The sequence below is a fragment of the Eleginops maclovinus genome, chromosome 21, assembly GCF_036324505.1.
Source record: "Eleginops maclovinus isolate JMC-PN-2008 ecotype Puerto Natales chromosome 21, JC_Emac_rtc_rv5, whole genome shotgun sequence".
Lineage (NCBI taxonomy): Eukaryota > Metazoa > Chordata > Actinopteri > Perciformes > Eleginopidae > Eleginops > Eleginops maclovinus.
The window spans coordinates 10548585-10836942 of record NC_086369.1 but is presented as its reverse complement, the minus strand read 5'-3'; the positions used below and the strand labels follow the sequence as shown (position 1 = coordinate 10836942).

The 288358-nt window shown below is 42.1% G+C and overlaps 6 protein-coding genes and 1 long non-coding RNA gene across 11 annotated transcripts; 3 read left to right on the top strand and 4 right to left on the bottom strand.

Moving 5' to 3' along the window:
• Positions 1 to 1401: 1401 nt before the first annotated feature.
• mkxa (mohawk homeobox a) lies at positions 1402 to 25585 on the bottom strand. Its single transcript, XM_063912237.1, has 7 exons — positions 25487 to 25585; positions 24043 to 24314; positions 21509 to 21668; positions 18745 to 18898; positions 15555 to 15968; positions 4172 to 4205; positions 1402 to 4051 (listed from the first exon to the last, which is right to left on the bottom strand). The coding sequence occupies exons 2-7, from the start codon at positions 24216 to 24218 to the stop codon at positions 3844 to 3846; spliced, it is 1146 nt and encodes a 381-aa protein (XP_063768307.1). The 5' UTR covers positions 24219 to 24314; positions 25487 to 25585; the 3' UTR covers positions 1402 to 3843.
• A 10526-nt stretch (positions 25586 to 36111) lies between these two features.
• odad2 (outer dynein arm docking complex subunit 2) lies at positions 36112 to 75424 on the bottom strand. Its single transcript, XM_063912892.1, has 20 exons — positions 75201 to 75424; positions 74688 to 74845; positions 73218 to 73419; positions 72901 to 73007; positions 72333 to 72469; positions 70873 to 70989; positions 66536 to 66741; positions 65895 to 66044; positions 64134 to 64287; positions 57677 to 57823; positions 57149 to 57358; positions 55318 to 55551; positions 54097 to 54207; positions 53864 to 54018; positions 49482 to 49662; positions 49324 to 49385; positions 46973 to 47087; positions 43996 to 44184; positions 43563 to 43784; positions 36112 to 36387 (listed from the first exon to the last, which is right to left on the bottom strand). The coding sequence occupies exons 1-20, from the start codon at positions 75422 to 75424 to the stop codon at positions 36271 to 36273; spliced, it is 3198 nt and encodes a 1065-aa protein (XP_063768962.1). The 3' UTR covers positions 36112 to 36270.
• A 15830-nt stretch (positions 75425 to 91254) lies between these two features.
• mpp7a (MAGUK p55 scaffold protein 7a) lies at positions 91255 to 219324 on the bottom strand. Of its 4 annotated transcripts, none has more exons than XM_063912857.1 (20): positions 219062 to 219324; positions 186031 to 186199; positions 173720 to 173838; positions 163861 to 163938; positions 157777 to 157857; positions 145850 to 145981; positions 132010 to 132091; positions 131491 to 131576; positions 130776 to 130850; positions 128388 to 128584; positions 127740 to 127804; positions 121056 to 121076; positions 120933 to 120947; positions 120120 to 120152; positions 112316 to 112486; positions 105324 to 105404; positions 101820 to 101913; positions 99441 to 99549; positions 98075 to 98218; positions 91255 to 93579 (listed from the first exon to the last, which is right to left on the bottom strand). In XM_063912857.1, the coding sequence occupies exons 2-20, from the start codon at positions 186065 to 186067 to the stop codon at positions 93400 to 93402; spliced, it is 1800 nt and encodes a 599-aa protein (XP_063768927.1). In that variant the 5' UTR covers positions 186068 to 186199; positions 219062 to 219324; the 3' UTR covers positions 91255 to 93399. The 4 variants fall into 4 exon arrangements, with proteins under 4 accessions (XP_063768927.1, XP_063768929.1, XP_063768930.1 ...); XM_063912859.1 differs by lacking the exon at positions 219062 to 219324 and adding an exon at positions 192525 to 192595; XM_063912860.1 differs by lacking the exon at positions 120933 to 120947.
• LOC134883766 (uncharacterized) lies at positions 147992 to 150684 on the top strand. Its single transcript, XR_010168329.1, has 2 exons — positions 147992 to 149106; positions 149786 to 150684. It is a non-coding gene; the product is annotated as an uncharacterized LOC134883766 (long non-coding RNA).
• Positions 148122 to 152826, bottom strand: LOC134883765 (uncharacterized). Its single transcript, XM_063912167.1, has 5 exons — positions 151744 to 152826; positions 150478 to 151059; positions 150112 to 150255; positions 149710 to 149962; positions 148122 to 149234 (listed from the first exon to the last, which is right to left on the bottom strand). Exons 1-5 carry the CDS (start codon positions 152434 to 152436, stop codon positions 148570 to 148572), a joined length of 2337 nt encoding a protein of 778 aa, XP_063768237.1. The 5' UTR covers positions 152437 to 152826; the 3' UTR covers positions 148122 to 148569.
• A 2495-nt stretch (positions 219325 to 221819) lies between the features above and the next one.
• waca (WW domain containing adaptor with coiled-coil a) lies at positions 221820 to 240855 on the top strand. Of its 2 annotated transcripts, none has more exons than XM_063873874.1 (13): positions 221820 to 222049; positions 222245 to 222275; positions 223090 to 223282; positions 228538 to 228629; positions 229173 to 229288; positions 229411 to 229526; positions 234644 to 234886; positions 237228 to 237350; positions 237552 to 237700; positions 237840 to 237964; positions 238843 to 239035; positions 239112 to 239239; positions 239325 to 240855. In XM_063873874.1, the coding sequence occupies exons 1-13, from the start codon at positions 222009 to 222011 to the stop codon at positions 239392 to 239394; spliced, it is 1620 nt and encodes a 539-aa protein (XP_063729944.1). In that variant the 5' UTR covers positions 221820 to 222008; the 3' UTR covers positions 239395 to 240855. The 2 variants fall into 2 exon arrangements, with proteins under 2 accessions (XP_063729944.1, XP_063729943.1); XM_063873873.1 differs by having other exon boundaries at positions 237549 to 237700.
• Positions 240856 to 245708: 4853 nt separating this feature from the next.
• bambia (BMP and activin membrane-bound inhibitor (Xenopus laevis) homolog a) lies at positions 245709 to 250263 on the top strand. The gene is made up of 3 exons (XM_063873988.1): positions 245709 to 246267; positions 247911 to 248192; positions 249198 to 250263. Exons 1-3 carry the CDS (start codon positions 246192 to 246194, stop codon positions 249614 to 249616), a joined length of 777 nt encoding a protein of 258 aa, XP_063730058.1. The 5' UTR covers positions 245709 to 246191; the 3' UTR covers positions 249617 to 250263.
• Positions 250264 to 288358: the final 38095 nt, after the last annotated feature.

Below are 288358 nucleotides of genomic sequence, written 5' to 3'. Positions count from 1 at the left end.
GCTCGGTTGTCTATTGATGCTATCAGATTGGATCCACAATACCACAAGAGTTCAAATTATATGTAGGCAACATAACTCTCTAGGTATACACATCACGACAGAGGATATGGAAAAACCTAACTTTAAGAAATCTTTATTTTAAGACATCCAACTCTCGCTGCTGCTGCCCTGTTGAACTCCTCTTGAAACACAGATTTGGATCTGATCCTGGGTCAAACAAATAAAGTGATACGCCCAACATCCTTCTAAAGGTAGCACAAATACACAGGAGATAGCAAACACGGGGGCCCAAACCGCTAATGTGTGGTGTGTGGTTAACGCAGAACACTGGTGTATACGTTCAACTCTTCCAATGGCTTGTCATGATTAGTTTGTTTGGATCTTAAAAACCACCCCGCCTTGTGGGTCATAAACCAACATGTCCTGTATTGTGATCAGTGTCAAACGCCGGCCAATGGTTAGGATTTAGACGTTCAGACAAAGGAACCCCTAAAAGTGTCCCAATAGGCCAGAATATGTTTGCAATTTGCTATTATACAGTGCTATTTAGGGAAGATTACTTAAGTCAAAAGTCTTATAATGGTATTTAAAGCTGCAATAATTCATTTTTTTAGATGTAAATGTAGTTTAGAAGTTGTGTTACCAGTCAGAAAACCCTCCCCAGCATCATCCAAGGAACAGGCAGGTGTTGCATTTGGCTGGAAGTTAATGATGAAGTATGCAGAAAACAATCATATTTCTTATACTGTTCAGAATGAAAGTACTAATTTTGCATGTTTAGCAAAAACCAGATTAATAAGCATTTTAAATCCAAGCAGTGGGGAGTATTCTGTAACTCAGTTAACATGTAGTTACGTTTTTGCAACAATATGGACAAACTACACAGCTGTAGCTAAGGTAGAGATTAAAAGATGCACTCACAGATCATGGCGGGTTAAAGCCTACGAAAGGAGGATTGATGCAGATTGTGCAGTGTGATCCACTTAGGTACGCTAACTCCATCTGTCTCCATGGAAAAATGACTTCCTGTGTTTACAGGAAGTGATCATAGTAACAAAGGAAGTGCCACCCCTTTCAAGGTACAAGTCCCAAATAATTGTAACTGTGTGTTATCTAATTACTTTACGTTTGACCAAAGTCATTTCATATAGTTATCTCCCTACTTTGCAGTTCCTCTGTTTTGGTATCTTATGCCAAGTTTTGAAGAAAGGTATAAAAAGGGATTTTTTTGGGCTCAAAGCAGACGGACAGCAACTGGTAAACATAGTGAAGCATTCAGCATTTTAGGAGCCAGATTAAGGGTCTTTGAGCACCTGAAAAAGCGCTTGATGAATAAAATGTATTAGCACTACTATTATTAGATGAAAAAGATTGGTAAAAAGAACACTAACAAACACAGCATTTCATTCAGAGGTTTATTCATTCATTATTTGCTTTGACCAAGCAACAACTGTTTTTATAAAAGAAATGTTACATGAGGGCAACTCGGACAATACAAGGAGATATGCATTTGGTCATTGGATTGATAATCCAGTCTCTTTCAAAACAAACAAAAAAAGAAAATCTCAATTTATATAACTTAACAATAAAAAAACAAACTATGGTCACCACTTTCTTTTTTACAAAGTCCGCAATAATAATAATTTATAGGCTTTAATACATACCATTGCTTTCTATTATTCAGCTTGGTTGTGAAAGCAGGGCTTGTGCTGGAGAAAGGTGTGTACAGTACCAAAATGATGGCCGTAGAAATCCCTTTGTTAGAACTTGTGAGGTTGTTGGGGAGTGAGCGCAGGTAGGAACAACAAAGGCTGCTCAGTTGTCTCCGAAGCCTCCTTCCCTCGCTCTCTCTCTTCCCAGGGAGTGGGTATCGTGTGAGGTGTGAGGGTCGCGACTGGTCCAGAGGTTCAGAGGTGCGATTAAAAACACAAGGAGCGGGCCCGGCACTACCCCACAGCTACCCTGCCTGGATCAGGTGTATAAAAAACACATGTGGGAGTCCTCAACCCCTACTGCATAAGCAAACAGTGCCTGGGGATTGGCTAGTGCGATAGATTTCATTATACCTCCATAGGCACGCTAACAGGAATAATATAGGGTAGTCCTTCTTTTCTTTAACTTCTCTTCACCTTTGTGTAGAAATACCATTCACTCTCAATGGAGGCTGTGTGTTTTCTGGTTACAAAACAAAAACTGTAAGTGCAGATTTTTCTTTCTATTTTTACCAGTTTGCACATTCAAGACATAAAGAAGGTCAACAAGTCACTTTGTGCACTCCCTCTCAAAGTCCTTGACCATATGCACAGTATGGGTTGTCCAAAAAAAATAGCACAATTTATGGAGGAGTGTACATTTTGACACACATAAACAGTACCTTAAAGATATACATACAATTAAAAAGTCAGCATACAGAGCCAACTTCAGTTTCTCCCATAAGTCCAACTCGATTTCCCCCAGTTTGAAAACTTGGCATCGTTCGCCGCAAACGTTTTTAACATATGCATGTTTCCTTAATAGAAAAGACTGTCTTTCCATTGGATGACAAAAGAAGCTCTTACTGTGGTAGGGTTAAGTGAAACCAGGTAAAGAAGTTTTGACCAGAAACAAAACGACCACACATATACACACTGACGGACACAAATACTTCCAACTGTTGCTTGGCTGACAAACAGATAATACTGAAATGCATTTCAAAGACAGACAAAACAAGGAAGCTAGAGGGGAGGAAATAAAACCTTTAAGTCTGTCCTCTGACTTTTTGTAAACAGCAATTTGAATGTAATGCTAAACAGCTGAGGGCTGAGGATGATTTTTTTTCTCGTTAACTCAAGACTATCTGCACAAAAGGCAACACTGTCCACATAAAACACTGATAATGCTAAGTAAAAACATCCCTTTCAGGTCAAGTCATTCTTCTGTCGGAACAGATACTCCGGTAGGTCTATGTAAATCTGTGAGACTGTGTGGGTGAACGTGACATTATTTGGGTCCAGCTGATTGCTTGTGCATGTTTCAGCAACTAAAAGAAAGGAATCTTTTGCTGGATAATGAAATCTAAGGCCGACATATGGACAAGAAGGAGAAAATTTTGCTGCTGGCTAAGACAAAACAGTGTTCGGTTTACAGTCAAAATGAAGACTCCAGTCAAAATAGGCACAATGCCTTTAGCGAAATACTGCTGGGTACTTTTTTGAGAGAGAGAGTGTGTGTGTGTGTGTGTGTGTGTGTGTGTGTGTGTGTGTGTGTGTGTGTGTGTGTGTGTGTGTGTGTGTGTGTGTGTGTGTGTGTGTATGCCTTAGATGGTGAGCTCATTCAGTCCTTAAGGCACAGGCTGTAATGGGTAGGTTTCATTCAGAAAACCAATCCTGAATCATGACCTAACATACTAGAATATTCCAAAGAGGCACCTCATTATCTGTACTTTGCATTGACCACAGTCGGCTAGTTATTTGTCTAAATAACAAAAGGCACTTTTGGCGAAATACACATTTTTTTTGTAGAATAAAAAAGTAGGACATAAAAAAAATCATACTCATCAAAAATAAGTTAACATTACAAAAGTGTCTTGTCTTAAGAAATACTGCAGTGAAACTCATCAACATTTGTCTTCCAACCCAGCAAAGAAAATGGTGGTCAAGGCACCTTTTGTACTTTTTCAGACACCAATAACAGAAAAAAAAAGAATGAGTTCTCTTTTTGTTCCAGACTTCCTCGCCTCAAACACCCCCTCTGTAAACGACAGTTCTCTTTTCACTTCTTTGGGAGTTTCATTGGACTCCGGCAAGTCTGGTGAACAGGAATGTTTGCTGGTTTGCATAGAGAGATGTGGGGATGATGTCAGCACTAATATTTCTGCATCAGCGGCACTTTAACAGTCTTGATCTCTGCTATATGGGAGGACTTCTGGATGATGCAGCTGGTGGTCCCGGAGTGGCTGTCCTTACCCTGCGCCAAGTTGGTCAAGGCCATGGCGGCGTTGATCTCTCTCCAGTATGTCTCGTCCTTGCCCTTCACTCTTTCCTTTTGCGCAGCTCCTACGCCAACGCTGCCACTGATGATCAGAGGAAGACACACAGGAAAGAACACAACACAGAGTTAGAGGTCAGCTTCAGCTTGTAACAATTCAAAAATAAAGGACTTGATCTTGGCTCTGGGTAACAAAGAAACTCACTTGTCACATTTACTTGATCCATGGTCTGTGGTTTCTGAAAGTACAAAAACAAAAAAAAAGAGGTTATTTTTGCAGAGTTCTCCAGGGTCATTGAAATGTAGCTGAACATCCAGGCTCAGGAGGTGTGTGTGTGTGTGCGTGGTCCTGTGTGAGGTCTGTACTGTAAGCGTACAGCCTGTCCTGTGCAAACATGTGTTGCTCTGTTTTCTCTCTTCACTCAGATGCTTGACAAAAAGGACTATTTGCAAGGAGCCGTCAAGAAACAAGGTGACTAATAGGATTGAGTTGAAAGATGTTTCTTATGACTCATAAACTCCATTCCCTAATACTTTGTTGGAAAACAAATGGGCCCCGGCCAACGTAATTGAGTTGTCTGAGGAAATCAGATTGAAAATGACTGAGCGTAAAAGATTTGAGTGGGAATGAAAGGGCAGCAAGTGAGTCAGTGAGAGAAAGATGGATGTCCGCTCTCCTTTTTCACTTTTTCAAATTAGAGCAATCTCTATCTCATATGTAAATCATTATGGGGGAATAGCAGTCATTAAACAATGAAACCAAACTTCACTTCAGGCCAACCACGTGTTTACTTCAGTGTGATGTTCACTCAGAGAGAAAGACCATGTGCACATTGGCGTGTGTGCGGGTTGATTTGTGTGTTTGCGCTGAACCTGTCTTCAGTCTTGTGTCTAGCCCTACAGACGTTTTTGCCCAGCAGTCAATATGATGACACAGTCTTGGCGCTTCTTGAGGCATTAAAATAGAGCAGAGCATCTGGATTTCTTAGTCGTGCAGCCTCCAGGCGCTCTCTTTAAGTAAGCTAAACAAACAGTTCAGCTTTTTAGGGGTTCAATCGTGACCAGGCTTATCAATTCTAGAACGTTTGAAGAATCTACCTCAGGATTTCCATTTGGTCAAAAGGTACCAAAGAGTTCATCTTTACCAGGTGCTTCCGGCAACAATGACTTCCTGCTTCCTTGTATTTACTTTTTATTCATATGCCACTTTAGGGACAGCCAGTGTCTTGCGACCTTGACTCACATTTCCCAATAAAGCAAATGACTAACCCCGAGCTGGCGTTTTTTTACGATCCATTCCTGAAGCCACCATAACTGCAAGACAACATTCAACGGGCGTTCCTGAGCTTTCCCCTCTGCTAATCTACACCCTTCATTTTCACAGGAATTTCATTCCCATGATTGTTAAAACTGGGGAAAAGGTTGCGCAACGACACTGTGTTAAGGGTTTAGCGCCCTTGCAGACAGCCACAGATACAGAGTGCCAAGACTCCGAACTTTTGGAGACATCGCAAACAAGATTTAACCGTGCTGCTTCATCACCTCTAACCTCGCCAAAACGCACTCAAAAGATCTGGATCCAGCGTTCTTGTTTTCGCAAACTGCCATAAGCGCCTAATTATTCCAAATACTTTGCTCTGTTCCTCCCTTGTTTGTCAAAAAACGTTTTCCATGTATCGCAACATTTGCTGACAGAAGTGCGTTTGCAGAGCCCCGGGCTAATATGAGCCTGATTATGACATTTCCTGTTCGCTCTGTAATCGTTGTATTCCACAGAGATTGATAGACTTCACTCTCAGCAATTTTTCTCCTGTTGATGATTCTTAGACCGAAGAAGATATGAATGTGTGTGTTGGAGGGAGATAAGGACATGATAACCTAGAGGTACAAACCGCAGAATGAGATTTCAGTGTGTCAAAGGGCTCCGAGAAAATCCACACATTCTTGTCTGACCACAACTCCCCGCTGACCTATCTCTCCCGCTGTCTTTATCTTGCTTTATCAGCAGCTCCTTTTTTCCTTTATGGATATTCCTTAGGTCCCTCATTTTTTGTCCGCCTCTTTTTTCAGTGCTTGCTGCAACAAGTTCTAATATCCGTGATCCAGGTAGTTGGAGACTGACCATTCTCATGCAGCCCAGCCAAAACAAATGGAATATTTCCCGTCTATGTTTGAGTAAGGGGTGACTCAGTGCTATGTCAACAATAAGCAATTCTTCCACGTTTTCAAAGCTGTTTTTCAAACCCCTTGATGTAATACATCCCTTCTTTATCTCCCACGTTTTCTTATTCTCTATTTCCTAGCCATTTTCTAATCTTCTAAATTAAGCAGCTGTTTCTTGGCCTCCTTTTTGAATATCAGCTAGATTGGTGAATGCTGTGAAGGCATCATCTCTGCACTCTATCTCATTGGACGGTTGCCTGCACTTGGAGGCGGAATGGTCCTATGTAAAAATATGCATCGCTATAATCACAGCTCTGTAATTACAGGCAATTACACTGTTTTCTTGTGTTGTTTATGTTGCCCCGAAATATATTAGCTCGGTGTTTACTGCGGCAGAGCTCGGTGTATAGATCGGTTGGTTGCAGAATCAAGAAGGTCAGACGCAGCAACTTAAAAGACAAACAAAATGAGGCAGCCACTTTACAGATGACCCTCACAGAACATTCAAATAAGTGTTATCTAAGACCACCCTTGGACTAAGCTCCAGTCCCTGCCCTCGGGAACCTCGGACCCCGGGATCTGACAGTGCACCACTGCGAACAGAAACTCCACTTCCAAACTCTGTGCCTCAAACATCAGAAGTGCCAAAGACTCAATACATCTTCAATAAATCACATAAGGCTTTTTACTATGTATCCTGCTTTTCTCTGTGTTATTTCTTTTACTTTTTTGCTTTACAGGTCTGCTCCTGAAAACGTTGTTGCCTTTGGGCTCCACTGGCGGTGGGGTTTCCGCGGACCGCCAAGGGGGAAAGCTAAGAAGTTTGATGGTTTCTGGCGTCACCCTGGAAGTCCAAAAATACTAACTCACTTAACATCGCCGCAAGGTAATGAAGGGAGAGCAATAAGAGGTCAAAAAAAGAAAAACCGGTGTAGTTTGGTGAAAATGAGAGAAAACAAGCGGGGACGGACAAATTAGAAAGGGAATGAGGTTACACCTGTTAAGACGACTGCGGAGGAGAGTGGTTGGCTATCATCATTACCATCTGGAGCTGTTGTTAGCAACATACAACAATAAACAAGGCAGGCCCTGTTGCACAAACCAAGGGCTGGGCTGAATTAGACAGACAAATAAACACACACACACACACACACACACACACACACACACACACACACACACACACACACACATACACATACACACACAAACACATTTTATAGGACATTTACGTTTCAGGCTTTTAGTTGACGGTCTTCTCCAAAGTGACTTAAAATAAGCGTCAAGTGTTAGGTCACCAAAAATCACACCTTGCCCAAAATAGGACTTCAATGGTTTTACGATTTTCCCATGACCACAAAACAACTTAATAACGTTTTGAAGGAACAGCTTGAAAGAAAATTGATACAGCACCACTGTCATATCCGAGACTTGCATCGATAATCTCATCTAAGTCACAGAAGGAGAGCAAATAAGAGAATTGATGCTAATAAATTTGTTTGTCGCTGGGAAGAATGTGAAATGCATTTACTCTGACCGGAATGAGAAGATTATTCCACCACTGGAAACACACACACAGATCTAAACTCAATTGTTGAAGTAAGGAAATGAGCTAAGCCGATTTCCCCTAAAGCACCTGATGAGAACCAGAGTGGCGGAGCAGACTCGACAAATCTGCTCGCCGGTGACCTGTGCAACCGCAGAGCAGGTCAGCACGAGAGAACAGATCATCACGTGGTTACGCTGCTCCTTTCCTTTCCGGGAACAGTCAGCACTTACTGTCATCACAGGTGAGTCAGAGTTCTATTTCACCTCCAGCAAAGTGTGTGTCACGAAGCTTATGTGATGTACTGTGAAATCACATTCAAATAACTGAATGTGCAGATATTTGACCCCTTCCCAACAAATGATGAGCGCTGCAGGCGATGTCTATTGATCCTATCTGTGATTTGACACCAACCCAAGCCACCGAGCACATGGTGCGACACCAAGCGATCACTGACTGCCTCCCCAAATCGGACTTTTATATATTTCTGTGCTTTTTATAATGTCAAGAAGAGTCTGTAAATGAAGTTAGGGATGCCTTGGCAGTCCACTGCAGTGTGCTCGGCCAACAGTTCTTTAATATTACCCCTCCCAGCCATTTCTCTTTCTCCCTCTCTCTTCGCGTCTCAACAGGCGGTGAAGGAGTCTGAGTCTGAGGCGCTAAAGAACCAAACTGTCATTTCCACTCAGTTAGCCAAAGACATCATACACGGCGTGAATTTAATGCCTTCTCCTTTTGCCCTGACAACACTTTCATCACTCACTGAATCCTTAGCTTAGATTAATTAGCTCCTACAGTATTATAAAGAACATACACACAGTGACAGAGCCAGACAGATACTGAGCCACTGCCTAAGAAGTGACTCTCTCATTTACTGCCTTTCTTTTTCTATGTTGCTTTTTTTTTTTCCATGTCTGCCCAGCAGATGACACACCAGTGTGTGTTTATGTGTATGTGTGTGTGGCTGTGGTGGTGCAGATAACCAAGATCCGAAAAAGAGGATTACGCTTTGTGTCTTCTCACTAGATGGAGAAATAATAACAGTGTTTGAGACATTTAAGCACTGCCAGGTTGTCATTGTGTTTACGATTGCCAGTAAACAGAGTGTAATCAGGGCCCCTGTAAATCAGCCAAAATGAGAAGAGCGTCTCGACCGAGAAGTAAATACGTTGTCATGGCAAACGTGTGTGCGCGGACTGCCATGGTGTCATGGACGAACTGAAGAAGGCTCATCATGAGGAATCAAGAATTGGGATTTGGCGTGACAGCAACAGATGATCAGGAAAGATTTAAAAAGGAGACAGTGATAGCATTTGAGGATCAGAGAGCTCATACTTCAAATGCTGATTTAATGACACGTGATGATGAACAGATGACCACAGATACTAAACAAGAGATACTAAACTGACTCGTCCCGATTGAGCTATCCTATAAGTTTCCCAAACAACATCCTCAGGGAAGGTTTGTTGTTGAACAAACACATTAGGAAAAAAAAGCAAAAACCACAAGTAAACATTATTTTGAATTTAAAGTGTTTTCATGTGCCCAAAAATATCCTTTTTTTTCCAGGATCTGGAGGCCAAATGATATGTTTGCGCTGCACTCCCTGCATCATTATGTTGCAATTCCTCTCAGTGGTAGATTGAATTGCCCTCTCACACTCTAGGGGGATTTCTGTGTATGTGTGTGTGTGTGTGTGTGTGTGTGTGTGTGTGTGTGTGTGTGTGTGTGTGTGTGTGTGTGTGTGTGTGTGTGTGTGTGTGTCGTGCACTCACTATGTCACACCTCTCTGCGCTCAGCTCTGTCCCGTGGGAACACAATGGCAGCCTATTGTTCTAGACACAGCTCAGCTTTTAAAATGGAAACAATTTGTGTTTTATACGGGCCGGGGCAGTGCAGCTCGGTTTCCCTGACTAGGCAGGCAGCTGTGTTTTCTGATGACCTGAATGTGTGTGTGTGTGTGTGTAACCCTTAACGCCTTGGCGTGCTGATGATTTAAAAACTATCAGGTTGAGAGGACTCATTATTCTGCTATGTTCTATGTTAGGGAGTTGCGTATAAACAGCGTCTGTCCCGATGTTTGTCTGTTAACACTTCTCCACAGCATGATCACTGCCCTCAGCCTGCTGCTGTCTTCTGTTGGCCTCGCACCCAGCCTCGGTTTAGTGGTCGGAAGCCAAATCTTCCAGTGACAGAGGTTCATCAGGGTTTCTTTTTTCTTTCCTATGTGTTTTTATCCACCTTTCCATTCGTATGGAGCTGCACCACAGCTTAATGCCAGGATTATACCTCCCCTCTGCCAACTCCCAGTTGTTCCCACTGTTGCACCAGCCACACCCTGCAGGACACTTCCCTGCACTCCATATACATCACTGAGGACTCCACCACTGCTCTAAGACATTTATTTATATATAATTATTCCGTATTGAATAGAAAATTGATTTAAAATTCATGTTTTCGACACAAATTAGACTTGAAACACACCTACGCATGCATAGTTACACAACAAAAATGTGTGTTCATTCACACTCTTAAGGGTTTAACTTATAAAATCCTAAACCCATGCTAATCTGCAATATACCGTGTTCATTCTGAATAAGCCAGTTCAGCCATATTACACAATATCATTTTTACATACCCTCAGTGAAATGTAACCACTAAGACAGGTTAGATATCTACCTCTCACTTCTTCTCCTTCCCACCAATTCGTCTGAAGTGAACAGAATTTCCTTTTTCCAAAAGTTACATTTTAAAAAGTAACTTGTCCATCTAGAAACAATGTCCCTTTACCCTGTTCTGAAGGCTGCCACAATATTTGTCATTTTCTTCGTTCTCTATTGTACTTTTTGAATAGCTATTCACCACAGCATTGACTACATTGTCATGTTACACACTTTTAAATGTGTCCAAAGAAAAGAAATAGGCAAGCATGTCCATGTTAAATTCACCACAATGACTTGTATACGAAAAACACTTTGTGACATACAGTAGGTTTTAAGAAGTTTGTTAGGGTCCCTTACTCATATTGTTTTCTGCCAGAGAAAAGCAGGTGGCAGTGAAGTCCCTTGACCATACAGCAAAACAGGGAATCTGAAAGAAATTCAAATATTCCGAGACTGCTGTTGCAAGAAGTACCAGCGTCCAACAAAAATGATCTTTATGGCCTGACAGCGAATGAATATGAGCTTTTCCTTCACCTCAATTTAATTGTCTTAACTTGCACATAAAACTAAGTCCTATGAGCTGTACTCACTGACACGTCTTTATAGGCGAATTACAACACACATACTTGCTCGCTCTCAGTTCTTCCAACCACTGTCTCTGTGACTAAGCCAATGCCACCATGCTGTCTTTCTTCTCCCACCAGGCCGCCGCTGGACTGGATAAACTTTACTATGCAGATCTGGATGGAACACATGGCTCCCTCCTTCCATCTCTTCTCATCCCTTCCTTACTGATTCCTAAAGCCCAACCTGAAACCAGTAAAGGTTTTGGCAAATTCTATTCTCTTGGAACAACAACCCAGACCCTACCCTTTCTGTCTTGACTTTCTCCTTTCCTATGAAACTGTGGAAAGAGCTAATCGTAGCCAGTCTATCCGCACCTCTGGATTCCTAAAATGAGGCGTACTCATTCATCACCGTAGGGGAGTGTCATCGAACAAATCCGTGTCAAGCATTGTCTTTCTGTTGCTCTGTGGCAGTAAATCACAATGCTGCTCATTAGCTAGCTAACATGACATCAGAGTCTTAAATCAGCTGCTGTACAAATCATGAAGGGTTTCTTTTTGGGAGAGGAAACAAAAAAGGCATTGATTATAAAGTAAATCTAGTGAAGTATTTCTAGTTAGTAAGAAAATATGAGAAAGGCCATGAAAGAAATGTCTTCTATCCCAAAAACAACCAAAAGTGACAAAAAAACATTCTAACATTTTAACTCAAGACAAGAAATCTATCATTTAATTTTTCCACATTAAGATTCCTTCTCTTCCATTCACCTGGGCAACTCCAGAGCTATTTCAGTGCCAACGAACTCTCCAGGATTCAATAACTGTCTGGCACACTCACTGTGACCCCTTTCTAAAAAGGCCCGTAGGATCTCAGCGGCTGCCGTCAAACACTACTGTTTTCATTGAACCAATTTCTAAGAAAAATATGAGTTGAACGGCACTTGACAAAGAAATAAGTCTCCTAAATGTTGTAAAATAAATAAGACTTTGTACAGTATGACCAAGAGTCTCTGACTTCATGTGAAATGCAATACGCATATTAACAGATGAAAAATGTATAAAGCCATTTTGGCATTTTGAAGACTTTTTTTTAAGCCATTGCAGATGGTCGTGTCCATTTTGAAATGATTGGAGTAACTTCTGTAGGTTAATATTAACTTTTTAATCAAATGCCATCATCAGGTCCAAACATGTTAGCACGCCAATGATAGCATTTAGCTCACTGAGTCACTAACATGGATGTAGACTCAGAAACATGTTTATTATCTTAATAAAATAGATGTGCTTTCCAAAAAATACATTTATTGGAAACTTGTTGGTGGCCACTGACTTGATTTCAGCTATTCATACTTTTCCACATCAATAGAAGATTTGGCAAGCCATCTACGTTCACCATCAGGCTACTGTACTCAGCTGTAACCAGAGCCCACAAAAGAGAGAACCTGAGAGAATGTACCAGTGTCAACCTCATGTAAAAGTTCTGACCGAAATCGCTCCATTTCTGTCCGCAGAAACATTCAAGTTATATCCCGAATAATGATCTATATGATATCGGACGGGGCGAAATCTGGTACAGAGGGAGAAGAAAAACATTGAGCCAGATTCCTGCCATTTAATATCCCATTAAAGGGTAATTTGGCATGAAACCCCTGGCATGTGTGATGGAATTCTACTGCTCCTTGTGTTCAATGAAATTCCCCACAGGCTTTGAACTGAAGGTGTGTGTGTGTGCATTCGGTTGTTTGTACTGGATGTGTGCATGTGCTTGTATGCGGCCTGTGAATGGTACATGACTGTGTGTGTGTTTTTTCAAGTGTGTGAGTCCTTTCTAGCCAGAATAAGTGTAGTTTTCCACTGGCGTAAATCTACACTCTCCATCTCCTGCCACGTCTGACTGCCCTCTGTAGTCACAGATAACACTGTGGGCTCAGGCTGCGGCCACAACAGCCAACTGGTCCATTACTGGACCTTTAGCCAATGGGATGATGGTCGCCAGGCACGCCACTTTTGCTTTGACCAATCCCGATCATTTTACAGGCAGGGATTCGTCCAAAGAATGTGCCAAAAGACACTGTTATGCTCTTTCCTTCTAGTTCAAATTCTTTTCCTTCCTTTACTGCAGATATTTTGTCATTGTCAAAAAGAGTTCACAGAGCTTAAATCAGTCTTTTTTCCTACTGATATATCTAGAGGTTTATGCTAATTCCGCAACTCACGGAAACATTTTCCCTTATTATGAAAACACAATAAAAGTATTTTCAAAAAGGAATGCGTTCACTTCAGAAATATCTGGAATGTGCAGCCACAGGCGTAAAAAACAGGGGAAATGATGCAAACCCGAGCTTAAAATGATTTTCTCCCTGCGTCTCTCTCCTTTCATTTGCTCTGTCTGCGTCGGCGAGATCAGATGTGGAATTAAAATTTCATTTCTCTTTGTTTCGTTTGTTCAACTGGGCGATGGGATCCGAGGGCCCCAGCAGGTGTTCCGTCCCATGAGTCAACACCGCCTCGGAGAACTTTCCATGTGTGGACTCAAAAGCTTCTCTTGCATGTAACAGAGTAACACTTCTGTAAAAGTGCCAGAGCCCGAGAAATCCAAGAGGGAGACGTCAGTGCCAAGAAATGATATTAACCATAGAGATAAAATAGTTACTCTCTATTAGAAACAGCAGGCCAGCCAGGTGAATTAATCCTTTTTTTGGGGCTTTCTCTTATTAAAATCTGGTAAAGAGGGAGTTATAAGTCTCACTTGGTCTATCCATGTCTTTCTTCCCTTCTCCATGTGTGAGCCCCAGCAGGTGCCTGGATGTGAAAAAGCCCAATGTTAGTTCAGGTCACAGGGTTTCAATTCTTCGATCGGGAGGGATTGTAACCGTCACAACCGCTGATGCATCTCAAACACACACAGACACACAGACACACAGACACACAGACACACAGACACACAGACACACACACACACACACACACACACACACACACACACACACTCCTTCATGCTCGGATAATATGAAACACATTTGTCCATAAGACGAGCTTTGAATGAAACACAATAAAATCTCTTCCACGCACAAAGACCCCGTCTCGTCACTCCATCACCTTAAAATCCCCCGCCCCCCCCTCCCCCCTGTCGTCACTGCCAAGGCTCTACAGAAAGTGAAAACATCACTAGTGGTTGTGAACAAAGACGCAGTGTTCTCATCTGAAGAACAGATCTGACCTTGATTTTTCACAGCTTAGACACATTTGTAACAACCGTAGTTTAACTGATTTGCAAGTTCATGACACCGCGTTTACAGCTGGGAAAAGATCAGCATGAAAAACACCGCTGTGAAACATTTCAAGCTAGTTTAACGAAAAACTACACGGTCCTGCGATGCCCAAGATAAAGACAACCCTCGGTGACTGTCTCAACAAGCAGCGTAGTTTTTCTTCAAACTATGAGAGCTTTAAGATTAAAACAATGCATGCTGGGAAGGCTGCTAATATGCTCTTCTTCTAAGCTAACGTTTGGATTTCGCTCATCATTTCATTTAACTCATTTTCATCTGACATGTTTTTTTTAATTTAGGCTACATCAATGTCAACCTAATAACAGTTAAAAATGAAATTATTATAAAGGATTAGTTGGTTCTACTTAATGATTGTATGTATTTCTGTGATTACATCTCATTTATCTACATTTACTGCTGTGCCATTTATTTCTGTGAGTCATTTGGAAAAGTTCACAATGTTTAGTCACGATTGAAATGTCCCTAAATAAAAACATGTGCTCGTAATAAAGTCCATAAATGATTATTTCCCTCCAGTAGAAAACAGAAGAATTTGTGCAAAACCATTTCTAGGCAAAAGGGTACAAAGCAGTTCGACAAAATATTTTTTAAAAAACAACCCCTCTTCATCTGGTTTTATCTCACTCTGGAATGTGTTTTTCATTCTTCACAATGAATGACAGAGAACGACGAGGAAGCCGAATTCAGGGACATGAGCAGCAATACTGTAAAAGGACCTGAATCAACAGATCCAACATTGTTGCGCAACCTTTTCCTGTTATTACTTTTCCTTAAAAGTGATACTGCCTTGGTCTAAAAAAAGATATTTCACGGATCGCACAGACTGCCGGCACACAAACACACAGCCCCATTTGCCTTGCCCCTGCTCTCTCAGCGGGACCTCATGGCAGGATCAAAGGCATGCCAAACAGTAGTCTGAAAGTGAGCATGCTCCACATGGCCTTGTTGTGTCTGGCCTGCTAAAGCCTGGTCAGAAGAGCTGGCTGGGGGGAATTCCTTCTTTGATCAGCTGCAGAGAAAGACAATGTTCTTGTGTGTGAGTGTGAAGTGACACTACATGGGCTCCTCCACTGATATGTGGATGTGCGATAGCTTGTTTTGGAGACAGTGAAATCTAATAGAACAGTTATTACAAAAGCTCGGGGCCCTCTGTACCGCATCTCCATTTCAGAAGTAATAAGATTCACACCATATTGAGGCGGTGGAGAAAACAGTGGAGTTGGAAATATTGGACCAGCTGCAGGAATTAAAACAAAAGTGCAGATGGAGGGGACGAAAAAAGAACAAAAGTGAGGGATGTCATGTGTGCGAGGGAGACTCTTGAAAGGGAAAGAATGCTAAAAATGTGGCTCCTTACCAGCCCGATAAACAAAGTTCGCCTCGGCTTCGGAGGAGGACGGCGAGAGCAGGTCGTCGTCGTACTCGTTGGAGCTGAAGGAGCCGGAGTGGTTCCTCTTGCGGGCGTCCATGACGGCGTTGGCAACCATGACGTGGCGCAGAGAGTCGTTCAGGTAGCGGTGCAGCAGGCTGCTCTTGTACTTGGGTGGAGACACGTAGTCCTCGGTCAATGAGGCGGCAGAGCGCAGGCCCGCTCCCATGCCCATGCCCATGCCCATACCCATACTCATACCCATGCCCATACCCATGGCCATGCCCATACTCATATTCATACCCATGCCCACCATGGAGGAGCCCTCCTTCTTGATCACACCCGGGTACATTGGCTTGAGCTCCTCGGGGCCGCTCTGTGTCCTCTGAGGGTTGTCACCATCTACGCCACCATGGGGAAAATCAGAAGAAAATCATTCAAATGCATTGCAGGAGTACATTTTGAAGCAAAAGGCATCTTTTCTGCTGTTTTTACTCTATCAGATCATATTGCTTTGAATATTTCTTCCTATTTTTAGCCTTTTTTGCTCACGTGTTTTCATAAAATGTTATCTCACGTACAGATTTGTATTTATTCCTTTTGTTTATTGATGATTTCTCTATGGATATATATTATATTTTTATATTCTACAATTCATTATTGCAATGATTCCATTTGTTAATGTGGGAGACAGTTTATAGTTATGTAATGCATTAAGGACCAGTAAGCGCCATTGTATTTATACCACAGCCCCTAATAGCTATTTTTAAAATTCCCATTCTTGCACACTGCAAATACATTAAGTGGCAAATGACTATAACATCCAATAATCATGCCAAATCATCATATGAGCATACAGCAATCCGACAGATTTCTCCAGCAAATACTTCTCCAGGTCAAATCTAACTCAGTGTGCATTGAATGTACATCCGCACTGACTCACGGTCTGGTTATTCTGAGCTAATCTTGAATCTGAATAGCAGGGCAGGGAGATTTTAACCTGGCGCTCCTGCCCCGCTTTTGGCATCGTCTCAAGAGCAGAGAGCCCAGCGAGACTCTGGACGCATTACCAGAGCATAGCGGATGGTAGCCTATTTCCTCTCCATCAAGACCACATTGCCCCTCTATTCCCCTGCAGAAATAAATAATTTCCAGGGAGCTCTGCGGCAGAAAAAGATTGAATTAAAGCAAAGGTCTCTACCTGATGAAAGAAAGAGTGGAAGGATATCTGAAAAACCAGATATCCTCTGGCAGGGGGGAAATCAGGGAGAAGTTCACTCGAGATACTGTCGCTGCCAAGACTGTAATTTTGTAATTTGGGCAGGTTGGACTTTTTGATTCAGCCTGGGCCAAATTAAAATTATAGCTCCCACTTATCAGAAACACATGGACGTAACATACTTGCTCTTTTTCCCTTGTGTACTTTGAGGTAGAATTCAGGGAGTGCTTCAGCCTCTCTTCTGAAACCACAAACGCTATAATAAATCTAATCATTATAATCCCATAAGAGTGTCCTTTTACCTCTAGGTCATCCACCTTTTTAAAATAAAACTTCCTCTTAAACACCTACATGACATGCAGGAAACAGCATTTTTCTCTCTACAAAACAAGCTGGACCATTTAGGGACAGTAAGAAGAATGTACGCCGAGTCAGAGGGGTCAGGTCTGGCCCCATAAATAGCCTCTGGAACAAAAGCATAGGCTTAAAAAACATAATGGAGGGCTTTTTAGCGCATGGGTTAGAAGTGGAAGCAGGCTGCGGATAGCTTCATAACCATAATGTGACAGTGAGAAGAGTCCGGGAGATATACAGAGCCTCTGGTGGTACAGTGGCCTGTGGCGGACACAATGCAAACACCGTGCACACATTCCTGTTTCAGCCACACGCTTCAGCCTCTCCTCCTCAAAAATGTAATTAGAGATCACTGACACCACAGTGCTCTTCCTTTCTGTTCAATCTCTCCCTGAGTGAGTTATGTATGTTTCATATTTTTTTGCATGTTTTCAGTGCTGTCAGCGAGTAGCAAAAGGCAGTTGCTGTAAATACACGGCTGACAGAGCTACTCATTTTCTGGGACTCAGAGGTTGGCTCAGCGGGGTGTTTTAATGACAGCGTGCCGCAGCCCGCCAGGCCTCGGCGTCTCTCGGCTGGGTCACACACTCACCATTTATATACACCCAGAACATGGCCCTGCATAGCATTTCCTGCTTTAGGGTTAAGGGACATTGCCTGGCCTCTGGCTTCATTCAATGTCATAATGCTACATTTGAGTTTCAGGGGCAGAAGTAGTATGATGTAAGGAGATTATCCTGTCTGTACAAAGATCATTAGGTTCAAACAAGGGTATGTGACCAAGTTATAACTGAGTTGAATAATGATCAGTTATGCAAACATTTGCACCATGATTACTAAAGGTCAAACCCTGCCAATATTAAAGGGGACATATCATGCTCATATTCAGGTTCCTTTTTGTATTTCGGGTTTATACCAGAACACTTTTACGTGCTTTTTTTGTTCATAAAACAAATTATTTCTCCCATACTGTCAGTCTGAATGCACATATTGTCCCTCTTTCTGAAACGCTCCGTTTTAGTGGCTATTTATTTAAAACCCCACCCCGAGATTGTTATGAGAAGGCATGTGACATGGGAAGGAGTGCTAACTGAAAAAGGCTGAAAACTGACTGGGTAATGTTAGTTCACAGTTTGTAGGCAGTCCAGACACACAAATGTAGCAATGACAAAGTGATTGCTACATGTTGTCATTAAAAGTATGTCCCTTTTAAGTGATTAAAATACAAATCTAGATTTTTGGATAGATTAAATAAAAGAAAACCGAAGAATAACACTTATTTACCAGATTTGGAATACAACCAACCATAGCTAAAGAGGTCAAAGGTCACACACTAATCTATAAACATACCACTGTTTATGTGCCTGAAAATAAAGGCTCATGAAATAATGATAATAATGACGGGGCCCATTTTTAGCCGCCTGTTTTAACTTGGAATAGAACTTGGAAGAGAGAAGGACTTGGCTTATTTGAAGCTAATGTACTGCAGGATTCTGGCTGTTCTGGGTTTGTATCCTCATGGTTGATTGCATTTATTGTAAAAAGAAAGCTTGCGATAAATGCTAAATTAAATGTAATGTGATTTTGGATGCAGCCGATCCGTACCGTCTGAGCAGCTGTCCTCGCTGCTGACGCTCAGCCTCTCGGCGTTGCCCTGGACATATTTGTTGTAGAGCTTGATCCTCAGCGCCCAGCTCAGGTCTGGCTGCCTCACCGTGTTCTTCAGTCGCCTCCTGGCATTCGCAAACCAGTTGGATACCTGAGAGAAAAAAAGAGCAATAGGAAAGAGGGAAGAGACAGCAAATAGAAACATGTATTACTGAAGGATTCCAAACAACTCTGCTTCCCTTAGCTGAATGACGACGTCTGCTCTCTGCCTGCTTCAGTCTCACTGAGATAAACCAAGAGGCAGGAGACAGAAGCAGAGTCAGGTTGCACAGCAGCCCTAAGAAACATCCCAGACACTTCACAGAGACACCCCAGCATGCATCTTCACTACATCAACGCCATGTAGAAACATTAAACACCCTCCAAACGATGAAGGGCCAGAGAACGCAACGTTTCATTAACCAATGTTCCGACCCAGATGAACGTCCCCCGTGCTTATTCTGGACTCCCAGCCTCCCTCCAATAATACATTTTTTTCCAACACTGTCTTCAAGATGCAATAAAAAAGACACTCGAGCCTACGCTCTTCCTTTCACTGGGAAGGGAGACCATTAGATGTTATACTAGAATAACTTTTCATGCTCAATAGACTTCAAGCGGCTTATGAAGGGGCTGGGACAGGGGCCTTATGCTAGAGTACTTATTTTTCTGATCCCCTCTTCCAGTATCGTGTTTCTCGTTAACTAAGACCATCCCACATCCTTTTGTCTCGAGCCCGGCGCTGTGGCACTCCAGGGGGAAGGCGGCATCTAGTACATGTGGCTCCGCCGGAGGGGAGGCGAGGTGAGACGAGGCGAGGCGTGGGACGGCTCGCTAATGAGGACTGGAGGAAAGATGGCTGTCAATGGAGTAGGAGAAAAGACATGGGATGGCACGCCTGCTCAGATGACACCCAAATAGATTAAAAAAAGGGGGAGCCAAACCAGCTCTCTCACCCGTGCCCTGTCTGAACTGTATGCACCGTCGATCAGACAGCATGCAGGCACGGCGAGGGATTTGAACAATGATGGAGAGATGGCACTGTCATATTAGCACAAACTTTAAAGAAATAATTTACAATGTTTACATGGAAAAAAGGGGCTGTTTTTGCTAAAACATGACAGATTTAGTTGCTTCAAACACCTGGTGCCAGGTTGGTGCTTCCAGGGGAAAATGCACAGGAAGTGATGCGTTCTACATTGCTGGCAGCGGTGGATTGATTGGACTAAACAGTGGAAGAAATGGGCAGTTTTAACATTCCATGAATAAATAGGCAGGGAGAAGAGGCCACTGGGGGCTGCAACTTACAAAAAAATGTTAAATAAAAAGATTAGTTGATTATTTTTCAGATAATCCATATATCGTTTACTTAAAAATATGAACACCCAGCAAATGTCCTAAAACTCAAGATCATGTCTTTATCTTTATAGTTTATTGTCACCATTAGTTGAAAACCTAAATATATATGTTATTTATAATTGCATATTTGAATATTCTTAGCATTTTCATATTGGAGAAACAGCATTTAAGACATTTTATTTGATAACTTATGTGATAAATTGATTATAACACATTTTAGAAAACACTTTTCTGTCAATCAACTATTTAATAATTTGACTTAGCAAACTCACCGCATCAGTAACATATAGGGCATAATAAATAAAGGGTATAGTAATGTTAAATGTAAGAAATACCTAACAAACATACGCACAGAAAAAGATCCCCCGCGTTGGAAAATGTGTTGAAAATCATTCACCTGCCTGTCATCGGGATCATCCCCCAACCTTTGACATGGCTGCTGGTATTTGGGTGTCAGCTTTAAACGTATGCGTGTGTTCGCTGCACAGCATCCCGGTGTCCAATACAAAGCATTCCTCTGCACTCTGCTCGCCCTCACCAAAACAAACAGCTCCATCAGGCTCCCCAAAATGAGAACCAGATTAAGCATCGTGGCCGGCGGCCCAAAAAGCCGCCGCAGACTTTGTGAGGCCGTATCAGTGACCTTGTCAGCCAGATGATACTGTACACACACAGCTGCAAGCGCCAGACACACAACACACTCAATATACACCACCGGCTTTCCCTCTCAGTGGTCAGTTACTTAAGTCTGGGTGTCCACTGTACTCTTGCATTATCAGTAGAGGGTGCAAAAGCATATGAGACGTATATATTTATTAATACAGAATTACTAGACCTGGGGTTCCTAGACTGCAAGATCACTGGGCTCAGGATAAGTATGAGATTAACCAAAGAAGAAGAATTAGGAAAGACTATTCTTTTACACAATTGTTTTTTTTCCCTACTATTTTATTATATAAAATCCTCACCTGTTCATTCCCCAAAAATGTACGATACAAGAAATCGAAATCACATTTTAGGTGTCATAAGTCAAAAAGATTGGAACCCTCTGACTTATATAACTTCAATTATTGTTTACACTCATTTTGTCAAATTTGAGTGAAATAAAAAATAATTTCTACTAGGAAGAAAGTAGAAATAAGGTAATTGCATGAGAGTGGAAAAATAAACAGCTCAAAGACGTTCTACTCACAGCCTCCTTATTACAATTCCAAGTCAAAATCCAAATTTCAGACCCAATTAGGCCAAAACTCAACCACACAAATCAAAGTTCACTTTTTCCCCCTCAGTGATCACACTCATGGCTGCATACTATGTTTTCTTTATTTACTTTAGTATGATAAGAACCAAAAAGGGGACTCACTTGGACAAGGGTCATTTGCGAACCGAGGGCCAGCAGGATTTTCTCCGTCTTGGTGGGGTAGGGGTTGTCTCGGTGCTTGTAGAGCCACTGCTTGAGCGGCCGCGCCATATCCTGCAGGGCCTGACGCTTGTGTCGGACTTTACCGCCGCTGGGACGACCCCTTTGGAGGAGAAGGAAGAAGAGCCAAAAAGTTAGCCAAAAACCACACTTAATAATGCATATAGAAATAGAACCTATATAAACCATGCATATCTGAATTTTGGAGAAAAAAATTGGTTTAAAATCTAAACCTGGACTGGTCTTTTTTGTCCAGCACAATTATTATAATTTTTTTATAATAATGCTTTGATTTAATTTATAATCTACCAACACATAATGCAGGATTTTGTCTTGCTTTACAATTATAAGATGGAGGATTTGACAATCTGCATTTATCAGAAACATCATGTGTTCATCATATCAGATAAAATGTTGGAGGAAAAACCTAGATTTAATTTGATCAATTCAAAAATGTGAGTAATATCTGGTTTTAAGTCAAATTAGGGAAACAGGATAATGTTTTTTTAATTGAAGTAATATTGTGCAGCTGAAAGTGGAGTCCTGCGTGGACCAGCATGTTAGTCATGACACATATGCGGACAACACTCTTTACAGTGTGCAATTTTCTCACCCAAAGCACTGCAATTAAAGTAAGAAAGGTTGGATTAAAGAGAGAAAGACATAGCAAAAGACAGAGAGGGAGGCTGAAGCAGACAGAGGCAGAGAGAGAGAGGTACACGCAGACACAGATCACAGTTTATTTTTCTTTGCGTGTCCCACAAACCGCCAGCACATTGTTATAAAACAAACAATAACGTTGTGCTCAGACGCATACGTTTTTTGCCAGATTAACATTTCACACCCAGGAGAAGTGGACCAAGAACAATGTAGCCGGGTCACATACACAGCCAAGCCACCACACAAGGGACTGACAAAAAAACCTGAAATTATACTTTTGGTTTTCTTTTACAAAAAAAGGGCTATGACACATGTCCTAAGGATGCTATAAAAACATCACAGCAGGAATATATATTTTGGAAAAATAACTCACTTTGAGTCCAAGAAGTTCTCCTATCCAAACCTTTTTTTGTTGTACTTTTAGACATATATATTCTAAAGTTCAAAATCAGTCACTCAGTGGTGAGTAAAGGCAATGAAGAATATTGTTGTGAAAATAAAGAACAGATATCAGGAAATCAGTGTGGATGTCTAATTTAGCAGGACAGATTTGATCATTTCGGAAAAGGAATATTAACTGTTTGTTCCTCTTAAGCAGCCTGATGGTCCTGGTGTGTGAAGGACTCAGGCTCACCTTCCTCCAGGTTTTATGAACCTGTAGATGTCAGTATGGTGCTGCGCTCTGCTTCTCCCTTTATCTCACCAAAAAGCTCCACTGACTGCAGATGTAACATATTTTAGTCTAACCTCAAGTCTGCCTCATGTTCTACAAATATTTTCCTTGTAATCTAGATCAGTAAGAACATCCGTAAGGACATTTCACTCCGTGTTCTGAACTAAACAGTGAAACACACACACACACACACACACACACACACACACACACACACACACACACACACACACACACACACACACAACACACACCTCTGTTTAAGAATTTAGTGTTCTTCGTTAACACTGATGCTTCCCTAGAGGTGACGTCTCACAATCACGTCAGCTCATAACAATCTTTCTTATTGTTGAAAGTTAGTCCATGAAGAGGCTTTCTTTCTGACCTAATAAACATGCAAATAATAGCTAACAAATAACAGAGACAAGATATTTTCTTACACCTGCTCCAAGTCACACAGAGAGAGAATAAAATATATGATTTAAAGAAAAAACACTTGGCTCCTGTGTGATTGACTAGACCACACAGAGAGTTAAAGGGCATTTTTATTTATTGGAAACAGATGTAGACTGTAAGACCCACTACTGAACACGGCTGACCTACTTATTAATTTCCAGATTAGCTGTGAACATCAACACCCAAACGAGGACCAGATTGGAACAACGATAAATATGAATTGCCTGATCCATCAGATGCTGTTGCACTAAAACCACAATTAAAAAACATCCGGACTAAACTCGAGTTTACATTTTGGGATGCAGATAAGTTAGTAATTGCAGGAATAGATCAGAAAAAATCAACTTCCTATTTTGAAGGCGATCATTTGTATGCGTAAATGCGCAATTCACGCAGGAGTTATTGTATTAATACGACATTGAACAATAGGGACTCAATGAGTATCATCGACATACAAAGATCATCAATGTAATTCTTAAGACTTTTTACCTAAACACGTTTTTGAGCTATATATTTTTTCCCCGTCTTATTTTGGCATAAACATCACAGAACTTTGATAACGAAAATCCTATTTTTACGCCACCTCATGTGCTCACCTATGCTGAGGAGCCCCCGAGGTATTGTCCATCATTAAGCCTGGACATGTTACCAAAATATCACATTAAGCGCAGCAGAAGGCTCCACATACCCGTTCCGCCTGTGTCTGATGGCCTGGTTGTCTCTGATGCCATGGTTGCTGGAGAGGAGGTCTTGATGTTGCCCGTCGATCACTTCTAGATAATTTCTGCTGCTCATTTCCACCTCCTTCGCCTTCTCCTCAAACAGGACCTGGCTACTCAGCTTGTTAAAAACAATGGTGTTCATCTTTGGCCAGATATGTCCACGATCTCTCCAAAAATATATATAAAAAAAGTCAAACAAAAATCACCTCGGGTTTGTCACAGTGTCCCCGTGTCTCTCCTGTGGAACAAGAGTGGATATTTTACAAATAAAGCCTAAAACTAACAACCGTGATGCAGTCGTAAACTAAAATGAAACTTTTGGTGGCTGGAAAACGTAAAAGAAGAATATTTCTCCGGGAAAACAAGCATTTCTCTGATACATTCTGACCCTTCTCTGGTGTGTGATAAAGTTGACCTCCACTAGGCTATGTGTCTGCTCACACAAACACAGTGAATGAAGCAGCCTGCAGAATGTCTTAAGCTGAGGCGGGCCGTGCGTAACTGCGCTGTTGTGATGCGTCATTATAAGGTCGCTCTTTGTAAACATTTGGGTCTGCAAGTGCAATGCATAAAAAGCGTATTGTAAAACCTAAACAATCCAAAGAATTTGCACTTAGTTTGGTGTGCACTAAATGGTTCAAATACATTTGAAAAGGGGGCAAATATAAAAGGGAATATAATGGTTATCAGTGCAGACAGCAGCTGTATTATAACGTATTTGGCTAATGAGTGCCACAATAACCTATTATAACGCCCTTTTAATCTCCAACCCATGTTAAACCCTGGAGTCACACAATTCCACTCATTCTATTTCATTCAATTTTACATATTTTCAACAAACATCTTGTGAGAACATATAATTTACTTCAGTAAATCTACAGTAGCCTCCCGACTGGGTGGTTAGGCTTGTAAAATCTTGATTTGGGTTTTAAAAAATGTGTTTTAGAATTCCAAGGATGTTGAATATTGCTGCCATGTCTCCTCTGCTCTGCGGTCGCGTGTCACTACAAATCCTGCATGATTTATTTAGGTCGGTGCTCTCATTTTTAAATGCAAAACAAACAAGTCTGCAGACTGCAGGACTGTGACATTTTTGTTTTCCTCTTCACTTTGAATTCGTCTTTACAGGTTGAATATTGAATGTGTCACCGGGAAAGATGCGGTGCCATCAGCAGCATCCAATATAGTGATTAAAAAAACAAACATAATACTGGCAGTGAATCTTGAATTCATTTTGAATTTAGGTTGTATATCTAGGCTTCACTTCAAACTACATGTCATAATAAAACAGCACCTCCATTCAAAGTTTGGTAAACTGGCTTTAAGTGCGCTTATCCCTCACTACATCCCTGGTTCCAAATCTCGGAATCTATTCCTAAAATAGTGTGTCAGTGTATCTCGGTGACTTACCTGTCCCGGGCCCCTCCTGCGTCTCTCTGCTGTGTAGAACAATAATCCTGTTTCCAGTCGCCCATTCCCTGCTCACATGTTCCCGTCCTGAGATCCTGAGCTCAAACCACACGGACCGCGGTCTCCTGCTCGGCTTTATCCAGCGACCTGCTCCGCACCGCCCGGGACTCTGAATATCTCACCCTGCTCATGTTTCCTAGTACATAGCCCGAGCCTGCGAACATACTGTGGATGCTTTACGCCGATTCTGGGGCCGGGGCCAGCGCAGGGGGAGAGAGGGAGGGAGGCGTCACACTGCAAAAAGTAGCTGTCTAAAATCACTGAATCCGTGGTGGAGTCTGAAAGTGTTACTTTTCCTGAAGCGAATGTTTCCACCTGACATGGGAAAACATTTTCTCACTAATGCTGATGCATTTTTCAGGAAAATAAGTACATTTCCCTCATAATATATTTTGTTGATCTTTATTTTGTCTCATGTTTTGGAAACACGTAATAACTAATGACTTTATCAATGGTTAATAATAACCTCGGAATTATAGATCAAATGTAAGAAATGCTAGCACCGAGCTAGCTTAGATAAGCATAACAAAATCCACCAACCAGCACTTCTGCAGCTTATTAAAAAGTATATTTTTTAAGGCAATCTGTATACAAATAATCAAAAACAAAACTTCCATTTGGGTAAAAATGATCATTTCAAAGGGTTGTTACCAAGCAACCAGTAGAGAACAGGAGAAGTTACCATAAAAGGAAAATATCCAAATCAGTAAATGTGCAATTGATCAAATATCAAAAACCTATTGACATGCAGTAAATGTAGCTTTTGGAGCGACTTGGTGTCTTTGATTTGAATGCTTTCCTCACTTTCTTATTAAGCCTTGGGGTAGAAAAGTTTAACATCACTGGAACGCATAGTTTGGAATTTGGGACTTTGCATACAGAGGAAAGTCTCCAGCTTCTGTAACGGAGCCACTTTGTGTGAGCGACATTTTTTACAGCCCCTACACTGTGCATGGAGCTAAACCCATTACCAACTGTCTGCTGCAGGCATATTTTGCAGTGCAGTAAACCTGTTTTGGATGCTTGTAAAGACGGTATCACATTTTGTTACTGAAGATCACACCATGGTCCTAAATGATCCCAGTGCCCAAAACAATGGGTGCAGGATCAAAGAAATATCCAGCAGAGTTAAAACAAGATATATCAGCACACCAATAGCTCTAATTGGAAGGATTTAAATAGTCAAGTTCTTAAATGAGTTTTTAGAACACCTTATGAGTCACTTTTTTTGTATTCGACACCTGAAAAAGCCCTCAGTGTCTCAAAGCTTCCTTAGGCGATATCAATGCTTTTGCTGCAATGAAAATTATTCCACCAGATTTCAAGTAAAAACAATCCCAGATGCTTTTAGTAGCATTTGGCAAAAAAGAGAGATTCTTACTGTATATAGCCATGCCACTGCCGATTACTCCTGATGCACCCTCTCATTGACTTCCATTATAAAAGCTGTCACATTATGGGCCCATGAGTCATGGTTTCTGAGGCCCTCAGCTGTGTGTTCCCTTGGGGTTTATCCAAAGTAGTGATTCGAAGGACGTGACTAAGCAGCAAGAGCCATATGAAGGGGTTAGGGATCCATGTAATTATTGTTTATTTGTGCTTATTTTCATTTAATGGGGGAAGTTTACTTTTACTAACAGCTTGTGCAAACATGCAATGAATGACCCAGTCATGTAATCACTTTAATTAAGGTTGGGGAAAGTTTATTTTCTCAGGTTATACACAATATGTACGTTTTTCTTGTCGCCTGAAGGGAACTTCTGTTACCTCCTGTGACCTTGTCACTGTTTTCTCAACCTGTTGATCAGAATGACTATCTCTAGGGATGGGAAAATATGGACTTGTCACAAGCATCTCTTTTATCTTAATTCACCATCTATGTAGCCTCTGCTTTGGCTCACTATATCTCTGTCTCAGACTCCTGTCTTTTGTCCAGTGTGGGTGTACAAAACGATTCAACAGGTAGGAGCACAACATTAATCATGATGTCCTGCTGCGGAGGGGCTGGTGGCAGGAACTCTGCAGGCGTCTCTTGAACACAGCCCTGTTTCATCTCAAGCTAGAGTTCCTGAATTACACTGGCATCTGCTTTCTTTGTCATCTAATCTTTGTCACTCTACTAGCCACTTGGATTTGTCTAATAATGTTTTTGAAAGACTGGCACCAAATCCAATAGACCAATATTTGTAGTCTGAAGTTCAAGACAGCTGAAACATTGTGCAGATATTGGCAATTTGTGCTCATATGATACAGGAGCTCAGAAAAGCATTTCTGTAATGGTTCAAAATAGTCTTTCAAATGACAACTGACTCTTTCTATTACCTGTTACATGGTGCAAGGAACTCTGGGATACGTCACCCATTTTAAAGTTAAATCCATGAATAATTCAGTTCATGTTGCACAATGTTTTAAACATTAAGTCAGTTGCCCTGTCGTAAGGAGCAGCTACAATTCAGCCAGTGAAAACAGTTACAAAATGTTGTTTGTGGCCCTGAAGGACCTTTATTAAGTCATCGTGATGATGTGATATTGATGCCATTGAGGTTTCCTGTCTTGGAATTGAATTTATACCAGAAAGCCAGTCAGTCAGCAAGCTTGTACACTTGGTTGCTAACAGGAAACCGTTTATACACAGATGTCCTATCGATTCCTATCTCATTGCATTAAAAACATAATTTTTTGCGCTCTCTCTAGCTCGCTGTTCCATCAACGGTCAGGACTGTCAACACTGGTTGCTATTGATCAACATTGCTTATTTTTGTTGTACTGGGAATATAGAAGTTCCCAAAGTAGAAACAATGTGTTTGGAGGAACGACAGCGGCAGGCTCGAAGCATGGGCCAATGCTTACAATGCAGGTGTGTTGGATGAGCACAGGAAATCCAGGTATGCACTCTGGAGGATCCTGAAGGTCTACATCAGCGAGGTCCTGTCCTGAACTCGCCTCACAAACTGCATCATGAAGAATGCAAGACTGTCGATCTTCTTTATCACCAGGGTAAGTAGGTAACAACATGGACTCTGGGATAACGTCTGTAACACTGAGAGTATCCTGACTGGCTGCATCATGGTCTTGGTTGGACCATAAGGCTGTAGAGAGAGGGGGAGAAACATCCCAGAACATCAACAGGATGGACCTACCATCCACGGAGGACCTCTACATGCAGTAATGTTGGAGGAAAGCCAAAAGGATTATCAAAGACCCCAATTACCCCGGCCACAAAACTAGTCTGCCTGCTGCCGTCTGGCAGATGTTACCGCAGCAACCGGTCCTTCACCACCAAATTCAGGGCTAGCTTTGACCCACAGGCCATAGGACTTCTGAACTCTGAGCTCACCACTGTTGTTGCTGTACCTATAAACCTTCACATAGCCCTTGTATACTTTTACTCAGTGTTTTACACCTCCGTATATTTATTTAATAACTTTTCATTATGCAAATACATACATTCTGTTTGCATGACTCTTATGTATTTCAGAAACGTTCCCCACAAATATTCTACACAAATTTGTTTAACTTTATTAAAATCTATTGACCTACGTTTACATTTGCTTCTACTTGTGGGCTTTTTCCTAGTTTATTAAGCAAGTTGGCAGGTACCTAAAGTTTAAGATTTCATTGCCAACAACTGCTTCTCTTTCTCTGTTATTGTTTAACACATGAAAACAATAAAGAACTTTACATTTTAACATTTTAAATGCTGGTTCGACTGGGCCATCACTTAAGACAGGATAGTTTAGCTACTTTTTTGAATAAGTCCTTTTCTGTTTCCCAATCTTTGTATTGGTATTATAAGTGGAGTAGCCAATTAATAAAAAGCCATTTTCCACTATATCCATATACAGATATCTTCCCTCTGTAATATGTCAACATAAGGAGCTTTGTTTACATACAGAGCAAGAATGGAAACCTCAGTTTAACGTCACTCTCCTTAAACGCTTAATTTAAATGCTGTACACAAGTGTATTTTTGTGGACTGGCTCTACAGTACGGCTCCGTTCTTACATCCAACCAGTGTACATGTTTTATTCATATGCCAATGAGTCTTGTATTGTTTTATATCACATCGACTGAAGTTCCTTTGTATGTGGGCTTGGTCTGGCCTGCCAGAGTGTGGTTGGAGTGAAAGTTTTATTTCCTTGCACTCGTAACATTTGTTTTCTCCCTAAACTTCCAATTTAACTCTGATGCCTTCAGAAATCCCACCGTGTACTGAGCAAATCAAAAGTTCCTGTTTTTTAATAAACACAGTATTGTAAACAGGCATTAGAAGAGCCACATAGTACTGCCACAAATGGAAAGCACTGGATGCAAAATTGAAAAGCAGACGTTCATTATACATCCTGCATCCAGCAGAGAACACCCTGTTATTGCCTTGAGGTACTCCATCATTCACTGTGTATTAAAGGATCTGGCTATGAAAGGTGGCTATTACTTGAAATCAGCCTTAGCTCAATGTCAACACCTTACGCCATTACAATCCAAATTATTTTTTAAAACCCCAGTCTCTGCACCCACAATCTGCCCCTCATTTAAGATGATGTTTTCACTCCAGACTTGGACTTAATTTCACCGTGTAAACCAAGTTATAATTACATGCTTTAGCACACGGACTACTTGTAAAGCCACAGACATATTTGTTCCACAGTTTGCCAACTTTGGTGGAAAATGTGACCGAAGAGAAAATGTGCAGGTTGTCTAAAATGACCCAATTACTGTTTTCAGAGGGGTTTTAAGCATTTTGGACACTAATAAGCCATTTGTGCTGTCTGTCTGTCCATGTCTACTAAAAGTAATCAAGAGTTAAAACCAAATGTCATTAGAAGTCACTCAAATTGCTCCCTGAAATTACAGTGCAAAATAATTACAACTTGGAACACCCAACGCTCTTTCAACCATCCCTTCCTCTGTTGTCTCTCTAAAAATGGCTATCCAAGAATACACAAATGGCTACTAGGGAGGCACATACTACTTCATAGGGAGGAGATGCCAATTCAGTATGCAGTGTGCATTAAGGTGATGGACACATCTGTCAGAAAACATGCTTTCATCGTGGACCGGACTCTCTGATTTTCTTGATCCAAGTAGAATTAAATCGGACAAAGCTTACATTTTTGGGCGTCCAAACCTTGCCAGAACTACTCACTCATGTAGGAATAACAAAGAGCCATATTTGACTTACTGGTTTATAATGCCAGTGAGAAAAAATTCAGTGAAATGTTTCGGTTATTCGAGCTTCATCGGCTTTATAATTCCGGTCGTGCTATCTTTGGTTGTGTCCAGGTATTTTGTCTTGCGAGCAGACAGTTGCAAAGCTCTGAAGTATTTGGGAATGCTCGGGCAATCTGACAGACAGCAGTGAGCTAGACTGGAACAGGGTGTTATTTATGCATCGCGCTGAGGGAAAGGACATTTATTAATGTCAGAGTGAGAGCAGGACTTAAAAATACATTTGGAGTTGACGAGTCTGATGGTAGAGAATGCCACAAAGGAAACAACACCAAACCGAAGCAGAAAAATGCATTTTGTGCAGTTGCCTAATTGACCACTTTTACAAACCTAACTCTTAATTCTATGAAGAAACTCAAGCCGGCAGCGCCTAGCAGTAGTGCACTGTGTGCTCATGTCTCGAAGTGCACAATCAGTTACAGATTCAAATAGGATGTTCTATAATGCCTTGCTGATGATTTGTTGATATGGTGCTATTCCCATCAGTTGCACGTCTTCCCCTCAGGTCCAGATTTGTGATAGCTTGATGAAAAGATTGTGATGAAAACTTTTGGATAATATAATTGTTGGTTGTTTGCCATACTGAGCTCTCAGGTTGGTTCAGGATCCAGCTAGGGAAACCTGGCCCGGCTTATGGTTCACAGCTGTGCAGCTAGGAGCGTGTGCCAACTCATCACTGTCTGCTGTGTGAGGAACTTGGCATTTTTTATCTTTACTAGACATTATCCTTTGTCTGCAGATGAATGTGACTGCCTGTTGGCTATCAGTATCCTCTCCTTTCAAGTTTGATGTAACAGCGAGAAGAAAAAGGTCCAGAAAGGCTGCAGGTCATGCAAAAAATGCTGTGAACACAAAGCCGAAAAGTACTCGGAACGTCATCACATGTCAGAGAAAAATGAAAGTTGAAGAGTGAAAAAGACAGCATACAAAACAATAAATGTTGTTTCTCAAAAAAAAAGATGCAGTAACCTTTTGAAGCCAATCAGCGTGATTTTATAAAAGCTTGAGTCAGACCTTCCAAGTTTCCTCAAATCAGCAATGGTGTCTACGATTTCACAATTTCCTCAATTTCAAGGTCAGGTACAGAAAAAAGAAAGCTATGATCTGTTAATGTGGTTGACAGCCATATCCTAAACTGCATCCCCCCTCCTTCCACTTTACACTGACTACGACAGAGACATGAAGTCAGGGGAGCAAAGAGTGTTTCATTAGAAATGCTTAGATGTTGGATGCCGTAGCAGTTCAGGATGAGCTGAGATGACTAACCTGACAGAGATCCTGCACATAGTCTCGTCCAATCTGCTCTTCCTCACGTATTCATGTACATTTCATGCAATACATTTAATAAAGTTGCATGTGCTGCAATTCAAGGCTCACATTTCTTAAGGCATTGTCTAACCATAGAGTGGCACAGTGTCTTGGCATCTGGTGAGCTAACCACTATCATGCTATCTGGCTAGTAGCAGTCAGTCACAAAACTATAGCTCTCCAAGCTTTTTGTTCCCAGGTTTATAAGCAGTTTATAAAAAAAGAGAAACTATTTATCTGAACTCCCTATTAACAGCCAGCAAGCGTTGACTTGGATGCAAATTGGACAAGAGCTCTTAAAATGCATTCAAAAATACAAATGTGTAGCATGGACTACGTCAACAAATCATGCGTTCTTTGAGTAGAGGCCTCTGACAGAACATACAACTGGTTCACGATTGGACATTTGAGGCACCGTTTTATTATATTTTGCCAATATATATAATATTAAGTGGATAAAACTTAATGAAAATCAATTCTGTGCTCCATAAATGTATTTGCGTGTGTATGATTACACATAAAAGCACAATAATAAACTACAGAAGGGATTTGTAGCCATGTGAAATCATTATTTGTATAATAGTTACGATTTTGTTGCAAAATGTCATCTTTGAAAAATGATTACATTAAAAAATTACAATCCTCATGCTTGTAATGTCCAAATCCTCATCTGTCTTGACCCAAGTTTAATACATTTGAGAGCTTTTTAGACATTATACTTGCAGCCAGACACTTTGGTGTTTGCCCACAACTGTCCCTGTTTATTTGTTGTCATACCAGGCTGTTATTTTCACTTTACGGAAGGGAATGTTACGATTACGGAGAGGAGACCTGTGAGGAAGACACAGAGGCATTTGAAGCTCACTCCAACAGACCCAGTGGTGTGAGCATACTGTAATGATATAAAAGCTAATTTACAGATTGATAACAGAAGCCGTGTTCACACCCTCGTCCTCGGCTAGCAGAAAGCACTGCTCTCTGTTTGGATGACGCTCTGACGCCCGTTTTGTATGTGCATGTTTTTAATGGCAACATCGCAAGCAAATCACGCAGCTGCTGCCACTGCTGCGCAACAGTCTGTGATTTTATATTAAAAAAGGTCCTTAGACACTGAAGGGTAGGGAAAGCCACTTCTAATATCTGGAAAGGAATTTTACTGTTCATTAGTTTCTTTTTATGAAAATTTGCTGCAGTATGCCGGAGAAGATGTGGGATCTTTAAACAACTTCAAAAGAGCTGTTCCTTTTTTAAACAATTGAGCTATAGTATCACAACAGCCAGTACGTTCTCTTAAGGACTGCCTGACTGTAAAAATAAGCGATATATATTTATTACTCTGTCCACCCAACATGTGGACAGACAGTTTTCACCACTACAGAACGCATTTCCACACACAAGTCTTGTGTAATGCAAAATGAAAGTCCTTGACTGTGGTTGCATCCATCACCCTGACCTATGGGAAACCCCTTCTGGAGTCAGGACAGGGTGAAGCACAGGTCAACGGGGAGAGCAGTTGAGGTACAGGGGTGTGGCAGATGCCCACCTCAAAACAAGAGCAACAACATCAGGGATATCCCTGCACTATTTCAATCCTTTCAGTGAAGCGATGAGAAGTATCAGATCTTAAACGGTGACCAGAAAGCCCAGAGCCGGACCTAATTGGTGGCTCTGCCGAGGCGTGGAGGCATAACCTCTCATTTCTCGTGAATAATGTCCCTGTGTCGGACGTGCCAGCCAAAAAAAGTGGCAGTTTCTGTTCTCAGAGGGTTTGTGGCTCGGCTAATACACTCAACTGTGGCTTTATGACCGATGGGCCTGAGGGCCAAGCTCCTGAAACCAACTTCCTCTCGGCGTCTCCCCAGTGCTCTACAAGGTTTAATATCAGGTTCAGAAAGGATATTAAAGAACTGTTTCTTTAGAAAACGTGTTGTAAATTTAGCAAACCAACCTTACCAAGTTCTAAGGTACGATGGGATGCCAATTTGCAGTTATTCAGAAAAGTTTCTTGCTTGGAAAATCAGGTTACTACAGGAAGCCAACCAACCATTACCCTACTACGAATAAAGGGATTCTGGTTCTGATTCCGATTCTGTATATGACTACAACACAATTATACGTCCAAATTCTTCAACATGCAGGATGAGTGAGAAGATTAGTTCAACATTTTGGTAAAAAAACGTATTCGCTTTTCGTCCAACAGAGAGAGGAGAAACTCAAGATCATATTTGTGTCATGTCTGTACTGTATGACACTAGAACTGGGATGTTTTAGCCTAGCTTAGCATAGACAAGAGGCCGGGGGAAACAGCTAGCCTGGCTATGTAATGCACCCCATTCTCCGAAACCCATTGTATTTATTTTGTCCGTATACAAAAATACATTTAAAAACAGCCAATTTTTGTCAAGAATTGATGTACAAATATGTGATAAATATTGTATTTTATATTATATATTTTTAAATTCATCTCACTTTTGGAAGTAGCATAGATAAGCTGTTCCAAAAAAAGTTGATCTATTCTTTTAAGTTCTTCAAGAATCTAAAAACAGGTTTAATTTCATGAGAAATTAGATAGCTAAATATAGGAGCATGAAAAAACCATCTGCTTGAAGGAAACTTTATGCAGCGCTCAAAGGAGAAAACAACGTCTCGGTCTTTGTTTGTTTGAATTGACTAAATCCTTTCCCTTTAAACGGTATCACATTTGACACTAGGTATGTCGCAGAGGTTATAAAGCTAGCTGCATGGAATTAAAGAGCCATTAATCATTGTGAGTTTATTTGCTCGGAATGATTTGGAGACAGTGGCTTCCTTCAGCTCCTAGTTTAGTTTTTTTCTCAGGGAAGTTGCTTCTTCAGACTTCTCCATACGCGCTCTTCCAGTGACCCCTGCTAACAGCTGGTTGTGTTTAGACTTCAAAGAGTGATGAAGATTTTCAACCACATATTTTCAATGTTTTGCTAATTATCTATCTTAGCACGTGGCTGATATTAATGATGAAAGTGCTGAGCATCTGAGCTAACCGGGACCAGGACAATGGGATCAGAGAGACAAAGAGGCTGACAGACACGTGAGAGGGCAGCGGCGGCAGAGGCCAAAAGTATTTTACTGAAACCTGCTGTGCAGAACGCTGTCAAGCCTGACATGGCCTGTTTATAATAAACAAGAATAGAAGACAAAAGAATCAGACGAAACCGGATCAGCTGCAGTGACGTACGCACACACATCATTACTGTGGCATTGTCTAAATATGTGCGGGGTAGAATAGCCTTTAAAAAAAGATTTAGCAACAAAAAATAATTACTGTTTGGAAAAAGCACAGCAATTTCCTGCATTTTCCAAAGAAATTCCTTCATTTCATTGTTTTGTAGTTGATGCATGCAAGTGCTTGGGTAGCAAGATGATCACAACTGGCCGAACATCTCCAACATTTTAGTTTTTACGGACAAAATAATAAGCCTGTTTAAAATAAATACCCCAAAAGAATGTAAAATTAGATTAAATACATTGCGAGTAATGTGGAAAATCCTGATTCATTTCACTACATAATATGTTTGGTTGAGACAGGACAGAGTTTCATATTCCTAATTGTATTAGATATGTTTTTTATCATAACAGTGCTTGAATTTATGTGTTCGTATTGTGTTCATGTGGTTTTTGTACAGAACATTTGTGCAGTATTCCGAGTTGGTGAGTAATTCCGTGTCTTAATGTATCATAGCAAGGACAGAAGTCTCCAGACTGCATAAGATGCAGATGTGGATCTTGTTTAGATATTGCGGTCTTGTGTGGATTACGTACGGAATGTAACTGCAGAAGACGTGAGGGTTTCACGCTGTACGGGGGTATTTGGCACGAGATCAAACATGAGGAAGAAGCGTTTACTTTTATTATCACAGTCACAGAGCGAGGAGAGGGCTTCCTAAAATGTTTGTATGAACTGGTGATGAAGTAGTTGATGTAAACAGAGCTCAGGATAAAATGTGCCCGCTAGAACGGAAGCAGGAGCACAAATAAATATACACTCGTCAGTCAAGACAAAACATTTTATTTGAAAGCTTTGTCAGATACAAGTCAGATCACTCATGGTAGTTATTACACTTTAAGGTAAAATAAGGTACAACCAGGAGATAAGGTCGTTTCTGGTACAGTCCCCATTAGATTTCCAGAGTTGCCGTGATAATTGACTGTCAATTAAACAACACAGCCTTCCTGTTAGCCATGGCCAGCAGTCGGATGTTGCGAACGCAGCCAGCAGCAGCCTCCTGGAGCATCTCATCATCAGAGCCCATGATGTGGATGAGTGGCTGGGGGGGGGGGGGGGGGGGGGGGGGTGGTACAAAGGTTAGATTTTTACAGTTGTCAGCAGGAACAGAAATCCCGGTTGGATGTTACCAGCCTAGGCGATATCAGTGGGTAAAGATAGATGTTATAGGTTAGAAGGGGCATTGTAAGCACAGTAGTAGGTTTTATCCACAAGAAAATATCGAATACAATAAGACAACACAGACCTCGAGCAACACTTTTTTTAAAGTAGTGCTGGTCGGTATACCCGTTTCATACCAAATACCGTGAACTTTATACCGTATGATGTTCGTTTTTCATATACCGCAATACCGTTGAAAAAGTGGCTAAGGGCGCTCGAGCTGTGCGGCAGTAAAAGGAGTCCCTTATTCAATCATAAAATAAGTATTTAAAAAGGTGCACTTTGCAGTTTCAGGGAAGGGGATTTGTTTACATTTTCAAATAGTGCTTTTGTTGTTAGTTGTCACGTACGCAAAGCTTGCATGATAAAATGGTTTACGTTTTGCAGTTGTTTCATGCCTTTTGATTCCTTCACCACCTAAGATTGATGAGGGCCACCACTGATCAGTCGTCGTATAAATAGCAAGAAACTCCATAAAGGGTGGAGGTTGGAGTTTGAGTAATTCCCACCCATGAGTCTTCTGATTGCGTTCCATATGAGGCCTACAAAGTGTTAAACTTCACTTTAGTTATTTCAACCAAAACCAAAATCCTTTCGTAAATCAACTATTTTTGTTTCCTAAATAAGTTGTTTTGTTTTTTTTGTGGTCAAAACATAACATTTCATTCAGTTTTACAACTGTGGTGTTCTTTTTAATTTTAACTTTCACTCGGCAACAGTAGGTGCAGTGTGGCCCATGTGATGCATTAAAATAGTAGCGATAAACACTGATAACGCCTATTTAAAAAAGGCCTGATATTATTGGATATGGGTGCACCAGTAACCCAAAAGAATCAGTGTCCTAATTCACCGTAATCCTAAATAAAGTAGCTTTTCTGGCCATCTTTGTTAGCAGACATCCCTGCACAGTACCACTAACATGGCCTTTAAAGATGTACAATGGCTGTGCAGCGACCGTCTTAAGCTGCACATGGTGGGTGTGTGTGTTTGTGTGTGTGTGTGTGTGTGTTCAGTGTGTGTGTGTCCAACTTTACCCTTCCAAACCATGCCTCAGCAAAGGGGCTACAGCTGCGAGCACACATGCTTCTGTAAGTTTGTTCAGATGAAAGTCGTGCAGGGCAGGCTCGACATTAAAAACCTGAGCATGAACCACACCACTTGACAGCCTTTTCCGCCGCTCCAAAGGTCAGATTATATCCGACTATTAGTGGCTGGTGTAATGGATCTCGTTAGATCTTATTGCAGAACAAGGTTTGCGCTCTAAAGAAACCTCTATTTTTGGAGGTTCATTTATTGGGTTCATAAAACTGAACATTTAAAGATTTTTAAAAAGGATTATGCAGAAACAAGCAAAAAATAAATGGAATAGCACCATGTGTTTTTGGAGGTTTATTCTTGTTTTATCTGCAGCAAATGTTATGTGTGTGGGCGGCTGTGGGGTAGAGTCAAAATAAAAGTAAATGTAAGAGTAAATACTAAATGGATGAATCTAAATTCGTTCAGTGTGTGCTTCTGGGCTAAATCACAATGGTGCGCCACTGAGGTTTTCTAAGCCACACTTGCAATTATTTTGTATGGTCTTGTTTACATCCATAATGAACCAACGGCAACATTACATCCCTCAACTAAGCACTTAAGGACTCCCCGCTCCTCGACATAATGAAGCTTTGATAAATACAGTTACTGCTGGGATGTCGGAGGCACTTTTAAGCGCTGTTTATCAATGCCTTGCGGAAAGAAAAAAGGATTTAGAAAGAGATTTCTTTCACAAAGCAGCAGGCTTACAAGTGGTGTTTAAACACCGTCGGGATTGTTTCCCTGGGTTCAGCACAGCAATGCCACATCCCTGTTGATCCTGAGCAACAATATGTACACTGTCACCGCCAAAAGAACTCATCCAAGAACTAAGCCCCTTTAAAACCCTCATCCAGCCACTGATATAGATTTATTTAAAGGCAGCAGAATGATCCTAAAAGCGTCTGGCTAATCTCCATTTGATCAATTTCTTAGTCAAAACTCTCCAATCCTGGCTCATCTGTATCCGGTTGATCAGTGCTACAAACGTGAGAATCTATTTCCTCTCAGTTATTATTGTGTTCATAATGCATGTCAGAGCAGAGCCGAGGCTGACCCCCGACCCCTTCTCCGTATTACACACAAACCTTAAAACGCCTCTCCGCACATTTGTGTGGTTAGCAAAACGCCAAAGAAGAAGCAGAGTGAAGACATTCCCAGGATTTTCAGAACAAAGATAAACAGTGTAAGGAAAACAGATGAAAGATGAGGTGAGCCAGCTTGTGTGCGTGAGCATGAAAGGGCTGTAAAGTATAAGTCCAGTAGAAAATCTGAAAAAAAGAGAAGCTTCCTCCTGATTATAATCACATTATTTTGTAGGAAAAGGAACGCAGCAGTACAAGATGTAAGCTCCTCTCAAAACATTTGCTTTTGGGGTTTTATATGATTTTTAAATAGCATCCAAAACACCTCTCAAAGCTTACATCCTCAGACTCCAGAAACATGCAGCTCACTAAACAAGTCTCTTTTGTGGAAAGAGAGGATGCCTGAGAAGTGCCAGAGGCAGCGTTTTTGCCAACCTCATAGCATGTTATTCAGACGTCGCCAAATAAGGTCTCCCGAAGCGCGCAGCTAGGCTAGGATAAGCGTGTCTCTCTTTGCGGCCCTTTTTCCTAGCTCGCTCTTTCCCCCCCAGCTGGGATCTCAAGGAATATAATACGCCACTTGTTGGATATTGCCTGACATGAACACTTGCCCGTGTTTGAAAAACTAAGTCGTGAGTTTTTGAGGTTTTTGCACTTCAGAGAGCTCCAGTGAGTCCTGACCTCCAAGAAGGGAGCCGCGGAACACGCTCCCCCTCCGGCTGAAGGGAGGGGGGGCGCAGTCTGGGAGGGCTTGTTGCATGTGTACACGCACACCTTATCGCACAAGGAGGTGTCGCGGTGTTAAGTGCGCTCTGTTGCACCATGGCTGCCTGCTTTTTTAAATTCCCATGTGCCAGGTCTGACAGCCATTATGGCTCCATCACCTCCCCCTCCCCTCACTGTATCCCAGCATTCCCATGTTCTAGACTCCACTGAGGAGGCAAACAGCACAAACAGACAGCAGTGTTTAGCTGGGCTCAGGGGAAGTTGGTGAGGGAAGTCAAAGTAAACAACATTCCCTGCAGCCTCCAGCGAGCCAGAGACTGTTAAGTTGCTTTTTCTGTGTCTCTAAAGAGGAAGAGGAAAAGGAGGGTGGGCTGCTCTCAAATCAATGACTTTAAGGGGAAAGTTTCAGGCTGAGACTAACCCATTGTATCACGTGGCAGGTGAGACTTTAAAATGTAATTATTCATTAAGAATTATACATTTTATTGTCAGAGCAAGTCTGAAATGTTCGTTGCATCACAGCTGTTCCACATGTGGGCAGTTAAAAAGACTTTGAAGGATATTGAACAATCTTCCAATTGCAATAAAGATTTTTCTCCAACAATATGCCCCTTTCAAAATGGGAGGGGCAGTGTGTTGTTTGGTGAGTACGAGTGGGGATGCAACACTATGACAACGTTTTATTCATCAACTGCTTGTTGTTTTATCTCTTTCTATGTTTCTTTCATGTTTTTATTTATTATTCTTTAGATTTTTTCTACGTATTTGGGGGGGTTGAACATTTTTGACATTTTGAAATGCTTAATTTTAAGTATTTAAACCCCCACTCAGTGAAATACACTTTTGTCTGGAATTTTTTAGGTAACATTACAATTATTAAAGACAATATGTTCAAGATCCTTTAACATCTGGGCAGAGGTGGGCGAAGTACTCAGATCTTGTACTCGAGTAAAAGTAGAAGTACCAGAGTGTAGGAATACTCTATTACAGTAAAAGTCCAGCATTCAAAATGTTCCTCCAGTGAAAGTAGAAAGTACTCTCATCTAAATGTACTTAAAGTAGCGACAGTAAAAGTAGTCATTGTCTGATTGGTCCATTTCAGAATAATGTCTCTGATGTGTTTTATAATTATTGATCATTAAGTGTTCTCAGAGCTGGTAAAGGTGCAGCTAGTTTGAATGGCTTTACTGCAGGGTAGCTGCTGGTTTTACTCCAGGTGGAACTAAAGTCTGATTTAAGGGTTGATTACATTTCAAAACATTAATCCTAATCTGAAAAGTAACTAAACAAACAATAAACGTAGTTGACTAAAAGTACACGATTTACCTCTGAATTATAGTGGAGAAGAAGTGTAGCATCAAATGAAATACTCAAGTACAACTATTTTTTTGTTCTTCCAAAGACATTGCGATATAAATAAAAACATTATCAATAATAGAAAGTTTGTGCCTGTCAAACATGAAGAACATGGCTCTGCCTTTCTGGACCAGGCGTGAGGGAGAGAGGACTAAGTGAAAGGCTCTAAAACTTTACCCTCCGTTGATCTCAAAAACATGGTAGTCATAACAGAGCCGCCTGTATCATCTGCTCACCTCAACCTGAAGTCATGTTACACGCAAAGCGGAGGGTAAGGAAACCGTGGAAGTAAACCTGTGATGCTCTGCTTGCTTTTTTATTCCTTCCCTTACATTTGGTGTAATTTTCGGCCCCCCCACAGCCTCACTGTGCACTTTCACTTGTGGAATCACACCGCGTGGGAGAGAGAAAATAAATAAAACAAACACTAACCGCGCCGGGGCAGAAGTGTGCTCATGGCAACAAAAGTGCAAACGTTTTTCTCACTTACATTAGCCTCAAATACAAACCAGGACCTGGCAAACGCTGTGCACTGGAATACCTTCAGTTGAAAATTACCAATAATTACCATCCACATTTTGTAATTTTCATCAATTTACTTCACAAAAGCTTTTTCTCGTGAAAGAGCCTCTTTAATACAAATAGCTGGCTGAAGCTGTCTACAAGGATTTATGGTTTCAGCAAACAATCCCCAGTCCTTTTTGGAAGTGCTGTAAAGCGCGGGGGGACGGCATGTTGATTTTGTACATGAATAAAACTGTGAGATACCAAGAGTGCATGTCAAATCAAACGGGGAGGGTAATTCATCTCTCAGCTAAAAAAAAAAATCTACTCCCTGGTATGTATTTCCTGTGAGAGCGAGCACCTGAATCCCTTCTCTCTAAAAAAAAATGCGATCTGAGAGGATGTTGACAGAAGTGGGGGCAACAAAAGGACCTGTGTAAGTAGGTGGTGTCCAAAACAAATGAAAGTGAGGTTTAAAACCCATAGAATTAATTAATTCTAGACCCAATTCGAAGGTTCTGGAAGGAGACTACCACTGATGTGTTTTCCAGTGTGAAATACTTTCTTTTCAATGCATGATTTCCTCTGTGGATCTTAAGGGAGCGGGCCATACACCATTAAGTGTGCTACACAGGAAAGTAACTTTCTAAACCAACGTTGGAGTAAGCGAGAACTTCGCCCGTTCGAAACCGTATACTACACGTGGGTGAACATGTTTGGAGAACTTCTCAGTGGCAAAGAAAAAGCTCTTTGAAATATGGTTGCAATAATAAGAGAGGCAGTCCAGCTTTTCACACAGGACCGTAAATTAGACACAGGGCGCTTTATCAATCCTCGATAAACCTATTCAGAACCACTGGAGATATTGTTTTAACACATTCTGTCTACGAGTCGCCTGTATATCACAAAGCAGAGCATTACAGTACGGAGAAGATTGACATGCTCTCACACTGTAATGTTTCCTCCGGGTTCAGGCAGGTATCAGCCTCCCAGACGGAGGCCGGACTGAACAATGAGGCTGCCTGTGTTGTGTTTCCATGTCTGAGATTAAGAACAAATGCAATGCTGCTGCACTTTGGTAATTAAGCTCTTTAAAAGTCCAAAAATACATTATGAAGTGGTGTTGCAACTCCTAACTGGTACATTAATAAGGGCTAACTCAGAGACAGATTAAAAAGGGTGGTAATACTTGCATTCACACACACACACACTCACGCCAATACAAACACGAGAATTTCGAAAATAGACACACACTGGCAGCAAGGCATGTCCAGTTTTTGTCGTGGCTCGAACTACAAAAAGCATTCGGCTTAACGACTTTTGCAAATTGGACATAACTGTTTTGGAACACCCAATGTTGAGTCCAGCTTCCAATTATGGCTGGTGTTGAACCACATTCACTATAACAGCAGATGAAGCTAAAGCACACAATTTAATGAACATGGGAAAAAAAATCCTGGCTGCAATGGTATAACCACTTCATAATTTATATCGCAGTTGTGATGGAGGGGGAGGCCACAAAAAGATTTCTCATGTGAAAGTCTTTTATGTGAAACATGATTGAATTAGAGAATAAGATAGCAATGTTTTCCCAAAATGCTGGAATATGGGAACATCATCGTCTGTGACAAGACAGCGAAATCTTAACATAAAATCTCCACATCGCTGTCAGAGACAAACATAAACAGTCTCTGGAGCGGGGCATGGAAACAGCCTGACAGGCCCGTACGTTAGACAAAACAATGCTTGTTTCTTTTTTTGGAAGAAGCCCGGCACAACTGGAGTGATGAAGAAAGCTGGCGGATGTAGCCTTTTAGAGTCGAAAAACATTGTTCCCTTGTAGCCTTGAACAGCTCCGACCCCACTCTTTGGCGTGAACCATATCGCTGCTGCATTCTACCCTGATGTCCAGGAACAGCCCTTAGCAACAGTTACCCCCAGCTACAGCCCTTTGACTTGTGCTGTAATGGCATCTAGGGTCTACCGGAGAAATGGCACTGCGCACACACTGAGCTGTTTGCTTTTCTGAATTCCCATGACGGCTAGAAAGTGGAGTCATGTTTCCGCCGCCGAATAAAACTCCACTTTGTCTCTGCTCCGACGGTCAAAGGCTCTGAAAATAGTCGCAGCCTTTCAAAGTTTATTACTCAGTGTTTTTCACACATCGCTAAAACAAGGGTGACGGTACAAAGCACATTTTCCTCGATGTAATTACACCAGATATAGTCTTGAAATCACCAAATAAAGTAGAAATAAGTGCTTTGTAAATTAGCTACAGAAGTAATGAGTCGTGAATGCATCTACCACTGACCTTGACCACCCCTTTCTCGTGCATGGTGATGCAATTGTTGGGGTCCTTGGATAGCTGGTACAGGGCCATAGCCGTGCTCTGGTGGACTTCCTTGTCTTTTGACTTGAGGTAACGCACAAGGGGGGCCACGGCGCCAGCATCACCAAAAGACACCCTGTTGCTGCCCCACATGCAGCAGTGGCCAATGGCCTCAGCAAGGTGGCGACGGAGCCTGTCATCAGTCTGAGAACAAGAGAACAGGATGCTATTGGCCCCCGGAGATCGGTCTTTACAATATACAGAATAACAAGCTCTACTACAGCTCTGCAAGAGGCTCCTGGCAGAATCCAGCTATGTTTTTCTCATTAGCGGGGTATTTGTTTATTGACAGTAAGTGCAGTGTTGTTGAATAGTAAAACCTTGTTGTTTGTCTCCAGCAGTGGGGTGCACTTACCGTGTTAGTCTGCTTGGCGAGTAGCGGGACGACCCCGTGATCCGTAAGGACTGCCAGGTTCTCCTTGTCTTTGGCTATTTTGGCGATGGCAGCGCAGATGCTTGCCAGCACCTCATTGTTTGTTGACTTCAGCAAATTAACAATCAGTTCCAATCCACCGACGAGGGAGCGCACCATTTCCCCTGCATCCTATAGTCAGAGAGTCTGTTATTAACCCGGGCTCTGTCAAAACGAGCAACAGGGATGATGGAGAGGGAGCTAGGGTAATGAATGGGGAAAGAGGAGAGGCAGCCAGGGGTATTTGAAAGAAGGCAGAAAAAACAAAGCACACAAAATAAGTACAAAAAGTATTTACATAAGGGAACACTCAAAGTCCCATCAGTGCTAACTAGCCAGTAGAGCTATCTTTATATACGTAAAAACAACAACAACCGCCTTCTCAGTACAACTGTGTTGTGAAAAAGCAATACGTTTGACAAATCTTTGTCAACCTCTACTTGTCATATCGAACATGACACATAGAATTTAGAGCTTAGAGGTGACATTTGAAGCGCTCGCCTCAGACAGACACACACAAGGCCTCATGGTTTGAGTTCATGGCACCAGATGGTACCACAGCACTCTCAGCCACTTTTGAGGCAATGCCTACTGAACCAGCAGGCTGGTCGGGGCGTGCTGAGGGAACCACAGCGGAAGAGCTGGAGGAGGCACTGGCTGCAGTATGGCTTGGCACATCAGGCCGCTGTTTAAAATCAGAAGTCACCATATCGCCAGCCATGGGAGAATACATCAAGGTGGCCGAGTCTGTGAGGTTCAGCTTTGAAAATAGAACCAAAATGTTCCCAGAGGCATGCAATTACGGATGCAAATCATAAACCAGGCTTAATTTGAGTCCATTTCAACATCAATCAGCATATCCAGCGCTGATGTATGGCACAGCCTTTGTTACATGCACTGTTTTTCATATTATAAATTAAGAGATTTCTTCCAATTCAGCACAGACTAGAAGCAGTGCATGACTTACAGTTTAGGTGCAGAGGTGCTTTTGGAGATCTGGGTGCACAGACAGAGAGCTCCCAGCCAGGGTGTATGGGCCCTGTGATGGCGTGCCAGAGGATGAGCCATGTGTGCAGTGCAGGGTAGAGAGAGGGGTGCAGGGGCCAGGAGCTGACCCCCCGACTCACAGGAAGTCTTTCCTCAGGAATACTGATGACGGCTGGCCGGGAGTCCCTGTGACAGAGGAAGCTCTCTCAAGCCACCAGCTGCGATAGACTAGCCAGAATCTCTTTCATGGCCTGGAAGGGCCCCCAGATCTGAAAACCGCAACATTATGAGGCTGCACACGGAAAAGCCTTTCTGACTATCCTCTCACTCTCTCCTCTTACCCAAGGATGAAATTAAATAGAAAACACATTATCTGCTGTGCGTGATCTCAAGCTAAGCCAAGCTCAGTCGCATGCCCTGACCTTCTCTCTGAAGCAATCAGGCTTCTATAACATGGCTATAATGTAAACGGAAAAAATAAATCAAGCACCTAAATGTACCTCTGCGTCCTGGCAAATTAATGATACACCCTATTAAATGCGATTGGGATGGCTCTACCTCCTTGATTGGAGAATAAAGATGATTGAATGATCCACTACTCTTTACAGTACTTGTATGGTGTGTGAGTTTAGGATGTGGACCTGTGGGCATCAGGAACAGCATCTGTGTGTGGAGGCAGTACAGTATGGAGCATCCAGCAGATGCATTTATACCACGGCTCTCTCATAAATCCACTATGGAACTGCTAACACAAACCACATGGGGTTTTTATCTAAATAGCGGCTGCACCGAAGCAGCTGTATCAGGTTCCTCTACTCCATGGGCCGAAAGCACTATCTAGCCTTTGTCATTGCCCCCCGTCCCAGAAAAATCACCCAAAAAGCATGTTCATGAATTTACCCTCAAAATTGGCAAACTGACATCCAGACAAACATTGTCAAACTTTGTTAGCGCTCAATAGTAGACACGCGGTCCCTCCATATGGTTGCCATGCATCACTTTTGCTGCACAGAGAAATTCCAGCCAGTAAAAACCCATACCCCCCCCCACATAGACACCTGCCTGGGCCCAATATAACTGTTTAAATTAACCCAGATTGTCCCACTGACATGCTGTTTACCTTAATCACCGCGATAATCTAATAGAACAACATTACGTTTGTAGTTGGAAGTGCTCAGGGGATCAAAGACCTGCTAATGTGTAACAGAAATTAGAGTTGACGGACTAAAGGACCTTCATTTTCATATTGCTCATGTTTAAAAACACTCCTCCACTGATTTAATCCTGCTAAACATGCTGATTCAAGATGGTCCATTTAAAAAAAAGTATCGAAATCGATGCATTGGAGTTTTTTCCTTGTCAAAACATGGCATCTAAATTACCCACAATGCAAGTGTGTCAATGAGTAGATTTTTAATTTGAGTCTACATATGTAGTTAGTATTATTGTCCATGTTGTGGGTTTCATTGAAAGCCGTTTTTTGGATAGAAAAGTGGTTTCTGGTACCCGATGCTGTGTGTCGATTGTGACTCTCTGTAACTGGTAGCATGTTGAGGCAAGATTTTCAGTGGGGAAATCAGAAGCCATGCCACAGGATATTACTGAGCCTTTCTCCCTGCCTGCTTCCCAATTCACAAATCCTAGTGTGCCAAGGAGGCTTCTCTGCTTCATATTAGCCCGAAGTTCATGTAAGCCCCCTCTGACACAGCTCTGCCCCCGCTAACCTCCCAGCAGCAGCAGGTTGGAGGGAGAGCTTAGGAGAGCGGCGTGGTGATATAAGCGGGCTTCAGTGTTGCGAGTGGGATAATTCTGAAACGACACGAACCCTGCAGACCTCTTTGATTTAGAGGCTATAATCCATCTGCCTTAAGTGTGCTTCACTCGCAGAGACAGGACAGGGGCGGAAAATAAAATGTACTCCGCTGCACTGTACCTTGGCATTGTTAATGCATGGACAAAGGGCCCATGCGGCGCTGGATTGCACTTCTGCACTGGGGTTCTTCAAGAGGGACCACACCAGGCGGACTCCATCAAGCTGGTCAATGATGCTGTTGGAAGAAAGAGACAGGAAGTGGTGTGAGAAAGAAGGAAGAAAGACCCAAAAAATGTTCTGCTTGAATGACTGTGTGATCATCTGATCATGTTTGTTTCTCAGAGTTTGGCTGTTTTAGCCTGGCCTGCAGCAGGCTCAACTCCAGCCAAGTAAGATCAAAACATCGATCAATTTCAGAGTTGGCTTTTCATCACGACTTGCCTTCAGTCCTCCTCCGTTCCTCTCCAGGACTGAAACCCACCCACTGTCTGCTCACTCAAATCCCTCTCCGTGAAAAAGCTCAATGGGCCAGAGGTTAACGCACATACATCTGCACATATAGTGCCTCATACATAGATTTATAAATAGAAGTAGAGACAAACTTACACTTTATGTTGGTGGCTTGTTTTTCAACCAAAGCCAAAAAGAGGACCTCTTTCCAAATCAAACAGAGCCACAGACAGGTCGCTCTATATTTCATGAGGTCTGAGTGAAGTTTACTTAGGCATGAACTGTATTTCATGTCGTATACATGACTGTAGTCAAAACTGCAGTCAGGGTCTGGGAACCCAAAGAATTACAACACAGTGCACCCGTTGTCTGGTATAAATAACATGTAACGTGTTCCCCATGTGTGCTTCCACCAACAAGGCGGACATTGAATGCTGTCATAATTACTTAAACACTCCCTAATCACTGTATCTCCGTGACTGGCAACGAGCGAACACTCATCAGGGACGTCCCCTGCGCCATCTGTCTTCCGTTTGCACATAAATCAGTCTGCAGGGATCATAACAGCAGATTCCAGTCTGCAGGGCCTCCTAAGTCCGGCCCGAAAACAAAAGTGAAGCGTCACATCATCGTCCAAAGCAGCTCTGTCCTCCCATGAAGCAGGTATGAAACAGATTAGCGATGAAGTCGCAGCTGACAGTGATGGATTTAGAGGAGTAGACCACAAACCCAGGAGGCATAAAACAACGTGTGTTCACTCTTGTAGCTACACAACATTCATCGCAGGAAGTGCTGTGTCATTAACCACAGACTGCCTACTGCTTGAGAATGAAAACAGGAGTATTTCACGGGAGACATGAAAGTGGTCGCGGTTTGTTTTGGGCTTTCGGTAGTTATGGATGAGCTGTTTCAGAAACATGATGATAGAATGATTGGGCTGATCAACAGAAGGTATTAGAGGAAAAAATGTCACGTTAACAGGCAACAATATTGTAGCTTACTGTGTGGTGTCGTGCATCATCATATTCGTTAGCTAGCCAAATAGCGTCTAATCACTGGGACTCTGGAAACCAGTGTTTGGTTGGAGCAGGAAGCAATCAAAAATGAGTTATGTTAATTGCTCAGCAAACTACTGTACACATACACGTCTCAAAATAAGCCTTCGCCACAAAACATACAGTACATGCAAGCAGGCGTTGAAATAAGAACGTTCTGTTTACGGCCGCGTGTGAAGGCTGAAAAATGACAAGGTCTGGCTTAAATATACATAACGTGAGAAAACACGGAGAACATGATGAACCAGCGTAAAACACTTCTCGCCTTGTGTGAAGTTTACCACAGTTGGTGGCTTTATTTTGACACGCTTTACTGTTTATTGTGTTTTTTCCTCCAAACAAATGTAATTGGCTCATATGGTAGCATTAACAGCTAGCTAACAATGTGAACTCCGGCAGTAGGTCGTATTTGGGTCCAGTTCTAATTAAGAATTGTCTTGTAGTGCATAACAGCCTCGTAAAAAGCAATGAGACACAGATGGAAGGTCCACAATGTTCTGAAGTACTGAGGGCGAGGTTAAATGGACAGAACAAAGTCTGCTCTGGACTGTGGTTCACTGCATTTTCCCAGCCATGTACTCTTGGACAGGCGAGGGCGTTAGGTATGTTCGTGTGACCAGCTCATAGACCACAAAGCTATAGTAAAACACCACAACCATATTTAACTCAGCAGGTATAATAAACAAAGCTTCTCAAATATGTCATTAAGCCGGGGATAAAAGAGAAAAAGTACCTGCATGTACAAATTAAAAGAACATAGATTTCTTTAAGCATGAGCCCCTGACAGGTTAATTATACCGTGTTTGGATCAAGTAATTGGTGTCATTCCCTTGTCAAAACATTTGACATAAATACCAAGAATAGGGGTTTGGAGGTAATTCAGCAATGACAGTGAGCAAGCCACTAATGATATTTTAAGAGACACCTCACATGGGGCTGTTTGCCTTGTGTAAAGACGACACTTACGCCATGTTATCCATATCCGTAGCACAGGCACCCACTGCGTTGGTTACGTTCACAAGCAGCGCCTGGTAAAAAGAGACAAATAAAAAGTACATCAATCAATATAATATAGGAGTAAAGATATAATGGCCTTTTAGGCAATACGAGATAATTCAACATGCCTGATTTGTTCCAGTGAGCAGGTTTACAAGCGACTTGATGCCTCCACACTTGCGGATGATGGCCTTGTTAGCAGGTATCCGGGCGAATTCTCCCACAGCTCCCACTACATTTACCAGAACTTCTTCAGGCTGATCTGTCAGCAGGCCAACCAGGGTCTCCAGGGCTTTGTACTCCTGAAACCTGTCAAGAGTGGCGGAAAGAGGGGCAGACATTGTATTAAACAATCACTTCACATTGATTTGTTGAGTGAATTACAACAACTCGTAGATGTGAACGAATAGGAAAGAAGACGAAGGGTCTCCAGCCAGTTTAGTGTCTTAGGCTGTGCTCTGAACTAAATGTTAACATTAGCATGACACAACTACATTTTCTTCTACTTTGGATACTGCTAACATGCTGATGTTAACTAAGAGACAATGTACAGGTCATAATTGCAAACCAATCCAAGACAGGGTGAGCAGGATCCTGTCGCAAAGGACCACGTTGACCATTTAGCGTAATCTGTTAGCATGCTAGCATTGGCTAATTAACAATAAACACATCCACTTTTTATACACATGTAATAGCTCAGCTTGACTTGGTTTGACTCAGCGTGGCAGGGATTCGAAGGGCTGGCTGAAGGTGTGTTTGTTGTCTTCATCTAACATCTCACTAGTGCTGTGTATGCTTGTACTTTTCCTCCCTACTCCCTACTTTAAAGTGATAAGTAGTGGCTGCAGTGCCCTGAGCCACATGGACATAGATCTCTTACTGTAACCCAGCAGTACAGGCAGTTTTCCCACGACTGCTCACAGTTGTTCCTTGTCCGTACCAAAGCTTTGCTGCGGCTTGGAAACTCTCCCTCCCTATTTAGCTGTGATTCTTCCTTGTTTGCCAATGCTATAGAGTGGTAAACTACAGTAAACATTTAAAAGGGATATAACGCGGTCGCAGAGAGACCTCAACAAACCTCTGATGTACAGTTAAGCCCTACGACTGTTTTTATTCACAGTTACGGTTGCTGGCATCGTGGCCCTTAAGCTATTGTAGATGGCCAAGGTCATTTGGGTTTGGTCAGGGGCCGACGACACACGGCCTATTCTTGCAAGTGAAAACACTGCTAATGAACACAAGAGCTGCCAAAGTTAACTTCAGTGAAATTCACCATAAAGAAAAACAACGGTTTGCCAATGGCATCAACGGAGTGTCATCCACAGTCGACTGCATTACAATTATCTCGTAATCACAGACATAACTTTTGATGAATGAACAGCAAGTCATGACTATTTTCGTAAAGCCAATCCCGGTCGGAGCAATTACGTTATGGCAAGAGTAACATCACACAAAACAACCTGAAGCGGCTTCTTCTGCAAACACTGGGGACGTTTATTAAAGCCTGTCAGAAGAACAGGAACCGCCTATGTTTAGATGATTTTAAAGATTGATTGTCTGTCTTTTCCTTTTTCTAAGTGCTGAAAACTTAAATACCGCCTTTTATACAAACTCATGTTTTAAGGTAAAGTGAAAGTAAGACATTTTAAGGACCCAGAGAATTACTATGAGGAGAAAAGTACTTGAAATTGAGCAGAAAGATTGAGCTATCACATTTAGAAAGAAAAAGCAGTGAATCACTTGGGTGAGCACAGAACGTTTGCGAGGTAAGGAGATGTATCATTTGGAGGGGGGCAATTATGGTGTGCTCATCATAGCGTTGGAACAGAGGTAAGATGGCGGAGTAGTCAGTGATTGGAAGCCAACCCCACAATCTTGACCCCTCAACATCACTGTGCTGGCAAATACAGTCTGAGACTTGGCAGTGGATACTTTCCATTACAGGGTATTCACTCACTCTTTTGTTAAGGGCTTTTTTACAGCATGTTTGTGTGTCCATAACACTTCAGTATACAGGCTCAAGGGACTCGATATCAATGTGTCCATATATCAAAACAACAACTTTCCAAGAAGTGCTTTTACAAAGGTGTTTCCATAGTAAATAGGGGCTTGGACAAGGTTCAGCCGTCTCTGTAATATTGGAAGTCCAATGAAAAACACACAGTCTTTAAATAAACACTTAAGTTATGAATGTAATTACATTTCTGGGGCATCAATCATCTCTCATTTTGATGCATCATTAATCAGGGAAATGGCTTACACGAGCTACTTGTCTTAAGTGGAGGTCCCGGACCTTTATGCTGTCCAGACTGCGCAGATCTCCAGTCACATGAAAGAAATGTTGTTTGCAATGGGCCAAAGGTCTGTTTTATTTGACCGTGTACTCAATGAAAGAAAAGAGAGAGAAAAAAACCCTCCCTGCCTGTCATTTTTGCTGTATTCCAAAATGATTTTCGTTTCTGTACACCTCTCAGCCCATGATTGATTCTGAAATGAGCGCATGCCCCTGAAACCCCGTTACATTAGCAGCCTTCCCTTTCTGACAGTAATGACTCGGTCACTCTACTCCAAGATTTGGCCTGACCTAAACTTTTTTCTTTTAAGTGATTCAAATAAGCCTTGGAGAGTATGAAAAAACAGATCCACTTACACATTTCAAGTGAGCATTCGAAACATTAGCCGTGCATCACGCTGCTTTCACACCCAAGAGCCCACATCGTCCAAAATAAAACATAATGGGGAAGAAACCACAAAATGATGGCACTCTGTTGTGTGTAGAGAGAGGGCACCCAAAGTGGTGTTTGACTTTGTAAATGAAGTGTCACTAAATGTGGGTTACGTGTGATTAATGGTCTTATCATAATTATTTCTATTATTGTTATTATCAGTAGTAATGTAAGTATTTAACATAGCAACAGTGTGACAGGTAATTACATATGGCAGAGAGCCTGTCCTGGCAGTGAGTTTATGAAAGCTGCCACATTACTCATGCTCTATGTAGTTACCTTTTTTCCTTATCATCAAACAAGCTGCAGGAAATAGGGTTTCAAGCGGTGTCAATTCTTTTTTTTTTTGAAAGATAAAAAAAGTTCATTTTCTTTTTTTGAATACAATAAATTCCCCCAATGTTTTTTTTTTTCATGGCGTGAGTTGAACAGACACTGATCTGTCCATGTTGCTTTGGAGGAATGTTATTGTCATGCCTCCGCTCCTGTAAAGGAATCCTCACTTAACTCGATGTGGCAGCAGACACTCAGTTCCAGTTGGGAGGATTTAACTCTAAATGTAGGATATCATTCTGTCAGTTATGATCTATGAAGTGAAGAAAGATCTTTGTGAGTGCTACTGCTCATTTTTCTTGTTATTTTTAGAGGTCCACTGCAATTTGAAGTACTTCTGGGCCTGAAGAAAAGCTTTTTGTTCAGATCATCTCACCTTGCCTTAAAATTCAAGAATGCAATTTTTCGTAAAATCATCGGTTTCTTGCCTACATGTGTTTTGAATTAATGAAAACATTACAAAAAGGTATTACATATATGCATTAGGGTTATATATTATGTAGCCAGCCTAACACTGAATAAGAAAATAAATACATTAAATTATTCTTTCAAGGGGAGCATTAGTGGGAATGTACAGTATAGGGCCGCCAAGACACGGCCTCCAGGAATTATTTACTTTAGAGGGAAAATGAGGGATTTAAAAATCATCTGACACTAAAATACAAGTCAAAAACCATTCCACAATGTCACTGTTAAAGGAACCAGGCTGAATGACACTTAAATAAACCCCAGCCTTACATGACAAATGATTAAAGGCTCCGTCAGCCTGCTTCTTCTGACATTAGAAAAATCCCCGTCTCGATTCCTTTAATATTCACAGGCCTCGAAAAGCACATCAGCGAAGTCTATAAAATCAACACATCGGCTTGAGCCTTCGTTAACGATGGGAAAGACTGAATTCTAGCAGCAAACACTCACATAAAAGATCAGAGCTAAATAGAATCCGTAGAAAAACTTTACATTTTACGCAAGTAATCACTTCGAACCAGATGCAATTGTGAAGGAAATGGAGATATGATAACAGCGTGTGAGTGGAAAAAGTGATACAGCTAGTCGTGAATGAATAACAGCAATAAAAGCAACATATGTGCTGATGGCATGGCGACGAGTAATGCACGCAAGTTTGTCGATACCCTATTGGTGCTCTGTTTTCACATACTGTAACCACATCATCTCAGGAAACATATGTTCCAGAAGTTATGGTCACTCATGCGTGAAATGTCCAATTGCTATTAATCCCCTTTAAAATGAGGCTCATTAGATTGTTGCTCCTATGATTGATTGATCAGAATCATACTAATCTGTTACAACTAATTACAAACACATCCCCAAAATATATAGCCACAATGTGTGTCTGTATCTCTGGTATGTTAAATGCGTGTGTTAATGGCCGTGTGAGCCAGTGTGTGTTAATGAGAGGTAATAAGGTAAGACCCAGAGTCCCTGCGTACTTAGCCACATTCTCTATGCTGATGGAACACTTCCAGATGGCTCCGGTGGCGGCGGCCAGCAGCTGCTTGTTGCCCGCCTTGCTGAGCAGAGAAACCAGCGGCTGCAGACCTTTGTACTCGCGCACCAGGTCACGAGTCGGTTTGTCCGCTGCACACTGCAGGGTAAAAGAGAGGGTCAAGGATAAACGTTTTTTACAAGGTGCCATTTTCTCAATTTGTGGAAAAAAAGTTACCTTGAAGATTGCACTGGCACAATGCATCTGTAGCTCATCATTGTCACTGCTTAGGTTTTTAACCAGATCCTTGATCATGCCCTCAGTCTGAATGGCAATCCTGTAGCTCTCCTGTAGTGAAATAATAAACAGAACACATGAACAACATGGGCTAATCCAGGTATTAGACATATTCACTGCATCTGTTTCTTTATGGTTACGGGTGTCTTTCAGAATTCACTTTAAGGTGCTTTCAATGATTTAAAACGCTTCATATAAACCTGGCTCCTCCATACATCAGTGACTGCCTTTCATTTTATAACCCCACAAGGACACTCAGATCCTCCAATGCATTTCTGTTTTAGAAGTACCCAAAGTATTACACAAGAAATCTGGGGAGGCTGCTTTCTGTTTTTAAATCGTAGAACAGCAAACTCCATTGGTAAAGTGAATTGAAGACCTTGATTTTAATTTGGGGTCATTTGAGTTGTATCACTGTTTTATGGTTCTGTGATATGACTCTTTCTGTTTGTGTATAACGTGTTTTTAATTATGTTCCTCCATCTTTATTTTGTATCGGTTAGGCAATTTGGGCTGCATCTTGCATGAAAGGTGCTTATAAATAACATTTTATTACTATTATTATTATCATGTTTAAAATAATGTTTCCTGGTTTCACAAGTATCATTCTTTGTCTTTTTTTTTTACCCAAAAATAGTTGATTTTTTTCTATATTTATATATTAAACATTTGTTTTTTACATCCGCACACACCCTGCTGAAGTTGCACTGTGTTAGTGTAAAGGATAAAGCATATTGTTATCATTTTTAGTATTTTCAACAAATGCCAGGCTTGTCAATCTCTACAGTACATTGTAACAGTGTTTTTAGTTTGCCCCTTCTAAAGAAAGAAATCCTTTTGAGAAGTTCACCCTGCGTACTCAAACGGTAATAAAAAGTGTATTTGGAGTTCATTTTAGCCAAATAACAATAAAGAATTTGGTGCTCTGGTGAGTGTTTCCATTGTAATTAAGGAGCGTTTCACCAAGTGTGGCTCATTGATTTAGGTTTATGAAGCTCTGTGGTAAATAGGAAGAAAGAGTGCTTGGTGGTAGGAACATTCATTGTTACTTTGTTTAACAGTATTTGAAATGTCTTATAGAATGAGACTTTTATTACACAGACCATGAATTGACAATTTATGACACATTTTGCAATAAAGAGCATATTGTCCCCCCCTCACCTCTGAGGCGCACTCCTGCAGCGTGCCCACCACAGGAATGAGCATGTTCTCATGTGGAGACTTGAGCAGGCGTCCCAGCAGAGGGATGCCCCCGGCCCTCCGGATGGCCTCCTTGTTCTTGGTGCTCTTGCTGCAGCTCCACAGTGCCAGAGCGCCGCAGCGAGCCACCTCCACATCCTTCGCCTGGTTTGCACTCAGGCTGGCTAAATCAGGAACACAGCCCAGCAGCTTCACCTGAGCAGAGAGAAGAGGGAGGATAAACACAATCATAAAATGGTGTGCGAACAAACATCCAGACCGCACGTCTCAAAGCAAAAAACCCGCCATACACACACACACACATTTACACAAACTCGATGAACTTGTCATAAATTCAAGGACTCTGAGAAGTTTTGTAGCATGGTTGGAGTGATAATGGATGGTTCCAGATGAGAATAGCAAGTTGTTGGCTGTGATCAAGGGGGTAATTAAAATTCTATTACTACTGGGTCTGCAAAGATGAAAAAGCCAGACATGTTAGGAGTGGAAAACTGTCAGGATTGATGTTGATGTTAGGCCTGAAAAGCCCAGTGTGACGGTTTATGGCCATCATTCAGTGTTCTAATCCATAGTTCCTGGCCAGTGAGACAGAGCAGGCAAAGCTATTACACACAGTGCAGTTCAAAGGTGGTCTCATAGCATAGCGTGAAATTAATCTGCCTTCGTGAGTGACTTGCACATGAGAACATCCGATTTGGGGCTGGGGAAAATATACAAGGCATGGAGGCTTTAATCACAGGTCCCTCTGTCAACAAACATGAATGCAGGTCAGAGGATGTAGGGGACATTCTATCTGTACCACGGCTCCCGCTCTGCTGCTTTTTAAAGACTGGGTGGGTGCGTACAGTGTGAAAAGGGCATATATTGAGGATTAATCTGCCTTGATTTAGAACACAGTGTAGGCGGGACTGATTCTCTAGGTTTGATCTGATTGTAAGTAAGAACCATTTCCGAACCGCATGAAAATTCAAAATCTCAGAAGTGCTTTTATTATTATGTTATCTGCCCATATGCAGGTAAACCAGTGGGAAGGAGTTTTCTTTATTATTTACTTTTTAGGAATGACAGCAGATTTAAATAAAGACCCAAGTTTTTGAGTAAGAATATAATACTGGTTTTATTAGATCAAAGAAGTATCAGAATGCCCTCAGAGTGTAAAGCCCTAAAGAAAAACATATTCAAAAATGTCAAGGAGCCAGTCCAAACACCCTGAGGGACACTCTCTGATTAATTCAAGGATTAGTGACATCCAGCTAAAACTGAATTGGGAGGAAGTGACATCCAGTCAGAGCAGGAGAGTAAAACTTACAGTATATCTGATAGCTAGCTGATAAAACTAGCCCATAATTCATAAGAACAGACCTGACAGTAAAGTTCGATGAGACGGGGGCTTGAAAGTAAAGGTAGGAAAAGACGAGATCAACAACGGATCAGAATGACGACCAGAGGCAACAATTGGGGCACCGCCACTTTGTTGAGCAAAGTCTGGATTTGTTTGTTACGCCTGAAACAAATTATAAATGTGGATTATATTATGTAGATCGCATCCAATCATGCACCATCCAATTCTTTCAAAGGGTCCATAGTGTCTGTGGTACAAAAACAGGTTGCATTAAGTTTCATAATAGCTGAAACAGACAGAGTGTTTTATTGGAAACAAAATGTTATTATCACCAATACCAGGCTCTGATATTCAGACTTCTTGCAAGCTAATTTTTTACATTGCCATTACAAAGATTGGTTATACTATTTACGCCAACTTGAATGAGTATTGCTTCTTGTTCATGCTCACCAGTTTTTTGATACCGCCGTACTGCCTGACGGTTCGCCTTGCTCGGCGGAACCTGGCCACGTTAGCGATGGTCTCGGCTGCTAAGGCTTTGAGGTCCTTCACCGGGGAGTCCAGAATCCTCACAATGCTCTGCAGGCCTCCCATGTCGACAATGGCTCGACGGATTTGCACGTTGTGACTTATCTTCCTCAGGATTTTAAGGGAGCCAATCTAAAAACACAACAAAACCAAACCTCAAAGATGTGTTGTGGAAAATAAATGTAAGGCCTCCTAAAATGTGTGCTAAAAGAACATACAGCTAGTAGCAGCTCAACTGAAAATAGACATGACAAAAGACGTAATAAAATCAGGTCAAAAAGCACACACAAGTCATTAGACAAACTGGAGAATAATTGCTACCCCGTGTCTTTATAGGCATGCTCTCTACCCAGCTCTCGGTTTCTGTTACTAAAACACAAGCTGGCACACATGGCCGGCTCTGTTTTTGCCCACAGGCCATCCAGGTCCAGCTCTGGCACAGCTACTTACTTTGCATTTGACTTCATCTGTATCCAGCAAGTTAATGAGGACTTCAAGGCCACCTACATCCCGGATGGCCAGTTGGCATGTCTCCTGCATCAAATTAAAGTCCATCATGGCGCACAGAGTGAGCACAGTAGCTGTCTGGTCGCCTCCCTGAAATAATAATGCCAAACACGAGTCAATGAACAAAAAAAGCAGATATAATGAAAGAGAGGAGGAGAGAATTAAACATTAAGCAGACATTTGGAAAAGGGAGGAGGACACTAATCTCCCTACTTTCCCCCACGCTCACTCTCCCTCTGTTGTTTCCTCTGATAATACCACTCCTGCTGGGGTTGTTTTGTTTATAACACAGCCTGGTAAGTGTTAAGCTTTGTGGCGATAAACACTGGTGGAAAGAAATGATCTGCTAACGGAGCGCTAAGCTACGACAACAGCGCCAAGCTCAGAAAACATTAGACACTGCCCCCAGGATGAAAAATTACACTATTAGCGCTAAAACTTATGAGCTACCATACCAAGAGTAGAAAATGTTTTGACAGTTGCTATACACACACATATCATTTTAGACCAGCACCACAGCGATTAGTAACTTAGTAGCTACAACACTACTGAGTCAACAAGTGCCTCGAGGTGGGAAAATCTGCTCTTTGATTTAAATTCGAGCCCCTAAACACACATGGGGGCCAAAAACTGATTCAGTTTTATAGGAACTTAGCTACAATATGTTCACAAAAATGAATACAGATTTGGTGTTGTCAAATCCTGAACTGTGGCCGAACCTGAGTTTCTTATTTTACTGTTTTCTACTAAATTTAGTGAGCAAATAAAAATTCACAATGCATAAATCCACATAATGTCCTAGATGGATGGGTTTTGATCAGGACTTGACCCACCAATCTTAGTGTTGGTTCTATAAGATGGTTAAAAGTCAGCCAGCAATGACGTTTTTTTCTTGCCATATTTAGTCTGCATCATAAGCAGTTGCGTAACCATCTTTGTTGACACGCAATGGTTTTGATCATGAAACAGGGGAGAAAATCAGTAGTCAGATAAAACAGAAGCTTGTGGCACGCAAGTGCAACAGTTAGCTGCTGTAACACTAGACCTGCAACATGGCTTTGATATGTGATACTGAGATCTAGTCCAAAATCTGCTGGCGAACGAACAATCAAATATTATTCCTTTTTTCGCTGTGGTTTGAATGTGCTACAGATAGAGTTCTCATCTCCTGGATTCAAGGCCGCCTCTACCGCTCCAAGGCCTTTATTAGTTGCACACTTTCCAAACAATTTAGGAAGTCAGGACCATCGTAAATCGATGATTTCAACTGAACATAAGAATGTAACATGTCCTGCTACCCCTGTGAGTAGAAAATAGCCCATCACTATATAGAATGCAGGGGCAGTAATGTGTTTCGTACAGCTTTTTGAGGGGCAGGCTCATCACTATACGCATATACCAGAGACTCAAGTGGTGTTTGATCATATCTCCCTCACAAAGCGGTGCTCTGACACAGCAGGATAACGGCCACATGTGTTCTCCATATCATGATGCGAGCCTAAATGTAAACCATTTGCCCATTAACTGCAGTGGATCTACGGCTTCCTTTGTCTCCTGCATTCTCTCTCTTCAAAGGATTCTGCAGGCGAGGTTTCGTACCTTGTAAAAACAACAAGAGGGCTATGTTTAGGCGTGATAGCAGGGAGAACAGAAAACAGATCATGTGCTTTCATTTTTGGTTAGCTTCGGTCTTGAAGTATTGTCGACATTCTTTAAAAACACTGACAACATCTGACAACATTTTATGATGAAAGATCTTTGACTTGGTGAGCATGACGAGCAGATGCTCAAAGTGGAACAAATTCAACCACTATTCCACCTATGAATAAGAAATTCAAGTATTTAAGTAGGTAAATATCTGTGATTTGTGTGGATACTGTGTGCCATGACCTACAGGCATTGCCATAACCAATACAAGTACCGAGTGAAATATCTCCATACGGTATAAGGAAATACAATCTGAGATGTATTTTAATTAGTCCTTGAAAACTTCCAACTTTTGAGATCACTAACAGCAGTCTCGGTTGGTTTTCATCCAATAAAAAACAAGAAAGAGTCCAGAACCTTGCTAGCAGCGATGTTAGCCTGTACTTAGGCATGGCGTTGCATTAAGCTAAATGCTATCATCAACCTTTTTCAATTGCACATAGGTACAATGCTAATATCATCTTGTTTAGCAAGTCATTCTTACAAGGTTCTCCATTTTAAATGTTGGCTGCACTGAACAAAAATACAGCTAAGGCTAATGGGACTGTCATTTGTTTAGCAGGTATCGTTCATAAAACATAGTCAAGGACAAGTGGACATTGGCCTGGTGATGGACTTAGATTAAAAGTATAAGGATTACCAAAGTCAGCAGGATTCATCCTCCCGGGAACAGGAATGTCCAAATTTGATAGCAATCCATTCAATAGTTACTACATTTGTGATATTTCAGTCTGAACCAAAATACCAGCCTCCTGGTGACCCTTCAGGAAATGTTAGAGGATCACTAAAGTGAATTTATCCTGTGGAAACCATGAATCACTGTACAACATGTTGTGTCTACCATGCAGTAGTTTTTTTCAGACACAGTGAAAATGTTGACCAGTAGTGGCGCTGGAGGAAGACTCAGAAAATCACCAAAGCCATTTGAATGTATCTTCTAGGAACCTTGAATATCTGCATCAAATTTAACAGCAATCCATCCCATACTTGTCGAGACGTTAAGCGCAGATGTCCACTCCATTGTGGTGAAATAAGAAACGTCAAGGGGAGCACCACAGTCTGCTCTGGGGACTATGAAGTTCTGAACAACATTATATGGCAATCTATCGAATAGTAATAGAGATAAGTATGTCGGGACCAAAGTCAGACAAATGGAGCTTGCCGTCCATAGGGACTTGCAGCACGTGTGGATTAAAAAAAACATATAAATCATGATGTAAAACACTTAAATAAGCAACAAAAAGTGCTTAATATCAGCTGAATGGACATTTAAATGATGATAGATGGCAGATATAACCTAAGTAGTGATACTATACAACTACAGTACAATCAGCTCAACCATTACACATTCCATAGTACTGTGGAATTTGAAGCATGGTATTTAGGATATCTTTAATACTCATTAATCGTAAGGCAACTCCTCCAGTAATGTTTAAGGAGATAGTTGTATAAATGATCGATTGCCTTGTGTCATTGAATTTCGTAACAAGATATTGAGATAAAAAGCAGTATGAGGGATTAAATTCCATGCATGAAGTGAATTCAATATCAACCACTTAAAGATGCTTTATGCATTGCGTCCCTTCCTTCACCGCAGGTGGCTACTAAAAAAGCGAATGCCTCCCCACTGCTGAATGGAGGTCTTATTCTTGTCTCGGGCAGCAGACTGGACTCAGCAGACACAGACTGGCCCGCCTGAGCCTATAAATCACAGCACTGAGCATGTGGGAACAGGAAGGGGGTTAATAGGGCTGTCAGTGATACCCTATTGACCTCAGACCTTTTCCTTAAATGCCGATTTGTTGTGTATATTTTGAGTGTGTGTTTGGCTTCCTGTCAGCAGGGGTAAAAGTGCATATTGAGTATAAGTTCTCTGATGCGTATGTCTGCGATGCTGGACCGGTGACAGGTGGACTCGGGCCACTGCCAGCGCTTCATTGAGCTCAGTGTAAGAGAGAAAGTCTTGGCAGAAGGGGAGCCATAGAGGATGCATGAGGTTTCAAACTTCACTGCAGTATAGAGGCAAGGCTACTAATGGCTAGACCAAACTCAAATCCCCTGCTGTATTACAGGGAAAGGTACTGTAAGGATAGAATTAATGACCACTGCTTGTTTCTTGCTTCATATTGGACATGGGATCTACTATAACATAAAACATAATCATATAATAGGCCTCTGCGCGCTGAGCAAACGTCTAGTCTTAGAATTGCAAAGTCGCCTTGCTCATGAGAGAGAAATGATTACTATTCTTGTGAGTAAACTTCAGGATTAGACATGTGCTAAATGCATCACAGGCAGTACAAATTAAATGTTTTAATTGTGTTATTAAACAAGAATCAAAAAATGCTTAAGTGCTCAGAACATAATTAGCTGCATTTTCCTTTCTGCTGAGAAAATGAGCTGATACTGGCTCTTGTACACTGGAGACAGGATTAGTTTTTAGTGTGGCAATTAGTAATATGGTTCTCATGAGAGAAGAGCAGCGCGGCAGTACCGGGACTGGCCAGCAGAGGGGGAGCAACTTTGATGAGGGCTGAACACAATACCATGTGTTTCAGGCACCAGGATCAGTTCTTTAATCTGCACTACTTTTACATTTATAGTGAGAGAAACACAGAATTTCAAAGCAATAGAGAAAGTCTGCACTAATAGTGACACTGTGTGAGAAAAGTCTGATGAATTATTTCATTGTGACTTCTCAAAAAAGCCACATGCTCAGTTAAAATTGTGATTATTGTAAAAATGTAATTATACAAATGTTTACAACACTCAATGTTGGAATGTTTACCAGGTAACAAGTAACATATTGTAGAAAGGACACAATATTTACATCTGTCAGAACATGAAATGTGATTTATTTCTAAGCCACAGGGGAACTTAACTGATAGCAGCTGCAGAATTTTGTATTTATTGAAACTGAAACAAAATACTGAAATGACATGATGTGCCTTAATGCTTAAATATCAATAATCAGTCCTAACTCACAAAAACATCTTGTTCTTTTAAGCAAATTTGTTATTTAGCTTGGTTTACTGAAGGCCACGGATGTTCTTCGATTAACTACAGTACAGAAAACAGGCTTTCAAATATACACGTTTTAATATAAAGTGTGTTTTTTAAACGGGCGTTTGTAGACTTGAATAAGAAGGTGAAGAGGTATGTTACAGTGCCGTATAAAGACAAATTTAATCCCCCAGAGACACAAATGTGCATGCAGGTTTTGGTGAGAGAACCATTTTACAAGCACAGATCTCCAGTCATACATGTATAAAAACAAACACATCGGATCCCTGGGTAAATATTCCTACATAAATATCATTAAAACACAAAACAGAACATGCATGTGTCGCTTTATGAAAGTGTTAAACTTCCTAGAGTACAAACGGCTGTCTATAGTGCGAGGGAGAGTGGGGAAAAAAAGAACTCCTCCTAAAATAAAACAGATATTTAACTTGGCTCATGGCAAGTTTCAGCGTCTGATGGTAATGATATTATAAAATGACTACTGGACAAACCCCATAAATAACTGTGCTGTGCGGCTTCCAGACAGATAGAAAGCTGGGACATGTTGGTTATTGCAGTGCTGCATGTTGTTGAAGCATGAACAGACACACAAACCTAAAGCTGACGCCACAACGCTGAAAAGTACAAACTATACAAACCAGTGAGGTTTTTATATATTTGAGTTCCCCTCTTTCATATCTTCTTTTTTTTCTCCCTTTCTGGAATGGAGTGGGAATTTCCTTCCATTATATCCTATTTTGCTAATCTAAAAATATCAAGCAGTGTTTTCTATAAAAGATTTACTCGGTCGTACTGTGAACGATCTTACTCAAGCCGCAGAACACAAATCTGTTGCTCATATCAAGAAATTCTATACTGAATAAAAATATGTGATGTAGACTGTTATTACACATTGAAATAACATTAGCGGATTTATTTTGAAAGAGCCTTTAAGGTATTTCTAAATAGAAGCAAAAAAACGGATTCCTGTCAAATGAAAGTAAACAGTCCGTTTTCATATAATCTGTCTGAATGATAATGTCCAGATAAATAGATAATAGGAGAGAGCTAGGGTAAAATTTGAAGTCAACTGGCTCAGTGGCGTTTCTATCCTTTCCTTTCCGTGTTTTGACACATTAATATTCACCATATGCCCTGTCAGACCTATCACAGGCGCGCTTCATTTTTATGCTTCTGCGGTGTGGGCAAACAGTGCGTACAGCTGCTGCAGTCAGACAGCTCTTTCCCCCCGTGCATCGACTCACATGTGCAACCAAACAGGCCTGTGTCAGAAACCACAAATCTACGAGATGAGCCAACCACTTCAAGAAGCATCTTCCTACAGAAGTGCTGCTTAACATATATATTTGATCTGACATCCTATATTTTTTTGATACGACTAAGGCAAAACAGACAGGTGGGATTGGAAAATCACCTTTTCATGAATCTAAGTTTTCCTGCACTTCCACGATTTAATGTCATTTTCCTTGCGGTTTTCGAAAATTTGAATACCGACTCAGGACAGCATTAAAATTCTTGAACAGATGACAGGAAAGGAGCATGGACTTTATTATTTCCTGTTAGTTAAGGCCAGCCTTAGCCTGCAGGAGTACAGCTCTCTGTACAAATCGCTATTTTAGGGGTTGAAATCCCTCAGAGTGAGGAAACGGTAGTGTGCCAGGTAACATACCTTGAGGTACTTCACCAGTTTCTGGATCTGCCAATATTCAGAAGGCAGGTCCGTGTTGCTCTCCTGACGGCGCTCTGGCTGCTCCTCCTCCTCTTCACTCTCAGATGAACTCTCACTGAAAGCGTCCAATGGCATTGATCCTGCTGGGGTCTTACTGAACAAAGAAAAAAAAACAGTTCACTTTCAGATAACGTACAAAAGTGCGGGATAGTGAAACCAGACAATACAATAGCCAGACAAAGGGATGGAATATCTCTTTTCCGGTGATATAAATGGATAAAACAGCATGTTCATCCCACACAAGGAGACACATTAAGGAATTCGAAATACAAGTGTCAAGTTTGAACTTCCTCAGAATCTAAGCAGCAGGAGAATAAGCATTGGATTAATGTCACGGGAGGACTGGAGTCGTCATCATCATATACAGAGCGAAGACTCCTGCAAGGCTATTGATGCAAACAGAAATGCAGATGGCTTTTCAAAGTTGCTCAGCTCACTTGGATAACTCTATCATGAAAATGGGGCACAGTGGAGCAATGAAATTTGGTACATATTCAAATGGAGGGACGGTTCCCATGTACGTACAAATGGCATTTCCAGGGGAGCCGATATGAGGGAGTGTTTTCCAGGAAGCAACACGATAAACAGCGAACCTTCAAGAAGCTGCCCCGCCTACGCACGCCCCGGGTTTGAGCACATTCATGAATGATTGAAGGCACCCTGGGGAGTTTGTAGTATGTACACTAACTGATGAGCAATAATGCTATCAGTGAACAGTGGCGAGTGACAATTTATGATGCTAGCAGTGTGTATGCATTGGCAGTGAGCTAAGGAGGTGCAGCTGCCAAGAAACAGAGGAAGAAAAGGCCTTTACATTTTATACCTCAGATTCAGTTTCAGATTACTTTATTCTACATTTAATTTGCCAAAAATGGAAATTTGTCTGTGCACCGGCATAAAGACAACACTTACCATACACTGTAGAACATACAGTTTACACACAATACACACAAACTATGCATTTCAAAGTCTAAACTGACTGAAAAACTGGCAGTTATAATAACAGTGCTTAGTGGATTATTCTTGTAACACCGACTTAAAGGGGCCCTGTTATGCTCATTTTAAGGTTCATATTTGTATTATGTTGAATGTACATGCACAAAAACATATATTACACACTACAGGAAAGAGAAAACACCAAAAGCATAATAGGGCCTCTTTAAGGAAAAGCAGCAATACTTAATTGTAAAAAAATATATCCTTATGTACCTTATGAGTAATGACCCCTTTGAGAATCATATGTATTCAATAATGTATTATGATTGTTGATGCATTTATGTGTCAATCACAGCTGGGAAAGTGGAGCTTATTGTCTCTATCTGGACATTGTAATATATAATTATTTGTATGTGTTTATTTATTAGTTGGTTTATATTTTGTATAAGCCAATAGTCTGAATCTGTAAAGTAAGTTAAGCTGTCAGATATATGTAGTGGAGTAAAAAGTATAATATTGGCTTCCAAAATGTAGTGAGTAGAAGCAAATAGTGTCATTAATGGATAAGTAACTCAAAAGTGTGCTCAGGTACAATACTTGAGTAAATGTACATTATTACATTCCCCTACTGAATGTGTCTACTTCCAAATGTCACCACAAAAAGGATTTAGCTTTCAGTTTCCCAAACCTTCTTTGGGTTACTCCCCCTACAGAGAAATAAGTATTTCCTATGGAGAGTGTCAATACCTGTTGTAGGACACTTACATTTTCGGTGATGACAGGCGGCCAGGTAAAGAGGACGCAGATAATTCTGCTTTCATCTTTCCTTTGGCTCCTGCTCCCAGCTTTCTCTTCTGTATTTCATCAGACTTCTCCTCTCCAGAGCTCTTACTGTGTTTCTTTCCCCCCGCTTCACTGTAATGATGTGAAATAAGAGTCATTATGCCTGCTTCTATTTTGAAAATGGTTATTTTTCTAACATAATCATTATTTAACAATTCGAGACAAGGGTTCAGCGGGCATTCTTTTTTTTATGCTTTTATCTTGAGCCAGTTTCTCCTCAAGTGGGTATAGTTATCACAAGGTACAGCTGCAACAGCTCAGCCCTCACTAGATCTATTTATCAATCAAAGACCATATGTGACAGATCTTTTGGGGGATTTTCTTTTCCCAACATTTCTGCCTGTAATTGGGCAGAAAGGGTTTCCATGCTGTGAACGTATCCATTAACTCAGATCTTTGTGTAATCAGGAATATTTTCAGTTGCCCTCAAATTATAAAAGCATAGAACAGAAAAACGTGACGAGGTTTGGAATGGCTGTCATGTAAAGCTCCCCAACAAGAAGAATCCTGGCTACTCACAGTGTGTGTTTTAGGATACATCTTCACAAGGAATTATTACGTACCCGCATGGAGACGCGAGGCCGAGATTCCTCCATCTCGGACATGGTTCATATTTCTTCTCGCCGCCTGCCTTGTTCAGCCTTGCCTTCTCATGCACATTCTTTTCCTGTTGCTCGTAAGACCTCTGGGGTTGGCCTTGTTCCTCCGCGTCAACCGGTTCCACATGCTGGACGTTTTGTGCTGATGGAGGTTCTTGCACTGCAAAGTCCTGTTTGTGAGTGGAAAAAAAGACAGGATGAGAGACAGGAGAGCGAAGGAAAAGACAGCTTTCAATTTGTTCGAAAATTAGACGTCCCTGAATGATGTACTCTGAACCATATTTTCCACCCTCCATCTGACGCGATTCATAATTTGAGACACATTACATAACAATGTCTGACAAAGTGTTCCGAGAAAAGTCATGTTAAACTACAGAACAGTATCAGTGACACGTGAAAAACATAGAAATTACCATAAACCTGCTCTCCACAGTATAACAATTCAGTCTTTATTGAGGCATTGGGGTAGAATAACACGTTCCCCGTGCTTTACACAGAAGAGGTCCCCCCTCTGCTAATTGGCTGAACAATATCAAAACGTTTATTGTTTCTGTACATTCCTCCACCTAAAACCTCGCAGCTTGGCACAGACCGAGTAACGCCTTTGTGTCACTGTTATTCAGTTATGATTTTTTTTTTCTTTGAAGGCCTTTATAACAAACTTTACTACCTATACACGAATGCCAATGAGACACATATGAATGGTTTGCAGGCAGGAGAATTTTTTAATCACAGACACCTGCTCTGCAGAAACAGCTCAGACTGTCATTGGTTGTTTGGGGCTCGACATTTTTTTAAAAGGCAGGGAAAAAGAATTAAGATGTATTCCGAGGGATTGTGTTCGAGCTGGAGTCAATCGCTTTTCCAAAAGACTTTGTTTTTCATAAAACACAAAGTGACCCGCTATTGGAAACATACAAGTCACTTCAGCCAACCACAGAGCCACAGTCTGGCTTTATTAGGCTAACCAAGCTTCCTTAATTCTATAATATGTGAAATGGAGAAAGACCATGCGCTTACACAGAGGGAAACACTCCACATTTCTTGACATGTCACAGTGAAAAAAAAGTCCTGCTACAGGTGCCTTTATTCATCTGAGAACACTAGAAGTCTGGAGACTAAAGCTGTGCTAAGCAGCACTGACGCCTGCAAACATTTTTATACTAAGTGACATTCAATCATTAGCACTGTTCCTTCATTTCACTACTGAAGCGTCCAACTATTTACATGTGTTTGGCGGAGAATTGTGTCTAATCACTTGATCCATACGGATGGAAATTCAGCAGGGCAGCAAATCTGAAGCCATCGGCCATAGAACATCTGTCACGTTCTCTACTGACTCATTGTGACAGTCTAAATTAATTTCAGGATGTTAAAAATGAATAACAAGCCTTACAACCCAGGGAGGTTTTGCTCCTCAGCGAGCGTCGTGTGCATGCAAACACACCGCATGTCCAATTTCCAATCACTGTGATGTCAAAATGAATCCACAACACGGAGCCGAGAGGGCGGGCCTGCTTCCTCCCCGTGTTCTCCTCTGGCTGCCTCTGCTCTTTTGATTGAGGCTGTCTGATCTAATAGACGTGCTTCCTCACTTTGGAAAGATGTGTTTGGAGATTAGGTGTTGTTATCTTTGGCGTTCGCCTTCCAAGTGTGTTGCAATCAGGGAAGCGAGCCGGAGATATGCGAGATCGTGTTTCTGACAGACTGCTGTAGCTCTATCAAATTTAAACTGGAAGATATCATGACTGCAATTACTTAATTTCTGACACTGGATGCATATTGCGCCATTTGATTCCTGTCGTCAGCAATCAATCGAATGAATTTCAAAGCAGTTTCTAAAGTTGACCCCGTCACATGATTGGCTCAGGTTGAGGTATAGGAAAAAAAATATTGGGAGACAAAAGTAACCGGACGATGCGAGGCTGATATCAAAGGAGGTAAAGAATCCAGAAGAGAGAAACCCTGACAATGATTTGTGCCTCCACAAACTGGTTCACAGCAAATTTTACTGCAGCTGTCCATCACTTTTAGATGGTTCAGACTCAAAGCATCACTCTTCACACAGGACTCGTAAAACATAAAAGCCTGAATGTCTTTTTTTAACACGCCTCGGCCTGGCACTACAGATCGGTTTATTAAACTCTTTACTAACCCCGTTCCAGCTCACAATATGTACGGTCCAATGACTTCACATATGATGAAAACCCTTTTTATTGTGTGAGCTACGGAATATAATCTAAGAATAACCTTATTTTAACTAGTCTGTGTGGCATTATTTAAGTTTCTGTGTCTATAGTTTCAAGTTATTTTGGGACTTGTCTGGTTTTACTTCCTGTCTTTTAGTTTTGCCCTGATTGTGTTTACCTGTTGCCCCCCCCCCAGCTGTGTCTTGTCTTTGTGATAAGTCTTCTTCAGTTCCTGGTCCCTTGTCTGCATGTTAAGGATTTTCCTCATCTGCCCTCCTGTTTCTACACCTCCCGGTTGTTTCTAGTTTTTTTGTTTGCTCCTTTTCTTTAGCTTAACCTTGCCTGCTCCTGCAGTTTTTTAGCAACAGCTTTTATTGGAATAAAGCTCACTTTTTGTTATATTGTTATATCTGCCTCCCCCTATTGGGTCCTGCCTTCCTCACCCTCCTCCCTTATTTAATTCCGATTTTCTAGTCACTCAATTGTGAGCAGTTAAAAATAGCAGTTTCAGACATTTTTTCATCTTTTCCCTTTGACTCTCCAATGTTTGTTCTAATCAACAGAATAAGGGGCATCACATTGTGGAAATCGCTCGCAAAAAGTAGCCATAGTTTGGAGTTACACAACTGCTTTCCATATGGTGAATACTTTTCCCTCTCAAATAACAAATAAAATGCTGCACAGTAAATATAATCTTATCTATAGTAAAAGGTAATTGGAAGTGGTTACAGACACTGCATAATGGTGTACAGCCACGAAGCATTATTTAAAGCTTACTGTTGATGTTAGCATGTTATTATAGCGTGTTAACATTTTAACATTCAGTTATTAACACTATGGAATAAACTCCTCTGGACAGTGTGGAGGTGGTGGGAGACAGGAGAATGGCAACTAAGCTGTCATCACTGCTGGACAACTTGTCCGCATTTATGAAATTATTACGAATGTCACTTGTAAGTTGAAATAACTTTTTTATCGTTTCATTTGAAATATTATGTGCATGCCTCTTTTAATAGTGTTTTATTTTCTTGTCTCTATCTTCACTTGCTGTAACAAATTCAAATCTCCCTCTGTAGGATAAATAAAGGTATTCTGATTCAATGTGGAGGTGATGCTACCAGAGTCATTAGGCTCTATCTTGTTGGGACAATTAATGCAATCCAACCAAAAGTTGTGTGTAATTTTCAGTCTTGATCAATGTGGTAGACCAACTACCATGTAGTGATCTATAAGCAGTCTGCTAGCATGGCTGACTGTAAACATTGCACATTATTGTTGTTTGAAGACAACCTACAGCAATGAACAGCAGCGTCTATACAAATAAATGTGAACATGGTAATCCCACCTGGCCTTTTTTCGTAAAACTATGTCTGTTAGTTATTGTCACATAGGCAAATATTCAGAATAATTCAGACCTTAGTTTTGAGAAAAAATAATCATCATTGTCAATTCTGGTGCAAGCTAAATTGGCACATACAATTACATTTCTGTCTCCTACTCGCACTTTACTTACTGGGATGACATAAGAGCAAACAATACACTTATTTATTAAAGATACAAGATCAATGAAACGTCTGCAGTGAGCAGTAGGTGGTCTGTAAAGCATTGATGATGCAATATTTTCCAACAAACATCAGTGTGAAAAAAAAGATAATATTTTTAAATGATTAACAGATTTTTGGACGCAGCTGGGACCTATTATTGAGGCGATTTGTTATGTCGTCAAATTACCAAAAGCAGGAAATAGCACTACTGAATAAATCAGGCATATTTGTATGTCTGGAAATGTGTGTGTGAGGGGCTGGGTGGTGAGTGAGATGGGGCTGTTTGGATGTTTTTTAGAAATGCTTCAACACAGTGACAACCAGACACTAGCTCACTAGCGTTGAGCAGCTCAGACACTGATTACACAATCCTGACTGTGTTTATGCATGCGAGTCACACAGCATCAGGGATCAAATCGGAGGTTAGAAAAAAAGGACCTTGTTATGGGACAAAGAGCCATTTCATCACCCACACATCCACACTTTGAGAGATAAAATCCAGGGTTCAAAAGAGGAGGTCTTATAGGGCTGATGAATAATAATTGCATCTACTTATATCCCACTGTACCTGCGTGTTGATGTTCCCGGCAAAATGTGGAGATCTGCTCTTCAGAAGGGTGCGCAGGTCTTTGAACACATCACTTGTTCGCACGTAGCCACTTTCCTCCCCCTCCTGTTTTACGCCCTGTGAAAACAAAGTGTAAAATCAGCTTCATTAATTCTAAAAACCACAATTATAATGTGACCCACATGTCAGGCTGAATAGCCCGAGGTTAGAAAGCTCAGAGTATCTCCAGGCAGCCTCAAAGAGGAAGTGTAAAACCATGTAAAACCACTAAATTAGCTTTCAGACACTAGTCCTCTTTGAGGTTTCATTTGCATCAATGTCAAATTTGGTGTTTTAAGATTGTAGTTTTTCACCTTGGGTCGAAGCAGTTCCAGGTGAAGAAACAAATCGCAGGAAACCGAGGGCTTGTCAGCAATGTCAGTGGGAGAGTGAAAGGTGCTGCAGCATGCAAAATCTTCTCTTAGGATTAATGGCAAACACATTCAGAGAGATTCCTGGACTTCAGAAAGTATTTCGAGCTCTATATGTAATCGTACACTGAGGGGGGGGGCACTGAAAAGCCAGGCTTTGACCATCTCAATGTTAGGTCTACAAGAGAAAGATTGTAGTTATCATTAGATGTTTTACAGCGTCAGATTTTGTTGTTGGAACAATGTAAACAAACTTTTTCTTCAAACTTTATTGGAGATCTGCTATTAATGAGTGCACATGCCCTGAAGCTGTTGGATGCAGTACACCAGCATGTGCTTTTATTAGTGGGCGTGGTTATTTTGTAGACCACTGATCTTTGTTTAAATACCCCTTCCAGCTGGAACAATGTACAGAGGGACTTACAAATGTCAGAAGTGATTATTCTTGGTAACTCAAGTCAGATTTAATGGATCTGGAAAATAAAACTCTTGGTCCAAGCCTTTAGTAGTGGAGGTATTGTTTTTCATTTTATTTATCTAGTTCTGTAAACTCATAACTATTTATGTATCTAAAAGGCATCTTGTCTGTACTCCTTTGCAAGATGTAGGTTAACTTATTTTGACCTGAAAACATGGGCAGTTTGACTATGGTATGTTTAAGTCAATTAAATACTTAATGACAGCTTCTACAAATCCATTTATATCTGTAATGTATTGTTGGATATTTTGACTTTATACCAACTGATTGTTCTGAGATGTTGTTTTAAGATTGCTATTGTAACAGTTGCTGAGGAGGAGGCTGAACAAAATAACTCAATTGGCTTATTTGATTCAACATTACGACTAAAGGAACTTGGAATACATCTTTACTAAATCACTGGAACACTTGCTGAGGTGAATTTACTGCCACTCTACTGACTGTTCAAAGATGAATTGGCCTATCAAAAAGTATTTTCCAGTAGGCTCCTTTAATATTTCCTCACACAGAAAAAGGAAACAATAGTGCATTGACCTTTAGCAGCACACAGTGCTTTATCTTCCTAGTCTTACCCCATTAACAAAAACTCCCGCAGTGCTGCAGGTGACGCAGAGGGTCTCGGTGTCACATGGCTCGATCACTAGGTAACACATCTCGCCATCAACCTGTCTCCACGGCGGGGCACGGCAGCCATTTGAAAAGGTATAATCTGAAGAGAAAAGGGGAAGAGTGTTGCAGAATATTTTATATCTACAGTTTACAGGAAAACTGCAGGGGCCCCAGACATGAGCCCTGGGTAACTCTATAGTTTAACTTGCAATATAAATCATCCACTAATAAGAGACACTTAGTGACGCTACTATATTTTAAGGCTGTTAGTAGTATTTCTTTATACAGTGTCAATCCAACATGAGAAATGAGTACTGCTTTAACCGCTTGGTGTGCCCCTGCTTTATAAGGCCATGATAAGTGCACTGCATTGACTAACGACTTGGTCAACTGGAATCTGACAGATATAATAGCTTCCATGTCTGTTGTGGCGGCAAACGCAGACTTTTTTTATGTGTTGGAATATCCAGCTTTAGTGTTAATAGCAATTGCTCTCCTTGCAACTCAGTGAAATGTGGAGATAATTCAAACCTGATGTGTATCGAATGGACTTCAACACCCTCTTTTCCCCTTCAATGCTTGACTGTTTCAGTGAATCCACTTCATTCTTCACTGCGGTGGGGTCAAGCCTGACTTTCCTGTAATGAACATGTAGAAAAACAAAACAAACATCTAAGTCATCTCATTCATTCATGGTTCCCTTTTCTAAACCCGCTGCCTATTCCAATCAAAAACAACAGCACGTCGCAGTAGGATGGGTTAGGTCGGAGTGAAAGAGGATAGGCGTAGAGGATGGAGAGATAATCAGATTGATTTCTGAGAGAGCTTGAGGTAGAAGACGCACGTACCCGGCTATCTCTTCAAGACACTTGCTGAGGAGCTTGTTATCCAGATTTTGGAGCAACAGGAACAGCTTGACCTTGACCTCGGAGTCCTTTCCCTGATCTTTCACTTTGTCCACCAGACTTAGCACGTCAGTATCGGTGTCTTCTCTCTGCAGAATGCTGGCAACACTGGAACCAAGAATCTTAACCAGGGGGTATCTATTTTCTGGAGAAAATAAAAAGATATTGATTGCAGTGGCATGGAGTAGGAGTCATTTGGATGCAACAATAAGGCAGTCCTCCTGTACTTTTCTATCAAGGCCCCAGTACAGCGGTGCAAACAGTCTTCTGATATTGGGCTGGAGAAATCAGATTCATCTTCTAAATGCATATTTTTATTAAAAAAAAACATAATGGTCATTGTAGCGGCCAAAATCATAGAAAGTAAAACTGAAATTTAACTGAAAGTTTAAAAGTAAACTGCAGCTGAGGCACCAGATCGCGGATCTTACGCAGGGAATGATCCAAGTCCAGACAAGACGGTCAGTTCTGTGCATTTTATTCCTATAACAAAAGTCAAATGAACAGGTTTCTTATTCCTTTTGCCGAAGTCTTTCCTATGGCTTTCCTTGTTTAGTCCTGTTTTTAATCACCCTGGTTAAAAAACATGCGTACTGGGGCTCTACTCCCACCACCACCTGACTCCAATATACAATTTCACCAGGTGTCCTAATCACCCATGCCTTCAAAATAAAAGCATCAAAACTATCTTAACTCACTTCAATAAGAATACATTCACTATAGCCTACACAAAAAGAGCAAGAAAAAATGTTTGACTATTAAATAATGTAAAGCAATATAAAGCTCCAACAGTCATGTTTTATTGTGCTTTTATTGAGTCCATTCTGTCTTTCTCTAACTCCCTCAGTCAGTTTATCAAGTGATCTAGCAGACTGATTGGTGAGTCACAGAGAAACCTGGAGACCCTGTACTTCAGACAGTTACAGCAGTTATCCAGCTTTATGTTTAATGATGACTCCCACCCTCTACACACTGAATTTGAACATCTTCCTTCTGGCCGGAGGTTAGTATTCCAAAGGTCTAAAATAAAGCGGTATAAAATAACCTGAACCTGAAAGACACTTTCATATGAATCTCTATATACACTTTTTACGTTTTGTAAAATCTTTATCTGTTCTTAATGTATCTTTATTTACTGCTGTGGTTAGTTGTATCTGTTTTTACTCCTGTATCAACTTTTGTATTGATACCTCCTTGGGCTTTATCGTATGTAGTGCACTTTTCAGCTTTCTAGCACTTCTCAAATTGGCAGCCGCTCTAAGGTCAATACATGTCTGTAAATAATTACCAAGCATTATTAGATGTTTATAGGGAAAAACAAATGAAGTCTAAGGGGTATGAAGGTATGCTTGTGACTGGACTTCTTAAGATGCAAATAAGATTCAAATATCATCCTGTGGTCATTATGCTTACCTTCTAGACATGCTTGAACCTCTTCCACCTTCTTATCTTCTGCCAGATGAACTAGTTTGGAGAGCTGGCTGAAGCTGCGTACCTTAACAGTAGGAGGGGAGAGCTGCAACAATGGAAGCCCTTCACTGTCTCTCTCACTGGACAGCACATCTGAGTCACTGCAGAGAAGAGAAACCAAAAACATTACTTCAGTTTTATCCCTATTATGACTTTTCTTGTATTAGATTATAAAAGCCAACACACTTAACCCAGATCAGAGTCTGTATTATAGTTTCTCTACTTCTCCACTTCCAAGATACAAAGCTAACCACACACTGGACCAGAACTTCTGAAGAAATAAAAAGGAATGTACTCAGTCTAACTGAAGCTGAAAAACAAATTAATTATAGCCTACTGCTTTGAGTAAAACCAAGGTAAAATACATTTGGACACCATGGTGACAGCATATCCTGCACAGACACGTAATACTGAAAACACCGGCCAACCAGCTGCCTGCCTCATGATTAGACCAACCTGATGTCATAGTCTGTTTTGAAATCAGATGCCACTAAAGTGGTACTCCACTGGAGAGGTTCTTGAAACACATGCAAGGCCTCATGTGGGTGTTGGGAGCCAAACTGCTCCACAAAGCTCAGGATTTCCTTCAACAAGGACTCATTCATTGGCGTGGACTCAAGTTTGCCAGTACCAGAGCTGGCTGGGGTCCACTGGGCGGCCCTCGTCAGTGATAGCCCCATTGCACCGGCTGGGATATTCTGAAACTGAAAAATAAAAACAACACTATTTCGAACAGTGTGTCACTTTACTCAAACTCATAATTAGTCATCTGTTGGCTTAGGGGCTCATGAGGAAACATTTAGAAAAATTCATGCTAGATATCTGAGACTACTCTGATATTAGATTGTGTAATGATTTGATATTTGTTTTCATTGCCTTATATAATAATGAATTGAATAAGGATTTTTGGACTGTTCACTGTTCCTATTAGCTTAGGCTTAAGAGAATTGTTTGTGGGTATTTCAAACTATTTTCTAACAGTTCATAGCCATAATGATTCATTTAAAAAAAAAATCTGATTAATTGATTCTGAAAATAATTGTTCATAGGTATTTCCCCCTTCATTCAAACAGTGAATATACATTGAAAAGCTAACTGACCTTTCAGCTTTCTCTAAAGGTTTATGGTGCTTAATAATGTCTAACTTTAGGGTTTGCAGAATATTCTTTACCTTTATGAAATATATTTAAGCAGTATGGGGAATGCTTGCTCACGTACTTACATGTTAGTTGTGAAGTTCTTCCTTTTTACCACAATGTCGAGGTTTAAATATCAACGTTCACAATGCCAAACTAGCTTAAACGTTGGTTTAGTCCCGTTAGCAAAGCTAATACACAGCCTTTAGCTTACTCTCGACTAACTTCAACCACTTTGAGCTTTTCCTCGTCAATAAAAACACACATTACTCGTTTTACCACAGCATGCTCTACCTTTACTCACGTAAACTCACCGTGTACTTCAAGTTTCTTGTCTATTTCTAAACTTCTACCGACAGTTTGGTTTCAACCGTGTCCATGGCAACCACACGCTCCCTCTCCCAGTCATGTCCGACTCAGTTGGTTGCTATGATACGACCAAATACAACGGAACGCGAGTTGGGTCACAAATGACCACACTCAAACTTGTAATGTGCAACGCTACACAGAAACATTACCATTAATATGTTGTTATATTTGATGCTTGGATTAAACATATAAGATTAAGAAACAAATATATAACGAATACAAATAAAACTGAAATAAAATGATTTATATTTATTTGCTCTTAGAGAGAATGTAATGTACCTGTGTGCACTGTAACTTTAGAAATGCAAGTGTTGTGACTTGCATGGTCAGAGACTGCAAAAATGTCAAGGAAAGTGCTGTCATAATAATAATATCCCTGTATGCTTTCCCTTTTGAGTGTCCACATGACCGCATATTTGAGAGCTTATTTCCCCTCTCACTACTGGTTTGGCAGTGTCCTGCAGACAAACATTGGCAAGTGAAAACAGTCTATTTGGGTGGATACTCTCTGTTTAGACTCGGCAAACAGATTCAGTCAGTTAAACGCAGATACGCTGATCCAAACGAGTATGTTAAACCCTATTTTGGACATGGGTGCAAGGTTAAACTAAATATTTTTAAGTGGAAAAGCCACTGATAAAGACATTATTGGGTCTGAAAGGATACATCGAAAGTAGGTGAATAGTAATAGTATGTTGAGGACGTGGATGAGGTGAACATGAACATGGTGACTTATAAAGAAAATGATTTGCAAATGCGGCATAGCTCTAGAAAATCCTACTTTATGTGTCAGGGTTGGGGAAACTGAACCCAAGTGCAGTAAATCAAGGGGAAGCAGGTAAGGGTCAAAAACAAAAGGGAGTTTTATTCAAAAGCTGTTGATGAAATCACAAATCAAGGGGAACACAGGACATGAAAAACTTAGCTTCAGACATGAAGGGCGACAGGAACAGGCAGGTAACATGGACAAGATCAGGGAAGAAATGACGACGACCGAACAACAGACAAAAGGGAAACAGGGACTAAATACACATGGGTAATCACAAGACGAGAGACAGCTGGAAGGGGGAGGAGAAACACAGGGGCAACAGGTGAACACAATGACACAATCAGGCCCAGGAGGGAAACGCAGACAGGAAGTGAAGCTTTACGAGTGACACAAGAGGGGAAAACATTTCAAAATAAAACACAACACAAGGACATGACAGACACGAAACAAGGATCATGACATTATGCTCTTTTTACTGTTCAAACTCACTTAAAAGTGATAGAGACAGAAACATAAGAAGGCCCCACACTATGGTAGGAAAAATGCTCCTTATAAATGCAGACATCTTTTCATTTAATGTGATTAAACCCCTTTACTCTAAAGGGACAAACTTGTGCTGCCCTGTCTGGCACACTGTCTGCCAGCAGCAGCACAGACCTTTCCCTTTTAGCCTGGCTCGATGCAGGTCCACACAGCAGGTGGAACCACTTTCTTATGAAACAGTTTTGGTTAAGTTGGAGTGAGCCTGCATGTAAATCAATCACCAAGGATCCCCCAGGGGTAAGATAAGTAGTAGCTTATCAGTAGTATCAAGAGAGATCTGTATGGATGTTGTTCTTTAAATATTAGATTTAGGTTTGCCTCACCCTCAAGGTATTTTATTTGGAACAAACTGCCTGCATTAAGGGCTGGGGTGGGGGGGGCTATGGAGCTCAGACAGTGCTGACGTTGGGTGTGTGCTTCTGAGCTTTCCTGCCAGTAAAAAAACAATGCAAAGACGGATGGAAGAGTTGAAAAAAGGGAAGGAAAGCAGGATAAACAGAGTCTTAATACATCTAACCCTGGGCCTCATTAGTGAGCCTAATTGCTGTTCGTTAAAGGATTAAATGAAACGCTCTCGCCAGCCTGGGTCCTTTGCAAAGTAAAACAAATATGCTCTGAGCCCAGAAGCACCTGCTCCCTCTTAGATATTCTTCCACTAAAACTCAATACAGCATAATAAACACGAGTGCTTTTTCTCCAATGCCTCAGTTCAGTCGCTGATTGAACTGCATGGAAACGCGCTGACGACACACACAGAAAGGTACAGCGGCCCGACCTCCATACACATGGACATCATGATTGCATCCGCTCGCAGGGTGTACAACTTCCACACTACCCAATTAACACTCACATTTAACATACACAAAAGCTGTGCGTGAGTAACAAGAGTGATGATGAGGAGGTGCGCTGACTACTGTTCCTGTTCCTGGTTTAAAGCGAGCTTGTGAGCGTATCTCCTCTAGTTTTCCCCCATGCATTCACATCCTCCAAGGATGTTTATTCAGGCTTCGTGTCAAACCCAGTTCAATGTGGCTCATGGCTGTGCGGTTAAAGCAGTAAAGGACATTTTGTGACACTGGTCATTGTAATGAGCACCTGTGAGATGTGTCGCACTAATCCACCAGCTTCTAAAATAGAAACTGTTTAAGGGACTCTAACAAGAGGCCGTGACCACATCGTCCCGTTGTAAAAAGCTCCACAATCCCGCCTGTCATTTCCCATAATCCCCTGTGATTTTAAGCATGGAAAGGAAGGGACAAGTGCTTTTAAATGAAATTCAGCATGGGTGAGTCGTGATGGACAAGAAGCTCGAGGGGCTGTCGTGTACATTTCTTCCAGGGAAAAGTTTATGACTCACTTTTGTTACTTTTGTATAGTTTGCTCTGGGTAACCGCTAAAAAAAGATCTTTTGATGAGATCATTCACCAGTTATATGTAATTGCCTGGTTTATTGACTGTTTAAACAAGCCCTATCATGGGAGACAATGTGAAACATATACGTTCAACAGTGATAACGGAACCAAAGAAAACTAATCATAATTATTTCTCATACACACACAGCCAGAATAATATCTCCACATTAACCCATTATTGAGGAATCATTTAAATAAAGGCAATTTGAGTAGGTTATAACAAACCAAAAAAAGGATAATGATTGCAATGGGTCAAACTGTCCTAAAAGTCTGGACATGAAATTTAATCAAAATCTTTTCTAAATGAGTCCCAGCAAACAAAACCTGATACTGTTGGGAATATGATTTTAAAACAATATCACTGCTTGAGCTTCTTGGACATAAACCTGCAATTGTGGTTTTTAAATACTGTGTACAGTATGTATTTCAAGTGGCGATCCCTTAGTGCCAGTGCTTTCTTTGGAGTGGATGGACTCTTGTCAAAAATAGAAATAAGTCAAGATTTATGTCCATAAGGCTTCTGGGCAAAACCAATGACAACATCTACATGACTTAAAACACATTTTGTTTATGTTGGTTGCAATTCTGAAAGCCGGCACTTGGCTTCTCTTTGGAAATCATTGAGGCACTTTACAAGCACTTTTAAGGATATCCAGAGAAGCTGCATGAGCATATGTGACTGCAAAACATATGTTAGAGAAAGTCATCATAAACTTGAATATTCCCAGCACCCCTGACTGGCATGTACAGTGTTTTTCCTTAAAACGGCAGGCTGTCATTTAACGTAAAAATAAAAAATGTAAATGTGGGAAAAGCAGATTTAATAGAGGGATAATTGTGTGTGTGGCTTCAATATAGAACAGATCTTGAGCAGGGATTTCTATAGAAAAATATAGCAAGTGGGCAATACTGTGGCTCTGATCTTGTATATAAGATATTCATATTTTTGGAGTAGGCCTAATTACGTTTTTGACCAACAGAAATATATAGTTTTCTGGCATCAGTTTAAAATGTTACGCCCCTGTTACCTGGTTTGGACAAAACTCTGTTGTATGCTTTTATTGTTTTACAAGCTTTGAACAACCTGAGAAAATATATTTCTTTAGCAGCCTAGCCTGTTGTATCTTTACACACTGATGATAAGCGCGTCAATCCTCTGTTTGTACACTAGATACACGCTTTAGATGTGACGCAATATGAACAGAAATGGGGAGAGTTTTCATTTATTTTTTATGTATTCATTTATTTAACAGGGACAGGGCACATTAATCAACATTTCTCTCAATGTGCCAGTTAGATAGCCAAGAGGCTTCAAGACAAATATTACGTACCCTTGATTCAACCCTTCCTGAGTAAATATCAACATTAATTATGTTACTCTTCTCCCAAGTAAGTTTGTGTCTTCATGGACTTGACATTGTTTACGTTATTGCTACAGTGTGAAAATTGGGAGATGGAGTCGATCGTAGCTTTATGCCTGTTTTTTCTTATTCGGAAAGAGATCAATTCATTGATTGCTGCATTCATCCTGAGATTTAGAAAGGGACAGAGAGGGGTCCTAGAGAAATGTCTCAGCAAGTCTACTGGCGGACTGAACTGGACCGTCACATAGCTATGACATCTCCAACAGATGTTTAAGGCCACAGCATTAGAAGGCCTTTCAGCTGATAAAGCAGTTCAAATTCAATGGGAACATTTGAATTAAATAACTAAAATCAATGTATATGCTCAGGTCCTTGAGTTCAGGGTAAATTCACACATTGGTTGGTGAGTAAGCCTGCTTTAGTTCTGCTGCTGACGTTGGGGGGATAGAAGCTGACCATGTTCAGCATTCCCAGTTCCAGGGTGGTCAGGGTCTTTAGGTAAATGTCACCTCTCTACTGTCTGCTATCCAAATAAATACAAAAAGGCCCGAAAATGACTTTAAAAAAAGCATATGTAAAAGCTGTCTGGTTCATGCGAGGATATGTTGGCCCCACCTTGACCTGTTTACTAGATAAAAGCCTCTAAATACCCTTCAGCTGGCAAAATCTGTTCTGCTAGACCAGTCACTTTGCCAGGGCTCCTTCTTCTCTTTGCCTGGAGATAGCAGCTGGTTTTACTCTTTCAAGACATTCAGCACGCTTAAAACAACAAAAGAGATCTTCCTTCTCCCCTGCCTTCACCTCCTTTATCCTCGGTCTCCCTCGCTTCATCTCTGGTGTAATTATTTTTTGAAAGTGCGGTCTATGAGGACGTCTGAGTTTGGCACTGCCTCTTTTGCTAATGTTCGGAAAGCTCTAATTCAATTTGACTTTTGTTTAAAAACTTCTCCAGGAAGACATCAGGGGCCCTTTGTTCCTTCATTCCCCTGTCTCAGGATGAAGGGAGAGCTAAGGTAGCAGCAGAAAATAGGACAGGGGAGAGTGGGCAATGTAATAAAGAGCAAGGAAGGACAGGGGAGGAGGGATTTCTAGGCCTGTCTTTGGAAAGGGGGTGAATAAGAACACGTGGACTGAGATGGAGATGGACGTTGAGTGGAAGATTGGAATGGAAAAGCTGTGAGACGGGCAGAGAGAGTGAGAACAGACAAAGAGGGCGACTTGTTAAGTGTAGTGAGAGAAGAGGCTGGTTCCCTATCCTCCCATCATTAGGGAGGGGGTGCTGATTGAAACTCTTAACTTGGTGCGCTTCCAGCGTTGGCGCTGCCAATCCAATCAGAAAAAGCGAGAGAGAGTAATATTGCTCTTCGGAAATAATGAGACATTCTTGTGAAAGGCACGAAAAGAAAAAGAGACAGACAAATGCAATTAGGTGATGACTTTCCCCCGAAACATCACTGCTGTTCATCACTTTAACAAAAGCCAGCACACCTCTGTCATGGCTTTATTTAGTCTTGGTTATCCTCTTGTTATTCTTAAGCAATCTAATTGAAGTAAGTTCAAACTTTAACTCTCATGTATTCCTTTAGTTTAAACAAGTATTTGTATTGAAGTGGTACAATAGCAGTGATGGTATTTGAACTGCAATTGCATAATTTTTGTTCTCTAAAGTATGATTTATGATCCATCAGCAAACCATTTGTTACTTATTATTTGTGACAGGTTTTATTTTTATTGAATCTGAGCGGGTCGGTTAAAGTGTAAAGTGTTTCATGAACTTATATGGGTAAAAGAAAAAATATTTAACATATAGGCTACTTAAAAGTAATTTTGCAAGATTTTAGGGATTATTCATATTTAAATTGAATAGTTCAGGGTTGAATGAGACATAATGTGAAGTTAGGCGACAATTTATTTTATTTATTTATTTAGTTGGTAGGGACAGTGCTCATTGATTAACAGACACATTGCTGTAAATAAGCTAGAGTTAGCTGCTATGCTAATTTCCATCTGTTGTCCCTAGCCAGATCTTAAAAGGCACCCTAAGATATAAAAATACATAAACTGATAACAAATAAAACAATAATTAAAAACACATAAACACACCCTCAAACAGACACAGACAATGCACGCCTCTCACTACACCCTCCACATACAAATTACAGCATACATTAGGTTACAGTATGAATAAGAATGAGCTATAGCTTATCATAAAAACAGGTTGGTAAAAAATAAAAAAAATGGTAAGCCTGGCACATTTAATAAAAATGTGTCTACTAACACCTCTAAAACTATAACTCACCATAAATACTGTATATAATAATATAATATGTGGTAAGGCAATGAGTGTTCCCAGTTGTCCTCCTGTCCGTTTAGTAATAGAATCGGTCAAAAGTGTACATGTATATGTGTATGACAAATATAGAGGGTTCCATTCTAATCCTTCATTTCCATGTTGTATCTTGTTTCTTTGGAACATCAATAGGGCACATTAGCTTGGACTTGATGAATTCAGACAGACACAAGCTAGCTGTTTCCCCCCTGCTATGCTAAGCTAAGCTAATAGCCTACTGTAGCTGTGTATTTACAACCTACTGTATATGAGATTGGTATCAATCACCAGTACAACCAGTACTTTTTTTTTTAGCATAATTGTGTCTTTGTTTCTTACTTCAAAAATAGTATGCCAACAGAGGGACATTTTCATTCGAAAGGTTTGCACTTGGTTAAATGGAGCATGTTTTAGGAATGATGGGGAGAAAAGAACTAAAAGAACCAAACATTTCAATGTTAAACATACTCTTTTTGGCATCCACTTCTTGTTCGGCACAGAGCTGATGTAGAGTTTATTGGTTTTGGGGGGAGGAAAACATCATTTTGACATTTGACATTTGTGTCCAATATGAATGTTTAGGTTTGAAAGCCACTGCGAAGTTGAGTTGAGTTTCCCCTTGTTGAATTCCACAACATGGCTGACCGTCACTTGGCCTTTTCCTCATGTGCCTCAGCCAACCTCATACTGTGATTAACAGGCCGCCACAGCGGGAGTTTATCCTGTGCCTAGCATCAGCTGGCTTCCAGGGTGGCCTGCAGTGTCACTGTACATGACTGACGGCTATCAATAGTCTTTGGTTAACCCATGAGTCGTTTGTGGAAATATGACATCATATATGATATCATGTTTGTTTTATTTCTTCGTCACTGTCCGTGATACTGCACAGGAAGAGTGTTTTACAAGGAAACAGGTTTTTTTTTACCGGCAAACTGCAAAAAAATGCACTCAACTTTAAAAAAGCATAGGTGCTCTAGTAATTAATCAGCGTCGAATATAACCTGTGGCCAGTCTGCTGCTTGAGTCATCTCTCTCATTTGATATTTCACTAAGAAGTTGCAGATTTCAAGATGAAAGTATATTGTTCATTCACTTATTTGTATTTTAAAACCTAGCCTCTAGTATCAGTCAAAGTCAACTTTATTGTCAATCTTTCACATTGTGGGTACAGACAGAGGGACAACATAATGTTTCCCACCATCCCGAGGATTAAAAAATAGTTAACAGTCAATATTTACAAAGTAACAGTACCGTCAATACGGATGTGGATGAATATATCACATGTAATATATCACAGTTTAGCATTTACATTTGTGCAAAAGACTTTCCAAAGCAGAGTAGAAAGTGTCTGGTAATGGACTTGTGTGTGGGGTGTTAAAGTCCAGGACCAATGGGGGCAGGGGGGAGGGGAGGGAGCAGAGCCCCTTCACAGCCTGGTGAAAAAGCAGTTTTTTAGTCAGGTGGAGCTTGACCTCTGGCTGCGGAACCTTCCCCCTGAGGGCATGAAGGTGAAGAGGCAGTTGGAGGGGTGGGAGAGGTCACCAGTAGATACCGTCTACTATCAGTGAATAAAGTCCCATTCAAGAACTACTGAGACGTTTCACCATCATTTCTGGACCATTTAGGGTCCTGTGTGGAATGTAAAGAAGCCACAGAAAAAGGTTGAGCATGATATTATCGCTGTTATTGCCTTTTGTTCCTAAACAGTAGCCTTTATGGTGCTCAGAAGAAAAAAGACAGCTGCACTCAGGGAGTATCCAACTAGCCACTTTGAGGCTTTAAAATTTGGGAAATACAATACGTTTCTGTACAAGTTTTCAACAAGCCACGAAAAGGCAGTCAAAGTCAGGGCTGTTCCAATGTTAACAATGTAATCACACTGCTCTGAAGACCAATCAGTCTGTCTGTGGCCTTCGTGTGAGCTCCGCTGCTGCTCCACTGCACAGGCGGGGGGGGTCAGGGCAGTGTCGGCCTCTCTGGAGGGCTGCAGAGTGGTCAGAGTGCCAGGGAGCCAGACTATGGACTGTGGGCATTTCTTCCTATCAGATGGCTTTGGTTAAAATAGCGCTCCATTCTCTCAACCTTTGGTTGGCTTTACACCAGCCCCTGTGGAGCATCTTTCATTAGGACCTATTGTCGGCAGCCAAAACCTCAAGAGCTCGCCGAGCCGCTGTAGCACCACTCCCCACCATCAACACCTGCTAACATGTGACACAGGCTCCGGTGGACTGCTGGAAAGAACTCCCTTCTGCTCTCCCGCCTTTGGATTTTGACTAACAAGGCCCTAAGCATCTCTTTATTTTCCTGACACCTTTCTTGTCAGATGTCCCCTTCGGCTGCCATTTCTTTTTCCGACTTCATGCTGCACTTTCTCATAAACGCCTCAGAGGTCGGAAAGTCATCACACTTGAGTGCAAAAATAATGTTATTCGTTTGGAACGGGGATCAGTTTTGTGGGTTGATTGTCTTACGGCTCCATCACATGGTGTCTTTCACGAGAGTCACAATAACTCTGACAGTTGAAAATGTTGTGTTGAACAGATCTGTCCTCCGTGCACTAGCTCTGGCCTGTAGACGCGGCCTGGAAGCCCAGTCTTCTGTCTGCCTAACACATAATATATTGGCAAAGCCATACAACCGGCTCTCACAGGACCTATGGCTCCTTATTGGAAATTACGTCACCTCATAAAGGGACATGACCCGTTACAAAATCACGCTGCTTCTTGTTATTCTTGCAAAGAAGAAAGTCTCTCTCCCTATGATTTTGTCGCTTTAATCCACTCAGTCTTGATTTTGTTTGTTTTTTATCCTTCCCTTGGATCACGTGAGTTCTCATGAAACCTCCCAGGTGGACAGGAAGGCCATCAAGGCTGGGCGAGTGCTTGATTAGTAACAGCACACAGTGAGCGTCTACGCAGCCACTCAGTGCTCTTCTTCATACCTAGCCATCCGAAAAAAAGGATGACAACTTGTCAAAACATGGCAGTGGAGTGTGTAGGGGCCTTAACATTGAGTTGAGTCTCTGGGAACACATTTAGCAATCCATCTGCGATCGTCATGATCAGGGTTGAGCCCTGTCAGCCCCGCACGGTGTTGATACATACATGCCAAGAGCTGCTCACATGTCAGCATGTTTCAGAGAACATGGTAATAACAACGTGGTGTCTACATGTCTGTCACACGGTCGTTGCGCGCAGCGTGAACCCACATAAGCGCAAAGGTATACATTCCAGAAACCGCTAGGGTTTCACGTCTCGTTACGTGTCCCTCAATTTTGTTAATGCAGAAATTCATAATGTGATGATATTTAACCTTGTGGAACTACAGCATGTGCAATCAAAACGATGTCTTCACATATCTATGGGGAATCCGACATTTTTTTCCTATTAGCTCACATGTTCAAGGCCACACACACATGCATTTCATGATGTATTTGGCAATCAAGGCTATTTTGCAAAAGCCATAAAGGTTGCACACCTGCAGCAAGGACCATATACTAGATATAGAGTAAATCAAAAACTACATTTATGTTTTATCACTTAATGGGCAGCCATTTGTTAAAGAAGTAGAGCTGTAATGTAGCCATAGATTACTGCTGAAGGGGGAATGCTTCAATATGCAACAATAACTTGCTCCTCTACGTGTTCCTGAAATCATCTACTGCAGGTGCAAGGGCTTAGCTTTCATTTGTCCAGATTTTGAGATATCTCAAAATAAAAATAATAATAATAACTCATTATATTTTCATAGCGCTTTTCTGGGACACAAAGTCGTACAAACAAGCAAGGACAAACAAAGACGATGAACGGGGAAGGGTTGATGGGGGAGTCTATGAGACAGAGAAGAACAGATTAGTTGTGAGGCAGGACTGGAATACTGTGAGGGACAGAGATCTTGGGGGAATGAATTCCAGAGCAGAGTGGATCAGATTTTAACAGTGGAAACAATAGTACAACATGTAAAAAAAAGCAACTGCATATTAACCTTTGGTATCATGCCATTGGCCAATCCTGCTAATGCGTTTGTCAAAATTCAAGAAAGTTTGACTTGGCGGTCAATAATAGCTTGGATTTACTTAGACCCGGCAAGTAAATCACTGATCGCAGCGATTCTAGGGAAATAACTTGATTTAGCTATACAATTAAGTCTTTTCAAATGTTGTTGTGACCAAGGCTAAATTAAGTTTACCAAAATAGATATTTATGTGTATTAATTCACAAAATTCCATTTATCTCTGACACAGAAATGTCACACTTCTAATGAAATTATAAAGTGGTGAGTCCAGCACGAATAGGGTTGTATGAACCTCAATAATCAACTTTTAATCCCAAAATTGTCCTACTGACCTCTCTCGATCTCTCTGCAGTCCATTTCTGTTTCAGTCGGCTGTCCGCTCATCTGAGGCCCTGCACACCAAAGCAATGAGCTTCTCGGGTATCTTGGAGGTCCTTGGCTCGGTCCCTGTGGTGTAGCTGCTGCCACATGGAGGTAACTTTAGCAGATTCAATATTAATGACCATTGACCAGGGCCTCCTTGTAATCCACTTACCGTCATTACACTGGGTCAGCATGGCTACTGCTGCTGGTCTCTCATACCCCAGCTGGACGAACTGCTACATTCCATTTGAGTGGTGTATGCTTGGACGATGGAGAAACACTGTTTTGCTACTTACATTTGCATGTATTGGGTTTTACAAAGTTGCACGGAGTTGCTGGAAACATGTGCGAATAATACAGAATAATTCATTGCAATGAAAACAGACGCATTTGAAAAGCAGGTGATATTTTTTGCCTTAAACACTCACCTCATCTAGGGGCTGTGTTGAGACTAATTTGAAGCACATCAAGAAAGATCTTGACCTCCAGAGTGTTCCAACTTTAAAGATGACAGTCCCGTGTCCGTGTAATTAAAACTGCTTCGGTAGAGGCCAAAAAGACTCGGGAGGGAAAGTTTAAGAAAATACAGGTGGACAGCTCTAAACTCCTCCAACAAAGTCAATGCCTTTGTGCAACCTCGGCCTCGGTACCCTGCTTTAGCTCCACATGTGTCAGAGTGATTTTTCTGTGCAGCGGAGGCTTCAGATGAACTTTTACCCCTTGGACTTATTTTCAAAAGCGCACACACAGAGACGAGTTCACCTGTGCAGCCCAAGCAGAGTATACATACGCCACTCTGTATTAATGACCAACTCGGCTACGGCTATTAAACTGTGCATGTTGTTATGATTTCCTGAATTCTGATAAGGTTGAAAAGGCATTCTCATGCCAAGGAGGAATGAAGGGCATCCCCTGTTCACTCCTCGCTCCCCACCCTCCAGGTTTCTTGAGTCCTGTAATTGAGAAATACAGCTCAAGGTAACGTGTCCTGAAGACCTTTTGCCTACAGACATGAGGTAATGGTGGGGCTAATTAGGCTGAGGAGACAGGGTGGGCGGAAGCTCCTGGCCTGAAGCCCCATTAGTCTACAGAACAGTCTCCCAATGGTCAAGGACATTTAACCGGGATGAGGAAAACAGAGCGGCGTTGCTGGCTGGCTCCTAAGGTAAAGCCATGGTGATGGACTGAGTCACCACATGAAAGGCTGGGAAAAAGCCGAATTGCAGAGAAAAAGAAGCAGGAGAAAGAAAGGCCCATTCAGGACAAGAACTTATATAAAGATGAGAATCCTCAGCAGGAGCCTGGTTCCCCCTCCCTTTTTCTGATGCTCAAGATAGTTTGTCTTGTTCCTCAGGCAGGACTTATCACATTGAGCCCTGTTCAGGATATTCCTCCTGACACTGTAATTTTAACGCAGTAGATCAAAATGATTGCAGTGTATATCGTAACGCGAGACTTAGACGTTTCATTTTTAATGGTTTCCGAAATGCGTTAGTAGGAACCCCTATGACATGTCGCTGGGCCCAGGACAGGACGGCTTTTGGACTTTTCCACATCTTATTCCCACTTGTCTGTCCAGCTTGGTACCTTATCTTCTAAACTATGGAATCCCTTAATGGAAGGATTTATGGGCATGAAAATATATACAGCTAAAAAGGGAAAGAAATAGAGCGATTCATGAACCCTAACTGCAATATTAAACTCTGGAATCTGAGATTAAAGCTGGACTTCTGTTACAATAAATCCTTAGATTTAACTGTTAAACTATTATAGTCGTCTGAACTACAGACTAAGAGCAGCTCTGTGAGCGCCAGTGTTCATGTCTAAGCTGGGGAAGCCATTGCTTGGCCTTCACTCACATGGCAGCTCACTCTTCAAGAGATGACGGAGAAAGATGAATAGAGGGCGAGGGATTTGTTATCTTAAATCAGTCATGGGCTGCAGGCAGACGTTTATACAACTTTTGTAAAGATTTACGAGAGCGTCTCCTTTTTTTGCTACTACTGACTAAAGGGCAATGCCATTTACTGGTCCGTTTTATACATCATATACGCAGACCAAACTGTACGCACATAATAGTTTTCATTATTACATCATAACTCAGCTAAAGTACCTTGGCATATGTGACTGATTCCTCTCGTTATCATTGTCAAGGGATACCTAATCTGCGAACACGTGTTTCTGTCGTCCTAATTTAAAGAGAATAAAGCACAGCATCCAGGCTCCGATCATTTGCGAGCTACTTAAGGCGCAGGCTGATGACATGTCAACGAACCAAGTGAGCAAAGCAGAATGTCCGTCAGTACCTTCAAGGGCGCTGAATCAGGCGCTCATCGTTTGTTACAGAAACAAGTTCTTGGGAGTCCAAGGCGCGTCACTCCCTTCTAAGGCAACCGGAGGGCTATCAAAACATAGCTGGACACCCTTGACACCTTAAGTCAAATAAATGCATGGAAAAACCTACAGCGGATGAGATAGTAGGTGAATAAAGACAAACTTGAATTGGATGGTTTGAAGCGAAGAGTGAATAAAAGTGAAAACTAAAATATAGTGTGGAAGGAGCTACATTGGCTCCTCCAAGTCTGACAGAGAACATTTTACTCATGAGATTTTTTGGTTAAAAAAGCCCAAACACGGGTCATCTTTTGGTATTACGACGTGAGAGAAAATGAAGTCCATTTACACTCACTTAGAACCTCGAGAATGTCAACGCCAGAATGTCTCTTTCCAAGCATTCCCAGAAATACTCAGGACAATGTAGGGTGGCGTTTGTCTTGTGTCGAACACGCATCGTTGAGCTTGAAGGGGAAAAGCTTTCTCACTCACCTACTCATTCACTTAACTTGCCTTAAATCAGAAGGCATGATGGGAGAGTCTATGTTCCTGTGCGTACAGCCGGCAGTCTCCCTCGGTCACTCTGTTATCCCAATTAAGAAGAAAGACGGACTGACGCAAGACATAAAGAGAGAGCAGGACATGGAGTAACCAGTTCTTACATTAGCCCTGACCGAAGGCAGTTACCTTCTCCTGACCTTCCCTGCCCCCGCCTCCTCCTCCACCTCCAAATCACTGTGTCTTTATCCACCTCGGCTGTAAACCCCCCCCCCCCCCCCCCCCCCACACACACACACCATACACTCTCCCCCTGCTCCACTCAGTCATCAAAGTGAACACTGTGGAAAAGAGGAAATGTGAAGGTTAGGCGACCTGATTTGGAGTAGTGGGGGATTTATTTTGGAAATTCATCAAGCGGAGGCCCATTGAATCCTCGAGTGGGTCACTGGATAGAAGCTGGACTCCTCCAGAGCCCCCCTGTTACCACCCCCACCCACTCCCACCCTTTCACAGAGCCTCTGTTTTCAAAGGTACAGTGACATCTGAGTTAGTAATTTGGCACACAGCTGGAGCAGGACACTGGGGTTTAATTGGGCTGCATTGCTTTAGTGGTTTCAGCAGTAACTGGATTCAGGCCCTTTCCTCAAAGCTTTATCCAAATCTTCAACGTCTCTTTTAGGTGCTTAGACTCCATCTGGATGTTACAACCAAAAGTCTGTTTTTTTGTGTGCATTTTCAATTTGCGCAACCAAGTAGAAAGGCCGGAAATTCAAAATATGGCTTGGCTGAGGAAGAAATGTTGGTGTATGGAAAAAGCAAAATACAGAGAAACAGACTCATCGAATTCATTATGATGTACATGAAGCATGCAACTTAAAGGTCTAGTGAGGTTTCTGCTCGGCGAAAGAAACAAAAAACAGCAGCAAACAAATACATCAGATCTGTTAGTAGCAACATGAGGCTAATGTCTCTTAATTGAATACACAAAACAAACACTAATGTTATATTTCATCCATATTAGTGCAGGGAAGCGTCCATACTCTTCTGCTTATTTCCAAGAAACGTCTATTAAATCTAACTTCACGCCAAATAACTATTTACAACTCATTAATCAAAGGCAATTGCACTTTAAGGAAAAGTACTCACATGTTTTATAAAAATGCTAAAAGACTGTTCTCTGTTCACTCCAGAGAGAACTTCTGTACGGCAGCTGAAAGATGTGGCTGGAATATTCTTCCCAAAAATGAACAAAGAGAGATGTGAATGGCACCCAATGGCACAAATCCCAGGAACACTGGAATATTTTTCCACCTCACGCTTCCCTCCTTTCAATATTTGCCCAGTTGAACACAGGAATTCATTTTACACCTTAGGAATACACTTTTAGTTAGATTTTCTTTAATATAAAATGTAGCCGTTATCAAGAATAATGCAACTTCATACAACAGCATTTCATTTACAGACACAAATTACAAATATTTTCTGGAGACTGTACATATCTGGTTCTGATCTAAAAAGAAGATGCCAGAGGGCTTAGATATGATGGGTGAACAAGTAAAATAATATATAAAAAGGGAACTTAATGCGATACTAAAAATCAATTAAAGGGGCAAATGAGGGGTGTTAAAATATCATTACTGAACATGAACACTCCTATTACCCTTTTTAAAAATGGACACACATTTATTTTATAAATATTAGAGTAGGAGGTGAAAGAAGAATAGAACACCAAATCAATTTGGGCAATGCAACCTGAGCTGGACATGCAGCTAGTGAAAAAAAGATAGTACACATAAGCTTTAAAAAACACAACTACAGGAATAGTTTCATGTTGTGAGAAACACAGATTCTATACTTCTCTCATGTCTGTATGTTAAGTATGGAGCCAGAGCCAGAAGATAATTAGCTTAGCTTAGCATCGACAAAGCATTGTGAAACTTATACTCTCAAGTAAAAAGAATGTGTAAGAGCATCTTTAAAACTTCTAAATGAACAAAAATGTTCTTCAAACAGAAACAAGGTCATTTAACCGCAGCCTGAAAGGTGCTACATATTTCGGAACTCAGGAAAGAGCCAGGCTAACAGTTTTTCTCCATTTCCAGTTTAACGCTAAGCTAGGCTAGGCTAAGCTAATTGTCTCTTGACTCTAGGTTCATATTTAATATATAGACATGAAGTGGTATCAATCTCCTGTCTCTTTATCTGCAAGAAAGTAAATTAGTGAGCAAATTAATCTTTCAGAGTGTAAAATGTTGCTACCAGGGCTGTTAAATTGTTAATGATAAAAGTAGAGCCAGGATTAATGTGTAGCTGCTTTGAAAATTAAGTAAAAAAGAGAACCTATGAGTAAAAAATGAATAAGTTAGGCTGGAAATAGGAGACTAGAATTAGCAATAAACGTCTAATGCTCATAAAGTCCGGAGCAGCTAGGCTTACTTAGCATTTAATTAAAACCCTGGAAGTGTGCTGTGGACTTTCTATTAGCAGCCTTGCTGAAGCCCTTTTTATGTGAGTAAAAATAAAGACTCCACCCTAATAAAACACAATTGTGACCATTTTCTTCTAGCAGACAGCCAAAAATGTCCAGTTCTGGGACATAATATGGCAAAGCTGTTATGCTGGGCACCTTCATACGAAGGGTGGATTTGCAAAACGCTTCTAAATGGAATAACACCTAAATAAAATGGCTCTCTGTGTGCTTTGTAGGGAGAAAGTACAGACCAGGGTAATGAAATCAAACTGTTTACTGAAAGATGATATGCATCTGGTGTAGTAAGCTGTCAGAGATGTTGCTATTTTTAAGATCAGGTTACTTTAAAAGATATGTTTATAAAATGTATGCAAAAAAAAACACCCGGAGGATATTAGAAAATATATTAAAATCTCTTAAATAAAATTACACTTTACTGCCCTTTCTCGAGAGTGTACCTGAAAATATTTGTGTTTGGAGTAACAGTCAAGGAAGCATTATAGAAGCACAGAAATATAAGACAGAAGGTGTTTTCCTTTTTCTCCGTCTTTTCCCCTCAGCAGTTGTGTTCTTTTACAGACATAATGCATGACATTTGTCAACCAAGAAGAAATAAGTGTATCCCTTTGGTTTCTAATGGTCTATTATAAACACACAAAAAATGGAGACCTGGTTGGCGCTGTTTCTGATGTGCTGGCAGTCCAAGCTCGTTCCACATGGTTTGGACCAAGAGCTCCAACTCTTGTGGCACAGACTGAGACCCAGATCCTTGTCCAGAACCCGTATTCTGGACGTACGCCCTTACCCTCAGCTCTGTCAGATCTGGTCGACCTGGAGATCGGCATCCAGACCACAGCTGAGGTCTAAACCAAACCTGTACTCAGGCTAAAAGATTATTTTTAGCTCTGTGAAGTTCAGGTATGGTGACAAAGCCGTCTGGCCTTATTTTATTCCCGTTATTCCCCCAACACCAGCCACAGCAGACATAGAAAGATATAAAAAAACCTGCATATTATTGTCAAAGCCCTTCCCTTTTCTTTAAGTGTGGATCTCAGGAGTGAGTCCAGCTAACCGGAACCCAGTGAGTCTCCGTCTCCACTTTCTTTAACGCCAACCGCAGCTCGCTGAAAGCCGCCGAGAGGTCATCGTTGACTATGACCTTCTCAAACAGGTGGCCATGTTGAGTCTCCAGCGTCTGCGCAGTGTTCACCATCTCCTGGAAGTCGTCATCCTGCATGTGAATACAGAGAGAAGAAGATTTTGAGGAGGTGATTAAAAGCAGAGAAGTTAAAGGCAAAACAGTTCACTTGAGGGAGCCTATCTGCTGCGAAGAGAAAGCTCTGGCCACAGTAAACAAGAGAGGAGAGACAAATCCACATACTGTAAACACAAATTACATGGCCTTGAACACGCAAATAAACACAAAGTGGCCCATACAGAACCCGTTATAACCTCTCAGAGACATGGTACCCACATATGAAACCTGGCACCGACCACGTACTAAAACCTCCCTGTGCATGACCTGACCTCAAGGAATTTTCATCATTTCCTTAAACAGTTATCCAGTTCACAAAGAAAAGAAAATATACTCACAATAAGCATAACCACCGTTTTCAAAAGGCAAACGTTTTAAAACATACATTATTGCTGGTCTGGATTTTATAAGCGAAATGGGGAAATGACAGCAACTATATGAATGGTTGTTCCTTTGATCTAGCAGTATCTGAATATTGGACTAGAAAGGCTGCAGGGGTAGTGACTGAGGGATGCACACACTGGGTTAGAGTTAGCTTAGCCGCATCTAAAATAGGAGTAGCATGAGCTGATTGCACTGACAGCTTTGACCAGGAGTCTTCCAGTCAGGAGCAGAGTTTTTCAGGTCAATATGCAAATCAGCTGTGCAGTGTAAAGAATAAAACCATACTCCAACTGTGAGGAATAGCCAAATAACATATTTTTATCAGGGTGGGAGTAAATACTGCCTATCTGGGGCTCCTGTATTCATGCAGGTATCTCTCCACGATGGTCCCTCTGAGGCTTTCTGGTGTCAGCTGTGTGGGCGCCCCCGATTTAGCCTCATGTTTTTACTGGGAAAACTCAACTTTAGATTTCTGGACAGATATGGTTTTATAGTGAACCCCTGGTGCCAAACACACACATATAAATACACACAGGTGCACATTCATGCACATGAGCTCAAAAACACACACACACACACACAAACTGTATATAGGCCCACACACCCACAAACAGGCTGAGTGTGCATGCAATGTGTACGCACATAAACACCGTCTAGTTAAAGTGTAAACGTCCTTTTTTTGAGACGCTTCTTCTAGCCAGGAGTTACTTTAGAATGTTTCTGGTGGTTTTCCGCTTCATTATGGATTAGCTGCGCGGCTAAATATAAACACTCACTTGCGCTGAATTTCAAAACGGCCGGTCTGTTTTCTTAGGGGACGACGTCCCGTAGCCTTTTGTCTTTTTTGGAGGAACATGTGATAGTTTTATCAGGCCGTGGTTTAAGGAGTGGCTCATAAGGTTTGTAGATCTGTGGAAAAAAATTGTTCCACAGCAAGACTATTTTCTCTCTCATCTGGACCGAAGTCCCCTCAGGACTTCTACTGCTGGACTTACAAATGACCATTGTGTCCATCGCCAGGTAGACAACCCCTGTGACCTGTCCTTGCAGCTACATGAACTTGGGAGACTGCTTTGTGTTAATGTTTCCATGTCCATGAGGGACGTCTGTGTCTAGTTAGGCCATTCCAGGTAAAAAGAACATTAATCACAGCAGGATGCCGCTTTAGGGACCGCGAGCTGGGCAGGGACATGGAAAGAGAATCAAGGAGGAGAATAATAAGATCGATGTAGTAGAAATAAAGGGGCGGAAGAATATAATGAAGGTAAGAGAGGCGAATGGAAAGCTGGGCAAGAAGCAGCAAGTAGATATTCTTTGGCGTGCGCTCATCCGTGCTGGATCGCTCTCCTCAGAGGGTAGTTTGAGCTGATGCCACTTCTCGAGGGCCAAGCTGGAGAAGAAAAAGCTCATTTATCCCCACTGCCATTAGATTGCTTAATTTCCACATGAGATGATGTAGCGTCTTGTGTGTTAAAGTACTTATCGAGCACAGATAAATAACATGTTTTCACTCCACAATACGAGGCTATTAGCGCTCATTTTACCACTAATGTTTGTCCACGCTGAGTAAACGGCAGGTTTTTAATCAATACCAGGATTTTATGGGTTTCTTTGTATCTAATATATTCAAGATTTTACAGCATTCGTTTTACTGTAAATTCTGTCTGGAGTGGAAAATGTGCCTTATGAGAAGTGTCAGCCTCTCGTGTAATCTTTTAAAGGAGCCACACACACTTCGACCCCAGCGGGAAACTTGCTTCCTTGATCCCAATAAAACCCACCTGGGTGCTTTTAAAAAAAACAATACAAGTTTTAATCAAGCAGATCCTCAGAAAGAGTATTCAGATGTGTGATTCTCTGCACTAAGCCTGAATTTAACATTTAATCAGACAGTGTTTGGTTGTTTCTACATTGTGCTTACAAACTTTGAATCGTTTCCAGCTCAAACTAATGGGGTTAAAGTCAGACTGCTCAGCTGAAACAATGATCTGAGTGTTCCTCAGTTTTTATCATTAAAGCAGACCTGTCTCTCTGACAGAATATACAGCTGGCAGAGGATACAATATGTCTGAGACGACTCACCTAACAACAGCTCCTCTTTCAGAGCCTTTAATAGCAAATCTGAGGTGGCTTACGTCCTGTCAGTGTACATGAACATTTACACAGAACCTGTTTTTTTCCCCCTTGAAATATGCGTGCTTGTCACACAGTTCTACAGACGTGTATTTGTATTACTTGAGAGAGCAGAAGGCAGCAAACGGACAGTAAGTACAGCCACAGTACGGGTTGTTAGGAATCATCATGCTTCTTACAGCTTCAGCTCATTGTTCTCTGGAGCAGACAGAGGCAACATGATATTTCACTGTTGGACTCACGCCAGCTGACTCGGTTCTTAAAGGTTTGAGAGTGAACTAAAATATCCAAAAGAAAGCAACACATTTAGGGGGAGGGTGTCTCTGGGAAAGCCCAAGAAATAAGACTGAGAATACATAATGATTATATAAATAAATACAATTGATTGGTGAAAGTTTCCCAGTTTGGGATGAATAAAGTATTTCTGATTCTGATTCTGTGTCCACGTCTTCTTATCAGAATTCATCTTTTTGAATTCATCCCTACTTGTCTTGAATAGTTTGTGAAACATTTTTTCAAACAACATGACGTCACCACTTAAGAGGGAATGTTGTTACGGATTTTCTTTGGGTGGGATTTAAGTTTTGGTCTTCAAGATCTTTATAATTCCAACCGCAATGAATACTTACAATATAATAATTAATACACGCATTTTCTTTCTCAGGATATGATGTATTTATTTCACTCTAAGGTTTTGTGTATAAAATCCTTGAAGTGGGCCGTCGTATAGATCAGTGGGTAGAGCAGGCGGCCATATACAGGGGTTTGAACCCCATGCGGTGGACCCAGGTTCGAATCCGGGTGCCTTTGCCGCACGTCTTCCCTCTGTATCTCCTTTTCTGAACTGCACTATATTAAAAGGCACTGGTTGCCCAAAAAAATCTTTATTAGGGCAGCCGTGGCTCAGTGGGATAGTGCGCAGATATCCGCTGATTGACCCCCACTACAGCATCTCGCTGTGTCCTTGGGCACCTCACCACATATTGCTCCAGTGGGTATACTCCACAGTATTGAATGTATTACATGTCCAATAAGTAACATGTACAGTTATGGAGAAGTGCTAAATAAATACAATGTAGTATTAATATTACAGATGTTTTCAATGAAGAAATATATAAATCATTGATTATACTCCAGCTGTGTGCCATATTGGATCTACACCTGCGGAACAGCTCACAACACATCACCCTCTCCACTGTTCCCCTCCTTCCTCTCGGTGCAAGTCTGCCTCCGCTCTGACAGTCTCTCAGCTCCTCACGGTGTCCCGTCGGGCCGTTCGCAGTGTGCTGCTGACCCGGAGTCTTGGCCTTAGCGCTGCCTGTGGCGAGCGAGACACGCGCTCACCGCAGGCGACGGGGCTGGGAAAACCATCATCTACCCTTAAACCCCCCACACCCCCACCCCCCCACGCGGCGACTTCACAGCAGCATCACACAATGGTAAATTGATTTCATCTGCGTCGGAGCAGGTTAAGGTGTGCGAAGGATGACCTCATCACACACACATACACATGGAACACACAGGGTCCAGATAGTGTTTCTTCCTGCTGTTACACCATCAAATTATTTCGACTGTTTGTTCCCTAGCTACACCCTCCATCGGACGGACCTTTTTGTAGGAATGTCAGATTTAGACAATACAATTTATATGACTCTTACACTTTATCTGTTGTACATTTGCTCTCTGGCTGAATGTTAAATATCACCCTTTATCCTTATTTAATGTGCACTTCTTTTATAGTGATCCAATTTCTTCATGGGGGTCGTTAAACTTCCATTTAACACTCATCTAAATAGCATTAACAAATATCCTCCAGTTTGGGAGCACAAGCACAGGGCAACACACTGAAAAGTACATTTAAATCAAGGCAAAGCTGACCCATCTGTTACGCTAGACACTTTAAAGGACTCCAAACAACATGTTACGTTGTAAAATTCAGTGTTTCTTCTCTTACCGTGAATGGCTTGGCAGTTCCCTTGTCGTCCTTGCCTGATATCATTTTAGCGCTTTGCCTGGTCTCCCTCAATCTCTCGATCCTGGGAGGCTTCACAAAAATCACAAAGGGTTTGAACTCGGCCGTCCGCAGGTGCTTTATGGTCTGAAGAGAGAAAACAGGGAAAGAATATTGAATATAAAAGCAAGATGAGGAGAGTAAGTGAATAATGCTTTATTAACCTTATAATCATGAGCTGAATAAATAGGGGACAGACCATTAGTTTATTTTAATGCAGTGGGTTCAAAAATAGAGGTTAGGGTATAATGTGTTGATAGTAGGAAAAAACCGTTTGGCCTTTCTGGTCACATCTCATGACACTGGGTAGTTGTGTTTTATATAATTAAAAGCCAAAAGGAATGGCAACCACTTGTTCGGGGTAAGGGTGGGTGAGACGAACAGCAGGCCTCTGGTTTTGTAGCACATGTGGTGTATCTTTTAGAAGATAGCAGAGGATACATTCCTGTCCACATCTGCACTGCCTCCTCTGGGGACAGTTGCACGACACAACGCCGCCAATCTGGTTCTCAAGAGGTAGAGGAGAGGTCAGAGCTGGTTAGTGGTGGCGTCAGGCTTCAGGCCCTCCCCTGGTTCTGGCACCGCGATCAGGGCTTCCCACAGTGCTAATACGCAGTGGGTCCAAACCCACAACTGATAGGAAGATGGATTAAAAAGCCAAAAGGAGGGGCAGCAGAGGAACCACTGGGAAACATTTATTTCAGCTCTCATCGGCCGCTCAACAAGTCAGCATGGGGGCAATAACACGCTTTGACACTGCCACCGATCTGACCCCTGGAGAACGGGCTTGCACAACACCACAGATGTATGCCAAAAACAAAAAAAATAGAAATACGTAAATGTACACACGCCCACATGAGATCTGCAGACTCTCTCTCCCACACACTTCAGCCCCGAGCTCTGGGGCTGACTCTCATCGCCGCTCAGGCCAAGGTGGTTTGAGAAGCTGCCAGGCTAATCTATATAATGGTGTATTTACGCCTGCCATTATCCACTGAGCGAAAACAAACAGAGAGGAGCCGGTGGGGCAGATGCAGTGCGATACGGGGGCCCGGCCCTGGACTAATGGGAATCGGGCCATTTGTGTGGGGTCTGATCGCCACCACCCAAGACACATAAGCCCAAGAGGAAATCTTCAAATAGAGGAAATTAGCGGTAATTGCTCCCTCAGAATGCCCCCTTTATAACCCACTTTGGTAACCTAGAAAGGAGCCAAGGCCTAAGGAACATCCAGGGATGGGAGGGATCTGCTTTGATAGGAAAAGAAATACAAATGATGGGATGATGAGAAAGGGTTCGTGTCACTCACATGGGGCTGGACATCCAATAGGCACACTTTGTTCTTGGACAGGATGGATCGTATCGAGTCTAGACTTGTCCCGTAGTAGTTCCCTTTGAACTCGCCGTGCTCGATGAACCTGAGAGGGGAAAGACATTGAAAGGGGAGAGGAGATGAGATTGTCAAGTAAGTAAAACACACTTAAGTCCCTCGGGAGTAACATTAGAGTCTCGTGCTAATCTGGTAGACTGTGTCAGCATTTGAAGAATAATGATTTATAAAACCCCCTACAAATCCACAGAGACAGCAGGATTACTCTCTCAACCACGGACAGAAGATACTGAACTTAAAAAGCAGACGTTTTGTACGGAGTGTGTTCTTTTGTAATCTCCTACGCAACACGTTCAATCAGTAACACCTGTTTGTTCTAGAAAAACCACAAAGCCCCTGAATGCCAAACTCTACCCTCTTTTAATCCACCAGGGTTTTAGTAACTGCGAGCAAACAAACACACCAGATAATCTTCCCCCCTCTTTCTCACAAATCAGCTGTCATGGGGAAAAAAGCCACCGGTGTATTTTTAGCTGAAAACATGGAGGAAAAAAGCCTGCGAGGAGAGTAACTACGTGGAAAGAATTTGAAGCTAATAGGAGTGTGTGGTATGCCTGCAGTCTGCTCATGACTAGCGTCGGACAGAATGACTGATGTAAAAAGAACGTTTTATGGTAATTGCCCATGTAAGAAAGTTTTACTCAGCTTTTTTTTTAAAGAGAGGAGGATTAGGTCTCTGACAAACCTATGTTCGGTTATGGGGAAAATAATTTAAGAGCTTACAGTAGCCTGCGTTTAAAAACTCACACCTTACAGAATTCTGCGCTGTTAGTCGTCAAGCATATAAGGAATATAGATTATAGTAAAGCATGCCAATATAGGGTTGGCTATAGTATGTATTGTTGCCATTTTGACAACGAACAGGGCTTCCCTTGGGAAAGTTGTTCAGGCTAAACAGACGTTGTTGTGGCTTCAATTCCGAGACCTTTTATTTCTGCATTGTTCCCGCTGCATGCGATGAGGCATAACGCAAACAAGTTCATCTCACTCCTCGTCTGCTAGGCTGCCTTGTAATTTCAACGTGGAGTGTCCCACGCATCCATCCCACATCACAGCTCTGTCACTCACCCCTCCGACTCCCTAAAAAACATTGCATGCCTCGACCTGCACCGCAACATGGCCTAAATATACACCCCCCCCCCCCCCCCCTTTCCCCTCTTCCCTGTGCATGCTCTGACACTCTATATGCCCTCACCACCACAGGCGTCCCTCCATGTCATATGCATTGAGTTTGCGTGCATAAATGTTTTGTATCTTCACCCTACAGAGTATCTTCTCCTCCCTTTCCAGTTTGTGTGAGACCGGCAGAGAAGGCATCCATCATTCTCATGACTATTACAACTCACATTTCTATTTGTTGGCCACCAATGCCAAGGCGGGCCCTGTGGTGTGGCTGCGTTCACAGAGAGCGCCTGAGGAAAGGAGGAAGCAGAGACAGGAGGGCTTGGGGCCACTGTCTGGAGATCTGTTACCGACACAGGGCCTGGCCCAGTCAACACCAGCTCACACTCAGTTACAGAGACGCGGACGACAGCAGGGAGGCAGCAGCAGCAACGAGTACAGGACCAGTCCGGCTGCTGCACTTCCTCTAGTGGTACAGAGCACAGATAGGGAGGGATTCTGCTGTTTCCACTGGGGGGACAGGTCTCATATCGCACATAATCTTAACTTAACTTAAATGATAGTTTTAAAGTGATTGGAATACATGTTCCATGTACATGTAAATAAATGTTGTCCTTTCCAATGTGATTAGGGATCAGATATTGAAAGATCAAGATCAATGATTGGTCTAAGCCATTTCTAAAGACAACAGGCCAAACATGGCAAGTCCTAGCACTGAAAGGCCTTGCCTAGATGTATTTATCATGTGTCTTATTGCCCTATGTCTCTTCCTGAACAGTGAGATTTTCAGACTATCCCTTCCTAGTTTTTCAAAGGTCCAGATATATAGTAAAATTAACAAAAGTGAAAAAGCCTTCTGTAGCAGTCTGGGCTCAATGGATCTGCCTGTGAAGAACAGGGCCTGTAAAGTCTTTCCTAATTTGAGTGGAAAGTAGTAATGCTACAGGAAATAATCACAGTAGCAAAGTAAATGAATAGTTATTACCTAATACAACATAAGAAGTACTTAAGTAGTTATATTTAAGTAGTATTTGTAAGGTTGTACCTTTTTAAAATGGTGAGTGTTGAAAAAAGGAATATCTGAAGGGTATGTACATTAGAATCTGGGGGCTAAACATTTTGTTTTGCTGGGTGCTCATGTTTTTCTTTACTTCTGCCATGCAGAGTTGTGCCTACTTGTTATTCTGTATATCCGTCTCAAAGAGATGTTTGGAGATGAAGTGGTACTCCACGCCGTCGCTCTCCTGGTTCTTCTTGGCCCGACTGGTGTCTGAGAGAGGGGAGAAAAAAAAAGAAAAAGTGATTACCTCAAACCCAGACTGTGTGACTCACTGTTGGGGCTGGAAGCATCTGAACTCAGCCCCTTATTAACATCGCTGGAAGTCTGAAACACAGCACGCTGAGCCATGCCAACCCTTGTATATATTATTGTGTAATAGCACCATAAAATACACAACCTGTAGCGCTGCAGCACTAAACGCAGACACTTAAGTGACATTCTGCCGAGGTTTACTGTGTCTTATTAAATGTGTCTCTTGTAATGTGGCTGCAGAAACAGAAGCAGTTGCGTTAGCCGCCACCGTTAGCCGCTGGAAGGTAATTGAGTTTGGGAGCTCTCATTAACATCAAGTCGCTACATTTACTCGGCCATAAACTGTAAAGCCTCGCTGTAAAATGAGCAGTGGAGGCGGCACGTGGACAAGGATTTGTAAAGGTCGCAGGGTCGACTCACACTCTGGCTCCTTTCAGTGCTTCAAAGGTCAGAGGGGTGGTGTGTATGCCCGTCAGACACTCCAACAAGCTCCAAAACAAACTATGACATTTTTATCACCTGCAACCAAAACTGCTCGACTCTCCTCTGACCAAGATGTTCTTGCTTGTCAGCGTGTGTTTAAGTAAGCCATCTAAGTGGACCAGAGACTTTCCTTTACAGGGTCCAGACTGATCTACAGGGTTTATGGAAAACCACTGGTGTGATTTACACAGTGTGTCACTTGTTCGAGAAGGAAAGACACTCATAAATCCGACTGGGGTTTGGGAGGACACCGAAGAAGAGCCTTAGACAACAGTAGGAAAAACATGAAAATTAATACGAAATATTCCTGTCTGCAGATACTTATATCTCCCGTTCAGAAATGTGTCAGATGCAGCCAAACGGCACCTTGGGTAGTTTGACTAACACCCTCCACCATGCGTTGTTTTGGCATCTGTTTTGAGGCACAGCAAAAAATGACAGTGCGACAAAAGAATGCGCATCCGTTCATTTCCAAATCATGGAAAATATCAGTAAACTTGGATGGGAATCAAAATGTTTAACCCCCATCTCTAATGGCTTATTGAAATGCTCCTTGTGTTTCGGAGACGGCTGGTTTACATTTTGCAGCGACAAGCAGAGACAAAAATTCAACCAGAGCCACAAGCCGGTGGTCTCCAAAGCTCCGGTTTTCAAATTACCCCAAAAAAAAGGGGTAACGCTTTCAGGCTTAATCCGAAACAACAGCAAGTGTTAAACACATCCATGTGTCTATTGGCAGCAATCAAACACTAAAGAGGAGGGAGAGGAGATACTTTCCGAATGTCTTTCCTCTCAAGCCAGGACTTGTGCCATACGTCTTCTATAGTCAGCATCAGGCGGTCTGGGCTCTATTAAACACAGCATCACAGGTCACATTTGAGAACAATTAACATGCCCAGTGGAAATACGGCCCCATCGATGGGATTTTAATACTGGGGACATTTCAAATGTCAGACTTCGGGATTAATTCTGCCACATGGCATGTAACAAACAGGAAAATTAATATTAGTAGGCCGGTATTTCCTCAAAGTCATGTCGCAGTTTCCCTACAAGCCCTAGGTGGTAAGTACGCTATTCCTAGTGCCATTTCCCTGCTTAAATTTAAAACTAAAAGAGTTATTCGTCCCAGCGTGTTGGCTTGAGGACGTCAAATAAATATAAAAGCTTGGTTAGGAAAGTTATTTCGTTGGATTGCTCTCTCGCTGGGTCCTTAAAAGGAGAAACACGGAGGAGGGAGCGGAGGAAACAGACCGCAAACGACAGAAAGAAAGTGATAAATAAGCTGAAAAAGAAAGTAGAGCGAGAAGCTGGGTGCCAATTTATGAAGCAGTGGAATGTCTTGTCTTCAGGAGGTAGAAAAACTCAGTTTCCTCCATCACTCGGAGCCTGTCAGGCAGACTGTGAAAAGCTGACAATTACAGGGGAGGAGGAACTACCGCCTGGGCCTCGAGAGGAGCTGCCGTACCCTGAGTGTCAATGCCAGACAGTGTGTGTGTGTGTGTGTGTGTGTGTGTGTGTGTGTGTGTGTGTGTGTGTGTGTGTGTGTGTGTGTGTGTGTGTGTGTGTGTGTGTGTGTGTGTGTGTGTGTGAGTCAGACTGGACCTTCATCGCTCAAACAGCACAAGCCCTCTCACACATTGTGAAGAGTAGACTGGAACATGTAAACTAAACATCCTTCACCTAAAGTGGTTATTATGATTTGTTGCTAAACCCAGTGCGGTTGGAATCTGTTTGTGTGTTTCCAACGTGTTTGTTTCGGAGACAGGTGTGCAAGAAGCTTCTAAGGGACACACGGATTGAGAGAGGGAGGCCACTTATTCCCCCTGAGAATAGAGCTGCAGTGTGAGTTATCTAATGTTTGAGAAGGGTCCTTACTCTCGACACCCGCAGCTCACCAACACCATCAATCTTTCACACTTATTCTATCATTCTGAGAATCTGGATGTTTACAGTAAGTTGTCCTGAGATCGTAGCAGTAAGAGTGAGAGCTACTTACTGCAGGAAAAGTCTGACTAAATCTTGGTGATAAAGGTTTCTGCCTGAATGTCCCGGTGGCCTTGTGAAAACCTATTATTTGGATAAAAGTCAAAATAACAAAGAGTACAATTTTCTAAAATCTACAGTATCTGTAGGTGCGAAATAAAAATAACATTTGCTTCTTCACTTGCTTCATATGTTCTGTCTTAAACAAGAGATACAATACAAAATCTGAGCATTAATTAACACTTTTATGCTCATTTCCAGGTTTTGTATTTGTAATTTTTGCCTTTACTGTGAATATTTACATGCTTTAGTGTACAAACAGCTCTTTATTTTCCTCATACTGCCTGCTTTTAGTTTTTTTTCCACCATCTGTCTGAAACCAGAGCCAAGTCCGCTCTGATTGTTTGGCTGGCTGGCTCTGTTGGGATTGGGCAACCACTTAGAGATGTCCTGCCCCTTAGCCTGTCACGTACAGTGTGTCAGAGCATTAGCCAATAGAAACGCTAATGATACGTAGTGATGTCACTATGCCACAGATGTGAAAACAAAGAAGTCCAAGGGAGGCGTTTCGGGAGTGTATTTTGGGATCTAGACCATTTATATGCACAAAAGCCTATATAGCACACTACGGGAAAGAGAAACCCCAAGACAGCATAAAAGGGCCCCTTTAAAAATACAACCTCATTTTAAATCCTTTTATTTTCAGATGAACATAAAGAATATCCCACAATGCACCAGTCTTTCTAATAAGCAGGTATAAATGCAGCATGTAGGAAAAGGCCAAATGGTGTTTTGTTAAAAGACATCCCACGTAAGACAAATGGATAGGAAAGATGAGACAGACACATGACTTCATCACTGGGGAGACGCTAATTCAATAATGTGGACTGGAGGGTACTTACGTGGGATGGTCACACTGAAGTGCTGGGGGTCTGAGATCAGCAGTTTCCTCTTTAGCTCATTCAAGCCGACTCCTGTGGGTCCTGTACGAACACAGAAGCACATGTGAATCTTACAGAAGTCACAGAGTCCATCGGCACCTCTCTTCAATCAGTGCAGAGGGACAGGCAGCCACGCTGAAGGTCCTCCACTCCCTGTCGAGTGACCTCGTTAGGGTTATAAGGAACACCTGGGCTTCTCATAATTTGCTGTAAAATTAAACATATTATATCCCAATACGCTGCATATATTGCTTTAATGAAACTATAATCACTACGAATACACTATTACAGTACCAATAGATTCATCTGGGAATATCGAGTCAAAAATAGACCCAAAGACAAATCATAATCTAAATTACGCAGCAAAACTGAAATATATCCTTATTTGTATTCGCTTTTATTGGTCCGACACTTCCCATAATGCAACTGTTCAGACTCCCCATTACTAATTATAATAACTTACAGTTATAAAGCACCTTTCATAAACCTGAGTACGTTTATACAGAGGGAACAAAACACACACTCTGGGACCGAACAACCTGGGACTACACAGAAAACAGAGCAGGAGACAGAAGGCAGGCGAGGCGATGTGTGTGTTTGTGAGTGCAGGGGGATGAGTAACCGAGGTTGGAAGGCTTTTCTCAAACAGATGAGTTTTCAGGGTGGACTTGAAGATGTCCAGAGAAAGGGTTGAGCAGGGAGGGAACCGACCTGGCAAACAACCATGTCTTCAAAACTCTTTCTAACTTCTCAGTTTCTAAGACAAATTCAATACATGGTAAACCTGTATTCAGCTCAGAGCTACACTTTTCAATCGGTACGTTGTCTCTTTACATAAAAGTAAACACAAGATTAGACTACTTTACAAGAGTAGAACTGCAAATGGTCCACGATTATATTACTATGACAGTTATGATATAAAAAGGTGTTGCATATCAAACACTGCTTTTTATTATATCGGAATATATTACTTTGAGTTTATCTGTGTATTCTTTCTTATATTATTTGGTATACTGTCCGTATGATTTGTAACACTTTCTTTTAAGCCCACATCCCTAATTTCTAACCTTATTCTTTTATTTTAAATGATTTCATACAAATAGTTCTCGTAGTTTTCTTAGCTGATGTTCCTTTTCTCTTGTGTAATGTAATGTAATAATGATTCAATTCACCACGGTGTAAATTTAATTTAAGATTAAATTAAAACACAATAGATGCAGTAAAAGCCTTTGGAGCAAAGATAATTGATTTCATAAGACAAAGTCACGGGTATTCTACAGTTACAGGTCACTTTGTAACAATTAAACACACGTTTTTTCACTGGAGTTTGGCGGAACGTTAAACCTTTAATATAGGTACACAGTGGAAGTGAGGAAGCCTTTTCCACGTATTGTCGCAAGTCAGCTGGACTTTCCATCAATTCCTCAGTGGGAAATCTGAGGCAATGGGTCGGATTTAATGGCAAACCCTCCAACATGTGGATATGGTAAAGCTCAATCAGACTGAGCAAGGTAATTCAATTTTGATATTAAGGAACACAAAAACAATGCGCCAGAAAGTTGTTTACACTGGTTTTGGTTCTGAGGTCCGTTTCCTTCTGTCTCTTTTTGTGCTTTCTGTGTCTGAACGCTATTCTCCAGTATTTAAGTGGTTGTTACATGAGTACTACATCATCCTTATTTGCACTGACTGGCATCAGTGTCTTCGATAAACTGGACAAGAAATCAGTTTTGGAGTAACAAGTGCACAGCTCTGCGTTTCAGTGTTGTGTGTGGATTTTTAGAGACAGCGCTTGATCTGGGCTCGAGATTCCTCACATGCCTGACGTTCTGGGCAGGCACTACAATAGCATCGAAGCCTTTTGGAAATTCGTTTCTCCAGGCAAATGTGTTTAGCAGGCTGCTCCTCTAAAACAAACGGACAATGAGTTCACTCAGCGATGCGGATGAGGTGGAAAGAAAAAAAAAAGGTTGAAAATGACAAGCTTTATATTTCTAGCAGGGAAGTACTCCTGTTTCCTCTTGTTCCATCTTCACCTTGCCTCTATATTTCATCAGGTGTGAAGCAGGCTGGTTTCAGAGTGATCCACAACCTGATAAATATGTGTGGACAACAGGGCTCCTTTAGGCATAATCTCTGAATAGGGTAGCGTTCACACACAGACAAATTCACACCCCATGCTTTCCTTTTACTTCTGCACCAAGAAACACATGGTTTGACTGCTGTAAGTGATAAAAGCTGTTTCCTCAGCGCGCTTTCACTGTGAATAAATTTTTTAAAAAATGAGAAAAGAACCCTGACCCTCTTTGGACCGACGGCGTGAAGCATTCTGTGGTTACCGTCTCTCATAAACAAGCACATGGCCAAGAGAAGACAGCGATCAATCTTAGCTCGGGAGTTTTTCACTGAGGAGAAAAAAGTCAGAGTACCTGGGGGTTGAGAGAGTGGTTGATTTATTAAGATGAGGAAATGGAGTTCATTTCAAATTTGTTTCGGGAGCACGGGAGGAATGTGGCGGGCTGTTTGAACAAGGCCGTGGACCAATGTTGTTGTAGGTGCTGAAGGTGGCAGAGCGTTGTAAAAGAGGCTCTTTTATGAACCCTATCGCAGTAGTGTGGACAGTCCTCCCGGCAGGCCACAAACCTCCACACAAGCTTGTTTGCATGAATGTAAGCGTAGATATTAAGGCCCCGGCGCAGGGGACTAACAGAGACATTTCTGCTACCCTTCGTATGAGTAACGGCCCCACTTCTGCACACTCGTAAAAACATTTTCACCTTACATATCGCTCCCTTGCTCGCCACTTGTGATATCAATGATGCACGGCAGCAGGCCTTCATCAGAATACCTCAGATGGCGATTAAAGCTTATTCCAGCTGTACCACTGCCTGCCAAGGGGGCCTAACAGGACCACCACCGGGTCTTTTACAAGCAGAAGCTGTGCCCTGTGGTCCCGTTCCACCGTCTAACCTTAAACACGCCACCTCTTTGTGCATTGTTTGTCTTTAACAATGCCTCAATACAACAGCAAAGTTATAAATTTCAACTCCACAATTAAAAAAGGCATATTAATTTTTTGGGATGAAGCTGCCGGTTTTATTTATTGTGTTTATGTGTTTTTCTCTCCCTACATTTGTGTCTCTCGCTGGCCCTCTTGCGGTGCTTCTGGCCTCGCAGATTGCTATGCTAGTAAAAGTGTCAGATTTCATTACCACACTCATTAGAGAAGTTGCTTTTAATATCGCGAGCTTAATAACCTCCAGGCCAACCGTGGAGCGAAACGCATGTAGTTCGTACTTTAAGAGGCAAAGGCCAGGCCCAACGAGGCCCGGCTCCGAGCCCCAGAGCCCTGACCCGGCCCCTAACGTCCCGGCCTGCCTCACATTCAGGGCAGTGTATATTACAGCACTACTTATAGTACTGGCTGTGCTGCTACCACATTTAAAGGATGACAGTGGTGCAATGTGGCTACCAAAAGTCATTTACAATGCACTGCTACTACATTTAAGGAGTTAAATCAGGAGACCACATAAACATTCACTTGGGCATAGGTGTATATAAAAGGCGTTGTAGCTAAACCACAAACTTCCAGTTAATCAAAAATCTTACTGTGTCAAGTTACAAGGAAATGTGGGAATCAGCAAAACCATTTTGTCAGGTTAGGTAATCAGATTTCTTTCAAAGCTATCAGTGGTTGAATCAAACTATTCATGCAGTATGTAAATTGTATTTTTGTTGGCTGATTTAAAACCTGATTATAAGTATAAGAACCAGATAAGCATCTTGATTTGTCTTTGAAACAGATCTCAGACTCTGTGCGAGAGGTAGGCAGCAGGTCATTCATTAGTGGGTACTGTGACACGTGCGTCCACATAAATGAAGAAACGCCTTTTGGGATTCCTGAAAATCTTTGAGAAGGGGGATGTTTGATATAAAAAGGGTGGTGGTGGTGGTGGTGGGGGGGGTTGAGTTTGCCGAGGTCGTGTGAAGGTAGAGGGTTGTGTCCTATATGCAATAATGCAGACCTTACTCTGTCTTCTCTGAAGTATTAATGTACAGTGACCATCCGCTTAACCTCCCCGCCAACTCATTTCTAAGCTTCTCCACATGTTAAGGCTGTATCAGCTGTAGTATGAGTAATGCCCATAAGGTCAATTTGTAAAGGAACACAAAAGAGCAGAAATGCATTGAACTGTGATCTGCTCTAACATGAGTTTCTTTTTGTTAGCATGTGAGGAAGCAAAGCCATGTTGTCAGCTTACTAGTTTGTTGTGTTTGTCAAATCATGTAGGCCCTATGTATCAATATAATTCCTAGTTAAGGCCCCTTCAACAGTGCTGTTAATTCAATATAAGTTGGCTGGAAACACAACAAATTCAGGACAACACACTTTTTAAAAAAGCAATTCATGGAGCTACTGTTAGCTTAATTAGCTGGCTAGCTAAAGCTGCTTAGGCTCCCGGTGACAACAGTAATTTCAGCTTAGAAAATCCACAGTCGCCTGTTACACACGAGCCGCCAGCTTATTACTGCCTTTGTCTGTAATAAAGAACACATTGTTTCAAAATACCTGTGTTTATAAAATCAATGGCATACGTGTGTACCAGGGTTTCCGTTAGAAAAAAAATCTGCCGGTCAAAGTGACCGGCCGAGGTTTCACCTTCCGGACATTTTGATAACACCACGGTCAAATATTCCATCGTTCCTAATTAGGCTAGTGTAGAAACATTTGAAGTAGACTAGTAGCTTACAAAATGACAATTTGACACACAAAAATAATTTAACACATTTATTGGCCTTACTTTCAAATAATTACGTGAACACTTATTGCGCAAACGACCCCGTGCGTTATTTGCACGAGGTGCCCGAGTTAATTTTAAGAGACGTATCTGATGAACCAATCATCCTTCCATATATATCAAACAAATAAAAAATAAATACAAATATTTCTATTTAGTTTAATAAACTAATCCCCCTTACCCACATACAATTAAGACTTTTAACAGCCCAACAATAGGCTACACGTAAGTTATATCAACGGTCTTGACGTGCACAGACCGGTCATCATCAGCAGCAGCAGCAGCAGCAGCAGCACCTCTCTTGTGAGTCGCATCTGGAGTCGTCGCATCTTTCAGAAAAAAACTTTTAAGGCTACTCTGCCTGGGACCGGCCATATTTTAACAATAGCCGACGTAGCCTATTTGTTTGTTAGCAGAAGACGCTAGCCGCATTCAATAAACAAAGTGGTTGTCATGTTTACGCTTTTCGCGGTAGAATCTTTGCTGCACGCAAACGCTCGTGGGCCAATCACACGCCATACACCTTCCGATGTATTTGTAGGCCTGTTAGGTTAAATTATTTTATTCTAATAGGCTACTGTGTTACTACATTAGACTTAGCCTAAATGGTAGTATTATTCTGAAAATCAAATTGAGTTAGATAGAGGGATTATTAGTCAATTTCAAACGGACACTTTGACCGGTGAGATTTCATTTTCTCGGACATTTATTTTTTTTCCCGGCCAATGTCCGGTAATTACCGGACAACGGAATGTCTGGTGTGTACATGATAAACTGCAAATGTGCTGCTAATGGTCGACTCTCTGGGTGAAAATTGAAAATGGCCAGAGTACAGGTTTGATGTTGGGAATTGCTTCAAAAAATTAAGTGAAGAATGTTGAGAACACATGCCCGTACATTGAGGAATAAAGTGTCTCACCCCTGAACAGAAGGAGGAAAGGGCAGTTACACAGAAAAGCATTGGCTAGAAAAAAGGTTTTTACGAATAAGAAAAATCAAGAGGCTCCGGGGAGAGGAAGAAGGAGAGAGGGAGGCAGAGAAACATAAAGCAGATCTTTCCTTGGTCCTTCGCTTCATTACGTGTGAAATTGTCCATAGGTTGTCCTCGAAAATTATGGACTTTAATTGAAAATATTTACATTAGCATGACAGGTGGGGGAGGCTCAGCCTCCTCTGTGTAAGGCTGTGACATGCAGGCAGGAAAATGGGCTAGCTAATTAGCAACACGCCTGATGAAGTCCATGCTCTGCGTGGCGTTTTTTTCAAGTGAACCAAGGCCTGTTCAATCAGGCTGAGAGAGCTCAACTCTACAGAGAGCATGCGTGAGAGTGAGAAATAAAAAAGAAAAGAGAAAGACCTTGTTGCCAGTGGTGTTCATTTTTAAAATTAACCCCACAAATGTTTCAAATTTGCTGTCAGATTGTGTGAAATAAAAAACTAAATCATGGAACGGTACATTTCTTCTCTTGATGAATGGAAATACATTGGAAGGAATCAAAATTTAGGGAATGTTTTGTTCCATCCGAGTCTGGGACATTCTTTCCATTTTTGTCACAATGGAGTAACACAACCTAAAAAGAGAAACCTGGAAAAGGCTCACTGACGGTACAGTTGGTCCTGGGAAAGATTTAAGTCTTAACTTTTGCACCTGGCTTAGCATATTGTTCCGCCACTCACTGGCAAAGCTCTTCTTTTCACCACAAATACCGAACGAGGAGCCGCTAAATTCATTTCAAGACCATGGCACGTTGTAAAGCTCTTTGGAAGGTCTCCTCGAAGCAAGTGTTAACAATTCCACGGGCTCGACAAATTGAAAGGAGATTGAAAGTGAGTGCAGTAAATGAAAGAACTAAATGTGACTGATTAATACGAGGTCTGCTCTGTCGATTCCTTGTGGTGCTAAAATTTTAATTTAAGGAGGAATGACTGTGTGTAAGGCCCCGCATTGGGAAACTTATTTCTGGTTTGGGGGTCGTGGAAGGACAAGGCCAGGCCACCTTGGGATTCTAGAGCTGCGAAACTGAGTCACAGTCATTTCTGTTAACTGTATTTGTCACCATGCTTGTGTGTGAGGAAATGTATTAAAATCTATGGTGCCAAAGTGTGAGGTAAGCATTGATATTGTCATTTTTTTCCAGCTTTTTTTTAACTCACCTACTAGGATCACCAGCCTGTGCTTAGCACCGCTCTGCCTGCGGTACGGGGTGACCTCCTCGTACGTCGGCACGTCAGCCATGTCGTACATTTCGCTTTTCTTACACTCGTACATGCTCTTGTTGGTCTTCTTGTCCCTCCTGCTCAGACGGAAGCTCCTCCTGAAACCAGCTGGAGGTCAGGATGAAAAGAGACAGGAAGGGAGAGGAGACAGAAAGAGACACATTAATCTAAAATGTTCGCCGACACAAAGATCTTTGTGTCCGTGTGTGTCTCTATGAGGAGTTTCTAAATTCAGACACATATATGTACACACATTGGCGCAGCTGTGCAGTTCGATTTATAGTCGTTTCAGCGTCTTGGCACACACCTCCACAGCTCCATATCCAATACCTCATATTGTATTGTGCAGCTCAGTTTTATGACCTCTATCTTTGCTGTAGGTGAAAGAAGAACAACTTAAACCGGGCCAAACTGTTTCCCTGGAGCTCGAAGTCTAACTTCTGGTGACATGCAGTAGACTTCAATTTTCTTCTATTCTAGTCTTAGGGAGGTTTATGTCTTAAATATTTATGAAAAGCTATATAAAATGATTGTTTTTTCCACAAAATCGCCTTTTTAATCAAGATAGGAATGACTTATGCTTGTTTTCTTTATATTTGTCTGGAAAAATGTGCTCTCGGAAGCCATATTTATTGTGTAAAAAAGCAAAAACTTGATGATCCTTTTATGTAATTCACTGCTACAGTATGTGAATTTACTGCTAGTCCGTGGATGGCTGTTCACATAACTGTCAGGCTATGATTTGTAATTCATTCACACTGCAATTTTAGAAAGTAATGAGGTATGTGTATGTCCCTGTATGTGTGTATCGTTTAGTGTTCTTGGCCGGCCCGCAAAGCAAAGATTGCTCTGTGTATGCGGGTCACTTTACATCAGCCGTCTATTCTGATTGGTTTACAGTGTGCGTCCTGTCCTTGGACTGCCATCACAAAGGCTTCTTAGCATACTGATCCAAGAGCGCACACCCCTTGATCTGATAATCTACAACAGAATCAAAAGGACACATTTAGCCCTAATTTTAGGACTACGGTTTAATATTTATGACAGATGTGAGTTGAACCTAATAGGATGTAAATCTCAGGATCTATGGATGTTTAATATCTTATTTCTGCTTGAATTGAAGGGTTGTAACAGCCTTCTCTTTCAGTTTTTAATTTATATAATGCAAGATTAGCACGATACATGATGGAGTGGGAGAAGAATCAGGAGTTGAAACCGCTCCTGATATCCGCCCCCTTAATGCTTTCCACAACATTTTTAAATCACTGTGGGGCCGTGCAGGAAAAAGAAAGTCTGCATTCTTCTCAGCTTGTTCTTTTCCAAACAGTCCTTAATAAGGGATGGAACGACGGACCTATGCTGAGATACAAATGAAACACACTATAAGTCACTGGAGCAGAATAATAATGTTTTCGCACGAGCCTGTGTACGTATGAGTGTACACACACGCGCCTGAATATAGTGTTACACTCAACATTCACGGCAGACTTTGTTCCACTGTGGGCAAACTGCGGTTTACGATGTCTGTGCCATTTCTGCTGTGGTTAATCTACTCATTCAGCACCCCCCTTCCCACCGTTACACCCACCCTTACCCAAGGAGTATTAGCCACTGCCACACAGTGGAAAACATCCACCGCTCATCTGCATTTCTCCTGCAGAGACATCAAACTGTAACTGATACCCACAGGGGTTGACATCATTACAATAAACATTCAAAGTAGAATGTTAACAATATCCTATTGAAAGCGTGCCGTCAATTTCCTGGAAGTTCAAACCCAGTCCTTTATCACAATAAACACAACTGGCTAATTATGCTTAAGTTATACTATGATGGTCGTTAATTCTAGTGTCTGTACTATGACAAGCTGCCGTCCTATTGGATAGGGCCATCTCCGTTACTTTCCACAGTGCAGGCAGGTGCACAGGGTTTCATTACGAGTTATAAATTGTCGTTTCTTGGTATTGTAGTGCCCCTCAAGATCACTTAAAACTTTCCATCCAAATAATTGTGGAGAACTCTCCTGCGTTCCCCTCTAGCGCTGCTTAAGGAAAGACAAATAAAAGTGTCATTCAACAGCAAGCAGTACCCAGTCCTTCACCAAATCCACCATCAGCCATTTAATCTTCAGCACCAACGGAGACTCAATTACACAGAGGGGACGGACATTAATTGAACACAGAGTTAGGGAGAGATTAGAATCCCGTCCAAACCCAGACAGCCTGCCTATTTGTCCTGAAGAGCCCTGAAGTATGTTGGAACACCAACATGTTTGTCACAGGATGATCCTGGCATAACTCTAGCCAGTAGACAGGAATGCATGATGTGAGTGGCACTGACATAAAACACCTATTTTGATCATTTGACAGGTCAAATCAAATTTGTTGACGACGTATCTGTTTCGAATTTGTTCTGTAATGAGAGCTGCGCAGTGGCAGTGTCCTGGTGTGTTTTTCTTGCAAAACAAATGTTGTGTGGTTGGTGGTATGGAGTTAAAGTTTCCTCGCGACTGGATAATTACCAAAACTGCAATTGAAATCTTGTGTGTGAGTCCACAAACATCTCACTCTTTACTCTCTGTCAGACAGAGACATTTTGATTCACAACCCTTTCAGCACAACATTAAAATGAAAAAAAAAAGACAAGGATATTTAATGTAGTGTAAACACAAGCTGTGACTACACACACACACACACACACACACACACACACACACACACACACACACACACACACACACACACACACACACACACACACACACACACACACACACACACACACACACACACACACACACACACACACACACACACACACACACACACACACACACACACACACAGGCGTACACACACAATCGCTTGAAAGTCGTCAGGAGTCATTCAAGCCCATTTTCCAGTGTGATAATATCTAACAGCCACGAAGGAAATTCAGCATCTGCGTAAAGAAAGCGCCGGAGGCCCCTGCAAACTGAATGCAAACTGCCCACTCGGACCCTAACATCCTGTGCATTGCTACAAACCCGCACCTGTTGAAGACATAGCCGACACTGTAAAAAGAAAACAGTACAATGTAGTAAAACAAATGTACATAAAAAAATAACAGATGGCTCAAAGAGGCTCATTTGCCAACGTCTGTCTGAAAGGAAGAAGAGAAGCCTGAGAATACAAGCATCAGGTCTTCCAGACATTACTCGTAGGCGCTCAGTGAGATGACAACAGAGAAAAGAATAAAAAATGACATTTTTCCTCCGATCAGACTTCATTTAGTGCGGAGAGAGAGGGAGTGAAAATGTGGAAAAGAAACAGGCTCATAGTGAAACCACCTGTTGCGAGGAACCGATGCCGTGTGGGCCGCCGTCTGAAGCCCGTAGCCTAACTACAGGAGACTGTGCTGACAACCCCAGTGCCATCCTGGCTCTCCCAGAGGGGACCCTCTCGCTCTCCTTTTGGACAAATGGAGACGACATCTATGGAATTAACCATGCATGGCAGCTGGACATTAAGTGAGTATTATGCTTGTGGCAAGATGCCCCACGCTGCGGTTTAACGCTGTAACACTTAGTGCCGTTTTTGGGCACCAAATGTGGGAAGCATTAGCGGCTCTCGCGCCCTCACTGTGTACGCCCATTACTGGATGGGTTAGAAGGGATGAGGAAGGCTCATGGTAGGCAGCTAGGGAGGTGCAGGACGCTTTCCACCCTGTCAGCCGTTATTACCCCAATGCTGAATAAAAGAAAGAGGAGTGTTGCTGCTTAAAATGACAAAATACAGAGGCCTGGGGCGGATAGAGGGACTGATCTGCTTGGTTTATTATAATTTTGCTGTAGTACAAGGAATATAAGGAAGCATGCAAGACTGTCAAGGCAAAATATACCCACAATGCAAAGGACAGAAGTTGAGCCATGAGGGCCAACATCATATACAGTAAAATACCTCAAGAGGTTTCAAGAAGGTCTCGAGAAGAGGAGGGGTATCAGGAGAGGAGAGAAGAGAAAAGAGGAGAGAGAAAGAGAGGAATCAGGAGAAGCATCAGGAGAGGAGAGGAGAGGAGAGGAGAGGAGAGGAGAGGAGAGGAGAGGAGAGGAGAGGAGAGGAGAGGAGAGGAAACAGGAGAGGAGCTAAGAGAAAAGAGGAGAGAAAAAGAGAGGAATCAGGAGAAGCATCAGGAGAGGAGAGGAGAGGAGAGGAGACGAGTCAGGATAGGAGAGGAATGATGCAAGGAGAGAGTAGAAGAGAAATCACAATATAATTCAGGAAAGGAGAGAAAAAAAGAGGAGAGGAATCAGGAGAAGAGAGGAGAAAGGATGAGAGAGGAATCAGGAAAGGAGAGGAGACAGGAGGAGAGAGAGAGGAATCAGGAGAAGCATCAGAAGAGGAGAGGAGAGGAGAGGAGAGGTTGGTTTAAAGTCCCTTTATTGAACTATTGCATGGAGTATGAACAGATGAATCACTCTCGCCTCACCACTTGAGTGGAGTGAACAAAAAAAGCATAAAATAAAAACATCACTGAAAACAAACAGTCAACCACAGCAATCAAAAATGAACAATCAGCTCTCCATCCCCCCCCCACAGAGCATAATCCCCCCCACAATAGCCCAAGTCTGACTGAAGGTCTGCACATTGTCCATCATATGATGATAGGATATGATGATAGGTGTATTCCACCCTCAGTCTAGCTTTCACCAGTCCTTCCAGAACTGGCACCGGCTCCACACTACCGGTACCCTGGACCCAGTTCCTGCGCGTCAGCCAAATGGCCAACTTTGCAGCACCGGATAAAAAGTTCAGCAGTGTGTGGACAGACTTCTTTTCGGCAGAGGAGAGGAGAGGAGAGGAGAGGAATTATGAGAGGAGAGGAGAGGAGAGGAGAGGAGAAAGAAGAAAAAGAATCCCGATAGGAATCAGGAAAGGAGAGAAGAAAAGAGGAATGAGGAGGGGAGGAGAGGAATCAGTGAAGGAAGGGAATCAGGAGACCTGAGACAAATGTCGAAAGGACAGCAAGTGAAAAGGAGGAAAGGGACATATCCAGGCAGACGTGTGTCCTTCAAATGCTCCCTCCACACAACTGTTAACAGGCATCTGTGAAACTGATTATGGTACAGTAGTAAAGTATGCTCCAAGGCTGATCTTAGAATACTCAATTGTATCAAACGTCAAACTGTTCCTGGACAAGATCACAACGATGTATACACACAGCACCAGATCCATCCTCTGGATTTCACTCCTCTAGTACGGAATGAAAGCAAAAAGGTAAAGTTCTTTAGTGTGACATTTGAAATATGTAGCAGTCCACGGTGGTGAACTCATTACAGCGTTATCTGGGGAGAACACATTCTGGGAGTACTTTCCACGGCCCCCGCCCAAAGCGTTTGGAAAGTGGTACCCAGGCTTATACGGTGGAATAGCTCTATAGACCTTTGGCTTCAAGAGGTTCATTTGTGTCGAGGGCTATTTGTTTTTCCCCTCCATCTTATCCCGCGGCACTTTGGGATCAGGAATGTCTCGTCTCAAAACGATGCCTGATGCCTTGTGTTGGCAAAGAGAAACACACACGCACAAGTACTTTTGCTTTTACTGGAGTCCTTGAAGCCACTATCAACATGCCAATAGGGACCTCTTAGAGCCAAAGCACTGATTGCTTTCCTGTTTGTCTCATCAGTCTGATGTTAAGACAGAGAAGATGCTTTAGAACGAAGCTACACTCGAGGAAAATCCAGTCCATCTACCGATTTTTCAGAATGATCAGTTGCTAATGCTAATAATATCACCCCTCTCAAGCCAGTGCATGTACCTGCTATAATAGAAACAAAATGTTGGTTTTCCATCAAATCTGAAAAAGTAAGTCCCCTCTGTTTGGACTCAGATAGGGAAAAACTCCGCAATCCCGATATATTGGCTCCTCGAGTCCACAATTATTGAAGCTACAGCCTGATGAACTCATCTCATTTTGGAAATGGAGCATTTTTTATTTCAGTTCATAGCACTTTACCATTTTTTCCCGTAACTTGGACATAATTGGTTTGTGAGGGGCTGATGAGTATCCCAGCCCCCAATCGTTCAGCTTTAACTGATTTGGAACTACTTGCTTGTCCTCTGTTTATTCGTCTTTCTCTCTGGATGTTCAGTGTGTGACTTTTGTGATTTGAGGGATTACAATAAAGAAAAGTCATATTGATCTGTGGTTGTCAATTGAGCCGAGTGCACTGATGGTTATTCTCTATACAGAAATTGCTAAAACAGTATTGAAAGGTTCCTAACAATAATGTCTACAAAGGACTGATAAGAAGGTGGATTCATTCTTGAGTCTGCTGCCTCTAGAATCTAGCAACACCGGAGCACAGGAATCTGCTCGCCCCCATTAGTGCTCCAGGATCGCTTTTGGTAAATGACCTTACAGACGTTGCATCACTGAAGAGAGGCATGAAGGGGAAACAAACCAAAAACTGAGGACAACAACCACCTACCCCCCTCCCACCGCCTCCTTTATTTCCCCATGCAACCTCAGTAGCATTGCAAAAGCATCTGTAAGTTCTAGGATTTCAAACTTTTCGGGACGAGCCAACTCTAAATCACACAACCACATCCAACAGGCTGAAAAGCCATGCAGCAAGTACTCGCATAGAGAAGATGTTATTATAACTCAGATTTTTTTTTCTCTCCTCCTCCTGAGGGTCTCTCATTTCAGTTAAACCTCGTTCTGGGCTGCTGGAGTCCAGAAATGCTGCTAACCCGCTAGAGTGCTGGATGTTGTTTGGGTACCAAAGGAAGAAGAGGAGAGGTTCAGGGCATTGACCTTATGAAGGAGGCAGGGTGACAGTAAGGGCAAGCCTGAAGGGGACAGAGCAGAGTGGAAAAACTGGAGTGGTGTTTGGCATAGTTTGGCCGTAGGAAATGACCCTGATTGAGCTTGGCAGACATGGCTCAAACTCAGTATTTATAAACTTGTGTGTGCACTGGATATCCTGTGAAATCTGGAGTCTAAACTGTGTAGTGTGCAGGGAGAGCTCTGAGGCCAGCTCACCTCTTGACCTGAACGTCTGAATATAGACAAAATGTGACAGAGAGAGAAGGAGAAAGAAATAAAGAGACAGAAACGAAGGAAAAAGGGCATCTGGACAGAGGGAGGATTAGAGTGTGAGCCAGCTAGCATGGCCTGTGGTCCTCTAGAGGGACGATACCTTGTGATTTGTTAGGAAAATGACAGTGGTAATAAAAACATGAGTACATTTTCTGTACAAGTCAGAGAATTGGATGCAGCTCCTTGGAAAGATCTGCAGAACTAAAGCGGGCCTTGGTAATTGTCATTAAGTCTGACCAGGACCACATCGACTAAAACCAGGACTGGGACAGACTTCCAGAACAAAGCAAGAAAAAAGAAGCCGTCCTTTAAACCCAAATCCATCCAGAACCACTTTCAAAAGATGTCTTTAGACCCACAGCAGCGGCACACCAGAATAAGTACTATATTCTGCAAATCCATGACATGATCTGCCACTGCACTCATGCTGTCAGCAAGAAGACAGAAATAGCACACCGTAGGCTAGTGAACCAGAACTACTACTTTGTGTTTTTACATGGGAGTCCAAGTTGTACCAGAAAAGGAGTATTTCAAGTACATTACAAAAGAACAGCTAAAAATCTAACACAATCTCTGTGACTGAAGTTAATGGATCAAAGAATTGGGCACATCTGGAGGGTATAGGACAGAAAGAGGAGAAGAAAGCAACGTCTCTCACCTAGGTGGAATCCGCTAATATAGTCAGCATCCTCTGGTGATGAGAAGAAAAGGAAAGGGGGGCCAGAAAAGAGGCACAACAACATGTGAAAGAGAAAAGTCAGAATAAAAGCAACTGGTACTTACCCCTCTGAAACATGCTGAGAGGGAAAAGTCCATAGATAAAAAAACACAGGTATATTCAACACGATTGTTTTTGGAATTATTGTTGGTGGAGTTTGATTGTCCACTTTTTCCAGAGTGATAGCCAAGGATGCAGTGGTAAATAAGACAGGCAAATGAGAACCAACATACTCAAAAGTATATGTTTAAATAATCATTTGAAAACTGTATTTTGGTTGACAGTTCACTACATCCCTGGCCATTGCTTTGGAGGGTTTGTTTTTCTTGAAGGTTATGAATCATTTTATACGAGTGAGTTTGGCAGGCGCAGGGTTACGGGTGTTGTCCATGTGTACAAATGACTCTCCAAACGATGTCCACTCTAATGAAAACGACAAGTTAGCAGGTGAAGGATGAGGCTTTGTACAATGCGTGAGCCAATAACTCGTAAACTCTCCAACGTCTTGAAGAGGAGAAATTGACAGGGACGCCTTATGCTCTGCTTTGAATAAGATTAGCTTTGACGTTATAAAGACAGGCCAAATGTAAACAATAAGTATGGAGAGCAGAGGTGAGAGGTAGACCTTTTGTTACACACAAAATGATGAAAGGGAATCAAGCATAACTTAAATGTTTGTGTTTGGCCATATTGTATTAGCCAGTGACCTATTAGTAATGGCCTATTCAATGGGAGACGTTAGACAAGTAGTACCTTCGATCTCCTCAGCTGTGAGTGCAATAGAAGCAAGGAAGGGAAATGAGTCAAAGTTAGAGAAGAAATGTGATTACAGGAAGTAGAGGGACAATACAAGAGAATAAAGAAGAGGAAACATACCAAACTCTACAGCCACATCGTCTTAGAAAAGCAAAACAGAAGGAGGAACAAATGACAAAAAGAGAGTTAACACCTTCAAATATCATTTTTTTGTGAGCTTTTTATGCCGACTTGTGTCTATTATAAAAAATACAATATTCACTATTCATTTTTTTCAAGTAATCTATTGTATAAAATAGATATAGCTCATAATGTAATTTTGTAATGTTTAATAAAAACACTCTATTACAGATATTGTCTAAAAGTAAAATGACTCTATTAACTTGAATACTAACTCAAGGTCCACTTGCTAGCTTTTGGAAGCAACTCATGGCGATCAATTAGTCATATGTGCTCAGTTGTCATGACACAAACAAAGTATGGAACTTCACTGGGAAAACCCGAACACAAGTTTTTACCAAGGTTACGAGATAAAATGACAACCAATGATGAAAACAAAGTTTAAAAAACTAGTAATTGGACCTTGTGTTCAATCCTACATTATGTTTTTAAAACTATAACAATGAACATTGGCATTCTACTAAAACAACATTTCTATTTTACTGAAACACAAGTTTAGCTATTGTTACCTAGTGAGACACAGTCATCCATAGTGTCTACACAGGAAGAAAACATAGATTCCAATCAAAAGGAATACTTAAATTGCTCAGGGGGACAAACCATAATATAAAAAAGGGACAATTTTGACCATTTGGAAACAGTAATACAATTTAGCAGTTCATTTTGATTTCAGGTAGCTTTTGAAATGACTCCAGACGTTTAGGATTGCCATCCAAACAACTTTAAGATGCTAGTTTCAAATGGTAGCTCATACAGGATCAGACAAGTGTGTGTGTGTTTGGTTTAAGACGCCGTGAACATTTGGAGGCACTTCTAGATGCTTCCTCCCCTTCACGTGTTCCAATTTTGGCCAAACAAGGTAAAATCCAAACATTCATAACACCATCTACCACAGCATGGGATTCGCCTTACAGCACCGCGATCATTTCCCAGAGCGCACTGCAGCTCGGGGAGGTGTTACGTCACGCCGGAGTTAATGACTAGCCAAAACAGCAGTCAGGAGTGATCAATACAGAGGTTGTTCCGTTCCTGAAGCATCAGGTCTGAGAACCGTGAACGTTTTGAAGTGCGGAGCCAAATGCGTCCGCCTTTATCTGACATCTTGTTTCACATGTTAGTGTTCACAGCGATGTTCCCAAGGATGTTGCCCTCCTTCCGCTGTTATGTGACATTTTAAGTTGAACCAGCAACCAAACCACATTTCGAGTAGGATGAGAGGTAATTGTAGAGGGAGCGAGACAGAGGGCAAACTTGAAAGAGGAAACGACAAGGACAATATGAGAATGATAAAGATATCTAAAATCCTTCCAAGTGCTGCCCTTATTACACTCTGGAAGGCTTTCATCTGGTGCCTATCGGCCACAGGAATGGTTTGCATTGCCTAATGGCCTTGTAGCCTTGTACACAGGCATTCCTAGTCTAATGGAACACCATGCGATAACACTGCAGACTTTGAATTGAAATGGCATGGCCGATCAGAGAATGCTTAAATCATGGAAAACCTTGTTCTTTGCCTTTTTTTGAGGTTGCATTTCCATCGCCATCTCAGACATTTTAAGAGCAATGAGAACGAGCTGAGGTAATGCTTTGATGGGTATGGCGATGGTGGCATCTAAGCCTATCATTTACTGAGGTCAGGGGAGCCATGGCTGCTCAGACATTCTCGGTGTGCAGTCAAGCTGTTCGGCTAACCATTCTTACTGGATGCTTCATGGACGCCCGCCCCAATCCTCGCTGGAAAGGGACGCACGCTTAGGGGTATATCCCATGTCGCCAACATACCAAAGAGTTACCGCAGAGGATGACAGAAGGGGTGAGATGAGGGTAGTGTTGGAATGAAGGGGAAGGATGGATGACAAAGAACAGAAAGGCGAGTGGATGTAATGTTTGTTAAAGGATTACTCAAGTATTACAACTTTTTCTTGCAGTTTTGGCTGTCCATTTGATTGGAAGTATAAATTGTACTGATAGTAATTGCTAAGATCTGGATATAACATCGTATGGAAGGGGAAAAAAACATAAACAGTCAGACAATCAGACAGGCTGTAAACAACAGTTTGGCCTGATTATTTTAACCAATTTATTTGACTGGGCTGAATAGCAGGTCATCATCAAATCCCATCCTTGTGATTATCCTCCTGATCATCTCCCTAAGGGTATCCAAAGGTCATCCAGGTCATACTACCCCACTAGAGAAACATCACATTTTGGGCAACTTTACTTGACTTTTTAGCTGTATGGATTATATCTGTCACAGTAAACCATCCTGAAGTGCTGCTGCCAAACAATCTTTTAGCTATCTTCTTACGAGTCAGGAAGAGACAAAGGAATGACCCCTAGTCAGCACCCTGTAAATGGCCCTGAGTTACGAGCTGATGTCACCCTCGCAGCCAGCCAGCACACAGATGGCGTTCTCCTTGGACAAACTTGACGCTGTCAATTTCTCTCTTGCTCGCAGTTTCTCTCTCTCTCACTTTTTAAACAACCAACATGAGACCGGTGGAATTTTCCAGATGACACGGAGTGAGATCTTTGTCATGCATCTTTTGGCCTTCAAATGTAGAGCCGGTTATTGGAAGTCAGGAGGGGGAAAGTGAATGAAAGACAGAGCAGAGCTGGTCTGCGTTAAAATGCTGAATCTATATCTTACAAAACGGTACATGTCACTCAGAATTGTGATACTGACAAAGAACCAATGTATAGGGAATTTTAACATGAAGGGAAACAATAACAACTTGATCTATAAAACCTTAAGGGTGGTCTCTACAGGTTTAACTGGCTCTAATCTTCGAGAATAAAATGGAACTTTTCTCATGCACCCATTGCGTTTCTAAATCTACTCTCCGGTCTGTAAACGTTTAAAGTTGAAAAGTGAAATGGACGGATAAATTGAACACGGGGCCAGGTTCAGGGCCACTTAAGAGCGATCTCGGACGGCATTTCGAAATGGTTCAGTCGCCCGTTGGAGGAGAGTAGAGTGGGATAGCTCTGTAATATATGGAGGGAGACGTATGGAGACCCCAAGGTGAGCGATAAGTGTGTCCACGTGTTTGGCAAACTGAGAACCAAACCAAACAATCAGACAGTGGAGAAGTTTGCACGTCAGACAGAAGTACAGACATGCTGTAAGAAAGCCCAGAGAGCCGTTAGCACGTTCAGAGAGAACAGATGGGGAGGCTGGAGGAGAGCCAGGTATCAATGGAATTGAGCTCGGGGGGTGAGAAGGGAGGAGGCAATTACTGTAGACTAGGTTGACAACTATGGATGTTAAATAGTTGATCTAACCCCAGTATCAGATTAATAATAGATTTAAACTGATGGTTCTTTAAACATCAGTTTCATAACCAAGGAATGCATCCACAAGAGCAACAGCGAGCAAAGGGATTATTTATATCTTGCAAATGTTAGGCGTAAATGGACACGGTTAAGCAATGCGCGCCGCAGCCCCTCGCCAACACCAATATTGTTCCAGCCGACGGAGCTCCCGGGCTGGAAAGAGAGAGAAAGAAAGGGACCCCCTCCTCAATCACCACCTCCGTCCTCCGCTCGGTAACAGCGGGGTCTCCACGGTATCCTTCAATTAGGTTGTAGTTTATGGCCCCGGGGCGCAAGCGGTCCGGCGCACACGGGATCCAAGTTTGGTCCGCCTCCATCTCTCTTGACCCAGCCATCACCACGCCGCGGGGCCACATCTGCTACCGAATGACCCCATCGAAGGATTCCCTCTCCATCTATCCCTCCGTCAGTCCATCCATAATCCTTTTTCACTTTGCAAAATCTGCTTTTTTTTCGTATTTGCCTTTCCTTTCACTTTTATTCACTCAATTTGTTGCACAACTGGATCCAATAATTTTCTATAATAATAATAATTTTTGAACACCAAAAAAACTGAATGAACATAGAGTGAATTGTTATCTTTTGCCCAGTTATTCATGTAGTCCTGAGAGGGCCATGTCAAGGGACTTCCTACTACTGCTGCTCCACAACTAATCCTTACAGTATGTATGACATTAGGAAGAACAGCTCAAAAGGAGACTTATGTTCTTTTGGTATGGGCCGCAGCAAACTACATTTTACACCTGCCACCTTCTGTGCATACGGAGAGGGTGGGAGGTGGGGTTAGAAATCCAATAACTCATAAGAGGAACTGGGCCATTAAAATGGAAAAGGAAGGGAACAGTAAAGCACTGTCTGCCTTTAACTTTTTAGCAGGCTATTTTTGGCCATCCTGCACCATGTATGCCAGTATGTGGTTGAACATAACCAGGAAATGACAACATCCATAATTCACCCGAGGGCTTAGAACCTGAGGCATAAAATGAGCCTAATGCTAAGTTTAGAGGTGGTCAGCTTAGCTCTGTTGGCTATTTTGGAAACATATTGGAAGAGTCACGTTACATTTAAGGCTCTGAGCCATGTTGAGGGAAACAAGTAGTCAAATGGATGTCCGTTTTAAAGTGGTAATGTAAAGTAAAGAAAAATATGCTTTTGGTTCAATGGGGTCATTGTGAGACTGGTGCAGGCCTATAAGACAAAGTACAAGTGTGGTTCTGAGGGTTTGTATGTTGGGATGTGAAATGAGAGGAAGGAGATGAGCTGCATATTGCCATTGAGAGCATACTGTATGTGGTCTCATTAGGCAAGCATATGTGCTTTTAAACATAAAGATATCGACAAATGCATTCAAACAAAGCAAGGAACGAAACAAGAAGGAAAGGAGAGGCGTGTAAAAAGGAGCCACGTATGATTTGGAAATGAAGAAACACTTTCAATGTTGAGTTGAGATATATATATGGGATAACTTGTAATAGAAACTTAGATATATGGATTATATCTTGTTATTGCTTGGTTTATGGAGTTGCACTAAAAGAAAAGTTGCAGAATTCATTTAAAGCTTTGAAGATTGCAATAAATGCAAATGTCAAGTCAAAAGCCTTTTGTAAATTGTAGTCCAAGTGGGTCGAGTTGGCTCAAAAGACCGGCAAGACCCACAGCAGACGTTGGCAGAATGGAAAGCTTCTTTGTGGCTTCGGGCATGCACACGTAGTCATATTGTAATGTGCAGCCACAAAGCCAGCTGGATTAAGCTTCTGTTCATGCTCTGTAGCCTACCATATACAAAACAAATTGCTGGTTGGCAACTGTTTTGTAAATCATAACTAATGTGTTTGTCATTTTGAGACTGCATATCAGGGAATATGTTACAGGTGCGAGGAGAGACCTGCCAACATGTCTGTCCATTTGGGCTTAAAATGTAGTACTTTTTCTTAAGTGAGAAAATCCAAACATTAACGGGAGAAACCAAGAATGAGTTATTGTTAGGGATGATTGATCAACCATTCAAGTTAAATCAACATTCATGTCATTTGGAGGCTTTTTTTTTTGACAGTAGTGTTTTTATAAAACACAACAGTTCATCTCAATCTTTTTACATTCAATCTATTACCGGGGGCCACATAACTCCCAGTATTTCTAAACTGTCATTCTAAAAACAGTGTCTGCAGGCCATACATAACTGTTTCTGCTGCTGTCATGTTCATATACAACATGGTTTATGTCTTCTGACTTCATTATGAAGCCATCAGAATGCTTTGATTTATAAGGGCAATTAAGCTATACTCCCCCCATTTCCTGATCTCCTACATCCTGGCTTGTTAAAGCATATATCTGCTAAGTACTCCCACTGATGTTTTTTTTCCTAACATACCTGCACACACTGGCCAGGTTTGGGGTTACTGTAGAGACTCGTAAATACTGTACATAAGAGCTGTTATTACATCTTAAAGTCTAGCATCAGTTCATTAATCCGTCATTAGGCACTTTCATGTGTGGCAAGCTGAGCTGGAGGGGTCAGATGCGTGGATGTATAACAATAACTGAATACTGCGTTGGAGGCAGGCCCCGTTCAATCCCATCCGAGTTGCTCTGTGATGCTTCGAGTCTGACTCTCAATGGAAAAGTACCTATATTCGGGCCCATAGAGCTCATGCAAATTTATACAACTTTGAGGAAGTAATGTTTAAAATAAGGGCTATAAAAGTGTTAAGGCTGTGAAGTTGATTGACATAATGCTGATTTTCAAATGTCTCTTTCCCACTGTAATTCTATTACAGTATTTTTGGGCAAAATGATGTCACATACTGACACATAAGTAGAAGTACCACCATTTGGCCACAAAGAAAATGTGCTTTAACGCCCCTCGCACTTCCTGGTGGCTTGGTAGGATGGAAGGAGTAAAATCTCTGAGAATTTCCCTGAGGGAGACTTTTCTTTGCATTAAGCCCCTGCATGAGACCTCAACGCATGGAGACACAGAGGGGGTGGGGGGGTGGGCTGAGGAAGGAGAGTCTGGCAAGAGACTGGGAGATGGACTGAGAGAGCTAAAAAAAGAAGCAGACGGGGAAAATAAAAAGGAAGGTAAATCCAGACACAACACTTCCTCTGATGACAGGCGTGAAGCAACTGTACCGCAGACATCCAGATACGGGTCTTGAGAAACATCCCTACCTTGCACTGTTTGTTAGTTACCACCCGTTACTCTGCAATACCTCTGTCAAACCCATTAATCTGTTGCGCTGTGCTGTCACTATCTACTCTGCAGCACAGCTTGTAATGTATGCTTACATGATCGTCTGCTGAGGGTCTTCTGCAGTGGGAGAGTCGCAACAGGTCGCCGCAGTGCAAATCTCCTGGAAGAAGAGAGAGGAGGATAAAGAAAGAAAGGAAGAAGGCACAATAAAACCATCAGTTTTCATGAGCGTACGGGGAATAATAAACACTCCCTGCTATGCTACAATATCCACCATTCTGTCAGCTGAGACTTGAAAAGGAGAATGAAAGAGTGAGGAGAAACACACTTGCTGGTGACAAAGCTGCACGGTTAAATGTCTATGAATGTTCTTTTTCTTCCTCTGCTCTCCTCCCTTCCCCTTTTTCAGTGCTCTAAGACACTGCCAAGTAACTGCCCCGGCCTCCTGAGCTCTGTGTTCGTCCGAGCGCACACTGATGTGCGATTTTCCATCCACTTGCCATCCAAAGTGGATCGGTACCAGCACTATCATTTTCTGTCATTACTCATTTCAGTCCAGACATTGTGCGGAAATCCAGACTATTTTGGCAGTATGAAGGAAGAAAAAAATTAAGCGAAAGAAGGGGAAGGAGAGAGAGTGTTGGTGAAACTTGTGTGACTATGACAGTATAAAGACGGTTGGTTCAGCCGTGTTAACAGTGAATGGTTGACAAGACATGCGGATGGAGCTTGTTGTTTCTTACCTCTCCTGGAACTGTTTGGACGGAATTAAGCCGGCACGAGGATTGGCATCTCCTTCGTGTTTGGCCTGCCACCAGGTTGCATCATCTTGGCTCATGACCTGTAGGATGTCGCCCCTCTTGAACGCCAGTCCAGCCTCCCTACATGGGATGGCTTTGTCGTCCTTTGGGTCGTAGTCAAAGAGTGCCTTCATAAACACCTGGACATAAAGCAGAGAAGGGGAGGGGGGGGGGGAGGGGGGAGAAAACAAAGAGCTGGATTGAGGGCAGAACAGGAAAAAGCAGCGGTTCACTGTAAATTACTTTTCCCTCCATTGCGTAGAGTGTGAATACTCAAGGAAAGGCATCACGGCAAACACAGAAGGTGCTTCACCAACGCCCGGGGGGATTATTGTAGAAAGGTCATTGCAATCAGAAGTTGAAGCCTGCGACTGTTGGCCAAGTTTCTCCATGTGGTTCCATCAACACTGAGGGTGGACTAAGCCCTGTCACCATCTTCCAAGTGTGGCAAGACCTAACATCTTCAGAGTCAGAGGCTCCATTTGGAAAGGCATTTCTCCATGTTCATCTAATTCTAAACACAAACTAATATATTTCCACACTAAGGGAACAAAGTGAAGCAGAAAATGTTGTTCTTATTTGCTTTGTCAGCAGAGGTATACACAACTAATTTGTGTATACATCTCAGAAGGGAAATTGGACCTTTAAGTGGAAGAATCTTTGATTTGATGATGATCCCCGTTGTGGGAGTTGAGCAGCACCCTAAAGCACCTTGATGCATCTTTTGTCGTAATTGAGTTCTGTCATGATGAGTTAGTACTCAAAAGACGCTTCAGTAGAGAGAGAGGGAAGGTAAGTGTGTGTATGAGAGAGAAAACGAGGAAAAGGGATGGAGAGATTACAGTTTTTATGTCTTATTGATTTAAAGACTGCTTTTTGCCACATATTCAAACTATCTTTCAGGCATAGATGTTTTGTTTGGGTCATAAGAGCCTGTTTTGGCTGCTGAACCCTCCAGCTGAGTACTCCCATACATCTACAAACTAAGATCTCTACCTCTCCCTTGGCCAAGTTTATCTGGCCTGTAGATGCTCAGCCACTTAGCTTTTACACTACCTGCTGTTAGCGCAAAGGCTATTCCTATGACGGAGTGGTTGAGTGTTTGGCAGTGGTGGACTATTTCTCAACACGCTCAACCGCTTTTAACCATCACAGGTAGTCAGTGGCCCACCATATCCTGTAAACCTTGTTTCACAAGTAGCCTTACCTTTGTTGTGAATAATGATAAACTGTCTATAAAAATGTTGAATGAAATGTTGGATCCAGCCTCTCTCTTCCTCTGATAGATAAATGTTTGATAAATGTTGTTTCAACACGCCAGTGGGGGAGAATGATGGCATGCTGGTTGAAGTAACAGTTCAAATGGATGGCTGAAAGCTACTAGGGCAGCATTGCAAATAAATAGAGAAAATATTCTCTTACGGTGCATGTTGCTGGGTATCAATACTTTTTCCATTTAAAAAAAGATTCAAAGTCATCTTTAAGTTTTCTATGATAGACTTCTTGTAAATCTACATGTTTTCAGACAAAATGACTTTTACACTAAAAGGTGCTTCAACACAGCGATCAGTTGCTGCCCTAAACGTTTTCAATGTGAACAAGCGTGGCCAAAACAAAGTTAGCAAAAAGGTATTATTTGTGACGAATTACTAACTACCCTAACCCTAACCCACTTTAAGAGGCCTGCTGTAAAATGCCGTGTGGTTAGATTATTATTGGAAAGAAGCTGGTAGGATCAGAAAACAGAACGGTAACTTTACAATAATAAGTAATGCTGCATGTGAAAGTCCAAGCTCTTAAAATGAAGGGAAATGTTACACTCAGTATCCTATTACAATAGTTTATTGTGTTCTCAGCTCCACCCATTCCCGCCCCTATTCTGTCACTTTATGCCTCTATAATCTCTGCTGAAACCTCACAAACAGTTCGAACACAGCCTTTCACTCAAGTTGGAAGAATGCTTTTTTAAGTCTCTGCTCTAAAAAATAGACTTGTTGAGTTGCACGACTGAAGCAAAATCAATCGGATTCAAACTATGGATCTATAAGCCTTGGGTGGTTTCCAGATGAACTATTATCTAAGTATTGAAGACACGCTTTTGTTTAGATTCCTCAAAGTAAAGCATGCAAAATGTTCAATAACCAGCCCTAGTTCTACAATCACATTACCATTTTACAGGCCTTCTCCCCCCCCTTGTCCATGTATCATTGCCTCCCTGTGGCTCAAAAGCAATGTTCTGCATCCAATAAAAAGGTATTCTGGATGAGAGAAGCTCTTCATGTCTTTGGACTCGATGAGTGTAACCCAAAGAACATAATGATTGCGCCTTACCTTTGGCTCCTTGCTTGGCGCCTCTTCCTTGACCGCGGGGACAACTTTAAAGGTGATGGCCCCTTGCGACTGGGCCTGAACATTGGGAAAGACAAGATAGATACACCAGTTTAGGGACAAATTAGGGGGCGGGAACACCATTTATCTGTTTCGCACATTTTTCACAAGGCACCTAATTCAGTGAAAGTCACACAATGCTAACCACTGTATTATTTTTCAACAACGGAAGGGTTATAAGGATTGGATGACCGTGCTTGGCAGGGATAGGGAGCGTGTGTAGGGGTAAGAGGAGGAGTGTTGAAGGCTATCATCAGCTCCGGAGGCCTTTGTGTCTGTGAGAGTGGGCCTCCAGAGTTTAAGAGACTGTCTTTCCTCTCCAGTTGTCCCCCCTGGCAGACTTCAGGCCCATGGCGGAGCTTGTTTGAGGCATGTGGCGCAGGCTGCTTGGAGAAACTACTAAGCATCAATCTCATCCAGGGGGACCGCGTGGCTCTATGCATGCGGTCTAAAGGCCGGGAATGACTTGCAGAGAAAAGCCAGTGTTTGGTTTTCTGCACTGCGATGCGAGGCACGTGGTCTTAAGTGAGTTAGGGGGAGGTTTTTTTTGCCATCACAAACAAGGAATGTTATTTTGGCCAAGGGACTGGAGCTAAAACACAGGAGAAAAACTCTTGGACAGCACACACAAAACAGAAAGAGGGCAGATGAGGCTTACCAGAATACGAATGATTTCCTCCGGTTTCTTGTCTTCCACAGGGATTCCATTGACCTCCTTCAGTTCATCCCCAACATGAATCAGTCCTGACAAACCCACACAATATTCTATTATTCTAATGTCCTAATATAGGTAAGCTACTGTTTAAAAAGTCCAGTTCTACTAAAGCCTAGGGATGTGTACAGTACACTATATTACTGTTTATCGTAGTGGTGGTATTAGAGATTGGAAAATAATCAAAACTTTATTGTCGACACATGTAGAAAGTGCCTTTGGCTTAACTGTGGCAGAGCTGAACAACAGACTGGACACTATGAACACATTTTTGGATGGAAACCATTTGCAAAACAAGTGAAGCATTATACTCCATGTTTGTAAAAAAAAGTTATAAGGATGGCACAGAACCTAGGGATGTATTCAGGTATTATCACTGCACTTGAATCCACGTCAGACTTCATTCCCCACTTCAAATTCACATACAAATGTATAAAAACATGTTGGAAACTAGGAAAAACTGACCACTTCTGTCGGCTGCCCCTCCTCTCATGATCCGGGCCACCAGGATGGCTCCTGTGTGATCATCACGCATTATCGTTGCTCCCTGCAAAACAGAGAATAGAGAACATTTGAATGAGCTTAAAGTACTTTTGTTAAAAGCTGCATCGTCAAAATGTCAGGTCATTGCCCAATATTACAGAATGGGGGCAATTCGGTCAACACACCACCCTTTTTATAAAACACAGACATGGCATTTTCACTTTCTCGCTGTGATATAGATACTTTTTGCAAGTGGTTGTTGGGGTAAGGCACACCACCGTGAGAGACCAGTTTAACGTATAAAACAATTGAAAAAAGCTTAAAAGATTTAAACAACTAGTCCCTCCGTGGATTCTTGAAGCAAGTTCAAGCTTTCATTTCTTCAAAGAAACAATACTAGATTAAACAAATTACTGAATATAAGCATGCCAAGTAAAAGCATCCAACAATTTTATGTCGCTCATGGCTTAGAAAGAGAGGGGTAAGCTAAGCAGGTACGAGGCAGCAGACTCAAAAGACCAACTCAAACACACACGCTCAATCCTTCCCCGTCCTCCTTTGTGGGCTTAGTGCTCAGCCAGAAAGACACACGGAGAAGAGGATAGTGTTTCTGCTTCCTTATTGCTATGCTAAACAAAGTGTAGCATTGATGCATTTACCAGCTAACCAAAATAGGCTCTCCCTTTTAGAATAAAATAATAGGTCGGACGGGTGCCAACCTGTCAATGTCCCCCCACAAACACAGTCTGTCTGGCTTGGATTTAAAATGGAATAGGATAGCGAACTGCAACCGAATGTGTTGCGTCATCCTCGCTTGGGCCTTACGACTCGAAACCAGACAGATGCAGCGTCTGGTCGACACATAGTTTGTCGGGCCGCAACTCATCCTTCCACCCTTCCCCTAACTGCTATTCCACTCATCCCCAAAGGTTGTTTTTTAAAAAAGCAACAGGCTCACCCCGCACACTAGCCGTGCTTTATTTCAGCTGTCCTAACCCACTGCCGCCCAGGTGGACCGCTGGAGAGTAACAAAAGCTAGCTGCTCAGGTTTGTGTCACTTTCCTGTTTGCTTTCCTCCGACAGGCCCAAAGTAGATCTGGCTACTACCATGGATGGGAAGCCCAGGAGGAGATATTAACAAAAACAGATCCTCAAAGACCAAAGGAGCCTCTGGTTTGTGCCACTTCGCCGATGCCATTAGCTTGTCATCTTGGTTGTTTTCACGACCTGTTCACACTTAATGGTTTTCATCCTAGATAATGGTTTCCTCAAGGCTTTTTGGGGTGTGGAGACTGGAAAGGACATCAGGATAGGACAGTGGTAGGGTTTGCAGAGAGTCGCGCACCTAATAGAATAATGGGGCTAATTAGAGAAACCCGAGAGGTTGCAGTAGGAGAAGAATCGTTGCAGCAGGTCAGTGAGAGGGGAAGGCAATGTCAAACCCCGGTGTCAGGGTCACATATAACCTCTCAGTGTGACTTAAAGCAGCTGTTTGTGATGCAATGGCCCTCAGACAGACAGGAAAGTGTTTTTGTGAGTGCGTCTGAAAGAATAGAGCGCTGCAGGGAAAGAGATGGACTGTGACAGACAACAGGGTGAGATTGGGAGTCTGCAGGAAATCTCACAGGAGCATTCAGACATGTGGTCATTAACTTTGCTTTCTGACTCTCCTTTTTTTGGAGGCTGGCTGATGGCCAGTGGTCTGATGGATGTTTTTATTGTGTCCCTTGGGTTCCCTGGTGGCTGGTGGCAGTCTAAAGGCTAACTAAACAGCACAGAGAGAGCCTTGGACTCCGAGTTTGTTACGACAAAAGGCTGTCTGCATAGACTCCAGAGACATGCTCTCCATCGCATGCCTGTGCCTATCTATGGAATCTGCTCACATATGGGGTGTTGATATAAATCTTGTTTTGACACATATGGCTTAAATCATATGTTGAAAGGCTGATGCCATTTAGAAACACCACTTTTACGACTTTTATTGCAAGTGGCAATGGTGATTATAGAGCAGCACTTTTAGCATTCAAACACGAAAGCGTGGGGTCGTGAACCCAGATCTCCGGGAAGCCATTTTATTCCCATTCAAACCACCATGCTTTATGTGTTTTATACAGCAGCGGAGGAACAAACTCTGGTGTCAGTGGACAACTTTGCCCATGCTTGTTTTCCATTTACCAGCAGTGACTCTCTACGAGGAGTTATTCGAAGCAGCAGTTATTTAAAGGTCTTTCGTCTTCGTGATTCTGACCCAATGCCCTTCAACGTGATGGGCCTACATCGGGATGCCAAGGCAGCACCAAGGGAGAAATAGATTCATGGAGGGAGGGGGAGCCTCCCCATATAATCTGGCCAACCCCACTCTGAACTCAGCCCTGGTACGGAAGCCAAATGAGCTCTGTCCGATAAGAAAAGCTAAGAGAAGCGAAAACGCTCCAGTGGCAACACGAGCGAGCCAGAGAGAAGGGTAAGTGGAAGAGCAGAAAGAGTCTGGACTGACAAGTTGACTGGGAGGGAAGCAAAGAAGGCAGACAGTTGGGGTCTGAGTTGAGAGTAAGACTTTTTTTTTTGTGTGAGTGATTTAGTAAGTGAATGAATGAGAGGTAGATATAAATGTAAAGGATATGATAAGAAATAGATAGTAAGACATGAAGAATGAAAGAGACGTCCTAAGCTGTCCAATGCAGAAACTCAAATTAGTCTTTACCTAACCTTCCTAAAAGTCCAATAAAAGATGAGTATTTTTGAAGTATTGCAGTACTTAAATTCTTTCCCTACCACGTTATCGCTGCACAAACGTTGCTGAAAGTTTCAAACCTGCCTCCTGCATTTCACTGCATAGATTCGGAGACAAATTTAGATTTGTGACAGCTCAGTATTAAAGGCCATCTATTTTACTATTTTTTAACAATATATTATAAGTCAAAAGATGTCTCTGAAGGGTTTGGATCGAAACACCAAACCGATCATGCATTGATCATTCCATACCCCTCTGTTTCAGCCCTTTTCCGAAAGTGCTGATTCTGTATTTGAAGCTTTAAATGAAAATTAACTTCCATTCCCCAACCCCTCTGCGAAAGTGTTTGGTTTAAAAAATGACAACGGTGCTCTAAGAGGAGATCTGATCAGCTAATTTTCAGACCGTTTTTTATATAAATGGATAAGGACAAAAAGAGAGAGAGAATATTGTGCCTGAAACTTTACGAATCCCTCAACACAGAGGAGACACGTATTTATAAAAGACCTGGAAAATTGGATTTAGGTTTAGATAGAGTTGAACCTAGTCAACCTCAGTGAAGGCAATATGGAGGTAGAAGGTAAAAGGTGTCAGAAAGTAGCCTAAGTTCAAATCGACAGCAAACTGTTGAAATAATCACACCTCACTTTTTCTTTTGCCATTCCCAAGTTTTCCCAATTCTTGATTATTTCATGAGCGCAAAACTTCCCCCTCATTAGAATCTATAGTCAGATTTCATATTCTCAATCCTCTAGGGGTCCATCAGCCTCTCCTGGAGGCCTGACGAATTGGAAGCAGTGCGAGGCAGCTGGAACAAGCAGGGCAAATCCAACATCCTGAACTCTGCATCACCTCCCCCTGTGCCTTGATACCCTATGGGTGCCATCATCAGATTCCAGCCATGCATGGCCACTAATGAGGAGTCCTTGCTCTGTTAAACAAATACATAAACAGTCAGGCTAGAAGCTAAATAAGCTCCATGAGGTGTGCGTGAGTGTATGGTGGGGGGGTATATCAGGAAGAAACAAGGTAGGTAAAGACCCTCAAGCACCTAGAAGGGCTTCCTGGTGTAGCAGCTAAGCATTAGCACAAACTGATGGCAAGGCTTACAACGAGCCTTCAACGCCTACTGGCACATGGAAGCCATTTCAGACTTTTCCCTGCGCTTGGAAACAGTGCAGGAAGTCAGAAGGGGAATGTCTACGTCTGTCAAAGCACATACACGCATGAGTGACAGCATGTGTAGGTGTGTTTTTGTGTGCATCCAAGCACGTCTGCGTGTGTGTTTCTATGAGAGCTTCTACCTGAAGTCAGGCCAAACTGGCCCAAGAGAAACCTCAAAAAGACTGGATGATTGATGCTGGACAGCCACTAAGCCTGATGAATGGGCTACGCTATGTTAGCAATTAAAGACAAGGCGCCACTTAACCATCAAGTGGCTCAACTGCTATATTTGCAAGAAAAAAAAGTTAGATCTGCGCACACAAAAGCCGGTGAGCTTGTTAGGGACTGATTTCATCTTCCTGTTGTCAACCATTGCTCCAGTTTGCACATTAGATGAGTGTAAAAATAGACTCAAATGAGCAAGTCCTTTCCAGTAATGAAACATTGTATGGCAGAAGGAACAAAAACACACAGTCAAAAATAGAGATGAGAGGGGGGTCATCGTGGACTGAGGAGGGCCTCCTAGCTGTGGTCAATTAGTCATCAGTAAGGCAATCCGAAGCCTCCACTCCTAACGTGATCAGCTCCATATGCAGCCGCTGCTCCCAGCTCTTTTCCTCCATTTCTAACACATAAATGCCTCTGATTGTTATTGTTCGGCCGGCCAAAACGCAAAGGCTTAGTCTCTGCTGTGTGATGAGGAGAACTGGAGCGACGCTTGTCCGTATCAAGCCATCGCCCCTCCCAGCGCATGCACTGGAGTGCACATGCAGACATCGCAGCCACATTAAGTACGTGATGACAAATGGCTCACACCTCATACAGAGCAGAAAAAAAACGAGAGAATAGGGAATGAAATTTGGATGTATCAGAGTGTGTTTATTAGAGGGAATGGAATGGAGGCAAGCTTGTCCAGGGAACTGTCAGCGCACAGTAGTGCCATGAAACTTCAGCAGATAAGAGGGGGAGTAAGACAAGCTGAATGTTGGATGTGTCATCATGTTAGCTTGCATGCCGATTGGCCACATTGGGTTTCTGGCAAGCTGTGTCTTTATGGGGCAATTAGAGTGCCCTCTGGCTGATGGACTGGATTGATGGCTGGATGACATGATGGAAGCTGGCTGGCTTGTACTCCGGTTGTATGGATGACGAGAGAGCTGGCTTGTTGTCTTGGCCTGGCTCATCACACGTCTCGGGGGCTGGGGCAGGCTATGTGTGGCCTGTCTGGTAAACGCCACAGTGGAAAAGAAGGATCCAAGGATCTCTTTACCTTGACATGGCCACTTCTAAAGCCACTCCACAGTTCTTAACTCGCCAGGGAAAACAAGCACGGCGTTCCATTTCAAACACCGACCCCCTCGGCCCGTAACGACAACTCAAAACATCGGCCCGTGAACCGAACCCAAAACTGTGGCATTTGACAAACATTATTTCTCCTTCCAAATTGAGAGCGACAAGGGAAAACAAACACGAGTGGCCCGGGCAGAGAGGCCAACGTGTTTTGACATTATGTCACTTAACAGCAAAAGTGTAGCAGCGACAATAAACTCCTGCCGACTGCTGTGTTGACTGCTATGTTTAGAGGTATGAACACAAAGGTTAGTGGAAACACATGCTGGCGTTCTTCACACCAGATGTCGATCATGGAAAAAGCTAAATACAAATTGGGAATGGGCCCCCTGGACATTACAATACAATTACCTCCAATCATATCTGGTGTTGGAGTGTGTCATTTCATCTTACCTCACTGAGATGGCATAGAGCTCCCCACACATGACCGTTCCACACACTGAGAAGTGCCTATTTACGAGTTCTTACATCCTTGAGTCTCCACTGCTGCTCAGAAGGTGTAAAATAATGTAATATTCGGTCATGATCAGAAAATCCATTGGGCGTTATGGTCACCTATAAAGATTAATATAGCGCTGTAAGAAATTAGCAGGAGCCCAAATGGAAAGTGTTATTGTTGCGGAGGGGGAGAGCACCTGAGCTTTTACGTCAAATGATTGCTGATGCAACAAAGCTGCTGGCCAATCCCCTCTGGGTGTCCTTGTGCATGACTTTCCACTCGTCTATTAATCATTATCACTTGTGATTGCAACTAATAAAAACGACTCACCCCGCCCCCCAACCTACCTTTCCTCTCTTCATTCCTAGACTCCCTCTTGCACTAAGCCAGGCTCTGGTTTCTCTTTTTATTTCCTTAACCCCGGTCTTGACCTCACCAGTCGTAATTAACAAGTGTACTGAGAAAAAGGAAAATTGCGGGTCATTATTTTCATAATTATGGTGAGGAGGAGCGATTCCAGGAGAAGCTGCCAGGCAATGTAATGCAGAGGGCCTTGTGACGGAGCGGCTTACCTTCATTTGTCTTCCTCCACCCACTCTTTCCTTTTCCTCCTCTGCCTCTTTAAACCTTAATGTTAGCTCAAATCATTACCAAGTTGCTATGAAAACACACTTAGCAGCCCACCTCAGGACTTCAGACAGGTGCTGGCGAATTTGGGTGTGTGAATCCGTGTGGCAATCTCACCAAATGTGTGTATTTCTTTCCATGCTGTGCGCATGACTCACCATGTAGACTGAGTGGAATCGCCGTCTCTTTGCTACAAGCCGGACAGTGCCAGATATTTAGTCATTATGTACTGTATGTGTGTGTCTTGTCTCTCGAGCCCTGCATGAGCACATACAAAGAGACAGTTGTGTCACAGAGAGAGGTCTATCTCTGCTCTGGGATTGTTTAGTGTTTTCCCCCCGTCGTTATCCCGGGTAAAGAAAACAGCACTTTCACATGTCACTTCTCATTTCCAAAGTGGGCTGGGAAGCAGGGCCGCTGAGGAGCACCCGGCCCGACAGGCAACAATGCTCGCATTCAGCCCTCCGAGGCTCTCTGGCTCTCGGAGCACCGAGCGGAAAAGAGCAGGAGTGCTGGGGATGTGTGTCCACGTTTATGATTACACATGATGGGGAGGAAGACATTTTATTTAAGAGGGCCGTAAGATTAAGATCTGGGAATGCCTCAGATGTGGCTTTGGAGGCCGTGCATGTTTTCACATTCATAACCCGGCGGGCCGCAAGGGTGGTGCTACTAATAGCTGCTGGACGGAGTCTTCCAGAAGAACATGCATATGAACAAACACAGGCTTTGATTCTGCCATATGGGATATTGTGCATTCTGTATGAGTTTGTGATAAGTCAATAAACACAAATTAATTCAGGTATTATTATATCTAAACCTTTTATATGTTACTAGCTACCTATCCTGCATCACTCACCCCTATAATACTATAATATATAAATAATAATTAAGATATAATACATAATCACTCCTACAAAACACAATATAATGCTAAAGAACACTTCTTTGCCAGCTTGCGATCCTTAGGTCGAAAAGGTGCAACAGAAGTCCCCAGACAGAATCGAAATAATTATCTGCAGGCATATGGTGCGTCTATTAACATTTAGGTCAACAGACAACCCGTTACTTTTTTATACCTTTTTACTCTTTGTTTTAATAGGTGGTGCACAGGGAGTGTATAACACAATAAAAGACCTATAAATGACATCATGCTTTCTCTTTTAGCAAGTGTCTCTTGGGTGTCAGAAGTGCAGTCTAAATCTTCTTTCAACTCCCTGCTTGAGGTTTGTAAAACAACGCTTGCTCTGGCTCTTTTAGATGACACGTCAGTAGCTTAAAAGGTTAGTAAGGTAAGGTTTGTCAACCAAAGGTGGAGCTAGACAAAAAGTATTGTTCTGAAAGCCACCATTTCTATGTAACCGTATTGTTTGTGTTTACAGCTGGCAAACTTTTATTTATTTTAGCATTAACACACCACAGCGCACCGTTGTATGTGCACGTGTGAAAATGTGTTCATGAATTCCACGAAAAAACACAAACAAATGAACAGAACATACAGATAACATCCTTAAAATAACAGACACTAAAGAAGGCCATTGAACGTAGTGCATTCATGACACAGCAAAACTCATCAAGGGTGAACAGTGTCAAAAATATGCAAAAGCAATTCTACACTTTAAAAACTCATCAGATCCGCACGAATCACACGGATGATCAATTTTGGATTCAAACGCCCATTTTGCACCCCTGCAGTGAGCCAGTCAACACCGGCAGTGCGCTCCACTTGTCCGCGTGTTATGAGCATGGTGCTCCATCTTCTTCTGCAACGCTCCCAAGACACTGCCGCCTAATCCATCAAGTGAAAGATGTATTGCTTTTAAAGCACATGGGTCTATCTTTAAAACACTAACATGTGTGCTGTCTGCTCTAATCTCATCTGCTCCATTAATTCCCAGCCAGGGTCATTACTTTCCTCTTTCCAGTCTACTTTTTGATGTAAACAGACAATATAAAAGTCACTTTTTTGAAAAACACCTCTATTTAGTCTGCGTGGTAACTCTCTCAATCACTAACCTCTCCAAATGTTTCAAGGATGCTCAAACTTTATTCATCCAGTAAACTAGGGTTTGTATACCTTTACATCTAAACACTTTAAATACGTAATCATTTAGATGGTATTAAGACTGTCTGAATGAATGCACTCATGAAGACTTCCAGACAAATGAAATCACAGCAGACCCAATTGTGTCAGAGGGGGCGTGCCTGCTGCAGATGAGAAAAGCATGGCATGTCAAATTGCCAATAGCTCATTCCTGCGACTGCCATTCATGGAAAACTAACTCCGTCACGAACCGAATCGATCACGAGAATTTCCTGCCTAGAAGCAATTATCAACTCCCCTTATAAAGCAAAGAAAAAATCCACCGCCATCAATCTCACAGCTGGAGCTTTTACAATAACAACGTTGGACATGTCATCTGAATTTGTATGTGCAGCAACTTATAGAGCTTTGAAGTTGCCCTGGTGCTATTTGTGGCTCTGTAATGAGAAGTCCAGCTGATCCACTGGTATCCAGTGACTGGGGCGGATGGCCTGGCTCAGTAATGGTATATCTGTATTGATTGGTGGTAGCTGGTGCCAGGCAGGAAGCTGTTGGAACTGCCAACTGTATGGCACACATTCTACAGTCTAGTTTCCATTCGGTTGTACCCGATGACACCCAGTCATCATTGGAACAACAGAGCAATAAGACACAGAGAGCGGAGAGGAAGGAGAGTGATAGAGCCTGACATGGATCCTGTCACATTCCTGGCAGTGGAGGTTTTATGGCTGCTAATGATGCCTAACAACCTGGGATGGAAGAAGTGAGTGAAAGAGGGATGGATAGAGTCAGTTTTGCACCGAAATCCAAAATAGTAATGTAGTGAGGTGCATTTATAATTCTGCATTCCTGAACTGCAGGTGTTTTATAAGACAAAGGGAGTGAACTCTTCTTGAAGTGAAATGCACTATAATGAAGTTGTTGCCTCTTAAAAACAATAATGTCCTCACATCAACTCAAATAAAATGTTAGCCCGGTGAAAGAAATTACTATTGGAGAAATAGAAAAACGGTGTGCTAGTAGTAGGAGGACAACTCAGGATGAACTGAGTGGGAGAAGTGTATGAACGTTACTCTGACAGCGATGAGAGCCGCCACCGACTGAGTGACATTGAGCAGGTTGCAAGTGATGTAGAAAACGAACGCGAAAACAGTGGGGCGTGCGCGGAAAGCATCTCCACGTCTGCTATTTACATCTGCGTCACTGGACTTCCAGAACATCCAAATGAGAAGAACAGAGCCGGCCACAGCAGGCTTGACAGCCTCGAATGTTCTCACATAATACCGATGGTCAACCGGAGCAGCTGTGGTGTACCCTGCTGTGGGCGTTCAGAATCGTCTCTTGCTACTCAACGCATTGTGTGTGTGTGTGGGGATTGGGTTTTTTCCATAATGCTTTGGGACGACCATGCAACTCCTTCATGGCAGTGGAAGTCAATTAAGTTCTTCAGCCAGCAACTCAATACTTATGATCACAAATGTTTAAAATCTGGCATCTCACTACAGTAGAACTAATAAATAAAAATGACACTTAAATCTAGAAAGATTGGTGATTTAAAGCTGTATTAACAATAATGAAAGATGTAACACTATATAACTTGGGGGACTATGCGGACAAATTTGTAGCTCATGTTTTAGGCCCGTCTCGATCCTCCAAGCTCCTGTATTTTTTTTGTTTCGGATGAGTAGTGGGACACCAGTGCATTGTAACTTCCTCCAACTTTTGACTCCAACTCCGAGTTCTCCTATTTGTCAGTCTGCATTCAAGCCCTTCATCACCGGAGGAAAACCTCACCAGTATATCAGCAACACCGACACATACTCCACACTGACGCAACCCCCTTAATGCTCTACCAAAGCTGTTCTGAAACCCTATCCAAAATAACACATTCTTTTGATAAAAACACATGGCTGAGCTGATGTTTCTGTATGCGCGCACATGTTTACGCCGCTCTCCAAACCCAATTATTTCAATGTCCTGACACCTGAGCTAATAAATCTGCCTGTTTGAAAGCAGCGGGAGAGCAGAGAGTACAACAGAAAAAGGAGGGGAAGAAGAAGGGGGGAGCAGGTCCTGGAAGATAGAGTTTTTAGTTCCACTGAAATGTCGCATGAAGTCAGGCTCTAAGAAATGATCGTAATTAATCAGAGCTACTGAATACAATCCACCCAACTAATCACAATTAACTTAATGGATGAGCCACAAGGAAGGGGGAATGCTAACCACAGCCCAGTCCCTACAAAAGTGTAGAATGAGACAAAGGCAGATAGTGAAAAAACGAGAAGGGCAAAGTAAGGAGGGATGGAAAAGAAATGAGATATTGTAAAGCCAAACTCGAGATTGCAAATTTTAGGCTGATTATCTAAAATGACGAGTTAAAGGGCACATCCAAATCAATTTGGTGCGGCAGGGAAAGAGGACCATTCGCAATTAGAGGGTTTTTATTGGTTAGTGAATTGCTGTGCTTTCACTTTATCTGACCTGCAGGTCGTTTCCTTAATATACGATTTTATTGTTCATTAGGGTCAGTTTCCCTTTAGAGATGGACGTGATGACAACTGTTAAGGGGCCAGAGGTAAATGGATAACCTTCACATTTAATGTCTAATTACAGGGTCACAAAAATAAAGTAACTTCACCTCCACAAATTGCAAAGTAACAAGAGGTGTATTAGAGCAATTTCACAATTTGTGCAGGATTTTGACAAATGTCAGCACATGCTCAGTTTGTGTGTGGTGGAAGGAGCGGCTCTGCTGGAGCACTGGATCAGATTTTCATTCAGAGCCAGTTCGATTAGTATGCTTTACTTATATTTAAAACCTAAATAACAAAAGTTGTACGAGGTGAACATATGGTGGTGCTTTAGTGTAAAATGCGTTACTACTTTCAAAAGTGGAGGAGGTAAAGGACTGTTGAGAAAACAATAGACATGTACATTAGGGGAAACATAGAACAGCGAAGAGAAAACAGAAATACAAGAAGGATGTGGAGTTTGGGGAGTAAATTGTGTTTAAATGTTTCACTTCTCTCTGCTTGAAATCTTTAAAAATATGTCATATATAGCATAGTACAAAAAAACGGACACATTCGGAGTGAAAGGGCCTTTAGCTACACAGTCTATTTATAGTATGGATTGTAGACGTCCCAATTTTTCTAGCAAATCTACATTTCTAAAGCTTTATTCCCATAGGAACTATTTGACAAATGCAAGTCGTACTCTCTCGAGACACATTCATTCTGCAGTGGACTTAAGAGTCATAGGTTCTGACCAAAGGTGTGTACATACGACTAGAATGATGGAAGTCCTTGTCAAAGGTTGCAAACCCTTGTCGAAAAAGAGGCCTAATCCTGTAAGGGAATTCAAGCAGCCCTTGTTTTGGTGCCTGAGTAAAAATGGAAAACCATCACACTTGACATTTTTCAGATTGCTTGATACCACAATAGCAGCCCTTTAGAATTCTTTCTTTTCTTTCATGCATACATAGAAAAAGTATGCCCTGCAGAAGAATCCGCATCACGTCATGCCTAACTATAGCCACAGGCGATTGTGGGTCCTACTGTATGAGCAGTGAGAGGGCAGCTAAGACATGCACGAAAGAAAGGCATTCAGTAAAGTGCTGCTTAGAGTTTTGTAAGATGTCAGTGTAGAGTGTGTTTCTCACTTCTGTATAATTACTGTAGTTGCAAAAGCACATTTGGTGGGAATTGGTGTTACATTTAAGAATAAGCTGTCTTGTCAAAAGCAGGCTGGGAGTAGCTTGATTCCGTGCTATAAATCAAATGAAGTAGCCTGGTGTGCATCAAAGCCTGTAGGGATGAAACATAATTAAATTTAGCATTCTGTAGCAACAAACCAGCTATTTCAACATACTGATGATATATTGCATTTGAAAACCCACATCAAATAAAACCACTTTTAAATTGAACAAGTATTTATAAAATTGACCCCTGAAAGAACCCCGGAGGCACAGCACCTTTTCTATTTAGGTTTTTCAATAACCAGTCCGCACCCTTAACCTATAAATTGAAACTCATTCCCTATATTACTAGAAAAAATGCATCATACATAATTAACACCTTCAACGTTGTACAATAACACGCATTACACATCGTAAATGTGTGTTAGAGACGTCCTCAGGAGCCAAATTTACTGAAACAAAAAAGAATCAAGTTGTGTAATGGAATAACACCGGCTAGATGATTAAGCTGAACGGTGCTGGTGTTAATCACATTATGGTTTAAGGGAATGCAATCCAACATCACAAGACTCGAGAGAGAGGCCGGAAGAGGAAGCGCCCGGGACAATGTGTGTTCAAACGGGAGAGCGAGAATTCCTGCTAGCCACATTATTACGCTCAGCAGCTCTGCAGAACATGCAACCCAAAAAGGGTTTAGGTGTGTACGCCTTCCCCAGGGGTGTGGTGAAAGGAGTGCGCCGGCCTGGAGCCAAGATGGTGGTCAGAGTGAAAACCACAAAGTGAAAATAGAGGCGGCCGGGGCCAGGACACGTCCGGCATAGATCAAAGCTGGGCGGGGCCTCAGCACACAACAAAGTACTTCAATGACAGATGGAGGTCAACAACTTGAGTGGAAGAGTGTTTACGTATGTGCTCGGGCCCTGAGGTCAGCGAAGAGAACCAAAACAATGGAGAAACTTAAGGCGACAAAGCTGATGAAAGTTAAAGGTATCAGGTGCAAACAAAACCAGCGGGAATTAGGTAAAGTGGGGTTACAGAAGCCAGTTCAAAAAGAGCAGGGAACACATGGAATGACAACCATCAGACGACACATACAGCCCAAGATGTCACTACATTGAAATTTGGGACAGACGCCAACAGACACGGCTGGGTGTTGACGTCTGGGACGATGTCTTAAGTGCACGGACGTGAGAAGCTTGTTACAATGAGAGAGCAACACTGACCAGGATAGAAAAAGGAAGCCGTTCGCAGACAGTGAGCCTAGACTGGCTGAAAATACTCATGGCCAAGAGCAGGGTAATTGTGGTCGGTTTTGGTGTGCTTACAACTTCAAGGTTGTGGGTTGGATTCCCACAGGCAAGTACCTCAAAAGCATGTATGGTATTGGCTTGCCCTGTGGGATGTATGCTGCTTTGGTACAAGAAGTGTGTTCAGAAACTAAGCAAACAACGGCAAGATAGCAGGATTCAAAAATATGTTAACCAGAAATGATAAAGAACCTGATGAGATGTGATTTCGTTAAGTAGTTTTATAGCTTGATTGGGAAACATTTAGCAACAAATATTCTTAGGCATCCCTTGGCTCTATTCGGGAATGTTGCGGCCTATGGTGGATGCTTTCACACCCACGCTACTAGGGCACCCCAAAGACATCATTTTTTACAATCTGTTAACTTCCCAAAACCATCTTTCAGACTTCTGGGAGCTGCTGAAAACCACGCCGTGCAAATCAAAACACACACTTATGATAACTGACAACGTTACTTACGAGAGGCTCCTTGTTTTTGACTAGTCTAATGATTTTCACAGAATCCTCATCGTCGTCAATGTCTTCGGGCAGAGGTGGTAGTTCAGGGTCGTAACTCTTCTGGGCGATAGTGTCGTGGACCGACAGGAGGCTCTAGAGAAAGAAAGAGAGGGATTAAATGGGGGAAATTAAATAAGAGGCAAGGTTTATCAGTCAAACCATAAAGGCCTTTTTATTTTAACCTTGGTCTAATTGACCACATAAAGTCTAGCAAAACATGCCATTAAAAGTTCAATCCATCATTTCTTTTTTTAGAAACAAATGCAGGGAGGATGGTTATAAATTGAGGTGTCCGCCTTAAAGGCTGGGTGATGAATATGAGCGCATTCAGAGCCAGAAGTTGGAGCTACATGCATTAATTGCCATTAGCCCCACGCTCTCCCTACATACATTTCTCTGATTAAAGGCCACCAGCAGTCACCTGGACCACTGCTCACCAGGGAGCACACGAGTGAAAGGGTATGGTTTAGAATACCGAAGCGTTTTAGGGCAAAGTGAAGCGCTGTTCTGCGCTGTTCGTCGGCAAACTCAAAGTAATGAAGTTCTCAGTGGCCTAGGATATTTCGCACGTTCATGAGCAGACATGAAAAAGAGACGGGACGCAGACAAGAATGATGCCATTGAGACGTTCATTTTTCAAAACTATTTAACGACTCCATGTCCGGACCAAGATGCAGCTGGACGCGTGCTGCTTTTTCCGTGGTTGAGGAGAGGGGAGAGAAAAGTGAGAAAAACATCTTCCACCCCGTGTGCCAGACAAAAGCATAGAGGGAGAGGGGGAGAGAGAGAGAGAGAAGGATATGGTGAGAAGAGGAGCAGTGTGTTTTATGACATGGGAGCATGCTGCAGTACAGCGTTCAAGATGTTGCTAAGTGGGAGCAGATGAGAGGAGGAGACACAACTGGAGCTCTGTGGCCTGGATCCACCGAGAGACAAGCTCCACACACACACACACACACACACACACACACACACACACACACACACACACACACACACACACACACACACACACACACACACACACACACACACACACACACACACACACACACACACACCACACACACACACACACACACACACACACACACACACACACACACACACACACACACACACACACACACACACACACACACACACACACACACACACACACACACACACAGGTGTCATACTTTTATTTTGTGCGTGTACTGTGACATGTCTCCATGCTTTAATGTTCAAAAAGCTCTTTATTTTTCTCATACTTCCTGTGCTGCACCTCTTTTCACCCTCTGTCTGAAACCAGAGACCAGTCTGTTCTGATTGGATAGCTGGCCAGCTCTGCATGAAAGGCATGTGTTGGAGCGCTAGCCAATAGCAGCATGAGTGTAATGGCGTGAAGCAAACAAAGGGACTACAATCAAGGTGTGCGGGAGACAAACTCTGGGAACTTTGGGATATTAGCCTTTGCAGAACATTCACATGCACAAAAACCTATATACACTAAAAGGGAAACCCCAAAGAGCATAATAGGGCCCCTTTGAACTTGTGTCTCTTTTTTTTTAACTTGTAGTCATCATTCCTATCTGCATTTATAACATTGTAAACATCCTTTGGCCTGGACCTTTGTTGCAAATTATTCCATCCTCCTCTTATTTCTTGTCATCTCTTTCCAATTTGTAACAAATACATAAATTGGCCAATAAGAAAATTAAGTTAAGTTAATTGCTGTGATTTAACATGGCAACATCCATAGAAAAGAAGGCTATCTGGGCAAGTAATCCTAGCGGTCTGGCCTTAATACAAGTCTTTAATAAATCCCTGGGCTAGTCAAACTTTTTAAAAAGAGGAGTGGAACGATGAAAACATTGACAATACAATTTCATTATAACAAATAGAAACCATGGGGAGATCCACAAAAGTAAAATCTAGATTGTAATACTTGAATTGTTCTTCCTGACCCAGTGTTAACCCAACAAAAGGCTTCAACTGAGAACTCTTTAATTTGACCTGTAATTCTATTTCTTACAGTCTTAGTCTTCCTCTAAATACGATAGATCTCTTTTGTTTGCTCTTCTTCAATTTAATCTTACTTTTTCAGGGTTCCCCCAGGATTTTTAGTCTTAAATTTAAGACTTTTTAAGACCTTTTTAAGACCACTTTCAATAAAATTTAAGACCAACGTCGCACCTTCCCTGGTATGCGTATTAATGAAAAAATTGAAAATCAATCAATCAATCAATCAATCAAATAAATAACTTTAATGAACAATATGCTCTGAGGACAACAGCTTTCAAAGATCTGCTTCAACATAACATTCACCATATTTAAACACAATAACTGTGTGAGGAGTGCATGTATGCACATGCACACGTCTGTGGGTGCGCCTTTGTATGGATGTTTTTTCCCAAAGTAACCTACAGCCTGTCTACACTGTATTTAAGTCATTAATTTAAGAACCATTTAAAACAATAACTGTGAGGGGTGTACGTGTGTGTATGTTTGTGTGTGCGTGTGCCTGCATTCGTCTGTGGGTGTGCCTGTGTGCGGTTGTTGCAATCTACACTGTATTTAAGTCCTAAGACAGAATAATTTAAAACAATAACTGTGAGGGGTGTACGTGTGTGTGTGTGTTTGTGTGTGCGTGTGCCTGCATTCGTCTGTGGGTGTGCCTGTGTGCATTTCAATAGATCCTACAGCTTTTGGAGCTCAGCTCTTTTGGCAGCAATCTGTTCGTCCAGTTTAATGAGTTCAGCCATCTTTTCCTTGTGGCTCCTTCTAAAGGCATTCGATTTTGCTATTAGCTCCGCCATCTTGCTGCCTGCTTGCTTGGCTTCAGCCTGGTCTGCCAACTTATCAGCATCCCTGAGCAGATGTTCGGCTACCTCCTTGATGGATCTTCTGTGCTTTCTCAGTTGCTCCAGGTTCTCCTCAATGGCCTTTCGTTTTTCTGACTCTGCTTGAGATTCTCTCTTTTTTCTCTCCGTCTCAAGATGAATTCTATATCTTGCTCTGGAAGATGAGACCGAGGAAAGCAGGGCTGGCGTGAGGGGGACCTTGGTAACCCCTCCATGGAGAGAGATGTAGTCACAGACGATTCTCTGCGCTACAACGGTGTCTTCGTGAATGTTAGCAGTTTCAATTTCTTTGTTCACCGAAAAGCCCCGCTCAACTGTTGCCTGCCCGTGTGATAGAAGTAGAAGCTTCTGGATAAAGGACCAAAGTTGTGGGTAGGTCTCACTGATGATGTTGCTTAGAAAGACATCCAGTCTTTTCTTGAATGGCTGGAAGGACTGAAATTCTTCAGTTCGGACCTCCACGGACAGCATCTCTGAGAACTTCTGGGTGATCAGATCACCTAAGAAGAGTGGATGAAAGAGCATTCAAATAAATGTATAGCTACAATATCAGTAATATATTATTATTCATACGACTGCTTGATCTAATGTCCTATTGTGCTGTGTTAGCATATGCATTATGTTATAATTCTTATTACGTAGTTCCTATTTTTTGACCATCGGCCGCATTGGGAAGCTTCAATGAACTGTCACATTAAAGAGTGTTACAATACACTTAGTGCTATGCACTGCACAGCATTATTCTAACTTATAATGGCATGACAACAATGGCATAATCAGGATAACGAACTGCATTCGTAGATAAAACAAATAATGCACTTTGAGGTGTAACGCCTGTGCTACCACTTTGAACATGCAGTATTTTTTGATACAAGAATACCATGATGTTCTTTATCCCTTACGTACAGGTATTACATTAGTAAATTGTATGCTTATGTTTAGACCTCATCAATAAAATAATGTATGAATATGTACCAGCAGCAACTCCTCCATCCAACTGTCTGTCTTGTAGAAACTTCCTGACTATGCTCTTCATCTGTTTCTGACACAGTTCAGGGTTGCTGTACATAAAGGCTGGGTTCAGACAAGTTAATTGTCTAACAATCGGAAACTTCAAAGGGCTCCTCTCCTGAATCTTCTGGACCATTTTGGATAGACACTCCATGCATTGGTTTTGAAAATGTAGGATGGAAAGTTCCTCTGAGGATTTACTCCGCTGTTGGAGTTCCTAAGGATGAATAAGGAATAGCTGAAGTGAACTGTCCCTGATTACAACACAACTGTTTACAACACAACTCTCCTTGCTCTTTCCCTTTAACCACCAAATTGCAATTTTGTGAAACGCCTACTTGTCGGCCATGATTATTTCCAGAATACCTTTATGGCAGTCTCTGCACCAATGCCGATGTCCACTGCCTTTGGATGCACCCTCGACTGCTTGTCAGTGACATCAAGCCGTACCAAGTGCTGAGGTGTGACATCAGTCAGTAGCTCTCGCTTGATGAATCGCCTCAGCAAATTCTACAAAACAGGGAAAACATATCCGAGAATGAAAATGTCTTTGGGACACAGTAGCATCATTGTCACAATACACTTGAACTATTTGAAATTGATTATATAGATGTAGTCTGTGGTCACATATTGGCCCAAATCAACCAGCAGTAGTCTTATTGTAATGAAAAGAGATGATGTTAAATAAAAAGACATATATTCACACAGATTCACTTAAAAGATTCAGCTTACCTTCAGTAATTCAGCCAAGTCATTGGCAAAGAATGGAAGCACAGGTTCATCCGTTTGATACTTTGTCAAGAAGGGTGTCACACTTCGTGAAACTGCCATGAAAAAATGCAGCTTTGCCAAAATAAGAGGGTCTTTGGTTGCCACCTCGATGGTGTCATAAGAAGACGTTCCAGGGTTTGGGAGCTTCTTGGTTGTAACAGCATCAACATATTTCTTCATGTCAGGCCAGATCTCAATGGCTCTCTGCACTACTGGGAGGTTCTCGATCCAGCGGTGACCACAGAAAGGCAAAGCAAAGGTTTTGGACTTTGTAAGATTGCAAAAATCCTCCCTTCTTGCTGGCACATTGTGAAAAATAGTATGAAGAGCTCTTAAGAACTTCTCCATATGCCACTCAGTGAATCCACATTTGACAGCATTATGTAGAGTGTGTAGCCCACAACTTCCCACTACAACCAACTGGGCACCCCCAAAATGCTCAGCATGCTCCGTCTGCAGCATCTCAAGAAAACGCCAATTGACGTTGGGTCCGTCCATGGACAAAGAGACCATCCTCCTCAAATCAAGGTCACGTAAACACTCCTACAAGAAATATCAGAAACAAAATTCAAACACCTTTGCAGTATTCTGTCATACAATATAAAAGTGCTCTATAACCATTTGTATCATGCTTTGGGTAGGGGAATATTGGATTGAACAAGTTGCTGATATAACAGTTTACACTATATACATTTTCATATGAAAGGGCAACAGATGTTTTTATTTGTTTTACATTTTGTCAGTCTTAACAGTAATAGACTACATATTACTGTGTAAGATTATAGAAGGCCTATTCATTATTCCACAGTACTGCTATTCTTGCAGTTTGTTGCCAGACTGTGTGAAAAGTTACTAACAAAACTATACTAGACAAATTGCTAATAACTTGTTCAGCTCAGTTGTTTTAAGAATTGCAATTCTTATCTAGGTAATGCACGGTAAGCAACTAAGAAAACGTGATGACTCAATATTGACAAAAACGATTTCCTCTAGATGGCAGTAGCGCATTAGCGCGGGCTCTGAAGTTAGCATGGGAATAATTGTACAGCCCTGTTTACCATTTCATAAAGTAGCCTAGCTTATCTCTTGTGCAGAGCCTCTCTGTAGCACGGATATGCTCTGCCTATATGGACTTTAATTTCAAAACATCCCTGTTTTACCTTTAGATTACATATTGAATTATCTTTTATTAAGTATTCTTCAGAAATGTTATCTGTAGCAACTTACCTTGAAATTACTGAGAAGGTCCACCGCCTTTGCATGGCCCATGAACTGCGAGCCAAAATATCGTGATCGAACACGGTCACCGTCCCAGTAGCGGAGATGGATGTCAAGCTGTTTGGTTTTTGTGCTTTTGTTGAGGCTTTCGTCCAGCATTGGCACAAAACCAACAGCCTGGTTTACCTGCTCGGTGAGCTCCTTACTGATAAAAGGGACGAGACCGAACTTCGTAAGATACGCTGTCTTGTTGCTCCCGCATGAAAATGTTGCCGCGATTTGAGAGTCAGGGAACATGCATTTGAATACATCGGTGATGCCCTCATTGGAGGAGTAGGAGTGGTGTTCGTATACTGTCCTAAGAGTCCATATTACCTCTGCCTGCAGAGTTGGTGTTGACCCGCACAGTAACCCTGACAGTGGTACCTGCTGCAGTGGTGTAGCGCTAGCCACGGAGGTAGACTGCACTGAAGGTGGCACACAGAAAGTTGCTATCGGTGCCTGGCTCGAACGCACTTCAACCAATTTTGTGTGCTTAGCACTCTTCATATGGGAGTTCAAGGCTATATGCCCCATGGTCCCAAGTTTGAAGGTTTTTCTGCATAAAGTACACTGTGCCTCCCACACATTCCCTGGCACAGGCTGAACCCAGTTATACTTAGCGTCGTGTACCCACGACGGATTGAACCGACATTTGCCCATCTCTAGCAAATAGAGTAGCCTACTTTAATGTCAACACATTTTTTTCGGATTTCACTTCGCGCGAACTCAAAGACTGTACCAAAGAGAACACAATGCAATGCAGAGGGGGGTGTCAGCGTCTCAATCAGTTTACAATGAATCGGTACAGGTTGCCTGATATTTAGGATGTAACCTACTAAAATGCAACGTTTGGGTGTTCTAAGATTCGCTGTAACAACGAACAAAAAAATACATGTTGTGGCGCCGTATCAAATAAGGAGGTGGATGAAAATTAAGACTTTTTGAACAAAATTTAAGACCTGTGAACAAAATTCAATACCTTTTCAAGGCCTTAATTTACGAAAACTAAATTTAAGACTTTTTCACGTTTTTAAGACCTCGCGGGTACCCTGTTTTTACCAATAATTGCCCGGGATCAGTTTGTTCATCTCTCAGATAAAGACCAAACAATGTGTTCCTGGGATTCATCCGTACTGTACATAAACACACGCCTTGTGTGGTATTGTATGACTGTGGATGCTGTCATTATAGTATTGAACTATTCTCTTGGAACGCAGAAAACCAAAATTGTTTGCAGATGAGGACAATAAAGTAAGCTGAATGAATCCACAAACTGTGCTCGATGTATAACATACAGTATTTTATTGTGCACAATTCAAATGGTATGGATGGAGATTTGCAGGGCAGTGATTTGACCGTCAACGATACATTTGAAGGTTTAGCTCTATATGTGAAAATGCATGACTCTATAACACAGCTCCAGCCAGTGAATGAAAGTAGCTCTTCATTCAGAGCTGAATAAAATATCACAGGGCAAATATTGACAGAAGAACGCTTCTGACTTTGCGGCCACCATCTCTAATCCTGTTTTCTTTTACTTCTTTTTTTCCCACAGGGGTTATGTGAAATACACTTTTAATTTGCCCTTGTATCAAATACTATGAAAATATCCTTTGTTGAAAGCCAGCCTGTGCCGTGACATCTAACTCGGAGAAAGGGAAAGATTTTTAGAGTTTGAGGTTGGATACATGTGGCGTTGTGGCTCTCTTTATGGTGTTTGACTGTCAGTCACTGTACAGGCGTCTATCAGTGTCTCAGCGGGGTGTGACACCCATGCAGGCCTGGTGCCCGGGAAGCAGAAAAGCAGGGATTTTTTGAGTTGTCCACCATTAGAGTCTGGAATGAGAATAGGCTCACACTGAAACAATTTGTCATTCAATTAGTTGATTGACAATCAGCCAATTCATTTGTCTGATCTAACCCGTGTAAATAAATAAAACCCGAACTCAACTGTTCAAGTCACAAATCATGTAATTTAAATAAACATTAGCTGGATCTAGCTTGTCAAATATGACACATTTTTCCCATTTTTTATCACAGCAAACTGAAAAAGTTAGGATTATGGACTATGTTAAACAAAGGGGATTTAGAAAATAAATAAACCTTTCCTTTATTCTGACATTTGATAGACTCGATGATAAACACACGATTCGTTTTAGCTTGGACACTTTGTTGTTGCAGAAATGAATAAAACAAATCTACAAAATGTTACAAAGTTTAAAGAACCCTACACTTTCCTTCTCATGCTCACCTCAACCTTTCCTCCACTAACCTGCCAGTGGTCATTTCCTCTGAACTCTATCCGTCATTGGGCATAATATCCCTCATTGTGAGTGTCCTCTTATTGATGGCACTTCCTCAAATCTGGCATTACTCCCCACTGCCAAACTCTCCCCCATGGCCATGCCTAACAACCCGTAACAGAGCCAAAGCTAATTCCTTGTAAAAACTCTCTAGGAAGTAGCAATAACAGATGCATGCTAATAGATAGCACATGGTACGTGCCCTGGCTGGTGACCGTTGACATACGAGTACAGCTACACAGGTACAAATGTTTAACACACTCTGTATGGAAGCTTTCTTCCTGGGTTGATAGGACTCAGTGGGTCTTGTTATGCCTCGGTGTCTGTGAATTAGCCGCCTAATCAAATCTAGAGGTATATCCTTTTATAGGCCCTGCAGCTGAGGAGAAAAGAGAGTGAGGGACGGAAAGAAAGATGAAGGGCAACGAAGCCACCCTTGTTTTCCAGGCATCCCGTCCTTTCTCGGTTCACGTGTTTGTGTTCATTAGGCATAATAGGGATACTAGAAAAACAGATCACTGAGCTTGACTAAATAAACCTGCTGGTACATTCCTGGCGTTGGCCTCTCATTAAGGCCCCCCAGGCCCAGTCACGGGCCCACTCGTTTTTCCGCTGCTATTGGTGCGGGGTAACTGCTTTGCCTATGGGCGGGAAGGACCATGCTGTGTGCGTTCTGCCTCTGAGACGCTGCTGTAGGCCAGCTGGGATTTGACACTCGCGCCCACCCCCCCTAAGCCTTGAACCTCAGCACGTACCGCCCCGAGTCAAACTCATTCTGTGAGCGTGTACACACCGTCCCTCATACAGAACAGCGGAAACAGCCGGCCATCATAATTGGCACTTTCATCACTGTCAATATTAGTCTTGCTGAGGGGAGCTAATACGGGTAAAAGTTGTTTTCTCATGTGCAAATCGTAAAGGAGAAAGTTTGTGGCAAGGAAGAGAGGGGAGTTTTAAAGAGTCTGATTTATATCCCCACCCTAGGAATGGATCATTTCAGCTATAATTAAGAGTGATACAGTTACTATCGTACAGAGACGCCATTCAAAGGCTGCAACCATCTGCTTGTGTTTTACACCCCCGGACCTGTGATTTACACTCGGGTTGGCTGGTACGGTATCAAGTGCCCTGGAGGACAGATGGAGACAGAAAGAGAGCAAAGTTTGGAATTCTTGAAGCCCACATGCTGCCTACAGCGCTAGACATCATGTCAGGAGAACATCAAGAGCCTACAGTCACAGCGAAAGCCTTCCCTCCAAACCTAGGTGCTGGAATCAATCTATTGTTGAGCGATTGTGTTCCAGCAAGAGCATTCAAGTTCCAGGCACTCGAAAGTTGAACCAACACGAAATAGTAGAGCCAGGTCGTAAAGTTGAGAGGTATAGAAGTGTGCGAACACATGCAGATGTCGATAGCTCACTCTGACAACTCTGAGTTTGATGCTTTCAATCTAAAACAAACACACTAAAGGCGAGTAACTCATAGAACGTCAAACAAAGAAGATCCAGAAACTCCAGCTTTCATTTGATGTTTTGATGGACAGATTCTGTCCGTGTATTATCTACGAGGTGTTTTTCTTTGGCATCTCACAGCCGTGATGCGTTTGACATAAATCTTTGTTGTAGTCTTGGTTCAGTGATGAAATGCCAGCGCACTACAGGTCTTCTCCCTTGGCCTCTTCTGTGCTTCTGACAGAGCTCTCGGCCAGCATTAAAGGAAGGAGCTGCCGTATATTTTTCATTGTTTGGTGTGGAATTGTTTGGCTGACCTTGCTCTGCACTAAAGCGCAGGTTGGTTGACAAGCGTATGGAGGTGGTTAGAGAACAGAATATTGAAGTATTATGAAATAAAGATGGAAAAAGTACACAGGGTTTGGTAGAAAAGGCTCAGATGGTAAAGTTGCAACACAAATTTCAGTTTAATTGTAACAGGTTTGAATTCAATTGAGGTTCATAGAGAAGATTTCCCATAAGTGACCCAGTAATTTATTGGGTAACTGATGGAAATCTACATCTAATTATTAGGGATTTGCACCAATTTGAAAACTTTGAAGATTCATGGACTATGCCGCACAGATTTGTATTTTCACATTGTGTTAAAGTCTGTTAAACTGTGCACTTGTGGATAAAGATAAGGCCCCCAAATCCAAAAACAAAAGGTTCACTGCAGGCACAAAACAGTTTGCTTTCCTGCTTGCCACACAATGGGAGGCATGGACCTGTGTGAACTAACACAACCATGATTAAAAATGTATACAACAATGTAGGCTTTTCACATTAAAGTACTAAATTACTTAAATCTTAAACCAAAAAAGGCTGTCATAAATGTCATACTAACATCAACTGTAGAAAAATGTCAAAGAAATCACCAGTTTGGATCAAAAGTTGATTAAATTCTCATTGTATCCATTATTCACGTCATACATATTGAGGAATAAATGAAAAGAAATTAGGGTGATGTATTCGATACGTAATTCAAAACCATAAATTAAGAAGTATGATGTAAAAGAGTGACGTTTGGTAATTATAGGAGCATCTAATCTAATCTAATTTAAGCCTGGTTGGCCTCTGGTAAAGTTTTGAAAGATATTGCGTGTGTCTGCTTGAGAGTGCACCTGGCTTACAGTCCCTTACTCCTGGCTTCACCTCTCCTCACTTCATCAGTGGATCTTGCCGACCTTCCTGATCGATGACTTTCCCAAGCTCTGAAAGTCACGAGTTTTGATGGATTGGCCGCTGCCCCGCCAAATATCTTCACCGTAAACGCAATTAAAATAATAAACTGGGGATATCTGACACAGGCATGCTTCATGACGGATGCTGTGATCATTTGCCGGCACATTTCACTCCGGGGCCTGACAGAGACAAAGGAGGTCGCGGTGTCCCAATGTAGCAGAGTAGGAGAGCAGAGCTGTGATAGATTGGGACCGTTTGTCTTCCTGGATTGGGGCTCTGTGTTTGAGAGTGTATCCAACACCGAGTGGGATTGTGTGTGTTGACTGCTGGTTGAGTGTGATTAACTCAATTCCCATTCCTTACTACTGTATCGGTCAATCTTTCCAAAAATCTATATTGTTTTCATTTAAGAAATGAATCATGACATCACTAGACATTGAAAAAAACCATATGTTGATTTGAGTTGTTAGCCTGATCCTTTTGGGAACCCCCGTCTTTTCACAGCCCTCGACAGTGAGAGGGATTGGATATTTGTATGCACTGCGCTGTTAATATGTGGGTATTGTGTAGGGACAGGACTTCATACGGAGCTGTTGTTTCTGGCAAAGCCCAAACAAGCATGACGACAGAGTGTTGAAGAAGGAACGCGTCCAGCACTCCTTCTTAATCCGCCCGTCTCGAATGCAGCTCTGTCTGGCTGAGACACCTGCAGGGCCTGATGGACGGCCGGTAATACATTATAAAATTAGAGAATATAAATTCATTCTGAAGCTGTCTGGATAACGAGGCAAGCGGACGCAGCCAAGAAAGCAAGAAAAAGCTGGATCTACACGCCATATTATTTTGTGTACGGCAGGATAATTACATCGCTTGAACAAACAATGATGCACAATGTTTGTGAGATGACATCAGCTAGAATACGAGCCAAAGATCGAGTGTGTGAAAGCCAGAACTGCCTGGTATTTTTTATGACAATACTGTGCTTGCAGCTTTACATTTGTGTTAAAAGAATAAAGACTCACCTTCACGTGGGGTTTGGCCAGCAGTTGGAGAAGCTCTTTGATTTCTCCATTGGCTGATTTCCCTTCCAACTCCTTGTACAACTAAAGAGAAGACACAAGAGATGCAATGCATTTACAATCAGGGTGGGCTACCGGACATGCTGAATGGAACATTTAAAAACCCATTGTCTTCTCTGGAGGTTCTGAATAAGATATTTATTGATCATGATGATGTCCTAGCTTCCAAACTACTATGGGAGCGAGGAAGTGTGCAACATTGACCCCTTAAAAGCCTGTGTAGAAAGTATAGTTTTATACTCGAGAGTACTGGCTGTGTGTGTCCCTTCAGGCATAAATAACCGACAGGGGCCCATCTGACAGGAAAGGTGATATCGTGTTAAATTAGGTGCATCGTCACAGCTTCTCGTGGGGCCTAGCATTCGCACTTGTTGCCATTTTTCTCTTGATTCAATTTACTATCCAGTAGGATCCTTTTTCAATGAAAATCTCAGCCACAGTCCATTCCTCTTGGAAAACAATGGCAGCTGTGAGAGCATTTCTGTGCAGTGGGACCGCGCTGGACTGCGTTCATGATGAATGTCTGGTAGCTCTGAGACGAGTGACTCTGCTTCTAAAGCCGGGGCCACGCTCCTCCGTCTGCGGGGCTGATTTATGGAGGATCCTCCTGGACGCGATGCGAGTGTGGAGAGGAGGGGAGAGCTGACGCACACAAAGCTCGGCTTGTGCTGAGCCGGGATCAGGAGCTAATGTGGGCTGCACAGAGAGGGCCAGTGAGGATCACAGGCTGCGGGGTGAAGGGATGGAGGACAGCACAGAGACATGCACTGTCATGTTTGGACCATGTGTGGCGTGTGAGCCTGTACTGTACGTGGTGAGCGTATTTTGTACCACATGTATGTTAAAAATAAAGACAGCACAGCAGATGGTCTTCACATATAAATATTCATGTTGCTTTCACTTCAGCATATTAAAGCACACCAAGTATAATAAAATGTTATCCTGAGATAAGGCATACAATTCATTTCAATAGTCATTTCTGAAGAATTCTAAATGAATTATTTTGTGTTTTGTTGGACTAAAAACACACTGTGGACATCTGTGATACAAGAAATACAACATATATTGTTAGATTAATTCACAAAAATAATAATAAAAATAAGTTTCCCTGATAAAACAACTTAATAAAATAAAAACAACTTAAAGCGACTTTCAATAAAAAATAATCTGAAGTTAATGTTTTTTTAAATATATATAAAAAACTGACAAATTAAGACTTTTTTGGACCACCATGGGCCTTTTTTCCTTTATCCTGATTTGGAGACAAAGGGTGGAAGAAGTCAGATTTTGCGCAGACTATAAAACCTTTGGAGACAATATTTGTAAGTTTGAGTCTTCCTGACATGACAATAAACACTACACAAATTGTGTATGGCAACACTTTTGGGATAAAGGCAGTGTGGAGACGCATAGATTTCTTTGTGCCTCTGATGTCATCACTTGATAGATAAGCCGAACAGGGGAACCTCTCCAACCGCAGTGTTCTCCTTTAAGGCAGTTTGTTTGAATAACGACCCCTGTGGAGCAGGAATAAAGCAACAGAGGTGAGGCAGAGGTAAAGGCGGAGGTGAAGGCAGGGGGCCGAGGGTTAGACAGGGGTTAGGGAGGAGGCTGTGTCACTTTAACCGAAGAAAGTAACATGTGCTATTGCCTGGGGAGAGGGGTCTTTTCATTATTTCCATTAGCTTTGTCCCCCTGAGGGAGAGAGACATGCTAATGAATAGTCACAGTGGTCAAGGTTAGTCCAGCTGAACCTCAGTCAACCCTGCAGATATACAAAATAATAGAAAGTGTAGGGTCACGAGGGAGAAGTGTGAGAAAAAACAAAATGTGCAGGGGGAGAAGAGCCACAAAACAAAGAGATGAGCCACATGATCAATGGGAGAGAAAAAGCAGGAGGTGGAGGTAGAGGGGAGTCGGGGTCAGGGTGTTTAGTGAGGGAAAATCTCCTTCTCTGATACACCGCCATCCATCATCTCATCGCCGGGTCGTTTACAGCGAGGGAGGGAGACAACGCAAGACAGAGAACTGTAGATTTCCAGTCCCTCATATTGTCTTATTAAAGCACCTTGTCCCATAACTCAGCTTGGAGGACGGACGGACGGGACATGTTTGACAACGCGCTCTGCTCCTCACCTTCATGTGCTCCACGTTAGAGTCATATTTTCCGTCCTCAGACTTCACATAGTGAGGGAAGGGGCAAAAAAAATGATGCTGGATCCCCTTTGAGACTGTGTTTATTTCATTTGTTAAATGTCATGGCAGGCGCTGCAGTGTTTGGATAAGTTTGATCCCAGCGTGTCAGTTTATAGCTCGCACTTGACCCTGAAAGGCTAAGGGCTCGCTGCTTTGATATATAGCTGCCAATACATCAAGCTGACCTTATGTAAAGTGGTTTTATTTAAACATTAAAACAGTTTAGCGTTTACTTAGAAAAGTATGATCTCAGTCATCCATTTCTTATGATGGATGAAATTCACTTTATTTAATGTGTTACTGATTATTATGGCATCGCTTTACTACAGCTTTAGTGTTTAACGTGAATCCGTTCTCACACAGCATTATGCTTTGATTTTACAGAGTCATGCACAAAGATGTTTTCCTATTATTATATTTTATAGGTTCCAATAACCGTTTTAACGTGCCGTGGTATAAAAATAACTGGCTTTCACACGCTTAGAAAAATGAATAAAAAAAGGAGTAATGAATAAGTGAATTTAAAGAGTGTTTGAAAGGAAAAAGCAGTTTCATCCAAATGTATTTTCAATAGGGTCAATCTTAGAATACAAGCAGTATATCAGGGGAACTATTTAAGATGCTTTATTTATTATAATACCTAACAGGTGCTTATTTACAGCTCCAGCTTTCTCGAGCAAGAACACGATTAACACTTTTTCTATTTATTTACAAGGATTGTATTCACAGAGGAAAAATGAACTTTTAAAATAAATCAGTATTCTTTAACAACTGAAAGATCAATATTTCCAAACACACAATCAGTCATAATGATACAAAGTCACAATTTGGTTTAAATGATCCTGAAATTCAAAAATCTGACATTTCTACTCTTTATTTAACATATAGGTATATCTTTTCTATATATATTTTATTATGAAAAATAGCAGTTTACGCTTTATTTAAATTGTTACATAATATATCAATTTAGACAATGTAATATCCTTTATGACATCTTTTTATCACTCAAACAAAATCATAAAAATAACCGTAAAAAAAACACCTCCGCAAAACCAAAAATAACATATAGGTCTAATGGTCTAACGATCCTTCAATTTTAAGATACCAACCAACCAATTGGGGTCTGCCATCATTAAAGCCCCCTGCCAGTCTCTGTACCATTTATTATAGTCTGGAGTGCAGAACCGTGCCCTCTGATGGCACCCAGTGGTCTCCCTAAGTAACAGCACGTATTTGGGTGAGAATAAAGATGTTGGGAAGCCGGCCAGAGGAGAAAAAGGAGGCTTTGACGGGTGGAAGGATACGAGTCAGCCACCACAGTCTCAGTTCAAGCGATGGACACACTGATCTGGAACAAGGGGCTGGCATTCATCTTACTGTTCGAGAGCGTGTGTTGCTTTTCAACACGATTGATAGAGACTGATTGGATCGACATACATCGAGCTGATTCACGTGTGAGCCCCTCTTTGATTAATGTTAGTGGTGTTCTTACATTCCGCAATGAGGCAATGGTGCTTCTATTTCATCCTTAATGAGCGCTGGAGAGAAACTGCAGTAATAAACGCACGTGCATCCATAAAAAGTGTGTGCGCAGTCACGTCCCGGCATGTCTTCATATGTTTGTAATAGAGCACTTATTCCCTGGGCCCGGTATCGATCGTGTTTCTGCCCGGGGTTTGGCGGTTGTTTGAGCAGCGGCAGTCACCTGCTGTGTGCGCTAGACAGTGCAGCCGGGGGCAGACGGGGGTTGAAGTGTCATTTTATGTTAGGTAATAAATTAAGCGTCCATTAACTGAAACCTAAGCCCAAAATGAATTTCATCTAACTGTAGATCTCTCCTGTTGCACTCTAGTCCTCAGCCACCACTTCAATGGTGCTCATTTGGAAGCGGTGACACGGCTGAAAAACAATCCGCTTTAAAAATACATCGCTTTTTTTTTGACTAGCCAAGAATGGGGGTCTTAAGATTGTGGTGGACGCTTTGATACACCATCTCTGGGATTTATTCCGATACCTGATAATCCCGAGGAGACGCTTTGCGGGGCATTCACCAGGAAGCATATATTTGAAAGTCTGTAATTTGACAAAAAGAAATGGGAAAGGAAATCTGCGAGGGGGAGGGGGGAGATGGAGGCTGATAGTTGGGGGTCTCTTGAGAAGTCTATGGCCTCTCATAACAGAATAAAGAGACAGAGTGAGGAAACAGAAGCACTCTGTTGGCTGCTGGTAGGATTCTTGTTCTGGTGTTATCTGGTTAGTGGTGTCCCTTGCCGAGACTAAACGCCGGGTAGGACAGAAACACAACCAGAAATGGAGCAATAAAATGTCTATTTGGGAATATCGTGCAGACAGATTTAAGCTGGTTTGGTTAAGGGTCCTGGTTGGGACTCCAATCATCTGCTTTGGCATGTGCGAATCCTACCGGGACGGAACGTTGCTGGCTCTTTCACTGACACTTGAAAAACCGCAACACGTCTTTTTCTCTGTGACGGTTTGAGGACACTCCGGACTCCCTCCTCCTTCGGTCTTTACCTCAGCTGACTGTACAAACTTCATCTCCTCATTCGCTCGTCGTTCCCTCGACTCGGTACTAATTAGGATGATGTATGACTGCGGGATCTTCAGAAGGGGGTGGAATAGTCCGAGGCACTTTGATTACAATAAACAGAGCTGGGGATTTCAAACAAAACCACACACAGCAGTGAAAGGGCTTTTCCTCCCCTCCGCTCACAGTGCCAGGCTGGATCCTGGGTTTACACAGGTGTGTGTGCGCACATGTGGATGTGAGCGGGGCACATTTGGCTTTCAATAAATATCGAACAATACTGAAACAAATGTCAGGACACTGGCTCAATAAATCAGACGTAATATCTTTCACAGGTTGCAAGAGCAGCGGGGCCAATGGAAGAAAATCATCATCAGTGGAGTCTATTTTTGTGTGTGTGATGACTTCTCATTAAGAGGTTAATTGATGAAGAGGGACTATACGCCATGAGCATTGCTTCCTGTCTCTCTAAACTGGAATATCTCATGCTGTGATTTATGTTTATATGATGCAACTTCACAATCATATCTAGCTTGTCATACGCGCCCATCCATCGTAATTTTCTGAAATAGAAGCTGATTTCTGCCATGGGAAAATTACAGGCCTGTCCTTGCAGAACTGGATTTTCGATTTCGTGGTGTATGCTTTTTGTTTGGGCAACGAGTGGGCGGACAAGTAGGTGGTGGGCGCAGAGTAGGGATGGTGTAGTGTTATTGTAACCGTAAGCACTTACAGGTCTGAGTTCACTCCAGGGTAAGAGGTGAACTAACAGCGCCAAAGCTACTGCACGCTACTGGGGATGGTGTTGAGAGTGTGTGTGTGTTACAGATAAAGACGCACTTGTGATCTGAAGTGTTGTATAGTTCAACCTGCACAACATCTAACTGTTGAACAGCAGAACAAGACAAAGTACCTCACTGCGTACACAAAGTCTCAGTGGATTTGAGTATAAGCAAATCTCGCTTGCTTTGTTTTCAAAACACAAAACAGTTAGACAGGCCGGGGAAGACAAGGAAGACAGAGTGTGTGTTTAGGCAGTTGACAAAAAGGAACACTTTAGAGTAGAGAAATGACACAGTTGTTTGATGAGTAAGAAGATGATGTGCATTTTATTGTGTTGTTTTTAAATTCACCAAAACTAAACCCATTTCTTTTCCTGACTTTTAGAGGCCCAGCACCACTCAGACACTTTATGATGCTTTTTCCTCTCATGTGTCAACCATCTGAATATGCGGCGACATATATTGAAGCCTTCCTTCCTTCCGCCCCAGAAAAAAAGAACTTACTTCACGGGCCAGAGCAGCAGCGTTGTCCAGAACCGGGACGGGTTTGCTCTCTTCGTAGAGCTGCAGCTGCTCGTGGATCTGAAAGGACAGATCGTGTTTATCAGTAAGGGTGACCCAAAAAAAAAAGGAAAAGAGGGGGAGAGGGGAGGTCAATGTTGGGCTGCAGAGGCCACAGCCAGGCCTCTCCGAGCAAACACACACACGCGTTAGCAGAGCCTGCACACACACCCATGTGCACTGCTACAAGCACACATGAAAACATGTACAGCCTTTATCCGCACCATGTTTCACTCGCTCACACTCACAGTAGATCAAAACGGCAACCAATCACACTGCACACACACACACACATATACACACACACAGGACTCCCCGAGCACAACAGAGTGCTTCTAAGTATTTCAGCTCGCCTAGCCACTGTACAAACAATCCAGTTTTCCACCGTGCATTTGATATGCCCCAGCGGCCCGAGGATTCCAAATCATTTCAACAGTCTGGTTAAGTTGGCTAAACATTTCCTTATCAGCCTCAGCGCTGCGACTGCACAACGTTGAGAGACAAAGATGTGCCTCTGGGGACTCACTAAAATGGAAAAGTAGGCCCGACCCTTGTGTTAACGTTTACTCATTTACACACACAGAAACACTTCATCGATCAAAAAGTGATACGTGGAGCGTAGATGGAATAATTTATACAGACATCTTGACACACACACACACACACACACACACACACACACACACACACACACACACACACACACACACACACACACACACACACACACACACACACACACACACACACACACACACACACACACACACACACACACACACACACACACACACACACACACACACACACACACACACACACACACACACACACACACACACACACACACACAGAGCAGCTGTGCAAGAATGTGTTGACAGGCTACAGCCACTCCTGGGTCTCTCCCAAGCCCAGCATGGTGAAGGGGAGCTGGGCCACGGGTCTGACTGATAGCTGGGCCCCCGGTCCTGGAGCCTTGCAGCTGGACGGGGCTCACACAGCATTCCGGCACAACGGTGGAACAGAAGGCCCTGTGGCTGGGGGAGAGAGAGAGTGACGGAGAAGCCCCTGGGCCAACTCGGAATTTGTAGGGGCCAAATTCACACATGTGGGAGCAGACGCACACAGAAGGAGCCGAGCGACAGAGAATCAATTTGTAGAACAGAAAGAGAAACGATGAGCAGTTTGTTTGCTGTCACATTGCGAGCAGATACAGATGCTGTGTGCAATTAAAACATCTGTTTAGTACTCATCACTAGACAAACATGTTTTGACTACACTACAGTAGCGGCTCTGTGGATAAAAATGACACAATCACAGCATCTGTTACTTATAACCGCATTCCCACTGGAAATCTTTCATCTTTTAGCAAAAATGTACAGATAAAGTCATTTGAATCTTTCTTGTTGTCATCGATATCCACCACTATGATCTAAATCACGACAAAATAGCTTGTGTTAGCATTCAAAATGCAGCTGAGAAAAAAATGCAGAAGCAACTGTGTGTCAAATGTCTTTGCACACGTACGCCCCTCATGGTTCCAACTCAACCGTTTGGCCTTTAACAAGAACAGCCTTTTCAGCTTGACTTATCCACACAGTCTCACGTGATAAATCATGACCTGTTAGGACTGTGTCTCCGCCAACAGAACAGCCATGTTTCAAGGTCAGCTGAGAGGTTCAAATCCCTGTGTAAAGCCCACATTACTCGGCTATAAAACATGGTGCATTAGGCGCGTTGTGGAGGTAATCTGTTGAAGGCCTGAGGGAGGCAGATGGTTACTCGGCTGTGGGGAGCTGAAAGCTGCAACTGGAGGACCCAGAAGTTGGACAAGCGTGGTTGGAAACGGCAAGCAATACAGTGGCTTCATAAAAAGGTGCAGGTACGTACACAAGAGTAGAGATAAAGCAAGGGACAGATATAAAAAAAGAATAGACAAAGAGGGGAGTGCAGCACTTATAGGCCTGAGTAGACTCCACTGTTTAAGTGGTACTGGGTTAAACTGCTGTCAGTGTGTTCCATGTTTTATGGCATCACATTTAAGACAGACACTCTAGGGCATTTCCCGGACATTTTCATCCTCATCTGTTTAATTTCAAATGGCCGCGTCATATTTGAACAATTACTCACTGCACTGTTCATGAAGTCCTAACAACTCCACCCTGTGCTCGTCCATCTGCAAAAAAAGGCTGTAAAAAAGAAAGCCAGGCAGGCAGCTCCGGTTACTTCATCTGTCCTGATCAGCTTTGTAAGAAAACAGATGAAATAAACGTGATGTTGCCAGTGTCTTCAGCCCTTCAGCATACCGCAGTCCTAGTGACATCTGCTTAGGTAGTTGTTGCTCCACCACCTCGACTTACTTAGTTACTGTGGAATTTCTCCTCGGTGTGGTGAGCAAATGCAAGATTGAAATGCTTTTATTTACAGTTCAGGACATTTTCCAAGTGCCTGTCCATGACGCAGTAATGCATTTAAAAGTCATTACCCCATTTTTTTTTTGCCATCGTTCTCTGTCCCTTTGGTGAGGCAGCAACGCCAAGAGGCCTGGCTTAGAAAAAAAAACGTGAGAGACAGTGTTGTACAGCCAAAGAGGTCTTTGCACAAGCCAGAGTTTGATTCCTGGACACATACCCGAATCAAATACTGGGACTCTGAAGATGAAAAATGTACTGCATGCTAATTCTATGAAAAATAAAAAGGCAGAAGAGACAGGATCCAAATGCTTAAAAATCAGGGAGGAAAGCTCCCTGAAGTACAGGCTGAGAAAAGATGAATGAATGTGCACCTTCACTGAAGCTTAAGGGGGAAAAAATGCTACAAAAGGAGCAGTGTGAGGGCTGTCTCCACAGAGGCCTCAGACTAAGTTGTGTTTGCTTCCAGAAATACCCTGCAGGCTTAAAATACACACAGCAACACAACTTTTTGAAGAAAAACACAGGTAGAATTGATATGAAAGAATTCCAACGAGGATGGACGTGAAAACAAACACAGCATCCATCTTCATCGTCTTTGGACAGGAGCTCCAACCCCTGCTAAGGATCACTGTTGAGGTAAAGGATCAGAACCTTGGAGACCTTTGAAGAAACCTTTAGCATTACAACTCAGCACATTAATCTGTATTTATGTCCTCTTCATGATTAGCGCAACAGTAAGAACAATGACGGCCCCAAATAGGCTCTCAACATATACTGTAGGGATAAAAACCTACCTTACAAACATCAACTCAGACACAATACAGCAACCAATGTCTGGCACAGAAGGAGGGTGACAGCGTGCAAGAGTGCAAAGGTTTGATGGATGGAGAAAGGAGAATGAGAGGTCTGGAGATCACAGCGCTGTATAGTGTTTCTGTTTTCAAGTGCTGCAAAGAGGCTCGAGGCTTCTGGTTAATGTCCACTGCCCAGAAAGCTTCAGGTCGGACCAGTTAGGGTTGACGATCTTTCTTCCACTCCTGTTTCTATATCAACCCACCATAGAGGATCTAATATCAGGCACTCATTGATCCACCAGGGGTCCGATCTCTTGGTCAGATCCAGAACACCTTGTCAAGGCACCGTTGCATGGTACAGTAGATCAAGTTAAGGAGTCAGGAAGGGGGAATTACAGGCAGACGTGCGGGGTTGCAGCTGGAATAGCTGTGAAATGATATGTTTACTCAAGGGAAAAAGAGAAAAATATATATTTTCTTCTGTTACAGTAAGTCAGCGAACAAAGACGGGCCTCAGCCCCCGGGCGTGAGGGCATCAGATCCTGGGCATTGTGCTGTGGTTTATGAAGAATCCTGCAGAGGACAGTACCAATCAACAACTTCACCCTTACCAAACTTAAATTCAAGAAGCAGATAAAGAAAACCAAAGCATCTAGTTAATATTGCCATTAGTAACTAAGCTCACACAAAAAAGCACATATGTTATGCATGCACCCTCAGAAATACCTCCTCTCAGACCATTTTCTCGGCTTGTTGATCTACAAAAATGTAGATTTTTATTTAGATAGATAAAATACACGCCAGAAATTGGGAAGATACGCCAATTTCTCCATGGCAAGACTTTCAGATCTGGTCAGCTGTCCGCCCTTCCATGTAAATTAGATTACATTTTTTACTATCATCAGTTATCTAAGAACGCTGGGTCCTCTACAGATTAATGTGCAAACGACAAGTTTTGTGTTTCAAACATTATTGAGTCTACCTTTCCTTAACCAAGACCCCATACAGAGCGGGTTGGCGTACGATCTTGCCTCTCATTTGTTGTGGAAAAAGCCTGGAGAGTGTGACAGCTAATTAAGAACTAGCAGTGGTCACAGAGGACGAGACAGGGAGAGAGACCAAGGCAGCTGGCCAAAAAGTCATGACAGCCACATCATTTAGACAGAGGATACATTTCCTCCTGGAGCTGTTGGAAAAGGAGCAGAGAGGCCCCAGACACACCTCCATAGATGCTGTGTATGTTTTGAGGCCAGTACAGAGCAGGACACAGTCATACTTGTCTACATACGACGACCGCCTTGAGACACAGCTGAAGTTCCTACTGCAAGCTCCAACTTTTTACAAAAACATCACCAGGCAAAGTGGCATCGATCAATTTAGAGACTCGTTCATGTGATGTATAGCAGCTATTCGTTCGGGAGCTGTATTCTGAATATGCAAGGGCATAACGCCAGGACAAATGCATCTGACTGACTAATTCAGATGGATGTGAGTTCTTTTCAGGCAGGTGAAGACTATCTTTAAAAGCTCCAGGTGAGCCTTTTTGTGTTTGCAAGCAGTGCTCAGGCCATATGGGAGCGATAAATACACTATATGGCACTATGAACCTAATTTTCCATATTCTGCACAGTGCTCGTATTCTCCATCTCCTATTAAGATTGGCTTCAGATCGTTTAGACCTTCTGGTTTCACTTTGAATCCTTTTTATTCCTAAGACATACGAAATCGGGGTCAACCAAAGTGACCTGGAATAATGGTTGTGGTATCCCTCCAGAGATTCTCCTTGATTACCAATATGGACATTTGACTTATAGAATGGGGGCTGGTGTATCTTTAGACCTCCCGTCATTTTCACTTTCCCCCCTATTGCGCCAGCCAGAACTCAATGAGTTTTTAGTTTTATCCAGCAGTCAAAAGGCCATACTGAAATCTGTCTGCTGCACTAAGAAGCTTGCACCCTCTTTACCTCTGTCCCTATCACAACCTTGCCTCTGGCTTCATCCATCATCTATTCTTCTGGCTCAATTCAAAGGAGCTTGTTTGTGGACATTAAGAAGGATCTTTTGACTCAATGTCAAGTCTACTATTCAACTTCGAGATTGGAATGTAGCCTTAGCGCAGAGTAAAACATTGCAAGGAAGGGGAGGTTTTCAAACTGTAAATAACCACCTGGCTTGTGTCAGAAAGAAGATTTTCAGTTCTTCAGTTTGGAATCACTACCATACTGATTAAGTATAGCAGAGTGTACACATAGATGTATGAACATGAATATCATTTCTTACTGAGGATAGAAGCTCGCTTTCCTAAAGCAGCCTGAAGGTATTAGCTCAACTCCTCACAAGGGTTCCTGTTCCCCCAAAATAATAAATACAGACCTCAGAGGCGACCGGTGCACAGGACGTGATGACCACAGACAGTACGAGTGGATCTCTGAGGTGGTATAGGTTTACAGGCTCAGTCTTGAACCAGAGACAATTAGCCAGGTTTTTTGTTTTTTTGCCGAGTACAGGGTGTGAGGCTTAAATGACTCAGGGTGAGAGGTTTAGAACAATTTTCTTTTTGTGATCTTCATGGGTAATGCCTGGCAAGGGGTAAGTCTTGTTTTGAGTAGTAGAAAAGGTTAAGATAACCGCCCCAAAGGTCAAGTCTATGGTTGCTGTCAAGGAGAAGAGTGGATGGACATTACAGGGTGAGTCATACATCTTGGAAGGCTACCTAGAGCGCGATCCAGTTATTCATGGGATACCAAGTCTGGTACTCAAAGAATACAGTCCAGTTTGTCTGAAAATGAGCTAATTTACCCAAAATAGCTGAAACTTTCCATCTGGGTACAAGCGTTAGCTGCAGCACCTTTACATGTCGTTAAAAGGCCTGTAGCACTGAAGAACAAACTGGCAAGACCACATCAATGTTGCCGTGTTACAATGAGGCAAGTGCCAAGCCTATTAGCAACTAACAGAAGCTGAATTTAAGGGAAAACTGACTGACCACAAAATGAGGGATCTTGAGGCCTGGCTAAAAGCCTGCTGACAGAAACTTGGTCTTTAGCGAGAGCCCCACCTGAGGCAGGTGGAAATTGAATATTGTATTGTATTTCCTGTGGCTTTTTTTGTGGAGCTGGAACTTGGCAGTGGAACAGTGAGTGTGGTGGAATTTAGAGAAAGCACACTTGAGTTACCCCCTTTAATTGAAAAGAGGGGAACTGTCTGCGTCGGTTTAGCCATGCTAGCTGTACGCGCCAGCACTCGCATTACATGTCAGCACTGATGGCGCACCGGTCTGCAAAATGAGGCGAACCTGGGAGCCGGGACCTGCTGAAAGACGATATTAGAAAATATTTGTTTCATCTTTGTGACATAATAGGATTAGGAGGGACATGAGAGGCTCTCCCGACTATCTGATGAGGGCAGGTGAGGAGAGACAAAAAGAAGTTGGATTGATTCACGTAGGTCTTCTTCTCTCTTGTCTCTCCTTCCATCTTTGACACCTCTTCCTCTGTTACTTCTCTCTCTCTCCAGACAGACTGACCAGTAACCGATGCTTCATAATTACCCAGGTGAGGCTTGAGTGTTTCCATATGAGCGACCTGGGTTGGCGGGTCTGTCAGATTAACATGATGTGTGTGTTTTCTCTCCGCTGTTTAGCCATTCCCAAAGTATCCCCTTCACAACCGTGTGGAATATAAGGTGGAACCTGCAGAGATTTGGTGGTGGGGCTTAAGAGGAAGGGGACAATTAAGGTTTTTATTAATGGTGTGCCACTGACGCTAGCCATGTTCACCTGAATGTTGGGTCTGAGTGCTGGTCTTTGCTGTAAGGCGAGATGGTTGTTCTGTTCTTCCGTGTGTGTTTTTCAAAGTCAGCCTGTCTCTCCGTTTGGCTCTCTAGCTGACAGGCTGGCTCACATCTCAGTACCAAGTAGAAAGCAGAGGAAACACACAGTTCTGCTTGTCTGGAGCGGGGCACTTTCCACTTATGCCTCCACGTTAACGATAAGAGACGCTAAAAGCAGATCGGTTTCTCTCCATTGGATAAAAAGGAAGAATACGAAAATAGGTTCAAAACGGGCTCATTGTGGTGAGAAAATGTGGTTCTTTGATGTTATAATAACTCATCATTTTGTGGCTGCGGTAACCAAACAACGGTATAATATTAGCAGCTACAGTAACACAAGTGAATTGGGTCAATTAGCCGCATTAACTAATACCTACAGAACCAAAATGAGATGGAATAGGAGAGCCGCTCTAGTGTTCCTCTAGCATATGAACAAAGCTGTATTCAGATTTCAGGACAGCATACAGGTTGCTTTTACCATTACACTGTTCTTCAATCCACACACTTACACCGACATTTCAGCTTTTATCCCTTCAAATGCTCAATTTGTTGGGCTTCCTGATGCATGAAAATAGGGACAACTGCTTCCAAAATCAGACTTTCTGGTGGGTATGGTTGGTATTTCAGATATTAGTCCTGTAAAGCCACTTATCCATCAGAATTCATGATGAGGCTATGCAAAATAATTACTTTAACGTAGCTAATTTATCCCGCTCCACCGGGGACTTCTAGGCCGATGGGTTATCATATCCCTCTGGTCTTGGGTCTCCTCCACATGTTCAGTATCTAAGAATCCAATTCTCATCAATTCTTCCTCTAATAGTCTCAATCTAATAGTGTTTTCTGATTCTGAATTCCTCTCAATGGACAATAGCAGAGGTGCAGCCTATTACCTTTCTCCAAAAACATTTCAAAATCAACTTGCAAATATTACTAATTTTGGTTGTTTGGATACACAATTGTATTATTTTGGTCTCTTATTAAAGATCAAAGCCTGTTGGTAAATCTTCCATTCTGATTGTATGTCAAATCTTAACTTCTGGGCATCAGTGTGGAGCAAATGATCCACTTTGTTGACAATTTAGAAAGAAACTCTTCTTGCCGTTGGTGCAAAGCTTTCAGCACTTCAGGTAAAGAGCCTGTCAGGCACTTTTGTCTCAACAGCACAAACACGTTCTCCCTTTTGAGTTCCTCCTGAAAGTTTACCTAAGTATAATCAGGAGTGGTTAGAGGGCTAGGTAAATTGGGCCCTCCACCCTTATGCCTGGCTAAATATCACAGAAACATAATGCCACCTTCATTAGCATGATTCTATCTGCCCCACACTAAGCAGTGTTTTCTTTGGGGCCGGCCAGAATTAGAGCCTGAACATGCTCATGCCCTGCCCATCATTATCCATGTTCAAGAGGCCTTATTCTTTGGCCATCCATAACAATCCAGGCATCAAATAAAACCCTTCTGGTTTCCTAAAGTCCTGACATCAGGGTTTTGCTCCGGAGTCTGAGGTATGCCATAATTCGGGCACTTTTACACGCTCACATTTGAGCATAACAACCTTGGACCCTGAACAAACATGCTTACACAGAAAGGATTTCTTAAAAAGGGAAGGGATGAAAATGATTTCAATTTTTCTCTCTCAATCGTCTCTGTGACATAATGAATCTGGCTGGAGAGAAAGGCAGACCACCAAAGGGGGAAATATATCATGCCAGCATATGAAAATACAGTTGGAGATCGTTAACAAGGGATACCATTATCATGAAGCTCTAACAATTAGTGCTTTCTATGTCAATTGACAGCAAAGTATTACATCAGTGAACTAGAGAAGAAAAAGCTGAAGCAGCGGGTTGAATAGTGACGGACAAACAAGCTGGTTTAAAGTACAAAAGCCCTCTTGTTCCCTTACCAGGAGACGGAGAAGGAGGAAGAGATCGGCTGCCGATTGCAGGGAAACCCCAAGTGAAGATGAGGCTGGGGCAGACGGACAGAATGTGTTACATTCATTACCTCCGCCTGTCTGCCAGCGTACTGTATAAAGATATCAAGTGTGCTCATCTTCTCCCTAAACGCTGCAGCTATCTAGTTTTACAGGCAGTAATCGGACCACAGGCCAATTCACGCTGGCAGAGAAACGGTTAGAAGATCTGGGTGGGTAGACTGTTGGAATGACAATAAACGAAGCAATGTATGAATGAGACCGCACGGAAAGAGCTTGAATAAAGCCGAATTGAGTATTTTTAAATGTGTGTTTTTATGTGAACAGGAGAGGTCGGCTCAAGGCCGGGGGTCGCAGGAGATGGAGTTTGGAGTCTGTCCCACACCGCGAGAGGAAGGATGTGACTGTAAAGGTGGGTAACAGAGACAGAGTTGCATTTCATTGGGTTCCAGATCCTGTGTCAAGACATATATTGTCTGTCTAGCCTGAGGCTCTAACAAGCCTCCTACTATTTCATATTTTTTGATGTATTACTAAGATTTGAAAAAAGAAAGACACATTTTGTCTATCTGAATCCTCCTCATGTTGCAATTTTTTTGCATTCTGCAGTGAAGGGAACTTCTGACAGTTGTGTAAGGATCTCCAGTTTTTAACTAGTTTACATTAATCGCACATGATTATAGAAATGATGTGAATTCAATGACATTGTAGTTAAAGGACACATGATGAATTTTCTACACGGCTTTCACACAAAATGTTAACACATCATAGCTGAATCACTAAGCAAACGCATAAAAAAAAAAGGTGCCGTTTTTTTTGTTTTACCTTGATCAGCGAGTGCAGGCTGCGCTCCCCGAACATCTCCTGGAGGAAGGTGTTGTCCTCGGGACGGCTGACATGGGGCTGCAGCTGAGAGGGCAGAGCGGCCAGCAGCTCGTACAGACCTGCGGACGGGGGAAAGGAAACAGAGTTGGCATGTGGTAAAAGAACATAAGTGTGTATGTTCGCAGGATTACAGATTCATAGACAGACAAGACAACACATGTAAGCATTCACCTAAATAGTTATATTTTAGTCACACACATGCACCTCAGTTTTGTCTATGGGTGCTCTTCTTCTTCTCGTCTCTTCCTCCAATGCAATCATCCAAAAACATGCAAAACAAACATGCACCTTAAAGTGCGAACAAATCCAGAAAAAACACCCTCTTCTCCTCGTTACTGGAAGCAAAAACGAAACATAGAGGCAATATAGCATTCCCCCCCAGACTCTGCTTCCCACCATTGTCCCAGCCTTTCCTGTTGTTTGAGGAACACTGCCGTGTCCAATCGGAAACAACTTCAAAAAACTCCTCGTCAGGCAAATAAAAACTCCACTTATTGATTAGCTGAAAAGTTCAATGCTAACTTTTAAATTATATTAATAAAACACATGTCTTTGGAGGCTTCCAAACGCACCCTTATTGCAGTCAAACAATCAAGTTGTGTGCGTAACTGAAGGTCAACACGATATCAGGATGAAATCTAATTGGTTGTTGTGCAAATTTAAAGAAAAAAAGGGGTTTTAAATTTTTCTTAAATAAACTTTTGCACTACATTTGGAGAATAATGAATTGAGCAGATGTCATGAGCTCAGAAGGACAGTGGACACTTGCATTTATGCAGGCCTATGTCATTAAATCATCACCATAGCAAAGTTTGTTGGTGACAGTGAGAGAAACAGGGTGCATTGGTCCACGGAGTTGAATGTGAATCATATCAAAACGACACATTCTGAAATCTGTCAGGCCTTTTGGGGTTTACTGACCTGGCGTATGAGAGAAATTGCATTTCAAATTCAATTTAAAGAGAGCCAAACTGGGGAGCTGATGGTTTCAAGATTAAGGAGAAGGGAGTTGAAGCAGAGAGAGACAGAGAGACAGAGAAAGAGAGAGAGACAGAGAGACAGAAAGAGCACAAAACCAGCGAGTGATGGGGTGCGTTCCAAACACAACAGAGTCCTGGAGCCAAACTGATGGAGAGAAGTAGCAGATACTTGTTTGTTGCTCTGTTCTGGTCTTCAGGGTGGCTGTGATCCACTAAGCCAGGGGATACGTTCAAGGTCAGGCCCAGACCGAGTCCAGTCAAGCTGGCTTATATGCATCAAAGACCCCTTTATAAATGCACCAGAAAAAGGCCCCCCCAGATTCAAACACAACCACACGGTGCTTAAAAGCCTTTGAACTACTTCTGATCATGTGAAGGAACTCTAAACAAGTTCACGGCGGAGCTATCGAAACGTCAAAACAAACTCGAGCGGCTTGGCTACCTCTCTGAGAACGTCTTTCATCAGAGGACAGAGCGAAAGGGAGGAAGGAGGGAGGAAGGAGGGAGGAAAAAAGGCACCACAGACGCAACTGGAGTAATTCATAGCTGAAAATGATTGATTGAAAACAATGGTTGACGTCGTTGGCTGAATGAATGACTGGCTGACTGAGCTGGCGGGCGTTCTGACTGGGTTAGAGAAAGTGTGTGCTGGCAGCTCAGACCACTTGGCGGGAGAGCCACGGCTGACTATTTTAGCTCATGTCATATGCCCCTGCTGCCGGGCAGTCGGATAGATGGAGTGTCATCTGCCACTCTCAACCTTCTGCTTTCCATTTGGAGGTGATTTGGGGTTTTTAGAGATCTTTGGGTAAACGCACAGGATACATCAAGATCATATCCTGCTCTGTTCTCCAGCTCGCAACACCGATTCCGTGCAGTGTTAGCGCCTCATACTTCACTTCTCCAACAGCAGCTCTGTGGTTAGGAAAGAAGGAGAGGAAAAGCCACTGAACAAGAGAGAAGGTTTACACACAACACATGTGCACTTGTCATTACTTAGCCCCCCGTGGTTTTACTCAAGCTGGGTGTGTAATATCGTCCCTGGTATGTGATCATCCGACGCCTGGTTCTGGGGTCCTCATCACCAGAAACTTTGTAGCTTTTTAGCTAACGCAAACCCTGCCTGAGGGCAGCTGGCTCCCTCAAATCATTTACAACTTGGAACTCCCAACAGAACATCTCACATAATATATATAAAAAAAGATTTAAAGAGACATGGGATGAGGTGAGGGGTGTAGGAAAGGCGGGGAGAGCGGGGGGAAGAGATATGGTAATGTCATTACTATTGGCAGCGCTGAGATACCAGTAGGAGTGGATGAAGGGAGCGAGGGAGGGAAGCCGAGAGTGAGTCCCTAAGCATTATTCTCCCCAGGTGCAAAGTCTCCTGTCTACACTCTCACTTATTAAATTCTTTATTTCTTCTGACAACAATTCCTTCCTATTTACACTGGTGTTGTGCGCCAATAACACATTATGGGAAACACATCAACTCCATGAGTTTATCAGGAATAATTACATAATGGGGAAAGAAGATAAAGCTACCACTGTGCTCGCCTCCTGAGGTCACTATGTCAGGCCGAACCCAGTGAACCAAAGAGAGCTCAGTTTCAAACAACAACAGAAAGAGCTGTAGAGAGGCCAAAAGCTAAACAAGGACTCTGCAAAGCTGAAATTAAATATAAGAATGTATGGGTGGACAAGCGAGCAAGAGACATGTAGGCAGAAAGAGAGAGAAAGGAAATGAGCCAACATGCAACCACAGTGGTGGTAAAATCCCTGCATGTGGACACTATAAGAATTGGAAAGAGAACTAAATCCAGGTCCAGATGTATGGACATATGTATGGTTCTGTAACATCAGAAACCGTGTCCAGCACAGACAGTGGGAGACAAAATGAGAAAGAAAAAGAAGAAAGGGAACATGATTGCGCCAACCCTTCACCACTAAAGGTTTGACCGACTCTTGCAGGGCTGGTCTGGATTCATTTGATTTGCTTTGGGCGGGCTATTCTGGACTCTTGCGTGCGGCAGCTGTGTGTAGCCGACCTGGCAATGTCTTGTAGAGGACCACTGTTCTGTTGTGGCTAGTGCTGGACCAGCCCAACCCAGTGGTCCTGAAGACCAGCGAGATGTTGCGCAGGGTGGCCGAAACAGTCGGCAGAGAAATTGGAGAGGCCTTCCCGTATGGAGGAAGTGACCGCTCTAACTGCCAAACAGCACTTCCCCTCTCACGCCCACACCTCAACAGCGGTTACACAAAATAACAGTGTTTTGAACAGATTCCTTTTATGTAAAACTACAAAAAAAATCCCAGACAATGAAATGCATTAAACATGATATTCAACAAATTGCTAGTCCCATAGTTCAACGACCTTGGAGGGTTTTCTGTAGCAGTGAGAGACACGGAAATTGCAGGGATTAAACTAGCAACACCGAGTGTTAATTATGACCCTCGCCATGACACTGTAACTTCGCCAATGTTTACTCACATACCACGGTCGGCTATGTTCTGCTGTGAGACAATATGTACAGTATGTGTCCATAACGTGTTGGACTGCACAGCACGAATACTGGGCTTGTAACTGGACTAAAGACATAAAGACAAACTGTCTGTCTGCCTGGCGAAAATGAATTTTTTACAGGAAATGAACATTGGGTTCCGACTCAATTTCTTCCCCTTGCACTTTCTCCCGGGTGCCGAATGAGTTATTGAACTCCCTCATATATCTTTCAGGAACATATTGAGAGGCACGATAGTTGTGAGGATCACCAGACTGGGGGAGGAAGAGAATTGTGACAACATGTGGGAGTTTTCTAAGAAGGACAATATTTCAAACACGACATTGTAAACGTGCAAGGGCCATTTGCAGACAGGGGTGGCAGTAAGAGAAGCAGCTGCAGGCTTTGAAGCCTAATCCACTCAAGTCTTGATTTACCTCCTTATTCTCCATCCTAGAGAGGAGGAAAGGCTGCCTAAAGCTTAGAAAAGGCAGACGGAGAGCAGAGAGGGCAACAAATTAAAGCAGGACTCAGAGAAGGAACACAATATCTGAGATAAACATAGCATAATGAAGAAGACATGAAGACACAGCATGGAAGAACTGAGGACTGATGGCTTTACTTAACAACTACGGCGATGAATACTCCTGCACTAATGTAAACACTTTTTCGTCCAAAGGGAGAAACTCTAGGCGGACAGTGGGTGGAAAGATGGATTTAACCCGGGTGAAGAGCCAAACAAAAGGAGAAGTGTTTAGGGGCCCTTGTTCACAGCCAACACAGAGCTGATATGTCATAAACCCACAGCCCCCAAAGAGCTTCTGTTCTGTCCTGAGAACAACCAGCGCCTGACGCCTTTGAAGACTTTCTTTCAACTGAAGTACAATGTAGGAGAACGGAATATCAGAGGGGACATTGGTAATCTGGATTAAGTGACCATTTGACTGTAGCGACATCGCCGACCAGATGTAAAATTATTTAGTTTTAAAGATAAATTAGCTCTTCACCTACAATGAGTTCAGCAGGGTTCTTCTAGGATATTACAGTAGTAGACCGAGGAAGAGCATGGTGAGCTATTTTATGAACGTAACAGCGGGGAATCTGTGCTGAAGCCCACAAGCATCCGTTCAAAGACCAGACCACAGTAAAAACAGATCAGGGGACAGCGCCTTCCAATATCATCTTCAATCATATTTCAGAATCGCGGTCCTGTTCGTTTTGGATGGGGTAAAAAAAGACTGTGTGGCTTTTGCAAGATGTTAGTTAGGGCTCCGAGGCATGGAAAAATGACTTCAGCAAGTACAGTGGGCCGGTCCAGGTGCAATCAACCGTCACTCTGATCATATATCGACTGTTTCACTACCACAGACTGAACTCTGGATGTGTGTCATTTCAGGGCCTATAAAGAACCCGTGGCCCTTGCTGAGATCATGCCTCGTTCGGGGGGGGGAGCAAAAGGAATCCAGGTTACGGGACCTTATCAAAAGATGCATTTCAAAGCCATGGGAGGCCAAGCTTTTCAAAAGGCATTTATATTATTTCATCATGCCATTGAATATCACGTTGTAGTTGCCCCACCCATCCACTGATCCATTCTTCGTCACACCTTCAGATTTCAAAGGGCTGTCAGCACATTGGAAACAGACCTCAGTACAAAAGTACAAGCCTAATCAACATAATTGAATGCATATAGTCTGCAGGATCCGTCAGCAGCGAGCCGTGTTTTAAGAATCACACTGAGGACAAGTGAGGCTTGAGTGGAAGCACCTGCAACCCAGCTTTAGCGAAGTAACTTTTAGAGAACTGATTAGTTTAACTTCCCTTCAACCCCACTTCCCCAAAACACACAAGTGATATATAATGAAGATAGAGAGGCAAACAAATTCAACATGGAGGAAAGACAAACAATTAGGAATACCTGGGCAAACAGTAAGATGATGACAGAGATACTATCAGGGATGAAGACAGATATATGCAATGTAGAGGATGGAGAGTATAGCAGAGTGTAGTGTTTGTTGGAATACCGGGATGGAAGGTTCTAAAGTCTGTGAGAAGTCCGGGTTTGGCAGTGGCCATCCACTACTTTTTTGTCCCCAAAAAAGAGATGAAAGGCGGTTGTTTGGCCAAACTCTTGTCAGCTAAGCTAAAATGTGCTCTTACATGGTAGACAAAACACAGAAGTCACAACAAGTTAGCCGCTTCCAAATGACCTGCCACCTCCGCTTATTGTGGCAATAGAGCAGCAGCAGACTCTCTGGCAGAGGCCTGCATGTTCTGTCCAAAGCCGTGGCCAGCTACTTACTTCAGGCGAGTCTTCCAGGGATATCAGAGGCAGATTTGCCAAGACCAGCAGAAAGGCTTCATTTTGATCACATATTAATAATGGCACACAATTTACACTCTCAATCTTTCGTTTTCTCACTCTCATGGGCTATAACTCAATAGCCCAATGCCTGATTGTCAAACAGAGAACATGGTCTGTAAAGCTGTTTTCAGGTTCTTTCTAATGAAAGTGAGCATGTCCTGCCAGCCAATGACCAATTTAGTAGCCTGTGTGCTTTGGATGGGAACAGCAGAGGATGTCATCCTACCTCAACAAATAGAGAAAGAATTCTTCAAATTCAAACAAATAAAAGTCATCATTCCTCACCCTCAGTCGCACTCACTTGATTTCGTTCTTTTACATCTGTTTCCTTTGACTGCGTTTTTCAATTTTTTTGCTAAAATGATGTGGAAATTTTACTTCTGATGTAACTGGAAACAGGGATCTCTTCCAGTGGCAACAAATCCTTGTGTTTCGGTACTGTATCACTGCGGCACAGAGCCGGCTACGGGCCAAGGACCACGACAAATGGCTGGGAACTCCCAGAGGAACGCCATCCTCCCAACATAGGCAAAGTCCTCCAGACCTCCCCTATGTTTCCCACATTTTGGGGCCAGATGCTCTTGATTTCGATATCACGATGGAAAAAAATCTGTTAGCCTTGACAGAGAATACAAAACAATATGGACCTTATCATACCACTCGTATGATTCAGGATTTGTGTTTCTATGTATGCCTTTGCTCTACATATGTGGACGCTATAGTGCAGAGATGTTAGAGCCTCTCCATAGCAATGTCTGCATCTCATTACTCAGTATCATTATAGAGCCATCACCTTTTCCAACAGGGGGTGTTCAAGATTGCAGAGGATAGGATGGCTGGAATCGCTCATCTATCGCTCCTGCACAAACATGCACACATTCAGCCAGTAAGTTATTAGTGTATCTGGTAAAAGCGTTGTCCCTTCACAAGATTTCCATGTGTAGTCTTTCATGCGAGTGTCGCCCACCTCCTCCGCAGCTGTGCATGGCTGAATCACCCTTATCTTTAAATGCTGTGCAGGGGCCATAAACCTTGATAGAACACGCAGGTACGGCTTGGAATAACACAGTTAACTTTAATAAGGTTAATAAAAGGGCATCGGGGTCTTTAGAAGTGCCTTGCTCCAGAGTGTGTGCGCGAGGATTAGGGCTGGTTACGGGTTTATGGTTTAAAGGGCACCATGCAGCGACTGTTATGGCACATGGGGGGCTCGTCAGCCAACAGGTCACTCAGCTGCGGTATTGGGCAGGCCAGTCAGTCAAAGCCAACTGATTTGAAACCAATTAGCCAATGTTTGTCCAGTTCACTAAATCCAGTACGGGGAAACTAAAAGCCGGGAGTTTAAAATATCAAATCAATTATGAACTTTTAGATTTGATTTGTTCTTGAGAACTCACAAAAGTAAATAAAAGCTTTCTTTCCAGATAACAATTATTTTCTCATCCCTCTTTGATTTTTCGATTTGACAGTTTTGATAAACACTATTGAATATCCTTTATAACTTTCAAGAACTATTTCTGACCATAAGGATCTGTTCAACTATTTGTCAATTGACAGCGACGAAAATATGTACTGAAAAATATATATTTTAAAGCTGAAAGATCAATCTTGTATCGAACTAGGCACCGTTTGTAAATGAACTCAAACATATTTAATATACACGCTGCAAATGTTTGTTACGAATGGCATCACTTAATCTGCAATATCGAAACGCCAGCTGATTTATCTGCAAGCACTACTGGAAATACTGTTATGTTTGTGTTATCATTGGGGCTGTCACTTTTCATTTGAACAATTTTAACTTTAGTTTGATTCAGGGAATAATAAATGCTGATTGTAATAGTATTGTTAATGCTACAGTACAATTGGATATGCTCCCCTAGCTGGGTAATAAGTACTTTAAAATGGTCTATCAGCTTGATCTATGCATGCCCTTTTGACCTGTCAGTAAACAAAGCTTATAAGATAGTTACGGTGATAGACGGGATAATCGCAGCATCTATGATATAAAATTCCAAACTGAAAGTGTTATGCGTTCGTAATAGTTCCAACTTGACTTCTTGAAAAAGTGATTCAAACAAGTGAAACTGGAGATTGCGAGGTTTTGTCCCCTGCTTTCCAAACGAGATTCAAGTCTAGCTTTTCTTTCTGATGTCTTAGCCTCTAAATCTCCAATGTCCCCCTATTGTACCTCTCCCCCACAAACGAGCCATCTACCACAAAACTGCAATCGCATAACTGCAGAAGCAGGGAGGAAATGGGGCTACAAGGAGCAAACACCCACTCTCACTGCAGGAGGCTCGCTGACCTCTGAATGGCATAAACCAGATGTTGTAACGTCTGATGGAAGAGCGGTGACGTTGAGAGCAATCGAGTAAGCTCCTCATCTGCGAACTGCCATTACTGCGCAATCCTCATCAAAAGAAGGGGCAAGTTAATACTGAAGTCAGTCCAAGTATAAAGAGAAATGTTTAAACACATGTGGAACCGTAAGCGAGGACGGTCAATTCGATTGTCATTGGAAAAACAATGTGGAAATTAACCTTTCATATTTTTTTGATAACTGTCTCTGTAATAAGTCTTTAAGGTAAGTGTATTCATAAAGCACATTTTAGCACAATGGCAATTCAAAGTGCTTCACATAAGTGTGATTATATCTTTAAATTGCCTCTGGAAAATCAGAGGTAAACAGAAAGGTTTTTGCCTTAAATAAAATCAGGGTTTGGGCAGAATTCAGGTATTCTGGAAGCTTTTTGGCATGGAGTTGATCCTTTAATTGGACATCCTGGGACGCTGTACGAGTAGATAGAAGTTTTTGATGAGGCCACGATACAAATGAAGCACATCTGACACCCACGTGGTGTTAAAAAAACGAAATCTAGAAAGGTATCCTTGCAGCTAATGGAACTCAGTAGGGAGATGAATGTTGTGTAGCAGACAGAGGAGTGGGCTGGATTTGTCTGTCTGTAGATCCAAGAGTGGGAGCTGAGATAAACTGAGAGGATCCGAGCCAAGCCGTGCGGAGGCGTAACGGTTATCTGTCCCTGACCGAGTGCACAACAAAACTCCATCACGGCCAAACAGGAGGAAAAACGACTAAACAGCAGCTGTCTGGAGGAGAGCAGCTGCATGGAGGGAATGGGGTTACACTGCGCTCAGGTTAAACTGAGCACAGTTTAGCCTCGATGTCTGTGTGGCGCAAGCTTCCAATCATCAGCCCGCTGAAGTGTTTGCATAATTAAAAGCTCATTTTGTGTCTCTTCTTGGCTGCCTTGTTACAGTGGGAATTAATATGAGTTTAAATCCTAAGAACGTTAGCCAACAAAATGTCACGTAACCGCGTCCAAAGCGCGGGGCAGGGTTTTCTGGAGGAATGGAGAGGCACAAAAAAATGTAAACATATTGAGCGAGGCCATTATCATCAAATAAAGCCCTGTGATTAACCTGCTTCCAAAGAATTATATAAAAAAGGTCACAGTCAAATGAGTCCAGAGTAACCCAATCACCAGGACGTTTTCTTAAACACTCCCGATGGTGGTATTGTGCCATTTTTCCATTTTTCAAATATTTTATATTGTTTTTAAGTAGATTTTTATCACTTTTTGGTTACATTTTATGAAAATCTAATTCACAGAGGCAAGTTGTTTATCTGGGCTTAGGCAAAGACAAAATGGAAAGAGAGGTAGAGAGAAAGAGATGGTGTTGTCTTACATGTGCCCTCCATTTGTCTACCCACGTGTTTGCTCTCCAAACAATCCAATAACGAGCATTTTAATAAGATCCACACACACATTCGTTCTCTCATCCAAATCTGGGGATGAAAAAGGAGAGCTGCTACTACAGAATAGTTAAATTAATGATAATATTTTCCCCCATTATGTTAAAAGCCCCAGCACAGTACTTCATCTTCTGTCTGTGTGTCTGTGTGTGTGTGTGTGTGTGTGTGTGTGTGTGTGTGTGTGTGTGTGTGGTGTTGAGGGGTCTGCAGATGGCAGGACTGCTAATGAAAAGGTCCTGGCAAGACCCCGACATGTCTCTGTAATTATTGGCAGCCTCGGCACGTGGAGGCGGTGTTGTTAGCCTCTGTGGATTTATGCTCGTCTGCAGAGGTGTTGCTACCTACACGCCAAATCTCCAGAACGCTGCAGAGGGTCCCGCGGACGCCCTCTGAACTGAGACTACACGTCAGCAAAATCAAGAGCAAATCCGTTCCGTTCAATTAGAGACATGATTGCTTACAGCCACATCATAAATGTCAAATATTAAAATGTGATATCTAAGAACAGGAACACGGTGACTTTTGGCAAAATCACTGTTGAGTACAAAGAGTGTTTCTAATGCAACATGTCTGGGATTTCTATTTAACAAGGATGATCTTTTAAGGATACGAGGTTGTGTGGGGAAGAGGTTGCCGTTGTCCTTCTGAGCTTAACTTATTCACTCAATAATGTTAAATATAAGTCGGTCACATTCTGTTGTATGCTAGCTGGGGAATACAGATCCACCAACGATTTATAGGACTTAGTTGGAGTGGAAGGTTTTTCCAACAGCTACCTGAACTTTTAAACATTCTTGGTATGCAGGAAACAGCAGAGAGAATAGATAAGTGTTATTATTCATGATCCTGGAGGAATTTGGGATGGAGTCAGAATTGCTTTTAGACATGTTTTTCTGTAGAATCTGTACCTGAGATGATTTTGGAACCTGGTTTTCCCTAATACAGACAATATGCTGAACTTCCCTCATCATGTGTTCATTTATTTATCATTGTGTGGGATATTAATGGGATATTTGCTGCTCAACATGGCTCATAACCATGGCTTATCCACTTAGTTAAATGTCAAGGGTCGTTTGCCACTACCACTAAATTCCTCTTAGAAAAATAATATCTAAATGTCAGCTTAATAATTGAACTGATCCTCTGTTTTATTTCTGGAACTCATTTTCTCACACATTTACCACTCATTTACTACTTCAACACTATTCTTCAAGTACAATAAAGAATAGATAGGACCATTTTTGGGATCAAATATATTATTTTAAATATGGTAAATGAATACTTGAAGAAGAGGGTACACTTCTGGAAAATAAGCAATTATATATAAACTACATTGGCATCCAAAATACATGCATGTAGTGTCCAATATTTATTTCAAAGAGGTTTCACAAGCTTTTAAAACTAGTAAAAAACAACTATTTAGGTCAGGAACCATTCCTTCATATATTTTTGGATTGTTACTTTTCTATTTTACTGTGTTTAAAGTCTCCATCCACCAAGAACAGCTAGGTAGTTGAAAGGTTTGTGTCTTGTATTTCATAATATGACACATTTTTCATCCTCCTAGTAACATTTTATCTCTTATAGAATCTCCTAAATCTCTTGTGGTACTGATAGTAATACAGAGTTCTGTGTAAAGGCGGTGCCGATGCCAGCTGGGAGTATCAGTGTGACATCACCGGGCCTGGAGATCAGTGATCTAACGTTCATCAATAATCTTCATCATGTTTCACCTGCACACAAAAACTTCACAGGACCATCACGGGGGAATCAGAGGAGATGGACCAGAGGAGTCTTTACGTGTTTTATTTGGAAACCCGAGCCCTTGCCGGTAATTGCCACAAAATGACTCTAATCGTAATTGACGGTCTGGCTTTCTACTTTGTCTGCGCACATTTCCAGGACGACGGGGGCTACGGTAACTCTGTTAAAAGTCTGGACGCAGAGACCCACACACTCTTTATCCATCAGAGCGGGACATAATGTCTGTCCTCCTTTTGTCCTTTTGTTATCCTGCCCTCGCCGGGGCTTCTGCGTGTGTGTGTATGTGCGTGTGTGTGCGTGTGTGATGATGTAGCCGGCCATTAAGTCAGACTGAGAGGAGGATAATACTCCTGGGGGGAGAGGTGGTGATTTCTGGCAGCTGTCCCGGCGTTGACAAGCTTGACGTGTTCTCCTTATTTTGACACGACGCCATCACGAACACACTTACACACACAAAGACATACAGAGAGACGGAGTGTATATTTGGACATTATTTGTTGATGTAAATCTGCATGATGTGAGTATTTGCCATGGTGTGTTTTTCATTTGGCAGGAATTAAGTAAGTGAAAATGGACTGGTATGTTTTCCAACCACAGCTTTTAGAGGGTCAACTAAAGCCGAGAGAAAAAGCAGACTTAAGACAGGTTCAAGGTGAATCATTTCTAATATGAAATTTAATTTAAGTGCTGGCAACCTGGTTTCCTTAATAAAGATATATTGAGTTTAAGGCTGGCACCCCACTTGTGTTCATGTTTGTGCATTGATGATGGACATAAAGAAGTAGCAAAGTACGTCTTTTATGAGTGCATTTTACTGGTTCTGTGCTGAGATTCTTGTGTTACGGATTGGACGAAGGGGTCTGTACCTGGCTCGTGGCCGGCTCTGGTGGCCAGGGCAGGCATGGCTCCTGCCGGCTGCTTCCTGGTTCCCCTCAGGCTGTGGAAAATGGCAGCGGGGCGTCAGAGTAGTGAGTTCCTCGGCAGCTCTCCCCAGGGACCAGCTGAATGTGAGGACGGGATTTATGCCATGGAGCCCTGCAAGAGAACAAGATTTTTAGAGCCTGCTTGTCAAATAGCAGAACGGCCGCATGCACGTGTGTGTCAGTCAGCTACTGTGTTCTGTGTTGTGGGAGCTCATAGACACCTGTAGCCATGGAAATGAATCTACCATACTCGCAAATATATGTTTCTTTGTGTAGGTGAGCCAGCGATTGAAAGGGAATGAGTGTGCATGTGTGTCTTCACAGTTGACTCTAGGTGTTTACAACCTGGCACTTTTTTTTTTCTAAGCTGCTGAACATCCTGCTTTGTACATGAGCCAACATCACCTCACCAGGAACGCATTGAACATAGACTCAGACACACATCCAGGTGCCCCACACTTTATTCAGCGTCCAGCGGAAGCAAGAAAAAACGTTATCCGCCGAGGGGAAAGTAAGCAAGCGAATGCAACAGACCTGTGAAAAATCAAACGGGCGTGGAAAAGCCTCGCTTCGTAAAGAATAGCACTGAACTGGAAAGCCAGATAGAGCAGGGACAGGAAGAGAAGGGGTGTGGAACACACATAAAAAGCCTGTGCAGAGCAAGACAAGTGCAGAACTGTAGAATTAGGACTTGGTTTAAACTTTTCGCTACTTGCTTGAGACCAGTGGTTCCCAACTGGTGGGTCGCTGTCCAAAAGTGTGTCGTGGAACCATTTATAACTGATGATAGACAACTTTTTTTTTGATTTGAAGTATTTCTGGAAAATAACCCTGCTGTAGAGCTTTGTTAACAGGCTGCACATTATCATTGTTTTTGTTTTTTATTTGGCCTATTACGATGATGCACATTTGCTTCATTTCATGTGACTGGTCTGTAAGTGATAATATGCATTTCCCTAGTTCTAGTCATTACATAATGTGGTGGAATAAACAGAGATTCAAACACAACAAGGAAAGTGCAGATATATTCACTTCAAGCACTTGTGAATTTGTTACAAGCTTACTAAGCTAACTGTATAACTATTCTTTTTAAAGAATGTAAAGTTTACACTTATGTGTGTACCATGAACTAATGACTGGGGCAAAAACTGGGCACTGGAGCTGGAACAGTTGGGGACGATTGCTTTAGACCCCCTCCATTTGACATTACGAGCTTTCATTTAAATTCAAAGTTTGGTTAAGGCCCAGAACAAGGGGAAATCATCAAGCAGACCTCAAAAGGCCTAAAAAAAAACATTATTAAAGACAAATCAAAGAAACAAATCCATTTAATGTCACCTTACAGACATCGGAAAGCCATGCATCTGAACTTGCAGGCTGCTTGGAAAAACTAGACTCACACTTCACCCGAGAGACCTCAAATCAGGTTACAAGCAACCGTAAAAGCAGGCCTCACAAGTAGGTAAGAACCTGCTATAAACGTGTCTTTGGGTGTGACAGTGACCTGGACCTGTTGACAGCTTTTGTATGCGCCGTCAGAGCAGGGTGGCAAGAACGCTGAAATCTGCACAAGTCATAGAGGGGTCTCAGTGGACGCCCTTGGCCACACACCGTCCACCTTTCCCCGGCCTCAGCCACAGCCCATCTTATTGAACCTTTAACAGGTCCCCAGACAATGTTTCCTAAACGTATTACAAGCTTTTTCAAAGGCCACTAAACCTCAACAAGTCCCTAAGTCCTGCCACCAGCATGAATGCTATCTGAAAAAAAGGGGAACGGAAAACAATTAGGATTGAGCCTTTGGGTCTTTACAGCATGCGGCTTAATGACCCATTATATGTCAGCTCCCATGTGCGGTGGCCCAGTCAAGCTCAGTTTCCTAAACTTGTAAAGCCTTGGGGTCCTGTAACTTGTTCACTTCACTGGAAGAAAATGCTCAAAATAAACACCGGCAGGGAGATAAGCTGCATGCTGCATCTCCCAAAGTGTTGTAAAAACGTTCTCTTTGTGGCTGACTCCAAAACACTTGGCCACAGACAGGGACAGTCAAAACACCTGAACCTTTTCAGTTCATTGGGACCCCCCATTAATTGCTGGTGGTGTCCACCACACACAAGTTTGAAATGACTTCACTTCCATATCAGTGGGCCAAAAACTGGACTTCAAATTCTTCACGAATGTGTATTTTGCAAGGAATCTCTCATTCAGCCCCCGCAGTGACTATTTCCTGGAGCCTTGCCCACATGTGTGTACAAACACACACACAGAGAGGTTAAGGCTTGCCATGAAGTCAGCCCACGTAGAAAAATGCTACCACGCCTTTCTGACATTCTGAGATGTGAACTCACCTCAGGGCCCGGCAGACCCCAGGTGGAAGCCTTGTGGAAAAAGCATCTTGATAATACAATCCAGAAGATGCCTAAGTGAGCAGGTAAGCAAGCCATCAGGAGCATATCAGAGAAAGATATTTCTCGTCTGGATTGAGATGTACAAAGTATGGTGCATTCATCAAACAGCACTTGAAAAAGGGTCAGTTTTCCATCCAGAGGAGATATGGGATTGAAAACCCTGCAGGCATGTCACGCCAGAACAAATTCTCAGGCCAGATTTGAGAGTCATTTGCATATAGCTTTGCATCACACACAAGCGCAAAACACTGCTGAAACTGGAGTTCATCTCTTTGTATACTTCTATGAAATAGGTTAAGAGGACCAGCAGAGAATGGGCAACGGCGCCTCGAGCAGTGACCACGAAAGCTGTCCAGCAGGCCGGTTTGAAGAGGAGACCGAGCCACCGCGCTCGTGCCAAAACAACTGACCCGTACTAAATCAGCTCAGTGTTTCACAGAGAGGGCCGCAGCACGGTTTTGTCATAAGGCTTTGTGATTGGAATGACAGACGTGAGGAAAGACAAGGGACAGTAATACTCTTAAGGTATGCCGCGCTGCGATATCAGCCTTTTCTTTGCATCCAAAAGGGGGATGACCACATATTCCCCAATCTGAGGAGGGATCCATCTTTCCATTTGAGGGAGCTCTGGGAGTGCCAGGAAGCATGTCGCAGAGCTCAGAACACCTGGGACTTTTTAAAAGGCCCAAAAGGATCATATAGACATACTTAAAGAAACATTCCCCACTGTCAGAATGCTCTTACCGTGTCGGCTGAGATCTCACAATATCAGATGGTCATGGGGGGAGTAAAGGGACACTTTACCATGTGGACGAGAGACGGGATATGCTTAATTGTAATGGGATATTCCTCCCTCTAAGTCTGACAACTTCAAATGGTTCTGCCACCATCTAGTGGGAACTTTCACTATTGCAGGGTATTTACCCAGAAACCCCAGCTGGGACGGAACCTGAAGCACCTCACACTTACAACGACCTGTATGTATAGATGTCGGGAGGCGTCTGTGTCTCTGCTTAGTCTTGTTCGGGGTGTGAAACCTGAGGTCAAATCGGTGTTTAAAGAGAAAATAGCCCAGGGTGATGGATGGATAGGTGGAAGGATGGAAACAGGGCGGTGGAGAAGACTGTTATTCTTCCTCTCTTTTCAAAAACAAGCCTGTCCGTCCAGCTAGGGTGGGGGGGGGGGGGGGGAACATGGGTGGAGTCGCCTGTTAGTGAAGGGAATAACAAAGTCAGAGGTGAGTGACTGACAGTGAAGAACACAGGCAGACTGGTCATTCCTAAGGGCCTGTTAACAATTTGAATCCATGCTTTGAGGTGAGAACTGCAGATCAGTTTAATTATGAAGCGTCTTCCCTTCCTGAAGGTAGTTCAGCTCTACTAATCAGCACCGTGAAACCTTCTCTGGTTCTCCTGCTGTGTTTGGTTTTTCAGTCTTGGATCGTACCATCTACTGGCCGAGGTTTTTACTGGGCCACCGTGAACGACACCGATCCTCTTCACTGCACGAAGACGGCCACCAAAAGCCAAACCTGTCACGTCTTCTCTGGTTTCAGCCTGACGGACCAATTTGCTCCAGAGCGACCCACCAGCTTCAAGGTCTGCTGATCCACTCCAATCTGAAGAGTTTATCTAGACTGGTGGGATGAGAGAAGATCTATTTGGCAGTCCGGGTGACACCTGCTCAGGTTTCCAATTCTGTACTGTCTGTTGCAACATGGTCAGGCTTTGTTTCTGCACTAAAATGTCACTATTGTATAATTAAGAAAATGCGGTTTTATTGTCCGATGTTTCCCGCTGCTTTTGTCTTCATGAGTCTCTCTAATAATATCTATCCCTGTATGATGAATGCAGTGTCAAGTATTGAAATGTGTGTTTATATTAAGCGATCCCTGTTAAACAAAAGTGTAAATACATATACACCAAACTCTTTTTTTAATGGACCAAAAGATGTCAAATAATGATGAGAAAAGGCATCAACTACGTACGTTCGTAACTCATTAAGTGAACATTTAAGTGTAAATCTTAAGGCAGATATAAAATAACTTTGGCTGAATTCATTTTGAGGAGTATTTGATCAGAGCAGAACATTTAACATTATTAGATTGGATGACAGCTTTTGTTTTTAGGTAAAGTTCCATAAGACGCAGTTTGTGCCAAAAAGAAAATCAGATTGGACTCGTGACCAGTTCCCGGAAAAATGTATCATCAAAAACAGGTTTAGAGAAGAAAAAAACTAAAGAGCAACAAAACATATTTCCTAAATCCAAAGGAGACTGCCTACTATTTATCATCCTGCCATGGCAGCAAGTGTTTTCAAGTAAATAAACGCACACTGTATTACCAGCTGAACGTAGAAGGAACACTATCTTATTATTACAAGTCAGTAGTGCCGGCAAAAAGCACACGGAACAGTTCACAAAACAGGTTTTTAAAAACTCAAATTTGACTGAGGACACAAAAGCGGGATGCCCAGGAATGGGTTTTTCAAATAATTCCCAGAGTTGTTCCTTTTATGGAAAACTATGTTCTTTTACTTTAAGCCCCGTTGAGCTTCAGCTTTGGGGTATTAGTCTGAGAGGTGGGGGGGGGGGAGCTGTGAAGACAGATTGGATGTAAGATCAATTTGTATTTCAGCTACTCTATATCATATTGGCTTTGATGAACCACAAAGTGCAAAGTCAGACAGACAGAAGGAGATAGAGTTACAGCCACATGCACACTACCTTACATGACACAATCGTAAGGGTATAATTGCAGCGTGGTGTCGGCGGACATTCATTTACACACATGGTGGAAGTACATTTCAATGGGCTGCGTGTAATTGCAGTGCATTAAACCGTGGTGGAGGGGAATGTTCATCCACGTGACATTTTGTAAAACTGAAAAATCCTCCTGATGCAAGCGTTGCAAATGTTTTTCTGTGGAAAAACACATTGTTGAATAATGTCTTTCTCCTGCCTTGGCGCAGAGCTGCCAAAATGTCCCCATGTCGATTCCTATTAAGAGTGAGCCGCGTGACGCTGGCGGGATAGGGTTGTGTTTTCAGGCGTGTGCCACAGGACTTCTCGTTAATAGCCGTTAGCTTTACGAGGGATCGGGGCTGCCTAAATTAAGACTCAGCGGTACCTGGCACGGCCGATGTTCCAGTAATGACTGACTGCTGTGGGGTAGCAGTAATAACACTGAGCAATACGGAGGAGTATATTCATACGACTAAAAAGGCATATGGAAACAGATTAGGGGAGCAAATGTGGAATATCAATGAACACCATTAAGCCATGACGAAGGAAAAGCACATATCAACAGACATGGCTTCATCCGATGTGATGGGATGACGGTGAAATGGGAAAAGTGAGCGCTCTTCTTCTCGGTCTCAGGTGGGATTTTTTGACAGCTCAGAATCTGCCACGTGTTACTCATAAAAGGTCCCGTTTTTCCACATTAAATACATCTGTGTATTTACAAGTGTATTGTAAGCACACACAGATATAAATCTTTGTTTAGGTCAACCTGTCTTTCCAGAGTCATGATGTCATTCTCCCCTTTCAGCCACCTCAACGCTCAGCTGGCTGGAGCATTTCATCATGCTTGAAAAAAAAGAGAGAGCAATGTAATTTACAAGAGAAATGGAAATATGTTTTAGGAACTCGGGGCTCACTGATGTGGAAGATTATGAGTCAGGCCACTCCAAGAAAATCAAATGTGACAGACTGTAAGTCTCCAGTTGATATTTATTGCAGAACACTACAATGAATGTCTGTTGGATGTGTCAAACTACTTTTACAAGTGTCTTATCTCACAATTACATTACAAGAAATGCATAACATTACTAAAAGGTGAAGCAACATACAATAACATATCAAGTTCTAAAGTCACTTTCACCTAACAATATTACTGTGACCACAGTAGCACCTGTTCACAAATAATAGAGGCGTGTAATAGATATATGAAACAAATTAAGGCCATTTAGTAACGCAAGTCATAATGATACTCAGGAAAAAGGAACAAAAGCTGTGAAGGGACTTACCAAAACACACAGAAATGTAGCTTCACACGCAGCAGTTGGCATTGCCTATACACTGTTACAGTGCACACAGACTACATCCTCCCATTCAGGAAGAGACCTGCCCACCAGGTGTTTCAGCTCACCTGAACAGACCTGAAACTCAAGTTTTTTTTTTCCTGCCTAATGGCTCGCTGCGCTCCGCCCTGTATTTATTATTTTAACCTCACACTACAATTCAATTGTAAACACAGAGTGTCACCAGGGAAGAAGAACATTTATACGACTTTTTGGGTAATGAATACTATACGGTCTAAAAGTAAATTCAGAGGATATATAACTCTTAAAAATATTTAGAATATATAAGTATTTTTCCTGATTTCAATAGGGTTTAAATATTTCAAAGGTAAAGCACAATACATTTTTCAATTATGTATCGCAAAATCCCTCAATATTCCACAACGTTCCCTATGAAATGTCACACAAATATATCAATGATACTGTCCATATACAGCAACACTTTGGGAAATCACAATTAAGAACATGATTTCAATGTATAATTAAAAATGTTATGTTGAAAGGAACAGCTATCAAGCCAGAAACCCTTTAACTCACTGTACCGATTGTCCCTGCAGTACCAACACATGGCCGCTAGATGGGGCTATCACCTCACTGAAATACCTCCAGTACACTGTTTTTCCCCCCAAAAAACTAATAATGAAAGTAGCTTGGTTTCTTTTGTGTGTGTATTTGTGTCCACAACTGTGTGTGTGTGTGTTTGTGTCTGCCCTCACCATGAACTCAGATGTGCCTCAGGGTGCCAGTAAAGATGGGCTCCAGTAATCTCATCCACTGCCTGCCAGGGGCCCGTTATTTAAAAAAAAACCAAGGCTGGCTGCCACACACACACACAGGAGCCTTTTTTGTTCTGCACAAAGGATTCCTATAATAGAAATATATCACAATATAGTCTGAGAAATGTAAAAAAAAATTCTAGCACTTTCCTATAGGGATCCCTTTCACCTGCACACCTGGTGAGATAGTCGCTAACGAGCCATCGTTAGTGTTATCAGCAACACCTGGAGTCTAACTGTCTTACTCAAAAACAACACTTTATAAACCTTTACCTCCAAACTGAAATGCAGAAGCCTAAAGAAAAACTCAAACTACTGAAATCACTGTTGATTATATGTCCACCATAATCAAAATATCAAATATTTCTGATCAAATAAATCAATATCAAAATTGCAAGGTTGACTTTTGGTGGATTCCCACATATTGAAAAAATAAATGAAAATAGCAGAACAGCTAGAACAGTACGATAGGTCTGTATGCTTTTTCACGATATCCAAAATAGACGATATTTAGTTTCATGTCACGATTGTTATATTGCTCAGCCCTATGTAATAATATAGATCATCTTTTTAATCTTGGGATCTGAGAAACTGATGAGTGTTATAAAAATAATAAAAAGATGACTCATTAGTTCCAAAACTGCATTGTAGTCTCAACAACTTCCTTGTCTTAACACCTCTTTGTCCTCCTCCCATCTCTGCCCTGTGGTTCCCATGCACACACAGCCGCTCTTTGTCTCTTCCTGACCCATTAACAGTGAGAGGAGACCACAGTCACTATCAGTCGCCACTCACACATTCCTCCCCGTCTCTCTCTCAATCACACACGAACACACATACACAGCGTGCGGGGTCGCCATTGCGTTGTTAATGACCAATTCAATTAATCCTGGACCTGAAAAGTCAGAAAAAAATATCCTATAAACTCCACGGGAGGAGGGAGCCGAACTCACTTTGCTTAATCAAAATCCTTGATGTGAGTGCTTTCACTTAAGCTGTACGACCCAATGTGCCTGAATAGAATTGTACTTATTCATCGTGAGGGAGAGACATTAATCCTTTAAACATACAGAATGAATATGTAACTCCACTTTCCACTGACATTAATTAGATGATGACGGATTTTCAGATGAGAGATTTAAGCTGTAAATAGCAATGCACCTGCAATGACAGGCACTCAGAGAGAGCAGCAGGTAGTCATAAGCCTCACTAATCCAGAAGTGTTGCTGGGTAACCTACAACCACCCCATATATTGCTGGAGTGAGTTACTGTACATGCATCGAAGGGAGAGAGACGTGTAGAAACAGAAAGAGACCGCTGCTTTCACAGACTGACAAAAAAAAAGCAGTGATGCAACAGACACAGGCTAACATAACGGAGTCACGTCTGCAAGGCACACGTTAACACGCACCCTTCTGTGGGCGTTTACAGGACGTGTTAACAGAGCTGCAGCCGGAAGTGGAAGTGAGCCCATTAACACATGCATTATTGATGGAGACAGGTAAAGGGAAGAGAGGAGAGAAAAAAGTAAGAAAGGATGGAACAAAAGCAGAGTGAAAGGTACAGAGAGGGTGAAAGAGGCAAAAAGAGGGGTAGAAAATACACCCTAACCCACTCACTCACATTAGTCTGTGAGATGCAAACCTAACCACACTCAAGCAGTTTTAATATTCACTCATCATTGCTGCTCAAAATAATCCTTCTTACTATCAACAGGCGTCTGTGTAAAATAGTTTCAGGCCAACTTCTGATACAAGGCAGCCATACCAAGCTTGCCTGAGAAGAAGTGGGTATCATATCAGGTATTAGCTTGCTGCAGAAATAGCCGCATGTGGGTCGGCGACTTAACAGGAACAGTGGAAGTTATGTTTTTGTAAAACACCGGCTCAGTTCATATGTACGCAGGGACAATTCAAAACTGTTATAAAGACAAGGAATCTTACTTACGAGAGAAAGATTATATAGCCATGATAGCACGGGATGCCAATGTGCACGTGATTTCTAATAAGCCTTGGGTAATAAACAATAGTATCGGACCAATTCTGACATCACCAACGTTTTTTACAATTCATTTTCATTGAAGGGACCACTAGAGTTGTACTAATTTAATGGTAATCTGTCCAAAAGTGGCTGTGAGATTTCTCGAACAACAGCCTTGCAAACAAAACAAAAACGACGTTTATTTATGATACGCCGTAAGTGTCTGTTTTAAAAATCCAGTATTGGTCTGGCTATACAGGACCTAGTGTTTGTTTGTTTTTGGTATTGTTGACCATGGTAGAATGGTCTCTTACTCCCTTTGAATTAGTGGTACATGTGAGGGTCTATGTGCTTTCTGTGTTTCATTTTTTTCTCCAAATAAATCATATATACAAAAAGATTCAGAACATGTTATCAACTCCTGCTTTTGCCATTTGTGACAATAACTGCAAAGTCGATGACGAGGCAACTGTTTCCAAGAAAGTTCAAACCGCCGCCTTAATTCCCCGCAGTGTGAACCAGCAGGGCTCTGGTCGGGGTCGAACAGGGAGAGGGAGAGTTTGTCGGGAGCTCAGATGGCACAGCTAGCACTCCAGGAGAGCTGCAGAGTAGGTGAAGCGGGCTGAAGTCTGTGACCGGGTTGCATTACACCAATGAAAACCCAAATATACATGCTATCACGCTCAGGAGAACATAAACACATAAGTGATAGTTTGAGACATGGGATGGTAACACAGCACCTCATCTAGGAGTCATTCTGAGGTCTAAATTAAATCGCCATTCCAGGTCCAGTTCCAGAAGAAGCCAGTGTATAAATCAGTAACCAAAGAGGGACTAAGACAAACATGTGTTTCAGTTACCAGATAGCAAAACTTGTGTCCAGCTGTAGAGCAATCATAGAAATAGGGTTTTTGTATTTTTAATTCCTTGAGCAGATTTTAGCAAAATGCTTTTTAACGTGCGAGTCCTATGATGCCGAAAATATCATGAGCTATCCCGACTTAAAGTGTAATGGGATTATTTCCCACGTTGGGCTGCTTTAATAGCTACACTATATTTAGTCAGTTCTCTTTTTTGTATGCTACAGTGGCCATATTCTGTGTTGTTGCTAAAACCTTTGTGTGTGCAAGTAAACATCTCAAAAAGCCCTACAACGCTACTCTGGGGTTTCCCTTTCCTGTATTGTATGCATGTAAATGGTCTGCAAAGGCTTGAATCCAATGGTCCATGCCAGAGGGAGATCTCCCACACACGCCCCCCTTGCCTGAAACACCTCAATTAGAATCCTTCTTTTACTTTCATCACCTAATGACATCACTATACCCTTGCGCTTCTACTGGCTAGCGCTCCTACACATTGTGCGTGATAGGCAGAAGGTGCAGAACATCTTCAAATGATTCACAAATCCCAACAGATCCGGCCAGCTATCCAATCAGAACACTCTGGTTTCAGACAGAGGGTGAAAACAGGTGCAGGCAGTATGAGAAAAATAAAGATCTTCTTGAGCATTAAAGCATGTAAGCATGTCACAGTAGAGGCACAAAACACAAATATGAACCAGAAAATGAGCATAATAGGGCCCCTTTAAGAATATTGAGATACCTAAAGTAGTAATACACCATATTCTAAGAAGAGAAGTAGATCTACTCTCCCATATGAGATTCAAAACCACGTTGGTATCCGTCTCCAGTGTTGTGGCTCGCTTCACACACACAGGTGTTTGCACAGCATCAAGGCTGTCTTTCGTCCTTTCACTATTTGTGATCTTGACAATAAAAACAAGAGAGACAAAATAAGACGCAAGCCCCCCCCTCTTGCTGTGGCACAGAAACATCTCTTGTAGCGACTGATAATCCCGGTGCTAAGCTGCTTATGATAGAAAAACAAACAATTACTAGATGGCACCCAGCTGCTGTTGGGGCATCATTTAACCCGACTACAGAAGGATGAATAGACAACCTGAGTTTAAATAGTGTCCATTTAAAAAACAGACACTGGAGAAGAAGTGGAGAGGATGTAATCATGAAGCCACATTTTTGGTTTTACTGTCAAAAGAGGCTTTCCTTAAAAACAAACAAGGAAAAACAACTCCTTCAAAATAGCATTAAATGTGTTTTTAACCACATCATTACAGACACTTTTACACCATATCATCCCGTAATTAAATCCACAGACTATTGTTTTTTGTGGGCTGCCGTACCAACCACTGTAGCCAAATCTTCCGGAGCACAGTCATGCCCTCTGCCTCCTCCCCCCTGCCCAGGACACAAACACAGGTTTAAATCAGCCGGGGGGTGACATCTCTCCCATCCGCAGTGTTACTCACTCTGGCAGGAGAATTCCAAACCGCTGAGCATCTTCAATGCTGCCCTGTCCTCCATCAGACCTCCCTCACCCCTCCCACACAGGGGCCTAAGAAAGTCAGGGCCTCTTAAAACGCAGATATGAAAGGGGCAGGTTTAAATTATGTCTGTGCTTGTGAATGAGGGAAGGAAAACAGGAAAAAGGCTTTGTTGAATACTAAACGTTAGCCCAGGGGAGATTCCAGAAAGTGCAAACCAGGCCCAGAGTTGCTGTGCATCAACGTACTGGGCGGGAAAAGGCACTGGAACAGATACTTGGATAAGACACAAATGAAATGAAATGTTTACAAAGAAATCTTGGATTTGAAAGTCAAGGTTACCGACTTCCCACATAACTTGCTTTGTTCTCTGCAAACAGAATTCTCAGTCGGATATTGCCATAAACAATACAACGAGTAAAAACTATATTAGGTTATTTTGCAGGAGTTGAAGTAGAAGTGAAACCCAATTGCTACCTTTGATTATTTCCATATTTTCCCAATACTTCACAAAAAGGCGTTCCGGTTAGGAGTGAGTACGGTTTACTTAGTATTATTCAGTGCTGTTGCTGTAAAGGGCATCGACCTTAGCAGCAAGGTCACAGCAGCATTTAAAAGCAGCAGCGTCCCTTCAGTCTCGGTGTCCATCAGTAGACATGGTCGGGGGGTTGGGGTTGGGGTTGGGGAGGGATACATCTTTTAAATTGATTTCAACTTTGTCAAATGCACCACGCACCATTGAACAGCCCAATTTAATCACAGTTATGACCCATAGAGGGACAGAGAGTCGTAGGGTACAATAAATGAAAGAAGGAATTGTAACTTTATGTACCGTACAACAATATTTGGGGAATTTCAACATAGATAGATCAGAGGAGAATAACGGGACACTGACCTCCATTTAACCAGTAAGCGCATAAATTGTCCAGAACTTGGTTTCCTCGCAACATAAAGAGACACTAGGTCCCAAGGGCCGGCCAGAACATTTGTAAAGGTCTTATATTCCCTATGCACATTTGCAATATTGTATATCTCACTTTTGATGGTGTGTTTTGTGTATTGTAAGTCCTTAAATAACCCTTACACAAGTGTTTTCACACACAGACAAGGGTTAAGAGTCCTAGCATCAACAAACACCACTCTCTCTTTTTCCGTTGCCCCCAGCAGTTGAAGCCTCTAGCAACCTTTTCTTCACTTGTCCATTCCCTGCTGTATGTGGACATACGATCCCCAAGAGAGTACTGAAGAAAGTCTTCGAGGTGACCCAGACCTGACCCTGACCCAGGGGACTTGCAGGACTCAGACAGACAGGAAAGACAGATGGGCTGCAGTAACCAGCAGCTGAGCCCCCCCCCCCCCCCCCTCTCCATGTTTAATGGCACGCTCAAGTGTACGTGGAAGCGACTTACAAATCTGCACGATAAGCAGAATCTAGTGGCAGATCAATTGAAGAAAAGGCTTACATCATTTCGAGAACGGGGGCTTTTTTGTATTAATAAAGTGAAATAATAAGCAATTTAAGGTGTTAGAGAACCGTGTGGGTAATTGTGCTTTTACAGCGAGGTGAAACTTTAACAAGCTGTTATATAAACCTACTCCGAAAGTGCATTAGATGTGTTAGCAGCTAGCATTAGCGTCCATTAATTTTCCAACTTCTACAAACGATTATGTGATATTGCACAGCATGACCGCATAACACAGACATATACTTGGCGTAGTAAAGACAACAATGTTACAAATCCTTTTAGACATTTACATGGATGAGTGTTGGGATGGCGACTACTAGGTTAGCCGATCGCAGGCTGAGCTCTGCTGCGTGTATTATTGTTTCTCGGGGCATTACATCATCATGAAACTCTGCCCTGGTGTACAGCGACACACGAGAGGGTCTGTAGAGTGTGTGTGCACATGTGTCTAACAACATCATTATCAATTTATAGTGACAGTGTGCGAGAAGAGCTGGCTTGTAAATATTGGAAGAGAGATTCAGAGCGCCAGAGAGAAGAAAGAGTCGTGTCGGTGCTAACGTACTCTGTGAGATGTGCAGAATGCATACTCTACAACTTCACTGGGACCGGACGCCCCCTCACATTCCATCCCTCAACATGAAGTGGCAGCATTGTTTACATTCCTCCAGATGCAAATTCAAAAACATGTACTACAGGAATGCAATACTGTTTTTGTGGGGGGGCTTTTTCTGGTGCAGCCCTTATCAGAAAGATTGAAGTCTGCTGTACTAAAAAAAAAAGAGCAGCTCGCAGAGAATCAATTGCCTTTGCATTCTTGCTCTAAACACACAGGGTAAGCAGGATGTTAACTAAAAGCTGTTTCAACTTGATGTAGAAATAAGTTAAGGCAATGATTTCTTTACATATGTCTTGCAGTTTGCCTAGCACTGTTGAAATTGAATCAATGTTAGCTTAACAAATTACCACCTCAGACGTCCTGTCTGTTAAAGCTGCCCCTATTAAGCAAACTGCACTTTTGGCTGTCTTTGATACATAAATATGTATCCGCGGTGTGTAAGGAGACTAACAAAGTGTCAGAAAATACAACCCTCTCTCAACTCTCTCTTCCTCCTTACCCACATCTCTAAAAACGGGTTACAAACGAGCTGATCCGTTTTATGACGTCATAACCGAAATGTGGGCTGGCTTTACATTGAACTCCTGGCAACGTCCCACCCACGTGACACGTCCCAACCTATCGTCCCCCATATACAGTCATGAACTGAATCCCCTCTGCAGCACATCTGTGTGTCTGTGTGTTCAGCAGGATGTATGCAGGAGGGACTTAGAGTTGTTTATATAATACATGGGCCTTTCTCAATATGCGTTCTTGTCTGTACTCGTGTGCTCGTGTTCTTGTGAAACGTCATCTCTTGCTGCCCAAGTACTGTCCCAAACCCAAGTTCGCTTTCACCAAGAACGGATAAAGTTCCCGGATGTATTCCCGGAAATGTTCTCGACACGCCCATTTTACCAAGGATGCATCGGATGCTAACTTGTGTTAACTCGGCAGCGAATATATCCCAGCATTCATTTCGGCATTCAAGCGAGGAGCGGAAAGTTACTCGACGCCATTGAACAACGGTACGTTTTTACTATTTTCGTATGCTATTTCATCACCACAAATTCACTTTGAGGCGAGAAATCAAGGGTTTATTTCAAATATTAGCAGTTTTACGAAAATCGATGGCGAATTCTAAATCTGCTTAAATGTTTTCGGAGTTGAGAAGCTCCACAATTGTGTATTGCGCAATACCAGCAAGTACGCATCGTTTCAAACCGCCAACAGCTCTGTGTGCTCGTCAACTTGCAAGTTCATTCTTCCAAGAACAACTCGCAAAAACGTTCTCCCCAAGTACACAAGTCCGTTCTTTGCATTCTTGGTATTGAGAAACGCCCATAATGTCACTGTTCTAGCGGTAAACACTGAGAAGTGTTTCAGAAATAATGCTTGATTTGGTTTGGAACATAATATGGGGTTTACTCACGGCAGTGTTTAGCTGAGTATCTTCTCCGGCAGAAAACGTTCACAGAGGAGAGAGAGCTGCGTGACACTACAAAGGGCGTGGCCAGTTTCAGCTCAGCTCAAATTTAAAGCGACAGTCACAGAATCAGCATTTCAGGAACAGGGCTGAAATAGTGGGGCATGCTGCAATGGGGGATCTGTTTTCAGCAAAACACTTCACAGACAAGTTATGTTTAGATATTGTAATGTGCTACACAGTCTGGTCATTTCAAATGTGCTGAAATGGACTGTATAGTATGCTTTGTATCCCTCAAAAATGAACTATTTGTTATTTAAGTGACATGTTTTGCTTTACATCATTATGAGATAGAATATTGCATGAGAAACTTGTAGCTTACTCATCTTTTTCAGCGATTAATAAAACAGTTAGTCAAGAAACAAGGCTGTTATGAGGCGGCTTCACCTCTGTTAATGCCTGTTTCCCGACCAGATGGAAAAGGGAGATGATGATAGGGTGTCTGGGCAGCTTTGCTAGTAGCAGATGCTGCACTAAAATCTGCTCCTTAGGGTCCAACAGTTCGACCATCGGCCAAAATGCTATTGTCAGCATAGCACCGGAGCAGAAGCATGGCCCACGGTAATGCAGATCGGAAATGCTTGCGTGTGAGAGTAAGTACTTCTGATAATCCTTTCAGCACATTATCAACATTTGTATTATCCCCGAGAGGTTGGACATGGACCCAAACACCAACGTCTGGGAGCAGATGGGATGGATCTACAGAATCAACCCACATGACCTTGGAAGATTTGAAATTGCAAGTAAGCGACTCAGCATTTTCCACCGCGGCGCAGTTGAAGTATCATTATAGCCGGCTCCTGGTGCTGACAGCAGCCATAATGGAGTGTCAGCAATCAGCACCTCCCAAATTACCAACACAGGTCACTCTGCAGCCCGATACTGTGTGTGTGTGTGTGTGATTACATGGGGGTGCCAAGCCTTTTCTTAAAGCCCACCCTGACAGGGACCCTCACTGCAGCCTTTACAAAGTCATTACCCTCTGTGACTATCCATGTGATTAGAACTGCATTGTACAGGAACGCAGACACATGTTCTGTATGCTAACGGCGACTCCATCCCAGGCTAAATCTGTCAGGATGGTTCAGTTGCTTGTTTTTAGGGCTTGGTTGTACAATATTATATCGATACAGTGATATGAGAGTAGCTATTGTCTTCCATTTTTGATATGGTAATATAAGATTATTTTTCCTGGTTTTAAAAGGCTGCTCACAGTTAATGCATGTCATTTTCTGAAGTGACCAGACTATATTTAGCTGTTCTATTATTTGCCTTCACCCACTTAGACATATTATCCTAATTTAACATTGTGAATATTTTGTGAAAGCGCCAATCGTCAACCCTACAATATCATAGCAGTATAAAATACGGCTTTTTGATCAGAAATATTGGATTTTTTTCCCTTTCGCTGAGTCCTATTTGGCAGGTGGACGTATATTGTATAGTGTTTTTTAAGATATTCGATCCTCTTTTGAGTTATTTGTAAGTTTAAAATTCCATTTTTGCTGTTTTGCCATTGGCCATAGTTAGATAAGAAGGCTCCAGGTGTTACCAATAACCCTAACGATGCCTCGTTAACGAAGATTTGTTCAGGTGTGCAGCTCAGAAAGAATATCCCTATAGGGAAGTGCAAGCAAAAAGTGTTTGTGTTTTTTTTCCAGACTTTATAAGGGTTTTTTAGTGGAAAAATATAGTACGAGGGCTCAAAATGTTGGCCCCGCCCACTTTCTGACGACAATAATGCATCAGAGCGAAGCAGAAATGAATAGTTTCTTCATGTCTTAAAGCTGCCGAGTCATACAGCTCCAGAAAAAATTAAGACACCACTCCAAATGTTTCAGTCCGGTGTCTGTTGAGTTCCAACACAGAAATTGTCAGTAGTTTAGAGAATACAATAAAATAATTTAACTCAAAGCCATACAATAAAACAAGAGTGAATGATACTGCTGAAGAGGTCTTAACTCTTTCCGTGGCTGTATATTGCACCTCAAAACATCAACAAAATCCATACCAGTAAAATCGTCATTTTGGTATGGGGGCACACGCCGAAGGTAAGAGGTCCCGGTTACCCTGTATATTATATATATTTAATTCTCTCCATATCGCCCACCCCTACTTGTTTATTTTCCTGCTGCTTAAGGTTAAGGTGGATTTTCTTAGTTTGGAAAAGGAAAGGGAGTGGCAAATGTCAGCAGTGAAACATAATGAGTCCCAGGTTATCTCCCCTCCAATTAAAGGGATTAACGAGGCGTCGAGTGGAGCTCCGTGGTGAGACTTCGGTCTGTTTTTAGAGTCAGGGGAGCTTTAGAGTCAGGTTGCAGGGTAAAGGGGGTAAGCTAAAATGATTGGGGGGTTGATAGTGGTGCTCTGTATGTGTACGTTCCTGTCTGGCCAAAGATTCCTGCCCTTCTGGTTGTTGATTAGATAAATGTAAAAGCAGAAACTCTAGATGCTCTGCAGAGCTTGTCAGAGCAAGTAAAACTGATCTGAATTTCCATTTGGCTCCATCACACATTTTATCGGTTCGATTTCATACTGTGATGAAGATCAGAGAGAAGGCTTTGGTCGATGTTGCGTCACATTGACGTGTGTGTGTGTGTGTGTGTGTTTCTGTAGGTTTTGTGAGCGAGATGAAAATCAATTCCTAATCTTTTCTGGAAGCAGGATCACATAGCTCAGGTAATGGCTTGTAAAAACAGGCCTCTGTGCGGCAGGGTATAACGGCCACAAAAATGCTGAGCTGTAGTTTGCAGAGCCTGCTGTGGGGAATAAAAAGGGAAAATGAGAAAAGCAGCAAATCCTTCTAAGATCAATTACGAAAACTGTTGTTGGTCAGTTTCCCTTTGACTAACTTATCAATTATCCAGCTATGATGGCGGTTCTTCAAGATATAGGCCATAGAAATTGCTCTGGAGATTTTCTGGGACAGGACTACAGGTAAGGAAGGAGATGCCTGATTAAGAGAATAAACAATAATGCTAACGGACGGGTGTCTTGAACCGTTTGTAGCCCGGGTTATGGGACTTTTTTCCTGCCATACTGAAGTAGAATAACCATTCACTTCATGAAAAATCCAAAAAACTAAGCCCTACTTGCATTGTTAGATAAACGGTGCCTGAAACCCATCCAACCGACCCGTTCCTACATTGGGCAGTAATGGTTACTTAAGAAACTGAGATTACGACAAGCTTGTACAACAGACAGGGCGAGCAAAACGTGAGAAAGTATGCAGGGCTTGAGCTTCCATATCAAGTTCCCTTTCTTTCTTTATGTGCTTAAACGAGAGCTGCTTACCCCAGCGTTTAGTTTGTGGGGCATTGAACTGTTGTATACCTACTTGGTTATTGCCCCCTAGCTTTAGTTCCAAAATCCAAATTACTGAACCAATATTCAGATTACTACCAAGTCAGGACCACCAACATCTTTCGTTGACTAAACAAAACAGTATGCCTCTTTTATCATGATCCTTTCGTTCCTGAGTTTGCACTGAATCCCCCCCTGCTGGTAACTCTGCACTCCTGAATGAGAACAAAACCCAGAGAGGGCGAGTTATTACATGCAATTAGCAGTTCGACTGTGAGATACTGGGAAGCTTCAAGAGAAAGACAAACAGAGGTATTTACAGGGGGATCAACTGCGGCTCAGTAAAGTAGCTCAATGTCTTTCTGCTGGGGGGGGAACGTGGTTGTATGTGCATACACCTGAGGCAGGGAAAGGGGAAAGAGAACTGGATAACCCAGCAGGAACACGGCAGGTAATGTATTTTGTCTCTTCAGATGTATTATATTGTTTCAGAGCGTCTCCTCCTTTAGCTCCACCAATTAACACATTCCTCCACTCAGCGATGAAGTACTCGGACACTGATAAAATGGTGTGTGTGTGTGTGTGCGTGTGTGTGTGTGTGTAACCCCATTTCCTGGTACCCCTAATCATTTTGCATGGGCTTTAGTTGCTAGGATGTAGGCATGTAGTAGGGAGGAGGCTCGAAGAACAAAGCCGCAATTGAGCATCACAGTGGGCGCCCCGGCCCCCACCTCTTAATGTGACTCACCTCATTTAAATATCATCGGACTAACAATGTGCTGAAAAGGGCCATCAGGGGAGGAATGTGTTATTAATGTGCGTTATTCTGCCTTAATTAAAATTTGGAACCTTCTTTTTCTCCCAAGTTATTTTGTTGGCAGTGATGGAAGTAGTACTCGGATCGTTCACTTGAGTAAAAGTGGCAATATCAAGTTGTAAAAATGTATTCTAAAAGATAAAGCTCTATATTTAAAGTCTTAAGTAAAAGTACAAAAGAAATCCCATCAAAATATACTTTAATTACAAAAAAGTGTCGGCCCATTTTAGAATCACATATTTAACATTACTGGATTATGATTTCTGATGCATTACTAAGTAAATGTGGATCTAATTTGAATTACTTTGTATCCCGCTGCTGGATATCTTAACCTGTAATGTCTATTCAATAATTAAATAATGCTTTTTTTGTATTAATTATCTGAATCTTCTGCATAAGGCAACTAAAGCAGATACATGTAGTGGGGTAAAAAGTACAACATTGGCTTCTAAAATAAAGTAGAGCAACAGAATACATTAGCAAAAAATGAAAATACTCAGCTAAAGTACAAGTACCTGAACATTATACTTAAGTAGAGTAGTTTGTGTACCACTGGAGGCCTATTCTGAAAGATATTTGGTCCAGATAATAATATTAATCCTTATGGTCTACAAAAGCTTAGCAGCACTGATAATAGCAAACCGTTCTCACACACACCTCTCCATTAATTCTCCTCTCCAACTTCATCATCTCTCACTCTGAAGCGCTCCCATCTCCACTAGTCTCCATATTCCACACACACCCCCACACAGACACACTGACATGCAGCCAGCACTTCCTCCTCCTCTGAGGTGGAGAGGTTTCACATTCCAGCGCGGCCTTCTTTGCATCTCGCTGCAGCTCTGTCAGTGAAATCAGAGACATTGATCGGCAGTTTGGAATTAAACATTAAACTCTCTACAGAAAAGAAAAACAATAGGAGGCAAGTGTTTAAAAAGTCCACACAATGCATGAGGGTTAATTATTTAAAAAAGCACAGTGAGGGAAGAGGAGAATTGTTTGATAAAAGTAATTGAATTTCCAGCCTTTAAATGTTTAATTAGGGGAAGTTGCAAGGTGAGGAGGTTAAGCTCTGAGGAAGTGGACAACACTAAAGATTTATGAGGAACTACTGTGATACAAAACACCCACAGACATCGGGAGGAGTGATATGCAACCAAAGCTTGGTTGAAATGTTCTGCTGTGTCACAGTGTTTTTTTATATATCTGGTACAGAAGCTTTGGATTACTAAAACCACTGTTAAGCATGAGTGGAAAACTAGTGTCTCAGCACAAATCAGGAGGAAAGTGCCATGTGTACACGCTAAGGGAGACACTACAGGAGAGAGAAGAAGACATTGATCGAGACCGAACTTTGTCACCCTTTTAATATCATACGTTTGAGCCACTTCATGAGCATAATTTCAAGATCTCCAGGGAGTAGCTATGTCTATCTAACACGATACTTCTTGAATTCTCTGAGAAACACACATCATTTTGTCTGAAAATGGTGAGTCAGCAAAGACTCGATCTTCAGTGAGAATGAGATAATGCTAAGAAATGAGCTTCACTGTTGCCAATAAACGAACACAAATCTGGCTAAAACTATAAAAGCAAATGCCACACAAGGACCGCGGTGGCTGTGATGGCCATAGCTACCAGTGGTTATCCTTATTTCTGCAAATGGTGCGCACACATACAGCTGTCACATATCTACTAAAGCATATTGGCCCTAAAAAGTTATAGGGGATGCGCCTGATGTGACTTGACAGGACAGTGCAAACTGACCTTCACCTCCTGCGCTGTGCAAATACATCCAGGTGTGCACTACACACACGTAGATTTACATTCACACCATCAAATGAAGCTCACATTTCTGCCGCAGTTGCTTGGGCGCAGACATTTGTTGAGCACGTTTGCCAACTCTCCCATTCAAACCTGTTGAACTTTAGTAAGAGAAAAATATCTGATCAAACACTAATTGTCGCAGTGGTATCAGAAGTGGGTAAGGATTTAGGAGTTTCCTAAATTAGATCCTAAATAAAAAACTACATTTTAGAACGGTTTAACGGTTTTTAGTTCCCTCTGAATACTCCTGCGGCTATCAACTGGAGCTAACATGCATATGAAACCACGATATGAACCTGCCCTAGAAGACTAGAAGATTACAAAAGATATCCATGTGCCTGAAGAGTAATTTACATTTTATCGCTGGATAATGCAAATGTTAAAGCCATGAAACCCTCCCCGGTTGTAGTCATGTCTTATCAGGGCTTCCAGATAACCCCACACGGTGATGCTGGGTAAAACGTCTGCCTGAGCCTTGGGAAAAGCTGAACATGCAACTTGGAAAGACAAAGAAACATATTCAGTAGCATCAAGAATGTTACTTTGTTATTAACCAGTCCATCCCTCGCACCAACGTCACTGACCGCACTTCATTCCATTTCTTGTAGCATCAAATAGTTTCTATCACAAAAGCAGGTGTGCCTAAACACAAACGATTTAACATTCCCAGGCCTCATTTGTTCAAGTGCATACAGTGTGTGTAGTGCACACCAGGAAGAAGCAACATGTATGCTGTTGATGAGTTTGTACGCCTTTCCTTCGCCAAGAAGCTTGTTTTCTCTGTTATACTCAGAAATTATACTTTAAATCCAGAACCAGCAGAATATTACCAAAGACTCCCATGACACACAGATACAAAATGCAAATAAATCAAGTGTTATCAGTGTTATCAGGTGTGCAACCTTTCTAAATATTGCAATATATAAACACAGACACAAACATCAGTCAAGAATCGGGTATTTTTCAACAAAAATACCATAGCGAGATAAAGGGAAGGTTTACTGTACTATAATCCACACGTAAAAGAACAAATGAACAAATATAGTTGATAAGATGAAACTGTCATAACTGCATTCAGGATCCCGATGGCAAGATATCAGCAGTGCCGTACATTTGTACCAGTTTGTAACAAATATTGAAAAATAACATCAATTCATAAAGAATTGATTTGTTTTGACTGGTTTTATACATTAAGTGTTCTCTTACTTTCAAACATCTGCACTGTCAGGTAGCCGAGTTAAAGTCTTGTGATGAATTTAGACAAATCTGGTTATGAACATTACCCATTTACATCTGAATAATAATAAATCTGTGAGTATTACGCTTAAATCCATGTTCATTAAAGACCAGATTATCACCAATCAACCTGAGGCAACACTGGCCACTCACTGTAGTCCAACAGGAAATCTGCTTTTCAAGGGCAAATCAATTTACAAAAGACCTATGAGGTATAACAACGTACAGATGATGAGGATTAGCAGGCTATAGAGTCCAATCCTCTCTGCCAGTGTTTCTCACACAACAGCCACTGTGGCCCAAGACTCTGTATATTTGTATTCCAAACATTACAGAAGCTGATCTGGCTGTTTATTAGCTAGTTCCTCCCCCTGAGTGAAGTTGAGCTACTCAGCAAAATCAGCTGCTGAGTGTTTGTTTGGAATAACAGGTTGGGTTATGGAAGCTGAGAGACATTGCTAAGTCCGTTAACACAAGAAAAACAGTTTGAGAAGCAAGAATACGATAGCTTGCGGGCCCTTTGATACCTAGCTAACCTCTTCCTCTGTCAGTTGATTGTACTGGGCTCACTTAATCTGACTTATGTAGCTTTTTTAAAGTTTGTTCCTGTTGGGAAACTCCCTTACAGCCACACAAAATGCCATTTATGTTTAACCAATCTGCACTTGTTTTCAGTACAAGCTAGGGCTTTGACTTTTGCCCAAAAATCATATTCGAAGTTCGTTTGTTTATTAATATTAAAGTTCGAATGTATTCGAATATTTATTAATAATATTTTGACCATTAAATGTCTTCAGTAAGACCAATATTAGTATCACACTTCAGTTCGATGTTCTGTCCACCAGAGGGCAGTGTATCAGTCAATGGCGGGTGTCCGTAATATGTACAACATTAGTGTGGGTCCCACATATGACAGTTAACGCTCCATCGGAAATACACGAGCTTACAGGAACCTTTCGTGACGTGCACCTAGTCAGTCAATGATGCTTTCGGAAGAAAAACACAGTCACTTGTTTTGTTTTTTTTAATTGTATTATTATCAGACTCTGGATTAAACACAAACAGTTTTATCCACTGTTCTCATCAAAAATAAATAAAAAAATAAGCCAGTCAGGCTAAGTAGGTTAAGGCTTACTCCTCGTCAGGCGTAGTTGTCGTTGGCGCGGCCATTGTTTTAGAATATTGTTTTAAAATAAGCGCGATTGCGCGAACCAGGAGGATGCCAACGTCATAGGTCTACAGGAGCCCAGATGACCAATAATAGCCTTGATAATGAGCTCGCGGTTTTACTTCACCAGGCGTGAAAAAAACCTTGGAATCTGAATTGAAAACAACACTAATAAAAAATAATTCCCATATAGGTTCGAATATTAAGGGCTCCCTAAAATTCGTTCGAATTTCTTTATTTTTTTAAACAATCGAATTATATTCGAACAACGAAGTTCGAGGTCAAAGCCCTAGTACAAGCTACTGCAAGGTGTCTCGTGTTGCTCTCATGCAGAAACCAGGTTGGTTCTGACATGTGTGCTGTTTACAGTGCACACATATCTGATGCCGGGGTATTTCTCCCTGGTGAAGGGAGTATTGGTACTTGCCTTGGTGTCAAAAACGTTTCCAATAATAGGAAATGTCCAGGCAAGATTTCCAAGGGGTTTGTTTCCATTGTGTAAACATGTAGGTGCTTTATAACCCAGGGCGATTGACAAGGCAACTCTTAACCTTATCTAGCCTCTGGGAATACTTACAAATACACATTCTGAGCTTAATTCCCAAATGAAATTAGGCTATAATGGGATGATTCAAGAACGCATGACTGGAACACAGCATCGGCTAGGTACTGTTTTCTTTCAGAAGAATCCTGTCCTTGAATCTCTAACATTTACTGACCCGTTGTGAACAATGTTGCTGAATAAAACCAGCTCACAGCCTGACCCCGCGTCACAGACTAATGATGACACTCCAAACTGTTCCTATAGTTCCCATATAACCAACAGCGTCAACATGGAGCCTAATGTAAGCCTATATTAGCCTAAAATTAATCAGTATTATGATAAGACCCTTTTCTTATTTGTTCATTGTACTAAGAAAACTGCTACTACTAACAAATGCTGTATTTTTATCAAACGGTATTTATACATCCTATCCCTGCAGATCTGAATCCGCAGTGCATTGGTAGTTTCCATTTTTTTCACAGGTAAATTGTTTTCAACAAGCACAGTTGTTTTGGGATTTTTAACACCAGTTCCATCCTGTCCCACTGGCACACAATACTCCTCTGTTCACCGGATTCCAAATAGTCCAGTCACCACCCTGCATGACACCCACCACCCCCTACCCCTCCTTTTGCTATCTCTCCCAGTCTTCTCCCCTTGTATCGGTCTTTTCCCTGACCAGGACAGAAGCTGCTGATGGTCAGTCAGATTAGCGCCCAGCCACTGAAGGGACGACTTGGAAAACGGACAAAGAAAGAGCGGCTTTGTCTCGATCTGGTGCTGCTGGCCACCCCGGAAGTCAGAGAGGAAACTGGGCGGAGAGAAAAAGCATTCAGAGACATTATGATGACCAACTGTGAGATCCTGTAAGGAGGAGATCTAAGAAATCTGCAGTATCTTGGGAGTGGTGGAGGAAGTATTCAGATCCTTAAGTAAGAATACTAAAATGGAATGGTACCCAAGAAAAAGTATTTAGGTACATTCAGGAAAAGGTACTTCAAGAAGTGAAAGCACTGATTGTAGGAAAACTATAAGCACAATGAGGAGAAAGCGGCAAATATTCACATTAAGAAGCTGGAACTGTAAATGGTTTCTACACCACAATGACTTGTTGATTACAGTTTAAACCACATTAAAATATCATACTTTAAACATTCTTCATACATTTTGGGTCAAAATCTATATCTATAAAGTAAGTAAAGCTGTAAAAAAAAAAGTATTGAAGTAAAAAGTACAATATTTAGTGGTAGAGTAGAAGTTATGCTGATGTAAACTACCTCAAATGTGTACTTTCCACCACTGGTTATAACATGCATTACATAAGACACCTTCAAAAAGATATCTTAACTAAAACAATGTTAGGGAAGTTTCTCGAGGCAAATAATAAATGGTTGTTTAGGGTGTTCTTTGGATAATAGCACATGTACATGCAAAAATCACACAGAAAACTCCAAGGAACTGTTTTTAAATTAAAGTAAATGCTTTTATTGTAAAGGCACAGTGCTGTGAGAGCTTACATTGTACTATTTATGATATATCAATAGTTTGTGACTTCAAACGTTTCTGTTTAGAGAGTTCTACAATTCACATCTCAATTGGCCTAGCTCCTTGGAAATGGAAAACATTGAGCCACATCTTATGTAGGTTTTGAGTTATCCAATAACATGTCAAACCCTGCCAACTACATTCCTTGGATATATTATACTATGCACCATAAACAAACTCTATGACCCGGTGAAGCTACCGAGCAAACCCCAACTCCACCCTGCGGATTCCATAATACAAATTCTATTCAAAATGGGCCCCCTCTCTACGAGCTGCATGACGATGCAGTCGCCATCGTTCCAAGAGCCAGCTACTCCTGCAAACACTGAACACTGTACTCTCTGTTATCAAGGCTGGGACAATCCAAAGCAAACTATAAATATCACACTTTCATTTTACCACAGCCAAAAACCTCCGCTTAAAATCATTTCCTTATGGTTCGTCAGCAATTAGTGGTGCGCTAAGGGATACGTTAGCCGAGAAGCCCGTCCTCTGATTCGAGCGTGCCATATGATTAGCAGCAGAGGAGGATGACAGCTGTTCAAATGTGCGCATGCTTTTTAAATAAAAGGGCAAATACCAAATAACATCTGTCACAACGTAAGGCTGAAATGATCGCAGCCACCCGAAGGCAGCTCTTGGATATTTTACGTGTGTGGCAAGAGTGATTACACTGGCAAATGGCAAAGGACATGGTAGTGCTGAAAGAAATATGTTGGGAAGCTCAGGTAGGCAAAGTGAGGCTGTCACACAAGCTTTAAAAATCAGACAAATTAGATGAATCTCGAAATCAAATTGTCAAAAAATGTGTCTCAAAAGAGAAACACTGCAAAATAAAACACAAATAAACATAAATAAAAGTAGGAAAGTCAAAAGTATCCGAAAAATACACTATGAACGGAATAAGTGATCAGTAGGAGATTTCTTTATCAGCTATAGACCTAGCAAAAGCCTTTCAACCAGGACGAGCAACAAGTGAGCCAATCTAACCGTTGACAACAACATTGTAATAAGTTCATAAGCATCACTAAATGCTAAAACTGAGTTTAACAGCAGCTCAGGTGGAGATTAGCCATTAAGTCCAACTGACACAACGCTTGTACAGCAAATATCTATCCAAAGTTTGCTACCATTAGTTTAGATTAGCCACCATTACCCACTGGTTATACAAAACTCATTTACTTGTGTTTTCTGTGTGGATTAAATGATATTGTGCGCTACTGAATGGGATCAGTCCATCTGCTTGTGTTACCTGAAGCTACTGCGTGTCAAGCGTACCGTTTCATAAATGATTATTCAATCCATCACATCTGGCTAAACTATGATTACACAGTCCCTTGTAATGTTTAACTTACATGCTTACATTTACCATTTAGTTAATAAGTACTGGACCCCTCTGTTGGGTGGGCATATGGGAAGATAATGTGCCATTTTATACAAATTAATTTGGGTACAGAGTGGAAAGCATGGAGTGCCATTTGTTTGAACGGTTAACAATCCCCATCTCTGCCATCATCTGGATTGAGTAGTTCTAATCACGTGGGCCGGCCCATCAAAGAGTGAACATTGCATAGTTAATGGTTCTAATGGGCGGTTGTGAAGGGGTATTCACAGTCAAATTGCCGTAATTGCACTGAACGAGCATCAAGGGAATAGACAGAGAGTGGGCCAAGTGGACTAAGGAAGAATGAAAGCCTGTCCGGCACACACACACACACACACACATTCACATTCACTTTCAAGTCCAGAGACAAAAGCATGTATTCACACACACATGCACACAGACCTCCTCACGCCAATCAAACATTTACTTGTTGTGGAGTCGAGAGCCAATTAAGGCGGGCAGAGATGTTAACAGGCAAATCCAAATGTAGCCTCGGGGGGGGGGGGGGGAGGGGGGACACAGCAACAACTGTACACAGCAACAGCTGACACTACTCGAGACGGCCCACACACAAAGGGTGGGGTTTACTCCACAAACTGAGAGGAAACAGGCAGCTAAGGAGACCCCGCTTTGGCTAATTAGCACTTTTTTGAAGAAGTCAAGACCTCTGAAACACCCCACCCCAGCGTAACAAAATAAATCTCTTCAAATAAGTGCTTATACTGCAGCAAGGTCAAGGGTAGAGTAGATATCTCGAGTGGCACCAGGAAATGAAACGTGGTTTAATTGAATGTAGCCATCCATTGAGTACACTCGGGTAAATGGCAATAGCTTTACAAGGAAAATACGATCAACGGTGGAGCATCTGTGCTTTCTTTCCTTATCGCATTTGAAGTCCATTACTACTGCAGCTAGGAAGCCAAGAGGAGACATGAGATAATATTAGAATACTTTACTAGAAAGCAATCCCTAAGTGCAAAGTAGCAGAACATCCAACATTAGGGTTCAAATATTCTTCTGATTGTTATTTCAAAGACGCTTTACCCTCTCAAACCTTCATCCATTGGATTTCTAAAGTGTTTCTCTCTACATTTGTGAGAAACATGTTGGTTTCCATCTGTTATTTGATACAAGCAACGTCTATCATAACAACAGGCATCAGTGAAAAGTGGTGACATCGATGTGTTACAAAATAACAGCGCTCTAATTACCCCTACATGATTTACACTCTTTTACAGCACGGTCAAGTTACTGTCACTATCATCTTCAGTGATCTGGGCAGGAAGGAAAACATCAGTCAAAGGTAACCAAGCCCTCTAAATATCAACACAAGCTACATGAATATTGCAACATCATGCTCCATTAATACAGCACTGGATACCCATCCCTGACAGCTGACATGGATCCAATCCCGCTTGTAGCGGAGTGGTCAAGCAGAATGAATGGCAAGTAATACTTTGTCCGTTGTCCTATCTTACCTCACCAACTCACTGCACCTGTTTGAATCCTTAACATTCATTCACACCTAAAGTCAATTTCCAAAAAGCATGATCATACATTTAGTTACCAAGAATGACACAAATCCCTCGTGGAAGCTGTGATTTATCGTACACAACCACAAGCAAGTACACTTTTTGTACTATTTTGGTTGTGTTCTCTCCAAGTAGGTTCAATTATTCACGTGGCTGCTAAGGGGGATAGGCATAGTAATGCGAGGCAGGGGCCATACATGGAAACCCCTCATAAATAAAGCAGCATTTTACAAATAAGCTTGACATCGTTGAAGTGAATCCATTGCCTCGCTATGTAAGACTATAGCCTTCTCCCACTACTGACAAATTGGGTACAAGCTAATACAGTTAAGGTATGTTTTAACAAGATTGTGCAAATATTCCTTTGGAAACAATTCCTCAAAACTGCTCATTTGCCAGCATTTATATTCCCACAGCAATACCTGGTAAAACGAGTTCCTGTTAGCCCCAGGCTTCAAATGCTAACCGCAGAATTAGGCTAAAGACGTAGCTGAATAATAGGAGCATTGTGCTTTGTAACTGGAGCTTTACGTTTCCTAAACGTATGCTTTCAAACAGGAATGAAACCGAGTCTCATAACAACACACTCTACTTTCGTACCACTCACGTCTAGACATACAGTCCCACATAACAGCTTTAACCTTCTCCCTGATGGTTCACAGCCCCACTTGCTTTCCCACACGCATTACTTTTATTAATGCATGGCCAGAGCACAGCTTTGGAGCTGGAATACGACACAGGTGTCTTATGGCTGCCATTTGCTGGGTGGGCTCATTCCAGGGCTGCACAGCAGAGGCTTAGGGGGTGCTGAGAGAAACCTTACACCTCTGTAGGGCGAGCAGGGGCAAAACTACACAGCATTACTACTGGTGATGCTCATCATCTGTGACCCTGCCGCAGACCCTGCCAAGTACATCGTTTTAATCCCCGCAGCAGGAAGCTCACAAGTCCAGGGCGGACTCGCCACTGAGATTAGTGATATACCTTCGAGAAGGATCTCTGTGAGTGTGCATGAAGAGGATAGATGAATGGAATAAATAATAAATTAAAGAAATAAGCAAATGGCTAAAAGACAGATCTGATGCTCTGAGTGTCAGTGGGTGTAGGGATGGTTATATGTCGCTCAATTCAACAGAACCATAATGATGAGTTGCAAGTATGGGACAAACCAAGGCAGAAATGGCACATTTTCATGCACGGTAGGGCTCTTTTTGGTTTTCCATTAGGGAAAGTGCTTTGTCCCTTTTAGTACCAAGGCAATACCAAATCGTGGCGTAAAAAAAAAAACTGTTTTTAATGGAAAGTATGATATTTTTTACTTATTTCCTTTCACTCAACCAAGATAGCGCAACTGTGCCGTTAATTATTCTTAAAAATGGACAAAGTGCAGACCTCCCTCTTTCTTTCAAACAGCTGGGATCAGCAGAATGTTCTAGGTGTTTTGACCAGAGTGCTTACAGACTTTATAACTGGATAACGGTACTGCAACAACATGTATACATATTTCATATGATACCAAATTTAGCAATGGCTGGTAGTAGAGTAGGTTCAATGTGTCAGGAGGCAGTGTTCAGAGATCTTTGAACTGAGAAACCACTCAAGCACAGGCACTGTTAGGGAGGCCAAAACTAACTCACAACCTATATTTAAAATGTTCTGGCTCCTCTAGTCTTGCTTTATCAGGGTACCAGAAATACTTCTTTCATGGAGGAAAAGAAACTTCAAAAAGCTGTATGTGAGGCAATGACAACAGCCATTGCTTAATTTGAGGATGTATTTAGCCCCTGCTTGTGTGAATTGTAATGTACAAGTCTATCAAGGTGTTAATGGGTAAGAAGGAAAGATAAATGAAATAAACAGAGGTTGGAAAAAGCAACATTTATCTTAGGACAATGTTCTGTGTGAGCTGATAGTGATCTAAACTAATGCTCGGATTAAGGGTTTTAAACCACTATATCCTATCCACCCTTAAGCCCCAAGAAAATATAGCCTTTCTGCTGACAAGCAGTTATGGAAGCCAACTTTGGGCTTTGTCCCCCTCCAGCAGCGCAATGGGCTGCTGACAGGTTTCTCATCAACACAAGCTGCGCTGCTGTAATGACAGGAAGCGTTTGTCTCAATCAGCAGGTTGCTCGGATGAATTCTTAGTGTTGCGCGCTAGCATTCTTAGTTCCCACACCTCGCTCCCCCTACTCCGTGACCCTCCACGCCAGGAACAAAACCCTAGGAATGTGAGCTATGCAGAACTGCAGCTCGGAGACACCTGTTCAGACAACCAACACAGGGCGAAGCCTCGTATTCTGGTTCTCGTCCGAGCCGCTGCATCCGCCCCCGCCCTGACCTCGGCTGCCTGTGCTCTACATACACAACTCTAGCATTGTGGGCACAAAAATCAAGGAAAAAACGCATCAATTTTCATGTCACATGCCCTCACAAAGGCCTGCCAAGACATTCTCCAGATGGTGAAGTTGACAGTTATCTTTATCACTTTTCTGTGTGTGTATTTGCCGTGTAATAAAGGGCAAAATGAAGCCATAACACACCTGTCGTGATGCTTAACTGTTGCCCTTATAAACAGTAAAAGCTAGAATAATGAACTGGACTGAAATGCTTATACACAAAGTCTCCTGGGAGAGTCCCCCTGCCCAGCTGGAACACAGACTAAAGGCCTCCCAATTTTTTTTTTCTACACAAGAATTAAAAGAAGAACTAGGCTACTCCCAGTGAGAGCAGAGGAGCTTGCCAAAACTGCAGACAAGCTATTGAGGCTTCGGAGTTTACACAGTGAAATGTCAGCTCTGTAGAGAGTGCCCTCAGGGGCATTCAAATACAAGCCAAGTAAGGCCATTGTCCATGTCCTCCTCTTTTTCTCACAGCCAGAGCACCATGACCATGAAGAGGAGAAACACTGGTTAAAAAGAATGGGACTTGATGCAGAGATTTTACCTGGCAAGCAGTGAGATACACACACTATTATATATGGATTTAAATTGAATGTTTTGGAAGAATTAGGCTAAGTAACAATGGATGCAACTCTGCAGTTTTTGGATTATTCATTCAAGCTGTAAAAATGCTTTTCAAACCGTAAATACAGAACTTATTTCCCATGTTTGCAGAAGTATGCAAACTCTGGTAAAGAAACAAATGACTCTCGGCACAAATAATGGCAGTGTTCCAACAATCTTTTTGAGTTGACCATTGATGCTTTTACAAAATACTTGCACAATAAGAGTTTGTGTAAATAATCATTTGTAATGCAGATGTATTTAAAGACAAACAAATATGAAAGTTAAGTCTGGTTAAGTCAGAAAATCACAAAACCAGGAAAATCCCAATTACGATATTACAGCATCCACACTCCTATCCGTCATGGATATAATATAGATATATTGCTAGTATAATTAGACATGTTCATGTACAACTAAAGACACACTGAGGTCATACAGAATGTGACGAGCTCTTTCATACCATGGCGTACCCTCAAGCAATTATGGTTATGAGAGCGTGTTGTCAGACAAAAAACACATGGTGTCCCCTATCATTATAATATACACATCTAAATAAACTAATGGCTGGATGTGATGGAAGCTGGCCAAGTGCTGAGTCTCTCGGTGGGCTGCCAGCACAGGGGCTCGGCGCTGTCAGCCAGTGACAAGCTCCGTGTCAACACACTTGACTTCGCAGGAGCACAAGGGCTCTGTATTCCCTCTGGCCATGATACACGACACACTACTTCCTGGAGGAGTAACTCCGTGCGTTTAGGGCGTGGGTGTCTCTCGTGTGTGTGTGTGTGTGTGTGTGTGTGTGTGTGTGTGTGTGTGTGTGTGTGTGTGTGTGTGTGTGTGTGTGTGTGTGTGTGTGTGTGTGTGTGTGTGTGTGTGTGTGTGTGTGTGTGTGTGTGTGTTTTGTGGAAGTTGAGAGTTTTGACACGAGGAAATTTACTCATAATGGTTCGAGTATTTGTTGCCATAAGCAGACTGGCAGTTCCTGTTGTTTTCTGGGTTAAGTCGTGCGGTAAAAAATTACCCCACGGAACATACGTTAGCCCTCCATTAAAGCTACATTCACTTTCCCCTCGGAAACATTCCCCAAAGTCAGGTGAAATGCCATTGAAATTCATAGAAATAAAAAGTCCTATTAGTGAAGAGTTGCACATTTGGACGTGCATTCTTCGGGTAAGGTTTTCTGTTAAGTGAAAAAACGCTTTGAGCATGTATGCCAATGGGTAAACTTTAATATCATGCACCTAGCTTAGCAATAAGACAAGTTTGCTGACTTATTAGCCACACGTACCACACACAAGTGCTCTGTCATTAGGTGAGAGCTTGTATTACAGTTAACGTTCCGACTTCCCCATGAACCATAACGATATTTTCAACGAATCATACCAAACACATCTCAACTACCTTTTTGTTTTCATCCGCATAACCAATTGTGAAGACAAGTTTTGAGCTGGATACAAATGTGTTGGTTACTCACTTTGCATCGGAGGTCGGAGTTGAATGGTTTTTTGTCGGTCACAATGTACTCCAAAGGTTCCTTCGAAAACAAAACGTATATGTTCTCTTAATCTCCACTTTGGAATCCGCGTTGTTCCTTTAAACCTACTTAACTCATCCCCGCTTACTATGTGCTGAACACAACGTTTCAAAATGTTACGCCTCGACCGTGCCACTCTCCAAGGCAGATAAAGTGGTCTGTCAAGGAGCTGACTGGGAAACGGTTTGTTTATACAGAAATGACGTTAACGGGTGGATGTGACAACACAGAACTGTTCTCGGATCTGCGCCGTGCAGGGCTTTTACTTGAGAGTCCGCCCAATCTGTTCGGACATTGGTCAGTTTTCTATTAAGGCGTGGGGGTGGAGCCACTTCTGTATTTTCATTGGCTTGTTGTATTGTCAATCATAAGCTAACGCCTCCGTTGTAAATTCGCTTCAGTACACAGTCGCACTTGGACATGTAAGTGAAATAGACATATATAAATATTATTAAGAAGCTGCATTTAACAAAATGGAAATAGTTACGATTTTGAACAGATAACATGTATGTAACTTCATTTAATTATTCAAATCATTGTATATAGGCATGTCATTTGAATCATCAATTCAAGCTGTGTTAAATTATTATGTTTTATCCATATTATGTGTTGGAGGATCGATTAAGCATAGCCTTCTTAATATCTGCACACCACCTATAAAATCACTAACATCTACAAATCTCAATTTTGGATCAAATTGCATCTGATCTTATTATAGATATATTGTTTGCATTGTGGTATCTGATGCTCCCATGTAGCCCAATGAGAAACAATATTTTATTTGGATGTGTTTTGTAATAATAAGAATTAAATGAACTTAAACTTGACAAAATACTGTTTTGTTAAATGGTATCTTGTTTAGCAGTGGTTAGCTAATGCAAGTGGGCATCCCATGGGTGCGTTTTGTTAAATTGTTTGATAGCTCCCCCTACAGGACATTTTAAGATGTACTGCGATTGCAACAAGTTTTCAAAAATCCGAAAAGGCCCATTTAGAGTCGATTATTTTACTAAAAACTGAGTTACACAAGTATAGCTTCAGTCACTTTTAATTGTTTGACTGGGACCCTACTGACCACTGAACAAGGACAATGCTAGATTGACCTCCATCATCCCCTCTAATATTTGCACCACATTAAATATCAGCAACATATTTTATATATCATATTTGATGTATTATATTCAAACGCATTATCTTGATTTCGGTTTTTGTATGTGTCTGAGAGACTTATGTTGATGTTTATAGGTATACTGTATGTATTTGTAATTGTTCATGCAAATGAATGGAAGGAGGAACAGAGCATTTCACAGCAATATGTGATGAATAAAAACCTAAACCAAACCCTTACAAATAACCACTCATTTGTTTTATTAAGCAAACAATTGAGTGGACACCTGATGAATTAAAGTATCAAATAGTGTTTGCATTAAACACATGCATTCATAATAAAAAGGGTGTGTGTGTTTCCATGTGTATGTGTGAACAAGTTCCAGAAATGGGCAAACAATAGCAGTGCACCCATTTGTGCCCCCCTTGTCCTGACATTAAAGTGTGTTGTGTGCCAAAACGCTGAGCCACAGGTTCTTTTGTCCTCAGCCTGGGATATGATGTGGGTTATATTGTCTGGGAACAATGGAGCCCAGCACTCCTCTTCTGACATACACTCACTCTAAAACATCAATCCAACCTGGCCACAAAAATGTGAAGAGACTATTCTGCGTGCACACAATGCTTCATTTAATAGGCCTAAGCATATACTTTAAATTAGTATTAAGCTTCCCAAATTATTTATTTCTAATACTTTGTAATGATTTTTCTACTTTATGCATGTTTAAAGTAATATTTGCCCACTTTCCCTCTGTAATACTCTCACCAGTGTTTGAAATGTTGAGCTTTAAACAGCTATTACAGTCAATAAGAATATCAGTTGTTTATAATTAATGTGACAATGAAAATTGACAAATGGTCAAGTTTAGCATGTCTATGGATGAAATGTATAAGCGATTATGCTGATCTCTAAATAAATGCTCCTTGCTATGTTACCATATAACCACTAGATGTCAGGAGAGGTCAAATCATGGCCTGCTGTAGGTCTTTAATGCTGTAAACACATTTGATCCACAACTCTTAATTGGAAATGGACAAACGGGATTATTAACTAAACAGATGCAAATGCAGTTATGGGTAGAACATTACAATCCACCCAGCAATAAATTTAAAAAAAAGGTTTACGAGTTTTAGTAGACTGCTCCACACCAACTAGTGTGTGTCCCGGATGTTTCCATCGGAAGGGGGAGGTGGAGAACGGGGGTTGCAGTCAAGTTGCCAGATCTGTACAATACCAATGTTGTCATTGTATTTGACTAATTTTTCTTAACTACTCGATATGTTCGAATATTAATAGAATAAGTCCTATTCCTTTTACCTGAGCCAGGAATTTTTCACAATCTCAGTGTTTATTACGCATTTGTGCTTATGTTGTGGTAAGATGACTTTTAATAGCTGACTGAAATTAAATACGTGTTCATGTATAAACCAACAAGAATACACGCCCCATGTTATTGACATGTCATTACATGGTTTACTTGACACTTTTCCTAGGTATTATTGCTTTATAAAGGGGTTACCTTCCTGGTGAGTGTATAATATCTGGCAACCCAGCGCGCAGCTCCACTGCTACGTTTTGTGGGCAGATATAGAGATACGCTGTGCCTGAGTGGGAGATGGACTGAGTGAGGGCGCTCTTTCGACCAGTGCTGCTGATAGCATTGAAATACACAAGCTAGGTTGCAATTATTGACGATTTTAGGTCTCCGAATCAACAAGAAAAATAGAGTAACGTTATCAATCTTTCACATCCCACTCCACACACACTAACACGGCATTGATGGTAATGTATGCAAGGAAACAACCGAGACTCGGCGATGGGTAAACATCTTTTTAACGTTACTTATTCTGATTTTCCTTTACCTCATAGCTACGCTTTGACAATCCGCCATTTTTACTGAACCCAAAATAAGTGCCTAGAAACTTAGACGTTCAGCTGTTGCTGCTCTTTCAACAATTTCTAATTGTTGACATTTAAAGCGTTATATTCACAACTGTTTTTATTTTTATTTGCAGGTGCGACCGAAGAGATTCTCAGCCCTATCAGGTACTTGTTAGCTTACTGTAGCCTGCTAGCTTGCTAGCTGCAAATAAGATTAAAATGGACACTCTAGTTCAGGCTTCTGAAAAGCACAACAGGCCGCAGTCAGTGCGGAAAATAACGTGAAAAGTGAGATATTTAGTTCGAAATTACGATCTGAAAGCTGCAAATACATTCGAACGTGGTTGTTACCAGGTAACAATAACATAGTCTGGATGTTTCGTCGAATTCAGCTGTTTTGGAAAAGGTAGAGGCGAGTTTAGTTGCAGCTCAAAGCTAATGATAGCCTGTTACAGTTAGCCTGGTTGCTAGTCAGTCCGATTAGGGCCTGACCGCAATCTGTCATTTTAAGGATATAGCTAGCTAAGCTTCCGAAACATCAAAGGGCTCGAAATACATACTGCAAAAAGGCGTATAAATGATTACATTCTAAATATAGTTTATAACTAATGAGTAAGGCGAATACTAGGTTGTCTAATAAAACATTCTGTTTACTTCATTATCAGAAATAAATATATGTCATTATACATAAGAACATTGTTGCCAAGTGACCATTCACTACAGTTGGTATTGTGGCACTAACGCAAATTGACATATATTAATCTTCTGCATTGAAACCATGCATAAATAGTAGAATAGATTAGCATCCCTAACCTGGTACTTATTTATTCAAAACAAGTTTGTTTCTCATTTTGGTACATTGAACAGCCAAACAAGGGGTGACACTGGTTTGAGAGACATTGTAATGATGATACAAGGACGAAAGCACTCTACGTACAAAATATGAGATTGTTGTGAGGTTTTTGATTTGTGTCTACAGGCTCTCAAATACTCGTCCAAGAGCCATCCAGGAGGGGACCACCGACATGAAAAGATGCGAGACTCCTCAGATGTCACTCCTCCCTGCAAAATGCTCAGGAGGTCTGACAGCCCTGAAAACAAACACATCGACAGCACAGGGCACAGCAGAGCAAAGGCTGTCCATACACACCGGGCCAGAGACAGGGATGGAGGTGAGAAAGTGGTTATTGAGAATATAATGGGTAAAAACAAACTGCACTACGCCTCTTCAACACTGAAACTCTGCAGCTGTATACTTCATGCCTGTTGCCCTCAGACATAAGTACAGCCAATTAGTTAAGTAGTAATCATTTCAGAGGCTGAAGTTATATACATGCACTGATGAAATTGAGTAGCGACTAACTTTTTTTCCGCCAGTTGAATAAATGTCAGTTGTCGGCAGTTACTTTCTATAACTGAAACCACAAAAATAGATGTTTGTTGACGTGTTTACGCTCTAATGCAGTGTAGGGAAAAGTAATAACTTTCAGGTTATGAAGTGGAATATGGTTGTATTCACTTGAATTCTTTCAGAAGCTGCTGACAGTATGTCAGAAGTAAAACATTTTTAATGGATTTCTTTTAAGGAGTGTGGAAAAAGCTGTCAAGCTGTTTTATCCACATATGCGGTATACTGTTTTTGTGATGCGGGGCTGATCCTAGTTTATGATGATGGCATTGTGTTGAGTTTCAAAACATTTGATTTGTGCATCCTGTTTTTCAAAGTAGCACAGTTATAACATATGAGTAGGACTAATCGTGAACTGCTGTGTGTACAACATCTGTTTCAAGACAAGAGACTCCGGAACTCGTAAGGATGTATAGTATTTTGCAGTTCACTGGTTGATAGACATGTTGCCAGTTAATGGGTTACTTTATAGATCTAGAGATGAAAATATGACCCACAGCAACACACGTTTAGTTACAGGAATGTGTGTGCCATGGTCCAAAACGTGAGCTGTTTTTTTTTCCTAAAATATATGAGGTTTGATATAGTCTGTGCTGTAATGACCTATGCTGTTCAAAAAGCAAGTGACAGCTTTCATTGGTTCAGCAGCACTTTTAGGGCTGTGTTTTTCATCAAACTGGGTTTCTAAACCCAACCTTATTGTTGGTCAAACACCATGTTGTTTTTGGGTATGCGATAAATACGTTAAGATGTACAACAACTGCTGCTTATCTTACTTTTTTGGTTGTAGCTATGGCTCATGAACATTATAAGCTGCGTCTCAAACAAGGATTCAGCTTTAAGTTTTTAATGACTCTTAATTACTTGCAAATGTTGACTGCCTAACCTGAGAAGTGAGAATTACTGACTTGGAATCCATTAGGTTTGGCAAATGCTTTCGAATCAGAATCACACATGCCATACAGGCCAAAGTACTCACAGTGTAAGAGAGCTGAAAAGTGCTGTTCTGGGGGGAAATGCTGCTGTTTTTGAGGATTGATAAGTTTACACTGGAAAGTGGTACAGTGGAGTATTTCTATATGTGGACAGGCATCAAGGTACCACCAGTGTACGGGCTTTAATACAAAAACAATGGATGTGGGACTTTTGCCGTCCATCATGCATTGATGCATTGCCCTTCTATTTCCAGTTATCATCTCCATGCATATTGAAAATGGAGGAATGAAAATGATTTTATGAAAGCCTAACCAAGCTCATTAAAGTGTCTGCTGTAATTTCAGCCACAGGTGAGAGTTCTTCATCGGTTACTGGCTTCCTTCAAAAAATTGATGATTTTTAATTGCAGACTGGGTAATGTGTCTGTTACAAACCATCTCTTCTGATTGGAAAAAATGTTTTTACTAATGAGGATGGTTAATGTAATCATGGATTCATTATTCTACAGCAGCTATGGTGATTCTGAACCGGTATAATTGTGCCACAGAGGGCTGTGAAAAGGGGGATTGGAAATGTACCTACAACAAGTCCTGTCTGGTTGGTAGCGTGACAATAATGAAAGAGTTTTCCAGACATGTATGCCTTGTAACTTAATTATTCATATGCCACAAAGCTATTGGACCAGAATTATTGTCTTTAATGTGCTGCAAGGCTTCTGAAAGGAGGGTATAGTGGAGTCACTTTGTTTTGAATATAGAGTACCTGCATTACCAGGACTCATTACCGAGCATACATTTGAATATTTATACGGTCATCTAGTGAGTACGTTGCTACGTCGATAAATCAATCCCTTGTTGTTAAACACCTGGAATACCAAAGTGCAGAGGCTAACAAATTGATCCTGTTTAACACAGATAGTAAATAGTATTAAACTGCGTTCATACTGCTCTTTTTCTTTTCTTTTTATACACCTCAAAGCGCTTTTACATACAAGTCAACCTTCACATGTTGACGCACATTCTTGCAGATGCAAAGGGTGCCATACATTTTGGCAACTGGGAGTTAACAAACAAATAAAACTCAGGAAACGTTCTCATTTGTTTCTGGCCCTATGTGTCACTTGTGAAAATGCCAGCCCTGTAGACTGTAGTTTAAAAACAACCGTAGCTCAATAAGGTGACATATCTGATGGGTAAATAGAGTATTTTGGCTGCTGTCAGATTGTTTCCATGCAAGGTGCCCTTTTGTTGACATGATTTGAACAAGCTCTCTTTGAACATATTTTTGAAGTTCAAATACAGAACACTGCTGAAATAGGGCCTCTTACTCCTTATGATCTTTCTGATCACACTGACATCTTTAATAACATCTGGCTGGAGTCAGATCTGCATTCACTGTTGTTCATTTGTTGGGGCATTTCTTTACAGAGAGCATTGTGGTGTAAATGGAACATACTGCGCAGTTTTTTGACAAAAGACTAACCATGCACGCTGTTGAGCCTGTAAGGTATCATGTAGGGGTTACACACCCAAGCGTACTTTGAGTTGAACCTTGAAAAATAAAATGATAGCGTCAAACACCATGTACTGAATGTGATCTCTAAAACCAGGAGTTGCAAATATCAAAGGTCAGTGAAAATGATAGTCTAAAAAAATACCCAGAGCTCAACACGCTCAGGCAACGGCTTGCAGAGTTCAGGAACGTGGTATGGGATCTATTTTATACAGGTTAAACACTAATACTAACCACAGATGTCTAGAACAACAGATACAGAAAGACCTCAAAGTTTGCTTTCAGTATAGTCCTCCACCAAAATCCATAACACCTCTCCAGACAGAAATACAAACATTGATGTCTCCATGGAGAACGTGTGTGAGTCTTCCCCTTTTACATCAGAAAGCCCACTTGAAACGGATGCTTTGACTTTCTCTCGCCAAGGCTGTGTCATTGATAACCCTGCACAGGATAGTAAAATACTTAGAATTCTGTTTAATTCAAATAAGCCAGCGTGAAGGCCTACAATACAATGCACTATTAGGCATAAATTGCTTTCAAATGTGGATTATGCCGTTTCAAACAAGATTGTGGATGAGAGGAGGTGATTACATTTCTCAGCAACGCACAGATTTGAGAATGACTGTATCTGAGAGTATAGGTTTTGTTATTAATGTGGTGTTGAACTGATTCCGTAGCAACATTTGGGATAGGCCTGTCAAACTTAACGAGTTGTAATTTGTTGTGTTTTTAGTTTGTCCACACATACTGTATGTCGCACCTGTGGTATGAATTTCACTATCAAGCTGCAGGTGAAAGTGCAGTTAAATGCCACTTTAGAGGCTGTCGTTTACAAGTTGAATCATTTATGTTGCACTGCTGGTTGTGCCCCAGATTGTTGCCAGTCCTGTGTGTGTACAGATTGCAAAACACATTTCCGTGTGGTCCCAAGGACACGAGTGCTCAGTGCGTCCTCCTCTTGCTGCTTTATTTGAGGAAAAACCTTGTCACCAAAAGTTTCAATCCAAGCCTTCCTCTGCCTCTCTGACATGTTGTTATTATACTCCCGAAGGACATTTAAACATTTCTACAATTATCAAAGTATCCTCAAGTGCTTAAACTTGCAGAAACGAAAAAAAGTTTGACAGATTTGAGAAGATGGGATCAGCAGAAGCGTGTTCAGTCTTGCTCTGAGCTTCACTTATCCTGTTTCCTTTAGCGGCGTTGGCAGTGCGTTTACATCAGGAAGGCCGCACAAGTAGTGGGACACATTTTTAACCAATTTTAGGAAATGCTGTTACACGAATGGGCTTCTGATCTTGAGCTTTTGATGCTACCCCCCTATGCTCTTAATTAACCCTTCAAAAATCATGGCGGTTTTGCATACATGGAGAAACACTTTGGCAAGACACCTTTTTTTTTTATTGACACTGCTATAATTTCACAGAGAGAGAAAGAAATACTCTAGAAAAACACATGACAGCATCAGAAATGTATAACTGGAATACTGCTGCTCCTACCCACATTTACAAACCCACAAATTCTAATACGACAACACCACCAGAATACACAGGCTAGCAAGTGTAATGGTAAAGCGTCACAATCCTCCTCCTCCTCCTCCTCTTCTTCTTTTTGAGGTTTCTACTCATAAGTGTCAGTGCTTTGACCAAAGCGTGTTTATTGTTTTGCTACATTTACATGACAGTAGCGCTGATGGATGACGTTATTTGATGACACGTTTCTGCTTGAGTCATTCGTTTCTGTTTAAATTGTAGCTCTACTCTTCACCAGTTAATTACTGCACAGTCAGTCTGACATAGTTTTCAAGCAACAAGTACTTTAGAGCCCCCTCTTGCGCTATGATGCAATAAAACCACAAGAAAGGAGGCATGGTTCAGTGCCGTCTCTATACCATGGGGAATGCATGCATGCAACTTGTTTACATTTGTTATTTAACACACGATAGTGCAAGTGTCACACACGGACACAATCTTCTGGCTGGGGGAGGAGGTGGCCTTTTTCTCGTGGCAACTTCGCTATTTTCATTAAGAAAAAGAAAGATGTACTTTTATTAATCCCCGTGGGGAAATTCAAATTCTGCATTTGACCCATCCTAGTGTTAGGAGCAGTGCGTACGTACGGCGCTCGGGGAGCACTGTGTTCAACTGGTGACCTTCCAGTTCCCACACCAAGCCCCTAACCACTCTGCCATCACCGCCATTATAAATAGTATATCTCACACACTTCTGTATCAAGCACTTTCCCAAAAAGCAACAGAAAACTCCATGCTATGGAATTAAAAGAACCAAATAAGGAGTTTTTCGGGTTAATGTTTTCTGCAGGGGGTTGGATGAACAGTTTTTGTTCTCTTGACGCGTTCTACTTACAGGAATGTATTATTAAAGATATAGTCTTCAATTGAAACACGTCACCTATTGACAAATTGAATCAGGCACAGGTCATCTATGTGATTTGCACGGATCAATTAGTTTTTGTAAGGAAGGTAGTGGCTAAAGGGGGTTTTGATCATTGTCGCAAGTTGTTATCGTTACTGATTCTGTCTTTCCCTCTTTCTGTGTTCTGTTTCAGGGACCAGTTTTTCTCCACAAGAAAATTCTCACAACCACAGTTCCCTTCATAGCTCCAACTCACATTCTAACCCCAGCAAGACCTCAGACACAGTAAGTGTTTCCTTCGCCTCAGCAAAGGGACACGGTGGACGAAAACACAGCACCACACAACATTTTCTCTTGGTAGTTTTTGCTGTACTGAAGTTATACAACCCTGATCTAAGGATGTATGTGTTAAACCAATCCGTGTACAACCTTAACCACTACATATAGTTGCATTGCTATCATTTACACCGACAAAACGGCGGCACTTTATCATCGATAATCTGCAGGCTAGATTATCGATGATAAAGTGCCACATAGAGCGATCAGTCACACTGTTAAGGTTATTTCCAGTTCGCTTCAGTAATGTAGTCCTGGATTACACTCTAAAATGGTGCAATTTTGTGCATTCTGCTTCACTTTGGTTACCGTAGGTATCATGATCACTATCAGAATCAAGCCTTCCCGTAAAAAGCTTCTGTGTATATCTTTTGTACTTTTCAGATGTCGTTACAAGCTCTTGCATCACCCCCCCCCCCCAATATATGTGCACACAATTGTTTTCTGGCTGGCTGGCTCCTGCAGCTTAATATGTACTCTTCTTCCTCACAGCCTCACGAACCCGGGGACGACTGGTCAGAGCACATCAGCTCGTCCGGAAAGAAATATTATTACAACTGCAGGACGGAGGTGTCCCAGTGGGAGAAGCCCAAAGAATGGCTGGAGAGGTAGCTACGAGCCCTATCTTAAGCCCTTGTTTGTACAAACTTCATTACAGATTTGAAATTGGTGCCTCGTAAGGATTAGACTAAAGGATAACAACTGTTTTCTACTTGTTTGTTTCTTACAGAGAACAGAGGCAAAAAGAGACGACAAAGACTGCGGTTGTCAACAGTTTCCCCAAAGACAGGGACTACAGACGGGAGGCTATGCAAGCATCGGCAGCCCCCGGCTTCACTGCAGCTAGTAAGTGTTAAAAACATCATCCTCACCAGTCCGCTGCGACTGGTATTAATGAGTTACACGTCTGTGTGTGATGCACGTGCTGCTTGGCTGGAAAAGGATGCATGTTTCCATCTTTGTCACCATCTTCGCTTGAAGCTAGCTGTTTTGACAACGGTGTTATTAGCTGATGATGACTGTTGTTGAGCTGATCAATGGCTGATGAATGCTACTCGATTTGCTGACACTTAATAAAAAAAGATGTTGTCTGTGATGGTGAATTACAATGAAGTTTATCCTGATAAAATTCCTTCCTGTTGTTGTCATTGAGATAACTTCAAGCTTAGTTTTTATTGGTAATATTCAGCAAAGTTGTCCCAAGTGTGAGCCTGCTGCCTGCCACTCGTCCACCGGCGAAACCAACCTGACATCCATCTCCTATTTTTCCGGAGCCGTGTAAAAACAAAGCATGTCTATGCTTTTGGACAAAACCCTGCAGTTCATTTACTGCAAAGCAACAGCTCACTTGGATTTCACCTCACTCTTTTCCAATTTCATCCGCAGTCTGCCAATATTACCTCAGAATGAATTATTCTTTCTCACTGTCTTTGCCATCTCCATGCACACTGCACCATAAATGAGCAAACTGTTCCTCATGGATCAGTGTTTCTGTTTTGGTACAGTTCTCTCCGTTTTTACGCAGGCCAGAAGTGACACAATTCAATTTAGTCTGCATGTCATCTAGAGTGTTGTACACCATCTGGCAGTCGACGCTCTAAAAAATAGCCTTTGTATCTTGGTAGGAATAGCTGTTGATGATATGTCTGACCTTTTGTGTGTTTCAACAATGCATATATTCCCAGGCTAAATTCTTCTGACACACATTGTCGCAGGATAGTACTGCAGTCACCTGAATATGATCTATCTCCTAGGCTCATCTGTCCACTGCTGTTGGAAGACAATCAACCAAATTGTTGCGGAATATTTTGTATTGATTTCTACGCAGTGGCACCCCTCTATCAAACTCCTCCAAAGATACTTGAGCGCTCACTGAGAGGATGTCATTCCTCATAAATAACCTGTTTCTCACCACTCCCATAATCTTTGAAAGGCCTCCGACAGTTGCATTTATAGAAAGATGACACACAAAGGGCGTATTCAGACAAGCAGTGCGTGTGCCGACTCACGGACTCATTTGATACAGTTGTTGGATGCTCCTTTTTGTTTGTTTGTGTACATTCTGCACATTGTTTTATAAGGAAAAGTACCGTATTTTCCGGACTACAAGGCGCACCTGAATATTAGCCGCACAAGCTAAAATTAGGGGGAAATCCTGTTTTGTTCATACATTAGCCGCACCGGACTAAAAGCTGCAGGTGTTTTAATGTTTGATTACCATATGTAAGAGAATATGCACAAAGGGGATTGTCAGGAAAGAGATGGCTGTTTGGGAACACATCCCTTTTATTAACATTTTGAGAAACAAGTTAACGGTACATATTTGCATAACTGTTTACGTATATGTACAAGTACAGGTAATTACAAGTACGAAACATGTCCTGTGCTGTTCAAACGAGTAACAAATGTACTGTATAACAATAACCTACAGCACACCAGAAAATATAATCGGCCTACCTTTTGGGCTAAGGTGCAGTAACACGGCTTTAACAAGAAGAAAAGACAGTCATTCATCGCCATCTTTGTCTTCTTCCTGCGCACTAAAACCACCAGAGTCCTCTTCTTCAGTGTCGGAAACGAACGGGCTCAGGGTGGCTTCGTCATCCACTGTCCCAATCTCTCCTTCGTTGTCGCTTTCAAAACCAAAGAACTCCTCGTTGTCAGTGTCGGAATCGAACACCCTCTGAAGGGCCGTGGCGGTGTCCTCCTTTTCATCACGCAGCAGTCCAGCCCTTCGAAATCCATTGGTGATCGTGGATGTTTTGACACCTCTCCACGCTGTCAGGATCCACTGGCAGACTTGGGCAAAACTTGCTTTTCGCATGCGACCAGTTTTGGTGAATGATTTATCGCCGCTCGTCATCCACGCCTCCCACTGAACGCGTAGTGTTGCTTTGAACGCACGATTCACACTGATGTCGAGTGGCTGCAGTTGCTTCGTTGTGCCTCCAGGAAACACAGCTGGAGTCGAGTTTGTGCTCTTAATGGCTGCTTTCACAGAATCTGTGATATGGGCCCTCATGCCGTCCAAAACGAGCAATGCTTTTTTTTGGCGAAAGAATCCTCCAGGTCGCTTCCCGTAGCACTCTTGCAGCCACTCCTTCATTACGCTTTCCATCATCCACCCTTTCTTGTTGACTTTAACAGAGATGCCGCTCGGGATCTCTTCTCTTGGCATAGTCATCCGCTTAAAAATCACCATTGGCGGAAGTTTTAACCCGGATGCTGTGCAGCCCACAACACAAGTGAAATTCGTTCTCTCATGGCCAGTGGTTCTCACTCACCGTGATGGATGATTCACCTTGCTTGTTAACAGTCCTAGTGAGAGGCAGGTCAAACGTCAAAGGCACTTCATCCATATTTATGATCTCGTCCGGTCCGATGGAATATTCGTTTATCTTTCTTAGTGTGAATTTGCAATTTGAATCCGCGCACTGATGGACAGTCCTGTTCGTTTCATAAATCTGTGACACCAGGATGGTCCACCTCTGAAATGTTCTATCTTCATTTCGGTGGCGACTGTTTTGGCTTTCAGTCGGATCTGCACAGTTGAAACACCTCGCCCGTTTGCTCTCTGTGTGTTCACCCGGTCTTCAATAAAGTCTTCAAGTTTGGGCCAGCTGCTTTTATTACCTCTGAAAGCTTTTTTCGTCTTTTTGGACTGAGCCAGTTCTTCACGCTGGCGTCTCCAACGTCTCACCATTGATTCGTTTATACCAAGGGTACGTGCAGCAGCTCTATTTCCCTCGTTGAGAGCCAAATCGACTGCCTTTAATTTAAAAGCTGCATCATATGCATTTCTTTTGTTTGCCATAATGAGGGTTTGTGAATGAAAGCTTCCTTTGCTCCTGTAATACTCGTCTTGCTCTTGCTAATCTAGTCTCTTTTTCGCGCTAATTTGTACGGCACTACTTTGCCTGGCGGACGGACATGTGACCAACATACCACTCTTTTCCCCCGTGACTGTGTGTCTGATCACATGCCCTTCCGCCAGGCAAAGTTGTGCCGTACAACAGCGGAACAAACGAAAACACAACCTCTTACGATATCACAAAAATCATGAAAAAGCCGCACGGGACTATAAGCCGCAGGGTTCAAAGCTTGTGCAAAAAGTAGCGGCTTATAGTCCAGAAATGACGGTAAGTCTGTGTACAAGCAAGCTTATAGGCAAATTTCACTGGAAAGATTTTCCTGAAACTCTTTGTCCCCGTTTTTACCATCCTGTATCAATTGTTTTGTAAAATTTTGACCAGAAATATTCACAGGATTTCCATGGATCTTTCTAGACATTTCACTTGTTAAACTTAGAATGAGGCTAGAGGGCAACAACATGGGAAGGTGCATATTCCATAGGAAGGGAATCATGGCAACCGGTACCAGGCACTGTACAAAGGCACTATGTATTCTTTGCAGCAAGTGCTGTATTTTAAACTTGGAATTATAAACGTTCTTTCTTATCAATATCGTGATTGTAAAGTTGTGGCATTTGAGAAGTCTTTAATCTAACAGGAGTTAACTGTAAGAACCCTGTACAAGCTCCAGTGTACATCTAAACTGCGACAGGAAAACAATGTCCTGATGCATGCTGCTATAAGATTGTCCGCTCATCAGTGTGCTGTTGCTCTGATGGAGCATGCTGACACACACACAGCGACTGATCTTCTTTGCACATCAGGCCAACTTGATTACATTATCTCTGAGCCTCGTTGCTCCGGATGGAAGGGTTGATTGCGTTGTGAATGTAAACAAACAGCTCGAGGACAAAAGAAAGCAAGATCGAGGCCACCCCCGCACTTGCAGTGTGTTTATATAGATGAACTGAACCTCCGGGGGAAACGCTCCAACAACTTGTCTGAACAAGCTAGGTGTCAAAACAGACACACAAACAATCCCCATGTTGTGATCTTGCTGGGTCATTGATTCACTAACCCCCATGTTCATAACAATGCCTTATTCATTATGATTTCCAAGAAGTGATTCTGCCAAGAGAGATATTGTCCACAGTGTGGGAAATCAAGACCAGTGTTCTAGATTCATAGAGGGTAGCGTGGCCTGTAGCATCATCACTACTTGTAGCTTGCTTCTAGCTGTGGGTGAACACATTTCCAGTAATCCCTCAGCAGGAACTCTGTGTTGCATTAGAGGTAGATGGAGATTTTCTTTCCTGAAGCTGACATTCAGTTCTATCTGGTTGTTTGCAGAGCTCTGAGTACATGGATCTTTGACATTCTCAAATGACATGTTTCACATGTAGGTGTCAGGGACGCCTTGATCTACCATTTAATGTATACATTGAAAACTAAGGTGCTTTTTCTTGGCTTCTTCACCTTGTGATTCATTGGCAACTTCAAATACCATACCTTGACAACTAAATCAACTTGCAACACATTTTCAATTCATGTTGCAACAGCATATTTACTTGTCTGGGGTACTGTCTTGTCCAAAGAGCAGTAAATAGCAAAAGGGGCATTGTTGTAGGAGGAATGTTGTTCAAAAACCCTTTAGAGACAGTGAAATGCATTTGAAGAAGTCCATATTAACAGACTGGTCCATTTAAGGGCTTATCAGATGGCAAAACATAAGTGTTTTAATTCAGAGTGGAATGTGCGCTGCCTTGCATGTGACTGAGCCTTGTTGTATGGCCACTACGGCTATAGTTAAATCCTCTGTTGGCAGCGTGCTGAGATGCCAGAGTATCCTTAAATGAATGAGAGGGCTGTTTTATTTCATGGAAGGCTTCAGTCTTGGAACGCAGCGTTAAGGCAAATCTATGGTTTTGGTGACAAATTCCCCAAAAATCCTAAAAGAATCTGTGAGGGTCTGTAGGAACCCCTGGTTTTGTGTGCTGTTATTATGTATATGATGTATTGACCTACACGTCTTCTATCTAAAGTGGCACATGTACTGTTTTTTAATTTATTGAGACTATCTTTGTTGATGGAACGGCCTCCTCTTTTCTGCAGAGTCCGCCCAGGTGGAGAAGCCCGCAGCCACCCAGTCATCGTCATCTTCTGGCTCAGGGGGCTTGAACGCATCGTCGGGGCCCCCCGGATCATCAGCCTCCACGGTGCCCGTGTCCCCGGTCCTGCAGTCCCCCGCCCCTCCACTCCTCCAGGACCCCACCCTGCTGCGTCAGCTCCTCCCAGCACTTCAGACCGCGCTGCAGCTCAACAACGCCAGCGTAGACATGGCAAAAATCAACGAAGGTAAGAACAACGAGAGACGACGCGGTCTCCATTCAGCCGGCTGCAGCGGCTCTCTGGTGAACACTATTTACAGCGACACTGTGAAGTGATACCGTGTACTGCTCTCTGCTTCTGGACTGAAGATTATTCCTCAAAGGAGAATTAAACTGAGTGGTTGGACGACTTTATTACTTTATGGTGATGAAGTGAGGCATGTTGTCGTGGTATTTCACTGCCGCAGGGGTGGCATACTACATTTCTGGTATTGTGACTTCTTAACCAGCTGCTTTCCTCTCGGTGAGTGTTTTGAGACTTCTGTCAGGACTGAAAGTAACCACCTACTTTCACTTTGATTACAATACAAGTATGTAGCTGTTATTGATGACAAATGGCTTTACATAAATACAAAGAGCAGTTGAGCTTAGGGCTGGGCGATATGGCTGAAACTATCACGATATAAGTGTTCCATATCGGTCGATATCGATAATTATTGATCATTTTTATTATCTATTTAAAATAAAGACCAGTAGAAAAATATACTAAATTTAAACATTTGTATTTTAAACTTCCTCTGATTTTAGTCACCTCAGTTATCATGACGAGTACCTTTCCATAGTGGTCTGCTGCTGCTTTTGCAGTGTTGCAGCGACAGATGTTGATGCTCCAAAGGGTGAGAGCGGCTAAGGTGGTAAAACAAGTTGGTTGTATTTCCGCTCTTGGTGGGGTTGACGGTCTTGCATAATTTGCAGACAACATTGGTCTGACTACGGTCTGACTGATAAAATCCCCAAAACTGCCATACAGGCGAGCTGACCTTTCCTTTTTTGTCTCAATTTTCTCGCTCGTTGCAGCACTCATCTTTCACTTGTCACTCCACGCTGGTTTTGTTTTTCAAGAAACACAAACACGAGACAACGAGATAGCGCCACCAAACGTGATACTGCTCCATGATTGGCTATTAGCGCGTAACTCCATACGTTGCTAGGTACCAGAGTGCCTTTGTTCGTGCAACCAACCTTGCTTTGCAACCTAGTGTTGCAGGCCTGGCCTGCTCCTTTTAAGGAGGGCAGCTGAAAGGGGTTGTTGGATTTGGAGTTGTGCGGGTGCGTGTGTATGAGGAGTGCAGCCAAGGCGAGAGTTGGATAGGTGTGAGCAGAGGGAGGAAGGTTAAGAGGAAAGCAGAGAAATATAACAGTCAGTCAGCAGAATAATAGTGTAGTTCAACAGTGTCTGTATCACCGTTTCTGTACTGAACAGCAATAAAACGGAGGTGTTCAAACGGATTCCAAACATCCCATTCATCTTTTTCCCGGTAACCAGCTGCTGGACGTTTGGTTACCGGGAAAAAGATGAAAACGAGCCTAGTCAGAGTCATGGTGAGCATCCCAACTTTGAACCAGTAACACTCTGGTTCAAAGAGGAGTTGGACTCTTTGCTCTGGAAATCAGTGGAAGCAGTCCCCTTAATCCCAGATTGGGGAAGGTGAGGGGTTTCAGACCATCATCGATCATCCCTCAAGTACTTTTTCTTGAGTACAGTATGAATGACTATTCTTAAGAGTCGATGTGCCAGAACTGAGAGGAAAACTTGGCTGACAGTGTAGGGGGGCACATCATGCATCCGGACTGGCAGTGTTTTCTTTCCTTGGTGGTTTTTGTACGCACATCACATTAGCAAAGAGGACGTCATCATACGCTCAGAAGTTGGGTGTCTGGAATGACTGTGACTCATCACGCATACAGCCATGTTCTAATGACTAAACACCTTGCATCATCTTTTCCTTTGACTTAGCTTTACTTAATTGCTGTTTGTTTATTTATTGCTTCTTCTCCTCGTGTTCCTGATGATGTTCTTACATTTGTTTGTTTAATTTGATGAGGTTTGTTTTTGCCGAAGTTGCTCATTTTTATTCTTCCAGTCCAGTCAGATTAAAGACCTTGCATAATAATAAACAGAACGTGTTTATACCTAGACAAATGTTTCAATTGTTTGAGCCATTTGTTGTAAGATGAGATAAGATGTACCTTTTATTAATCCCCGTGGGGAAATTAGAGTGTTGTTACGAGATTACATTTGAAAAAATAACCTAATTTACCGTTGCACACTTTTTTACCAAACATCGACCAATGGCAATTGCTGGCCTCTGATGCTGTGGCTCAGTGGGATAGTGCGTTGATCTTCGGATCAGGGGAGCACAAGTTCAGTCCCCACTGCAGTCAGCTTATAATGTAATTAATCAACCCTCCTCAGCACTTCGGACCTAGTGCATGTTCCATTTGGACACATTGCTGTATTTGACTGTGTAGCAGGACTTTATAAATCAGTGTAAGGAGTAACAGTGTGTCTCTCTGCCTCTCTCCAGTTCTCACAGCTGCTGTCACACAAGCATCATTACAGTCGATGCTTCATAAGATCCTCACTGCTGGACCATCGGCTTTCAATATCACTACTATCCTCTCCCAAGCTGCTCAGCTCTCCAACCAAGGTAAACAACTCCTACAGAATCGTCTCTATTCCACTCATTACTGCTGATGGTCTCAGTTCCTTGTGTGTGGTCAAATTCCTCCGGAAACTCAGAAGGCTCCTGACTTGCGTTCATGTGTTTAAGATTTCCCCGATCATGTATATAATTCAAGAAGATTGTATGAAACCCTTACGATGTTTTGCTTTTTCTCTTGTCCAGCAGCTCAGCAATCGAACCAGTCCCCCATGTCGTTAACATCGGACGCCTCATCGCCCAGGTCTTATGTGTCTCCGAGGATCAGCACGCCACAGAGCAACGCCGGTCACGGCAAACCCCTCCTCAACACGCAGCCCGCCATCTCGCAGTCAAAAGTGAGACACGAACATTCAGTGTGTTTGAATACAGTGTTCAAATATGCCTGCTGGATGAAACTCAGCAAATAATACCTGATCTGTCTGATGTATTTGGGAGAGGGTCTGTCTTGATGTGCTGTCTCTAACTTGTGTTTAGGCGAGCACGACAGCAGGAAAGCAGTCCTCTCATCCCCAGCCATCCTCCCAACAGACCGTCTCCAGCGAGAAGCAGCACAGTCACGATGCCGCCACGGCCTCCCCCCGTAACCTGCAGCGCCAAGGGTACGTACTAAAGCACTCTAGGCCAAACTCAGAACAGATAACTAGCATGAGAAGAGAATCAAAGAGCCGTTTGCTTAACTTCTGTCATTATTATACCAGCCTCCTGGGCTGGCAACTGTTGCTAAGTCCAAAAATTGGGAATACTTCATCTCACAACGTTTTGGAGAACACATTCATATCGACTCCTTGAATGGAGGAGCAATTCCTGCCTTCAGATAATCCTCTGTGTAATGTTGTGGCACCCCCTGCTGTTCATTTATGGAACCACCATTCAGAAGTCTCTCGTTGAAGTCATTCATTTCTTTATGAACCAATTTCCAAAAAGAGAGGAAGCTAACTGATGCTTATGTTTCTTGATGAATATGCTGTTGGTAGATGAAGTCACAGCTGTTTATAGATTCAAAATATTTGATCACAAAAGGCCTAGTGTTGCTTATAGTGTCAAAGTCAGTCATTTGCTCAGAAGTTGCAGCAGTGATGAACTGAGTTCGAGCTACATGCTTAAAGACAATACTTGATATTGTTGAATATCTTAAGCTTATGTGTTTTAAGTCTAAGTTCCTACTTTTCATGTTTTCTGTTTATTTGTTTGTTTGTTTCTGGCACACCCCTGGTTTTCTACCATCTCAAACTCTAGTAAATGTTCATATAAAACTGATGACACTGAGCTGCTGCATTAAGAGCCTTGATCAAATTGTAATGTTCCTGCAGTCTGTCAACCAAGACTTAGGTTTTGTGATCAGCTATATTGAGACTCGAGTGAAGATGGGCTTTCAACATTGCTGCTGACAACAAGTGTATTAATCCTTTTTGCGAAAGCTCAGTTTCCCCTTATAATGTCTCATCGCTGACATGCTTCTTCATCCCGTGTGTTGCAGCAGTCAGAGGAGCCCCTCCCCGGGTCCCAACCACGTCTCCTCCTCCAGCAGCAGCAACGCCTCCAACTCTGCCTCCGCTCCCCCCACCGCCTCAGCACCCCGGCCCTCCTTCACCCCCACCCTCGCCGCCCACTTCAACGAGAATCTTATCAAGCACGTGCAGGGCTGGCCTGCTGAGCACGCGGAGAAACAGGTCTGTACCTCTCACCAATTCTGCATCTAACAGCAACACCATTTCCAAAACTAATTCTCCTGTGTGACGCTTGCAGGCATCGAGACTACGTGAAGAGGCGCACACCATGGGGAGCATCTGCATGTCGGAGAACTGCACCGAGCTCAAAAACCTGCGCTCCCTGGTCAGAGTCTGTGAAATACAAGCGACATTGCGTGAGCAGAGGTGAGGAGACCGTTCTATTCTCGAAGCATTTATGGTAGATCTTATCAGTACCAATAATCATCTTCCTCTTTGTCTCTCCCCACAGGATACTGTTTCTGAGACAGCAAATCAAAGAACTAGAGAAGTTGAAGAATCAGAATTCTTTCATGGTCTGAGGACTTCTGGAGTAGAAGCCAGGGGGCGGTTGTGGGGAGAAAACGGGGGGAAACCCATTGCACATAGTTGGAAGCTGGAGGGAGAGCAGCCGGTCACTTCCTCTGGAGCCCAGTCTTAAACACGGGAGCTGCAGTTTGGACCGTCGGGCTGGAGAACCAAGAGTGAAACCTGACGAGCTGTCGGAGGGGGGGGGGCTGCTTTACAAGACTCGATTCTGTAAAAAACAAAAAAAAACAAGCCCACGGCAGGGGGGGAAACATGTAGATTTCTTGTAGATGTGATTATCTATGTTGTACATATGTTTTGTAGATTGAAAGCCATGGAAAGCCATGCCTATCAAAGCTTTTGACATCGGAACTAATCAGCGGCTAGGCGGCTACATTCTAGCCTCCCCTTCATGTTAACGCAGACTTTAAAAAGCTTCATTTCGTCATAGATCATTGAACCATTCAGCATGTGTGACCTAAGCGGAGGAGGAAGCCATTAATATACACACTGGTCTCAATGTAGTTTTGAATATCTCCAAATTCTCTCTTCCTGTGCCCTCTCCGGGTGAAATATAAGCTGTACTCAGGCACCATGAACGTCCCTTCTCTTTGGTCTTTTGCTCAAAAGCGGTTCACTGATCTACTCGCAGCTTCTGGCGGCCCTGCATGTCCCAATCTGAGAATAACAAAACAGTGCCTGGTGGTGTGGTGGAGTGAGTGATTTTAAATTGAGATGTGACGGCGTGCTGCTTTGGACCATTCCCCCCTCCCCTGGCCTCCGCCCTGCCCTGCCACACCCTCCACACTCACACCCTTGGAGTCATTTTGGGTTCCTCCCCCTCTCCTATATTCTACGAAGAGGCGGGTAACACTGGTTCATTCCTTTGTACAGTCGCTAACACAGAGGACCCCGGTTTTATTTATAATTAACAATATCCACAAACTTATTCGGAGTGGTCCTACAGCAGGGTGGTTTTCAAGGCGGATGTATGTGGATCACCTCTTGTGTCAGAGCAGGGCAGCAAGAGGGCACACGGTCAAATGTGAAATGTATGTATTGTAATAAAGATGTTCAACTAAAGCGAGCACTGGTTATTTTATTGGAGTTTTAGGTTTGGTTCTTACGCTAGTGCCTTGTTGAAAGTCTTAAGTGTCACAGCCTCGTTTACCTGCAACGCCCACACTTTATTTCATCCCGACAGGAAAAGATCTTCAACAAGCATGACATGCACACGGTTGTTTTTTTTTTCTAGCACGTCCCATCCCGCTCTTGTTTGTTCCCCACTGTTGAAGAGCAGGGTCCTCAGCTGCAAAAAGCCTGTTTCATTTCCCCCCCTACTATCTATCGAGTCTATAACTGAACTGCAACACATTCAGTAACAGTGACCACGTCATTGCTTTGTATATTGTTTCCTGAAATATATTGACAAATGAAATAAAATATGCCTCTCTGGGGCCTTGTGTTCTTGGGTTTTTGATGGTACCTGGAGCTTCAATTTATTGGTTTGGGCTTTTTGACATTTTGTGTGGTGGGTCTTTTAAAGTATTGATCGTCAAAGGTGAACAAAGCAACTACTATTCCATGCATTAATGATAAAGTCACATTTTCCTTTAATTAAAAATAAGGACAACCTGTATTTTTAAGGGGAGACGTCAAACCATTTGCTTTAACGCACATGAACAGTTGAACCCGTAGACTCTGCTGCCCCCTGCTGGTGTTTCACTGTCTTTAAATCAGATGATGTGGCCACTTGTTTGCATTGTTAACATAGTGGACGTTACTCTCCGGATGGACTGTGTTTTACCTAGCTTTACAGAGTGCTTATAGCTGTTGAAGGAAAGTAGGCTTGCTATTTGTAACGCATTGGATTTAATTTGCGTTCTATTTCACACCGTAGCAAACTCTACGACCACACTCGGTAGCAGTAAGATTACTTTGGTTTACATCTGCAAAACGAAATGCATTTATCCATGCATGCTAAAGGTTGACTTTAAAACAAGTAACAAGCACTGAAACTGACTTTTGGACTGAGGATATAATTAGCATTAGCATCAGAGTCATGTATTTTCTATATGTATACATTTCCCACTGCACCCTATTAATCATTCAAATCATGTGTACATGATTATTAAAAATGTCATGGTTTGGTTTCTTGCACATTAAAGTGGTTTGGACACACAATGAGAAAAGCATATTTATTTAATTCAAATGAATCGATTCTGAGTCATTGCTGTGTGGATTGAAAATAACTGTTGCACATGTGAGTGTTATACCGTGGTGTTCCTACAGAGGGCGGTGTCCCTTCAGTAATAAGTTGCACCACCAGGTCCACGTCGTGACTATGATCTGACTTCTGTCTGAAGACCACAAAACAGTGTTTTAAGGAAATACAATAAGTCATATTCTCCTGCATATATGGATTTAATTGGAAGAACCAAAGTTTGGATACATTGACTTAAACATGTGAATATATATATATACTGTATAATAGTTTTTTTGTGTGTATAAAAACACTTTTTTTACTAATCTTGACCGCTTGTATTGTAATAGTTCCTTCTAATATGGCATTGCTTTTCTTGCTATTTTTATTTTCAGTCAGCTTTAAACATTGTTAAACAAAAGCAGACACCTGATACATGTTGGTAGAGTAGTAAAAGAAGAGATATGTTCTCATTGTTGTCCTCATTTTTTCACTGTTCACTGCTGCATCCGTAGAACCACATACATTTAAACACATTTATGTTGGGTTTGCACAATACGCACATTGGTCATCACAATTGTGGCTTTTTTAATCAGTAGTTCATGTCATTTCCTTTTTGAATCTTAAAGAAAACAATCATTTTGTCCTCTACTCTTTCGGCGGTCACACATGAACTTTAAAATACCAAAAAGCGTTCTTCTACTTCCTGCAGAACTGTACTATTTCAATTCCTAATCCTCCATATTGTCATGCACTAAGGGATCACTCTTCATGATCAAACGCAGCTTATCTACAAAGTCATCTCTGAATGTGGATAAGAGGACAGAGTGCTACTGAATTAATTCCCAACATAAAAACAAAGGTGGACGCTGTCAGTTTCCTGCCTGCGAGCACTCTAGATAAAGTCAGCATGAGTGCATGTGAATGCTGAGCCTGTAACCCAATCTGTAACATCAAAGCTGCTCCCTGCAAATCTCCAGTATGGATCCACATAACTGCTGCTGGACCTCTGACTCTGATGCTGCGCTCCATTATCTGGAGGAGAATAAACTGGATCATGAAGGATGGAGACAGTCTGCCTGTCTCTGATTCTTCAGAGACCTTGATATGGCTCACATCAAAGAGAGAGGAGGAAGCCGGGAGGTGTCGGAGGAAGTGTGTCTGCCCGGGTGTGTGTGTGTGTCCTCGTGGATCATAGAGGGAGATTCTGATGTTCAAAGTGAAAATATTTCAGCAGGTCATTTTGGCCGATTAGGACTCATGAGAAAAGTTGTTTTAGAGTTGCTACTTCTTTTTAAAGTTTAAAATCCAGTCATGTTTTTGAGTCATCTACTCAGACTTGACCTCCACAACCCCCCGTCATCTCAGCAGCAACCCAGCCATCATTGCCCTAGCAGTAGGGGCCCTTTGTTAAGCAAAGTCCATACATTCTGTAGCTGCTCACACCTACAGTGTCTCCTAATGTGTGAAAGCAGACAACCTGTGGGGTGTAATCTCTCCCTAAAAGGCCACTTACATGAATCCCCCCCATGCTGAAAGCTTGTCGACCCTCGTCCTCTCAGCATGTAAAGACACACAGTTTTGTTTGCTTTCTGGTAAACATGTTTCCCATGTAGCCCTTGACAAAACAAGGCTAGGTTTTTGATATTTTGATATGTATTCTTTATTTACTCACATTACAGAATGCTTTAAAGGGGCAGAACACCGTTTTGAAACAACACGTTATTTTTTACTAGTCACAAAGAGCTCTGAGCTTGTGAAAACAGTTGCATGATTACTTCTGGAGGGAGGGTTCACAGGTCTATGAAAACAGCCCTGATGATGTCATATTGATGTCATTTATTTCTCGGAAAATGTATTTCACTAAGTCTACATTAAAAAACCAACGGTGTTTGTTAAAGATGAGGGCATATTCCAAGCAGGGAAGGTTAAACATAAGTCAGGATGTCTTGGCCCACAGAGTTTGATCATTCATTTTATATTCTAAGTCAGGACACTTTTTATATGGGAATACTGCAATGTCTGTGCCTGTGATAATGCTATATTGTAAAATGTATACCAGTTATGACCAACAGATGGTGATGTTTAACTGTCCTACACAAGTTATTGCAGCTTTAAAGAGGCAGTGGTTCTACTGGCAATCTACTAAAGGGGCCCTTCTGATCTTATTAAACTAAATTAACTCAACATTATGCAAAATGTTTTTAATTCATTTACATAGGAGCCACAGTCATAAACAACCGCACGTTTCGCCATAGGGGTTCCCATGCCTATATGAAAAAACAATTACACCCAGTATCACAGAAACTGATTAACTATGGGAGTCCATCCAGCATAAAACTAGTATTTCTGCTGACTTCCTCCCTCCTTATGCAACTCTCAGTACTGATACAAGCTGCAGTCGTGGACTGGCGCCTCTGTGTAATTGCAGATAATTACGGTAATTGCAGTGAGTAGGCCTACGTTCCCTAAAGCGGTATCCTCATCCTGTTGTCTGTTGGACACAACCAAGGCCTTCAGATGCTTTATTTCTACAGGAGTGACTTTTTGACAGACAGACAGACAGACTGGGTCTTCCCTGTCCCCCCCTGTCCCCCACCCCCCTCCCTCAGGATATAATTTGTATTTTATCAATAGGGTAAAGTTATGATTTGCTCTTCGTATGATTTGGTGCAATAACAAAACTCTAATTTAAAAAGTCAAACATGCATTAGAGCTTAAAATATTGGCTGTTTTACTTTCTTTTCTTTTTGTACCTGATCTTGTGTTTTGCATGCCGATTTTTGAATGACAATCGTGTCTGTAAGTGCGCGCCGGGTGTGTGTGTGTGTGTGTGTGTGTGTGTGTGTGTGTGTGTGTGTGTGTGTGTGTGTGTGTGTGTGTGTGTGTGTGTGTGTGTGTGTGTCGTCTTGGTGGCGCCATGTGCCTTTTTGGATTGCTAATTTGTGTAAACGGCTGTCCTGCTCTCCTCCCGGCAGCAGCAGCAGTCTATAGCCTGAAGGGAAGCGGCTCAGCGCGGCGTCACTCTGGCTGCTGGCTCGATGACACTGCAGGTAGTGCTACAGGCCAGCCTTCACTTGCACAACATTAACCTAACAGATCAAATTAAATGTATGTAGCCTACCATGGGATGACAAATTACACATGGTATAGATATATGATGCTTTACCATTATTGCGTGAATTCTGGAGAATAATCTGCATTTTGGGGAACTATTTTACTCTTTAAATCGGTTTTAGTTGCATAATCCTGCTTGATTTTTATAAAAGCTATGCATTTCTTCACTTCCTATATAAATGCATTAAGTTACACATAGACCAACAGGATAAGGGAAGGATTTGTGTTGAGTTGAGGCACAGCTTCTTTCGTATTTCTTACATAATGATTACACATTCAACCCTTAAGGGTGTAAATCAAGTAGGCTTTGTTATGGCACTGTCTTGGAGTTTACATAGTTTATATGTCAATGTTTAAATGGTGAACAATGTAACAAAGCAACATTTTCAGCCGACGTTATTAATGGCCTCCTCACTGTGCATTCTGTGGGGCGGTTTAGTTAACCTTGCAGAGGGACTGCTGCCCCGATCAATGGAATTCATAAATGACATATGGAATATGGTATTATGGAAATGAATGATGATGAATGAGGGGAATGGCTTCACCTCGGTGATCAAGCGAGAGGGGTAGAGAAAATAAAACCGGGAAAATGGTGTTATGGTCAAAAAATAAATAAAGCAACAAATACACATTTTAACTGGACCTACAGATCAGTTTAATAATGATGAAAATGAAGTGATAGTAGAGCAGGGATTACATATTTAGTTTATTTAGTTCACTTTTTGTGGTTGGGATACATTATTAATGTATTAATGTTTCAGATTTTGTACATTTATTCTCAATTGAATTAATGATTTGTTTCCTTCAATAATGTTATTATTTATTATTATTATTTAAATAAACGCGTTGGTACTAGGCGATAAAATGAACTCCCCTTGCCTTATTTTGAAAATACTTACCGGATACAGACTCATTATGAATCCTGACTGACTTCTCGCTCGGTGGTTTGACCAATCAGCTTGCAGAGGGCGGAGCTCTGACAGACCACAACTATTTCTCCTGCTAAATCTTGTGTGTCCGGAGTCTGCGTGCAGTCTTTGGTACAGCGGAGTTCTCAGTCTTTTCCGAGACATTTCTCCGTCCAGGAATACAAAAGTGATGCCTCTCATTGAACGACCGCATACAGAGGCAGAGGAGGACCAGTGGTGACAACTTTACATCCTATTTCGCTCACTTCCCCGGAGTATATTCCTCTTTTTGTCCTTTCGGCTTGAAGCAGCAGACGTTGTGTTTTGGGTCCTCCAGTAATGTCGGACCGCTTTTAAAAAAAAACACACTTGTTCTGTATCCATGCGGGAGAAGAAACATTTCGGAGTGTTTTTTGATACTTTTGTCCCTGTAAGGATTGTGAGCAGTCGTGTTTCAGCAAAGGAATGACTCATGTTTGGCCGTAGCTTCATGTAAATCGTTTTGTCGTCCAGCTCTTCGCTCAGCGGACTCGAGCCGCTGCTACTGGATATACGAGGACTTTAGCGCAGTAACTTGCTGTAAATGGATCGCCAGTCCACTTTCATTTCCCTTTGGCTACAACTGGAACTTTGTGCCATGGCTGTTCTTCTTACTAAAGGTATAGACTTTGTTGTGGGTGACAGGGCATGTTGGTTATTTCAACTCAGAACCTTTTACAGTGATAAACCAGGAGTGAATTTACACCTCACTAAACGGCCGGACTTTACTCTCAAACTTGCTTTAAAGTCGTGCTTAAAATGTCCCCTTTTAAGCACGAAAACAATGTAGCTTTTTGCCTATTTAACCTATTCCAGAAAACAGTGTAATAAAGCAACGTCCCGGAGGAGAGCTGAGTTAACTCTACTTGTGACCATTGAAAACAAACTTGATTTACATATGATAGGGTCTGTTTTAATGTGCATTAAACATGACTATTATCAGATAAAATCCCGTCCAGAAATAACTCCAACTTCTAATCCAAATAATAACAGCGTTATTAAATGGCATCAGTTATTACATACAGATAATACACAAATCCTGTCTTTGGCGAGTGCGTTTCACTTGGATAACTCCATGTTTAACTCAGTTTTGAAGCTGCCATTCATAGAGGACTGAGCAGGGCTAACAGGCCCCCCCCTCCCCTCCCTTATCCCACAAAGGGGCCTCTCCTTTCTAATGAAATATTCTCCAAATGACCTACCCGGGCCCTGCTGCTCCAATCATTCACAGGGAAAACACTGATCTGATGAATGTGCTCCTGCATTCACAGAGGCTCCACCACAGAGAGGAACTCTTTCTGAAACTCTCATCCATCCTCCGGCATTTTCAGCTTCATTTTTTAATATAGCATATTGGAAACGCAAGGCAATGCTTCCGTTGTATTGTTATAATTCCACAGAGTCACCAGCCCAATACAAATCCTACAATGTGTTGAAAAGTATGTACAACAATCAGATATTATCCTTTACAATATCACCAGAGGGAATCACAGCTCATAAATGGAAGTCCTCAGAATAATCTTAAAGTCATGTTTTTGTTTTCTCAGGGCAGATCTTTGTCTTAGATTTGGTGTTTTTAAAAGCTTTTAAAGGAGAGGGCTGCAGTAATGAGTGGGCCTGTGTAAAAAGCAGGCAGCCGTAATGATAAGGTAGCTGGAAGGCCTTTAGATGGGACCTCGGTGCACCCTGCCCCCCCAGGCAGTCCTGACCACAAGTGAAGCTTTGCGTGCAGGGGAGAGGGGGGGGAGAGGAGACTCCGGCCCCCACCTCCTCCCTCTTTACAAGTTTCCATTTGGGTTGAAAGAAATTGACTTTGGCAAACAAACCACTAATTATAAGCTACACGGTTCCTGTTTTATAATACAGACAAAAAGGGCCATTTTGCACGAGAAGCTCTTTAAATGAAGCTGCTGATTGAATGCAAAAAGTGGAATATTCCCCCGGGGTCTTTTAAAAGTTACCTGGCTGTTTATTGCCCGGCATAGAGGACAGTTTGCAGGCACACGCACTTTCAAAATAAAGGTATAGCAGACCGCAGACTGCATTTAATGGGATTAAGTTCTTCAAACCCCGGAAAGTTAGCTGTGGGATATGTTTTAATACACAATGACATAACTAAACATAAAAAAGGGAGACCAAAAAACCTGCATAATAATCTAAATGATTAAACATCCTGTTGTTGGTGACTTCGAACCCTGACAGAGGCCATGTTATTGTCAAAAAACCTCTCCAGTCCCTAACCCTGACCCTTTGTCTTTTCCAGGAGAAATAAGATGTTACTGTGATGCGCCGCACTGCGTTGCCACGGGATACATGTGCAAGTCAGAACTGAACGCCTGCTTCACCAAGGTCCTGGACCCGCTCAATGTAAACTCCCCCCTCACCCATGGGTGTTTAGACCCCGCCGTCAACGCTGCGGACATCTGCAGCAGCAGCTCGCGGGCCGTGGACATCCTGAGCGGGGCCTCGACGTTGGAGTGTTGCCACGACGACATGTGCAACTACAGGGGCCTGCACGACCTGGCGCACACCAGGGACTCGACAGGTAAAAAAAAAAGAAACCCTGGTACAGCCCAATCCCTCTCTGTCACAGTGTTTGCCTTTTCAATGAAATTCTCTTAAAAATGATTGCACTCTTTGGGGGGATTTTACGATTCCTCCTCAGCAAATATCCAATATTTTCCTCTTTCCTGTTCCAGAAGTAATACGTTTAGCTGTAAGGTTCTTCAAACACTCTCCTGTTTATGGACATACAGGCCACCCTTGCCCCCTTCCACCCCCTCCTAGTACTTCCAAGCTTTACAGAACTTCAAATTTGACTTTTAATAGGATCCAGCTCTGTGCCTGGGAAGCCAGGGAGCAGCCAGTTTACCTTAAGCACTTGGAAGGAGATCAGATATATTCCTTTTTTTATTATGTGTGCACCATGTAATTTTCCCACCGAGTAGGAATGTGCCTTGTAGAGCGAATGTTCCCTGACAAGCCTGCATGTTGGGCACTAGCTCTCAGAGTTCTGAAGAGATGCACAGGGGAGGGGACGTTTTATTGTGACTCTGACCAGAACACACTAGACTTTAATAGCTCCAAATAATTCTTGGCTCTGATTCTGGACAGGGTGACTCATTCCTGCGCTTTCTCACTTTCGCACTCATGTTTGTGTGTCTTATTTTCTCTATGTGGTTACTGGAATACCTGAAGAGCTTATTTTTAGTATGTCTTTAATCGGAGTAAGTGAAGAGATGATTTATGCCAGATTTAGCTATTAGCTTGTTTCCATTTGCAGCGCACATATCAAAACATTACATGCTTTCTTTCACACTTACAACTGCACAGCCACATTTATCTGTTCAGCTATACAAATCAAATTCATTTCAACTAAAAACTGATGTTGCGTTCAAATTAAGGTTGTCAACACTTGGGTTTTTTTGGACCATGGGAAAAAAGAGTGAAATTCTGTGGACACTTTAAGCTCAGCTGGAATCATAGCACATATGTGTATTTAATAGGAGTGTGAACATGTGAGTTAACAGTTGGTTATCTTTGTTTGCAGATCATAGCCGGTACCAGCCGGACACCAACAACAGGAACCTTGTGACCCGGGTTCAGGAACTAGCCTCGGCAAAGGAGGTGTGGTTCCGGGCGGCGGTGATCGCGGTCCCCATCGCCGGCGGCCTCATCCTGGTGCTGCTCATCATGCTGGCGTTGCGAATGCTGCGCAGCGAGAACAAGCGGCTTCAGGACCAGCGGCAACAGATGCTGTCGCGCCTCCACTACAGCTTCCACGGCCACCACACCAAGAAGGGTCACGTGGCAAAGCTGGACCTGGAGTGCATGGTGCCTGTCACGGGACACGAGAACTGCTGCCTGACCTGCGACAAGATGAGGCAGGCCGACCTGGGCAATGACAAGATCCTGTCTCTGGTGCACTGGGGGATGTACAGCGGCCACGGGAAGCTGGAGTTTGTATGATTCCTGCTGGGGACTCTGACTCTGACACAAACAGCCTTCTCTAACGTCGGCTTTCTTCTGTTTAAAAAGACATTCCCATGTTTTCGTCCATCGGGCTGTTGGGTTCAGTTCTTTTTAACCAGTGGCGAAAAAATACGAGACTGATCTCATGCCGTGTGGTTTTTGCTAGAGGAGCACTTTACTTGAAAATGAAAAGGCAAAGCAACGAGGAGCTGTATTTAAAAACTTGAGAGGGCAGAACTGAGGTGGAGTGAGAGCTCCGTCACTGCTCCTGAGGATCCTGGACTTTTACACTGAGCGCTAAAGGATTCCAAATCTGTCTTATTTGCACATTTGTAAAAAACTAAAAGAGTTGTCGTTGCTTAAAAACAAGAATTTTACACTGACACCAGGGTACAAAAAAAAAAATCTTGTCTGAGGAGTAAAACAAATTCAGTGTTTGACTGTAGGTGTGCACACTCCTCTGTGTACATTTCATGATTCAAGCTTATTGTAAAGATTTTAAATATATATATATTTTTGTCTGATAAAACTGACTGGTGTGTGTCTTGTTCTGGGTGAATGTCCAACATCTCTCTCTGTGATCAGACTATAAGCTTGATTGTGAGTGTGAAAGAAAACTTCCATTAAAATGACTTTTTATTTAATTTCACGATTCATTCTTGTGTTTTTACTTCAGGTCTAGCTTTAATACAGTGAACAATGAGATACTGCTGCTGTAGTTATAGGTGTTAGGCTCAAAAAGTAAAATCAGATACAGAGGTGTGTGTGTGTAAAGCTTGGTTGTGGTGTGACCTCGGTGTGTGTGTGTCTGACAGTGCAGCCTTGTTATACAGTAGAGCTGCCTACATCTGTCAGTTGTTCTTGAACCCCTCTCCAAAGGTCACGTTTTTAACTTCAAATAACTTTTCTTCCCCCTCCCGAGTTAAATGTATCCTGGAAGTAGTGGAGCTATTTATTTGATCATTACTCCAATACCTCTGAAAACCCCCATTTACTGGATGTCAGTTAAACACTGTCCCTCCTGTGTTCAGCAGACTGTTCAATATTATCTTTGGTCCTTTTTAAAACATGGCTGGAGGTCTATATTTTTATTTTCCAAGAATTCCATAAAACATTACAACCAACAAATATTATGCCTATTAAAAGCAACCCCAAAACGAGTGAAATACCTCAGTGAGCCACACTGGGTGACATGCCCTCCTGCTTTCAGAGACATAAGTAATACTTGTATCAATCCGCAGCTGAAAATAGTCCCTGAGAAATCCACCACCTTCTTTCTATTTTGTGGTTTGGTTTACTAAATACAAAGTGTGTTATCTAGCCAATGCAAAGTATTTGTTTTCTGGGTTTTTGAGTGAAATATACAAGGGCTGTTCAAGATCTTGCAGTAAAGCTCTTTTTGCAGGATATTGCTTAAAGCTATATTTCCACCAGTCATACCCTCAGTCACTGGAACATAGTATTTAAACCATTAAGGGAGACTGTCAATTCCTGGCTGAATTCGTATTAAATGTGTATCCAAACAGCAACAAGTAGAACGGCAAACGCTTGATTTTGACAGTTTGTTTGGCACCTGGGGTTAGGTTTCTGTCGCGCTCATTCGTCAGGAGTCTCTAAACTCCAGCTGAATATTTACGTTTCCAGAAGCCCAAATGTCACGGTAATCATGACGGGACTGCGAAAGTCAGTGTATTATGCACAGCGTGCGTCACACATAGCAAGATGGGTTGTTGGGTTGAAAAGTTCACACACTTCAGTCTCCCCTGTCACCATGGTAACCACAAGTAAGACATCCTGTAAGTAGTTTAAAGTCGAGGTCCGTTTCAGTGAAGAGTGTGTGTCTCTGTGCTGAGCGGTGACCCTTGTTTCTTTCCATTAGGAAGACAGGAAAACACTATTAACAGCTAACCACTTAGCGGCAGCTTGCATTAGCGAGACTCAGCCCACGCTCAGGGCCTCCCCCAGGACTATTACCCCTGTAATAATAACAATGTCCTCTGCCGGGCCTGCCTAATGTGACTGCTGTTTTCTTTAGCCTGATTCCACTTTGCTGGCTCACCCGTGGGTGTCAGGTGGCCACGAGAAGATTAGGAAGTCACCATATGTGAGACTTAAGAGCATTGTTTTCATCTTTGAGGAGACATCAGTTTAATGCAGTGGTAGATAGTAACTAAGCGTAGTACATTATTACATCACTAAAGCGTTTCATTTTCCTGCTCCTCAATACTTTCATTCCACCACAATTAATAGACAAATGCACTTTTTGCTCCTCTACATATATTTGGTTAATTTAAAGATCCGGGTTGATACAAAATGTAGTCAAGAAATAATTTATAGGTTAAAATAACAAATGTGATACTTTGGTGAAATGTTCAAAAGCCACCCAGCAGTATTTCTAACCTTTATCTGTTCAGACATTTTGCAGAGTGAGTACTTTTACTCTCTTTGGGTAAATGTAACCTTAGTTCTATAACTCCAGTAAAGTTTTGAATGCAGGTCCTTTACAGAGCGTTTCTTCATTCTTTAACTTAAGTAAAGGATCTCCACCACTAATTATATTCATATTAACGAGACAAACTCTTCCTTTGTCTGCTGCTCTATGCATTGACTACGTACACACCACCTAGACCATCACCTCAATGTGCTCTTGTATCCCAGGCTTACACAGCCCATCGACATCAAGCAGTCACAACTCTGCCTTGACAATAGCCGTAGCCAGAGGCGGCGGCGCGGTCATTAGCATCGGCCATTTTGTGCAGCACTAAGCGGTCAAGCTGTTTGTATTCACATGCAAATTTAATGAGGTGGCTCACCAGCCTCTATCAAAAGAGCCCCAATTTGTTTAGAAGAGAGTCCAACAGACCCCCACCACCAGAGGATTTATGCACAAGTCTCACTGTACTGTATTTTTTTTAATCCACTTTTACAACTTCACCATCGCCACCAGGCCTCCTCCTTTCCTCAGGTGGGTGACATTCCTGAAGCAGGGTTAACAACATGCAGGGATTTAAATCTGTGAGTCGCTGCCTCTGTGTTCCCCCCCCTGATACCCTTTGCAATAATGCAGTAATAGTCCAGTAAGGCCTTGTACCCACTGTGAAGGCAGCAGCATGTGGAACAATATATGAAGTGTAAACACACATGGAACCTGTTAACACCTGGGCACAGTAATGGATGCACACCTCCCAGGGTAGTAACAGGCCTTTCTAAATCCTTGTATGTTTTTCTTGGTTTCCTTCCCTCCCTGTCCTCGCGTTCACCATGTTCCATCAGCTCTCCTGTTGCACTGGCGGAACACACACACTCACTCACTTAGTGTTTGCCCTCCATTAATGTTACAGTTGTGAAAATGAATATGGACAATAAGAGCGAGAGAGCCCTTAAATAGTATATCTTCTTCTTCTTCTTCTTATACGACGTACTGGTAGTGTGCTAAAGCTACGTTTCAGTGTGAAGCAGCCCCAGTCTAAATCATATTGCTGATACTTGAAGGCTGTTTAACAGTTCCCAAGCATAAACAAATACAGACATTCCAGAAAACAAACACAACTGGTCATTCCAGAAGTCCAAAAAAATAAAATAGGATAAATTAATTTACAAATCAGCATGACTGCGGAGACAAATCATCCTCTGTGGTGACAGACATCCGCTGAAATAAGACGTGATCTAAATATTTAGCCAATTCATTTCCGTCCACTGGATAAAACTAAGGCTCCAGTGCATGTCTTCATACACCCCCCCATCTAAACATTTACCCAAGTATGTTGTTAACATCTAGATATAAATCTGAACCAAAAGAAAAATAATAATGTTGGGAATGTTTACAGGACGGACCGGGCTTCTTGAAGCTAAATGTCAGTCTGTAAATAGCAAAAAGGTTTTGTTATGCTTCTAAGAGAGGGGTTTTTAGCCAATCCAGCAAGAAAGTGCAAACAGAATGTGCACACACTTGTAATCCATGTCTATGGGCCAGGAGGATCACACACACACATCACTGAGCTGTCAGGTACAGGTGAACTCTCTCAGGGGCTTCATGGATGACGTGGTGTCTCATGTCGTCCTCTTTGTGCAGCCAAGGGCACTCACTGGCCCCTATCTGTCAGCTGGGGGCCACCAGGCCACCAAAGACAGATGGCAGAACAATGTCCCCCACCCTTCCTCACTGCGGTAAGAGGCAGACGCCAACCTCATTCACTCACAGATGACATGAAAAGGACCTACTGTACATGAGTGGTAGAATTTCTTGTTTGTGTTTCTGGGACCTAAGTTGCCCGATTAGTAGGGCTACTGTTTCCAAAGTGGGATCTGTATATCGTCAATTTTGTGTTTCTACATTTTTTTAACCTTATCTTTCTTTCATTGATTGCCAACATGTTGACCAACTGGCAATTCTCTAAGGCCCCTCCCTGTTAGAAAACTGTTGCTCAACCTGTCAAGCGTTCTAATCTTGGATTGGATAGATGCAGTTTCTGTGACGAACAGTCAAAGATTTACAACTCAAACTATTTAATTTCTTTAAAGGCTTCCTTATATAACATTGGCCTACAAGCAGACAATAAGAGCTTCTCATTTTTAGAGGTCGACAGCCTCTTGTTGTGATGGCTTGCAGATTTGTTGTGCTGTAGCTAGCTAGCTAATTAAGCTAGCTTATCAAATTGGTTCTCATTTATTTACCGTTTTAAGCTCTTGTAGTAGGAAAAGCAGAATATAGCTGCTAATGTTATCCTACATACCAACTGTCCCACAAAGGGGACATTTCAAAGGGATTCTTTGAAATGTAATTAGTAAACCAAAAAAAACATTTAGCATGAAATTATGCTGGCCTACTACTATAACGACCTTAGCTAGTCAGACATGCTAACGTTAACAAGCAGACAAACATGCGTGAATCAATTACTTCCATTTATGATTTTGTAATTTTGGTTTGGAAAAGGTTTAAACATGCAATAGAAAAGTAAATATTGAGTTCAACGTGCAAGGTCAAAAAAATAGACAGCACTTCACCGCACCTAGTAACGGTATTACATTATGGCACAACTCATGATTGGACAATTGCTGGGTTTGCCAAAGGTTCATCACACTCAACTACCTTTTTACAACGATAAATACATGGTTGGTTTGAAGTGATGTCTGTAAACTGAAGAGCTACCATGGTAACATGATGAACACTTAATAAACATGAATCTGTAGCGAAAGGAAAGGCACCCAGAGGTGTGGCTACCTCCTGAAGCTTGCGTGCATGCGGAGGAGTGATCATAATGGCTCCAACAAAGCCATTGAGCTTGGCAGCAGGCCAACCTTTTTTCAAACTAACAGAGATGTGCACCTTGAGCTGGCAGCATAGCCTTGGGACCTGATGCTAGCTGGCTGGCTCTGATGTGTGTTCATTGTGAGTGTAGATCCCAGGGATTACCGGGCTGAAAGCAGAGAAGCTTGTGTCTGTCTGACAACGTCTCTGTGTGAGCTAAGCTAAACCATATCAGTTTAGGAAGTGGTCTAAAATAACATGCGGCTGCCTGGTGAGATAGAGTCTTCCAGATTTTTGTACACCAGCTTCTGGTGTGTAACATTTAAACATTTTAAATCTAATCCCATACCAATACAGGACACTATAGTCCAGGATTTTAGCTACCTGAATCTCAACACCATAGGTTACTTATTCTATGGATTAGGGTTTGGTAAATAAATCCAAGAAGGAGCAGGCAGAATTATTGGGGCCCATGAACTAGCAGGCAGACAGGGTCAGTATGGGGCAGAGCAGCTCATCTGAAATGCTGGAGCGCTTGGAAGTACACACAAGACAATCGGGCAGGAACAAAGGGAGAGTGGCTGGTATATATGCTCTTGGGCTAATGAGGGGATGAGCTGCAGGTTGGGATATGGGCTGGGCAAACCAGGTGAGGGGAATGAGCTGATTGCCAGGGCCGAGGAGGAGGAGGTGGGATCTGAAATGATAAATAAAATATAAGTTAGTGTTGGGAACTTACAACAAATGAAATTAAAACACATTTTCAGCGGTGGTTATAGTTTAGCATTAGGCCTATTTAAAGATCTCAGGAGCCTTGATACTTATTATTCACCGCTTTCTTCAATTTCATGTGAATTCATTTTGTATGATTAATTGTGATCAGCTGCTCATAGCTGAATCTGAAGGACGGTATTTCAATTAGGAAACATATTTATTTGATCTTAATACAATGAGTATTTGTGAGAACTATTATTTGCAATGCTTCATATTGTATTGTATTTTGCTGCGGTGACCACATTTTGTCCCTATCTGAGATAAATGAAGTATTTCTGATTCTGATTCTGATTCTGAAAACATATTTTACAGAATCTTTCTTCATCCTTAGTCTCTGTGCAGGCAATAACCTTTAGCCACTAGCTGAACATTAGTCTAGCCTGGGTCAGAGTTTGACAAATGATAATTACATTCCATACATATTTGAGAACGATAAGGGTCCTTGTTTTTAGTACATTTTCTTTAGTTGAACTTTATTCTATTCTAGCTTGAGCGTGTTCAATTGTTTTGTTTCTCACCACAACCTTTTACCATTTTCATCAAAACATATTTTATACTCTGTGCCTAATAACAAATATAAATTAACTTTAGCAGGGCATCTGCTCCCATCATCACTGGAGTAAAAACAGCTAAACCTATGCTCATGTGAACTTTATCCTAAAGGAGATGAATCATTTTTATCTGTATCCCATTTTACAGACATGAGGACAAGCTAACCTAACTCTGATAATGTGATTACAAGGATCGTATGGACTAAATACTCTGGATTGACTGTATAACTATACATATTTTACTACTGCTTCTACATTGTGTGTTTATCTTGGCTTTGTCAAGAAAAGCCGTTCAACATGTTGAGGAAAAATGCTCGGGTGTGTATTATGACAGAGAAGACTCGCCACTTCACACGCCAAAGGAGTCTGTGAGTGATAAAAGCAAGTGGAGCGCAAAAATCCTCTCCGCCTGACAAAATGAATTTATCTATTTGTTTATGTTTCAGCACCCGCTAACTGACACAGCTACCACATGTTGAGTGTAGCACCTCGAGGCGAGTCAAATATGACATTTAGGAGCTGCTGTATGTTGGGTATCACTGGGTAATTATTTTCATGCCGGAGCGCTTTATGATGTTTCCTTGGCAATCTTACATGGCGGAATTTGTTTATGGGAATTTTTTTATTTTACCCATGAGAAATAATGCAGAATAGTCCAGCAGTGGCTCAGTAAGTAGGGGCTTGGACTGGGAATCGTAGGGTCGCTGGTTCAAGTCCCCGAATAGACTTGAAATATGGGAAGTGGCTGCTACTTGGAGAGGTCCCAGTTCACCTCCTGGGCCCTGCCGTGGTGCCCTTGAGCAAGGCACCGGAGACCTCCAAACCCCCCTCCCCATTGCTGCACAATAGATGCCCACTGCTCCTAGTACTAGGATGGGTTAAATACAGAGGACAAATTTCACTGTGTGTGCTCTGCTGTGTGCACGTGTGTGACCAATAAAGAGGGTTTCATCCTCCGATTCTTCTTCTGATAGTATAGCGCTAGCCATTAGCCTAGCAGGGTAATGGGAATAAACACAGACTGAATTGGTACATTTTGAACATGAAAAGTGTGTTTTTGTTGTCTTTTGGTGAATTAAAAGACATCAACATCACCACCACCTCTCTACCCAGACCAGTTGTGTTCTCTTGAGGAAAGGCCGGATACTTATTAGCCAGTGATCCAGCACATGAGGCCCTTAACCTGCCCCCTGTAGCACAGACACTTAGGGGTCAACGCCTCCCCCATCATGTCCTCAGCAGCTTCCCCCAAAACACACTCACATACAGGCATGTGCACACACACATGATTAGACCAGACAATACGGTCAGTGTCAAGGGTTGACCCGGAAACTCCCCCCCCCCCTCGTCTTTTAACCACTTTTGTGGTGAATGTAAAGTCATTTGCCTTTGATGATTATTTTAACTTTACATTAGACCTTATTTATCAGTGACTCATGTTGGATATTACTTTTCCATTACTACACTGTAAGAATGCTAATTATGGGGAAGTTACAAAAAACACACCATTGCCTCTACTGTGTGTTTGATAACAGTGAGTTAATCCTTAGATTTGATTTGGTGCAAAGTGAGAAACTCACCTTTTGTTGTGAACCTAATTAAATAGGGTTGTCAGGTTTATTGAAATTATAAAGTCTCGACCCACAACTACTTCACTCACAACAATCCATACACGTTTACAGCTATGTATCTATATTCTTCAATTACCTAAATATTATATTATGACCTACAATAGGGGGGGGGGGATTTAGGGTTAGGGTAATGCGCTAGATTCAATTTAATCACTTAATCAATCAGAAAAAGATGCATGTATTTAATCCAATGTTAACAACCCACTGTTTCCATTCACTTTACAATTTCAGAATTAAATCCAAAATAGGCGAGTTTACATCAACTGGTCTGGAGCGAATCATCAGAATTGGCAATGTAGGCCACTCTTGACGCATGGCTGTAACCCTAGTAAACACAGAATAAGAAGAGGAACAGTTTGCAAACTGAAAACAAAACAAGTTGCCCTGGCCCATGTAAAAGAAAAGAAAGGATATAGGTCTTATGGTTTTATTTTTTTCACGTCAGCTATGGTCAACGTGCCATGCTGTCGTCAACACTCTGCAGCCGTATGCAACAATATCTGTATTGCTTCATGTCAGCAGTGTCTGATACCTTGACCACTACACAGAATATCAATGCCGATGTGTTTCTCAGCCTAGAGCCTCGACCAACAAGAAAGTTTACTCAGTCCATCAGTTGATCCCAGATCTGCCCCAGGCCTCCCTGTGCTCTTACGAGTCTGTGTCCTGTTTGGAAACTGGAGCATGCAGAGATAAACAGCAGTGCCTCTGCTTATCTGGCCTTTCTGTCTCAGTATATGAAGCGGCTACCTTAAGCCCTCCGGGGTCAAACTAGCATCCAGAGGGGAAACCAGTGAGGCAGGCCGTGTCGTTTCTTTACTTTGCGGTGCTTTGGGTGTTTTTCTAGGCAGGTTTGGTGTGTCCAGTGGTTTTACTGTTAAGTGACCTCCTCCTTACCTCAGTGTGTGAGGCTCTCAGCAGGAAGCCACCCAGTAGCTGAGTACAATTCCAGTTTTGACACACAATCCAAATGAGGATCTATAAAGTTGTGGCTACCGCTCTACCTGCACCTTTCAAGCCTTCCATATTGAAAACCCAAATTCTTGACATCGCCAAATACCTTGCAATAAAATTAAATTTCCCTTATGTTGAATCAGTCAATATGACAGACAGCTCTTAACTTAAAACCCAAGTGTCCCTCTTTTCCTCCCCTTATTGAACAAAAGGGGGAAGTTGGTTTCCAAACATAAATATGTCGAGACATTGGCCCTCTTCTGGGGATTGCCTTGGAACAGGTCACGCAAAACAAACAGAGGGCTTCTTCCGTCCGCTCCATACTAAGCCCGAAATCAGGAGGTTCCCTGCATCGAGCAGAGCTTTAAAGGCACTAAAAAACACCATTAGGGGAAAAATGGGGTATTCCGAGCTTTATCTGTCAATACAAAGGTTAAAGATGTTGTAGTACAGAATGAGAAGCAGGGGGAAATAGTGAAAGCAACATGCCTTTCCTCTGCGCCGGCCCAGCTCTGCTATTCATCATCAGGTGGAAAAACTGTTTACTGCCGGGGTCAAGGTCCCTCTCACATAAGCCATTGTTGTTAAAGCGCACCTCGTGCATGGAGCGGCCACACTGAAGATCATATCTAACAGGGCCCCTCTGCCCTGGGGCTAAAAGAAGCCCATTTTAACCAGTTTCTTAAGATTAAGTCACAAAGGGACATTTAAAACCCATTTAGAGTTTCAGGATAAGACATCCGCACACGCTTGGTTATCTTTCTCCTGTGGCTATTTTCCTTCTCTGCCCTTTTTTAGTTCCCTGAGTTAATGCTTTATTTGTGCTTTGATTTGCCCTGAGACATGTTGAATTAAACATAACATTTTATCTCCATGGCCACTCTTCGTAATTCCATAACCTGCGTGCTAGAAGCCAGGAACTCTGGCTTTCATTTGCTCCTTTTTCTCAGTGTGGGAGGTTATGTGACCGCTCTAACCTTTTTAACATTAAAGTTTTTCCCCCTCTCAGAAGATTGTTGCGATAATCCTCCCCTTCCACCCCTTTGGTCCTTTGACTCCACTCCCCTGTGGGGTGTACAGGAAAATGCTTTTACTGCGGTACTACCTCTGTGATCGCATTTTCACTACCCCTCACTCTCCTCTTCTTTCGAGCCTGGCAACACCACAGTGTGCCTAACCCTGCCCGGCTCAACGCAGGAGCCTGGAACGTCCTGTGTGGTGGAGTGGGTGGTGGCGTCCCCTCATCTGTGGAGCATTAAGAGTGAGAAGTAGATTAAGGCTGTCTCCTAACTGGACACTGGGCAGACCTCTGTAGTCTGCAGCCAGGGGGGATGAGAGCACAGTGGAAGTAACTAACTAACTAAAGTTACACACTTATTTGCACTAGAGTTATTTGATACCAACAAGTCTCCTTCGTTCTCTATTTTTATGTGTTCAAAAATGTTGTTACAAAGTACGCATTTCATACAACTTCATCAAACACGCAAAAGGGGAAATAGTAAATCAAGCTAATGTTAAGTGCTCTTTGATATCAGCTAAGATAATACGTAGGAACTATCTGGGCCAAGATTTCCTTTTCGGCGCACTGCGATTTGTGAGCAGTCAACCTGAGATGCGAGAATGGATTTGGAGTTATAAAACAACATTTTAGACCAGGATTTTTTAAACAAGTCACTACATTTTAAGCTATTCGTCACCAGTTAAGCTCCCTCTACTGCTTTCCACATAGACTGTTTGTGTGCATTTATCCAAACAAAGCCTGCTCAAATGTGATTGGTCCATACTGCAAGGACTATCAAATGAAAACCAGAACACTTCTGATCCCCAAATTCTGCAATCATGATGAATATGTTTACAGTGATACGGTGTGTTTTTGAAATGTCCCCGCAAATGAAAGATATGTTCAGGTTTTTTAAAGTTAGCTAATTAGCTTGTTGTCTCTCTTTCATTCTTTGTGCTAAGCTAACCGGCTACCGGCTATAGGATCATATTAATTGTGCAGATGTGAAATACGAATGAATCTTCTTATCGAACTCTTAGCGAGAAAGCACAAAAAACATTTCCAAAAATGTCTGTGATATAATACTCCCGCCACAAGTCACAACACTCCTAGTTGTGGCCCTATTGCTAAGAAACAAGTAGAAATCTTTCTACTCTCAAAAGGTTTTGATCTCCTAACACAAAGGATAATAATGTTAGCATGAGAGTAGGGTAACATGTTTTTGTACGTGGATGTGGTTATACATGCATGTATAAACATAAATAAATGAATAATACTAAACCAAACCAGTCCTGCAGAACTTGAACATATCATGCACCCTGCGTTTATTTGCTTCATTTTTTCTCCTCTCCGCCTTCTCCTTTTTCTTTTAGATATAGTTCTTTTACCCCAATTATAATATTTTCCCATGCTGTCCCCTCTTATTCTTTTGTTTAGTAAATCAATTGCATATGTTGTTGCCTTTTTATTTGTTAGTATCTCTTAATTGTTGACATGTGTAAGCACACATTTGGGGAATAAAAGGGGAAAATATACAAAAGTCTCATGTCACTTATACTTGTATGCTTTCTAAAGTTTAGTTGAAACTGATAGGATGCTTTTGCAGTCAGCCAAAGCAAAATGGGTATTTCCAAAGTTACAATCATTTTAGTACAAAATTCCCTCTTTGTCTGAGTATTGTATTAGGATAGACTGAGAAAAGCCCAGACCTATACTTTAAGCCTATTTTTTAACCCTGTAATTTTACCTGAGGGGAATTGTCAGCAGTGTTTTAGTACGCCTCTACTTGAGCTGGGTATCTGGTACTCTTTCCAGCAGAGCGCTTGGGGAGTAGTGACAGGGGGGGAGAGGGATGTGGGCACTGGGATGATGGTGGTGTGGGGAGGGTTAGTGTGGCAGTCTGGGACAGCCATAATTTAGACCAGAGGTGGAACCTGAGAGCCCTGCAGTCTGACAGGAAGCACTGGCTTAACTCCTGTCCCATTTAGATGACAGGAGGCCCGGCCTGGCCTGGTACGGCGTGGCTTTGATGAGACCTGGGCTAGCTTTAACCTCAGACCAAACAAGACTCAACTGAAGGAAAAATACATGTTTACTTAATATCATATGTATAAAGGCAAAGGCATTCCAGTACTTCAAAGAGTTACAAAAGTATTTGATCTGAAAGGATGAACTAGAGTTGCCAGCAGTAGTGGAAGATATATTCAGAATTGCTTAAAAGTAGTAATTTTATAGAGTTAAACAATGCCCCGTTACTAGTAAAAGTAGTGTTTTTAAAAATGGTTTAAGTTAAAGCATAACGCATGAGACTTTTTAGAAAAATAAATAATATATTGCTGATTTTTTTGTGATTGTAACTGGTAAAGCAGAAGCTCATTTTAATTGCTGCATAGTATTGGGTATGCTAAATCCTTATTATTACTTGTGTGTTTATTTATTGTTTCAATAGTCAAAAGTATGAATCCATCAGGTAATAAAAGCTATACAAGATTTAACTCAGCTAAAGTAAACTATATGCATCCAAAATGTAGCGCAAGGTACATAAAATGGAAATATACGTAAGTACACCAATATTGTATTTATGTACAATACTTAAATCTACTACCACCACTGGTTGCTGGGGCTTACATTCCATATTTTGAGATATAATGTTAGCTAGCTCTCTTTGAAATTCAAAGTTAGATGAGAGCATCAATAGCACTGTCATTTCTGTGCGCTAAATACAAAGCTAGCTAGAAGGCAATTAGCTTAGCTGAGAATAACCACTTTACAATTAGAATTGCTTCCTTAAAATACGCATTTCGACAGCTTGAGCTTGGTATTCAACACATCTTGTTTGTTTAATTAACAAAAATGTAAAAAGTTGAGGTTGTAGGGGGAGCTACATGCTTAGCCATCCCTAGCATGTGCCACATCTGACCAATCAAATGTAGTTTGGAAGAAGACTGCCTCTCTGTGAAACACTGAGTGATTGACACCATCACTGATGTTCCTGTTAATACGTCCATAAACACTGTGAGCTGGCTGACTAACAGACTGCTGCCGTGTTAGAGCCTCTGTCTGGCACAGTGGAAAAAAGCACGAAGCTAGTTAACTGTCTCTGCTTTTAATATGGTGTTGCAAGGAGAATCTGCTCCTATTAAACTATAATGCTGCATTTAAAGCCGAGCTGAGCTTAAAGAAACTACAGTCTAGTCTGGCAGACACACAGACACAGGACAGGAGTCATGTAAACGAAAAAGCTGGAGCTTTGTGAAAGTTCATATACAGTATGTCTCCCAGAAGAGGCTTCACCATGATGTGACGTTTCCTATCCCATTATATAGGACAGTCTTTTCATATTAGTAGCAAAGTATGGTGTTTGATTTTAATAAAATAAAGTACTAACCCAAGTCAAAGAAGACAATTAAAGGGTAAAACACACAAGAGTATGTCACAGGGAAAACATCAAATAATCATCTAGCTGAGTTCCCAGTCTCTTTGTTAATCTTGCGTAATGTCAGTATAGTTTATGTGTGTATACTTTTAGAATTTGGACACACTCACAGAGTAGATCTGTTATGTATGTGTGGATGAGAGAAGGACAGTGTGCCCCTACCAGTGGATTAGTGTGTGTGCGTGTGTGAGACATATCCACTGTTGGCAAGACTTTTCCGTTCTCACAGCAGCGTCCAGGAATGTTTCATCGTCCGTTTCCCTGTTTTCATGACCAAGGGTGTGTGATGTCATCTGCATGCATTTCAAACACTATGACGGTTAGCCCTCTGATTTCACCTCTGGTGCTTTTTTTTCGCATAAAACTGTCCTGTAAAACTAATAAAAGTGTGTGTATCTCCATATTGGCTGCTTTATAAAGGATCAGTTTGAAGTTGTAGCTGTTTAGCTTTTTTTTAAATATAGTTTTTAATCCTAGCTGCGTCCAATTACGTGCAGCTGCAGCAATCCAGCCTAACGAACCAAAGATCATTAAAGCTTCATCTAATCTCAACTGAATGAATGCTGCATTGTTGCTGGGGGTAAAGTACGTTAGCTTTGGCAGCAGGATGACGGAAACTCTGCGACAGCGCTCTGTCCTTGTGCTAACCTGAGTCAACCAGTATGTTGTGCAGGCAAATGATAAGTGTGTGTGTGGGGGAGGGGGGGGGGGGCATGAGCGAGTTGAGTGGGACATGGCAGCAGCAGCTCTATAAAACTGCAAACAGGAACCAGATGAGGTGCGATTAGTGCTGACAGGCAGGCTTCCCCTCTCTCTGCATAGCTTGCATGGTTTGTCCACAGACCCAAAAGTGTGCTGGCAAACACGGTTACTTTACATTAAAATCTCCCCAGTGAGGATCATATTCTGTAAAATGGGTTGATTATGAGATTTAACTGCCCCAGGACAACTTCAAAAAAAGCATGATCTTGTTATTGAATTCTAAAGAGGTCAGGATGTGACGGAGCGGGGAAGAATTGCCCGTGAATAAATGAAGTAGAATGCCAAACTGTTGGATCCCAGCTGGATTATGGGCTGTAGAAACAATTTGTCACTCATTTGTAAGCACCACCTCTTGTCCAAGAGCTTTTCCCTCCTGCAACATTCATTCGCACTGTGAAGAGCATCCACAAATTAAATACATGACCACATTCTGGATCAATTTCAAAATGTTCTCTTAGTTCCCATGGCCTCTCTGTGGTGAGCCTTCAGAGCACTCCTACTGAACGGTACAGCAGTTGCACAAAGAGAAGAGCTGTAGTGTGGTCCAAAAACACTAGGCCTGACGCAAACAGAGCTCCCTCAGAGCTATAGTCTCTAATTTATTAGATTTTAGAGGCAGACACGATCATGATAGGACGGTTCTCACGGCCTGGGAGGAACTCCTCAGCGACATGATATGCTGGTGTGTAATCAAATTTGCGATGTTAATACCCCTTCAAGAGTCAAGGATGTGATTGGCATCAGTGAGCTGGAGAGGGTTTTACACCCGCATAAACCAGGATTGGAAGTAAAGTTTTCAAGTGATGAAAAGTAACTTCTGGGCTTTATTATTGGGAGTTGAGTCTTTATTATATTGGCCAAGGGGAGATCTTTAAATCAGATTCAAACACACAATATAATACATGTTTTTGATTTCATTTGTTGGCTTGTCTTACATTTTCCCCATAGGACTTAGTGATACCAATGTCAAAGTGTTCCTGAATACCAACAACGCAATTGAATTGAGTTAAGTATTATTAAATCCCTATGTTGGGAAAAATATTATAGTATATATATAATACAGTATTTGGTTTTGATGCCATGTGTTGCTTGCTGTTGATTTTACTTTGACATACTGAGCAGCTCAGTGAAGTTCTGCTCCACTGGCAGAGTGAGTGACAGGGGCCCGCTGACTGCTCCGCTAATGAAACTCCTTCCACTGCATGTCTGTCTCCACGGTAGCTTTACCCCCTCCCCAAAACAGCTCCCCATGTCTGATGGCTACGACACACATCACAGCTCCAATCGACTGCTACCTGCTTCTCATAAAGCAGAGGAGCACGTATGCCCCCCCCCCCCGCTTCTTTCCTCTACATTGTATATTCTCCTGTTTCTCCATCCTGTCTAACTGCAGGAAGAAGAGGAATCCAGTAGGAGAGGAGGGTGTCCTCCATGTCGACAAGTACTAATGTCTGCTGGGTGGGTGGGCTCCATGTGAAAGGTCATTGAAACCACAACAGTCACTGAAAAAATTCAGATCGTGAAAAGCAGTTTTGAGATTGCATTGTATCTTCAACTCTTATGCTTTCTAAAATCAGTTAAAAAAAAACCACACATTATATTTAATATGCAAAGTAAATGTATCGTTATGTTGAAACATTGCCAGGGAAACACTATCAGAGTACTTATATCATAAGACCAGTGAAGCAAAACTTCTTTTGACAGTGTCACAATGGATTTACTCTGATATGATTTCATGATTAATAACCATATTGCTTTCCATAAGTGCAGCTTCTTCAGATTTGCACGGGGAAGAAATAGTAATGATAAAAGCCTCTCAACGTGTAAATCCGCTCTACTTTAATGAGAGAGTGGAACTTATTGTAGGCTACTTATAACCAATGGAGGCCACAACACTTATATTGCTACAACTGTGGTTGTGGCTGGGGCTAATGCTTTGGCTGTAAGTTAACCGTGGCTTGGATTGTGACAAACAGAAGTCAGAAAACACCCACACATATTGATACTAGTTTCTTCATTCACATTTGACAAGATGTGGTAACAATAAAGCCAAAGTAGCATAGTGCACGAATGAAAAACGTGTCGTGTTCAAAGCCAAATAACTTGAACAACTTTAGGTGCTGACATAAGCGTCACCCTCAATGGCAAACCTAGCTTAATTTATATTAGAACAAAGTAGCCTCCTATTCTATGCCCCTAGCTAAGCTAACATTTGCTAGCTCAAAATACATTTACCATTAGCAGGCTTCTTAGTATCTGCTTCATTTTCCCTATTGAATAAACTTTTAATGAACAAAATGAAACAAACAGGCGCTATACGCGACCGGATCCGTTAGCAATTAGCGGTTGGATGCCAGATACAGCAATTCACCCTCTAGTGCAACTAAAGGAAGTTCAAGATTAAACTCAAATAAAAATGTCTAATTGTCTACTGTAACTTTTTGAGCATGTAGTACTTTGTATGAATTGACTTGTTAGTTTTGCAGAAAACATAAAAACACAGGAAGAGAAAAAGGCAAAGATACAATTAATGATAGAAAACAAGAAAATAAAACAAGCACATGAAACGACGGCTCAGCACTGTGCTTGCTTCAGGTAGACTGTCTCAAGCAGAACAGAGACAGGAAGAAATTCCCAGTGGGGGGGCAGCTCATTATGATATCCTGTTACAGCCTGGAGCAGCCTACCAGCTACAGTTTAGTAGACGTTACAGTCCTGCTCTCTCTCTCTCTTTCTGCCTGCCTCTCTCCTACACAGGGCGGTTGCAGGAACCCAACGTGTAGAAATCAATATTTGCTCTTTTAAAAATGTTAACATCTGTTTCAGTATCATTGTTCACCTTTTGCAAACTGCTTTTCTCTTTTCTTAATCCCCTGCTCCCACCTTCCAAACTAGTCTCGGTTTTTATTGCACACAATGATTATACATCATTGAGGATGCTTTACCTTTTCATTTCTATGCAACCAACTCCCAATTACACTCATCAAAGATGGGGAGTGGAGGAGGAGTGTAGGCAGGTTTGGTTACAGTTTCAAACGCAACTAGACTTCCTGTAGCTCAGAAAGAGAGCCTTATGAAAGCTGGATGGATCTTTTCTTTTCTTTTTTCTACCCCGAATGATAAAAGCCAATGTTTCACAGACATGACACGCATCTCCAAAATGGCTGCCCAAAGAATGCAGTGAAAGTTTGAAACAGATGCATCGCAGTATGGTGAATGCGGGTTTGTTTGGACAAAGGCACATCAAGGCCTATTTAAACAGGCAATACGACATCGCCATAGTTACAACATCTCCTTCATGAACTCCAAAAACATATCAGTCTTGGATTACTGTTGGAAAAACAGAAACAGTTGCAATTTGATGTTTGCCTTTAACAGAGGTGCTGACGAGGCTTGAAAATGTAACGAGTTTCTTATTGAAACCGCAACTTAATGAGCTTTCAGGCAAAGACGTACCACACAGCGAGATGCTGGGAGATGCAGAGTTGGTAGTTGTTGTTTTTTTCACGTGTGTGTAGCTCTGTTAGTGAATTCATATAAATTCCATGACCTGATTTCTCACCACAGACGCCAAACCGAAGTGTAATTGCACAAACGTTTATGAGATTCATTTGGAATAGTGGTTGATTTGGTATCATGCGAGAGTGTGTGTCTGTGGGTGGGTATGGTATATCCTTAACACAAACATAAACTTCCTTTTGTATGTGGACACACACCACACACACACACACACACACACACACACAGACATATAGACATTTATTGAAAGACTTGCATTGTCTAGTTCACCGAGGTATTTCAGTAAAGGTTATGTGAGAGGCGTCAAAGCAGAGCGAGATTATGTCTGCCCTGTCTGCAGTTTCCCTCGTTTACTACCAAATTATATATAATAGTTCAGGGCTTAATTGAATCAAGTTGTTATTCTGGATTCAAGTTAATGCCATCCAAGAGTCAGGAGGGAGAGAGCAGGGTCCAACAACCAGCTACAATGTGGTTTTATTTTGTGAATCGTAAAATCCGTTCGTGTCAGTACATTCAGATCTCTGTATGAGCTCTAAGAGCTTGCAGAAGATGGGCAGTACTGGAAGTGATCTGCTCGTCGATGACACAGTATTCTGACCGCATAACGCTGTGACATCATGTGAATCAGGGTGGGGTCGGCAATCCCATCTAAAGGAGTCATACAGTACCTCTTTCTCTACTGCTAGGTCCTAAGACTAACTTTATGTAGACAGGAGTTGTCAGTTTGGATCAGATGAAACGTAGCTGCTTTCACTTACGATTAATTGGTCCTACCTCTAATGGTATTTACCTATAAAGATATCTTTTGGAAAAGGTGGGAAAGACGCCTGAAAAGTGTCATTTTTTTTCAGTCTAAGCTGCATGCTTAAAGTCTAGGTGCTTTTTTATCTTTTAAGTCTGCACACATTCACAATATTGCACTAAAAGTAGTTTCTCCAGTCAAAGGTGAAGTTGCAGAGAAATGGTCACTGGAGCTTTTTTTAAAAAGTACTTTATATTATTGGAATTAGTTAATTGGAGAATGAGGCATACGTCTGTCTTTGGTGCCTGTCGAATTGGCTTATGTACTTTATGTCATTACTCAAATATCTTAGCCAACCCCCCCCGGGTTGCCTGTTGTACTATCTGGAAACATTACAAGGTGCTCTGCTGTATTATGAGCTTGTTAAAGGCCCTATCAAACATCTTGTAGTTTCTGACACCTCTGTTGGACACATTTCTCTCCCTGGTGTTGTTTTCCATGGTACAGTGCCAGAGGCGCTTGTTGTCAGGATAATATGTACCTCTCTCCGGCCTGGGAATGGTTTACCACGGTAATTAGTGTTTGTAAGCAGCACTGAAGCAATAAGAAGAAGCACCTGGTGACATGCCTGCACTCACACACACACACAGAGAAACACACACACACACACACACACACACACACACACACACACACACACACACACACACACACACACACCTGGAACAACTGTTTTTTAGTGCTGAGTTCAAAGTTTGCACTGCGTTTTTTTCCTCTCTACACAAACATAGGCGTGAGAACACAACCATGGTTAACTACTATCTTATAAGGGTTGTTCTGTCACGATAGATAACCTGAAGAAATACTCACTCACAAAAGCCGCCTGACAGTGACGGATCATTTCTGCCATGATATTCCGGGAACAGAAGCTACCAAACTGTGTAATTCCAGCAGCTTCAGACCTGTATTTTTAACCTCCAAAACTGGTTTCAGCCAGCTCAATGGGGCTTTCTGACTGACAATGCTGAAAGGCTGATTTAAAGCAGAAACTATGCCTTCTCTGTTCCATTATGGTTTTCAATAGGACAAGGCTCAATTGTTGTGTATACGTACAAGCCAAACTTAAAAATATAAGTTTACACAGCATCTTTAACCTTCAAGCTAACAGCTTCAGTGGTTTGCCCCTGACTGGACAAATTTAACAATTCCCTGTTCAGCCATTAGCATTCTTAGCTCACTGTTGCTTTACAAGATTTAACTTGGAGAAGACCCATCATATTGTAAAATTTCACGTGGAAACTAAAAGCTTTTTGTTCAGATTATTTCAACACCTGCTGACTCATTGGCAGATGTGATAATCTCTTTATTTAATGGAGTCTGTTTTTTTTTACCATTATCTGTGAAGTTGTGTTGCCCTGAAAAAGACGTGCCTGTCAAACATGCTAGGGATATGTTGAGATGAAAGGATGGAAGATTGTCTTCTCTGGGAAAAATGCTAATTCTTGCGAGGTATCCAACATTGCCACATAGACAATGACATTTAAAAAAACATTCCACACCAACTACGGACAAACTTTAATTATCCACCACCGCTCACAGCCTAGTCAGTGTCTGGGACAGCTTTTGTAGGACCCATCACCCTGTCATTTGAGCTCAAGAAACCTCTCATCTTCCCTTCTGCTTCTCCGTTCATTTTTGTCCTTAGGGCTCTGTTCCAGCGCCAGCTCACAATGGCCGTGCCACTCAACATAGATCCATGACGTTTACATAGACAGAGACAGAGATGAACATTTGCATGTGGTGCAGAGTGAAGGGTCTAAATAGGTTAAGTGTGTGGGTAGCCTGCAGCCACTTTAAAGAAAGAAAATGTCCTGCACCATTAAGGCCTTATTAAGGTTTAAGAAGTGTCATTACTTGCCATTATGAATCATTATGGGATTTTGTTCTTATCAGAGGCCAATATCTAAAGAATGGACTCTGTTCATACTATGCACAGATAGTTTCTGCTATTAACCGAGCCACAATCCCAGTTTGGCATGTGCTAAGAATTTTATAGAATGACATACTGTGTATGCCAGTTACTCAGCCTCAAGGAAGCATTAGCATGTAGCAAGCGATGACATTGGTGCTCACTCTTTCCATTCCAGTAGAGCAGGGTGATGTCAAAGCTTGAGGTGCCCAACGTGAATATTAAAGGGTTTACAACCATTATACTCTGAAGCAGTTGTTGGCCCAAACACTGAAACATATAATCACATTAACACAAAGCCAAACTCATGATGACTGAACTAAACTAACACATATGTGGCCAATAGCTTATACATCATTCATTATGAGTGATTTCATTATGAGAGAATGGTAGCTTTTGTAGGTGTATGTGTGTGACCAGACAGAAGTAATAGAGCATTGGCCACTCGGGGCAGCATAACAGGCAGGTACAACACAACAATGACACATTATCACCTGTTACATTTGTAATTGGCAAACAAGTTGTCTTTTACACATCTAGGTAACCAAGAAACTAATTCACACACTTGTGGTACTACATTCTAACTTCTATATTCACTAACTGTAAGCTTTGATTTGGTCTCCAACAACACCCGAGGTAAATATCTGGCTCTATAGCTTCACTTTGCTCCATATCAAGTAGCTAACGTGCTGGTCAGGTACCCAGCTTTATAACTGAGAACAGCTGTCTGCTGCTACTGGAAACAGCGTTGATGAGAGCCATGAGGCGGAACCAAACAGTTAAATTGTGGGCACCAAAATCAAAATAATGAAACAAGCATCCCGTTTCACGTCACATGTTGTCATAATCTATATGGTAATATGAAGGATTGATTAAGCTTTAACATGGAGTAGCAATACCATACCTTAATCACATTCCCTTTACAGATGAGAAATGGTTAAAGTAAAAGTATGCTTGTATCGTTAGTACAATAAACACAGAGAATATAACACAGGCTTTTTAAAGAATATTTACACTGAAAAAGGACTACTTCAAAATGACTGTATAATAATTAAGTGGTCAGATAAAGTTATCATAGTATAGTTTCAAATAAAACAGACATTTTTGTTGTGATTTCAATTAGTTTGACTTGTTCTACTTGTAGGTTGATATTAATTTATTATATAAATGTCTAACACGAAAAAATATTGATTTGTTGACTTCACGGAATTCTGTCAATATTCAATTTGACAATGGAAGTTTATCATGAGTAGCATTTGAAACCTTTCAAGCCTCAAATTAAACAAAAAAAATAAACCAGTCTCTGATGTAAATAAGTGTAGTTGTGCATTTTAGTGCAGCTGCTTCGTTCACAGTGCCTGTCTGTGTGTGTGCGTGTGTGTATACGCTGACAGTTCATCTTTGTCTGTGACATGTGTTTAAGTTTAACAAGCAGCTCTTTCACTGTTTACCCTCAGCGTTTTGTTTGTCCTGCCAGCTCCTCGCGTTCATTCTCATTCTTCATTTCAAAGAAGAAAAAAGACATGGAGGGGTTGGTACTGGGAAGTAATGTCGGAACCTGGGGGGAGGGGGGGGGGGGTGTGTCAGTAGAGGAGTATAGACAGATAGTGGCCAAATATTTACTGTGCGACTCCCCAGGAGGCCTGCTTAATGAAAGACGAGGGGTGTTTAGAGGAGGGTGCAGCCGTTCAATTAGCATCTCCCACCAGCAGACAGTAGTTTGTGTACAAACACTCAGCTACTGAATTACTAGGGGGGGTTGTGTGTGTGTGTGTGTGTGTGTGTGTGTGTGTGTGTGTGTGTGTGTGTGTGTGTGTGTGTGTGTGCTAAGGATGTGAGCGTAGGCGTGTATTTGTGTGTGTTAATTAAAGCATCTTGCACATTCATCATTTTGAATATTTGAGTGGTGTTTTCAGAGTGGTTGTATGGGAGCCGGGGGAGGTATGCACCGAAGTGTGTGTTGGGGGGGGGGTTTGATGGTCTTTCCAGCTCTTTATTATGTAAAAAGTGGTTATGTTGTCCACAGAGAAACCCCAGAGGGATGTTTAGACAGAGGGCTTCATCAACTAACGCTGAAGCCATTAGCAGCAGACACACACATTCACACACACACTCTTCAATACATACATACATACATTGCACACACACGCTTGCAAGAAACACACTTTCTTTCTTTTAGGGAGTTTTTGTTCAGCTGTTAAAGGGAGGACTATGAAGATAAAGGAAGGGGTCACTCCACCACACACACACACACACACACACACACACACACACACACACACACACACACACACACACACACACAGATAACCCTCATATCTATGTGTGTGTGTGTGTGTGTGTGTGTGTGTGTGTGTGTGTGTGTGTGTGTGTGCTTGTGGGAAGTAGGGAGGTGTAAAAGCCAGAAATGATTTGCAACACATTTTCCGGAAAAACAACTCAGCTGCATTATGAAAACTATCCGTACAGCCGGCGAGGTTTCCGTCCAACAAACACAATACCATTCCCTTTATGTCACCGTGTACACTGTGTCAGCCAGCCGACTCAACAGGCTCTATATCCACTTCTCATTTCCCTATATTTAATCAAAATCATACTCCCAAAGAGCTCTACAAACACGCATCGCAACTCACAAAACATACAGTACGGCATGTATGCTCTTTGTAATCGGATGAATACTGCGGGTGTACAGATGGCTAATTGGAACTGGCAGCAAATGAGCGTGCGCAAGCCAGCGGATTGAAGAATAAAAATAAAGAGATTGGAAGAGGCACGTCATTGCCCCGGGGCACATTCAGACATCAGAGGAAAGTTTCCTCTCTTTTTTGTTTTGTAATGATTTAGCTGTGACTGCTTCTGTCCCAGTTACGGATAAACTTAACTGACTTGCTGGACGTTCCTACCCAGCATGTGTTGCGGGAAAAAACACGCCTTCTCTGCCTCTAATTGGCTTTGCCCTTTGGCCTTAGATGCCAAAGTTAGGCCATCCAAAGAACTTATATTGATTTTTCTAAACTCTCATGCCTAACTACGATGCTAGAGTCACTACGAACTTGCAGCTCACGTTCTTGTTCCTGTATTGTGTTGGTAGGCTAACTAATCTGTACATACCTTGGGAGCAAGCACCAAAGCAACAAAACCGGGGTGATAAATTAAGAAGATTTTGGTTTTATAATGGGGCTTTGTGTATTTAAAGAAGTGATCCATCAAAATATTCCTCTTGTCTACGACACAGGGAGCTCCACTGAGCTCATAGAGGAGTCTGTGATAGTGACTTGCTAGCCGTTTCCGTAGGCACTAGCTTCCTGTCGTGGCAGATTGTGGAGCTTCACAACACAAAAAACTTAACTTTATCACATTATGTTCATGTCCAATAAGCCATTTCTAACCTTCTACTGTTGTTCTGCTCAGGAAATGACTACTTTTAATGTGTGGTTTATGCAAAGTTGATGTTCAAATTGATTTGCAACGGCTTGCTCCTCTTAAAAATCCCATGCAAATTTAACTCATATTTTAAAAATACACAAAACAACTTTCTATAAAGTTTCTGTTTCATCTATCATGGAAGGACGTTCAACTTTTTAACATCTCAGATGGGCAGGTTGCGTGCGTTGCTTACGATGATGCATTGGCTCGGAGCTACACTTGTTTGCGTGACACTGCCATGGCTTTTGCACGCATCGACAACAGTTGTACTGTAGCACTGACTCAGATGCAGCACCTGTAGAGGACAAACAAACTGGACGTTATGGGATGTAAATGTGTTTGATGTGATGAAATGTGATAGGAGGAACGAACCAATCAAGCTTTTGGCAACGACTCCTCTGTTCCTCTTGTTGTGGTTTCTGTTGTTCTGTTGTTGCATGGATCATATGGCGCCTTAAGGTCCTTCAGAGTTTCTGTCACTGGCTTTGCCTGGAAGTGTTTATCCCATTCTTATCAGGAAATCTTCCTCTTTCCTTCCCCTAGTACACCACTTGACATAAGATGCCCACCGCACTATGTTTAGAAAGGAGGTCTTAGAAGTGAGGCGACTGACTCATAAAGACCACAGACTGATGTACTCACACATCACACACACATACAATGTCCAAGTGTGCAATCTGCAGCCTTCAGGTACTCTACACATACACGCCATGTTGCGTGCTCTCCCTGTGTTTAGTCTTAAAAAGTCCAGGAAACGCCCCTCCTTTGAAGCTCCTAAGAAGCCTGAGCATGCCTTCCAGCAACTCCTCTGCTCTAGGTTTAGAGCTGCTGTGGCCTACATTGATCCAGTTAGAGCCCCGCTATAGGAACGTTCATATTTTGTCTTTATGGGCATGTAAAACATTCTGTTTATATTATAATGTACCACAGAAAGGTCTATTAGCTGTAATAGGCTCCTTGGCAAACCTCCAAATAATGAATCAAATAAACAATGTGTCTATTCATCCCCGTCATAGCCTGCCTTGCTAAATGGAGTTAAAGAAAAACACTACAACACGGGCTATAAAAGCCATTTTAGAATCATTCTGTCTCTTAAATTGAATTAGCCATGTAGCCCCAAGCAGAGCAGAGAGAACAAATAAAACATGAGATTTGTCAAATGCATTTACTTAGCTGCCCAAACTGTTCCACTTTTGGTTTTTAGGAGAATACAAAAGTAGCATTCTCTCCTTTACAAGAAATTTTTAATGGGATTTTTATTGGTGTGCATCTTGGTTTCGGAGTAGAAGAGATTTATTCTGCTATGACAACTACAGTCTCTTTTGTTGGCTTTTAAACGTCCCAGACATCTAAATGTCACAGGTTTATCAGTGTGGTGTTCAAAGACATACATTTAAATACTGATTTTAAGCAGGAACCTTTTTATCAACTTGTTTTTCAGCAGTTTAGAGATAGACAGCAGACGTCAGGAGTGTTAGAGTGGTTTGACATGCTACAACTGGAATCGAATGGTTTTAAATGACCACAAGGACGCCATGCAACATTGGAAGCCTACCGGCATTTTCATATCTATCTGAATTTTGTTCTTGGGTAAAGTCCCAGGCCCAAGAAAAGTCCCTGCCCTGGTGGTAATACTTTTTGACGGCCCAAGAACTATGACTGCAACAACTTGTCAACAATATGCTTCCACACAGTAAATGGCCTGCTCTGTATGGATGGCCTGCGTGTTGTTGGCACGTCGGTCCGGACAGCCATAAATTTCAGGCTGCACATGGGTGGCCTTCGTAGCTATATGGACAAGAAAAGTATAATTATTGCTTCAACAAGACCCGGTTGTTTCCATTCTCAAGCATAAAACACTCAGAAAATTGCTGCCACTTTGGAAATGGGCAAGTTATAATCTCTGTTTCCACATGTTTTTTATTTTTTAACGTAACATCCCGTGACATTACAGTTGACAAAGAACAGCACTGAGTCTCTGCGTTGTTCAGGAACATAATTGCCTCTCAAATAAAGCTGTGTTGCTCAGCGATCAGCCTATTTACTAAATCCCTATAGTTATTTAGTTGCAGTGGAAAAGCAAGCAGGAATGCACATAACGGGCTTCGTACTCATGGGCCCCCCTAGTTTTGGGGAATTTTTGATAGGAACCGAACAGGTCAGAAAAAAGGCTACATGTCAGACACTTTCATGCTTAAGAAACTGCCAAACATTTATTGTTTAAGTTATCAACTTTTTGAGCAAGTTTCTAGGTGGATGTTTGTTTGTCAGGAACCAATCTCCATACTTATCCATGCTGGCAAAGCGAGGTTTTACCCCTTGAAGCTCTGTAGTGGACCAGACCTGTTCATGGCTCTTTGTGAAAGATAATAAAATACATTTCAGCAAAGCATATTCTTGCAAACAAGCAGGCATGAGGCTAGGCCTTCAACTGAAGGCCGAAAATGTCACTGAGCTGTCATTATCTGAGCAGACTACAGAGGCAAACGCTACACACTATTATCCCATAATTAGAGTTGTAGCCACACCCGTTGATTCATTGTTTTTACCACACCCATCAAACCTTCAGGTCTTGTGCTAGGTCTTTATTACCGACAGTATAATTAAGTCTTTGTCTCTATGTGTGGCACATCTTTTGAAACTGAAAGAAAATGCAGAACGGCTTGCATGGGGTCTTTTTCCCATCAACATTTAGACAAACAAAGACAATCTCAGTGGTATGCTACTTCTGTGTAACTGCTCATGACATGCCGAGGGCATACAGAGCCACCAGTGTGACCACTGTGATGGCAGATAAGGCTTTCAGACAGACAGTGATATAACAAGACGACAAACCCTAGAGGAAGACACAAACATTCACCATCAGATAAGCACAAAACTCATAAACAAAATCAAAAATCCCCCCCACCCCCTTTTCCTTTTCAAAATACATGCAATGCATGTGAATATACTCATGCACGCAATCATGAGACTTGTATGAGGCGGGCGGATAGGAGTGGTTGAAGATCGTCCCTTGGGAAGCGAGCTGTTCCTCCGGCCTGTCTGGAGATAAGATCTTGAAAAAATCCTGTTTCTCCTCCTCAGTCTGAGCCTCCTCTGTGCTATCTGTCCTGGCTCTTTCCTGTCCTCCCTCAATATCTCCTTTACCTCCTCTCTTCAGTATCACCAGAAGTCCAGAGACTCTGATTATCAAACGTCTCAGAATAACCAAAAGGAATTGCTCTGAAAGTTATCCTGAGACCTAGAACACACTGTCAGGTCTTTTTTTTAAAGAATTCTATACTGGCTTTCAGCAAATGGAAAACCTGGTTTATTATCCTAATGTGAGCCCCTTATGTGCTAGGTGTAAAAATCAAGTAGGGACTCTAATCCACACTTTTTTGAGTCGTCCCCTGCTTAGTAAGTACTGGGAAGATATATTTAAAACTCTCTCAAAGGTATTTGAGATCCCTTTCAATCAGACGGCATTGTTTGGAGTGGTGACTGAAGAAGCTCACCTTCCAAAATATAAATTAAATGCTACTGCCTTTGCGTCTCTGATTGCACGACGGCTAATTCTTCTTAAATGGAAGGACGAAGCACCACCCACACATGCACACTGGATAGAGATCTAATGCAGTTTTTGCAACTACAGAAAGTCCGGTCCACTCTGAGGGGATCAACTGATAGATTTTACAAGGCCTGGCAGCCGTTCATCACACACGTAAAGAACTGCAAGCTGAAATGTGGGATGCATCAATTCTAATTGAATGCGTCTGATTTATTTTGCCCTTTTGTTTGTCTGTTTGTTTTTGTCAGAAATTGTATACATATCTCTTTTATTCTGTTTCTCAAAATGACCAATGTATTTATCATTCACTTTCATTTTGATTTAGTTACTTGTTTTCTTTTGTGATGGGACGTGGGTGGGGGGTGTATTTGATCTGTTATCTTGGCAGTCTGGTTGAAATGTTCATTGTAACACATGTTGTAGGTATTGGACTGCTTAACGACATTCTCTGTTTCATTTTTCTTTATAAGATGAAACATTTCAAAATAAAGTGTTAAAAAAAAGAAACCTGGTTTAGACCCTCAATCAGAAATGATAATGTTTTTTGCAGAGTTGCAGTTGTAGTATTCAATGACGGTAACATTTGAAACACAGACAAAAGCAACATTTCGTGCGTAATTTATTAGATCAGAGTCAAATGTCAAGTTACATAATTTGATAAAATGGTTTTACTCCTAGTCTTAAAAGTAGGAGCAAAGATATACGAGAATGTTTGGCCAGTTTGAGGGATTTCATAGTCTGTATCACTTGAAAATGCACTCCCAGATACATGGTAGTAGGGTGAAGTTAGGAAATACATTAAAGTATCGGATTTATTTTTCAAACTTTGGTGAAAATGTTAAAAATCCACATACTGTGCATTGTTTTGACTATATAGTACATACGTTGAGGATTTTTCAAGTCCTCGTTCAGCATAAAATGCAAACCAAAGTACAGAGTGCAGGAGGGCTCACAGAGGAGGTTTTAACCCCCAACTGTTTGTTTAGCTGATATAAAAAGATAATTTCCCTTCATTCGGTACGAAGCGGTCCAGACAGTGTCTGAGTTGATGCACCGTGGCGGCATGACAAATTCCTCGATGTTTTGTCAGTTAGCATGGGGCCTTTAGAACGATGACCCCAGACTCACCCCTCTGCACAACGCTGGGCCCAGGGAACCCACTCGGCCCCAATAATGAGATCATTACCAACAGTTAATTAAAAGCGATGCGTCTTCTAAAGCTTTGCCCCATATCGCAGTGTCCAAACAATTGCTTCTCTTGTGGACGTCCGAGGATGAAAGGGTGAGCCAAATGGAGGAGAACGCCCATTGTCCTTTTCCTGAGAAACTGTCTTCCCTCGCTTTTTGCCTTTCAATGAATTCTTTGTGTGTGCGCCGGGGTCCGGGGCAGTCCTCCCGGGTTCAGAGGGACAGCCGAGCTGAGCCATACCCGGCCCCAGTTTCAGCTGGCCAGAGACTTGGGATAAACGGATCCCTGGTGAGGAGGAGCAGAGGTGCTGCCACAAACAACAGATGAATCGAGAGACTTTCTGAAGATAATTATCAAACAAAGCTCTTTATCACTTTATTAGGACACCAACATTAAGATTTATTTAGTTTTCTGTATTTCTTTTAGAAATATTCTGTATTCAGGACAATGAGTACAACGTGTATTCAGTGTTTCCACCAGTTTCATTTTGATCAATATGTGAATTCTACTAAATCACTTACAAATTAAAACATGAAGACATGAACGGAGTAATGGAATCTCTTAATAAATGTCAAACTCAGGATGAGAAACCAAATTGAAGAGTCCATTCATTAAAGGAATACTCCGGAGTAGATTCACCCTAGGTTAATTTGAACCGTGACATCCAGCCAAGTAGCGCACCCGAAGTTTTTCCGATCTTGTCCGAACATCAGCCGAGTTACGGAGTTCTCCCGAATAGCTTAGTACACGCGCTAACGGAACCTCGACCTATCTCCAAAATTACCACACTACAATCACCTGTTATGACACCAAACTTCTGCAGTAGTATAAATGTGGTCTGTACTCACAAAACGATGCATTTCGAAGTTTGTACATAGTCCAGGAGTGTATTAGTATCAACACAAGCCGAATAGCTTCTAATCTGCTAAAGCTGCGTCGACGTCATTTCCTTGATCTGGGAATAGCCCGTAAAAGTCCTCATCGAAACTCATAATATGCACAAGGAAAAGTGAATTCAGCGTCAGTATTGATAGCTAAAATCCTTGTCTAATTGATAGTAGGTAACATTTGAAGTATCTTTTTAGTGTTGCCTTTTAAATATAAGCCATTATCACAATTCAGTGATTTTGTTTTGTTATACTCTGTTGACGGAAACAACTGTGTACACGTGACGGAGGATAGTCAAACACGGTTACTTCGGGCTACTGCAGCGAAAGAAGAAGACTGTTATTTGCTGCTACAGCGCGAAGTGAAAAGATAGGACAAGATGCCATTCTCTTGTATACATATATGTACCACATTTATACTACTGCAGAAGTTTGGTGTCATAACAGGTGATTGTAGTGTGGTAATTTTGGAGATAGGTCGAGGTTCCGTTAGCGCGTGTACTAAGCTATTCGGGAGAACTCCGTAACTCGGCTGATGTTCGGCCAAGATCGGAAAAACTTCGGGTGCGCTACTTGGCTGGATGTCACGGTTCAAATTAACCTAGGGTGAATCTACTCCGGAGTATTCCTTTAAGTAAAATACACAAAGGAAAATAAAATCATTTTTGGCACAGATCTCAGCAACGTAGGCCACACTAATTTCCACAGAGTTTTACTGACAAATATCAAAAGAAATCAAATAATCATACTTAAAATGTTTAAACGAGAAAAAAAAAGGTGTTTTGATGTGAATATTTTATTCTTTAAGCTGGTTTCCGAATGTTTAGCAATCGTCACATATTGACCTCATTCAAAGCATTTCAATCCATCCACGATTGGATGAACTGTAATCACAGAATTATGCACCTTATTATTTATTTCTCCTCTAGTTTAACTGAATAAGCTCAGTTTAATCTCTTTATATCACACACTTAATAATAATACCCAGCTAAATACTTACTTGTTACTGTGTGATAATGTTTTAAAAAGCACCACCCTTCCAACCATCCTTCTCTTGCTATCTTTCTGCACGATAACACTCGGGGAAACATGTTCCATAGTCGGAGGCTCTCATACGTTATCTGCCGTGTGCCTGAGCTGTTGTTCACCAAGACAACCTTGGAAGAGGAACACAAGTATGTTGAGGATATCTCCTGGTCCGGTGCCACTTCCCCTATCGCTTAGACCATGTCTGTGTGACCTTGAGAAGACCCTGAGAGGACGCCATCTGTTGTGAGAGACAAACGAGAGGGGGCCTTCAGAGATAAGCCGCAGAAACTGGAAGGAAAAACATCAGGTTTCTGTGATGAAGTACTGTTTTATTATTGGATAAATAGCAAAGTGACGCTTGATCAAAGACCAAAATGTGCAAGACTGTTTGAAGTGGTCCAGGCTTAGACCTTATTTACACAAGCCTTAGATTAGGGGTTGAGGTATGTTACAACCCATATCACAAAAACATAACCTCTTCCTGTCGTTTCGTTTAGTGAACATAAGGTCAGTGTCAAGATATTGGTGCTGTGGAGGGAAACAAGATATGATCAAGGAACCAACCTCTAAAGAAACATATCAAACTTCAGTTTAAGGCAGAATAACATGACGTAGTCTACAAAATTACATGCTATGTAGGGGAATGCGGAATAGTGGATCTGAAGGAGTCTCAGCACTTTATGATTAGAGGCTTGGTGACAGCCACAAACAACAGAAGTGTTTTATTGTCTGGCAAACTTTGTGTATGTCATTTCACACAACCTGTTCTCGTGGCCTGATGGAGAGAAATGCACGGAATGGCGAGAAATCCTCCTACCTACCTCTTAACCTCTGTGAAAAGCTTCTGTAGGCCCGTTCCTGTCACTGGTCTTTTGTCATTCCTCACATTCTCCTCTATTACATACACAGGCTAGAAGCTCACCTTGGCGCCTCTTTTCCTCAAGCTTCCCCGCAGGCGTGTAATTAGGTCTAACCTCTCCTGTTCAAACAGTGTAATGACATGAGTTACACGTATTGCAGAGGCCCAGAAAACGCTACGGCATCACAATGGTATATTTCTGGGAAGGATGCTAAAACTCAACTCCGGCTAACTAGCTAGGCAGGGTTATTGGTATAGAAGCTTGAATCAGTAAAGAAAGACCCACAGTAACAGCAGTGGGTTAATTCAAAGTAACTGTTTTGATTCTAGCAATGTACCTCAGATAATAGGCACTGTGTAAAAGATCCTAGGGGCAGACAGTCTTTATTTGTGTTCATTCAAGACAACAAGAGTTACAGTTGCTAATGCTAACACAGGCTTTCTTAGCTTTGGTGCTGAGTCATAACAACAACTAACCTAAATTGTTTTTTGAAAAACTGAGCGTTTGTGTGCTAAGTTTAGTTGGTTGATAAGGAATAACTTTGTCATCCTTGTTGCTAAGCTAGTAAGAGCTAACTAGCTAAAGTTTAGTTAGTTGATAAGGAATAACTTTGTCATTGTTGTTGCTAAGCTAATAAGAGCTAACTGGTTATATTTTTCAACAGATGTTGAGTCAACTTGCAAACAAATAATTACTCTAAATTGACTAAAAGGTCAAAACAAGTGATTTCTCTACCGTGTCTACAAGTGATTAGGCTACAGCAGGTCCATTCCCCAAGTCATATACCTGTGAACCTTTACCTTATGACGTATTCTGCTGTGCATTACATTCGGAGGTGTATTTCCAGGTGGGGAGTGGCAGCAAAAGAAATGGTCTTTCAACATGCCTCAAGCTAGTTGTTGAAAGCAAAGAAACTCCCAAACCCACATTTAGAGAAGAAAGAGTGAAAGACATTTGAGGTGGTTAGAAGACAGTAACCATAGTGTTGAATTTTGAAGGGACTTAAATCACAAGTTTGGCATTTCCTCAAAGAAAACGTTCCAAAGTATTAAAATGACACTGAGCATTTCATTGGGAACCCATTGTCTGCAAGAAGAGTCAACAGTCCTGTATTTGAAACCAAAATGGAAGAAACTTGACCAAGATTTTCTTCTTTCCTTCATAACTTCATAGCTTGGTTGGTATTTCAAAGGCATTTCCTTTTCCAATGAAAATGTCTTTGCGGGACAGAGGCTTTGAAAAGCTCCCATTGAATCCTATTAAAAGTAATATCATATAATTCAATTCATTTTTCTTTGTTACCAGAGGGGTCTATGGGAACAAAATGTGCTCAAAACTTTTCCGTGCAACATCTGTTTGTAATGCCTTCCTATTCTGGGCAATGGGCAACCAAAAGGAGGAAAAGGAAGACAGTGCTTTTCGTCATAGGATACAAATTGATTTGCACACAACAAAGCAAGAGGACAGAAATCCCGATTTTTTTGGACATTGTGGGATTTTTAGTACATAAATAGTATATTGCATTTCCATCGGGATGACATCACCGCCATGCTTATTGAATTGTTTTCTGACCTTTTGCACGACCACTTTGTTAGAAGCAGGAGCGTCTCTCTTTGCTTTTATTTATTTAATAGCGTTCCTGGTCTTAATTGAAACCTCCCTTTTCAAAGAGGCCACAGATTTACTCAACTATTTTGTTTAACTTGCCAATTAAGCCATTCCTTTTTGTTGCTTTCTTTCTCTTTTTTAAAGGACACATCCGCTTTCCATTACCTAACACAACAACAACCTTAATTGGACAAAGGACAGTGTGCCCGCGAGTCAGGAATATGATGTCACATGGCTCTATAATGTCCTAAATATGACAAGGTGGAGTCCTGTGCTGGCAAACACATGTCTGCAAAGACCTCCTTCATCTGTTTTGTCTCCGGCCTGTTTTCACAGCTCTAATCATTAGAAGACTTTAGCAATGAGCCATGCAAACAGACAGCGCCATGTTGTGTAAATGTTGTGCTATCTGTGACTCACCTCACACCATGTGTTGTGTTATTAGATCAGAACTAATTACAGTAAGAGCCTATGAAGCATAAATACCCTTTGTCTTAATGACAGAGCTGTTTGTTTTCTTTTGCACAGTAAATGATCCCCCAGTAAGCAATCTCCAATTTAGTTACAGAGTAGGCTACTTTGAAGTTAAACTATAACCCTGTTTCTAGTATCTGTGAGTCCGCCTGTCTGTCTGCGAGTGGGAAAAAGATAAATACAGACAGACGGCTGATTGTGCACTACAGTGGGGTGACATGCTGGGCTATGTGCAGCAGGGGTGAGGTTAATAGGTGAACACACAAACCAGGTTTAGCTCTAGCCGAGAAAACCTTTAGGTTGAGTACAGTATGACGATGGCTAAGCTAATCTTGCGCCGGTGTGATTGATCTGGAGAGGCACGGCAGACAGCTCCAGCTGGAGATCAAAGGAAAGCCTCTCCTGTGCAGAAGAAGAGGAGGGGGGAGGGAGGTTGGAGGTGCGTCCCGCCCCCGTCCACCAGTGCCAGATGTTCTGCTCTCTCCGTGTCCCATCATGCTTGATAATTGCACGGCACATCGTAGGCCCCGCCCATGCCCCCTTGACATTAGAGTGCAGCGCATGGTGGGGTGCTGGGCTCAGCCGAGCTTTGAATTAGTCCTGGATACTGGCTACTGCGGAACCTCACGCTACATACACATGTACACAAATTTCCACCTAACGCTATAACCCCACAGAGGCCCTGAGTTGCCTGCAGATCCCCAGGCTAAGGGGCACGGTTCCCCGCCAGTCATGGATCTGCAGAGTGGCAGCTGGTGGAAGTGGAGGCAGCGGTTTGCGTGTTTACTTGCAACCTCTAATTTCCCTGTGTGTTGCATCTAAAAGTCCAGCTAGGTTGCTCATCATTCCTTGTTATAGTGTGAGTCACCACCGCTGCTGAACCCTGGGGCATGTTCCACTGGCACCAGCCCTCCTCTCTGCGTTGCCATCATTATAGGTGTCCCAGGGAGCCAGGGACGCTGAAATTAGGGCATGCAGGGACAGATAATGACAAGGTAGAGATGCTGCAGACATGACACTAGCTTTTAGTGAGGTAAACTGGCTCCATATGTCCAGAGTGAGTCCCACTGTCTCGTCCCGTGACCCCCCCACCTCCCATGGTCACTGTGCCCCAGTGAGAGGCTCCACTCGCTGAACTGTCTGGGAGAGTCAGGTGCCTCCTCCCTCTGTCCTCCAGGGGCCAGATGGAAGAAGATAAGTGGCTGCAGGCTGCAGGTGGTGCAACACACACACTCAGCTGTTACTATCTCCACACACACAATACTCCCTAACTCGCGGTTCTATCATCACTAACCCTGACCAGACAGACTCTACCGCCCCACAGCCTTACCCCTGGTGCACCTGTACTGCTGAGGATACACCCAGAGATAACCGTGACCTTGCTTTTATTTGTTCATTCATTAAAGCCCTCGTTTGTCTCACATGCAAAGGGTGCAGTGTGCTGCTTGAACAGTAAGACCATTGAAAATGTTTTGGTGAATGGATCCAGATGTGACTCGATGGGAAGGTAACTGCTCAACATACACAAAAATATATTGTTTTGAACAATATTTATGTAGCAATTTGTTTTATTCTTAACATTATACCCAACCAACTGATGCTTAAATTACATGGAATACTACATTTACAACATATGGAATGAGCCTTAGCATACCTCCTGCCGTTCTACCATATGCCCCCGAATACGTAACCATAAACCTTCTGTTGATAAATTACGCCAGTGTGAGCAGGATGTGTTTACATAACCTACAGTTTTGCTCTACCGGAGTTATGTTTTGATTTTACCCATATTGCCCCACATTGTTACCAACTCTAGTTTCCTCAAGGTCGTGTACCCTGTTAAATCACTAACAGAGGCCTCCCCTCCAGAGAAGGAGAAGGGGGAGTGACTGGAAGCGAACAGTTTCCTGCCAACTCTTGGCACGTTCCTCCCTTCCAACTCATGAATGAACACTAATATAATATAAAGACCATGTAAAACCCATCCCATCTCTCCCACCCACCTCCGTTTTTTTTTCCCCCTCAGGTTTTGCTGAAGCGTTTGCCTCAGAGCCTTGGGAGTTTGACACGCAGAGGTGTGAGAGAGCTAAGCTGGAGGCGGCGGCTGGAGTCAGACCGTAAAGCTCCCGTCTCCTTAGAGATCCGTCTGAAGCTTTGATGGCGTTTCGATGTTAAGGCCCCTCTGCTCAAAGCACAGAGAGCAGGCAGTCACTTTAAATGGGGGTCATTGTGCGGGGATACTGTGGCCGTGTGTGGTGTAATGCAGGAAGGAGGTATATGATCAGCAGCGTGTCCCAGTGGTTAACATGCAAGATTAAATGATATACCGTCATAAAACATTGGTGGGGAAATTCTTAACATATTGCGTTTACAGTATGAACGGGAAATATGGGACACCTGAGGAAAGAGTATGGATGGATATACTGTACATCCACTTTTTATATGCAAACTACAGGCCATAAAATATCCAATACATTACGTAACTGCACTGGCAAGTCTGGACAAGTTACTTTTCAGTAAAGGTCGCAACTTTTCTTGATGAAATACTCTCATTCCTACATGTTTTTTCAAAGAGTGATTAATCATTGTAATGATGTTTCATTATTGGGTAATGATTTGGCTAATGGGTACAAAGGTTACTCGGGCTAACCATGGTCATTCATTAACTTTCAAGAGCAGATATAAGTTTTAAAATGCAGTCTGTGAGAGAACTTGGAACTATCTTCATGTTTGAATGGGGCCATATATGTAGACTTTCGTTTGAAGATTCACAAAATGTTATTTTTACAAAGCCTGCAATGTTATAGAGTCCAGCTCTTGGCATTGAAAGGTAAGAAATATACCCTACCATCCATATTGATCTTTTTTCCATGACATTAATATTACATTACATCTAAGCAGAATCCTTTTTGATCCAATAAGCACACACTGGCTCCCTTGTTCTTTACTTTCAGGATTCCACGCACCCTGGCGTGTACTGCTTTGCTGTCATATGAGGGGTGGCTTGTGGTGCGACTCTGTGTTTTTGAAGTGAGGGGAGTGATAGGATCTTCGCTCTGATCTCACCATAATCGCATTAGTGCTGTTTGAACTTTGTTTTCCTCCACTTCGCAGGGATTCGCTCTAGAAAAATAAACTTATATGAAATGTATTTACAGAAGATTGCAAACTGATGGACAGCAGATAGAAAACATGGAAGATTTGTTTCATGTGACCCACCCACCGCCACCACCCTTTGTCTTTCCTTCCTCTCTTGTTTTTACTCTTCTCGTCCCTGAAACACAAACACTACCACCACGCTCCTATCTGTGTGCCTCTATCTGTCCTCGCTTTTGCTGTTTCTGCTCCCTCCTCTCTGTCTGTCCTCTCTGCAGGTTATCAGGTCAAAGTGAAGTGCATGCCACTGAGTACACTGGCCTTTCCCCAGGAGACAGGACAGTCAGTTCCTCTAATGAAAAATGGAGGGAGGAAAACACAGGGCTTCCTTTCATCTTTTTCATATCTTACATAAATGTATACTTTTGTTTTTTAAATCTTTATAATTTTGTTATCATTACTATAAAATGCGCTGCTCTGCACTTGCCAAGAAGTCAGCCAGAAAACACTGGTGCAGTGATGACGTAATTTTGTAGGCCGTCGCGGAAGTTAGCTTCGCAAAGAGTTCTCTCTAAAAAAGCAATGGGATTCGCCATTGCTTTTGGTGTTACAGAACATAACATTTGAGGCTGAATCTTGCTAATGATACTTAATATTTGGGGATTATCCTGCTGAACAAAACGTATAAACTCCACATGTTTAAAGCGTTAATGCAATCAGCAGAAATAAAAACCGTGACGTAATGCTATAAAGGTACTACATCACGCTCACATGGCTTTGCGTCACTACAGCTAAAGTATAAAATCTTGAATTTATTGGGGAGCTTAACTAGTAATCTAGTATTGGAGGACATTGGGGGATTGAAAACAACGTTACTTTAGCCCGACACAGTACTGATGTTCAGCAGGTGATTCTTAAATTCCTTCATTATCCTTTATCCATTGAGATACACATTGGTTTTGCAGGCTTTAATTTTAAATTTTTGAACATGAACATTTACTTTCTTCATTATAAAATATTCAGAAATCAACAACTGCCTAGATTGTTGATTTTCCACGCTTTAAACCTGGACATGAAGCATCAAAAGATTTAGACTTTAAGGGTTAAAGATTTCCTGGGCTGCATTGGCACTGGAACCATTTTGCGGCAAGAAGTCGTTCAGTTGTCGAGGAACATTTGAGGATTCATTGTCCAAAAGCGAATTCTTAAAAGCCAATGTAAAAAAAAGATGCTATTTTTTTTACATGTCTAGAGGTTCAAAATGAATGACAGACACGGAGCTAGCAAAGGTCAGCTCGAGAGCTGGAACCCACATTTTCCTCCCTATAATGTCAACCCATCTTTTTTTATAAGGCACTTGAAATAGTGCAAGATAAAATATCAAAAGGCAACTCAGCGAAAGAGGAACGTCTCAACAGTTATAATTTAGCCTTCAGAACCAGCTCAAATGGAGCTTCACTCCCACTTTATTTAAGAAGGAGAGGAGAGAGAAAATAAAAGAGTCAGGAAGCCAAACCATCTCTGAATGATTTAGAAGCCTCTCTGCTTGGTGTGGCCATAATTATGGCTGTGTGAGATTGAAGGGTAGGAGGAGATGCTGGAGCCCAAGCAAAGATTATAGTGTGTTCTGTAAAGCAAGACTGAAAGGGGACAGAGGGAGCAAGAGTGGGGTTGTGAAAAATAGACGGACGGGGAACAAAGCAAAAAAAATGAAAAAGAGGGAGAGAGAAGGTAGCAATAAATTAATTGTTAAAAGAAACAAGCTAACTATGTTAGCTAGAAAGTGTTAGCAAGGAACAAGCTAACAATCACAGTTAGCTTGTTAGCAAGACCCAATAAAGTTTTACCAAGAAACAAGTTCACAATGTCTGCTAGCAAGAAAGTATTAGCAAAAAACAAGCCTGCAATCCCTTTTATCGAGAGAGAAGGCTATTAGCAAGAAACAACAAAACACTCCAGCAAGGCAGCAAGACATTGTCAAGAGTAAATAATTAGAAGCAAATGAAATAACTAGAACACCAGGAACCTAAG

Coding starts and splice junctions, on each gene's coding strand:
- mkxa (XM_063912237.1), bottom strand. CDS start 24,218: ATGAACACCATTGTTTTTAACAAGCTGAGTAGCCAGGTCCTGTTTGAG. Junction 15,969..18,744: donor CGAGGACAGCTGCTCAGACG/GTACGGATCGGC, acceptor ATGGTGGCGTAG/ATGGTGACAACCCTCAGAGG. Junction 4,206..15,554: donor GAACTTTGTTTATCGGGCTG/GTAAGGAGCCAC, acceptor TTGTACTTTCAG/AAACCACAGACCATGGATCA.
- odad2 (XM_063912892.1), bottom strand. CDS start 75,424: ATGGGGCTATCACTGACGAGGGCCGCCCAGTGGACCCCAGCCAGCTCT. Junction 54,208..55,317: donor TGCAGGAGTGCGCCTCAGAG/GTGAGGGGGGGA, acceptor ATTTCACTACAG/GAGAGCTACAGGATTGCCAT. Junction 54,019..54,096: donor GTGCCAGTGCAATCTTCAAG/GTAACTTTTTTT, acceptor TTTACCCTGCAG/TGTGCAGCGGACAAACCGAC.
- LOC134883765 (XM_063912167.1), bottom strand. CDS start 152,436: ATGGGCAAATGTCGGTTCAATCCGTCGTGGGTACACGACGCTAAGTAT. Junction 149,963..150,111: donor GTGCAGAGACTGCCATAAAG/GTATTCTGGAAA, acceptor ATTCATCCTTAG/GAACTCCAACAGCGGAGTAA. Junction 149,235..149,709: donor GGATGGAGGAGTTGCTGCTG/GTACATATTCAT, acceptor CACTCTTCTTAG/GTGATCTGATCACCCAGAAG.
- mpp7a (XM_063912857.1), bottom strand. CDS start 186,067: ATGCCTGCCCTGGCCACCAGAGCCGGCCACGAGCCAG. Junction 112,487..120,119: donor TATTAGCGGATTCCACCTAG/GTGAGAGACGTT, acceptor CCTGACCTCCAG/CTGGTTTCAGGAGGAGCTTC. Junction 105,405..112,315: donor CAGGCTGGTGATCCTAGTAG/GTGAGTTAAAAA, acceptor GTGTTCGTACAG/GACCCACAGGAGTCGGCTTG.
- waca (XM_063873873.1), top strand. CDS start 222,009: ATGGTAATGTATGCAAGGAAACAACCGAGACTCGGCGATGG. Junction 237,965..238,842: donor CGTAACCTGCAGCGCCAAGG/GTACGTACTAAA, acceptor CGTGTGTTGCAG/CAGTCAGAGGAGCCCCTCCC. Junction 239,240..239,324: donor GCGACATTGCGTGAGCAGAG/GTGAGGAGACCG, acceptor CTCTCCCCACAG/GATACTGTTTCTGAGACAGC.
- bambia (XM_063873988.1), top strand. CDS start 246,192: ATGGATCGCCAGTCCACTTTCATTTCCCTTTGGCTACAACTGGAACTT. Junction 246,268..247,910: donor GGCTGTTCTTCTTACTAAAG/GTATAGACTTTG, acceptor TGTCTTTTCCAG/GAGAAATAAGATGTTACTGT. Junction 248,193..249,197: donor GCACACCAGGGACTCGACAG/GTAAAAAAAAAA, acceptor CTTTGTTTGCAG/ATCATAGCCGGTACCAGCCG.